General features: G+C 39.9%; 4 protein-coding genes across 6 annotated transcripts; 3 read left to right on the top strand and 1 right to left on the bottom strand.

The window, feature by feature from the left end:
- The first annotated feature begins 16,121 nt into the window (after positions 1 to 16,121).
- KCNH6 (potassium voltage-gated channel subfamily H member 6) lies at positions 16,122 to 127,723 on the top strand. Its single transcript, XM_063300426.1, has 14 exons — positions 16,122 to 16,197; positions 34,887 to 35,117; positions 74,147 to 74,302; positions 95,481 to 95,689; positions 101,185 to 101,610; positions 102,454 to 102,853; positions 109,096 to 109,295; positions 111,905 to 112,157; positions 119,031 to 119,224; positions 119,938 to 120,041; positions 120,941 to 121,197; positions 124,758 to 124,926; positions 126,188 to 126,377; positions 127,297 to 127,723. Exons 1-14 carry the CDS (start codon positions 16,122 to 16,124, stop codon positions 127,579 to 127,581), a joined length of 3,150 nt encoding a protein of 1,049 aa, XP_063156496.1. The 3' UTR covers positions 127,582 to 127,723.
- A 5,671-nt stretch (positions 127,724 to 133,394) lies between these two features.
- DCAF7 (DDB1 and CUL4 associated factor 7) lies at positions 133,395 to 155,402 on the top strand. The gene is made up of 7 exons (XM_063300424.1): positions 133,395 to 133,669; positions 135,986 to 136,144; positions 148,965 to 149,076; positions 150,502 to 150,620; positions 151,021 to 151,230; positions 151,883 to 152,000; positions 153,100 to 155,402. Exons 1-7 carry the CDS (start codon positions 133,532 to 133,534, stop codon positions 153,270 to 153,272), a joined length of 1,029 nt encoding a protein of 342 aa, XP_063156494.1. The 5' UTR covers positions 133,395 to 133,531; the 3' UTR covers positions 153,273 to 155,402.
- A 3,185-nt stretch (positions 155,403 to 158,587) lies between these two features.
- On the top strand, positions 158,588 to 221,841 carry MAP3K3 (mitogen-activated protein kinase kinase kinase 3). Its single transcript, XM_063300418.1, has 17 exons — positions 158,588 to 158,850; positions 185,643 to 185,764; positions 187,809 to 187,898; positions 189,795 to 189,835; positions 191,147 to 191,246; positions 192,306 to 192,419; positions 193,737 to 193,857; positions 199,453 to 199,586; positions 201,377 to 201,450; positions 201,866 to 201,933; positions 202,284 to 202,376; positions 203,053 to 203,244; positions 205,992 to 206,140; positions 208,477 to 208,608; positions 208,974 to 209,103; positions 210,102 to 210,279; positions 217,363 to 221,841. Exons 1-17 carry the CDS (start codon positions 158,847 to 158,849, stop codon positions 217,589 to 217,591), a joined length of 1,971 nt encoding a protein of 656 aa, XP_063156488.1. The 5' UTR covers positions 158,588 to 158,846; the 3' UTR covers positions 217,592 to 221,841.
- Positions 221,842 to 221,991: 150 nt separating this feature from the next.
- Positions 221,992 to 239,027, bottom strand: LIMD2 (LIM domain containing 2). 3 transcript variants are annotated; one of them, XM_063300420.1, is made up of 5 exons: positions 238,724 to 239,027; positions 229,092 to 229,230; positions 227,363 to 227,407; positions 224,775 to 224,914; positions 221,992 to 223,734 (listed from the first exon to the last, which is right to left on the bottom strand). In XM_063300420.1, the coding sequence occupies exons 2-5, from the start codon at positions 229,131 to 229,133 to the stop codon at positions 223,575 to 223,577; spliced, it is 387 nt and encodes a 128-aa protein (XP_063156490.1). In that variant the 5' UTR covers positions 229,134 to 229,230; positions 238,724 to 239,027; the 3' UTR covers positions 221,992 to 223,574. The 3 variants fall into 3 exon arrangements, with proteins under 3 accessions (XP_063156490.1, XP_063156493.1, XP_063156492.1); XM_063300423.1 differs by lacking the exon at positions 238,724 to 239,027 and adding an exon at positions 232,149 to 232,167; XM_063300422.1 differs by lacking the exon at positions 238,724 to 239,027 and adding an exon at positions 229,884 to 230,030.
- Positions 239,028 to 242,913: the final 3,886 nt, after the last annotated feature.

Genomic DNA, 242,913 nt, shown 5'->3' with positions numbered 1-242,913 from the left:
ATAACTATAATGATCACCACTAGAACATTAATAAACAAAATAAAACAAGCTTCACTCAGTAAGTTCCAAAAGCTGGTATAAATGGCTGGGTCTGAACCTATCACTAAAAAGCAATGTTACAGATGAATGTCCAGGGGGAGAGCATTCTGTAATCTGCCAGCCAAAATAAAAGAGCCTCTCTGATTTCTTTCCAAAATCTACAACTCTCAGTAGTGGGGTACAGTGAAGAGCAGGATGAATTAGGAATTTACACATCAGCAACACCTTGGAAGTCGGACAAAATGCCTTACTGACAACGAGGGTAGTTCTTTGAAAATCAGTGTTACGTATGATAGTCCTTATAGTGATCTAAGTGCAGAATTCTGCACTTGATGCATACCGTATCACCCTGCAAAGCGTGCATAACTGTAACCAAGATAAAAAGTTACCTTAGCATAAATTATTGAGGAGGCTATCACTATAAAGAAAAGACTCTAGCCAAAGGCACACTCAAGCTACCTACCTGCTCCTTTGGGGGTGGGGAACACAGCCCATTAAGAGAAGGTTGTTTATCCAATTCCCAGGCCTAGAAACTAACCCAAAGAATCTCTTCCCATTGGGGGATTCAGCCTCAATGACTTTGCCCTTTCTCTGGTCCATTACAATATGCAAACATCTGTACAGTTTAGCTGGCTCGGTAGGAAGATACAGCGCTGCATGTCACCAGCATACTGATAACTGTGGAAGAAAGACATTTGAGTGTGTTCCTGCAGAGAAGAAGCCTAGCTTGAGCAAGGGAGCAAGTATGCTAGGAAGTCAAAGGCAGGAAGGAAACACCTGAGATTAACAGTCACACTGACAAGGAGCAAGCAGACTGAAAGATAAGGACAGAACACTGAGGACATTCTAACTCTCCATCTATACCACACTGCCTCTTGTGGTCAATACAGTATGAGGTGCTGAAGAAGTCAGTGCAGCCAAAGTTGTATTTCCAACAATAATTACAATCCTAAACCTCTGACTGATCTCACCAAGGTGTCAGGCAGACATTTAACAGCATAGGCATAGAATGGAGCAGAGGGTAGCTCAACAGCTATGGCAGTGAACCCTACCACCACCACACCTGCTGTCCACTGGCCTGCTGTCCAATGGCCTTGGAAACTATCCTGCATGTAAGACCAGAACTTCCAAATGCGCTCTTCCCTTGTACCTGTCTCTGTAACTTGGCTGCACGAATGGCTGCAAAGAGAGACACATATTAATGATTGTTGGAAATTGAGCCCAGTGCCCTGGCAGCAAATTGCCAAATATCAGGGGCATTATTACAGTACCTGCCTCCATTAGCCTGAAACCCCATTTACGTGGGGTTTCAGAGCCATAACTCATTCCCAACCTCTCAGTTGACATAACACCACTGTTCCAGGCTTGTGGCCCTTAAGTAGTGCAAAAAATAGGAAAACAAAGGTGTTTTGTTGTATACCCCTAATATATATATGCGATGGAGTTTTTAGAGGTTAATAAAAGAACTCCAAGCAGCTAACAACAATCTTGCAAAGTAGAAGTGTGAACCAAAACTTGCACATTAAGCTTAATTACGTTCAGAAAACAATTCAGTCTTCACACAGTAGTTAGATGAACAGAAAAAAAAAGGTAGCTTACATTTATTCAGTAGATCTGGATACAAGTAGCTTCATAGTAGAAGCACTTATTCATCACTGGTTCTTTGTAGACACTTTCTGTGGAAATAGAAAGTCTGCGTGCAAGCGAGATGAGAGGACGAGAGCTGCATTCTGCAGCACCTCCTGCTTGCAGGTGCGCCCAAGAAGTAACGGAGATCATTAATCCCTAAACCCAAGAAGAAGGAGGAAGTGGAAATCAGGTGACCATGTGACATCCCACAAGCACAATAAAGATGCATTTACTAGAAAGACCCCCTTATGCTTATGAGACAATGCTGAGTTGACCCCTGATAATTCCAACAATATGGACATGCAGGAAGAAGGAAGGAGAATGGGACAGAATGTGCCCTAATGTTCCAGGCCTGTGCCTTAAATCTGCTTCTTTCCATTGTACTGATGAAGTTAAGAAAAGATGCAATGAATGATATTTAAATCGTTGAATATCTGAGCAAGTTGAGGCTGCACTAAATGAAATCATTCCATTTAATATTAATGGTGCTAATATTTAGAAAGTACTGCTGAAGATATCCTTACAAGCTCCTCAGCAAGCTAAGAACTTACCTATCTCCTATTGTTAGAAAATTACCAGCCCAGTAGTTTTGCTCAGAGAGCAGATAATTCCTCTCAACTCTGTGAGTGCGATGAACAACCAGACCTGCAACCCCAGTCCTGAAGCTTTCCTGAAATGAACAAATGCCTTTTTGCATGGAAGGGAAAGGACTGTAAGGGGGAGAAGACAGACAACCTTACAAATGTGACTGCATCCCTTTAGTAAGATCATGAAACCCCAACAGTGGTTCATGAACAACATGTCTAAATATGGTAAGTGCTAAACAGTATCTTCTGCCTCCTTAGCAAAGTTCAAGCTCAAACATTGTTTGAGAACATTTTGCCTTTAGTGTCAGAAACACACACATTAAAAAGGACTAGATTATTGATTAAAATTTCAAGAGCATGTGCTTGATTTCGGTAATCCAATGTGTGGAGAAGAAGGGCTAAATACTATTTTTGAAATGCCAGGTTTGCTTCTGCTATTTCAGTGTTTTCTCCTGCATGTATGGCTGAAAAGTACAACTCTTGCTACTTCTACAGATGAGAACAAGATGCTTCTACAAGCTGCTTTTGATCACCCTTGTAAAAAGTGAACCTGTTCTTAATCCTAACAGCCTGGATTTGATCATCAGGAGGATTACCCAAATGATTTTTCTGGAGTCTGTTGATTAAGAGTACTCTTGGGGGCCGGGCAGCAGGACTGCTACCATATGGCTGTCCTAGCATAAATGGTGGGGGAGGGATATGTCTCCCAGGGCAACATCTGTGATCACCTTGTTTACTTCAAGGCAATAGTAAATGCTATACCACTAGCCAAACAGAACAGAAGTGCTCCTATAGAATGAACTTGAGGCACAGTCCTAACACATCTGAAGTTGGCCAATAATTTCATCAGAGAAAAAGGTGGGACCCATGCACACGTGCATACACAGTCACTCTTTCTGGATTGCCTCCACTCTCATGCAGGTGACTTATCCATACTCACTGATAAAGAGCTGTCATCACCATAGCTCCCTGGATGAAATTCCTGGCATGAGCTTGAGATCTCCCCCTTCCTTTCTCCTTTCTGCTTTTGCCCAAGAGAGTTAAAGGAACCAGAACTGTTGTGTCTTTTTTTTGTATATAATTTTTATTCAGGATTTTTCTTACAATAATAAAAACTAATACAAACTAAACTTAAAGAAAGAAAACAGAATAGAAAGAAAGAATAAAAAGTACAAGGAAAAAGAAAGGAAGTAAAGAGAAGAGAAAAGAGAAAAGAAAGAATATAATAAAGAAAAAGAAAAGAAATATATAAAGAAGTGACTTCCAACCTTCATTTCAACAGCTATAGACACCCCCCTGTAAGGTTACAAACAATTATCTCTTCATCCCATATCCCATCCCTTATCTATAAGCAAATCCATAAAACATCAACTTTTCAGTCCTGGTGTCAGGTTCATAAAGGGTTGCCAGAACTTTGCAAAAAAAAAAAAGTTTATTTTAACCTTGATCAGATAAACCAATTTTATATTCCTTCCTTTTACTTCTAACAGTCTTAATCTTTAGTTCATTCAAATATTATAAATAAATAAACTTTAGTCCTCTCTAGTGTCCTAAGGGCATATGGTTCCTTATCTTTGTTATGACTTACAATAACCTAAAGTAGCCAAAATAAATCTGGTTCCCACAAGAAGCTATTTATTTTTTATAGTTAATTCCAAAATCTTACAGTAAAATTTAAGTCAAGTCAATTTAACTTGACCCTTAATCTGTTTATAACTTTCTAGGATCAAAATCTTATTTAGCTTTTTGCTGTTTATTTCAAATTCTTAAACTTATCATTAATTTTTCTTTTGTTCAGAGTTGAAGCTAAACTCACCTGGCAACTTTTCAAACTTGTTGTTCCGAAGGTCTCTAATAGCTTTAAGATGATTAATAGGCAATTTCCAAAAGGGATTAGAAAGTGAGGCTTGAGAACTTCGTGTCCTTTAAAAGGCTCTGCCACAGCTGTGAGCACGATGGCTAATCCCTTCATCTCCTGGCACTCAAACCTGTGGAAGACTGCTGTCCTGTGGTCTCCTTGTTTGGAGACACATGTGGGCAATCTCCCATCCTCTCCTTGTCCTGAGAGGTTCTGAAGAACTCTTCAGTGTTTGTCGCAGCTGTCGGCTTTCATGAAGACATCTTCAGTTCACCGTGCCTCCCCCTGAAGTCTCAAAACTGTTGTGTCTTGAAGATGGTGCTAGTTGGATTATTAGAAATATACCATAATTATGCCTCAGGGTTCAAATACTGATCAATGAAACAAAACCTCAGTGTGCCACAGTGACCTTTCAAGAGAGCAAGGCCTACTTTTAATCCTGTGGTTGCCAAGTTGAGCATGTTCCCATTTGCAGCTACAGCACAAAATCCTAGATAATGTTAATATAGTTGGTGAAAAAAAAATGAACACCATTCTTCCAACTAAAACATTGGGTACTATGGCAGAACCTTTAAGCTGGTATGGGAGGCTACATAAGAGAACACCAAGAAATTTTGATGATTGAACTAAACATTCTTTGTTATTGGAGCCATAAATTATGCAAGAAACATCCATGAGAAGAGCCTTTTTTCTAAAAACCAGAGAAAACATTATCATCTGTATGGAAGATTTAATGATAAATTCCTCATCATCCCTAGAAATTGAGGGTCAGATTTCTTTTTCAGGAAATTATACCACATTGATAGGATAAATAAATATGAATATTGTAGACATAGAAAGGTGGAAGCTCAGACACTGTGAAGAGAATATGAAATAATCTTTTCCCCCTTACTTCTGCTCTCTCTGTGGGTTTATCTGTGCCTTTATTCTTGCTCACCCAGCTCAGTTGACTGAACTTGAAAAGCTAAGGTTGAATCTAGTTACGACTTGCATAGGAGGCCAGCAGGAAATACCTGGGCTATAAACTAGAATGGAAAAACACCCAGAAGAAGGTAATGGCAAGCCACTTCCATATGGTTGCTAATAAACAGTATGAAACTTATCTTTACCTTTGTATTAACTCAGATTCAAATATAAAGGCATGCAAATGAAGCAGAGTGCTTGTGAAAGTTCCTAAATGGATCTTAAAGAACTCCCATGACACTCTCATGCAGTGTTGTATTTGCATATAAGCTACTGTAATTGAATTGAGAGCATAGAAAGGGGTGTATATATAGATTCTGGTCTTCAACCAGGAACGCAAGGAGCACAATGGGATCAGCAATATTTCTCAGTCAGCTTCCATTTTCTTTGACTGAACTTTGGTTTTGCAGACTTATATGCATATGAATTGAAACCATAGCTAGTGATATATATACAACTGCCAAAGGAAAAGTAATGCCTCCAATGTTGTAAGTCACCAACAGATGGCAGTACTGATGTGCTAGAAGCTCTGAAGTGTTCTTTAGCATCTGTTCTTTTACTTCAACTGATGGGAAGTTGCTGTGAAAAAAGGTTGTGTTGCTATATTTGTGAAATGGAAGCATGCAGTAAGTACTTGTCGGTGTACTGTAAGCTATGCACTGTGATTGAATTTTTGACTGCCAAAGGAGTCATCCTTATGACCCAGAAACAAAGCTTCAGTCCATGGAATTTCATCACAAAGTTTCACCTACAAAAAAATAATAATAATTCAAAACCTAGGCTTTAACTCAGTGTTTTTCAATCTTGGCAACTTTAAGAGTTCACGAATTCTGAGTTGAAGCCCAGACATCTGTGATTGCCACGGTTGAGAAACACTGCTTTAAACTCAAGGTTACATTCTTTGGGGATGCAGATGGTGTTGTTCACATGGATTTCTTGAAACTGGTACCATTATTCACTCAGAGCACCACACTGCAACACTGAAAACTTTGAAATTACAATTAAGCAGAGTTCAGAATCACAAGAAGGAAATTCTGCTGCAGTGTGACAATGTAAGGCCTCACATCTCATGAGCCATTTAAGAGGCAATCGCAAAATTGGATCTCACCACCTTACTCCATCTGTGATATACTGGCACATGCAACTTCCGCCTTATCCCCAAATTGAGGGAATGCCTTTGTGGACTCCAATAAAGAGTGAAAAGGACTGGCTGAAGAGATAAAATGTGGAGTTCTTTCATGATGACAGAACTGTGTAACAAATGGTAGTGATTCTGTGGAGAAGTAAATACAGGTTACAAAAGAACTCATTTCAAGGATTATTTTCCTGTTTCATTTCTTAAAATATCCCTATATAAACTAAAAAGTCATGCGGGTGGAGATATTACCTTTCATTCAATCCTGCTTTATTTGTTGACTGCATATCCTCTATTCCCAGCTAAAATGGAGTCCAATACATCTCTAGAAGGTGTCTGAGGGGAGAAAAATAAAATATGATTTTGGGCTGCAGAATGTATTTGCTGACGTTTAAATCTTGAGTAGTACTGGGCAATTTATTGGGCCTATTTCCTTCTAACTAGCCTCTCATGCACCACAGGTATTTGAATATACTTTGGAGGAGGGTAGAATTCTCATACAATCAGCACAGTAATGGCAGGGACTTACGAACCTAACCCCTGCAGCATGCAGGAATCCAAATTAAAGTATCTGGGATAGAAAGCTGTTCAGATTCTGCCGTTCTCTTTCTCCTTCTCTTTCTCCTTATTTACAGGGGAAAGAAATAAAGAACTTGCTTATATACATTTTTTCCACAGTTTCTGGAAGTAGAGTTGCATATAAGTGTTAGTAATGGTTGAATAAACAAATACACCCCCACAAGAAAATAGTGGATGTATTTGCTACATGCAGAAGAAGTCACCCAGCCAAATGTTTACATACATTCTTAAATCTTAACCACATGGAATAACATAGATTGGTCTTTCCATTATACTGATAACAAGCAGTTTATGATGGTAATCATGGAATTATACTACCTTTCCAATATTAAAGAGGTGGTTTTTTTTGCTGCACCTCATGCTTAATAAGATTCAGGCCTACTCCCCAGCAATAAGAGAGGGGAAGCATTCTTACTTCCCCTCCCTCACTGTGTTCTGTCAGGTGTTGTCCAGCAGCCAGTTCCCTTTTGAGTAAGAGCCAGACCAGGAAGTTACTAGCTGCCCACTGTAACACAACCCTTCACCAGTAAAGACAGGGTTCCCAAGATATCTGAAGGAGGACACAGACAATCAGAAAAGAGGATAAACTGGGGAGAAGGAGGACACATTAATTAACTTTCTTGATATCCAGCACAAAAATTACAGTGAAAAACTGCAAAAACAAAAACAACCCCCCCCCACTTAGGCCTACATGTATATGACATTACTTTTTCCAGCATCAGAAAGACTGGTTTTTCAAGTGCAATATTTTACCAACAAATTTCTGTTTTCAAGAACATATGCTAGTGATAATATAGAATTGACAACAACACACTTTTCAAATTTCACCATTGAAACCTTTGACATGTCATGTGATCTACAGACTACAGAGATCATTGATTTGAAGGGCCTGGACTGAAGCCAATCAGGGAATAAATTAAATAACTTAAATCTAGGCTGTCAAGTCTGTCAATGGATGAGGGAAAGAAAGAAGCAGACGATTTACAAGGTCACTGCATGAAAGTTTCAATGACTACTGTTGTGAAAACCATCCAAAAAAACCCAACAAGAAGACTTAAAAAGCTGGACAATATTTGATTTCAGTGCTGTGCCTGCTGATGGAGGACATGAGGACAAAAAGAAGGACATACCTCCTTTTGCCTGACATCTGGTAATCCTAAGTAAAGTTCCAGCCTGGACTCCACATGAGCACAGTCTTATGTGGTGAGTGGGGCATTCTTTTTGCCCTTGTTACCTTTGAAGAAGTGGATAGAGTAGTCCCTGGATTGTCTTTACCTACCTGTGTGCTGGATCCTTGCCCTCCTGGCTCCTTTGAGCAGTCAGAGGGAAGTAATTCCCTAGATCAGAGTGGCTGTTAATGCTTCCGTACAGGAAGGGACAATGCCACTAGCCTTGAAAGAAAGCGAGGTGTGTCCCATCTTCAATTGGCTCTCCCTGGATCCAGAAGTGTTAGATAACTACCCCCTGGTATCCAACTTTCCCTTTTTTGTGCAGGTTGTTGAGACAGTGGTTTGGAACCAACTACAGAGTACTCTAGTGACTTGGGGGACCTCTTGGACTTGCAGCTGTGGAAGCTGTGACTAGGGGAGCCTTTGCCCAGCTTCATCTAGTACACCAGTTGTGATCTTATCTGGGATGAAAGGAGCTTACTCCAATGAATCATGCCCCCATCACCACCTATTTAGATTAATGCAATATATTTTCAGTGGGGCTAGCTTTAAAAACCATCTGGAATCCTTGGCTGGTACAAAATGCAGAGCCGAAATGCTTGCTGGCAGTGATACCTATATTGTGGCCCTGCATCAGCTGGGTGCAATTTAGAGTGCTGGAGTTAAGCTATAAAACCCTTTATGGCTTCGCTCTAGGTTACCTACAGGGCCATATCTTCTCCCTGGAATTGGCCTGATTAGGCAGCTGATTGTTTCCCATTTCTTGGAGGTCAAGGGTCCAATGCCCAGAGGGATTTTTTGGTGACTACCTTCTGGAAAAAGTGGAATACAGAGCTCCAAATGTTGTTTGGGTTTATATATTTGTTGGGTTTTTGGTCATACTTTGTTGCTGTTGCTTTCAATGTATTGTTTTATCTCATTTGTAAGCTGCTAAGAGTCTGATTAGATTGTGGTGGGGTAGAAATCTAATAAATAAATACATGACAATATGGGTAAGTATCTCATCAACCATGAGACTGAAAGTGAATGCTTTTTATAACATTTTGTTGGTGCTAAATCATTTGATATGCAAATTTAAATGGAATAAATAGAAATTCAAATAGAATAGAAATTCAAATACTGCCTAGACAGTGGGAAGTATTGTTAATATCAATATCAAAGATTTCAACTGATAATATATTACATCTTATTCAAGAAAAAATAATATTCTGGACTTACTGGACTCCATTGCATTTATATAGAAAATGTCTGAGTAAATAGTCATGTTGATACAATGAAATTAATGCTTTATTTAAACATATGTTTGTACAGCATCCTATAATTGTTCCACTTTGGTAAGAAATTTTATGTGTATTTACTCAACTTTGAGACAAGATATAATATTTTCAGACATTTATATTCTTTTGAACCATGTTCCTATAATACGGAGGTTTACGAAGAAAAGTGGATTCTCACTGCCCTAATTATAGCTAAAAGACTTTAGCACTGGAAAGACAAATATATAGAACCAACTATTCAATGATCTGCAGAACTGATATTATTAGCAACTTATGAATGAATCAATTATTGCTATAAATTGATTATGGATTATTATAATGAAATATAGCTACTTTTCATTGAAATGCTTATGTAGATCTTTTGTATGTGCATATGTATCTTTAAATGCTTGTATGTTTTCATTTCTTTTTTTTTTAGTTTTCTTTTCTTTCTACTTTTGTATATTATTTATTTTTCTTTCTCTTTGTTTTTGGTTTCTCAACCGGTAAATGGAATAAATAAATATTGTACATACATTCTCTGAAGTACTAAATAAATATAAAATAATTTATGGTGTTGAATTAATCTCAGTTTGAGAGTTTTCTTATGCTCTCAATTTGAGAGCATAAGAAAACTGTTGCTTTGCTAATATGGATTTTTCCAACTCTTTCTTCTAATGTTCTTGGATATAACTAATATCTATCTTAACAATATTCTTTAATTGTTTTTAGAACAATATTGTAGACTTAAAATAATCCAAAACCAATACCAATATTGACAATTGTTCAAATGTTTTAGATGCTGCTAATCCATCTGGACCACACTGTGAAACCAGCACTAATTAAATATACTGCCCTTTCATAGTTTTGAACAATCCAGATTGCTCTTGCAGTGACTCAAATTATTTAAAAACTTATTTAACAACAAATTGTTCCAAAGAACTAATATCCCTACTTGCCCATGACTTCTGTTTCTCTTTTTCTCTGTAATTTTTGAAACAGAATGATCCCAGAATAGAAATTTGTTATGAGATACTTCATTAAATGCTTTACTGAAATGAAGATGTATTCTGTCTGCAGTATTCCCACAACTTACTAAGGAAATCATGCAATCAAAAATTGAGGTAAGCGTACTCTGGAAAAACTTGTTCTTGGTAAATCCATGCTAACCTGATTGTTTTCAAGATTCTTGCAGATCGATTGCTTTATGATCTGCTCTAGAATCTTTTCAGTTATCACTCTTAAACTGCTTATTCTATCAACCTTTCCCCTCTTTTTGAAGACAGAGAATTTGCTATCCTCCAGACATTTGGCACTTCACTCACGCTCCAGGGTTTTTCAAAACAGTTTTATAAAGGTTCACTCAGACTATAAGCCAGTTTCTTCAGTATCTCTGGATACAATTTGTCTGGTCCTGGAGATTTACACTCAAAGTAAGTAAGTATTTCCTAACACGTTTTCTCTCAGTGTCAGCCTTATATTTCTTAAATTCTTTCCTTTCCTTTTGCTCTTCATAATTACTTCATGGGAAAAAATATCCTCATGTTGGAAAATACTGAACCGAAATAGGTGTGTAATTCCACCTTTTTCACAAGTGTTGTGCTGTCTTCAATGAGCAGTAAAACTGCTAGCAGTTTGCCCTCTTTTTACTTTAGTTTCTTACATTACGTTTTCTGACACTTCTCTACAGTTCCAAGCTATCTTTTGGCCTTTCCCCACTGCTAAAATGTTACCCATCCATTTTTAAGTGGGCAGAAAAGTACACAGGATGACATTTGCTGTCCCTTTTGCCCATCCTTCCCCTGCCTCTATGGTCTCTGTCCCCAGGCACTGCTAATTTTCTGATTTCTCCCCAAGCAGACAGAGTCTCACCAATGTTACGGACTTGTTGGCTGCCCTTGTTAATCTTAGAATAAAGGGAGGAAATGCTGCTTGTACACCAGAACAGTTAAGGACAACTCAAGCTAGTCTCAATCAGGGGCTGGGGATGAGATGAAGGCAATATCATGGGGATGGAGAACAGAAAAAAAGATGATGCCAAGGTATGTTCGTGCCATGATTAGGTGCAAATGGGGAGATGTTCTGTATTTTCCTTGTACGGCGTCCATTTTTCTGCCTACCTTTTGTTTTCTGATCTTCGTTAAGCTTTTTGTGTAGCTGCAGGCACAAAATACTTTCCATATGTTTCTTCTAGGAACTGTTTGCAAATTGGACCTTTAGCCTCTCCTCTTTTAGGAATTTCTATCCATCCTTGAGAATTTTTTCTCATTTGCATTTCCTGCCATATAATCCTCATAATTGTTCTGAATTTATTACATTCTGCTTTTCTGAAACACAATATACGTATTTGAATAAAACTCAGTTTTAGTTTCCCTTAACATCAAGAACTCCAGCATTACATGATCACAGTATTTGTTCAGTTTCACTTCATAAACCATGTCTTCTCCTGTAGATTAATATCAAATTATAGACAGGTGCTCTCTTGTGCCTTCCTTTAATCTCTGAAGAAGAAAGCTGTCAGCAAGACAAGACATGAGTTTCCTGGTAGGACCTTGCTTAGCAGAGTTTGTCTCCCAATAAATGTTGTCCTCCCAAAACTTCTCATTCAGAAAAAGATTTGTAACACTTTTCTGCATGGTATGGACTTCCAGTTCTTAGTCAATAAGATATTTCTATCTTATCACCAAGTAACAGAAGAAAAATAGTTGTTCTACACAGAAAAGCAGTTTAATGTTTAGGACTTGATGAAACACAAGAATCCTATTATTTTCTGAAATGGCAAGACTATTTCTGAGCAAAGATTACTTTCTGGGATCAAATTAAATATTCTCCTGTGTGGGAAAGACAGTCCATTAAAACACAGGGTGACTTTTGAACTTAAAACAAAAATTGATAGAGTGAGCTAATGTGAAGGGTAGGACATTATTATAATTCTACAATACTAGCTAGTTAATCTAGCTTGTACCAAGATTTCTAATTAACTAAGTCATTTATCATCTCATGCAGTACTGATGGTTCACCCTTTCTTCAGTTCTTTCATTATTTAAAGAGAAAGGATTATTAAATTTATTAATTTGGAACAAAGCTGTCACAGTGAGAGCTCAGTTATATGTGAGCCTTTTGTGACTGGCATCTTTTTTCTGATTTAGTTCTCCTAATTTGTACTAGTAAGTAAACATAAATATGAGCTTCACCTCTAGGAAAAGTGCAAAGTGGTGGGTTTAATACTTTCACATCCTGAACTAGCAACTATGGTCTTTTCCCCCTGAATGCTAAGTATAAATTGATAATTATGACACCCTTCACTAATAAATACATCCAATGTACAAATTCTATCCAGACTGACTTTGAACCAAAGACTTCTTGGCTGAAACATCTGATTTAATTGAGGAGGGGATTGGCTCCCCCCCACACTGCTTTTTGTAACATCATGTCTGATTAAGAATATAGGAAAATTTGAAAGTTTGCAAACCATTTTAGCTGATCCCAATAAGGTATCACCTAATCACAGATAGTTACAGTGTAAGTTGCCCCTTCCACCATCAAGAAAGGAAAGAATATTCTGTTAAACATTTTAAGATTTTTTTTTCTTTTTGGCGAAGCCAATCAGAGTTGCACCTTGCACCACAATGCTTTTCAGCCTAATACTTCCTCTGTGTTTTTTGTTTATTTGTTTGTTTTCTGGAATTACTGCTCTTTTATTTATTTGCTCATTTTAGAAATGCAAAGACTTCTTCGGGCAGCCTTCCTTCCTTCCTCTGAAACTTGTGTCTAAGTACCCTTATCTTCTCCAATTTTTGTATTTCTGAACTAAAACTATCAGATGATCCCACACATATGTAAGAAGCTTTGATTTCACCTTGCTTGTTTTAATTGCTGAAGTATTGAGATCCATCTCAGGACAATAATGTACAATATTCAGGATCTCCAGATCTTCACTGGGTGATATTTTATTTAAAAGGGAGAAGGAGGAAGAAATGAAGGGGGGGGGGGGGAGTAAAGGACAACTTGACTCTGGGTTTACAGGATTAGAGTTTAGACTGAATGTGGGAGGAGATGCAAACTTCTAAATTATGTTCTATCTTATGCCATTATGCCCACATTGCATCTAGAACAGCCCTTGAGGCTGCTGTGATAAAAAAAACAAGCAATGAATTGTTGTTCAGTCATACTTTGAAATAGAAAATAGTTTTCAGCTAATCTGCTTGATCCAAAATATAATCCCAGCTTCAGGTGAAATAAATCCTCTTTCTTTGGTGTAGGATAGGATCTAACTATTGAACAGCTAAGTTTGATATTATCAAAATTTCTTAGTGCAACATCTTTATGAAGCTAACTATAAAGCTGAAGAATTTCCTCCCCTCCCCCTTCTTCTGTATTTGTGAAATGCCCTGAAATACTAGTTGGAGGAATCCTTAATTAACTGTAATACAAAGATAGTAGTAGGCCAACTGAGAACCAGTTTGGTGTAGTGGTTAAGGCATCAGGCTAGAAACCAGGAGACTGAGTTCTAGTCCCACCTTGGGCACAAAGCCAGCTGGGTGGCCTTGGGCCAATCACTCTTTCTCAGCCCTAGGAAGGAGGCAATGGCAAACGACTTCTGAAAAACCTTGCCAAGAAAACTGCAGAGACTAGTCCAGGCAGTCATTTGGAGTCAAAACTGACTTGGAGAGGAGAGGAGAGGAGAGGAGAGGAAAGGAGAGGAGAGGAGAGAGGAGAGGAGGCCAATTTAATGCCTGAAAAATCACACAGAACAAAAATAAGCATAGACATAAAAATGGCCATTCTTCTATACTTCGATGAGGCTGGGAGGAAAAGAACTACAGTTAAACTTTCTCCCTATTAAAGGTCACTCTGAAAGAAAACCTCAAGAAATAAGTTTATGCAGTGACCTGGTATAAGGCCATTGCAAGAGGTCAGAGAGATGCCTGTAATCAGAGGGATGGGTTACATGGGAAGATATTAGCAGGCTCTGTCAATCTCAGATCTGATGCAATGGAAATTCAATATTTCAATATCTGACATGTGGGGATCTACAACAGATTTTGAAGTGTACCTCCCTCCAAGCATTTAACAAGACTGCCCAAGGCAACCCACAACCCAGGAAAAATAATCTGATAGCCCACTCAATTCTATGTCTTTTCTTTCTTATATGTGGAAAGAAGATGGTCCACAAGATTGTTAGGTCTCAACATTTTAGAGGCACAAAAGGTGTTACCTCTAAAACTCAAGCCCAGAGTCAAACAGGTAGCCAAGATGATGGAATAAACATAAATGTATATATAGGAATTCACTGTTACATTCCATAGCTCCAGCCAATAACCTGATATTTTGCCTTAGCTGAAGTTTCCAAATCCATTTTTAAGAGCAGATTTACAATGTGCCGAAGTAATTTAGATTAGCCTGAAGATTATGGCCCATAAATGACTGTAGCAATTTGGGCTTGGGATAGAATAAACAACTTGGTGCCCTCCAAGTTTTATACCCATCAGCCCCAGCCAGCACATGAACGATAAGGGATTGTGAAGTTGTAGTCCAAAACTTCTGGAGGACACCAAGCTGTATACCCTGAAGGTATAATTTAAATTACTTTTTCTTTTAATTTGCAATCTAATACACTTTTAATAGCTGAAAAATCTCTGCTACTATTAAGCCCATTACCAATATTCAGTTTTAGAGGAAAGGGTGTCAGTCATGATCAGCAATTATTATAATCAGGATCAGTAGGAAACGTTTTAACTGTGTCCTTTTTAAAAGGCTGTTTTAGGATCCTTATGATCAACTGCATGAAAACCTGGTTCCTGTTACAGTGGTTTTTCCAATTTTTTTTTAAAAAAGTCAAGCAACATATTAGAATAATTCCTAAATCCTATGGCAGCATTATTACAATAGCTTTCTTCCACTTAATTTGTTCATCTAGTCTATGAGGTGGTGAGGTAACTGTGAAGGCATGCAGATTAGCTCTCTGTCTCTGGAGTGACTGGTGGCTGGAATCCTTTGTTTACTCCATCTCTTTTCACGGTCCCAAACAAGTGGCTATATTGCACAATGCCAAGAAGCTGGGTTGTAAGGGTAGTCCGGAGCGAACCAATATCTGCAAAACCTTGTAAATTTGCTCTCTTGCTTCCCCTCTCTTTTCGTTGCCCCCTCCTCCCACTCATGCTTTTCTCCTTCCGCCCCCGGATTCACAGCCAGCGACTCAGGTGGTATTCACTCCAGGACGGGCTCTTCAGCACCGCAGCCTGAGAACAGCTCCTGCTTTCACCCGGTTCCGAACGCATTCTTGCCCTCCGAGCGTTAAAGAGACAGGGGGGGGGGGGGGGCGACACGGAGACCCCTCCCAAAGGCGTGGGCCCCTCCTTCCAAGCCCCAGTCCTTTCTTCAGCTTCTTCCGCGCTGAATTACAGATCAGCGAGGCAGCTGTTCCCTGTGAGTTTTTTCGGTTCCACGTCTATTTAAGATCCCAAGAAGAGAGAAGGGAGGTGGCTGCTGGCTATTGTCAGGTTAACAGCTGTTGCTGCTGACAAGTCTCTGAGAGAGCCACATATGGAATGGGACACTGATGACTAAGCACCCTCATTTAAAGAAAAAGAGAAAGGAAACTCCCTCCCCTCTTCCTCTGGTGTTTCTTCCAACTCTCCCCCTCCTGCCCTTGGTGAAATGGTATTGGTTGCGAACGAAGGAAAACGAGGGGAGGGACACGGGGACGAGGGGGGCGTCTCTGCTCTCCTCACAGCTACCCAGCGGGGGAGTGTAGGAGGCAGGGGCCCGTTAACTAACTGCCCCTTGGTTCCTCAGAGCAGAGCAAAAGCTTCTTCCTCGCTTCCACTCAGACCAGAAGCCAGAACAGCTTACTGAGCAGAGCAGAACTTCTCCTGCCCATTGGAGGTGAACAAAAAACTGAAAATGCCTGTCAGGAGGGGGCATGTGGCCCCTCAGAACACCTATTTGGATACCATCATCAGGAAATTTGAAGGACAAAGTGAGTAGAACATCTCTCTTGACTTTCATTCTCTATGTTTGCTCTACGTGAAGGTCAGAACTAGCAGGGCAGAAGCTCCCTTCCTTGCCTGTCAGCACTGCTGTGAAAGGTGGGGCTGGAAATGACTGGCCCTATTAAGAGTGTTGCTCACTCCAGTTCAGTGACTTCTTGAAACTTCATGAATGTCAGAGTGTCCCGTTCCCTTCAGTATTACCAGAGTCATACTCGTGTTCCAGCAAATTACTAAAAATGGAAAATTTGGGTTCCGTATGTTTGTTCATGTGTATAAATATGGAATTAACCCTTCTGATATTAAGAGAGAGTGAGCAGTCGCTGGATTTATCAGCCTCTGAATTTATCAACAGAGCATAACTTCCATTAAAGCAGCACTTTGTTGTATGGCTTGTTCACTGGGAATTTGTAAAAGGAATGCTATTTACTAAGCAGGAATTACTTGATAATGTTCATAACACCATTTTTCCCTATAAAAAAATACTGCTGTTTGGTTTCTCTGCCTAGGAGCTACTATGGTTAACAGTGCAATCCCATACTTGTTTACCAAGAGGTAAGCATCACTGAAGTTAACTGAAGTTATCCCCAGTAATTACGTACAGGATTGCAGCCCAAATAGTTAAAGCCTTACAACATAAAAACATCAGTTATCTGAGCTTTTTGGTTTCATCGTGTGCCCCCAGGGCCACAGGAAGTCAGTTTGCCCAGTACCATGCATTTTTACTAAATACTAATTTTTGTATGCACACATACACACACACAAATATATTTAATTTTATATTTTTGCCGCGTTCTAGATTATATCCAGTCAGATCTAATAACCATATAATGTTCCTTCATTAAAAGTGACTGGATACAGTCTAGCAAATAGCAAAAGTAGCAAAAGGCTGTAGACATGTTAGCACACTTCACTCTTGCAGTAGAGAAGGTCCCTAGAGAATAAAAAGATCCAAATTTCACAAAAAGCCTATATTGATATAACCAGACCCAAGAGAGGCACCAAACATCCAGCCAACGTCTCAGTAAGCATTGTCAGGGAAATCGCTATCTAATTCTCACCTTCGTAGCTTTAAAATGAGAAAGACATAAAGTTAATTCACAGGGATGTTGCAACGCTAACAAACTGCACATTTATTCTGTCAATTTTATATACATGTGTAAATAGTATTTCTATTCATAGCATCTCCAATTGGAATAGAAATAAGTTTTTTGCACCCATTGTTGGACAAAATAGCTGGCTGTCTGGCAAAAGGCTATGGTTGTTGTTGTTGTCATCGTTTTAGATGAACATATTTAAACCACACAGACACTAATACAGTGTTTCTCAACCTTGTTAAGATGTGTGGACTTCAACTCCCAGAATTCCCCAGCCAGGTAATTCATGCCAATAGGATAAATGGCTTCAGCACAAATTAGATCAATCATGTATTTGGTAGGAGCGCGGAGCCAATTTTAGTTGAACTCAAAAAACTAAGAGAGATGGACCTGATTAATCCCTGGATGGGAAACCACCAGGAAACCCCAGGCAATGTACTGCTGCCAAAGAAAACACACAATTACCAGGAATCAAGTTCAGCTAAAGGGAATCTTTACCTTGTGTATGTGTGTATTTATAATGTATGTTAATTTAAATATTTAATTTTTAAAATTTAAAATTTAAAGTTCATTCTATTTTTCCAGTCAAAAAGCATGAATCAAGAAGCTAGGCGTATTTCAAGCCAGCGTGGCTTGCTCAGATACATTACAGAATTTACCTTACATTTGTTTCCATATAGTTTTTAAACAAGTTGCCCCATTGACTATACAGGAATTTCCCTTTGATACGATCTTAACAGATTAAGAATACCTGCAGATGTAAACAAAAAAGCCTGATTCCTTCTTTGAATTTACATCCTATTTTTCATAAATGAGCTCGAGGGGTATTGTTCTTTATCATGATGACTTGTTGAAAACCCATTATGTAAAGGTATCTGGCTGTTTTTGACTAATATTGGTGTGTGTTTCAACAGTATATCTGCAATTCCACCCATTTGCTTTTGGTGTTGAATTTAGAACCATACCATACATTAAGAAGATTTTGTACTTCATTTGGAAATTTGTATCCATTAAATTGTTTTACCAGCATGCCTTTTTAGTTGAATAGACTCATTTATTTTATGTCACATCTGAAAATTCTTAGATTGCACCATCGAAATACCTTTGCATAGGAGACCCAGGTAAGGATACCCTATGTCAGACCAGGGTAGAAATAAAATTTTGGGAGTTTTAATATCAATTTACATAGTCCGTCAGTCCATGCATCCTGCCCCTTGAGAGGCCCCTGGGCAGCATTGTCCTTGAGGATCCTTTACAAGTTAGCAACTTATTTTACCTGACTTAGTAGAAGCAAGAATCCTTTGTAATCAAACAGTATGTAAGAGAATAGAGAATTAAAAATGCTTCCAGGTAGAACTTAAGCAACACCCCTAGAAAGAAAATTTAACAGGCAGTCTTGCAAGGTAAAATGAGGATTTCTTCCCAGTCCATACCCACTTAACCTTGAGTATCTCCAAAGATTCCAGCTCAGGGTTGGGGTGATTTAGAAGCAAATATAGGCAAGTCTTAAACTGTATAAAGCTTTAAAGAAAAGTGTTAGAGCACCCCTGAGATGTTCCTAATAATCCATCTCAGTTAGTAATCTAGCATGGGTGTTTTGATTAATTGAAGTTTCCTAACAGCTTTCAGGGACAACCCTGCAGATAATGTTCTCAATAATCAAAATCTGGAGGTTGCTATCTTTGTCCTGGAGGGAACCACAGCTGGAGATGGAGCCTCAAATGAAGAAATATGCTTTGTGTCATTTATGCTACTTTGGAATTCAGCAACTCTGGATGATAAGTGGTGAATGGCTCCTTTGAGGACGGATTATTTTCATCCAGCCTGAAGGATGTTGGGTAGTTTCTGCTTAATTTCAAACATTCAGTTTCGGCTAAAGTGCTTGGGAGTCTGATGATAACTAAATTTTGGGAGTTCCTGGATGTAATGGAGTGCTGACTATAAACCTGGATTGTGCAATTTTGGCCAAGGGACTACCACCACCTTTGAACTGCATGTTGCAACAGGGGACAGGGCCACATTGCTGTAAAAAATTTATAGTGATCCCCATTTACATCATACAAGTTGATTTAGCCATTCTTTTTAAAATATAGAAAATTTATGGGAAATGTTATCCAGGGATCTGTAGCCTGATGGGATAGTACTCCTCTTGTATCCATTGGGATGAAACTTTGAATGTGAGGATTCCTAAATCTGACTTTTTTCAAATAATGACTAAGGCTTGGGATGCTTTTGTTCAGCTTCAGTTGATGCGCTAAATGCATCAGTGTTCTAAAGCCTACCTGGATGCATGAGTTCTATTCAGACTGGGTTACTATAGCTGCTTGGGCCTTTGGGTCTTGAAAAGTTCTGTTTCATGTCTCCAGAGAAGCCAAGGAACTTTAGATGGGAAAACCATCTCTGTGGCTAGATGAGGGATTGAAAAATGGCAATGTGTGAGTGAATCTAAGATGGCTTTACATCCACCAAATCAAAAGCATACTGTACCTTGGAAATTAGGAATGCTTTTGTGAATTTAAAGCCTCCTTAGAGGATTAATTGGGGAGGAGGCAGGTAAGGGAATGGAAAAACTGGGATTGGAAAAGCAGAAAGAAATGAAACTTAGCATAGATTTTCCCCATCCCTGATATTATTGCTCTGCCCACTGTTTTAAGCTGAAAGCATGCTGTGGATGCTTGTTTTCCTTGAATAAATACATAATCATCAATGACTTTGTAGTAGCAGAATCTTTATATAACTTGCCATTCCTGCTGCCAACTTAAATATAACATGTCTTTCTTGTGCCAACCTCTCCACGCATATACACCAAGCTATCCACTTTCCTACTCATCCATTCTGCTATAAGCTCTAATTCACTGAAATATTGGAAAGTAATCTAATCCTCTCCTGGTGCCTTTGCCAAGATAATGTGGAGCTAGCCCAGCTGGTTTCTCTACAGCCACATAATGGGCAGAGGGATAACATACTGCAGTTGTTCTGGAGAAAGGCAATGGCTCTCCAAATAGTGTGTTCAGGAATGCACAGCTGCCTCTATGAGGACAGCAAGAATGCCTTCCTGTAGATCCTGAGGGGATCCATTGCTGGATGCCATGCTAGACCAATATAGCTAACACTCCTTGCTACCTTTGCTTCAACACTTGCACCCAATTATCTTTAAAATAAGCTTATTGAATAAGCAACTCTAATGCAGAAAAACACATTTTCATTAAGTCCTACCTATCACACACAAATCCTCTCTGCTGGAGGTTAAGAATCCATTCAGCGATAGGAAGTACAGCTAGAATTTCATGGGAATTCAGATATTTTATTTCTTTTCTTTTCTTTAATTATTAATAAAAACTTTCTCTCCTTTCTTATTGAAGACAGTGCATTCAATGCCTTGAATAAAGCCCATCATACAGTAATGATGGACTATTTTTTGGATGTTGGTTTTTTAAATGGTTTCTTATATACTTTTATTCTTGTTGCTATGAGCCTCCCATAGTTATGGTATATAAGATGGGTGGCCATATAAGTGTATTAAATAAATTAACAAATAAGATATAAAAATACAGCACCAATATTTCTGATCAATGTAAACTTCACAAAGATAGTCAAGAGTTGACAAGAATTGAATCAGAAGCATGTTGGATGTGCCACATAATTGATCAATGTCCAAAATATCAAAATATTTGCACTAGGAGGGCATTTCACCATTGTAAAAAGTAGAATTGAGTTGCACTCAGTGGGCATCTTCATGAAGTTTTCTTGGCAACAACACAGAAATGATTTGTTGCTGTCTTCTTAACGGATGCTTTTTGATTTCCCAGCCTAGCCTACAGCTCTGGTATTCTCTTGTAGTCTCCCATCCAAATCTTAAATCTCATTTAGGACCAATTCTACTTAGCTTCTAAGCCAAACAAGGCCAGCCAGGTATTACCAAATGCTTGTGCTACTACTGAAAAAGCTCTTCTGATCTTCTATTTGCATTTTGCAGTAATTTCTGGAGCAAGGACTGGAATATGAAAGAAGACATTCATTCTTGTGCCAAAGATTTCTCTTCATGCATTGAATGCTGTTTCTCCATCTATCTGATGATGGTCATGAGAAAAGGAAGCTGCTGCTGCAGGGAATATACTTAAAACCAGAAATGCACAAACTGCTGCCACTTCAGTCCTTGAGAATAGTCTCCCAGCTCTTTCCAAAGGTGAAAGGGCAGCTTTCAGTCTGAAAAATATATCACCCTGCTGTAACTGTTGTAATTCTAAGCACGCTTAACAAGAATTACATTCTTTTGGGTGTAATGGACCTTGCTTGTCTGATTAAATACTTGGGGGGAATCAGGCTGTAAGTTAGCAAAATCTTGATAACTGTGCCCAGCCTAAATTAGTTCCTACAGTGCCCAGCCTACAATCTGTTCTGATCATATCTGAAAAAATATTTTTCCCTTGGGAAAATTGCAGGAATCACAATCACAGGCTTTCCAGAATAGACAGATTTGAAAGCATTCTATATTCTGGGAACTTTCTACTTCTTAATTTAGAGAACATCAGAGCTAAGTTATGGAACTCTTTTCAGTGCCAGCGCTCAACTCTGGAATGTGTGAAGTGATCATAAGGAAGAGAATGACTCACAGCAGGGCACAGACTATAGTGCCTTCCTTCAGCACTGTGTTATCACAACCAGAATTCACACATGTGGGGGAAAGGTTTCAAAGCAGAAGCCATAAAATACTAGAAGCCTGATCCAGAGTGCCTCTTGAAAGGAAGGAAGGAAGGAAGGAAGGAAGGAAGGAAGGAAGGAAGGAAGGAGGGGAGGAGGGAAGATTTATGTTTTGTACAGTTTAAAAAATCTAACATATTGATTCAATTTGCTCCCTTCACTACCTTGGTAGTACTGTTTTAAGAAAGGCAATTACTCTTACTCAACCTTGGATAGGAACAGAAGCAAAATATATTGAAACTGGAAAAATTGCTGTGCAGATGAATGCAGTAATTGGAAATTAATTAAGGATTGTGCTAATAGCTACCTGTGCCAAATATCTTTCTATGGCTATAAATAAAAGAGATGCAAATATAAAAGAGGAACTAAGGGTGGAGAGCATCCTTTTCACTCAGTTGACCTCAATAGGATACTTTCAAGCACTTCATTTACATATTATGCCAAGATTTACAGCACATCCTTCCTCCAAGGAGCTCAAGGTGCTTACATGCTTTCTTTCCCCCATAGTTTCATCCTGAATGATAACAACCCTGTTATCAGAGCAATCTTGTCAAGTAGGCTATGATTGAGAAATAATGATGACTGGCCCAAGGTCATCAAGTCTGCACCATGACCAAGGGGAAAAAGGGAGCCTGTCAAATAATTATGAATGGACACTAATTGGGTTAAAACTGAACTATCCATCAGCGGGGGCAAGGCCATTTTCTCCTGATACTAATTGATTTCATAAATTTACACCTACTGTATAGAAGTTTGGGAAAGATAGAAAAAATCCTTGGCTGCTGACCTCTCTTTTTCTCTTGCTCCTTGATCATCCTTTTTAATGCATGAAGATAAATTTGTCCAATACAAGGGAGAAATAGAGGAATTTACTGGATTAGATATTACTTATTGATGAAAATACTATTTCTGCTGAATACATTTTGCAAGTTCCAATGTGGTTTAAAATGAGACAAATTCAGTCATCCCTTAGTAAGATTATTAGGTATTATCCATTACAACCATTGACAACACTTGAAAAATGATGAACCTCTATTTCATTTAAAATCAAGGGAATCACATCAATATTTTACAAAAGTCTTATATCAAGCATGACAGGTACTCCTGAAAGTCTTAAAGAGGAGAAGGATTTGGGAAATCAATTCAATACATCTAATTGGAAGTCTGTATGGCATGGAATTCCACCTAAATCTGTCATCAAGCTCTGCTATACATTCAATTATACATCACATATACACTAATCTCTTTCTGTGCTTGTTACGTGTATGTATCCCTAAGTTTCTCTATCTTCCTCTTGATGCTTTTGTTTTAGTTCTTGTTTATAGAGTGTTCATTTTAAAATTTCATACATTTTTAGTTTTTGTCTTGATTATCTTCTTGTTCAATAAAACAGCTATAAAAAAGAAAGAAATTTTAACCTGTATCTAGCTCTCCAAACTAGCCCAACATACTAATTAAACTGAACATGATGATTTGGCTCATAAAAAAAGGTAGTCTTTAATTCTAAGACTACACTTAATTACAACATATCTGATAATCCTGAAATACTAGATAGAGCATTTTAACAGTCTATGTACAGAATCAGTTACATCATACTGCAGTTATCTGCTATATTAATCATTACTTCTACACATCATTGTGACTGTGCAAAAACAACATTATGGCAAATTTACTAACATATTTATGCAAGTTTTAATAAACAAATATTCAACAGCCCTTACTAACAACCAGCTGATTCAACAATTAGTCTTAAGAGGTAATCTCATTTCTCAATTTTCATTTGATGAAATGAGTATGGGTTGAAAAAATCAAGTCACTGAAATCCAAAATATCAACCAAAGCCAGATCACACATCATTAACAGCAGAGACAGCAGGAAGCTGATCCTTGTCAGGCTTACCTAAGTACCACTGAATGGGACAGAATTTGCCACAAGTTGATTTGCATCTCTGATGGGAGAATAAGGTTTAATTGGTAATAAGAATACTACTTAGTCTCTCTGTTCACAATAATTCTTACCCAATCCAGAAACAGTATTCAAAAAAGTTAAAAGTGTCAGAGGTTGTAGAAAGTAAGGAGGATGACAGAGATATGCAAGCTCTGTTGCCATGGGGACAAGGAGTTTTAAAAAAAAACACATTGTTCAAGTCCAGAACTTCCACATAACATTTGGAAGCAGCTTAGACAGGTACCTCCCTAATTCATTGAACTATAAGAAGGAGGAGGAAGTACAACTCAGACTTGCAAGGTTCTGTTATTATAGCCAGTCTCAGCCTGGGCCTTTACTTCTCACAAGATAAACAGAAAACAGCCTGATCAGGAGGGAGAAGGGTGAGAAAGGTAACTGCAGAAAAGCAGTCTTTGAAGAAGTCTGTCTTAGTCAATCCTAACACAGTGAAAATTGTCTTGCACCTGTTGTGATAACATAATAGCTTTCTTTCATGATAATTTGATAATTATCTTGCTTGGTCAAACCAGGAAGGTCCATTTAATCAATTGCTTTGTCTCCAACAGGAGCCAGCTAAAGGTCCTTGGGAAGTTCATAAGCAGGCCCACCATTCATAATTGATTTGCTCTTCGAATATTATCAAATCCATAACATCATATCTATGAATTTCATACAACCTTTTTGCTTAAAGGAAACCTGCTACAAATCCATTTTATTAAACTGTTTGTCTTCAGCGTGGGCATAAACCCAGATGGCTAAAAGTCATGTCTACCATAGTAGGATTAATAATTACACTGCTTTTTAAAACAATAATGTAATTTGTCACATTCAGAATATCTCATCACATACAAAAGTTCTATTGATCTTCTGCATACTTCCTATGCATCACGTTGCTTCTGGTCTTTGCCATGTACATTTCCCCATTGCAGGACTTTAAAAGGCAAATTCCTCCTTGCTAGCTCTCCTTTAAAATTTTATGACTGCAGTTTGCATGTAACCCCCATTACTGTGCCTTTTTCTGACCCATTTTGTTTTTGCAGATTTTTAATTGGCAAAGGGCAAAGGCGAGTTGCTTGACAAAATCTTTGGAGAGCAGAATGCCCACATTTTATGTGCTTAACGATCTTGCATTCTTCCTCCTCTCCCTCCTCCTCCATCACTTTTTTTTAAGAGAGAAAGACACAGCCAACAAAATATGACCAGATTCAATTTGAAAGAAGAATGACTGCATTCATTTTCAATAGTAATGTGGAGGAAACTGTCTTGGTAAATGTAGCCTTTTTTCCCTTGCTGGGAAGTGGCACCTTAAAAAATAATTTTCAATGCAACTAGAAATCCTGCCCTTTTGGACCCGTTCACAGTATAAACGGAGAGAGAACATGTAGTCAGATACGATAAAATAAAATGAAGTCCCAATTAGTCTACCAAATCTGAGCAGCTTGAAGCTCTGTTCTGCTATTTTAAGAGCCACAGAATAATTTGTTTCTATTCATCCTCTTCACATTGTTCATAATTGTACACGTCTCTATCGTGCTCCCATCAAAGGTCTGCTAAATAGCTTGTTCACAAAACACTCAGTAGATTTCCTTTTCTTTTTTCTTACTTCATGTTTAGCATTAACCATGAGTGTTCGTGATAAAGCCATTCAAATGCTACATTTGAGCAGCCATGTTATTGATGTTCTTGTCCTTTAAGGAGATTCCACGCACACCTTAGTGCCATCCTGATCGGTTCAGTGAGGGAAACAACTAGATATTCTAGAACTAGAAATCCTAACCAGAAAAGCAAAGGTGTCCTGATGGGTATCACAGAAATCTGGCAGCAGATGAGAGCCATGATTGCAATGCCAAAGTTGAAGGATATTACTTGAAGGATATTACTGTTTGGGAAAAAACAGATCCAACGAAAAGGGTAGTAAAGTGACACTAGCCTTTGGAGGCATTCATGTTTTGAATATGGAAGTCCTGTTGGAAACATCTGGGTGAGATTTAAAGGAGTAAGAAGCAAAAGTGATACCATTATGGAATATGACTACAGACTATCTACTCTGGTGGAATATGTGGATAACATATCTAAGAATCCCACTGATTTCTAATCATTATTGCTGACAATTTCATTTTTCAAATGATGGAAGAAGAATCAAGCGGAACAGCTATCCTGGGCCTAACACTGAAAAATAAAGCAGAACCGATGATCAACTCAAGATGTGAAGCATCTTAAGGAAAACAAATCATGTTATGTTGGAATTCAAAATAACCAGGAGAGAAAAATCTGAGAGAAGTCAGTCACATACACTGGACTTCCAGTAGGCAGATTTTAGCAAAATGGGACAAAAGGTGGGTAGCATATTCTGGCTTGAAAATTTAAAAAATAAACAAGTCAAAGAGGGATGAAAGACTCTGAAAAGTCTGATACTAGATGCAAGAGGCACAAATGATCTTCATGAAGAAAGGAAAATAGGGAAAACTATAAGAGAGGCCTATTGATGAACAGCAAGCTTACTGACAAGTTGAGAAGTAAAAAGAAAATATACAGGAAATGGAAGCAGAGGCTGATAACTAAGGACAATTACAAACTAGTAACGCAAGCCTATAGGGGTAGAATTAGGAAGGCTAAAGCCCAGAATATTATGAGTCTGGTAGGAAAGCATAATATAATAAGGGGTTGTCCAAAATAAAGGAAAAGTCAAGGAGGTTGTTGATCTATTGAGACAGGAAGGTGGGGAAGTAATAATGAGGAGCTATGAGAAAGTAGAATTGTTTAACATCTTCTTTGCATCTATCTTCTTTCAGAAGAGGGAACCAGACTTTCCTAATGTGTTCAAGAAAAGTATGCAGCATTTAGAAAAGAATATTACCATTATCAGAACAAGTCATTTCAGAATAAACTTATTTTATAGCAGAATGACTAGTTTGGGAAACCACAAAGCAACACTGTGATTGTAATGTACATTGATCTCAGTAAGGCAGGTTTTCTCAACCAGGGTTCCATGGAACCCTAGGGTTCCGTGAGAGGTCACTAGGGGTTCCCTTATTTAAAAAATTATTTCAATTTGGGCAACTTCACATTAAAGAGCTACATTTTATTCTTTATTTTTAGTTTAAGAACACTGTTAATGCATATATACAGGTCTACACATGAAATGAATACAATAATTTTGTACCTTCTGGCCTATATTTGAGTCTGAATATGCAGGGGTTCCCCAAGGCTTGAAAGATATTTCAAGGGTTCCCCCAGAGTCAAAAAGTTGATAAAGGCTGCAGTAAAGTGTTTGACAGAGCCTCTCACGATATCAAGTTGCTTAGATCCACTTTGAGCAAGGTGGCATAAAAACGCTTCTAAATAAATAAATAAATAACCTTGTGAATAAGATGGCTAAAAGTCGGTTATATACACTGATGTCTACAGGAAACTTTTTTTATGCATGCAACATCATGAAACACACAGAAAAGTGGCAGGGTTCACATTGCAATGTTTGACGTTGCTGAAATCAGTCTGCTCCTCTGCAGACACCACTGACCACATAGTACTGCAGTCTGGTGGATTTGCAACTGGTTGAACAACCACACACAAGGTGCTCATAAATAGTACTGCCCTGCTCTGGAGGGAAGCATCAAATAGGATCCTGCAGTGCCATTAAAAGCAAGGAAAGTCAGATTACGAGGACCTGATTGTAAGAGCTGCTAAACTCTGGAACAGTTTTCCTAGAAATGGTGGACTGCCTCTTGCTGGAAGTTTTCAAATGGGGGCTAGATGGCTATCTGTTGAGAAAGGGTTGGTGGATTCCTATTTTGAATAGGGGATGGGATGACTTAGGTCCTTCCCAAAGCATACAATATATTCTATATTTCTGTGTCTATTCAGCAGTAAGTCCCATTGTGTTCAGTGGTGCTTACTTCCAAGTAATCATGTATAAAATACAGATTAAAATAACACTTTCAGGAGAAGAGGAATTTCAGTCCATGTTTGTGCAATTTCCTCTGTTGTGCCAAAATCCAAGTTTGTGGAGATAACCAATGGATAACATATGGACAATTACTCAAACATATGAAGATAATTAGATCATAAAGTGAAGAAACTGCTCTTTTGAAGGCATGTATTAAAGAGCAAGCTTTCTATTCTGGAAAACCTAACCCTTGTCACTACAAAATATTAAATAATTGAAGTAAAAGTAGCATATAAGAGCAGCCTTTGTTGGATCCAAACTATCTAGCCTAGCATCTTTTATAGGGTATTTTATAGTTTTATAGGGAACCCACCAGATGATTTTAAAAAGAGCATGAAAGCAATTATTCCTTACTCCCACCCCCCAACAACTTGTAACTATTTCCACCTTGAACATGGAGATCCATTTAGCTACCATTACCACCAAATAGAGATATGCCTATCCCTCATGAATGCATCATCTCTGTTAATGCCAACTAAGACAGTAGCCATTGCTATATGTTGCAAATGTAAATTTGGTAAGTTATGTGTTGTGTAAACTGTAAATATTTTCTTTTAATTCCCCTGAATCTACTACCAGTCAGTTTTACTGGGTTTATTGACTGATCCAGTTCTAGTCCTCTAGTAGAGAAACAAAAAGAAACACATTCTTATGCTCTACAATACACCACACAAAGTCCTGCAAGCATGAATTGTTTACCATTCATTCCTTTGGAGTGTTTGAACATTAGTCTGGGGATTATGGGTACTCAAAGGCCATTTCTGTATGAATCCTAAGAAAAGAGGCTTTGTAAGATTACTAAAACCCACCACCATAATTTGTTCAATAGTTACCAGTTCTAGGTCAGCCAACGAAGGGATCCCTTTCTCATTTTTCCATCAATTTACCTGGAATAGACAGGAAGCTAACTGGTCTTTTTAAAGATTTGCATTAAATTGTTTACTTTCCAGTCCTTTGAAAAAGAGAAGTATAATTACGTTTTTTTTAAAGATTAGCAACTTTACATTTGTGTTTTTTAAAAATAACTGTTTTGTATGCCATTGGGGCCTGGTGACTTGTTATGTTATAATTAGGCATTTAGTCCTACAACCTTCTCTCTCAGCAGCTCTGTTTGAGTCAGTTCTTCTACCAGCTTCCCACAAATAATTGATTCAGAAATAGGAATGAATCCAAAATCTTCTACTGTGAAGATAAAGACATTTTTTCAGCTTTTCTACAACCTTTATGTCTTCAGTAATCATTTGAGTTGCTCAGTGACCCTTCTGCTGGTTTTCCTGTTTCTTATATATGTAATAAATTTTAACTATTATCTTAATAATTACCTTAGTGTTTTAACAATGAGGATATGGATTATCCTAAAAATCCTTACATATTTTAACATAAGAAACATTCTGATAGATGATTAAATAAACATCCTTCCATTTTGCTGATGTGAACTATGAATTATTTTATTTCTTTATTTTATATACTTATTTTCTATCCCACCTTTATTATTTTCATATCCAGTACCTGATGGACCTTAGTCTGAGGGAAGTTTGCCTTAAGAACAAATAAAAATGTGCTGAACATACACCAGAGGCAGGACTTACTTTTTTTTTAGCTGTCCATCAGCTTGCCAGAGTGTGGGCAATTCTGCACAGCACCCTAAGCTGCTTGTCTTCCATGATGCTCCCAGCTGTTTCTTAACTCAGCTTCAGAAATTCTAGTGTGGACTGCAGGGGACTGACAGTGGGGCAGGCTCAGTACGGACCGTGGCCACCACGAGGCCCAGTTGGTTGTCCCCCATTGCTTGCCCTTCCCAACCATGTAGGGAAGGCAAGCCTCACTGCGCACTGGTCTACCAGAGCCTCCCTGCTTTTCCTCTGAGGGACTGTCCTCTCCTCACTAGCCCCTGTGCCTTTCCTTTGCTTTCCCAGATGTTTGCACACATGGATGCCTTCCCATCCCCTTCTCACATTATCTCCTTTGACCCTAATGCAGACCTTTTTCTTTCTCCCATTGTGATGCCATCATTGCTTTGATGCCACAATAATTGAAGCAACAGCAACAGGTTCTTCTTTTGTTCTTAAGATCCTCTGTATGTAAATGGAAATTCTGTAGCAAGGAAGAACTGATTGTTCAGCTTCAGAGGAACAAAAAAGCAATATTCCTGCCTGAAGCTTAAATATGGGTATTGCAAAATTAAGGGAAGAGCAGCTTTGTAGGGCTGAGTGCAGGGGACGGGAAGCCAGGGGAGCATGCATCACCCATCCTGGTCAGAGACTGAATGGGTGTCCACTGGGAGATGTAAGGACTGAAGGGAGCATGAGTTTCTAGGGGGGAGGATAGCTCATTGATTTAACAGGCTATTGTTGGATCAATCATATCATTATTAAAAATGCAGAGAACGTAGTAGCCCAGCAGCCCAGGTCAAAATGGCTGCTCAAGATAGCGACCAGTCACTGGGGGGAGGGCCATTCCAGGCAATGCAGCCAATCAGAACTGAGGCTGCTGCTAGTTGGAAAAAAGGCACCGGAGACCATCCACTCTGTAAGGCTTAAGATGGCTCAGGTTAGAAAACAGCTGTTTTAAATCAGTGCTGGAAAGCACAGGTGTGGAGTGCATTGGCAATGGGCTGAGAGTGGGAGGAGGACATCATCCATCCCTGCACTCAGGAAGTAATGATGGCCCATTCTGGCAATGGGCCAAGCAGAAAGTGTGGATGTGTGTGCTTCATTTTCTTTGTCTCCTCTGAACATGATGTTCACATTTCCATTTAGTTTAGGGATGGCTAGATGTTTCAGGACTTCTGGTGCAACTCTCTTCAGTACCCATGATTAGGGATTTAAAAGAAACATGGTCCTGCTGGGAGCAAATCTGCTTCCTGCAGCTATCTTTTATCTTCCTCTAAAAACAACAACAAAGAAGAAATGTGGTGAGGCCAGAAATCTGTTCTTCCTTCCTCAAAACAAGTGGATCAGTCCACTCATCGCTACATGAACTTGGCTCAGGAGTATCCATGGGGGAGGAGTCAAAACAAGCAAGATGGCTTGATGATCCAAGCCCCACCCGTGTCCTGTGTGCATTGAGATCATACACAGGTAGAAAAGTGGCTGGAGTTGGAGTGCAACAGCACCATCTTGCCCATTTTGAGACCTCTGACCGATACCGCTGATCTGATTGACTTCTTTTCATTTGCTTCATTAGCTCCTGCTAATTTTTTTGAAAGTTTCTACTTCTGTAAGACCCAATGATCATAGAGTCCTCTCAAAACGGAAGCCTAATTGTTTGGGCCTGGCAAGGAAGAGAGACTTTAAAGAAATCTGCCTCTTTCTGCAACATAAAGCCATTACAGAGACATCCAAGCACAAACACCAATGCTAAATTCTCATTCTCTAGTCACTGAGACTTGCAAAAACCAATACTTATACATAACTGGCTGTGATGGTAATACTGGTAAGTCAAGAAGCGGTTGGAAGGAATTTCCTAAGGAACTTGATGTGAATGGAGGAATGAGTGATATGTGTGTGCATGTATCTATCTGTGTGTGACAGTCAAATACTAAACTATCAAGCCTATTACAATGCAATAAAGTCCAATGCACTCAGGTAAGAATTGGGGGGGGGAACAGAATTAAAAATTATTAACATCAGAATGGTTTACAAATTAAATTTATGGTCAGAGGACAGAGCATAGAAGTAAGATACCACATGTATTAAATCAGTAAGGAGGATAAGTAAAAAAGCATTAAAAATAAATAAATACAAATCTGCTTAGGGAAAACAAATTAACAAAATTGCTATACAATTAATGGTCTCACAGTAATAGAGATTGCAAGGAATTTGGCTATCCTTCCGGATATATTTATTGAGCTGTCAGCTAAAAGGAAGCAAGTGTTCTCCTCAGCCAATCTTGCATGACCATGAGTCAGAAGAGAGTTATTAATTTGATGGCCTTGTCCTGTAAAAATGGCATTGCAAAAGGACATATAAAACAATTAATATGTCCTCCAGGGGCATGGCAAAGACATTCTTGAATTGGAACATTATGAAATCTTCTCTCTTTATATCAGCCCAGGATAAAGGCTGTCCTGTGAGATGGACAATGGATGTTTGCTAAGCATTTTGCATGAGAAAATGAGCTCCTAAAGAGACCCATGGCATATCAGGTAGGAGTTTGGGACGAGTCCTGCTGAATACCTGTGTTGAGGGCCCTTTGTTTCACATTTAATCTGGGCTGAGGGAGATCAAATAGTTGACAGAAAAACTATAACATTTTAGATCAGGTGGGAGATGATGAGGATATGAAGTTGTCCTATAAGATCAGGGTATGACCAAAGAAGGGTAATTTAATCCAGAATTTCAGATGATAGAATCACATACAAGTTCCAAAGAAATTAGCCCAGATTCCAGTCTTATCAGATGGCTGGAGACACTCTGGGGTACCTGGAGTAAGGCCCTTACCATTTTGGAGTGAACTGCCTCAATGTGATTTGGGTCATGATGCAGCAAATCTGTGTCCTGTGTAACAGATAGCTAATTATTTTGGCTCTAAAGATTTTAATGGCTGCTGGTATATGGTTATTTCCATTTAAAAGCCTGTGGGCCTGAGCAGAAATGGCCCTACACTGTTCATTGCAGGAGGCCAAAGCTGGGAGGCCACCCTAGATATCTATATCCCCAAGTCTGCTTGATACTGAAACCATTAAACAGGAGTGCTGGCAAGGGATGTTTCATCTGGAGAAAGTGACTACACTTTGGTTTTGTTATAGTTGATGACAAGTTCCACCTCTCTGCAAGAGCACAAAAGACTTTGTGTCAAGCCGCCTTAATCAGCATATAAAAGCACCAATACAGATCTGTTGAAATTTCCAGTGAAATTCAGGGCTTGACAACTTTTGTGCAAGTGACTTGATATAAACATTAAAAATGAATTGAATATGCAACTCATCATCATCATCATCTCCTGCTTTTTTAAAATATTTGGTCAACTCAAGGTGTCAAACATACCTAATCCTCCTGCCCCCTATTTTTCCCACAACAACCCTGTGAGTGGATTGGGCTGATAGAGAGTGACTGGCCCAAAGTCACCCAGCTGGCTTTCATGCCTAAGAGAGGCCGAGAACTCACAGTCTTTCAGGATGCAAATTACTGGTGAAAGGTATACAGTCATGTGGATTGCATAGTGTTATTATCATGGAGTTTCATGAACAGCAGCAGGACTCATGGATAAATGGATGTAGTCAAGTGCCACCTTTAGACCTCTGGTGACATAAGGGTACCATATGGATGGCTAGAGTATTTTTCTTTTACATTATGTAAAATAAGACACCGATCAAGGGTTGGTCATCCCTCTCTGAAAAAGGATTACTCTTCCACAGCATGCTATCCTACACCAACCAATCAACCAAGATATCTGGACTGGCATAGAGCTTGCTGATTACACTTAGCAAGCTGATCAAGGAAAAAGTTTGCCAGGTCCTTCCTATCTCCCATTTTGTATACTGGGATTATAAGAAATCTATTCCAGTCTTCTGGTGTCTGGAGGGAAGAATCTATATGAGTGAACAATAACAAAACTGGCACCCATCAATCCACATTCAACAGAAGCAATTCTGCTGAGGTTACCATTTTTAAGTTGTGTGATTAATTTGGCAACCTCAGGTGGGGAAACTGATGGTCAATTTGGTATGGCATCAAGGCTGAAATTCAGTAGAGATGGAGCCTTTGGCTCATTGCTAAATGAATGGATGTCCATGTTTGTAGATGTACAGCTCTGAATTCACCAGCCAATACTGCATGTAAGACTTCAGGACAAAAATGTTACCCATGCCTGTTTCAGTTAAACCTCAGGTTCTTTCTTCTGAAATTCAGTGTGACCATGTTGAACTTCCTGGAGGATTTTCCCATTAAGTATATCCCATTAAATCATCTTCATCTTCATCATCATCATCTGGCTTATAGCCAGAAAACACAACATACATCACATATGCATATAAAATATATACATAAATACACACATTGAAAATCTATAGTTATACTTAAAAAATAAGCATGCAATAATACAGTATGATAACATAAAAAGTAAAAGAAATAATAGTGGCAATCATGAACATTAATACTACTGTTCAGTCATGAGTGAGATGACAGAAAAAACAGAAGCACAAAATGAAGTGACCTAAGAGAATACATCAGAATCCTGGTCAGACAGAAAAAGTGACAAACAATAATACTGTATTTGATTTCAAATCAATTTTGCAATACTTTGCAGCAAGTCTTATATACCATTTAAGACTAAGTGGAGAATGAGACAAATTTGTTTAGGTGCTTGAAACTACACTGAAGAGAACTGAAAAGTAGTTCTACACTGAAACTGCAGTTTTCCTGATTTTGTGATGCAATATCCAACTGAAGACTATATTCAGCAAGTATATGAAAAGGAAACATGTATACAATGTGTACATTAGGTGAAGCACACATGAACATGTTCATAAATTTTCATGTGAATTTACTTTTTTAAAAAAAATCCACCTCTACTTTGCCCTTATTCCTGGGTTAAGACTTTGAGTATTGGGAGAAAATTAACCCATGGATTTAGCCTCCAAAGTGATAGACATAATTCAGGCTTGAGTATTTTTTTCAAAAGGCAGAATATATATTTTAAATTTTAAAAAGTTGGACTCAAGAGCTCCCTAAAAAAAAAAAGGAATATGGCAACATAATTCTCAGAAGGTAATTTTGGGTGATACAATGAGAAGAGTGCAAGAACACATTAGTATGTGCAGCTTTCACTGACAGCTTACAGTCATACCTGTCCAACGACACTGGCCCATTCTAGATACCTGGTATATAGAAAGATACCACTATTTATATACCAGGTACTTGTAAAAAGGCGTCGTTCCATGAAATGGGTTGGTGTAGATTGCTACTTGTTCCTCCAACCATTTTATTTTGATTTGATTCGTGGCTTAACAGTAATCCTTGGCATTTTCTCCCATTTTCCTCCTAAGATCGCAAGTTTCTCATTGCCAATGCCCAGATGGAGAACTGTGCTATCATTTACTGCAATGATGGCTTCTGTGAGATGTTTGGCTACTCTCGGGTAGAAGTTATGCAACGTCCCTGCACCTGCAATTTCCTCACTGGGCCTGACACCACACCCAACTCCATTGCCCAGCTGGGACAAGCATTGCTTGGATCTGAGGAATGTAAGCTGGAGATCCTCTACTACAGGAAAGACAGTAAGCATTCCTAACATTTCTTTATTTCCTAGTCCCAGGAGCTTGCCTTTTTCTTTCTTAGGATCCAAGTTCTTTGACCGTAGCATATGTTCTTCTCTGGACTGGACTGTGACAATAAGCAAGTGATACCACTACATCAGGGTTTCTCAACCTTGGCAGCTTTAAGACGTGTGGACGTCAACTCCCAGAACACAATGGAGAGCAGTACTCGTAGTATTAGTATGGTGCCCACTATTCTCTCTACAGGAGCCCAGTTAGCACCCTGCTTGGCACCAGATGTGTGGGATCTGGCAAGCGTTAGCAACAGATCTCTTTTCAGTCTAATGTCTGTTTATATTACTAGACTGTGGTAATCAACTGCAAAAGAGAAGTCAAAGCAGGGTTATGATTTCCAGAGGCAATGTGCTGACCTGACTTTACAGTGTTGGCCATGGCATGACAGCAGAATTCCAAAAGATTTCCAAGGTCTGGAGGTTTACTTACTCAAGTAAGAGCCCAGGCTGTTCGCCAGTGGCGTAGCTCATGGGTGATGAAACTCTGACCCTCCAAAATTATAGCTCCCAGCAGTCCAGCCTGCATAGTTATCAGTAAGAGAAGTTGGGAGTTCATCATCCTGAAAGATACTTTAATGTAACCAGACATAATCTATTCAAAGCAGCAAAAGGAAATACAAACCTACATCTTATCAGAACATACTTCTGCAGTCGGGATCTCTCTTGCCAAGACAACATCATAAAAGCAAAGGAAAGTCTACAGTCAAAGGTTGCTAATCATAAAAATATAAAGCAGAATTAGATAAAATAAAAAGAAATAAAAGGCTTATCATGAAAAATCCCTAAAACCCTCCAAAGAATTGAGTTCTAATAGTGAAAACTCACTGTAAAAGTGATTTATTACTCTGATTTATTATTAGATAATGTTCCACCTTTATTTTGCATAACTCAAGGCAGCATACATAATGCTCCCGCCTCCTATTTTCCCTACGGAAACAACCCTGGGAGGTCGGTTGGGATGAGAGAAAATGACTGGCCAAAGGCACCCAGGTAGCTTTCATGCCCAAGGGAGGACTCAGACTCCCCATCTCCTACTCCAGCACCTTAACTGCTGCACCAGATTGGCTCTGTTGTAGCTCTGACAGCAAGCAATACTTATGGAAAATGCTGACATATTCAGAAGCAATTGCAAGCAGCAGCTCACTTGTGCCAGAGGACTAAATCTGTCCAGGTGACTTGGCATTAGCTTTATCTCGCTGGGGAGAGGGCTGTTCCAGGCAATGCAGCCAATGAAAGCTGAGGCTGCTGCTCGATTGAAATGAAGTACTGGAGACCGACCACTCTGAAATGTGTTCAGGCAACTTAGAATTAACTGTATGGATCTCTGCAAAATTCCTGAGCTTGCAACCAGGTTGAACTACACCCAAAAGAGTTGCATGGTATTCAGACACAACAAATTAACTTTTCAGAATCCCAGATCCACATTTCCCACCCCTGCACCCACCACTTCAGTTTATCGTGAAGCAACTTAATTACGTTTTCTTCTGAGATTAGATATTTTGCAGAGGGAAAGATAGTATCCCACCCTAATGAAGTTCTGAAAGTCTTTCAAAATGTGGCTGGTCTCCGAGCCTTGGGGTAAGGTGACTGCTAAGCCTCTGTAAGTTGTTTTTGGCTCTCATGTTCTTTTCTGAATGTCTGCGATGTGTTTATTACAATTGTTTATTGCCTCTGCATAAATAAATGAATGAATGAATGAATGAATGAATGAATGAATGAATAAATAATACTGAGGAGAAGAGCCTGGGACAATCCAATCATGGAAATAAAAATCAGAAATTCAGAGGAGGCAGCTGCACCTTTAAAAAAATAAATAATTTGTTTCTGGGAGACAGTGACAGTCAAGGACATTCTGAGACATCTCTCACTCTGTCTTTCTCCCCCTTTTATGGATTTGCATGTGAATATAAATGTGCTTTCTAGGCTTTTAAGAAAGTCTTTCCAACTTGTTTTCCTTTGATATACATTCTGCTACTGACTATGGAAGATAATTAAGATCAGTAATTCAAGAATCTCTCTGTTTCATCCCTTTTCCTGTCCTTCCCTTTCTCTTTTTCTCTGTCATCTCAAAGAAGGCATTCATGTCTATTTTAAAAACCTTTCCTATTAGCAGGGTGAACAGAATTGTCTCTACTTGATCCTCAGCCTGTGATCATCTATCCCAGTAATACAAACCAGTGTTATTGGCAGGGGAAAGATCCTGTGTTATTGACAGCCAAGGTTTAATTAGATGAGACAGCAGATCCTCAGTCTATTCAGTCGGTTTCTCATAGTGTTGGTAGCTCTTGCCAGACCCTGTCTGCAGTTTATTATTTTGTGGCTTTTCTCACCAGGGACAAACAGTTAGGGGTTTCTGTTCAGAAACAGTGGCTAGTTCAATCCAGTGAGAGAGAACGAGCCATGCACTGATTGCCAACTTATTTCAGAAGAGATGAAAGCATTGATGAGGAGGAGGTGTTCAGAAATACCTAAATGGGCTGCCTAAATGCAAAGCTGTATCTCCCTACATACAGTATATGAGCCTGCAGCAGCATTGTGTATCCAAGGCAGTAAATCTTTGCCAAAATAATTCTGTATTTTGAATAAATTGAGTAGATTAAGCATGTAAACATATTCTAATATATTATGGATAGCTGACTAAACTGCTTCTATTTACAGGGCAACAGAGTCTCCATCTTGGCCCTTGGATATCTAATTCAACCCACTTTCTAGCATCTGAGCATTCACTAGTCATTGCCCATATGTTTTTACCAGGACTGAGCAGGCTGCATCCCATGGGCCACATATTACCCATCAGATCTTTCCTTGTAGCCCCTGTGTCCATTAAAATCAAGGCCATGAAAGCATTATGGAATGGTTTTTTTTATTGCCTTGTTTTTGGAAAACATAGGTATTCACCTATCTTGACTTGTTCACTACAGTACACAGTAATATTAATGGATCTATTTAAGAAGTCTTATCTCAATAGAATCCATATTCTGAACATGGAATAAATGAGGCAAATGTTCCCTCTTGAACAGTTTATTCTAATTGCCATACTTAGTTTTCTCCAACATTTACTATCTCCTGAAGTTGGGATGTGACGAAGAAGAATGTTGGTGAAAGTGTTGCCCATCCAAACTTTTATTAGAAACCAGGAGTACACAGATTAGAACAGGGCATGTTAGATTCAAAACTTGAAGGAGAACTTAAGTTGCACAACAAGCATGTATTCCAGATGCTGTCATCTTCCCTTCTGTTTTGCAAGGGATTTCAACCATTATGCAAACAGTAGGTAAGAGCCACCTCCTTTTCCTCTCCACATAGAAGGCTGCCAAAAGAGGGACAAATTACTTAGAAATTGGACTGATAGTTTGCCCAGAACTTTCAAATGCATTCATTTAAAACATTTATGCTCCACCTATCATTTTGGATGGGAGAAAAATATGTAATACAAATATCTTAAGATAATGTAGAGTTCTTGGTCCTCTCTGAGCTTGGTTGTTTGCTTGTAGACATTTCATAACTCACACTGATGATGTTATGTAGTTGGGTAATGAAATGTCTGCAGGCAAACAACCAAGGCACCAAGAACTCTGTTGTAAACCACAACAGAGGTGGGTGGTGACAAGTTTGATGAATAAAATAAATAAATTCCACAGTTCAGCCCTGAGCTACATATATCGACTCCTGCTGGATCTTACACATGTTTCATCATTCTTACCATGACTTTCTGTGGTTAAAACTTGGCTACTGGGGGAAGATGATACCATCGCCTCTGAAGAAAATAGTCTGCTGTTCTTCCCCATAGAACAGTTGGTCCCAATGACCTCTGTGAGGAGGGCGAAAGGTCTGCGTAGAGCAGAGCACAGTAGCAATTAGGGCAGATGAGCTTTCTGCATTGTCTGCAACTGGTCCTCTCGGCCTCCATAATGGTCACTGATATTTGTGGCATTTAATCAGAGTTATAGAGGTCTCCTATTCCATTTGACTGAGAATGTCCAAGCACCAGGTTTTAGGCAGCTTTGGAGGTTTCAGGAAGTATTAAACACAATGGAAAGGCTGAAATGCCAAAGAAACTTAGTCATGTATGAAGAATATCAATTCTGGCGGAAGAATTTTAGCTAGGAAACTAACCTTTGTGAGAATGAGAAAAGAGGGTAGAAAACACAATACCAAATGTGTGCTAGGAACAGGAAATAATGCCAGTGAGAGGAAGTAGAGAGTTGGCATGCCAAACAGGAAGCATTATGTTCTGACCTGGATTCTAATAATGACTTCTGGGCACAATCCACTGACCTTCCTACCCAGCCACTGTATGGGAAAAAGCCAGTGTATCTTCCCAGTGTAGTGAATCCAGTGCAGAGCTGAATCAGAAGTGGCAATACAACCTTGCTGGGGATCACTCAAAAGTTAATTTCCTTACAAGCTATTTGACAGCTGAGCTTGACAATGACAGAGCACAGCAGCTCTGAGGTTAATTACAAAGTAAGTCACTTCAGCCAGAAAGCATGGGCGGGAGAAACTACTGAAAGTAATGGCTGCTTCTGCTCCTAAAGATTACACTAAAACTGTAATCTTGTGAGTTTTAGTTAATAATCTAATGTATTACCCCAAGCCCCAAAACAGCATGCCCCACTTCAATGAGTCAAGCTGAAAAGCTACAATTTTTCCTCATAGGCACTACTACCAACTTATCCTAATTTTTGCTATCCCTTTTCAAGAGTTTGAAAAATGCAAAAGTAGAGACAGGCACATTTCAGTTATATTGTTTCACAGGTGTTACTTCCTATTTCTCCAAATAGGTTTAGAAGCAACAGTGGCCAGCAATCGGGACTATTCTCTGGAAGAGTGGAGGCATAATACATTTCTGCAATATCTGTTAGTCTGTTATCTTGTGCTGGGCATAGAAATTATGCTAGTCCATAAAGTGACATTGTTTTTCCCCAAAACAGTATAATTTGGATTTACCCCTTTCTTGCATTATGGTTCAGACATCTCTATCATTTGCTAACTACACTGCAAGATGAATGTTCAAGTTATTTTGATTTTCAGTTAAAAAAAATCATTTGGAGGGGAAAAGTTTCCCTTAAAAAAAAAAAAACGTCCACCTCTTTCTCCATCATCTTACGCTTCTATGAGTCAGCATCAGATAGAGATGGAAAGAGGCTCCATCAGGAGACGTAAAGAGAGAGCTCATCAGAAGGAGAGGAGACATCAGTGGGAGCTGAACAAAAAGGCCTACCCAACTGAAGAGGACAAATTAACGTTGAGGACAGCAGGGCCAAACTGCAGGATGACTGAAGAACAGAGGTGCTAAGTGAGTGGGAGTAACAGGAAGGAATAGAGCAGAGAGGAGAACTGAAACTCATCTAAGGTTCCTTGGATAGGAAAGGATGCTAGGAATTCTTTCAAAAATCCAGGAGCAGACACATTTTAAACATTGCATTGACACGGGATGTCCACGGCCCTTTGGAAACAGTAGTAACTTTAATAATTGAGCATGTTTACCATGACAGGAGGTAGATGTTGAATAAAAGGATCCTTTGCTATTTCTGTTTTATCCTTTGTCCAGCAGCCTAATTAGTTAAGAGAGGCAGCTCTGGCCTTTTAAAAGATAGCTCAAGGGACAAGTCTCAAGAAGATCTGACTACCTAGTAGCATGAAATGATGTTTGCCTTTTGGCTCTTTTCACATTTCATCCTACAAACCACACTTCAGCCTTCCCCAACCCCAGCTGTGCTCCTTGCAAAGCAAGTAGTTCTTTTTCTCAGAGCCAGAAAAACAAAGTTTAGGTTATTTCAGGCCCTTCAACCCTTGCAGGTCTGAAGACAGGCAGAGCTCCTAGCTATAATAATATTTTAAGACCGGGGACAGGGGGGGTGGCAATTTCAGCAAATGCCCTCTGAGCAAAACAGATCATGCAGATTATGTAAAGGTTGCAGGATAATACTCGTATTTCATTTGGTGCCAACAGTTAATAGTTTGCAACTGCCACCTATGATAAATTACATGCCCTAAAATAATTGCTAAAATACTGGAACAGAAGGGGAGGTGGACCTTATGGGATGCAGTTCAACAGTCAGTAGGTACAGACAAAATTGAAATTCACATCAGCATTTGTCAGAATGGACAATAAGGTGAGGAACAGAAGTTCCAGAATAAATAACCTGGGACATCTGACAGAATGATCTGCCTTTTTTGGTCTTAAGTGTTCTTAATAGAGACAGCATTCCCATTAAATTATCTTTTCAATCAAGGGAATTTCTTCTTTAAGAATCTGATTTGGAAAATCAGAAGAATATTGCTGAAATCCAAAATCCACAATTCAGTGAACTTACATAGTCATTTGTTAAAAGGGGGGGGGGGGAAGAGGAATTGATCCAGCCTTGTAAGTTTTCCTTCTATCATTATTACAACAAATGAGACTATCCTAAGTTATTTATTACTCGTATTTATTTCTAAAATGCATTAGGTTTCTTAAAGCCAAAAGCTCAGAGATTGAGAGCTCTCAGATTGATATTGTGTGTGCATACAATGCACACATAATATCAATCAAATTTAAAACAGTAACAGATCAAATCATCAGTTAGAAACAATCATTTAAAAGAAGCAAAAACTAGGAGCATATCTGCCTTGCATCCATAAACTGATCTATCCTGGATCAAAGGCCAGCTTATGAAAAACCTGTCCAGACTGCATCAATTTGGCAGTATCATGCAAGGGAGCACCAGCACGCGTACATCTTCATGTGGAACAAACAGCCTTAAAGTAAAAAATTCCTTTCTTTCCCTTTCCCGATTTGGCTGTAAAAGGTTTGTTAAAGCTACTGCTGAGCAGTGGTAGTGGTTATAGCACTTACCTGCCATGTGCTGTAACAGTAAATCTACCAGTCCGCCATTTCTTTGTTTTTCCATCCACTTCAGGTAGAAACAGCCAGCTGGGGTGGTTTCTATCTTGTATCTCAAGTAGTTGGAAAAACAACAAAACGCTGCATTGGTAGAGTTATTTTATTTTTTTACAAAAAATCAAATCATGAAAATAAAAATAGTGATATGGGGGGGGGAGCCATTTCTACCAAGTTTCATACCAGTCGCATTCTGTCAGGCAAGTGTTATAAACACTGCGCTACTCAGAATCCTGTTTCTCAACAATAGCTGCAGTAGAGATTAGAGAGCTACAGTGTGGCAGCCACTGATTTAGATGAAGCACAGGTTTCATTTGCAGTGGGCTGAAGGTCAGTAGAAGGTGACATCTGTTCCTGCTCTCCAGAAACAGCCTGTAGGCTATACTCCCAAGAAGTCAACGTGATGGTGTGGATATGCCTCAAAACAGGCTTCCTAAGAAAATCCTCAGCCCACCCCAGACAAATGGCTATTTGAAAACTTCCAGTGATGGAGTACCCAGTGTAAGGTGTTGCACTGCTTAATAGCTTTCATGGTTAGGAAATTCTTCCTTATTTCAAGTTTGGACCCCTCTCTGTGAAGCTTCCCCCCACCAGATCTTGTTCTACATCACATTTCTTGTTCTGCACCACAGAGAAGAAATCCATATCCTCTTCCCTCTGACAGCTCTTCAAGTATTGGAAAACTACTATTATGTCTCTTCTTTAAGCTAAACATACCGATTTTTTTTCACCATACTTCATAGGATTTAGCCTCCAAGCCTCTCCGTACACTCTCCAGTTCTTCAGCACATTTCTTATACAGTATTGTGGTGACCCAACTAGATACAGTGTTTCAAGTCCATCTTATCATGCTGCATAAAGCAGAACAATCATCACCTGTGATCTCAACCTTATATCTCTGTTGATGCAACCTATTGGCTTTTTTGGCAGCTACAACACACTGCAAGTTCATACTCTATCAGGACACCCAGAAAATCACAGTACTACTGCTAGTATTGGCACTAACTACCTTGCAGTTGGTTTTTCTTACTTAATCCAGAACCTTACATTTCTTACCACTGAACAGCATTCTCTTGAATAAGGCCCAATGTTGAAGTCTATCAAGATCCTTTTGAACCTTGAGCCTGTCTTCTGAGATGTTAGCAATTCCTCCTAGCTTTGTGTCATCTGCAAATTTCATGAGCATTCCTTCTATCATCTCATCTAAGTCATTTATAACAATGTTGAAAAGCACTGGGCCCTGAACAGAACCCCGAGGTACTCTACTGCATACCCCCCTCCATGTAGACATATATTAAGGATACAGTTGTTCAACTAACTGCAAATCCGTCTGGTAATACGATCATTCATACTATATTGTTCCATTTTATCAAGAAGGAGGCTATGGTCAACTTTATCAAATGCCTTACTGAAGCCTAGATACACTACATCCACAGCATTCCCTTGGTCTACTAATCTAGTAACTTTATTTTTTAAAAAAGCAATAATATTTGCTGGGACAATCTTTTTTTAACCAACCCATCCTGGCTTCTGGTAATCATCTTGTTCCTTTCTAAATATTTCCAAACCCACAGCTTGATGATTTTTTCTAGAATTTTCCCCAATATTTTTGTCAGCTTATTAGGCTGTAGTTTCCTGGATCCATCCAGCCCCCCCCCTTTTTTTTTCTTTTCAAAGATGGGAACAAGATTAGCTCTTTTCCAATCTTCTGGCAATGTTCTCTGTACTCCAGGAATTCTCAAAGATTACAGTCAGCTGAGATCACATCCCTCAATTCCTTTAGCACCCTGGGTATAATCCATCTGGCCCCAGAGACTTCCATTCATTCAAAGCAACAAGGTTTTCTCTCCTTACTTCTTTGTCTATTTTGATCTTCATCTTTCTTCCACATCCCATGGTAGAGCTTCTGACAGGTTGGACAACTGTTTTGGACAAATGCAAAAACAGGAATTAAGCTGTTCAGCATTGTGCATCATCATCATGTTGCCATCCTCTTAAACCAGCAAACTGACCATTTCTTTGACTTTCCTTTTGTTCCACACATACTCAAAGAATACTTTTTTGTTATGTTTGCTGTTCATTGCAAGCCTCATCTCTTGCTTGTATTAACACACTAGTTAAGAGTATTCCAAAGGATTTCAAAGCATATATGCCATGTTGAGGCTGTTTACCAAGAAAATAAGGAGCATCAGTATCATTGCTCATAATGATTTTCTGTTTTTCATCTGAAGTTGTAAAGGGAGTAGATGTGGCTGCAGCTGGTCATGATCCTTTGGTGAGTTATCTTGGTGATGTATCTATTTGCAAGTAGCTGGATGTTACATTTATAATTTGTATTTAAAAGTTTTGGTACATCTTAGGTATGCATCTGAAATACAAAGTAAACAAACACTTTTTGCACCATGGGAAATTGGTACTGTGAATTGCGAACACATGATTTGTGGAGTTGGCAGTGTTCCATATATGCAATTGCTTACACTGCTGTTTATGAGACCTGCTTGTTATATATTTGGCTATACCCTGCAAGTCACATTAACTTGGTCTGTTTGCCAAGGGGTGTTTATCCCAAATGAAGTTAGTAAACTACAACAGATTGCCTAATTATCAGGAAAAGAAAATAGGCAGAAGGAGAGTGCTAACATCTGGTTCTGTCAGATCCACATGTTATAGTAAGTCCCATAATTCATAACCCACAGGTTTTTGAAAGCATTTGCTTTCTGTGCTACACAAGAAGGAATTGGGGCTATGCAGTAAACTCTCATGCTGGTTTTGTGTTCCTGCGATATTTTTCATAAAGCTGTGAACCTGCTATTTCACCTCCATTTAGAGAAAGCTCTGTGGCACTAATTAAACAAATGGTTCATGACCACCCTCTGCTGTAAATACAGAATTCAATTGTTCTCTTGGGTAAGTTCCAGAAAGTTGATTTGCATGTTCAGAACTACTTCAGGTTTTGAAATATGTGGCGATGAATGTGTAAGTTTGCATAGTTTTGTGAGAACCAGCTGCATTTAGTGTGGCAGAAATAAAGCACAGAGATTTAAATTCTAGCCATCTTACCCCCTGACTGAAAATTGCATTTTGCCATCATCTTTAATTTTTTATGGAGCTTGAGCACCTCAATGATGCCATGAGCTAAACTGTGAAGGGCCACCCAAGACGGGAAGGTCATGACAGAGAGGTCAGACTAAATGCGATCCCTGGGGAAGGTAATGGCAACCCACCCCAGTATTCTTGCCGTGAAAACTAAATGGATCAGTACAACCAGAGATATGTCGGTATACCATCGGAAGATGAGACCCCCAGGTCGGAAGATGGTCAAAATGCTACTGGGGAGGAACAGAGGATGAGTTCAACTAGCCCCAGACGTGATGACGCAGCTAGCTCAAAGCCAAAGGATGGCTAGCGGCCGACGGTGCTGGTGGTGAACGGCGAATCCAATGTTCTAAGGATCAACACACCATTGGAACCTGGAATGTAAGATCCATGAGCCAGGGCAAATTGGATGTGGTTATTGGTGAGATGTCAAGATTATCTTTAATCTGACATTTTGGGCGTCAGTGAACTGAAATGGACTGGAATGGGCCACTTCACATCAAATGACCACCAGATCTACTACTGTGGACAAGAGGACCACAGAAGAAATGGAGTAGCCTTCGTAATTAATAGTAAAATGCTAAAGCAGTGCTTGGATACAATCCAAAAAACAATAGAATGATCTCAATTCGAATTCAGGGCAAGCCATCTAACATCACAGTGATCCAAATATACGCCCCAACCACAGATGCTGAAGAAGCTGAAGTAGAGCAGTTCTATGAGGATCTGCAGCACCTACTGGACAACACGTCTAAAAGAGATGTTATTTTCATCACAGGAGACTGGAATGCTAAGGTGGGCAGTCAAATGACAGCTGGAATTACAGGTAAGCATGACCTGGGAGAACAAAACGAAGCAGGACATAGGCTGATAGAATTTTGCCAAAACAACTCACTCTGCATAACAAACACTCTCTTCCAACAACCTAAGCGACGGCTTTATACATGGACTTCACCAGATGGACAACACCGAAATCAGATTGACTACATCCTTTGCAGCCAAAGGTGGCGGACATCTATACAGTCGGTAAAAACAAGACCTGGAGCTGACTGTAGTTCAGATCACGAACTTCTTATTGCACAATTTAGGATCAGACTAAAGAGATTAGGGAAGACCCACAGATCAGCTAGATATGAGCTCACTAATATTCCTAAGGAATATGCAGTGGAGGTGAAGAATCGATTTAAGGGACTGGACTTAGTAGATAGGGTCCCAGAAGAACTCTGGACAGAAGTTCGCAACATTGTTCAGGAGGCGGCAACAAAATACATCCCAAAGAAAAGAGAAAACCAAGAAGGCAAAAGGGCTGTCTGCTGAGACACTAGAAGTAGCCCAAGAAAGAAGGAAAGCAAAAGGCAACAGTGATAGGGGGAGATATGCCCAATTAAATGCAAAATTCCAGAGGTTAGCCAGAAGAGATAAGGAATTATTTTTAAACAAGCAATGCGCGGAAGTGGAAGAAGACAATAGAATAGGAAGGACAAGAGACCTCTTCCAGAAAATTAGATATATCGGAGGTAAATTCCAGGCCAAAATGGGTATGATCAAAAACAAAGATGGCAAGGACCTAACAGAAGAAGAAGAGATCAAGAAAAGGTGGCAAGAATATACGGAAGACCTGTATAGGAAGGATAACAATATTGGGGATAGCTTTGACGGTGTGGTCAGTGAGCTAGAGCCAGACATTCTGAAGAGTGAGGTTGAATGGGCCTTAAGAAGCATTGCTAATAACAAGGCAGCAGGAGACGACGGCATCCCAGCTGAACTGTTCAAAATCTTGCGAGATGATGCTGTCAAGGTAATGCATGCTATATGCCAGCAAATTTGGAAAACACAAGAATGGCCATCAGATTGGAAAAAATCAACTTATATCCCCATACCAAAAAAGGGAAACACTAAAGAATGTTCAAACTATCAAACAGTGGCACTCATTTCACATGCCAGTAAGGTAATGCTCAAGATCATGCAAGGTAGACTTCAGCAATTCATAGAGCAAGAATTTCCAGATGTACAAGCTGGGTTTAGAAAAGGCAGAGGAACTAGGGACCAAATTGCCAATATCCGCTGGATAATGGAAAAAGCCAGGGAGTTTCAGAAAAACATCTATTTCTGTTTTATTGACTATTCTAAAGCCTTTGACTGTGTGGACCATAACAAAGCATGGCAAGTTCTTACCAGTATGGGGATACCAAGTCATCCTGTATGCTTCCTGAGGAATCTGTATAATGACCAAGTAGCAACAGTAAGAACAGACCACGGAACAACGGACTGGTTTAAGATTGGGAAAGGAGTATGGCAGGGCTGTATACTCTCACCCTACCTATTCAACTTGTACGCAGAACACATCATGCAACATGCTGGGCTTGAGGAATCCAAGGCTGGAGTTAAAATCGCTGGAGGAAACATTAACAATCTCAGATATGCAGATGATACCACTTTGATGGCTGAAAGTGAAGAGGAACTGAGGAGCCTTATGATGAAGGTGAAAGAAGAAAGTGCAAAAGCTGGCTTGCAGCTAAACCTGAAAAAAACCAAGATTATGGCAGCCAGCCTGATTGATAACTGGAAAATAGAGGGAGAAAATGTAGAAGCAGTGAAAGACTTTGTATTTCTAGGTGCGAAGATTACTGCAGATGCTGACTGCAGTCAGGAAATCAGAAGACGCTTCATCCTTGGGAGAAGAGCAATGACAAATCTCGATAAAATAGTCAAGAGCAGAGACATCACACTGACAACAAAGGTCCGCATAGTTAAAGCAATGGTGTTCCCCGTAGTAACATATGGCTGCGAGAGCTGGACCATAAGAAAGGCTGAGAGAAGGAAGATCGATGCTTTTGAACTGTGGTGTTGGAGGAAAATTCTGAGAGTGCCTTGAACTGCCAGAAGATCAAACCAGTCCATCCTCCAGGAAATAAAGCCAGACTGCTCACTTGAGGGAATGATATTCAAGGCAAAACTGCAGTACTTTGGCCACATAATGAGAAGACAGGACACCCTGGAGAAGATGCTGATGCTAGGGAGAGTGGAAGGCAAAAGGAAGAGGGGCCGACCAAGGGCCAGATGGATGGATGATATTCTAGAGGTGACGGACTCATCCCTGGGGCAGCTGGGGGTGTTGACGACCGACAGGAAGCTCTGGCGTGGGCTGGTCCATGAAGTCACGAAGAGTCGGAAGCAACTAAACGAATAAACAACAAACTTTCCGTCTCCATCTGCTGTCCTAAAATCAGAAAAAGAGAGACTCCGTCTACCATTATTGTTTTAATATCCTGGGAAATCAAAATAGCTGAATGACTGATCCATTCTGGTAATCCACTAAGAGCACACCGCACAAAATCATATCGTTGCTTCTATTAAAATGTATGAGCTCATTCATATGACTGGATAGACCAGACAATGCTATATGGCAGTGCAATTTTCCTAGCAAGTAATTGCCCAGTTTGTATTGATGCAGGTAATGGCGTTCCGTGTAGTCATGCTGTCCACATGACCACGGAAGTGTCTACGGACAAACGCTGGCTCTTCGGCTTTGAAATGTAGATGAGCACTGCCCCCTAGAGTCGGACACGACTGGACTTAATGTCAAGGGAAACCTTTACCTTTAATGTCAGTGAAGATGTGATGAAATGAAAACCTCAGCAAGGCAAACTGCCAGCCATTCTTCTAGCAAGATCACACACTAATCATTGAGTAGAGTGCTACTGACATCCTTGTGGTAACCATGCATGGACTGAGCCAACTCAAACACGGGGGTCAGGAAATACCTGCAGACTACACGATACTATCACAAAGCCTTCCATAGTAAAATCCCTTCTAACACAAATAGTAGAGCCCAGGAGCTGTGAACCTAAGCAGGGTTAGGGAGCCTTTCTAGGCTAGGGACACATTTAAAATGGTGAGGACATGTGGTGGATATACTCACAAAATGGGTACCATAGAAGACTTGCCCATTCTCAAAACAGCTGGCATGGGAAGTCATAAAATACTCATTTACCAGGGTGAACTAGTGTCCTACTATACCCTCTTAATATATCTATTAAGACACGCTCTAATATTCTAGGGGGACCTATGCAGATATTGCTACAAAAAGCATTGCTGCAAATACATCTGAGGCTGGAGAGTGATACTTTGCTTTGCATGCTTTTTATTTTAAAACATTTTTTTAAAATCAGATGGGGCAGGGATCCTTGCAGGCACAAAGTAGGGGGTCTAAGAACAGATTGCTGGCCCTCGGATTCCTGAATTCTGAAGTCTGACACTACTTATATCAGTCCTTCTCACACAAAGGTTATTAATAAACAATTACTTTGACTGCAATACTCAAACAGAAGGCAGGACAGGCAGTATAACTAATAAGCTTTCTTTAGAAGAGCCTAGATTAAAAATATGTAGGCATAGCAGGGAAAGGATAAGTTTCCACTGGCAGAGTGAGGTGAAATCTCTGTGGAGAAGAGGGAGACTTTTGCCAGATAAGCAAAGAGAAGAAAAGAACCAGGAAGAAGGAAGAAGAGAAGGTCACCATTTGGGGATCTAACTGTATCTCTAATGTGTGTGTCAGTGCATGCCTTCAAGTCACTGTTGACTCCTGAAGACTGCCTGGACAAGCCCCTGCAGTTTTCTTGGCAAGATTTCAGAAGTGGTTTGCCATTGCCTGCTCCAAGGGCTGAGAGAGAGTGACTGGCCCAGGGTCATCCAGCTGGCTTTGTGCCTAAGGTGGGATTAGAACTCACGGTCTCCTGGTTTCTAGCCTGATGCCTTTAACCACTACACCAGACTGGCTCTCTGTAGCTCTAACTGCAGCACTGAATAGGCACTGGGGACAGCAGACTCTAAGACCTACATAAGGAATGGAGGAATAAAGCCCAAAGTCATATATTTGTGTTTAGCCAGTGGTAGTCATGCCTGCCATAGACAAAATAGGGGGAGCAGGCAGATCTACAAAACTGTAATCCACTTATGGCTGAGTAGTTACATCATCATCATCATCATCATAATCTATCAGACATAATACCAGACACAAAAGGACATCTTATGGGAGATGGGCGGTGGCAAAATTTGACAAATAAATAATTGTTATTGGTGTTTCACTTTTAATCGCTTTGTGGTTTCCTCTGAAATGTATTGCTATTTCTTTTTCAATGTGATATTGTTAATATGCATATCTGGGATTTTCTACTGCCTGGAAATCAATTTTTAGATATAGCACAATGCAGAAATAACAGCAGAACAAAAACAAATGGGGTGTTCACAGTTGAGGTAAAAAAAATAAAGATAATGGCCACACATGTACGATTGAAGCTCCACCACTTTTTTACATGTGTGCAACATTTAATACCCCCCAATGCCCCTGATAACAAAAAAATCACCTATTCCACAGTCATCAGCCAGCAAATGTATTCATATGTGCAAAAGACCTAATTTCACACGATTGTAGATTACTCATTATTGTTGATGAGCTTTTCCCAACCTGAATCTTCGTTGGGAATCATTGGATTATAATTTTCAGTTATTCCTGGCCAGCACAACCAGTAGTTATTTTATTTATTTATTTATTTGTTTATCATATTTTTATCTCCCCCATGTGGGGGAGATGGGTTAAGTTAAGCTTGCTGATAGCAATGAGAGATGTAGGTCAACACATCTGGAAGATGCAAGGCTAGGGTTGGAGAAAGCCATTGAAGAAGTTTATCTTTCCAGGGCCAGAGAACTGCCAAGATGGTAGGAAGACCTTAGCCCATTTTGAAAGGTGAATTTCAAATAAGACATGCACCCTGGTGTGTCTGGCAGCCAGGAGTATGCTTCTCTCTATCATTGGGACCCTCTGGAGGCATTGTAAATAAATCTGCTGTAGATTTAACTAGGTTTGCAAGAACTTGGAAATTAAATCTTATAATAAATAGGCCCAAAACAAAAAAAGTAGGAATGAAAAGGAATGAAGGGAAGAAAAGATTTCAAACAAATCTATTTATTATAATCTATGCCATTGAAGAGAAAGATTAATAGTTCCCTTTTTAATTTGCATATTCTCATGTCCAGGTTTTAGAAACTGCCATATCTCCCTGATTAGTTTAATACTGATGATACAGATAAATACAGTGAAACAATCCTGATCCCACTGAAGCAGGGGGGTGGGTGAAAGATTTACTGTGATGTTATTTTATGTTATTAAAAGCTAAGTGCTTGTCCTTTTTTCAAGGTCAAATGGGAAAAGGGGGGTGGATGGGAATGCAATCCTCCTATGTATCACCATGAAACAGGTGGAAAGCCAGCTGACTGAGTGGACACGCCAATTTTGTTCTGAGGCCACAGTATAAATGGGTTTCATCAAGAAAACTAAGTTAAGTGACTGAATGAATCATGTCCCTGCTTCTATTTCTGACTGACACATATTATATGGTCAAGCCATGGTCAGTCTGAGAAACCAAATAAAATAGTGAGGACCTGTTCTTGTAGTAATGCCAATATACAGCCAACCTATTCTATTTCAACTACTGTACCATCCGCTGCAATAAGTTAATTATAGCACACTAATTATGCCACACTTTCTACAAGCTAAGATGGCATGAGAACATTGAAATTAATAAAGGAAAATTTTTGAAGGGGTAAACTGAACAAAAGTGATTTAGGAGGTAAATGTTAAACAATAAAAAATAACAATCCTAGAATGGCTCAATTATAGATCTTATTTATGATTATAACTGGCCATTCATTTACCGTCCATATGATGAATACAACAATTTTGTTTTTGAATTCATGTTGACAGATGAACATGGGTTGTTCACATTCCAAAAATTGCCCACAAACCATTGCGGATGTAGCAGGTACAAACTGTACAATTTTTGAAGTTCTATAGCTCATAAATTAATGCACATAGAAAAAAGAAGTGTTAGCATGGTTGTCTGACTTATATAATTTGAAAGTATTAATGAAGGCATTATTGCTTCTTCCAGTGTTATGTAGTCCACATAACTATGGACTACAGATCCCAAAGGCAGATCTATTAAAAAAAATCAAAAGGCATTAAAGACCATTATTAAGAAAAATGTATATTGAGGAACACCCACTCATGACACTGCTATGTCTGTATCACTGCTATTATTAATGCTTCTGCACTATCAATTTTCTCTGGAAGTAATATCCTGTCATGATTGTGGGCCAATCACTCTCAATTAAACCTACTTTACAGATTTGATTATAACAAATAACGACCATTTGCTACTTGCTGCTACAAAATCATGCTCCTTTAATATTCAGAAGATATTCATGCTCCTCCATCATCCACCCCTTTAGTCATCTCAAACCTGCTCAGGAAAAGTTGGATGCTCTGCCTTGCAGTTTGTCTAGCTGCCTTCCTGAGTTCCCATCTCCTGGGATATGATACCAGTACATCTGATGCACTGGGAAGGGTTGAGGTAGGGAGGAGCTAGGTCAGAAGCTGCTTAAGAAGAAGCAATGGAAAAACCTAGCTGGCACTGAGGATGAGTTTTGATCTGCTGATCTGTGGGGTCAGGGTGTTTTCTGGAGAAAGAAGTACTAGAGCTGCCTTGGATTTACTTGCCTGAAAGCAGTAGAGATTTCCAATCCAGCTAGGGTCTTTTGGTTTAGTTTGGTGGGTGGTGGTGGTTGTTGTTTTTGCACTAACAGATAACTACATGAATACACAGGGAAACATTAATAGAAAACGGCATATAATTTACCATGGTAAATTTAATTTATCATTACGTTTGTTTGCTTTCTCTTTGGGGACATATTCACAGCACTACTGTTGGTCTACAACTTTATCACTATAAAGCATGTGATCGCCTTCATACCTCTCTCTAGAAGAACAAGTGATATACAAAATAGCATTTAATCATTGCCCAATCCTGAGTTACCACTAAATCTGGAGCTACAAAAATCCCTGACTTCTGTCCTACACAAAGATAAAGACAATACGTTTTGTATTGTACTTTATGTATTTTGTATGTTATTTTGTATTTTGAATTTGCATTTGCATTTGCATTGTATACATTTGTGATCTCCTTTCCTTCTCCACTTGTTCCTTTCAATGAAAAGAAGTTGTTGCTGTGACAGGGAGTTCTCAACCAGCAAGGTATTAGGTCTCTGTTGTATTTAAATAACCTGAGAAAAAAATGTTTCTAGCAGATGAATCTCTATGGCAGGAGTTGGCAAACAAATTGCACCCCAGCACCCTATTTGCAGCCACCCAGCATATTCTGGTCACACTACTAAAATGACTGAATTGCAGCAATGCCATTTTGGTCTCTCTCCTTTAGAGTTTTAGGGCACTTTTAAAAACTGACTCCACATCCTGCTGCCATTCCTAGACTCCTTCCTCCCCAAAGTGAAAAGAATATGCCCTCCAAAACAGCCCTGCCATTCTTGTGAAATCATAATATCTCTAGATGGCCAACCATGATGCTTCAGAAGGTTGGAAGGCTAAATTGTGACCCTGATTCTTCAAACTTTCCTGCTCCCACTCCTGAAAAGGGGAGCCAGGAGGTAGAGTGAAACAAGAGTTCTGGGTGATGAGAAAATGGCTTGCCTGCAAACTCCACAGAACTCCAGCATTTCATATTGAAATATCATCCTTTAGTGAGATAAAATGTTAACAGTAAACTGAGAATGAGATAGGTTTTCAGTTGCTTTATCAAGGAAAAGGAAATGGAGGTATGAGCATATCAGCTTACTATATGGAGGCTGGATCATTGTCGTGGTAAGCTGATAAGAGCTGTGACTTCAAAATTCCATTAAATAAGCCATTGTGGAGGGATGTCTGTTGTGAGACAAGAAAGAAAGAGCGACATCGTATTTTGAATTTTCCATTACTGCACACATCGTTATTTGAAGGAAGACAATAACAGTTGGCCATATATACCTACATTTTATAGTGATAATTTAAAGGCAAGATTTGGGAAATAATGGGATATTAGAGAATTAAAGGGCTTGGGGGGGTCTTTTTTAAAGGACGCAGATCATGAAATGTTATAAATAAGACTACTCATTGGTTAAAAAAAAAAGACAATGTTCAACTGAGATTTGCTGGTGAGTGTCCTGGCAGGAGGGGGCTACAGACTGTGGCCAAAAGCAACCCTCACCAGTTTGCTTTCTGATAAATTGATGTTTTAAGACTGGCTACATTCACAATGGCCGCCATTTTATGAATAAGCAAGTTCCTCTTCATTACATCCAATGGCAGCTATTTATTTGACTGCACACACAGTGCTCTTAAAGTATCAGATGTACCCAGTGGCCCAATTCAGAACAGTCTATAGCTGATCCACAGAGACTGGGAATCACCCATCTGTTTTTTCTGTTGTCCAGCTCATCAGCACTCAGCTAAATGGCAGGGAGCCAACAGCTTTTCCCCTGCTACTGTTAATAATGGAGGAACAATTATCTTCATCAGATTCATTGGCTTTAATCATTTTCCCAACTTGAAAATGTGTATGTGAATATGTATGAGAGAGAAAGCAAGTATATTCTACTCACTTGTTCAGCCCTGGATGATATCGTTTAGAAGACATGATGCTGAGTCCTTGGAATGTGCCACTTAACAACGATTCTCTTTAAAACCAGGAGGTGAATAATAATAACTGTATGGATAGAGATTGTAAAAAGAAAAAATGATCTAGAAATAACAGATAAAGAAGGTTGTTCCACAAGTCAAATATGAGTTGGTGTTGAGGAGAGAGAAATCAGCTATGCCATTCATCCAAGTTTTGGGAATGAAAATCAGGTCAGCATCTTCATCTTCATGCTGACCTGATTTTCATTCCCAAAACTTAGATGAATGGCATAACTGATTTCTCTCTCCTCAACACCAACTCATATTTTTGAATGGTGGCAATACCTGTAGTCTTCCTTTATGACTCCAGAATTCCTATCCTGTGTGGACTTCATTTTGATCCTCAGTAGTGGGTAATAGTTGAGGACATTATTAGGCAATGGGACAATGGTACACTGTATCTGTGTTCCCACAACACACTTCACCTGGTTACTGAATTAACCTAATTTCTAAGGTTGCACAGTACACATTAGATTGTAAACTAATCAAATGGCTACAAAAAGACACAAAAAGCAGCCAAGATTAACACTAACCAGGCTTAGCATGTTGTGCAAATAGATATTGTAGTTTAAATTATTTGATGTGGTTAAATTATTTGATGTGTATCTCCAATCTAGTATTCCATCTGCCTACACAGAGAGCTGTGTTCTTGCATGGTGCTAAGAGCTTCCATTCTAGTTGTGCTAAGGTTTATCTTTCAGGGCAGATAAGGTCTTCATGGCTATATGGCTTCCATGAGACTATCCCAAAATGTATGTGATTGAATGCCTGGCAGATCACACTCTTGACTAGTATTCTCAGCTGGGTACTATTTGGAGGTCTGGAAGTATGAGAATTTTCTTTGACTCCTTCATCAAGGAGAAACCATTTCTTGATGTTTAAGTCTGTAAGTGTTTCTACAAAAGGATATTGGCCAATTAAAATAGCTGAAGAACTATTTGAAGAATCTATGGATTTCTGATTACATTTTAAATGTTTCGAGTTAGCAGTTCTGTTGAAATCCTGGTTGTTTGGTAGAAAAAGTAAATGGTTTAGAAAGTTGAGAATACCACTCCTAAGTGTTGTTTCCCACAGTGAATCCAGATAGTTCCCTGATTTAATAAACAGCTAAGAACAGTGAATCAATGGTAAAGGGACAATTAAAGCAGCATGCTATTAAATTTTATTTGAATACAAGTATGTATGGGTAAGCTAAGAGATTTTATGGACAGTGTCAGCATAAAAGGGAAAATACTACTTTAATATTGGAACAGTGAGACAACTTAATGCAGCCTCCCTCATGAGCTGAGGATGAGATGAGGGCAATGGCACAGTGAAAATGAGAAAAATTGTTGTTGTCAAGGAATGATTGTTCAGTGGTTAAGTGCCAGGGGGAACACAGCCTTTATGCCAACTGAGGTGAAGCTCCGGTCATCCAGGGAAACTGCTTATTTGGTAGTGGTTCTCCCCTCTTTTGGAACTCTTCTGTGTAAGAAGCAAGGCTGACTTGGTGTTTATTATTTTGCCTTTAGATGGAAAAAGTTCTCCCTGCATTTTCTTTCTATCCGTTTGCTTGTTTTAACAGCTGCTTTATTGCTTATTTATTATTATGGTCTCATTTTTTTACTGTTGCATTGATTTTATGGATTGATTTTATTAATTTTATTATCGATACTGATATTTAGTGTAAACCCAAACTGAATTCATTGGTGCTAATGGTGTCCATGGTGGGGAGGGGGCGGGCAAGAAGGATTAGACTGATGTCAGCAGCAATGCAGCGTTGCAACCTAAGACCCACCACTTTTCTATATATGCTGCAAAATCATACTAACACCCAAAATGGTGGAATTTGTGGCATGATATTGCATTGCCTCTTTTGTTATTCTGATGGCAAAGTGTCAAGTTCTTTGGGATGCCACTGAATTTCTGAGTGGACATGGAAAGGATTGCAGTGTTAAGTTAGATTCTGGGAAGGAAGGGAAGAAAGAAATATTCCAAACATTGTGGAGAATTAAAATGTGATCATCAATGAAATTAAAATATTACAATAGAAGTATTTTAGGCTTGAGGAATCAAACGGTTAGGCTGAAATTGTGATTATATGCTTCAGTATTTTAGAAAAGCATGTTACTGGATTATTGTTCATGGATCTGTGCATATTTTACTATTCAAGTTATCAGGTATTACTTGAACTATATTGCTTGGACTGACAAGAAAGGGAAGTGCATATTCGGAAAGGGGGTTAAGACTTGGTTGCACCACCTTGCCTGGGGTGGGAGAGGGGATAGTCAATCATGGGGGTGGTTGGCACCTTGATGGGGCCAATGAGAACACCATTATTCACCATCTTGGACTGTACATTTTATATCTTGCATTTTTATATTTATATTTATGTATTTGTATTTATATTGTATTTATTATAATGATATTTTAATCTTTGATTTTTAAGATTCGTTGTAATACAAGATGGGTGGGGAAGAAATATGATAGATAGATAGATAAATAAATAAATAAATAAATAAATGTCTGAGCAAAATTGTGGCCCTCGGAGGAACAGGGAGGGGGATATTTGGGGTGTCATATCCCTTACATTTGTGGGTTTCTTTGAGCAGTCACCTTTACAGAATTATTACCAAAAAAAAATTGGGGGATTGCAGAATCTAGTGATTCTATACACGTGGGGATGCGCATTGCCACTTTGTAATTGGGATCATTCTGCTTTAATTGTTTTGTGAAGCCACCATTTTAATCCCTAGTCTGCTTGCTTGTGGAATAGCAATGGCTATTTGTGTAATAAGCTTTGCTGTAGAAAAGAGATACATCTACTGACTGGTAACAGTCTGGCAGTCATGATAAAACTGACTTATAACAAATGGGATCAGACATTCTATTTCCCATTCCGTGTGCCCTATTTCATAAAGGAGATTTTTAAAAATATCACTGTATGATCTCTGAAATTTGGAAAAGGCCCGTTGCACACCTACCCCATTTGACTGTCAAGGATCATCTGTCACGTGAAACTCCAGTACAAAAAAATCTGTTTGTCACTTGGCTGACTGACTATCATAACAAATTATCAAAGCTATAAAGCAGGAATAACCTTTTTTCAAAAAATTGAAGTGATGGTGTGAGCTAGCACCTTGGCTCTGTGTGTTTTATATGCTAGACGCTAGAGATGATGGATCGGGTGGGCAGGGACTTGTGACTCTGCAAACATCAAACATCATGTACACACAATTAAAAAGCGGAACATGCGACCTTCTAGTAGGAATCCGTATGTCTGTTTATATTTAAACAGAGCTGTCCAAAGCATTTTGTGTTATATTATTTTTGTTTGTTTGTTTGTTTAGAAGCTATGGTGTGCTAGCATGCTACTACAGTACCTCTTAAAATGAGAGATTTATGGAAGAACAATGCCCCAGTATCTATTACTGGATTTTCTATAATGTTCTGCATACATTTTTCAACACTGGTTTTGACCTGGCTTCTTGGATTCTGTAAAATAGCTTAAATCTTTCCTTATTCTAAAGTGAGATATCTCTGAGTTGTTCTTTGGTCCTTTTTTTCTAGAGGTGCACCAGTAAAAGAATGCCCTTTGTCTGTGCTGTGTTCAGAATTTAATTTGAATTATTTCTGAGTGGGGGCTCAGTTCTGGAATATGTTTTTGTGATAAGTTAAACCATCGTATGTATGAAAAGACAGTGCCATTAAACTACATTCATTAGATTGTGGGAAAGCCAGGGGGTTTTCATTGCCATCCCCTCCCACCTCAGCATCTCATTTTTATTTATTTGGGGATGTCTATTCTTTTAAAGAGTTAATCTTCCTACATCATGGGGATTGAAAAAAGAAAATCTGTGGATTAATAGGGCCTGCACCATTGGAGCTGGTGGTCAGAAAAGCAAACTAGAAGCATTGCGCTTTACAACCACATCACTCAGCAGTAGAAATTGTAGTCCAGATTGCTGTCATAAACCAAGGACTACCAGTATTAGACATTATGATAGAACTCCAGCTAGATCATTTCAGGCTTCTCAGGTAGTGTTTCTCAACCTCAGCAATGGTAAGATGTGGCTTACACTGACTGGGGAATTCTGGGAGTTGAAGTCCACACATCTTACAATTGCTGAGGTTGAGAAACACTGTTCTAAGGACTCATCTTCACATCCCCTTAACCATGGCACAAAGTTGCCCCACTAAGTGTTTACTCCTCTTGCCACTTTACCCAGTACTGGCAGCTGATCCTGAGGCTGCCACCAGGGATAGTCGGAATAACACACCAATTCATTAGCTATAATTTTTCTGATCCTGCAAAGCAGACTGGGATTGGAGGCCTGGCAAGGAACTCCACCCCTGACTTCAATCCTGGTAGATAAGGAATTGGTTCTCCCCATCCTGCCCGACTTCTTTTGCCAGGGCTGAGTAGAATCTGTTCTCCCCTGCTTTACTGGGAAGTCCCAACTGCCCCACAGATCAGGTTCTCACAAATGGCTAAACCCATGATTCTGTCCATCTGTCAAGACTTACTTCCTCCCCAGAGCAAGACCTTGACCCAGGCCCAGACTGACTCCATATTAAGAAGAGTGATTGGTGGATGTTTTTCCTACCAGCAGGAAATCCACCAGCCACTTCCTCCGACTTGTCCCCTATTAAATCTGTAAGTCACCAGCCTTGTCACTGAGACAGAACAGGGCTCATCAGTCTAGTCAGGGAACAGTAATTTGTGCTGGACAACTTTTCTGCAGGCTCAAGGACTGGACACATGCATATTAATGTGGCTGTGAGGAAGAACCTGAGAATTTAACAGGAACTGCCCACACATAGTTATGTTTTCTTTTTTTGCACTCAAGACTAGAAATTTTCTCTTCAAAAAACCACAAATAAATCTCTCTAAAAGTTTTGTAATACTGAACAAATAAATAGATTCTCTATTGTATGCATGTGTCCTTTTATGGCGGGGATGACAAATTATGGTACAGGGCCTCATGTAACCCCAAACTGGGAAGATTTTGCCATGGCTCCCTTACTACGGTTAACATCATCCTCTACTGTTTTGTGTGTTTTTTATAGTTTTTATAGTTTTAATTATTGTTCTATATGCACTTATTGGTTCTTTTAATTGAGTGATCTACACCACCCAGAGTCACTCTCTTGTGAGATGGATCATACAAATATGATCAATCAATCAATCAATCAATCAAACAAACTCTTTAAGCCTCCAGAACACACAGGAAAGCAATACTGAGATCTGTCAGGAAAATTTCCAAACGTTGGCCATCTAAATTCCTTCCATTTTATAATAGGAGACAAAACAAGTAAGACTTAGAAGATTTAAAGCAGGAAAAAATGGAAACCAGCCTCACCAGCTCATATGACATCTGAATATCATTGCCCTGTCTCCAGCATACCCCAGCTACCATAAAGATGAAAATAGTGTAGCCTTGACCATATAACAGTTGTCCGCCTCTGTTTTAGGGCTGTGATATTCAAATTTCTATCTCCAGGAATTTCTTTGAACTGTGACTTAACTGCCAAGGAAAATATATACTTGTGAAACCCAACTCCAATGTGTTGGAAAGGAATCTGTGCAAACTTAGCTCAAGTACAACATTGTCCAGACCTGTTGGCCACAGCATGGATTTCCAAAGGATGCTGAATTTAGAATGCCACCTGGGACCCATGTCTTGTTTCTTGCAAATTTCAAAGCACCTTCTCTGATTGTGTTCAGCCACACTAGTCCAGTTAATTCTCATTTAGAGATTGGATAAGTCACATGAATGCCTCTTCCAGCTCAGTGCAATTCATAAAGAACAAGGCAAGAAGAGGGTGGAAATGATATGCAGTCTTCAAGGAAATATGAGCCTCAGTTGTAATAGATGACAGAAAAGGGGGCTATCAAGCAATACACTCAAGCAGGAGATGAAGGAGAAAGTGATTCAGAACCAAAAGGTGTACAGCACCTCAAGTAAGTGTCCCCTGACAACTATCCATTTCCCATAGCCCCTGAGGTCAGCAATGCCTAACTACATTATACATTGTACAAATGTCTCTATGAAAAAGGATAAAGAGAGATAAATCCAGGAATGAAAAAAGGGTATATTTTCACTCCCCAATACTCTGATCTCGACACTGTCATTCTTGAGATAATAAATAAATCATAAAGAGTTATGTCACCATGAAACAACTGAGATGAAATTCATCAGTAGATTTCATTTCATTTCTTATGCATTAAAACAATATCAACATTTCTTATCTTAACCAACTCATTGTCTTAACCATTTATTTAGGAATATCTGTCAATCAATCAATTTTATTTTGGTCATAGACCAGCATACAACTAGTAACATAACAATTACTCTAAAATAGAAATAAAAATAAAAAGTCATATTGATAGCATAAAATAAGGTAAAGATGAAATTATTAAGATAAAATTACAGAGTACAGGTATTAAAAAGCAAAAGAATCCTATAAAATTACAATTAATTTTACAATGAATAATCTAAATACTATAAATAACTAGGGCAAATAACTATACAAGGACATAAGTAATACTAGAATTTGTAAAATACTAAGAGAATGTAAAGCTATGCTAGCTTATATTATCAAATCAAATCAATTTTTAATCAGTCATAGACCAGCAGATAAAACAGAAGATTCATATCTGATTAGAATACAAGAAAATTCTAAAAAAAATCTAAGAAAATTTTGAAGAGATATTGCGGCATGCTGTACAAATTATACAGCAATATTTAGCTGTGGTCAATGAAGTAAAATCAGATTGATCTGATAGAAACAGCTTGAGATAAAAAGAATCTGAACGACCTGGGTGTTTAGTAAAAAAATTGAGATAATAATTCCTGGTGAGCATCTGCATAGAGAGGACAATATAAAATGACACGTTCCATCGTTTCAATTACTCCTCTGCCACATGGGCACAGTTTTTTATCGAAAGGGATATTTCGATATCTCCCTTCAATAACAGCTGTTGAATCTAGCCAAAGATAAGGCCCTTCTAAATTTTGGAATCCAGCTAAGATATCTGACTGGTTGGAGATGTGCACAATGGCCCAAAAAATGTTTTTAGGGAAACCTACACACTTGATCTTAGCCAAAAGGCTGACTCCTTTGTATGATTATGTATACCTGGGCATCATACCTGAGAGCTATTTAAAAAATGACCCACCCTGGCACTCCAGAGACTCTAAAAGGAACATGGCCATCTCCAAACTGATCTCTTTGATATATACATGCAATCTTCACATCCTAGGAGGCAAAGGCAGCTGCTTTACATATCCCTTTACCTTCCATGCTGGGAAAGCTAGCAGTGTCTTGGATTATATATGTGTCTCAACAGACAAAATGAACTTATTCTCAGACATTCAAGTTCACATGAGGGAGGACAGCGATCACCAACCAATTGCAGTTAAATTCTATGGCAATTCCAATTTACGATCGTCAACAACACACGACAAGAGGTTACTCGCTAACATTGAAGTGAGGCAAGACAGGAGGCTTAAATGGTCTAAGGTGGATACTAAGGCAATTTTCAATTTTATGATATCTGAGAGGGCCCAGTCTTGGGTGAAAATGGTTGTTACACCTACTCAAGATCCAGATAGAATCCTTACTGGGTATGCCAATTTGTGCAGCACATTAAGAAACTTTTAATAAACAAACTGCCAGTTAGGAACTGACAGCCCGTAAGTTCTAACTGGTTCGACCTTGATTGCTCTCGCTCAAGAAAGACCCTAAGAGCAGCCATGTGTTTGGCTCAAAGAAACCCCACACCAAACAACCACGCCAAGATGCTAAAGCTCAGATGCAATTATAAGAAACTAACAGCCACTAAGAAGGCTCAATATACAGCTAAAGTTTGGTCTGAGCTATAAGAGTCAGCGAAAGGGTCTAACCCAGTGATATTTTGGAATACCATATCTGGCATGTTGAAGGAGTGTAAGCTCCTACTTGATATCCCCATTTCAGCTTCAGTCTGGGAGGATTTCTACACTACCCTATTTGCCAGTTCCAAGCAGGACTATCCAGAAAAGATGACCACTGAGCCTCTGACCCTTGATAATCTTCCTCCTTGGCTACCAGTGTCAGTGACAGAAATTAAACACATCGTTCTATCACTGAAATCCAGTAAGGCACCTGGCGAAGACTTCCTACCACCAGAACTTTTCAGGACACACATTGACTGGTGGGCTCCACTGCTGGCAGGACTTTTTACATGCATAGACAACACTGGGCATATTCCAGCCGGGTGGGAACTTTCCATCATAGTTCCCATACACAAAAAAGGAGACAAGGAAGACCCTAAAAATTACAGACCCATAAGCCTTATTGACATAACAGCTAACATGTATGCAAAACAACTCTTGAGAAAAATAGAGGACTGGGCAATCAAGAAAAATATACTAGTGGAAGAACAGGCTGGGTTTAGACATGGGCACTCCACAATAGACAATTGCTTTGTTTTACACCATCCCATCACTAAATATACAACTGATGGAAGGCACCTGTTTACATCTTTTATTGATCTTAGCATGGCATTTGATTCCATAAATAGAGATATCTTATGGAAAAAGCTGGCCAAGTTAAATATGGAACCCAGACTTTTATACTTGATAAAGGCCTTCTATACAAATACCCGCCTGAAAGTCCGTACTGGAGTCAATGGCTCTCTTACACAGAGCATACCCACCCACAAAGGTGTCAGACAAGGATGTATCTTGGCCCCGATGTTGTTTAATCTCTATGTTAATGACATCCCAGGATTCCTCTGTTCTACGGACATTCACATGCCAAAGATCCTCAGCAATATCAATATCCTCTTGTATGCAGATGACATGGTTTTGATGGCACATTCCCAAGTAGGCCTGAGAAGACTGATGGGGAAATTTGGTGCTTACTGTGCCTCAAACTTTTTGAATATTAATAAGTCCAAATCCAAAGTGATGGTTTTTGGGAAAAGACGGGCCAAATACAATTGGCGCTTGGATGGGGAGCCTATAAAGCAAATAGACTCCTTTTCATATCTAGGGGTGGTTTTTACAGACACAGGGCCTTGGGTTAATCATTACAAGCAAAGTTCTGCAAAGGCCACAGCAAGTTCTAAAACACTAATCAAACTACTTAGCTACAACCACCCTTGCTCTCTGCTCTCCATTCTGAAGGTCCACAAGGCAAAAGTTTACCCGTACTAACATATGGAGCCGAATTGTGGGGCCTATCAAAGGCCTCCTTACTTGAACAAAATCAAGCACGCTTTTTAAGAACCATTCTGGGGACTGACAGGAATACACCCACAGCAGCAGTAAGAGCTGAAACAGGCACCCATTCCATTTACAGTCCATCAGTAACCAAAGTTTTCAACTACTCGTGGCAGATTCTCCCAATGGAACCTGATAGACTACCAAAAATGTGCCTTGAAGAACAGATGAGCGCACCTCAACCCACCACGTGGATCAATCAACTTCTCCAAACTATTGCATACTTTGGCTTTTCACCACAATACTTACTTTCAGCCAGAGACCAGGCCAAGGCAATATTCAAACAAAGAGTCTTGGATGTTAATGCCCAAACAGACATTGAGTCTCTTGCACACAATAGGTTATCAAAATGGCTGGCCAAGAATAAACTGTCCTTTCAAATAGAAAAATACCTGACAATGGGTCTGACTCAATACCATAGGATAGCTCTTACTAAAGCAAGATATGAGCAACTAGATTCTATGGTCAAATACAGACGATTCCACCAAGTGCCTTACCTTGAGAGGACATGTGTTTGTGGAGCACCCGAAGTAGAAGATATTGCACATGTCCTATTTAACTGCCAACTATATGCCCCAGGAAGGGCTCAGTACCTTCAGACATTAACTGACAGAACCACATACTGGGACCGTAACAAAAGATTATGTTACTTCCTCCAGGGCACAAATACGTATGTGGTCAATAGAACTGTTAAGTTTATAGTTAGGGCTGTACAACTGAGAACGCAATTTATAGAACGCATTGGGGTGGCATGTAAAGGTGATGAATTCATTTAAACTCACATTGTTTCTGTATTTTGTTACCTGTTTTATTACATCTTGCATTTTTATCTTACAATTTTATCTCCATTTTACCCTATTGTATTTTATCGCACCATAGTATATTTTAGCTAATTTTATTATATTTTAGGTGTTTTATGGCATCATATTTTATATTTATATCTTATAGTGGCTGATGCCCAACTTTCTGATATGGTCATTTGACTAATCAATAAAGTTACTTACTTACTTTAGGGAAACCTGATAAATCTGATTGTAGCTCTAAACCAATGGCCCCTTGTCTGAGATCAGCTAGTGCATGTTCATAGCCCAACAAGATGATGGCTGCCCCTGAAAAGCCATATAATTGCAGTTTGGCGTATATTGCCTGGCACCAAGAAGATTGGAAGCTATCAGTCATAATCAAAGGGGCCAAGCCAACTGGGAAAAAAGAAAGCTTAAGCCGGTAAGAAAAAGTGTAAATCCAAGCAGAAGTTTCTATTTTTAGTAGGCCAGCTTCACTGCGAAGCGCCACATTGGGGATGCAGCGAGGTAGTTGAAAGATAGATCTTAGAAACTTGGGTTGGACTCTTTCAAGAGACAGGAATGACCTGTAGGGGCCCAACTGAACTCCAAAAAGGAGCTGAGCTTGGATCTTAGCTGAGAAAACTTTAATCGCTGCTGGTATATGTTGAGCTCCTTTGGAGAAATAGAAAGATTGTAGTGCTGATGCTGTTTTTTTGTGCATTCAGGCTGACATAGTCAGTGTGGAATTTGCAGTTACCCGTGGAGTGAAAAACAATCCCCAAATATTTAAAGGTCTTGACTTGCTCTATTAAATTATTCTTTAGCCGCCAGACATGTGCCTTAGGGTGCTTGGCCAAAACCCTAACCTTGGTTTTCGAGTAGTTTACTTCCAGCCATTCTTCTTGGCAGTGCTCAGCAAGCATACAGAGTGCCCGCTTCAGGCCAATCTGTGTCCGAGAAAGCAGCACGGCATCAGCTGCATATAAAAGAACAGAGAAGTGTCTATTTCCCAGTTTTGGGGGATGAAGAGATGGACTATTCAGTTTGTCTATGAGAGAGTTAATATTTAGATTAAAAAGGAGGGGAACTAAAATACACCCTTGTCTCAGTCCTCTCTTGACTGGGATTTCCTTGGTCCATACAAATTACATCGCACCTTCATCAGGGAATTTTCATAAAGTTTATATATAAGAACAAGTAATCTACTATTAATCGAGGAAGAGTTCAATTTCTCCCATAGTTTGGCTCTAGCAATGAAATCAAAAGCACATCTAAGATCAATAAACACTGCATAGAGTGTTGAGCGAGCTCCGGAGGAATATTTCTTGACTAGAAGTTGAAGAGTTAAAGCTTGGTCAAAGATTGAGCAGCCTTCTCTAAAGCCTGCCTGCTCATCAGCCCAAATATTCTCAGTTATAACCCAATCCAAGAGCTTATTGTATAGGTGTCTAGCATTTAATTTGCTAACCACACTGAGAAGGCTGATGGGCCAATAACTGGCAGGTAAATCTCTGCCTCCTTTTTTATAGATTGGAATCACCAAAGCTAGACCCCAATCATCAAGGAACTTAGCATAGTTGTCAATATAGGTGAATAGAGAAGCCAAAATGGGTGCACACCAATCTAAATTGCTGCGAATGACCTCCGCTGAAATGAAGTCATATTCTGGAGCTTTGTTCGATTTCAGCTGTTTAATCAGGTTTATAATCTCAGGGCCTGAGAGAGGGGGCCAGGAGGGGAGCAAGTGAGCTTCACAGTCTAATCCCCTCTTCGGGTGAAATGATTCCTCCTGTGTATACAGTGATCTGAAGTGGTTTTCCCAGGCTGAAGCAGGAATAAGAGATGAGATTTGTAAATTAGAGGAAGCAGATTGGAGAGTTACACATTTCCAGAATAAAGCTGAATTCTTAGAACGTGTAGCAGAAATCAACTGATTCCAAGACTCTCTCAGAGCCTGCCTCTTCTTTGTCCGTAGCAGCTGTTTATATTTCCTCTTGAGGAGCAACAGATCCTGGGTGGAATAAGAGAGAAGATCATTTTTATATTCCTTAAAGCAGGAAATCAGTTGTTTCTTAGCTGCATGACATTTGCTATCAATCCAGGATTGGTTGAAAGAGCGCTGATTCCTATTTACACCAGCTGGGCAAGTGGAGAGGATTGGCTGAAGAAGCTGAACTAGTTAAGATGGCAAAATTTGGTTGGAGGACCTGTCAACTAGAATAGCTGTACAAAGTTGGAGTGCCTCATCAGTAGAGAGCATTTAGGTTAATTTATCCTTCACGTGAGCTGTCAATTTCATTCGTATTTGACCCATGGGGGTATCTTCAGATGGAATAGGATATATTTCCAAAAGAAAACACCAAAGGGCTTCAAAAACAGCATGTTGGGACAGTTATCACTCTTGGGGTGGTTGTCAATCTGAAATCAAAGGACCGAGGAACATAGATTTCTTGATATGGCAGTGTAATCAATCAAAGAGAGCCTTGTAACAGCCCAATGTGAAAATTCTGCAGGATAGTCAGTAATGATGGTGCCATTCATAATTTGAAGATCCAATTTGTACAATGTCTGCAACATATATAGGCCCCTAAAATCTCCAACATGATCCTTAGATTCTCTAATTAAGAAGGCAGAGATAGTCTGCAGGTTAGGTGGAGTTGAAGGAATTTGGCAAACAACTGATTATCATTTGGGCCTAGTCTAGCATTAAAGTCCCCTGCTATAACAATATGGGCAGTTGGAAAGCATAGTTGAATATTATTAATGTAAATTTCTGCTTTTGCCCATATTTCTGCAATGCACAGTCGAGTGATGTTGGGCGGTATATAAAAATTAATGAGGAGCAATTTCTCAGCAGAAAAGTTAAGAATGACTGTGCAAAATTCTCAAATGAGTCTATTGACTTGATCTCGGTGTTAAGATCAGTTGAAATATGGATGCTCAAACCAGCACGATGCCTCCCTCATCTGAAGGTGGGAGCTGCTGGGAGGGTTAAGGATTTATATCCCTCAATAAACAGATCATTAATTGACTATGTCTCTTGGAACATGAGAATGTTGAACTGGGAAATACAGCTTATGAAGGCAGGATCTTTATTTCTGACTTCCCATCCATCAATATTCCAAGAAGGCAGGGATAGTGATTCCATTGAGAATTTAAGTCAACTGGATCTTCTAGGGGAGGACCTGGGGGATAAAGAGAGGTCCCCTGTATCAGGTTTCGGCCTTGGGATAGAAGGAGCTTTAGAAGCAACAGTTGTTTTGATAGCTGGACTTCCATATAGTGGCTGACTGGAATCTAAAGGGCCCTCTTCAACATCATTACAAGGGACTAGCAACTCAACCCTCTGGTGATCTGAAAATGCTGATGTATTTCGGCCATCTCCTCCTCATCCAATGAAATCTGCTGATGCAATGTTTTAGGTGTTACAAGCTCAATAAGTGGCTCAGCAGTGGCAAGTAGCAGCCAGATGAGTTTCCTTAAGACTGTCTAGCCTTTGCAAAATATCTTCTTGCTCAGCTTTGGGCAAGACTCCAAAGGCACTCATAAGAGCAGCCTCATCCATATCCAACTTAGCCTTGTTTTGCATATTCTTCTTACTCCTGTGTCCTGGCTTAGCCAAGGACAAACCGGGGTAGGGATACTGTTGTTAGTAACAGGCTTGATGTTTGGCAGTCTGTGTAAATCAAAAGCAGCAGAACTGAGCAAAGGAGTTACCCCTCCATCACGAAAGACTCTAATTGGAACAATCCGAAGGGTAGAAGGAAAGGATTTCATTTTAGCAGCATGTGTGGTATAGTAGATTGCTTAAAGGTCAGTAAAATTTGTTTACTGCCAGGCATGCTTGGAAGCCACTCAGCTGTGCCCAAATCTATTTGCTGGTGGTGGCAACAAAGACGCTGTCCCAGAGAAGTTACGACTGCTCTTCTGGAAATCCAGGGACTGGAATTGAGGCTTGTTGTGGATATATGAAGAGCAACCTGATTTAATTGCAAAGAGCGGGTCAGCTTTGATGGGGTGACTTCTTTGAGTACCTGCATACCTCCATTGGTAATCAGGTTGACATCTCTGTTGGCTTGTGATTTATTATTCTTTTGCCCTAAGGGGTGTTGTTTAGCTAGGTTGTCTGTTTGAGTTTGGCCTTCAATAAAGGCAGAGCATTTTTCTGTGTGCTTTTGTGCAAAGACCTCAAAATTGCTGTTTAGCAGGTCCAGGTTGTTTTTAATGGAGGCTAATTGCTCGAACACTGAAATAACAGTTTGCGCTGTAAGCAAACATTGTTTTGCCATAAATTCAATTGAGCCATCTCGTGCCAGCAGCTTTTCCCAATCCTTGCCCTGTGCAATCTTGTTGATATTTTCTTTAGAGGAAACCAGAGAGCTAGTAAAATGAATGGAAGAGTGATGGGGGAGGGCTGACCTAGAATCAGACCAGTCTATTAAATCATCTTTAAGAGATGCAGAAAGCTCAAATAGTTGCTGTTTTCCCATTTTTTGTTTGCAAATCACATTCGAGAGCCTCAAATTTATTGGAGGTGGGAATTGGGGAGAAAAAGTTCATTGATTTTTGGTTGTTTGGCTGTCTTGGAAGAGTGCTATGAGCCCTGACTGGCTCCATGATGCTTCTTCCTCTTCCTCATTCTCTAAATTAGAAGACTTTTCTCTTGTCTTTCTCCTTCCTTCTTGCTATCTAAGTTCTGTCTTTTCCTCCAAGGAAGTCACTGTTGTGTAGGAGATGCCATCTGATTACTTTAATAAGTCTTGACCAGCTCTAAACCGGAGGCAGGAATGTAAATCAAGAGCTCACCAAAAAAAAGAATAACTGTCCTCTCCCATTAGGCAGCCATCTTGACCCCCTCTGTTTCTGGAGACCACCGTTTAGACATCAGGAATATCCGTATCACTGCTGATTACTGGTAGGTTAATAATCACTGTGAGTTATTCTATCTCTATCGTCACTTTTTTGTGTGTCCTGTTCCCTCCCCAAACCCACAGTATATTTGTTTCTATGGGAGTATGTATAACACTTCTTTCTCAGGTTAGAGCAGGAATGATGCTAGACAATTGAACAGAAGTAAGGTTTTCAACATCATGGGTGAACAATTTTATCAGTTATTTTCTGAAAATAGTGCCTCTGCTGGCAGATGGTTAAATGCCTGTAATACCTAGTATTTTTGTGCCTTTGAGGTGAGGACAACTAAACTTCTATTGTAACCTTTAGCTAAAACAGGAAATAAATGATTTAGAAGGCTTCTGATCTGATACTTTACAATCCCTTAATATCCCATTTATAGAAAATAAATAAATACATAAATAAATTCCTAGATTTTTATTCTGGGAGTTCATTGTCCCATTCTCTGTTCCCTCTCATTTCTCTCTCTCTCTCTTTTTTCCTCTCTCTCTCTCTCACGCACAGCAAAAGCATGTAACTGACGTCATTGTAGGTTTTGAAGTTCTGAGACAGTGACCATCTGCTCCTGATTAGGAGAATCTGAGCTCCTGCAAACTGTGTGGAGCAAAGCAATCTCATCTACTGTTGCACAAGTGATGGATGAGATGAGAAACTCTGCCAAGGAAAGTATGGAATCAGCACTACCTAGTAGCAGATGATATGCTAATCCTTGTTTTTGTGCAATTGCTTCAGATCAACTGAAATAAGAAATATGTGACTTACACAACCAAAGACTAATTATCATTGACAGAAGCCAGGCTGATCTAGGAGGGCACAGTAATAATAAAAGGAACATTCTCTCTTGATCTTCTCTCACTCTCTTTCCATCCCCAGGTGGCAGACAGAAGATCCAAGAAGCAAACAAAATGAAAAGCTGCCCTACTAGTACAAACTCTGTTTTAGATGCTCCTTGAGAATGAGAGCCAAAGTACCCAAAACAAATAGTATTTTCGGTTCCCTCTGCATTATGCTTGCTTTGATCCCATCAATTATTGGCTCCTCTCCTCTCCCCTGCCCTATTTTTATTTTTGTGCCTTCAAGTCAGTGTTGACTCCAGACAACTGCCTGGACAAGTCCCTGCAGTCATAGAACTGACAAAAAGCAACAGAAGGCCAATTTATGTTTTTTTTTCCATCACAGAGGTTGTAGATCTTGAACTGAATAGGAATACTCTTATCTGTAAAAGCAAGTCACAAATGAGAATTGTAATTCAAACATATATGGATGACCTCTGAGGCTTGTTTTCTTGCAGACATTTCATTGCCAGACTAGGCAACATCCTCAGTGGAAAAAGGGACTAGGGTTTGCTATCTGTTTATATACAGTGGCTTGCCCTGCTTATGTTGGTGGGGGTATTGTTCTCTCCTTGGTAATTCCTTGATTAGGCTGTTGTTTGCTGCTTGGCTGATTGATGAGTTAATAGTTCCTTGATTAAGGTATTGTGTACTATTTGATTGCTTGTCTGGTATTAATCCTGGTGTTAATCTTTGCATATCTGGGTGTTGATTGCTGGCAAGGAGGTGTTCTGGTCTTTTGGCTTTTCTACTGCCTGTTTTGAATGGTTTGTAAATGTTGTTTACCTCTATGTGCCTGTTGATGGTTGACTTGTCTGAGTGCCAAGCTTCCAAGAATTCCCTAGCATTTGGGGGTTTGGCTTGGTTTAGGATGCTCAGTTTCCCAGTTGAAAGTATGGTTGAGTCTGTCCATGTGTTGTGAGATTAAGACGTTTTCATCGTGTCTTATGACTGCTAGTTGGTGTTCGTGGATGCCTCTGCTAGTCTTCTGCCTGTCTGTCCTACATAGTGGCTCTTACAGTCCTTACACTGTATGTTGTAGATGACTCCTGTTTTTTCTTCTTGGGCTACTGGGTCTTTTGGTTTGCTTAAGATGTTCTGGAGGGCTTTGGTTGGTTTGTGTGCTCAAACATGAATGATTGATCTCTCCCATATAACAAGTCACAGCCCAAAGTGATTTCTACCATGAACAACAATGATCAAACTGGATTTTTCAAAACCTGATAATGGTCCGATAATATTTGGCTGGTAGTGGATTTGATTTATTTGAATAGACAGAAGCTACCAAGCTGCAATTCTATTGCTATATGTGGAAAAAAACTTTTGATGAAATCTATAGGTAGTATGTGTTTGTTACCTGTCTGTATTTGGGGGAGGGGGGTGAGGGGCTTCAAGTGACTCCTGGTCTAGTCCCTGCAGTTTTCTTGGCAAGGTTTTTCAGAAGTGGTTTGCCATTGCCTGCTCCCTAGGGCTGAGAGAAAGTGACTGGCCCAAGGTTATCAAGCTGGTTTTGTGCCTAAGGTGGGACTAGAATTCATAGCCTCCTAGTTTCTAGCCCAGTGCCTTAACTTCTACACCAAACTGGCTCTCTACCTGTCTGTATACAGCTCCAATATCTAAAATAAAAGTCAGTGGATGTTTTTAATTCACTTTTTCACTCTATAAAGGTACTACACAAGAATATTCATTTTCTCCTTTGATTTTTGATATATGTTTAGAACCTTTAGCCTATGCTATTAGACAAAATCATAATGTCTGTGGTTTTTCTCACAATTAATTAAAATATAAATTAGTAATATATGCTGATGATATTTTATTGTTTATTTCTGAGCTTCATACTTCAATTCTGGTTTCATGCACTAGATTAACACATTTGGGCAAGTTAATAGATACTCTGTTAATTGGCCTAGGTTGGAATTGATGCCAATAAACAAGTATTTCTTCATTAGTACATTAAGTAATTATCATTTCTCTATATGCATTGAATTTAATCATTGTGGTGTTGGAGATGCAATACAAATAATACTTCTTTGAAATATGTATTTTTTTCAGTGTCCTAAAATTACTATATTCCAGGAAGAACTCATTTCATACATTACCATGATTTTGAGAAAGGTTTAATATTTTTGGGGTGTCTATATTGTTTTGATTCTCTACATGGAAATTGACAGTTGGATAATGGAAATGGATCCTCTGCACCTGTCTTAGGCTAAGAGAGTTGATCTTTATCATTGGAAGGATAAATATATGTCCCCAATTACTCAGAAGACTTAAGACCTGATATTATTTGCAACTTGATGATGATGAAAATGAAATATGGTGATCTTTACTGAAATGTTTATATATATACATGCATGCATGCATGAATTACCTACTGTATATATATTATTTTTTTTCTTTTTTCTTGTTCTTTTCTATTTAATTAAATAAATGGAATAACAACAATAATAATAATAATATAGTAATGGCCACTACATAAACTATAGAGGAACTCATCTGATAAGGGGAAAAACAAGTCTATTACAGTTATTTGGGAAAAAGGAAATTTACTGTAGAAGGCAGACATTTGGGGTTTCTATTTGGAAGACAGAGAACCTACCTCTGTGTTACCTCTGTCATGCTTTCATCTACTGACTTTGAACAATTTAGTTCATTTCTGAAGTGGGATGTCATTGCTATATTCCTGTTCTACACATTGATAAAATCTATACATATTTGAGGGATTAAACCTTTGTGAATTCCTATATGAACAATATCTTATGAAAAATTGTGTTTATCAATTCGTATTTTGTGAAAAAGTAAATTCAAAATATATGTTTAAGTATTTATAAACAATTTGATGCCTTTTTACATTGTGGATTACTATTGATGCAAAGGAGATTGAATGGAGTTACGAATTCCACTGCTTTTGCACATTACAAAAATGACACGGACCAGAAAAAGATAGAGCTGTCCATCTGAATGTAGGGTGTTTTGAGGGCAAAGGAGAACTATTTGGAGGAAGCAACACGTCCCAGTGACTAGGTCACTGCTGGGATCCCGAAGCAACCTCATCTCATCTTATAAGGTTGTCCTGTATACAAGTAGCATTCTAGCTTCCTAAGAGATTTGGCCTTGAAAATAATATGTCTGTACTTGTCAGTTCTTTCATCAAGCAGCTGTAAATATCTAGAGAATATTTACTGCTTTATTTGCACTGGCAACCAAGAAGTCGCTTAAACAGCAGGGAAGGGTAGAGAGTAAGTAAGTAAACACGTTTATTCGGTCAATGACCAGCAGCATAAAATTAATAAAAATAACAAATAAAATTGAAATAAGTCAAATGAGTACAATTATATATATAGGCAGCTGTAAATTAAAACAATTATAATATAATCTATAGATCCCTATTACAATAATGACATATTTATTTACCTAAACATTAATAGGTCCAATATATTAATAATATATTGTAATGCTATATTGTAAAGAAGGGTAGAGAATGCTATCTTTATCTTTGAGACTATAGACAGCCTTAACCAGAATAAACTGATTTCAGTCAAGATGATTTAAATACTGAGTTTGCTTCTGATAGTGGTGCAGACTGAAATGTAGATTATGTTAATGTATAGCTTAACATGACTTGTTGTTGTTTTTTTCATGGCAGCATCATGCATTCAGTGTTTGGTGGATGTGGTCCCTGTAAAGAATGAGGAAGGAATTGTCATCATGTTTATTTTGAACTTTGAGGACCTGGCTGCTCTCATTGCCAAAAGTGCCCGACAGAGCCTACACCAGCGTCTCTCCCAGGGATGGCGTACAGGTGAGAGGCCCATAAGAAGCCAGAACCCCTTGCCCTTAAGGCAAACACATGTGGGACTTGGGCACCCGTGGGCAACTGAAACTTATGTCAATGGAAATTTTAGAATTTCTCTGCAATTTGGAAGGCACGTGGTTTATAGTATGGGAAAGAATTCTCTTTTTACATGAGTCCACTGCTTATTAAGAAAGCTGTAACTACCTCAATAATTGTGGAATGATGTTTTGTCAGGAAATGCTGTTCAAAATTCCATAACTACAGGCAATAAGAAAGAAGCACACATCCATATGGAGGCACCTGGTATGATAATCCTTAAGGAAAAAGGAAACAGTCCTTCATAAAGAGAAAGACAATCCTTCATATAGAGAAATACAATGAAAATGAGGCTATTATGTCATGGACCAGGTTCTTAACATGAATATAACAACTTTTTAAATTGGCTATGCCAGTCTTCAACAGATGTTCAGCACTTCGGATCTGAAGTAGAAAAGGTGCTTCAGAGAGGGTATGGGCACATGTACGGACCATCCCTGCCAGCATCTTCTTAAAGAAATGGCATCTTTTCTTGTATTCACATGGTAGCTGCACACTCCCAGGAAACTATATGCTTGAGGTATGGACAAACTGCTCATGACTCCTTTCAACCACCTTCCCTGCTTCAGATCTGAAGTGTTGTACTTCCCCACTTTTTTACCAACCATACCAAGGTATTTCTACTCAGATATCCATTACTAATTTCCTGTATTCAGTACTGGAGATATTGCTAAAACTCATACGACTTACCCTGAAAATGTACCTTAAAGAAACGCACAATATTTTCCTCATGTAAGCATGGAGTATGGTTTTCTCATGTGCTAGGAATATCTGGCAGAATGGGACTTTGCAGTGGATAGAAGATTCCTGAAAGAACAGTTAAAGCTGAAAGTGGCATGTCTTTTTGATTCTGCATACTCTATGGAGCTGGAGTTGGAAATTCAAGAGTATTTGAAGATGGAAAGGGATTGTAGGTCTGTGAGAGAACTGGAATTATATAAAAGAATTTTTCATAGCATCTTAAATGCCAGCTTTTCAAGCATATATGTGTCTCCCACTTCTGTTACAAATGGGCTTAGCTCAACATTAATTCACAAGATATTTATGTACAAGTATTTCAACCTGTGAAGATAAAGTCTCCTTTAAGATACGATTACCAGATGTCTGGCAAAAGGAGGACATGTCCTCCTTTTTGTCCCCATGTCTTCTGTCCAGCAGGCATAGCCTTAAAATCAAATATTGTCTGACTTTTTGAGTGTCTTGGGGGTTTTTATTATTATTATTTTGGACTGTTTTCACAGCAGTAGTCACTGAAACTTTCATGTATTGTGACCTTGTAAATGTTATTCAATTTTTTTTTCTATCCCAACTTTGCTATTTTTATAAATAACTCAAGACGGCGAGCATACCAAATACTCCTTCCTCCTCCTATTTTCCGCACAACAGCAACCCTGTGAGGTGAGTTGGGCTGAGAGAGAGTGACTGGCCCAAGGTCACCCAGCCAGCTTTCGTGCCTAAGGCGGGACTAGAACTCACAGATTCCTGGTTTCTAGCCCGTCGCCTTAACCACTAGACCAAACTGGCTCTCAAATTGTTTGCTTCTTTCTTTTCCTCATCTATTGACAGACTTGACAGCCTAGATTTACATTATTTAATTTATTTCCTGATTCCAGCAATCAGCTTCAATCCAGCCCCTTTAAATCACTATAGTCTGTAGATCACATGACTTGTCAAAAGTTTCTATAATGAAATTTGAAAAGCACGTCATTGACTATTCTATATTGCTAGCATATATTCTTGAAAATAAAGATTTGTTGGAAAAATATTGCAGTTGAAAAAACAGTCTTTTTGATGCTGGAAAAAGTAATCTCATATACAGTACATATTGGCCTAAGTACACTTATTTGCAGTTTTTCAGTTGTCCGGTATTTGCTTTCTGTAACTTACTAGTTGGCTCCCTACCTCTCTGACTACAAGGGTGTCTGCCACAAAACTGAGCTCAGGCCCTGATGACTTCATCAACAGGTCTATGTAATTTCCTCAGAAATAATATGGAAGGAGTATTAGGTATGTTCCCCACCTTGAATTATTTATAAAAATAATAAAGGCAGGATAAAGGAAATCTTTTTTAAAAAGTGGTTTGCCATTACCTTCTTCCAAGATAGTTTTTTGACTAAGCAATGTAATCCAGAAGTTGCAATCTGTTCAGACACTTCAGCTCCTAGGATGTTCAAGAGGACTCAAGGAATGTGTCAGCTTAAAGTAATAGTTTAAAAGGCAATTAGATAAAGAAAGGAAAACATCAATGGCATAGATAAGTATTATGTATGTTATGTGAACATTGATTGTGCTTTGTTAATCTGGGTTTTATTGGAGGTGGAAGCATTTTGCATGTTCAAGTGAACATTCCTGAAACAGGAAATCTGATTTGAACACTGATTAGTGAAGCAGAACAGAAAGTACATTATGGACATCAGCAGACGCTCACAACTAGCTAACTATATCCTACGAGGAGGAGAATCAGAGAACATGTGCTCTGTCAGTGTGTCCAAGGAAAGAAAGACAACTGACCTGAGATTAAACAAAGTGCTTATCTGTACTGCTTTGTTCCCCCATTACCAGAACAGACAGGCAAGCATTTCTAGAAGGCAGAAATGGGCGACATGTCCCTCTATTAATCCCCCACCCACCTTCAAAGTGGTCTCCAGGCACATTTCTCTCCCCCACCACTTCTGAAATGCGCTTTTCCCAGCTATGTCACCTTGGGTTAGGCTGACCATACGTCCCGTTTTGAACGGGCAGTCCCATTTTTCTAACATTTCCCAACCATCCCGTCGTTTTAATATAAATGTCAATTTTGTCCCGTTTTTTAAAAACGTTGGAGCCGTTATTGGGAAAAGCGGGAAGAAATTGAAATTGAAAAGGAGGCTGACTTACCCATTGGCAGTAGTTCTCAATCCAGCGGGAAACCTAGAGTGGGAACTGCAGGAACAGCTGATCGGCGGTGAGCAAGAGGAAGAGTCGCTGCCACCAATCAGTGCAGCGGAAGACAGTCGGAAAAGCATGCCCAGCAGAAAAGCCGATTGGCTCTCAGGCCAAAACGGCAGGAAGAAAATAAAATAAAAGGGTGTGCCAGAGAGGAACAGGTTGTTGGGGACAACCATTCACTAGACTCCTCTGTTCCTGTCCTCCCATCCCAGCTCGCTGCCGCCCTCAGCCCTCCTGCAACCTCTCTGCCCAATGCCACCTCTGCACCAGCCTCTCCGGACCCAACCATTGCCGCACCTCCCCCTCCTGCACCTTCCCAGCTTACTGTCAATAATTTTTTTTATTGTCTTTTTCATGAATACAGAATATTACATAAGTTTAACCCTGTCCCGTTTTGCCATCCCAATACCCCATTTTTGTCTCAAGGAAATATGGTCAGCCTACCTTGGGTGCGCCTGTCTAGTTGGCTAGAACACCTCAATTTGCCACAGGCTAACTTCAGCAGTTCACTAGCTGCTTGGTAGAGGAAGGTTATCCCTTCTACTGTGCCAAAGATTGTCATACAATTTAATGTTTCTATATCTCCATTTACCTGTATGGCTGAAATACAACTGTGGCTAAGATTCTATTGTTTGGCATCAAAAAGACTGCAAGTTCAAAATCTCGCAGAAATTATGGTTGGTTGCACAGTCAGCCAGATGTTTAGACTGGATTTGGCATTTTTGTCCACCTATCGAGTCCTTCCCAAGGTCCTGGGACAGGCAGCTTTACAATTTTTCTGTATTTCCAGCCATCTGAGATAGAACAGATTCACCCTCAGCAACCAGGTAGCCCATAGGTTTGTTTGCTAAGCAAAAATCTTGACCACTATGCTATTTTAGCAGTACTGGTAGGAGAGGTATAGAAACTTTAGAGTACATGCTGGAAAGAAGGGGGGGAAATAAGCTTCTTATTGTACGTCCATGTATGTGCATTTTGAAGATTTACTCTTGTGTTTGTGTATATGTATACACACACACATACACACACACACCCATATGCATGTTTTCTGTTCCACAAACTTCTGGATTGTCTACAGGAGAAGAAATTTCTAGCTATCAATCAATCAATCTTTAATATGGTCACAGACCAGAATTACAAATTTAAAAAAAAAGAAATACACTGAAATATGTTAAAATACATTAAAAATACATTAAATGAAATGAACAAAACATGATAATATATTTACAGATTAATAGAGTCGTCAATGGGCAGTCGAGGTCTGCCTAATTTGCAGACAGTATAGCAAAATTTAGCTACGTTCATGGAGACTAAGTCATTCTGATCAGATAGCAACAACTGAACATAAAAGAGATCAGAATTTCCTGGATATTTTATCAAATGAGGGGTTATTAAATGGGTTCGTGAATCCTTATAAAGAATACAGTATAGCAGGACATGTTCTATAGTTTCAATAGACCCTTGTCTACAGGAGCACAGTCTCAACTCATATGGGACTTTTTTGTAGCGGCCCTCCAAAACTGCTGTGGGAAGCACATTACAGCGTGCCAAAGTAAGTGCCCTCTGAAATTTGGAGACAGTTATATGATTTAGGTATCTTGCTGGCTTATAAGAAAAGGCTTGATCGCCCAAAAAAACACTCTTAGGCAAAGCTGACTGGTCCTGCTGGATTTCCAGGTCTTTGATACGCTGCTTGAATTCGCTAAGAGCACACTCATAGCCCATCATTAGGAGTGCCTCACTAGAAAAGCCGAGATGTTGTCGTTTTTGTGAGATGGTCCTGAACCATACTGATTTATAATTATCCTTAGAAAGGAAAGAACCCAAACCCGTAGGGAAAAACAGTAGTTTCAGCCAATGTGCTATAATACAAGTCCGTGCCCGTTTCAACTTTAGGCAACCCTGCTTCCCTCCTTAATACTACATTTGGGGTACACGGAGGTACCTGAAATATGGCCCTTAAGAATTTGGATTGAACCCTTTCCAATGGTGTGAAAGAAGGATAGGGTCCTAGCTGAGCACCGAAGAGTAATTGTGTGTGGGCCTTAGCTGAGTATAACTTCAATGCTGCTGGAATGTGCTGTGCTCCCTTGGTAGAATGAAAGGATTGGATTGCTGCCAGTGTTTTTTGAGTGTTTTCTATAACATAGCTTTGGTGAGCACTGCATTTAGTGGAGCTATGAAAAACCATGCCCAGATATTTAAAGGATTTAACTTGTTCAATGTTCTGGCCGTTTATCCTCCAGATGTGCAGTTTAGGTCTCTTTGCAAAGACCAAAATTTTAGTCTTGCTATAGTTGATTTCGAAAGCTTCTTTGGAGCAGTAACTGGCCAGGGCGCTCATGGCTCGTCTGAGTCCAATTCGTGTTTGTGATAGGAGTACTATGTCATCTACATACAACAAAGTTACAATATGCCTGTCTGCCAATTTTGGAGGGTGGTATTCTAATTGATTCATTTTGGCCACAAGTGAATTTATATACAGATTAAACAGCAGAGGAGCTAAAATACAACCCTGCCTCACTCCTCTGTGAGTTGGAATCTCACTTGTGTGATGGCCTTGCGTACTGCATCGAACTTTGATTTCTAGCTAATGAATAAGATGGTTTTAGGCAGCGTAGGTTGACCATGGATCAACAACCTACCCTACAGACCCTAGTATAGAAACACACATATCCCCACTCCTTGTATGTTGCCGTTATTGATTTAAATTTTGGTTCCATCCTTACAGAAAGATTCTGTTAGAAGTTGTTTCATTCATCCATTGTAATGATTGCCCTAGCCCAAATACTCAGACTCACAAGAGGCTGCTAAATGAAATCTGATTTATTAGAGAACTAAAGACAAATACAGAGAAAGCTGAGAATGAGCAAAAGCGCGCCAAATACAAACTTAAACCCTTGGTGCAAACGTATCCCGCCTCCCTCGTAACAGCCCCGCCCGGCACAGGTGCTAGCAAACGTCAGAGTTGCTAGCCTGGGAAAGTAACCTTGAGCGCAGTAGATAATACAAATACATTCCAAAGCAAAGCGAAAAGATAAACGTTCCCATCCTCCCCAGAAAGATGAAACACGCATCCAATTAATGACATGCGAAACGTTACGATGCATCAAAGACATTGAAACGGCGAACATGACATACCGCCTCCCTAAAAATACACCTAGGGACCTGGCTTAGTGGGATAAGCAGAGTGGAAACGGGCCACCAGGACAGGGGAAGCCACATCTGGTGCAGCGACCCACTCTGGATGAGGGAAATGTTTCCAACGAACTAAATATTGCAAAGTATTGCGAAGGCGTCTAGAGTCCAAAATTTCTTTAACTTCAAAGTGTTGCTGACCATCAATCATGATGGGGGTGGGAGGTGGAGGTTGGCGATGCCAGCGGTCAGAAGGAATAGTCGGTTTGAGTAAGCTGCAATGAAAAACAGGGTGTAAGCGTTTAAGGTTATGAGGCAAGTCAAGTTTAAAAGTCACAGGGTTAATCTGAGCGATAATCGGGAAAGGACCCACAAATTTAGGCGCAAGTTTCTTTGAAGGTTGTGATGACTTGATAAACTTGGTGGAAAGGTAAACCGAGTCCCCAACTTGGAATGCAGGTTGGGGGGCCCGCTTCCGATCAGCATACAATTTATAATCCGCTTGTGCATCAGCCAATGCCTTTTGAATCATTGGCCAGGAGTCTGCCAGTTGTGTTGTCCAATCATCTGGAGTGGCTGATCCTGCAGGAGGTTGCGGTAGATCAGGGATAGGTACAAAATCTTTACCCTGGGCTACCCGAAATGGGGTTTGGCCAGTGCTTTGATGCACTGCATTGTTGTAAGCCACTTCAGCAAACGGTAGGAGGTCTACCCAATTGTCCTGCTGATAATTCACAAAAGCTCGAAGGTACTGCTCCAGAGTAGAATTTACCGCCTCAGTGGCCCCGTCCATCTGAGGATGCCAAGCCGTGGACAGGGCTTGCTTCGTGCCTAACAGCTTGAGAAACGCCCGCCAAAATTGTGAGGTAAATTGTGTACCTCTGTCCGAAATCAAGCGGGAGGGACATCCGTGTAGCCTGTACACGTGTACAAGAAATAGGCGAGCCAATTGACGTGCCGACGGAATGGACACGCAAGGGATGAAGTGAGCCTGTTTGGAAAAATAGTCTTTGACCACCCAAATGACCGTTTTGCGTTGGCTGGGTGGTAGCTCTACAATAAAGTCCATGGAGATTTCCTCCCAAGGGGAAGAAGGGGCTGCCACCGGCTGCAGAAGGCCCTGGGGCTTGCCCACCTTGCATTTAGACATTGCACAAACAGTGCAGGAGGCAATGTAGTCTTTGACATCTTTACGTAATGTGGGCCACCAGAACTGCCTCCGAACCAGGTGCAAGGTTTTTACAAACCCGAAGTGACCTGCGAGTTTGTCATCGTGTGAACGTAGTAACACATCTTTTCTGAGGCTTTCAGGAACGTAGAGGCGGTTAGATTTCCAAGCGAAGCCTCTGTCAAAAGTAACACTGTCTTTATTCGCAAGCAACCAAGTATCCGTTTTCAGTTCTTTTAGAAACTTTTGTTGCAACTGGGAGGGAATTGACAAAGTGCTTGGCTGAACAGCGCCTGTGGTGAGCGGCTGCTGCGCGCGCGTTTGGCTTCGCGTCACAGCCTGCATGCCCAATTGGGGCGCCGTCCACAGGGTGCTAACCACATCTGGCGCTGCCCCGGAATCCTGAGGTTGCCTTGACAAGGCATCAGCCAAGAAGTTCTTTTTCCCCGGAATAAATTTCAATTGAAAATTGAATCGATTGAAAAATTGAGCCCAACGAACCTGTTTGGGGCTCAGTTTTCGAGGGGTACTAAGAGCCTCCAGGTTTTTATGATCAGTCCATACTTCAAAGGGATGATTTGCCCCCTCTAACAGATGCCGCCAAGCTTCTAATGCGGCTTTTACTGCAAATGCCTCCTTTTCCCAGACATGCCAACGTCTCTCAGTCTCGGAGAATTTGCGGGACAAGTAGGCACAGGGCTTGAGGCATCCTGTCCAAGTCTTGTTGCATCAACAATGCCCCAATAGAATAATCGGAGGCATCTGCCTGTACCACAAAAGGCTTTGAGGGATCAGGATGCTGTAAAATGGGCTCTTTGACGAAAGCTGCTTTTAGCCGCTCAAACGCCGTTTGACAAGCAGGCGTCCACCGCAACAGCGCTCCGGGATTCTTGACTCTCCTAGTATCTCCCACCCCTTTTGTTCGAAGCAGTTCAGTTAGTGGCAATGCAATCTCAGCGAACCCCCTTATGAATAATCTGTAGTAGTTGCTGAACCCCAGGAAACTTTGAAGTTGCCTGCGGGTGCGGGGACTCTCCCAGTCCATGATAGCCTGCACCTTGGCAGGGTCCATTTCTATGCCTTTATCTGAAATTCTATACCCCAAGTAGTCAATTTGGGTCTGATGAAAGGCACATTTCGACAGCTTGGCATACAATTCAGCGGATCTGAGTTTACACAATACTTTCCTTACCAGAGCCACATGCTCTTCCATGGTTTCAGTATAAATCAACACATCATCCAAATACACCAGTACCCCTTTAAACAGATGTTCATGCAGAACTTCATTGATTAATTGCATAAATACCCCAGGGGCCCCAGCCAACCCAAACGGTAACACCTTATACTGGAAAGCTCCTAACGGGCAATTGAATGCAGTTTTCCACTCATCCCCCTCCTTGATTCGTACACGATAGTAGGCTTCTCTTAAATCAAGCTTAGAGAAGATCTTTCCCTTGGCCAGATGTGACAACATGTCCTTTATCAATGGCAAGGGATATTTGTTGGAAATTGAGACGGCATTTAATCCGCGGAAATCCGTACAAAGTCTCAATGTCCCGTCCTTTTTTGGGCGAAAAAGAACCGGCGCCCCCACCGGTGAATTCGCCGGCTCAATGAATCCGCGCGCCAGATTTTTGTCCACAAAGTCCCTCAACAGAGTCAGTTCCTTCTGTGTCATGGAATAAATCTTTGGTTTAGGCAATTGGGTGTTGGGCAGCAGTTCTATGGCACAGTCCGTCTTTCGATGGGGGGGCAACTGGTCAGCTTCCTTTTCACCGAATACATCAGCAAACATCCTGTACTCGGCCGGCAAGCCTTCCAGAGGAGAGGCCGGGTAAGGCGGAGTCGCAGCTGCCGCAACCCCCACCATCTCCTCTGGGGCACCCTTCCCCTCTGCCGCTTGATAGAACCCATCCCTAAACGTGATAGTTCGGTAAACCCAGTTTATTTGGGGGTTTTGCTGCACCAACCAGGGCACCCCCAACACCACCAATGGTCCCCCTACAGGAGCCACGACAAAAGACAACCCTTCCTGGTGGCTGCCCAGTTGCAAGGCTACGCGCCCTGTAAAATGGGTGACCGGTTTGCCCCCTGCCATGGACCCATCCAGTTGTGTAAAAGCGATGGGTCGTTGTAAAGGGAAAGTGGGTAGCTCCAAAGCCGCCACCACGTCGGGGTGCATAAGACACCGGGAACACCCCGAATCAATCATGGCCCATACTTCAACAGTCTTGGATTGGGAGCCCAATTTCAATTTCACCGTGAGAATGCGGTAACTGCCACTCACTGATGGAGGCTCGCGCCCGTCCTCTACCACCTGCCCAGCGGCGCCCTTTAGAGCAGGTGGCTGGCGTTTCCCGCCGGCTGCAGGATTTCGGTCTCCCCTTCAATTTCGTAGAACATCACATCGTCTCCCTCGGTTTCAGCCACCGCAGCTTTCTGTTTCCTCGGCAATGCAGGGGACTTTGCCGGTGGTTTTCCGGGCCGTTCCTCTCCCTTTGCCTTCGGGCATGCTGCCACTCGATGCCCCTCCTTACCACATCTCAAACACAAGCCTTTTGCGTACCGCTTCTCCCGCTCCTCGTCCCAGGGTCGTTGTCCCGGTTTCCCCCCGGTGGTTGATGGGCGGCTGGGTTTCACCTCCCGCCCCAACTTGGCGGTCTTCCGCTGGGCAAAGATCTCCTGGGCATGTTCAGCCCTCCCCGCCAGCAGGATCCATTCATACAGCGTGTAAGGGTCGTCCCTCCCCAGGGACCAGCGCAGCACCTCCGTATTCAAACCATCCTTGAATAGCTCGATAATGGTTGCTTGGGACCAGTCATCCACCTTCCCAGCTAGCGCTTTAAACTCCAAAGCATAATTGGCCACTGATCTGAACCCCTGCTTGAGTTCCTTCAGGGCTCGCTTTGCTCTCTCTTTTGCTAAGGGGTCCTCGAAGTGTTGTTTCAACGCCCAGAGGAACTCATCGAGACTTTCCAGTTCAGGCACTTCCGACTGGCACATCTGGACATACCAGTCTGCCGCCCTCCCCTTCAGTTTGGTGGCAATGGTGATGATCCTTGCCTTTTCCGATTGGAAAAACGCCCCCCATTCTTCCATGTAGGCTTTCGCATTCGTCAGGAAGAACGAGAGTTTGGTCGGGTCCCCATCAAACCTGACAGGGAAGTCTCGCATGCCGCCTCCCGCCGGGCTGCGCCCCACCACCGGTGCTGCCGCGGCTTGTGCTTCCCTGGCTCGGGGCGGCACGGGGCCCCGGGGCGATCGCCCTGACGATGCTGCGATTTCCATCTGGACCGACTGGTCCCCTTCGCGCCTTCGCACCGCCCGTCGCCGTTCCGGGGACAGCCCCTGGGAAGAAGGGGTTGAATGCCGCTGGCTTGATTCTTCCTGGACCTCTCGCAACGAGGTCACATCCAAGCTCAGCTGTTTCAGTATAGCCTCCAACGAATCCATTTTGGACTCCAGCACTCGGATCCGATCCGGAGTGGGTGAGCCCTCCGTTGGCTGCACCTGCACCACGTTGGGGGATAATGGGTATCTCTGCCTCCAGGATGGGCCCCCCGCTGCCGTGGCATCTCCTTGGGTCTCATCCCAGGTGAGCAGCTCACCCGGAGAAGTTACGGTGGTCTCCAGGGCTGTTTTCCGCCCCCCGGCTTCACTCTCCGACTCGGAGCTCGCCTCCTCTCGGATGGCTGACAGCTCCCCACCTTGGGACGGTCGGCCGGACTGCCTCACGGTCGAGTCCGGTTCCCCTTCCTCCATCATCATGATGTCGGGTTCGGTCATCGCGGGCTCTCTCCCTCACAGGGTTAGACACTTGTCTTTCCTGGACAGGGGCCAGCGGAGTTAGGATCTTAGATTCTCAGCTTTATGTAATGATTGCCCTAGCCCAAATACTCAGACTCACAAGAGGCTGCTAAATGAAATCTGATTTATTAGAGAACTAAAGACAAATACAGAGAAAGCTGAGAATGAGCAAAAGCGCGCCAAATACAAACTTAAACCCTTGGTGCAAACGTATCCCGCCTCCCTCGTAACAGCCCTGCCCGGCACAGGTGCTAGCAAACGTCAGAGTTGCTAGCCTGGGAAAGTAACCTTGAGCGCAGTAGATAATACAAATACATTCCAAAGCAAAGCGAAAAGATAAACGTTCCCATCCTCCCCAGAAAGATGAAACACGCATCCAATTAATGACATGCGAAACGTTACGATGCATCAAAGACATTGAAACGGCGAACATGACATCCATAGACTGAAGGTTACTTTGCTTAATTAGGATGCTACAGAAAAACACAGTTACACATACTAGAAATGGTAGTAGCAGCCACCTCTCTGTTGATATCTCAGTGGATAAAAAAGTGAAACAGGGCTGTATGCTGGCCGATTTGTGGACATGAACTCAATTTGTCACTACCTTAATTAAAGCAGAATCCCAACCCCTAAACTTAACAATAGACAGCTGGCTGTGTTACTTTATGCTGATGATGTGGCTATTCTTTCCTTAACCAAGGTTGGGCTTAGTCTACAGGCCTTAGTAGGCCACTATGGGAAGAAAAGCTCACAATAACCTATTTTAAAACCAAAATCAAGTTTTTTTTCAAAGGGACCTAGAAGCTATAAATAATGATTACAGAACAACAACAACAACAACAATACAGACCCATTTTCATCCTTCAAATATCTTAGCATAATATTCCACCCCAGAATCTGGCATGAAAGTTATTTCTGACAAGGCTAACATTGCTAAGGCCATAGTGAGTTTATTTCACACTAAAGGAGGCAAGAACATACCTGATGCCATAAAATTCTAAAGCCAAATCCATCTCTAATTGTTATACATCTCTCAGATTAAATAATAATCTGTCAGATTAAATTAAATAATAATTTAAAGCCCTTAGACACCATCTAGTCCAGAGTCCTAAGAGGGCTATTCCAAGTATTTTGCTGCACTTTTTGAAACTGGGATGTTCCTGCTGCAATCTAGGTTCTATATATCGTAGTTCTATTTCTGACTCAAGATTCACCTCCTGAGCAATTCCCTGGCCACCACGATCCTTCTAAACAATTTTTATTCTTTCTGGAAAACCAAAATTCAGAATGATCTGCCAGTGTAGCTTCTCATGTCAAGGTCTCCTTGATATGGGACTGTCAAGAGCTGGAGCTGCAATTCAGCAATGGGTATTAATATAACTCTCCAGGTAGATCAAGGCAATCTAGCTAACCAGCAATGGCAGGATATAAACAGGTAATCCTTCACACCAGCAAATTACTTATTTCATACTACCCATCCAACGCACTGCAGAGGTTTCTTTGGCCTGCTTTAATGTTTTGTCCTCCATGATAGCGGAAGAAGGCCTTTCCCCTTTTGCAGAGCAAACTTGCCCCTGTGAACTGGAGGAACCCAAACCCACATGTTTAGCTTTAGCTTCAATGTCCTTTCTACAGCAGTTTGCACCCTACCCTCATAACTCTACTTGCTAAGGATGTGTAAGGAGGTGCTATCTATAGTAGTAGCTCAAAAGCCTCAAGGTTCAGGCAGGGAGAGAATTCTGAACCTGAAAGTATAGGCACTCCCAAAATCTGGGAGTCCTCTTGGACTCACGACTCTTGCACGAAGAGCAGATGGCAGTCGTGGCTAGGGGGGCTTTTGCACTGCTTTGTGTTGTGTGCCAGTTGCGCCCATTCCTAGATCAGGGGGCTTTGCTCATAGTCACTCATGCCCTAGTCACCACCCAATTGGACTACTGTAATGCACTCTACATGGGGCTGCCCTTGAAGAGTGTCTGGAAGCGTCAACTGATGGAGAACGCAGTGGTGCGGGCAAGTATGTGTGCTTGCAGAACAGCACATGTCACACTTCTGCTCTGCGAGCTGCATTGGTTGCTGGTTTGTTTCCAGGTCCATTTCAAGGTGCTGGTTTTAACTTTTAAAGCCCTTCACGGTTATCTAAGGGACTGCCTCTCCCCAGTTACATCTCCCTGTCCCATTATTTTTAATAATGACTGTTTTATATTTTGAATAATGATTGTTTTTATACATTTATTTTTTATTTAATTGTTGCACGCCACCCATAGTCACTTTTTGTGAGATGAGCAGCCATATAAATTTGATATAGATAGATAGACAGACAGAGACAAAATAGAGGAGTGAAAAATCTAGGAAAGATGATAGAGAATGGACCTAAGAGCCAAATAACCTTGAATTGATCTTGGACTCTGCTTGAAATAGCCCAGCAATACAAAGCTGCAAAAATTATTCTCCAAATCTTTTTATAAACAAGTTTAATAGTTAGAAGTTATGGGAAAATTAACACACAGTCTGCTTAACTCCCTAAAGTTTTATATAGCTTACTTTTATTCAGACTGTATGTAGCAGAAACTCTTACTTACAACTGCATTCTTTATATAGAACACTTTGGAAAAAAGTTATTATCTCCTTGAATAATGTTTGTATCTTAGTGTTAGTTGCCCTGATGTCATTCATATTTTGTTGTTTGCTTGTGCTAAAAAATTTTTTATTTTATCATTATTGCTTGTTTGCGTAATTTGTGATTTGTTTGTTTATACATTCATTTATTTATATATTTGTATATTGTAATTTACTTATACTTCACTATTAAATTAGTATTTTACCAATTGTTCTCTTGAGTCCGTTCGGTATCCTCCCTATTGATAATAGCTAACCAAGTACCCTAAGGCAGTGTGTTCATACTCTCTACCTCCTGCCGCCAATTTCTCAACACAGAGACATACTGTATATAGGTAGTAATTACAAAGTTATGGTATCTCACTCTTTTGCAGATCATGTGGTTAGAACCAGGCATGCCTTTCCCTATCAGAAAAACAGCAGCTGCTGAGAGCTATGTCTAGAGCAGAACCACAGAGCAGGGACAAATAGATAACCTTTTCCGGTGCGCCATTTTCTCATTAAAAAAAAAACCTCTCACAAAAGCTTCCATTTGCTTCCCAAAGTGCCATTTTCATCCTATAGCATGTGATGAAAATTTTACGATTGAGACACTATGAGAGAAAGATTAATTCACACACACACACACACACACACACACACACACACACTGCTTTCCATTGCATTGTGGTCCTTGTCTGATTATATCTGGAATTTAAAACCTGAAAACCACAGAGCAAGCTATTTCCTAAAAGACCATTCAGCAATATAACTTCAGGATTTGAGGAAATATTTTCCCTATTCAATTGATCTACTAATATGAATGATAATCCTCTGCTTCACTGCTTCTCTCAGCAGATTTCCCAAGAGTAAACAGTTCCCATTGATTACATCAGGACAGATCATTACTGTCAGAACAGGAAAAATCTACTGTAATGAGGACACTGTCATCTTTCCCAGTAGGAAAAGAGGACAGGGCATCTTCATTTTCCATACAGTACTTAGTAGAGGAGAGAATGGCAGTTTCTCTTGTTATTCAAGATAATCTTCTGAAATGCCCTCTTCTGCAGGACTACTGAAGACACAGTGCCTACCCCCTTAGGGTATATGCCACAAGGACATACCATCATCAGTTATGTTCTAATTGTTAAGGGTAAGAGGTGATTACTGCAGGCTAATCCCCAAGCTCTAAGTTATCTCAGCCCAGTTATAAAGCTTGTGTTTACAATGATTGTTATTGCAAGTAGCAGTATTAGGGCTGATATAGTCTAACATAGCCATGAGAGAGCAGTAGCTATCACACACGGTCATTGCCAATAGTGTCACTAGTACTGTACTGCTTTTAATTAGAGGAAGGTGGACAAAACAGGATATGTACTGGAAATCAATAACCGGGTTCTTTCATATTTATATGTATCAATTAATAGAAGATGGTGTCATGGAAAGAGCTGAGCAGGGAATGGACCAGATCACCTCCACGGTCATCTCCAACCCTATCATTCTATGATTTTTCCTCCACAATACAAAATCTGCATGGAACTGCTGATAAACAGCAGCTGTTTTCTCCATAGAATAAACTAGCAGTTTGGGTATGGACATGTTATTTAATTAAGAAAATGATGCATGGGGAAGAGAGGATTTTAAAAGCCCTCCCTCAGCACAATGATCTTGATTTAATCTAGGGACATCAGTGGCTGATATTAATTAAACAAACCAACAGAAAGAAAAGAAAAAAAACACAGGAATCCTGGACACAGTTCTCCAGCTTCCCTCCCAAGAGAGGCTGTCTGAGGAGTTCGCGAAAAGCAAGAACATAGATTATGATGCACAGTGAGATTCTTCAGAGAAGACTTGCTTGACAAAGAGGAATCTCTGCAATGAATGTGCAAATGGAAATTGTACTGCTGGTTAGAAATAGGGGTGGTGATGGATTTATGAGGATTATAGAATTTTTCTGTGATTGTTTATCATACCATTCCAGGACAGAATGATAGCTAAAATCATAATCCTTGCAATCTATGACAAACTGCGGGTGTTATCCATAAAGCTCATGTGGCATCTTGCCCACCTTATCCATGCTGCAAGTAAAAGTTAATTGATTTTAAAAATAATGGTGCATTAGAAGTGAAAGCAATTGAAACTATAATAGAAGCAAAGGAAATATGAAGTCTCATTTTAACTCACCAACAGCTGAGGCTGCTGTTCTGAAGCAGTCTTCACTGAAAATGTCCTAGACGTCATCTTGTATACTAAAGGTTTTAGATTTTACAAGGTGAATCACCACATTTTACAAAGCCATAGCAAATGACAAGCAGTTGCAACATTGCTATAGATAACAGGTTTGATCAGGTAAAATACTCTTCTTATGTCAGGACCAAGACCTTAGATTTTATGACCTAGATTTGGTCTAAGTCTGCAGAAGTTATGATTGGTGTTTATTAAGGACTACATAGACATGGGGAAAATATTTTCTGGTTTTTAGTGCTCAAGGGTATATGTACATCAATAACACAAAATGTATATCTTGAACTATAGACTCCATGACAGTGGGGTAGGAGGATAAAATATTTTGCAGTCTTAATAAAACAGAGGATATGGGCAGCTTTTTAGGGACATTTGGGGAGAAAATAGTTTTCTAGAATGTTTCCTAGGTTTGAAGAAAAAAAAATCATTTATTAATTACAACTTCCTCATCCATAGTGTGGAATAAAAAGTAGATGGTCCCAATAGGAGAACTGTGGGTGGTTCCCATCTGGGAATTAAAACCAGTATTTTGAGAAAGACTTTTGAAATATCTCATTAATGGTGAACAGACTTCTGATGCTTAATCATCCATAATCACAGGGATGACTTACATTTAGAAAGCTTTTAAACAAATGAATAGAGTTCCAGGACCAAGCTGTTGTTCAACATACAAAGAATGAAAATTTCAGTACCGCAGCATATATTTTTTGTATTTCCAGACTAAGATATTGTCTAAGGATGTAGTTAATAATTCAGAAAATAGAAAGTGAGGACAGAGAGTAGAAAGGTACTTTACGATGTGGTCAGTGCCTTATTACTCATATAGTAAGTACAAACAATAGAGGTGCTGAACAAAAGATAGCTATGAACAATAGATCTATTGTGGCAAGTCTACTAATACCAAAATAACATTTTTTATATCAGTTCAAGTTATATAATACCAGAGTCAAAAGAGGCCTTCAGAATTATTACAGCAGTGCTATAAAGGATGTGCATAATGACTAGTGCTAATGCCAAATTAAACATTGCCTCAACTCCTATTACTAGGAAAAATTTGATTTGAAAGGTTTTAAAATCATTTTTATTGCCTGAAAGAGTACATTGTGTAGCCTTCTCCAGTGGGGTGTAATTCAGATGTGCTGTGACTACAACTTTCAAGCAGCAGGATAGGGAAATCTGTATTAACGTATTTATCTATGCATGCATTTGCTGAACAATATGCTATATTTAAAATGAATAGGAAGAACTAGAGTTCTAGATTTTTTTTTTCTCACTGACTTTCACAAATATTCTATTTTCTTTTTTTTAAAGGTTCCTTATGCATAAAATCTAATCACTGTAAGTTTATCATAAATTTAGGGAATGTTCTACTGGAAAGCTGAAGTGAATTAGGTAGGTTCGGGTGGTTCCAAAAAAGACCACAGTATTAAAAATAATAACAACAATATTTGGCTGCCACAAACAAATTCACAGGAACATGCATGAACTTTATTAAAATTTCCCCTGTTTTCCAAGAGAATATGCTGCTATTCAAGGTCTCTGGCTTTCTGATTTTATTCTCATGAGCCAATCCATTCCATAAGATATGTTAGGCTGTTATGGTGAGTAGACCAAGACCTCATACTCAGCTTCACAACCAAGTGATCATCTGAACCTTTGAGCTTTTCTAGTCCTAATCTAGCACTGTAGCAGATACACTATACTGATAAGTGGTTATATAGTTTGGTTAGTTATTCTACTTGTTTAGGAAGGTTGATGCAAGTAATGATTTAACTTCATACAAATAGTGCATCATCATTATCACTATTTAATGCATACAGGCCATGTTTTTATCTGTCTTGTGCTCTCAGGAATAAATAATCAAAGAACAGTCCATATTTCTAGGGGAGAAAGTAGTTGGGCAAATGCTTGGATATCTGCAGTACAGGGACAAATGATGATATCATCATGCAATGTCACTATGTGCATTCTTGCAGTTACATCATATAATTACATAAGTGCATCTTGACATCATAACACATTAGCCATGTGTTATTTTGACATTATGTGGCATTTTATGGACAGAGTTGGGAAAATTCTCCATCAAAGAGAATGGAACAAGAATTAGAATGTAATGCTGAAGTGGGCTGAATCTAAACCAGAGTAGTTGTACTGAAATTCTGTTGCAATTATTGTGAAATGTTCATCACAACTAATTTAAATTCAGTTTGTTTGACTGGAACTAGTATGGCTGCTTTAGACTGGATTAAATCTAAAATAGCATATCAATTAACAGCTATAAACTAAGAAGTTTCTGGTTCAAGATCACTTCTGCTATTATATCATTAGGTAGCTTATGGTAAGCCTGTTCTCTCTCACTCCTTAGCTCTGTATCTGATCTAACTAGAGAACAGTTGGAGAGATCACTAAGTAGGACAAAGTTTTGAATATACCATAAAAATGTGGAGTATTATGAAGCAAATGTAATCTCAACCATTGACAGGAGAGCAAAGTAGTATTGGAGAGGAATTATACTGAACAGATACAATAATGTGGCTATCAACCATTCTCAGCTTTTTCTCTCTCCTTTTTCCTTCCTTCTTAATGAGACACTTTCTCCTGGCTGCCTTAAAGCCTGGAGGGGATTTCTTAGAACTGAGGGAGCTGAAGTTTATGGAGAATTGTGCCCAGTTTGAAACAGAAGGAAAGGAGGGCCTCAGCTGGAGAATGAATCTGTCTCTGTAGCACATCACTCAGCCTGAGCATAACAATTGACTTCCCTGAGATTGCAAGGGTCACTCCCTGCCAGGGGCTTGGACCACTTCCAGCCTGGAGGTAGTGTCCACCAGGTCTCCTTCCTGAAGAAACTGGAGCTTACAGATTCTGGGTTCAGAGAAAATTCAGGGAAAGAAGGGAAATCCAGATTGAGGGAAAGCTCAGGTACAGTAATGCTGCTAGCAACAATGTGCTGTGGGTCTGTTGCTAATTGATCTTACTTATTCTCTGCATACAGGCTGGCAGAAGGTGGTCAAGCAACCCCATGAGATGCCCTTCCCAGATTTGTAAATTGATTTCTAACTGGGAGTCACAGCAAAGCTAGTGATTTTGAAACAAGAAAGTTAACAGATCCACACACAGTTTTAGTTATACCCTTATTTTTCAGCAGACGGGTCTTTTAAAAAAACATAGTCATTAGAATGCTTTTGGCCAGTTCTCACCACTGCCAAAATGGACTGGCTACCTAATCCTTGTCACTGTAGTTAGCACTGTCATTTTCTTCAGCCAGTCTGCTGAAAACCTGGCTTTTTAATTAAGAATGAAGACTCACCCACCAGGGCATTAAGAATATAGCTAGCAGCTTTAAACCGGAAGGAACAGAAAAGAACAAGTTCAGAATAGTGCTATCTTCTTCCTCCCAAATTACGTATTTTAGTGGTTCTGAAGGTTATTTTAAGTACCTTCAAATCCTTTTAGGCATATTGGATACTCAGAACAAACTGTTCATCATCTTGTCTTTGTTTAACCAGGTACGGAAGGCTTTGTAATGTACAGTAGTGACAAAGGGAGTTCTGGGGTAGTTCAAGAAGTGCATCTGGAGTGGGAAGGAAAGAGATGGTGCATTCTGCAAATAGAAAAACAGGAAGGTAATAAATAATGGCTATTTAATAGAGGATGAATGGGACAAAACAAATGACAGTGGAGATCCAAGTGGTGATCTAGCCAGGGTAATGAGGCAAAAAATCTGGAAGGCAGTGCTAAAATATCTAGGAGCTGAGTGCTGATGTGGGAAGAGTAAATAGAATACAGAAGCAGCTGATTATTTGTTATTTGCTTTGAGCTGACTAAAGAGGGCTGAAATGAACAGCAGCCCACAACAAGAACTGCTGAACAGTGCTAAAAACACCCACGTTGTTTGTGCAAAGCCTGGCCAATCACTGAACAGTCTCTTGATCCAGGAGAAAATGCCCTTTATCCTATAATAGCCTAGCAGGCTGATAAAATTAAAGAGGTGCTTCAACAGGTTTAAGAGGAAAGAAAGTTTTAATAGGAATGGTTTGGCAGAAGTTTTCAGATATTATAGAGCATAAATATTTCAAAGCTACAGAGCTGCCAATTTCATTTTCCCATTTCAGCAATCAAGCTAAGTGATTTTTAAGGCCAATTGAGACAAAATTGCAAAGGAATGTTTCTCCATTCCTTTCTGAATGGAAAATGTATGTCAGAATAAGTAAATGAACAAACAAATAAGGATATACAGTATATTTGTGAGTAATGAAGCCTTCAGAGCTTGCTGTGTCTATCCCACTGTTTTTCCAGTTCTCTTGAAAAGAGACAGTTTTTGGAACAAGGGGCATATGAAAATATGTTTTTTAAAATCTTCTCTTAAACCTTTAATATAATAGGGGCCTTTGTTCTGAAACGCACCATTATTGAGAATCCTATCAATATATGAAACACTAACTGTAATGCGGAGATATTAATATCACACTGTTTGTTCAGAGACAGTTAACGAGCGCGTGCGTTTTCTAATAAAACACAGAAGTGTCGCTGGTAGGACATTTTCCCATCACTTTCATGAGTGTCTTTCATTTAGAAGTCATTGGAATTTTGATTGATTGATTGATTGCAATACTGTCCACATGAATACCTTGATTATACTACTATTAGAAAAAAATGTAAATAATTCATTTCCTTTTTGGCTATTTTATAAGATCAGTTTGAGCTGTATATATGTATTGGGTTTAATATCTGAGTGATTTTAGAAGTTGCTGTTATTGTTTGTTTTTATTAATCTTTAAAATGATTGTGTTTGCAATTATTTTGGAAGCTTTGAGAAGTTTGTTCACCCTTCAATATTATATGCAACTCCTTTAAATTAAATACATAACAATGGTCACAAATGGAGATACAAATCAAAGTCTAAAGTATTGCTTGTTTTTCTACAGTACAGTTAATTGGAGGAGCTTTTTATCATATTTCAAAGCATCATAATCCCACATAATAAAGAGAGATTCCTTTATTGCTAAATGCTGTACTTTTAATAAACAAACCAAAGAGAAATCCCACCAACCTACAGTAGTATTTAAAACTTTGATCCTACAGTCTCTTAGTCTTCTGCCCTCTCCACTTTGCTGTAGAAAAATGGGTTGTTCTGCATAATTAGAGTTTAGGTATCTTTGTTTGCTAAAACCTTAACTAGCCACATGTTTATCTATTTTCCCCCAGAAGCCTCCCAAGTCAAACTCAACCAGAATTCCACATCAGATGCAAACCTCGTGAAATATAGGACCATCAGCCAGATTCCACAGTTCACCCTCAACTTTGTGGAATTCAACCTTGAGAAGCATCGCTCAGGCTCCGCCACAGAGATTGAGATAATTGCCCCGCACAAAGTAACAGAACGCACCCAGAATGTAACTGAAAAAGTCACTCAGGTATGTGGCTTCTGAGAGTTAGCATGTAGATGAATCGCTAATAGGATGGAGGAAGGCAAATTCAGCTGAAAGAAAATACACACATAAACAATACAGCAAATACATTTTACATTGCTTGGGATACAGTACAAATGTGCCCCAGTATTTTTTTTCTTTTTTCTTTTGCTATGTATTCATGACATTGTGGTTATCTCACTCCCATCCCACAGCAGAAGTGGTTTAAAGTTGCCTTGAGCATTTTGCCTCTTTGACTTAGCACACTTCATCTTAAGGATGATGGTGTAGTCAGGGGTTGGAATCTGCCCAGTTTCTTTTCATTCATTCATTCATATATATACTGTATATACAGTATATATATATATTATTAAAGATTTTTTTCATAGGTAAAAGACAAATCTAAAAAAAAGAAGAGAGTAGAAAAAAGAAAAAAGAGAAGAAAGCAAAAACTGAAAAAGAGATAACTAAAGAAACTAAATTACTTCCGACCTCCTTTTCAACAGATATTAACAAACCCATCATCTCCCCTCCCTCCTAACTGTTCCAGAGATCCATTCTGCCCCTTATTTAATCCTCATCTTTTTCAGTCATTAAATCCATAAATCATCATTTCACTTTTTTCTTCTTTTAGCAAAAAAATCCTAAAAGATTTCCAGCCTTTCAGAAAGGTACTTACTGTTTTTTCCCTGACCAAACTGGTCAGTTTTGCCATTTTTTCCAGTTCTGACATTTTCACAATCCATTCCTCCATTGTGGGAATTTTTGTACTCTTCCATCGTTGTATGTAATCTTGCTGCGATTACCATATACAAAATCAATTTTCCATGAGTCTTTTCTAATTCATTATCCATAAGTCCCAGTAGAAAGAGTTCTGGTTTCTTTATGAAATTAATCTTTAAAATTCTTTGTATGTATTTGTATCCAAAAATTCTTGGCTTTTCACAGGTCTACCATGCATGATAAAAATGTCCCTTCATGTTTCTCACATTTCCAACATTGACTTGAGGTACTTTTATACATTTTTAATAGTTTCTCTGATGTCATGTACCAATGATACATCATTTTATTAAAAAATTCTTTTAAGTTATAACACAGTGTAAATTTTATCCCATTTATCCACATTTTCTCCCATGTATCTATATATTATAACCAAAATTGGTAGCCTATTTTATCATACAATCCTTAACTTGTTCCTCTTCAGTTTCAAAACTTAACAAAAGTTTATACATTTTTGCAATTACACGTTCATCATTTGTAGATAGTTCATTTTCAAATTATTTTATGTTTTTCAGTTCCAGTTACCCTTTTATCTATATTAATTTTTTCTTTTAATTGTGCACATGAAAACCATTGAAAACTGTGTCCCTCTGCAGTCAGCTATTTTCTTGACTTCATCTTAAGTTTTCCATCTTCCTGTATTAGTAAATCTTGGTATGTTAGCCATTTCTCTCTATTTGCTGTTTCTCTTCTATGAAATGCTTCCTGTGCTGAGACCAATAAAGGTATTTTCAGGCACAACCTGGGTTTGTGTCTATTCCATATTCTTAATATGGCACTTCTTACATAATGATTTTTAAAATCTACATTAAATTTAACTTTAGTGTACCATAAAAACCCATGCCAACCAAACCTCAAGTTATGTTCTTCCAATTCTTACATTCTTCTATTTCTCAGTAACACCCACTGTTTCATCCAAACCAAATAGCAGGCTGCAAAATACAATTTAAAGTCAGGTAAACTCAGTCCTCCTCTATCCTTTGCATCCTGCAGAATTTTACATTTGAACCTTGGAATCTTCCAGTTCCTGTTGGCCACTTTAGACTGCTGTGGGCCGGTTCCCACACAATCCAACAGTCATTGGATTCTGCCCTCCATTGCCATTTTCACATGGGCTGCAGGAGGGACTGAACATCTGGCTTTTGCAGAGGCATCTGCTTGGGTGTTTCCTCAATAATGCTTTCTGAAGCCTTGTGGGGTCTCATGAAAGCCTCTTATATACTCAGGTTTAGCCCTCATTTGAAAAAAGCACTAGACCTGATTTTTAAAGATGATTTAACATTATTTGAAAGAATGTATTTAAAAAACAGGGCTAGGATGCGTTTGAGAGAGTTCTACTCCTATGCTGCACAGAAGGTTGATTAAGCCAGGAAAGAGAGCTGGATTCTTCAAGCTATGGACTTCTGGTTTTGTCACAAATGAGTGCACTTCAGGGATTCACATGGCCATACTTTTTTACTTTATTATTATTTGGAGAGCACCATTTTACCTATTAATTTGGTGGGGCTGATATTTCTTTGCAGCATTAGTTGAGAGCAGGTTATCAGTCACTTGTTATCAGTCACCATTTCCTGCTTGCCCCTGCACATCCTTCCTCTGTACCTGTGACCTGTCAGCCAGATTATTTTTGGACACGGATTTAGTGTTTCTTCAGAAGAGCACTAGATCCATGTTTAGAAATAGTCCAGCTAACTGAGGCAGAATAAAGATTGGCAATGAGAGCAGCACAGTTTAGGCTGGCATGCTTTTCTCCTGGCTCACAGACTAGAAGAAAGCATTTTAACAGAGTCGCCTGGCTGTGCCCCAAATTGGCTGTCATTATCACAATTGTTGGCTGGAAATTTCACAGTTTAATGATGCACTGTATAAAAAGTATTTCCTTCAGCTGGGGTTGAATCTCTCTGCCTTTAGTTTCAGGTAAATCCATTGTAATATGTAATATATATATATATATATATATATATATATATATATATATATATATATATATATACACACACACACACACACACACATACATACATACATACATACACACACACACACAGACATGAATTATTTCTTTCCATTGTAATAACATTTATCAGATGTACTCATTCACAAAAGAAACACTGATTCTGATCCAGCCCTATATTGGGCTTTGGATCTAGTGTGAATGTATGCCTGTGATTAAAACTGAGGAGATAAGGCCATAGTACTGAAAGGTTAGGGTTAGGGTTAATATTCCCTACTAATATTCCCATCTCCCCTCCCCTTATATGCCATACGACTCAGTAGCAGTAAAAATAAAGTGTCTTTTGACTTGTGACTTCACAATTCAATGTCCACGTTAGACATTGTTTCTGTCTTCTGTCTGCTCTTCCAGTCTTGCTCCCCTGCACATACAGCACTGATTTTCTATGCACAGTTTGAAATGAGTCTGAAACTCAAGCTGAAGCCAATGAGTACTAGGAGAAAAAGGCCTGGAGAAAAGGCCTGGAGAAGAAGGCGGGGGCTTCCCTTCTGGGCTGAGAATCCATTCATAATTTTAGAAACTGAAGATTATTGAGTAGAGTGTACATGAAAGATGGGAAGACTCCATTTGCCAAAATCACACTTCATAAATTCATCCATATACATGGACACCACCAGATGGAGCACACAGAAATCAAATTAATTATATAATTTGGCTGCCAGTTATGCTTTGTTATTGTTGCTTGGTTGTGTTTTTAATTGTTGTTAACTGCCCAGAGTCACCATGGTGAGATGAGCAACCACATAAATTGAAATCAATTCGGCGGGAAGGTAACGGCGTTCCGTGTCGTCATGCTGGCCACATGACCCGGAAGTGTCCTATGGACAACACCGGCTCCAAGGTTTAGAAACGGAGATGAGCACCGCCCCCTAGAGTCGGACTCGACTGGACTTTGCGTCAAGGGAAACCTTTACCTTTACCTTATGAGGAGATAGAAGAACTCAGTTATAACAGCAAAGGTGACAGAGAGCTGATCGTGGAACAAAGCACAAAATGCTTATGTGCAAGTTCCATGTTAAGCTAAAGCAGAGCCTGGGAAAGAGGATGGCAATTTGCAAAATAATATTAGTTTGGAATATCTGTACATTCCTTCTTTATCAGGAAAATGGGTAAAACTTCATCAACAAGCAAGTTGATCAAGAGGATCAAAGAATCTTCACCCTAACAAACTTAGAGATAAATGGAGTGATAAACTAAACATAACCAGTTGCCATGATTTCTGTAATCTAACCCCCTTTTTGCCCTTTCAATAAATCTAGTTAATAAGACTCTGTGAGGATCTATCCTCCTTGGTTACAAGCAGCTTCTAGGGGATTGATACATTAGAGTTGTGAGGTGAAAGGTCCCCTGTGCAAGCACCAAGTCATGTCTGACCCTTTGGGGGGACGACGTCTTCGTGACGTTTTCTTGGCAGACTATAGAGCGGGGTGGTTTGCCATTGCCTTCCCCAGTCATCACCTTCCCCAGCAAGCTGGGTACTCCTTTTACCAACCTCGGAAGGATGGAAGGCTGAGTCGACCTGAGCCGGCTACCCGAGACTCCAGCTTCTGCTGGGATCGAACTCGGGTCGTGGGGAGAGTTTCAGCTGCAGTGTGTGATGGAGAGCACAATGCCTTCTCCTACTGCATGCTCATGATAAAGATTGCTGTGTCAGATATTAAGGGAGGATATTTCCTTAGTACCAAGGAAATATCCTCCCTTGATATCTGACACAGCAATCGTTACCGAGCATGCAGTAGGAGAAGGCATTGTGCTCTCCATCACACACTGCACCCTAAGAGCAAAGTTCTTGGATCTTGCCCATTGGCTTGCTCCTGCATTAATAGCAAGGAAAGCTCCAAAAGTTCAATATTCTCTTATCAGCTGCTCTTTTTGATGTGACATTGGGGTTTGAGTTTGATATGGTCTTCTGACTAATCAGAAAAAATCTTATCAACTGCTTATGTGATCAATCAACAAAATGGAGGGAAGGGAAGATGGTTACTAAGTCTGCTTGCAGGAATAACTGGGGGATACTGGCAATCAGTCGCATATGAGGGAGACATGGTTGGGCTGGCAAACAGAAGACAGCTGTGGACATAACTTAAACAATTGCTGACTACTGGAGACGTGCGGTCACTCTTACTAGCTGTAGCACTACACAGCCTCAGACTGGTCTGTTTGGCTTTTCCTGAAAGGTCATAGATAAACCTGATGTTTGCTAAATCCATTTGCTCTTCCTCTTAGCCACCTAGAGAGCCCCTAAAGGTCTGTCCCATATTACTGGCAGTACTGATTTTCTACAGGCCCCATCCAATGTCTTTTCTTCTGCTGTTCATATGGGAGTCTGATTAAGATGTTCTGGAGAATCTGGGTTCCATACCCCTTGCTTCTCTTTTCTCATCTAAAATTATTATTATTTCATTACAGATATTTTAAATCAATTTTCTGCCCCATAGAGCCATTGAAGTAATATACAATTTTAAGGATACAATAATATAATTCATTACAAAAATAAATAAATACCCTTTTGTTATGAATTTCAGGTTCTTTCTTGCTATTACAATTACATGCAAATATATTTTTCTATTATTTTCTATTCTTCTTTACCCCCAAGCAAATGTGTTGTTTTTGGACAAACTATTATAGCTGCTGTATTTCAATATCATATGTATATAGTCCTGGGTATAGCTGTTCTGAAACCGCATGTTGTTTCTCTCTCTGACAGGTTCTATCACTGGGAGCAGATGTTCTCCCTGAATACAAGTTGCAGGCACCACGCATCCACCGATGGACCATCCTGCACTACAGTCCCTTCAAGGCAGTATGGGACTGGCTTATCCTGCTGCTGGTCATCTACACAGCTGTCTTCACCCCCTACTCAGCTGCCTTCTTGCTCAATGAAGAACAAGAGGAGAAGCAGTCAGACTGCAGCTATTCATGTGACCCCCTCTACATAATTGACCTCATTGTGGATATCATGTTTATAATTGACATTATCATTAACTTCCGCACCACTTATGTCAACATGAATGATGAGGTAGTCAGCCATCCAGGAAAAATTGCTATCCACTATTTCAAAGGCTGGTTTCTCATTGACATGGTTGCTGCCATCCCCTTTGATTTACTCATATTCCGCTCTGGATCTGATGAGGTGAGATATACACATTTAGCTCTTACAGGAGGATAAATCTGACAGCATGTGACTTGTGTCCGTTGTCAGGTGAGCATACTGAAATTGGAAGAGGGATTTTTTGAATTGGTGTCATGGATTTTTAGAAGACTGAAGAAAATTTTCAGGAGGATGTGCCAGGAATCATTTTGCTTATAGGGCTTACTATCAAATGTTCTTTTAAGTTCCAACTTGTGCCACAGCTATCTTAAGCATGCATTTTTTCTAAAGGTCTCTCAGCAGGCTGTGCCCTGTTGTGTGTTCTGAGCTTGCCAAACACTAGTTATTGCTATAATGCCAATGATATAGCTGATATGCATCAATACCTAGAGGACCCTGGATAAAATGAGCAAGGCCTGTAGGTATTGTTGGGATTTCTGGGTGTTTTAAATGCTCTCATCTAGAAAGCAATCTGGAGCCTATTTGGGGGCAGAGATAAAGTTAACTTTTTTCTGGAGTTAAAATGTTAGACAATTCTGACCTCAAGGAATGGCTACTGAAGAATAATAACATCTCATAAAATCACACAGATGCCTTGAGTTGCAGAAAAGCGAAATATGCATGGACAGGTAATGTGCTGCATTATAGAGGACATTCAGTTCAGAGTATCTGCCTGGAAGTCATTTCCTCTCTATGCTTTTTTCCTCTCTCTAAAAAAACAGAAGAATGTATCTGCAAGGCTCCCAGTATGACGTTTTCATGCATCTTTTAGACTAATTCAATGTCTGCCCCCCCCCAAAATGAAATAAGATCCAGAAGTCCTGCCACTTAGTTTATTGTTTGTTCTTTGTTTCTGCACACTCTCTTTCTTCTTCCTCTCTCTAGACAACAACTTTGATAGGGCTGCTAAAGACTGCACGACTCTTACGCTTAGTAAGAGTAGCCCGCAAGTTGGACCGCTATTCAGAATATGGGGCTGCTGTACTCTTTCTGCTCATGTGCACATTTGCCCTCATTGCCCATTGGCTAGCCTGCATTTGGTATGCCATTGGCAATGTGGAGCGGCCCTACATGAAGCGTAAGATTGGATGGCTGGACAACCTCGGTGACCAGATTGGCAAACGCTACAATGACAGCGACCTCTCATCTGGCCCCTCCATCAAGGATAAATATGTGACTGCACTCTACTTCACATTCAGTAGCCTTACCAGTGTGGGCTTTGGCAATGTCTCACCCAATACAAACTCTGAGAAGATCTTTTCCATCTGCGTCATGCTGATTGGCTGTAAGTGCTTCTGAACCTTCTCTTTAAATTTGATTGTATCTCCTTCTCAGCAATAGCAATGTTCCCTTTTTCCTTAAACATTCCTTTCAAACATGTCAGAGATTTCCTGGCATGAATCCAAAATCTGCTCGTCCTTTGAGATACTGTGTTAGTGATATCCACTGGAGTTAGTGGGACAGACAGCTGAATCACCATAAATAGCTTCAAGGAATTGCCATATGAGGAACCAGCTACATCTAGGCTGTCATCAATTCTCAACTCTTGCAAAGACTCAGAGTACACTTAGTGATGCAGATTGCAACTAGGTAATGAGAGTGTGTGTGACAAATTGGAGAGGGTGGAAAAGAATCCACATAGTAACATATAGAGATTTTGAGTGCAAAACAAAAGTTTGGCCCTTAGAGATCGTACAGAAATGCACCTTAGAATCCATATCTATTTATCATGATCTCCGTATCATGCATGTGGATTTTCCCACATGCAGATGATCTTTTCAGCACATTCTAAAGCTGAGTTTATGACAAGGCTGCACTGCCTACTGCATACGCTGCTACACTTACCAGAAGTAGCACGAAGTATCTCAGGTCATCTTTTCCCACCACAGCAACAACTTCATGAGGAGCATTCTCCATCTATTTCTTCTCAGGCAGTGCTGAGCTCTTGAATTTTTGTTTTGTTTTTAAAAATAATAGTTGTTGTTGTTTGTTATTATAACATCCTTTTTAGCAAGATGTTTTTGTCAACTTTTACCTAAGATTTCTCTCCTGACTTTTGGCCTGAAGACTTTTCCCTTGGAATTACTGTGGGAGTAAACTCCCTGTCATAGACAGACATTCTGTGTGTTTGGATATATATGTGTGTGTCTGTTTTTCTTTTGGGTCTAGGAGAGAACAACTGTGCAGGCTCCTGCACAGATAGTCAAACTTCTTCCACATAAGCATATCACAACTGCCTGTGGGAACTAGTATTTCAAGCCATTACATCAAGCACTTCTCACGTTCAGCCCCGAAACAAGCCTCACAAAATATTTGTTATGTCCCAGTTCTGAATGCTTCTTTATTACATCATTGAAGGATGGCTCAGTCTACCAGACCACTGATGAATATAACCTCCTCTTCATGTCTAATAGCTTTATCTCCTGCCTAATCTAGGCCAAATACTGTTGAACTGCTGGTGAGTGCTGACTCTGAGCCACTTTTGACATTGGGTAAATATGTAATTGTCAGCCCTCCAAGGTTGATCCAACTTGGAAACCAAAGACATGCAAACTAATACTACCTTTATTATAAGGATACAGTAACAGAATCTTGCCAGTCTGAATGCGCTACTCCCCTCCCCTGCTTTATCTTCATGAGAACTAGGGAAGGTCATGTCTGAGATACTCTCTTAAATTATATTTCTGCCCTGGACTCAGATTTCTTTTATCTGACCATCGTCTTGGTGTGGCTATTCCTCCTGTTCCTCAAGGTTATTCCTTCTGCCCATTACAGTAATGGCCCTGAGCTTCAAGAATTGAATTCTCAGCACTCCATCAGTCATGCTGTTGATTAGAAACACCGTACAAACATTGACCAAAGTGAGATCTTGGTTCACAGAATTCATCTGTTCAGATTTGAATTATTCTACTTGGTTCTGTTCGTGATCTAACCATCTTTTCAACTTTTGAGGACATTGCTAAAACCCTTGGCTTCATAGTTAAAGAGTTAAAGAGCAGCTTCCAACAATTAACAGTCTAATATGCATGTCAGTACACTCACATTCCATATTACCTATGTTGCTGCTTAGTATAAATAATTAAAGAATTTTGAGTTTGGTCCTCATATTAAGAGATGGCTTATTCCCTTAGCTCACAACTCAAACCCTGAATCCAAGATAACAAGTTCTCCTCCTGTTATTTCATTATACCAAAAGAGGATATCCTTTTTCCCATCTGAATCTTAAGTGATTTTTACTGGACAAGACATGCATGGTGACATTAGCATATATCCTTCTATCCTTCCAGGAAAAACAATGCTTTGCATCAGTCTTATGAATGCATATTTTTCATATTTCCATCAAGCAATATCTCTACAAATGCTTGTAATCCATGGTGAACAGGATGACTTACCAGTTTCAGTCATCCCTTCTGGCTTTTCCTGAGCTCTGTGGGTATTATATGTATGGCTGTGGGTATTTATTATACGTCTGCCTATTTGTAGCATCCACAAATATGGACCAGTAGGACCAAATTTCCACTAGCTTCTCAATCTTATCCTTTGTTCAAATAAGGGTAACTTGGGAGAAAACACATAATCCCCTTTCTGGATACTTAACTTCATAGAGGCAAGATATGATTCCCCTGAGAAAAGGCTTTTCTACCAGATGATAGGGCAAAGAGACTATAGGACTGGCTTCCCAGAATATTTTAGGACATATGGCATCAGCCAAAGGTTATGCCCTTTGTGCAACTGCATATAAAGCCACTGCAGTTAGGTGTGTCCAGTCAGTAGTACCTAACATTAACCATTCCTGTTTACAGATCACTATTTTAGATGCAATGAATGTTTCCCTTCTGTGGTAAATCAAAATGCTTAATTTTCTGAGACTCCCTCAAGGATGATCACAACAGATACTTCCACTGTGTGGTGGGGCACACATTCTCCTCTATAATAACCAAGGGGCATCTAGCTGGAAAATTGCAGTTCTTTGGGCCTCACAAGCAGCTGCAGTATCCAACATTTAGCAGCAATAAATCCATCAGGTTGATCTCAGAGTCATGGATTCATTCAATTATCATTCATGCATAAAGAAAAAAAGCTTACAAGAGAGCAAATCCAAAGGCAAAACAAGTCAGATGTTTAGGAAAGGGTCTAGCAGTTACAAGTTTTCAAGGCAGGAATTCTATGAGGCTTTCATAGGATGGTGTTGTTTCAGTTACCTTGAGGTTGCTCCTTAAATACTTGAAATCTCTTTCTGTCCATCTGTCTTTCTCTCTCTCTCACACACACACACACACACAAACTCAGTTGGCCCTGATCAGGACTGGCTTCCTCCAGCAGCTGACTCCTGAGTAGCCCTGCCAGGTCCAGCTGGTTCTCAGTGTACCTCAGTACTTCTACTCGTCTTTATATTCTAGTGCCCTCTTCTCAAATGTGGGTGATCATGAAGGTTCGACGAGGAGGCTTGTGGACTGGGTCAGCGTCTGCTGGGCACGGGGTGAAAACTGTGAGGCTGGTTCCACTTCTTGCAATGCTTCTTCCTCTTCCTTATCTGAGCAGGGCTCTTGAGACTAGGTCATGACAGCACCACATAAAGTATTCATAACGTTCAAGGTGGCCAAAATATTTGAGGACTTTCTTCATCATCAGGGTAAGACGGGTTACTGTGGAGAATTTAACTGTCATGTAATATCTTCATAAAATACCTTCATTTCTCAGTCATATTTGCCTTGTCTGAGAATGGTGCTACTCCACTGTATTTTCCCAGCAGCAGTCTTACCTCAGAAGCACAGCTGCCCTGCAGATCTTTTCAGTTATCTCCAATGTTCTTCCTATGAATATTCTTAGGAAATCCATCCTAGAACACATTTTCACAGGTGAGACGCTTCCAGGGTCGATCATTTCACCTCCAGATGAAGTGTCCAATGTCCTCACATGTTTGGAGGTGGGGTAGTCAGTACAAGATACATTTCTTTGTTTTTTGGACTAGCGCTTCCTTTGTCTCTTTCCACCAGTTCCTCTACCAATGAAAGTCATTTCAGAGTCTACATAAGATGCTGCTAGTTGTATTCTTATTGTGCTATTGTAGAATAAAAGCATGAATGGCACCTCTTTTCTAGCCATATCTGGAGCTGATCCAACTTAGTACTATGGACTGACTTTTCTCCTCTCCTCAAGGAGAACAGCCTGTTTTTTATTATTTTTTTAAACTTCCTTTTGGTAATTTCAGCATTTCATATCAGGGTTGAAAGTATTTTATCATTAATCAGCTTAATGGTTCATGAGTGGCGTACAAAATCAGTATCTCCCAGTTTCTTCGCCAACCTCAAAACCTCTCATTACCCATACTGACGGCACATCCCTTTGAATCCCTGGCTACTTGCCAATTTTCTTTGTTAACATGGAACATGGCCTTCCTTGTTGCAGTTGGTTTTAAAACTGGGCAATCTCTGTTTTTTCATTTAATTCAAAATATCATCCTTCCAGCTTTCTTTTAGAATATAGCTGTTTGGAACAATGGCTACAGTACCTTCATTCAGAGGCCACAAAGCAAAGGCCTTTTATAAAGAGTGCACAGTATCCTTTTATGAGCAAGAATATCTTTGAGTAAAAAAAGATAGATATTGTCTCTTTGTATTGCCTTCAGTAGGAGCTGTTCCAGAAGTTTTTGGAACATTTGATCCTGGTGATCTCTGTACTCTCTTGTGGGTAGAAAGAAAAGACTTTCTGATGTATGAACATTAGATTTGTCATCAGCAGAAATCATACAAATAAAATAGTAATTGTATTTCAACAACATATTTTAACTCAGCTTCATAATGGAAGATTTTGCTGGAATTCTTCCTGCCCTGACACTGCTCCCTAGTGATTTACACCATCTTCCAGACTCATCCAACCATTATTGTGCCGATATAAAAGTTATGAAGAAAGGCTTTATATCACCTCAATAATAGCTGGGTGACACTAGAAGAGGCTATAAGTCATGAGGGGGAAATGATGTTAGGGATGCAATTAACTCCTGCACACATTAATGCAGATCATATCAAATCCATTTGAATCCATTCTCTCTCTCTCTCTCATGCACACATCCACAGAGAAAAGCAGGCATACTAACACACGCTGTAACTACCTACAAATGTCTCTCTCTCTCTCACACACACACACACACACACACAGAGACTTCATTTGTCCCTACTGCAATATAGGGGGTGCTGTTGGACTGCTATAAAATAGGCTGTCTTGTTAGACCTTTATCAGTGTGTTAAAACTCTGTAAAACTGTGTATGTGTGCTGCCTGGCCACCATGTGTGCTGCTGTGTGTACACACAGTATTTAGTTCCCTGAGCATTCCTTTTAGCACCTGTTTTGTCTAAGGAAATGCCAGTCTATTGCTTCTCTAGGGAGTCAGTCATATCCTTACAGGAAAGCCAGATAGTTTGGCCCTCTTGAGAGGCCCTTAAATTGCCTGTGTGTCTGCATTGCCCTGATCTGTTGGAAGTCAGGATGAAGCACGGAGCTTGCACAAGACATTCAGGAAGACAGAAGAGACTGAAGGCAATGTGGTATAGTGGTAATGCTTTGCCTGAGACTTTAAGCAGCATTGCAGTTATGATGAGGGACTCAGACAAAAGGCGAGTTCTGCTCCCTCCAACTAACTAGCAATTTGCCCTGGCTCAGAAATCAAGAAAGGCAGGATACTACACTGGATAAGGAAACGCCTTTGCTCCTGTTTGGTTTTTAGTTTTCATGCTATTATCACCATAAAAGAGTTAGGCTGTTTAGAAACAGTTACAGGTGTTTCTCGCTTGCTGATCATTCGTTCAGTGACCATTCAAACTTGCAACGGCATTGAATGAATGCTACTTATGACCAGTCCTTGGAATTCAAGCTGTCGCAGCTTCCCCGCAATCATATAGTCACCATTGTGACCTTCTTTGCTGGCTTCTGACAAACAAAGTAAATGGGGAAGCTGGCAGGAGGTTGCAAACGGCGACCACATGATGTCCTCACTTAATGACCCATAGCGATTCACTTAATGACAGCAACTGGGAGTGTCTGAACTGCTGTCACTAAGTGGCATGGTCACTGCTTTATGACCGCATTGCTTAGCAACTGCAATTCTGGTCCCAACTGCTGTTGTTAACCGAGGACTACCTGTAGTGAATTTCTCCTTCTTCTAGAATAAGTAAGATAAATTGCCCACTTGTTCTAAAAGGACATCTGTATCCAGCTCTAGTCAAATCAACTGTAGTGAGGGCTTCTACATTATTTTATTCTAAAATAATGGGGTAGAAGAAGGTTTTTTCATATGAAAAAGGTCTCTACCCTTTTTAGGAGTACGGACAAACAATACACACACATACAAACATATTTTATGACATCTCAGCAATAAAACTTTGCCTGGTACCTGGACTGTATGAGCCATTCAGTAGGGTGCTTTGTGAAATGACTGAAGTGCTATGACCTTTCAAAGGCACCATGCAACTAGGCACTGGTCCTTCCACACCACCTACCCAGATACTAATAATAGTCCTCTTGTTTCAGCTCTGATGTATGCTAGCATCTTTGGCAATGTTTCTGCCATCATCCAGCGTTTGTACTCTGGCACAGCTCGCTATCACACCCAGATGCTGAGAGTCAAGGAGTTCATCCGTTTCCACCAGATCCCCAATCCACTACGCCAACGCCTTGAAGAATATTTTCAGCATGCCTGGTCCTACACCAATGGTATCGACATGAATGCGGTGAGTCAGAAAAGATGTGACCTTTAGATCCTTGGAGTACATGCATATTGGCAAAACATAATTTTGGAAACAACCTTGACTTGGGGCTTAAGTGAGTATTTGCATGTTCCTACTGTCATCTATACCAGCCGAAGAATCGTAGCATTTCAGAAAACTATTAAGTATCAGTATACTGTTGGGACCTGAAAGTCTCCAAGCTAGACATAAATGCCTTGTAAACCATTTCACAAGATACAACCATTATTAGTATTATTATGATTTAGAATATGTCTGTCTTAGCAATAAAATCTGGTTGCGTTCAGAGAAAAATCAGATTTAAAAGGAAAAATTTAAGTGGACTAATGTAATGCGCTTTATATGAGGCTGCCCTTGAAGAGTGGCCAGAAGCCTCAACTAGTACAGAATGTAGTGGCGCAGGCAGTTATGTGTGCCTCTAGAGCAGCACACATTACACCTCTGCTCTGCAAGCTGCATTGGCTGCCAGTTTGCTTCTGGGTCCAATTCAAGTTGCTGGTTTTGATCTTTAAAGCCCTTCATGGCATGGGGCCGGGTTATTTGGCCTCTTCCCAATTACATCTGCCCATCCCATCAGGTCGGTCAAAAGTGGTTTGTTGTGGGTTCCATCTGCCAAAGACCCAGGAGTCAGACAGGACCCAGGAGATGGGCCTTTTTTGCTGTGGCACTCGCCCTGTGGAACATCATCCCTCCCCCACCCCAAAGTGAGACTGGCCACATCTCTGCCAACCTTCCAGAAGTCCCTCAAAACCTGGTTGTGTCAACAGGCCTGGGGTTTGCAAGGGAACGGTGATTTGATGAGGTGGCTCCATTGCTCATAACATCTATGCTCTCTCCTAGCCTTTTAATAATAATTTTAATTTTTGTATTTGTTGAATGTTTTTTAAAATTGTTTTTATGGTTTGATTGTATGCTGCTTAGAGCCACGTTTTGTGGGATGGGCTGCCATATAAATATTACACATAAACAAACAAACAAACAAACAAAATCTCTTCATCTGGTTTGGCACCATTACATATTGGTGGATATTGAAGGAAAGTACTTCAACTTACAACCCCAATGAAGCTGGACTGTAGAAAACTGTGACAGCCATGAGGGAGAAGCCTCTATCATATTGGAATGCACATGTTCAACCAAGAGTAGCAGCGAACTAATCCTCCATTTTTCTCTACCCCTCATGAGTACACGTGACCTGGAAATTAACCCCTTTTAGTGTTACTGCAGTGTTATCTGGTCTCTGTCCCCATTCCAACAATGAGGTGACAATCATGAGAGTTATCATTCTAAGGTAGGTCAGTTTCTCCTGAGTGTGAGCAACAGGCTCCAAAACCATATTGATTTAGCTTTTTCTTCTCATAGCTGACTGCTAGACAAAAACTGAATAGGGCAGTCCTTAAATAAACTTTAAACTGTTTTAATTAGATTGTTGGAAAGGAGATATTGATAGCAAAGTTCAAGAAGCATTTGAAGGGAAAAGCCTTGTTATCCCCTCAAAGGAAGAAACAATTACTTTTTCTCACTGGGGTTGGGGGCTATTCTCATTCTCAAGACAGATTCCAGGATGGATAAAAGCTATTAGTTGGAATGAAGCAAGATGAAGAACTGTAATAGCTGAACATTCCATATAGTAGAAGTTTAGCTGCTGGAAGTGATGACTGAAATTTGGAAGACTTACATCTGTAGCAATGCATGTTTTAAAAAAAGAATTAAAAATAATCATTATTAGCTGACAAATTCAGAGTCAAAACACACCTATTTTATTCAGCATTTATCCACTTGCTGCAGTAATTCACAGACGTCATGCTTTATTAAAATATCATCCTTCCTTTACTCAAACCTCTGTTTCATACAACATGATGTGGTTTCCTTGGTTTTGGGTTACTCTGTTATATGAACCTAGCCCACTGTGGCCTATTCCATATGACATGATTAAGAAAGTGCATGAACAAAGTCATTATGCAATAGCATCAGCAGATTTTTGATTGATTTGATTATGTGCCGTCAATTTGTTGTTGACTCTTAGTGACCACATAGATAGATTTTCTCCATGACAATCTGTTCCTAACCTGGTCTTTCAGGTGTTCCAATGGCAGCATTAGCAGAACTGTGCTGATATTTTTTAGCTCTCCGGGGACAGCCAGTAGGAATCATTTGGCCATTGCTGTTTTATTTCCTTCTTTTCAAAAGAAGCTTGGCAATATTGAATAGAGAGATATAAAAATACAGATATCAGATGAGAACACGCAGTTGGACTGTGCTTCTAAAACTAGCTTTCTCTAAATCATTGCCCTTAAGACTGGTTGGTTTACAATCGCCAGTTGTAATCTAACACATCTGGAGGACACCAGATTGAGGAATACAGCTTGAAAGCAAACATCTGTAGAACAATCTGGAAATATTTTTATCAGCTCATGAAATGTCCTGATGCCTCAAGTTCTGTCTTATTTAACTGAGATGTGTATTTTCTAGTTTAATTCTCTCCATCTATATAACCAATACATCTTAAATATATTCCTCTACAGGACATGGTTTTGGGATATGGGAAGATTCACAGAATTTACCTGCTTATCTGTGCCTGCTTTCATTTCACTCAGGTGCTAAAAGGATTCCCCGATTGCCTGCAAGCTGATATCTGCCTCCACCTCAACCGCACCCTTCTCCAAAATTGCAAGGCTTTCCGAGGAGCTAGCAAAGGCTGCCTACGTGCCTTGGCCATGAAGTTCAAGACAACACATGCACCTCCTGGTGATACCCTGGTGCATTATGGAGATGTCCTTACCACTCTTTATTTTATCTCACGTGGCTCCATTGAGATCCTCAGGGAGGACATTGTAGTGGCCATTCTAGGTGAGAGAATTTTCCAGGGTAGGGGATTGTTTTAGAAAGTGGGAAGAGGTGGATTCATTTCAACTCATTGATTCCTTTGTAGCAAGTAGAGGTTGACCACCAGGCCATTGGGGAAATGTCAAATTGCAACCTCTGTCCCTCCATTTTTTCCTTAAGGGAAAGGGCAATGCTGCTGCTTATTCCAATATATTCAAGCTGAGAAAAGCAAATTCTTTATCCTATTTACATCTGGCAAAAGAACAGTACAACTTTTGGTGTGTATAGATTCCCCTTCTTCACCTGTAAGATCAGTTTACCAAGGTATATTTATGGCTTTGTATGAGAATACTTCGGAAAAGGATCGTTACCTTGTCGTGGTGCTGGAGCTTGAGCACCTCAACGATGCCATGAGCTAAACCGTGAAGGGCCACCCAAGATGGGAAGGTCATGACAGAGAGGTCAGACTAAATGCGATTCCTGGGGAAGGTAATGGCAACCCACCCCAGTATTCTTGCCATGAAAACTAAATGGATCAGTACAACCAGAGATATGTCGGTATACCATCGGAACATGAGACTCCCAGGTCCGAAGATGGTCAAAATGCTACTGGGGAGGAACAGAGGATGAGTTCAACTAGCCCAGATGTGATGATGCAGCTAGCTCAAAGCCGAAAGGACAGCTAGTGGCTGATGGTGCTGGTGGTGAACGGCAAATCTGACATTCTAAGGATCAACACACCATTGGAACCTGGAATGTAAGATCTATGAGCCAGGGCAACTTGGATGTGGTTATTGGTGAGATGTCAAGATTAAAGATTAAAGATAGATATTTTGGGTGTCAGTGAACTGAAATGGACTGGAATGGGCCACTTCACATCAAATGACCACCAGATCTACTACTGTGGACAAGAGGACCACAGAAGAAATGGAGTAGCCTTCATAATTAATAGTAAAGTGGCTAAAGCAGTGCTTGGATACAATCTGAAAAACGATAGAATGATCTCAATTCGAATTCAGGGCAAGCCATCTAACATCACAGTGATCCAAATATACGCCCCAACCACAGATGCTGAAGAAGCTGAAGTAGAGCAGTTCTATGAGGATCTGCAGCACCTACTGGACAACAGGCCTAAAAGAGATGTTATTTTCTTCACAGGAGACTGGAATGCTAAGGTGGGCAGTCAAATGACACCTGGAATTACAGGTAAGCATGGCCTGGGAGAACAAAACGAAGCAGGACGTAGGCTGATAGAATTTTGCCAAGACAACTCACTCTGCATAACAAACACTTTCTTCCAACAACCTAAGAGACAGCTTTATACATGGACTTCACCAGATGGACAACACCAAAATCAGTTGACTACATCCTTTGCAGCCAAAGGTGGCGGACATCTATACAGTCGGTAAAAACAAGACCTGGAGCTGACTGTAGTTCAGATCACAAACTTCTTATTGCACAATTTAGGATCAGACTAAAGAGATTAGGGAAGACCCACAGATCAGCTAGATATGAGCTCACTAATATTCCTAAGGAATATGCAGTGGAGGTGAAGAATAGATTTAAGGGACTGGACTTAGTAGATAGGGTCCCGGAAGAACTATGGACAGAAGTTTGCAACATCATTCAGGAGGCGGCAAGAAAATACATCCCAAAGAAAGAGAAAACCAAGAAGGCAAAAGGGCTGTCTGCTGAGACACTAGAAGTAGCCCAAGAAAGAAGGCAAGCAAAAGACAACAGTGATAGGGGGAGATATGCCCAATTAAATGCAAAATTCCAGAGGTTAGCCAGAAGAGATAAGGGATTATTTTTAAACAAGCAATGCGCAAAGTGGAAGAAGACAATAGAATAGGAAGGACAAGAGACCTCTTCCAGAAAATTAGAAACATCGGAGGTAAATTCCAGGCCAAAATGGGTATGATCAAAAACAAAGATGGCAAGAACCTAACAGAAGAAGAAGAGATCAAGAAAAGGTGGCAAGAATATACGGAAGACCTGTATAGGAAGGATAACAATATCGGGGATAGCTTTGACGGGGTGGTCAGTGAGCTAGAGCCAGACATCCTGAAGAGTGAGGTTGAGTGGGCCTTAAGAAGCATTGCTAATAACAAGGCAACAGGAGACGACGGCATCCCAGCTGAACTATTCAAAATCTTGCAAGATGATGCTGTCAAGGTAATGCATGCTATATGCCAGCAAATTTGGAAAACACAAGAATGGCCAACAGATTGGAAAAAATCAACTTATATCCCCATACCAAAAAAGGGAAACACTAAAGAATGTTCAAACTATCGAACAGTGGCACTCATTTCACATGCCAGTAAGGTAATGCTCAAGATCCTGCAAGGTAGACTTCAGCAATTCACGGAGCGAGAATTGCCAGATGTACAAGCTGGGTTAAGAAAAGGCAGAGGAACTAGGGACCAAATTGCCAATATCTGCTGGATAATGGAAAAAGCCAGGGAGTTTCAGAAAAACATCTATTTCTGTTTTATTGACTATTCTAAAGCCTTTGACTGTGTGGACCATAACAAATTGTGGCAGGTTCTTAGTGGTATGGGGATACCAAGTCATCTTGTCTGCCTCCTGAAGAATCTGTATAACGACCAAGCAGCAACAGTAAGAACAGACCACGGAACAACGGACTGGTTTAAGATTGGGAAAGGAGTACGGCAGGGCTGTATCCTCTCACCCTACCTATTCAACTTGTACGCAGAACACATCATGCGACAAGCTGGGCTTGAGGAATCCAAGGCTGGAGTTAAAATCGCTGGAAGAAACATTAACAGTCTCAGATATGCAGATGATACCACTTTGATGGCTGAAAGCGAAGAGGAACTGAGGAGCCTTATGATGAAGGTGAAAGAAGAAAGTGCAAAAGCTGGTTTGCAGCTAAACCTCAAAAAAACCAAGATTATGGCAACCAGCTTGATTGATAACTGGCAAATAGAGGGAGAAAATGTAGAAGCAGTGAAAGACTTTGTATTCCTAGGTGCGAAGATTACTGCAGATGCTGACTGCAGTCAGGAAATCAGAAGACGCTTCATCCTTGGGAGAAGAGCAATGACCAATCTCGATAAAATAGTTAAGAGCAGAGACATCACACTGACAACAAAGGTCCGCATAGTTAAAGCAATGGTGTTCCCCGTAGTAACATATGGCTGCAAGAGCTGGACCATAAGGAAGGCTGAGCGAAAGAGAATAGATGCTTTTGAACTGTGGTGTTGGAGGAAAATCCTGAGCGTGCCTTGGACTGCAAGAAGATCCAACCAGTCCATCCTCCAGGAAATAAAGCCAGACTGCTCACTTGAGGGAATGATATTAAAGGCAAAACTGAAATACTTTGGCTACATCATGAGAAGACAGGACACCCTGGAGAAGATGCTGATGCTAGGGAGAGTGGAGGGCAAAAGGAAGAGGGGCCGACCAAGGGCAAGATGGATGGATGATATTCTAGAGGTGACGGACTCGTCCCTGGGGGATCTGGGGGTGTTGACGACCGACAGGAAGCTCTGGCGTGGGCTGGTCCATGAAGTCACGAAGCAGCTGAACGAATAAACAATGACATGAGAATACTAGGTATCTTAATGCTGTTGTGCTGCTCTTTTTGAAAGATGGAAATAGGGTCAATTCGCCATGGAAGCTTTCATACAGAAATCTTGGAACTACAGAGATGGTGTCAGGAAAGCTAAAGCTCAACATGAGCTGAGGTTAGTGAAGGATGCTAAGAACAACATAAAGGACTTATTTAGATACATTCAAAATAAGAAGAAAGGAAAAGAATCAGTGTATCTTTTAATCATTACATTTAGCAAAAGACTAACCACCAACAAGAAATGGCAGCAATACTCGTTACTATTCTGGTTTAGTCTTTTCCAAAGACAGAGTGTTTCACCAGGCAACTGTAAAGAACACAAGAAAGGGGCAGGATTGAAGCCTGAGACTGACGAAACTTACTTACTTTGAATGAGTTTAAATCTCCAAAGCCAAGTGAATTGAATTCTACGGTACTGAAGGAACTAGCTGATTGTCTGGCTGAATCTTTATGTATTATTATTGAGAAGTCCTGAAGAACTGATAAAGTGCCAGATGATGGAAAGCCTTACCTTCAAAAAGGGAGAGGAGGAGGATGGGGGAACCACAGACTAGTCAGTCTGACATGGTTACCTGGAAGATCCTAATGCAGATAATAGATTGATCTGTAAGAACCTTGAAAACAATGTACAGGTAGTCCTAATTCCTCATTTAGCAACCATTCAGAGTTAGGATGGTGATGAAAAAGTAACTTTATGACCAGTCCTCACATTTACAACCTTCACAGGTCTGTAAAGCAAGGGAAAACTGAAGTAAGTTCATAAGCACAGTCGTGGTTTCACTTAGTGACCACTTTGCTTAACAACCAAGTTGCCGGTCCCAATTGTGGTTGCTAAATGAGGACTACCTGTAGTCATTACCTAGCAGCATTATTCAGTCAAGAGCTAGTTTGGTGTAGTGGTTATAGGTACCAGGCTAAAAACTGGGAGACTGTGAGCTCTAGTCCTGCCTTAGGCATGATGCTAGCACAGTGATCTTGGGCCAGTTACTCTGACCCTCCCGAAAAACAATTTAAAAACACTGCTAACAAAACTTCAGGGAATTGTCCAGGCAGTCACCAGGAGTCAAGTCTGACTTCAACGCACCAAAAAAAAAAAATTAACATGAATTTGTCAATAATGTCTTCTCAGACTGACTTTACTGTATTTCATTATCTGTTTGGTAACTTGCTTAATAAATTCTGAATATGCTGTAGCTATAATACCTTGATTTCAGCAAAAAATTGACAAGATACCCCATGACTTCCAGATTAGCAAGCTAGTTAAGTGTGTGCTGGATGGCAAGTAAAGATATGGCTGACTCATAAACTGTACTCAAAGAATACTCATCAACGGTTTCCATTCTCACAGACTGGAAAGAAGTAATGAGTAGAATGCCACAAAGTTCTGCCTAGTAATAGTTTTATTAATGACTTGGATGAATTGGTGGAGGGAATGTTTATCATATTTGCAAGTGAGATGAAATGGAATGGGATAGTTCATGCCCTAAAACGGTTGTGAGAGTAGATGGAGGGTCACAAGACAATGCCTTCTTTGCACTCTTTTCCAAGCAGGTTTACTAGTTTAATGCAAAAGTGTGCTAAAGCAAAAGCAGCTCGACTGTTTCAGAGCCCTACATGAAGCCTGAATGTTCCTTTTGGTTTTTCAACCTCTACCTTTGCCTTTAAAGGAATAATCATGCATAGAGGACACAAGGTTTCTGTGGAAAAGTCTATCTTTCTTTACAGAGAAATTGCCATGGAGGGAAGGAACAGAAAGGAAATAAGATGGGCTGTGATTGTTATCTCAAGATGGCTGGACAGGGAGAGAGAGTGAAAACAGCAACTTACAGCCAGTGTTTTGCAAGCAGCAACATTTTTTTAAAAAAAAGGTGATTTAAGGCAAGGAGAAACCCTTTTATGCAAAAATAAGCAAGCTCATCCTTCCCATTAATAGAGATTTTTTGGGTAGATAGGTGGCTACATACATTTGTTTAATAAATAAATAAGATTTTAAATGCTTTGGGGATCAGTTTTTTAGTTATTTAGTATATAAAATGAAATGGTTTCACAAATAAACAATGATAGAACCTTACAACTTTATAAAATGAAACCATTTCATTTTATAAAGTTATAAGTTCTATTACTGTTTATTTGTTTGAGATTTAATTATTAAAAGTGGAATATTTATTTCTTGCCAAACCCTAATAAAATCATTTGTTTATTCAGGGTAGATCACACAAATTCATTTCATCATTTTGGCGGGATCATTTTATCACAAAATCCTTGCCCTAGAAGACAGAAATAAAATTCAAAGTGATTTTGATAGGTTAAAGGAATGGTCTAAACATGGTAGAATCAAGTTTAACAGACTCAAATGTCAAGTTCTTCAGTTAGGAAACAAAAATCAAATGCACGGATATAGGATACTTCACTTGGTAAAAGTACTTGTAAAAAGATATTGGAATAGTCGTTAATTGCAAACTGGATATTGGTCAACAACATAATGTGGTTGAAAAAAATGGCAGGCAAATGCAGTCTTAGAATTAGTAAACATCCGTAGAAGTAAAGCTTCTAAATCATAGGAAGGGATAGATCCTCTTTATTCTTCTTTCATCAAACACCACCTCAAATACTCCATCCAGATCTAGGCCTGGCCCGTTAAGAAGATTCAAAGGAATTGGAACAATTTCAGAGAAGGATAAGAACAAGGCTGATCAAAGAACTAGAAATCAAGTCCTATGAACAGAGGCTGAAGGAATTCAGTTTTGAAAAAGAAGATTGGAGGAGAACATGATAGTATTTTTCAAATTCCAGGATGCAGAACTATGGATTTAAACTACAGAAGGGCAGATTCTACATTGATATTGGAGGGGAAACATCCCAGCAGTTTGACAGTGGAACCAATCACCCACCAAGGTGCTGGGTTAAACAGCCATGTGTCAGAGATAGTTCAGTTTGGATGCCTGCACTGGGCAGGGGAGTTGGAGACAATGATCTAAATGGCCCCTTCCATCTCTCTAATAAGTAGGCTGTGGGATACCTGGAGAAATGAATGTAACAGGTACTTTATATGCCTTATACTTATTTTTAAAACTACTACTGAATAGGTCTAATCTGAGTGGATTATGTTCCTAATCTGAACTGTAAGAGGTGCAAGTGAAAGGCAGTCGTCATTTGTATTTGTACAATTCCCTGCAATACTTCCGCTGTAGTGTGTCAGTAGGGATCAGAGATCAGCCAAAGGAGTGATCGAACAATTGTTCTAGTTCAAGAGAGCAGCAGGACAATCGTTGTACTTTAACAGGAGCGCTTGTGTTGTTTAGGGAAGAATGACATCTTTGGAGAGCCTATCAGTTTGTATGCCAGGCCTGGAAAATCCAACGCAGATGTGCGAGCCTTGACTTATTGTGACTTGCATAAGATCCACCGAGAAGACCTCCTGAAAGTCTTGGATATGTACCCAACCTTTTCAGATAACTTTTGGAGCAACCTGGAGATAACATTCAACTTGAGAGATGTGAGTATCGAATATGGGAAGATGGGAAGAATTAGAGAGAAGCATTTTTTTAAAGGTTAACCAAGGCCATACACACATAAACTCCTTGTATCTAAATTGATCTGGAGAAGCAGATTTGTATTAAAAGAATTAACTACAGTTCATCTTTTTTGGCATGAAAGTAGGTCACGTTAATCAAAGTGGCTGAGTCTAACTAGCAGACTTTTGGATACATAAGTCACTTCTTTTATGATATTCTACAGTGTTACTTATTTGAATCTGAGCAATTTTATGTATTTATAAGTAGATAAAGAGCTGTTGAATGTTTTTATTTGGCACCACCTACTTTCTGAAATATTCAGTGCTCAGATCTGTCCTCAAGTTGCATTCTGTTATGAGTTGCATTCCTGTCAAATCCAGATGTGTGGTAGAAGAAGGCATTTTGCATATGCTCAAAAACTGTGCTTTTTAATGACACCAATGCACCAATGACAAGAGGTTCTAGGATGAAGTCCTGGTAAGATTGATTTAATGAAGACTGTTATAGAAACATGTAATGTTAGGATTCCTTTCTTGCTATATTCTTTTTTAAACATGAATATTTAAATATTTTAACCTATCTGTGTACTACCCAGTAGGATTAGGGTGATTATAAGGAGTTTGGATTGCTCTGGCTGCTCAAAACTACTTTTTCCACTATGTTTAATACCATTTTTGTCATGTTTTTCCTTCAGGCAGATAGTATTCCTCATTCTTTACTCAGTGAAGATTACACATGCAATTATCGCCAAACACGTCGTCATAAACATTCCCCCTGCCAAGCTAACAAAATTGGTGAGTTAGCCTCTTGGGAGTTTTACTGGGTTCTGGCATTAAGATTGGAGGAAGGAAGTAGGAAATCCACTACTGCCACCTTGTGATTATTCCCAAAGTAGTCTTCTCCAATCTGGGCCCTCCAAATGTGCTGAATTACAATTCCTATCACCTCCCAGCCAGTGCAATCTTGCTGCCTGGGACAAAGGGACTGTAGTACAATAACATTTGGAGAATCAGGCTTTGTAAGTGCTGCTTCTAATGTATATGAAGACAAATATGTGACATCAGCCTCTCTCCCAGATTTATCAGGGGTAATTGGAATGCAAAAATTGTTTGCTATTGTGCTTCTTAGTTGTGCTCTGGATCTATGATTAAAGAAGAAAAGCATTACGGTAAGCTTTGGCTTTGAATTCAGTCTTCTGCAAATTATACTCTTCAGGTGTCCACCTGTAAAACATGATCTATCTCACTGTATTCTTCTGAGGATATTTGAAATAAGGAGTCTAAGACCACAAGAAACAATAAGGCATTCTTCTATTCAGTTGTTGATAAATGCCTCAAGCTTGGGCAATATTTTTTCCCATTATTAATCCCTATGCAGAAATATATGACCTCTGCTTATACTTTGCTTTAAGATTCTAGTTAGACTTACATTATTCCAGGTGTTATAAAACTAACCTGCAAAAAGTAAATTGTATTTTGGCTGCCCTGTATACCGAATGTGAAAGAACAGGTCAATGTATTTTATATTTCTCATCACCATGCAGGATACTAAAATGTTCAGATGTCTTAATGGCCTAATTGTGACCATTGTATTTACAGAAGTCTGAGAGATTCTATTAGTCGTTAATCATGTCTCACAGTCAGCTTCTACACATGAACCTTATCTGCATTCTTTATACCTGCTACAGACCTAGACAGCATGGATGCAGGCATCTCAGACTTGGAGCAATGTCATGGATACTCTGAGTGTATACCACTGCAGCATCCTGACATGCATAGCACTACAACGTCTTGTTCCCAAATGGGTGAAGAGGGAGCCAAGATGCCCAATCCCACCAAGGGTGATCCTTTCACAGATACTGAAAACAGCGACTTCGTCCCGACTGTAGTAAACCTGGTCACTGATGGCACCAAGGTTAACAAACTGGTGACTGAGGAAAATCTAGCCTACGCAGGTATGGGTAGCTAGTGCTCATATTGGGTGTAGACATGAGATGATTTGTTGACTTGAGTTTTATGGTTAACTAGTAAGGCTGGCTCAAGAATCTAACTTTTCAGCTGTACATTAATTGTGGGAATGAATATCTCTATTACAGTCTTTGAACAGCCTTTACAATAAAATAAAATAATTTAATCCAACAATTCATTGTCAGGAAAAAGGAAAACAATAGAACAGTTAAACAATATATCTAATTAAAGGTTTTGTGCAATTGTATAACTTGATAAAAATATTTGGCCACTGGGTCTGTGAGTGTAGAGTCAGCATCCCTTAAAAAGAAATAGACATAAAATCTATCAGTATGACCCTCAAATTTAGAAATGATTGGGGAGATCAAAGAACGTCTTGGGGCATCATAAAAAGGACACCGTATGAGGACATGGGCAAGAGTTTCTACCTCCCTGGATCCACAAGGACAAAGCCTCTGTGAGTAAGGAGTCCCGTGAAATCTTCCTGCCAGCAGTGCTGAAGAGAGGGCATCAAAGCAGGCTCTGGAAAAGGCCCATCTATATTTGGTTAAGGAGAGATTGTATAGATACCCCACAGTAGAGGGTTTGTGGCTATCTAGAATTTGATGATAGAATTCAGGAGCACGGGTAATATCATTTTGGAGATCAATGTCCCTAATTCTTTCTTTTATACTATGGATTTGGCCTTCTCCAGGGTTAATTGGCCTAAATATTTTTAGAGGCCAAGACTGCAAAGTTCTTTTGTACTCAATGAGATTGGTAGCTGTCTGACAACAGCACAGGCATCAGCCTGTAGGGTCGAACATGATTTTGAGTCCTGAAGTTAGAATCCTGATCCAGGCCTGAGCTGTAATACTTGGCACATTAGCTTCAAGCCTCAAAACTGCATTGGGGGTGCATTTTGGGATACCGAACAAAGACCTAAGGAAATTCAATTGGGTGGCTTCATAAACCCTTAGGTTTGTGTATGGGCCAAGTTGAACATTAATTGTGGGAATAGAGAAGAATCCTTATATGACATGACACAATTGCTTGTATCATGAGTATTAAGTACCATGTAATTTTGGAAGCAAGTAGTTTGATTCCAGGAGAAGAGTTAGTGTGATTAAAAATTCACTTATGCACTAAAAATCATAGAAATTGCAAGGTCCACAATGGGAGTGAGGCAATGTGCATCTAGAAAGTCATTCCCTTTAGTAGCCTCAAGTTCAGTATTCCATTAGCCCACAGAGTAGAGTACTATCAATAGGTGGATGACTTGCAGCTCTATAGCCCCTTTCACTTATCCTATTTATTTGTTTGATGGGGATGTTGTTGTTGTTGTTTTCTGGGGCTTCTGTACTGTTCACTTCCTGAAGACTCTGAGCAACTTACACAGACCACCACATACAGTAGGGTTAAAAAAATAATGACTATCAAAACTTACCAGGATCAGGTGGTTTCAAAGCTTTTCCGGCTGCAGAACCAGTTTGCTTTTAAAAAATAAACAAATCCCAACACCCCTGATCAAGAGCGGTGGGGCTTCTGAATGTCAGCTGAGAAGTGCTGTACCTTAGTGACTAAAGGGGAAAAAAAACTCTGGAAGGGACTAAACACATTTTTCTTTAGTTCCTCTTTTAAGGTAGGCCAGGTCAGGAAGCAGACTTCATAAGGACTACAAGCCAGGTACTTAAGTGTTTTAGGATACAATAACAATCTTGAAAGCCTACCAAAGTTTTGCTCTACCCCTCTTACACTAAACAGAATCAAGGTGGAGTGATTTTGAATATCTCTTATGCTTTCCCCTTTCCCAGGACTGATTCGTCTTTTATTTTCTCTTAACAGCTACTGCAGAACTTAATCAAGATTATCAACCTCCTTCCTTTACACCTGTGGAAAGCTTTTCTTTTTTGTTCCTCCCTTGTGAAAAATAAAAGAAACCCCTATCCCATATGGGACTATGTTTTTTAAAAAACACTCTCTACTCAAGGAACTAAGGCTTAGTCCCTTGCAGAAAGGATGCCTGCCCCACTCGGCAGCCCTTGCAGACAGGGCAAAAAGCTATGATACTTTATTTTATATTCCAGAAGTGGGCTGGCATAGAGATCTCTCTCTCCTTACATATACATATTTTTACATATAAATCTTTTGTATGTATAGTATATAATTTTTAAATCAATAGGACAATGCAAACCAAGGAGAAGAAATCCTAGAAACAATGACAAAAGGGAATATCCTGATGAAATTTAGGGGTCAAGAGCTTGAGCTATTAACAGCAGTCAGGGATAGGACTAGATACAACAATTTACAGTACTTAATGAGAAAGAGACAATTAACAAAAGTTTTGAGGACTGTAAATCAAGTAAAGGTCAGTCTTAGCTGAGTTCCATCTGATTTGCTAATCTTTTCAGGGGTGGGGGAAAGATCCCATAATGCTTTTGATACGTTTAGAAAAAAGGTAGGAACAAGGAGGAGGAAAATATGAAGATAGACTTGTGCTTTTCTAAAACCCAAGATGGTCATGAGTAAAACAAGAGGAAATTAAAAAATACTTTTTCTTACAGCTACAGTAGCATAAAAGTAACAAAATATAACAGAGAAAAGATGTAGGAATGTAAAATTTCCGTAACACGTTTCCAGAATGGTTTCCTAGAAAGGCTTACTTGTTGCCCATGTAGTTAACTTTTTGGCTCCACATTTAAAACAAACAAACAAATCTACACACACACACACACAAACACACACCCCTCTTATCTGGGCTCAGAAGCAAAGCAGGGGCAGGTCTCAGTACATGGATAGAGTCCACTAGAAAATACTGGAACTGTAGGCTAAACAGTATTTTTTGTGGTTGGGCCAGCATGTCTAGATTTATATGCATGTACATGCACACAAATACATCTTTAGTTTATCTGTTCTTCTGTGTAGGCTACAGATGTTCTAATTCATTACTTCTGAAATATGGTCAGGTGGTACCTTGAACAGATAGAATATATGTGTAAAATCCTTCTCTAATAGGAGGAAGAAATTTTGAGATAATGCATAATGGTAGAATAGGGAAAATCCAAGTTTTTAGCATGCTTTTGGTACATAGGTTTGGTACTGTCTTCTTAACAGCACTCCCTGATATTTACATTTTACATCCATGGACTGCTAACATTCATCTGGCTACAGTGCAAAAGCAGACATGCTAAAGAGTGATACCCACTCTGTGAAACTAACAGAACTTAGTAACTTCTAACAGAAAACAGGGAAACCCTCACAGGTTTTGCCAAAAGGAAAACAAGTTTGAACAGGCCTTCTATTGATCTCCTTTTTTAATCTGCCATTCTAAGTATTGTAATTCATAAATCATTGTTAATTTTAGTGTTTTATGCTGTATTTATCATGTTGGTGTTTTTAACTGGTTTTACCATGTTTCTTTCTTTCTTTCTTTTTTAGAAAATAAATGTTTTATTAAACAGTGTTTTTTTTAATGAAAAATCATATAGAAATACCATAAATACATGTAGAATCAAAATCATATCCTTTTGAATATAGATAACGAACTTGATTTTCTTTTAACTCCCAGCAACATCACTGGATGTTTCCAACCTGTTCACATTCTGGGAGAAAAAAAAAAAGGAGCCTTTCCAGCACATCTCCTTGGTACATAGCCCATTGGACATGCCTCTAAACTCTGAGGATGGACCACGGCAGATTGAATCAAAGCTGGACTGCCTGCAGGCACAGCTTAGCAGGTAAATTCAATTGCTCAGAGGTTTGGAAATAAGAAGGTTCTGTTCTTTGGAATTCCACAAAAGATCCCAAATTCCAGAAAGTAAAATTTAACTATAAAGCAGATATTATAGTCCTCCTGTTAAAATAGATTGTGTATATTTAAAGTATATGTAAGACCCCTGCTGCGTTGTTTCTATGGTTTATGGACACTGCCAAAAGAGATGCTAAAGAATTGCTTATCGTAAAGAAATGCAGTACCATTAATTGTAAGGAAATGCTATAAAACTATCCTTGTCAGTTCAGTTAAAAAAATCATTTCAAGGGTATGGCAAAAATATATAGCATAAAGTATATTGTCCGATAGGTATATAGATGTATAAATCCTTTAAAATTATAAAACTAGCATTATTTACAACCAGTTATTAGAAATTATTTTAAATAATTTCTAACGTTATTTAACATTTAAAGCAAAACAACAATAACCCTCTTCATAGATTCTGTACATTAAAGGTGCCTCATAGGTGCTGTGCCCTTGGCTTCATCCCCATGGCTGCAGATGTTCCACCAATGTAAAAATGGGGAAAGCCTACAAAAGTAGCTGTCTGTGTACACACATCTGCATGCTTGCTTTCCTAATTCAATTATTCTCCTGTGTGTTATGAACAGGATTATGCCTGTAGAATATTGTTTCCTGTTGCCTCCTCCTTGGTACATCCCTCACCCCAGTCACAGCCATTCCTGAGAGTGACTCTAATATTGATGGAGAGATTAAGTCAAATTTTGAAGTGCTTTTGTTTTCATTTAATGGAAATAGTCTACTTTCATGAATACTCGTGACATTTGCATTAATGGATTTTAGTGAATTATTCCTGCATGAAGAATAAATGACCAGCTTTAGTGCATGAATAGCTTTTGGAAGCTTAAAATAGACATCATTTTTTAAAGAAAGAGCCTCGGTGTTGCACACTGTAGGAGGGAGCCATGTTGGCCTATGATAGCAAAAATGAGCAGGAGTGTGGTAGCACCTTTTCCAACTAACCTATTTTATTAAAAGGCATAAGCTCTCAAAAAAGAGAAAAGAAACAAAAGCTTATATATTTTAATAAAATGGGTTAGTTGGAAAAGGTGCTACCAGACTCCTGATTTTTAGCGTTGTACAATTTCACTTTGTTTGCTGTTTGAAAGAGTTCTATGCAAACTCTAGCTGTTCTTAAATCAATCTTCTGTACTGCCTCAGAGATCAAAATGCCTCAGAGGAAAATACTATGTTCTCTCATGTAGACTAGAATCCAGGATGTCTTCCGACATTAATCTCATTCTGCAGCTGCTCCAGCGCCAGCTGTCTCAAGTGCCACCCGCATACAGTTCCATCTCGCCTTCCTCCCGTAACTTGTCTCTGTACAGCATGAACCTACGGAACACAGAACCTGATCCATCCCTGGGGGAAGAGGAACTGACTCCCCTAAAGGAGGTAAGATGCAGGCGCTAAATTGCCACCGAATCATTCACCTTCAGTGAAGCCACTAAGAGCTTTATTGCTACAAAGTCATGTCAGACTTGGGAGGGAAGGAATAAGCTAATAGTCTGCTTTGAGTCATGGTCAATTAACAAAAAGAAAAAAAAGGGCGTGGGGGAAGAAAGCTTCATTCTGTAGACAGAAAAATTATTCTGCATCACGGTATATTGTACTTCATTTTCCCTTTATTTTATAATTTGTTTGTTCAGTGTAGGAAATAATACTCAGCATGTACATAGTACAGCTGATTTTCAAGGAGATGTGCCTAATATTGCAGCCTCTTTTTTAGCAAAATAGAAATGGAAGTTTGTCCTGTAATTTTGAAAATATGTTTAATTCTAAACTAGCTAAGAACCAAACCAGGGTTTTTACAGTTTGGCTATAATAGTAGCCACAGAAGTTCAAGATTTTAGAATTGTTTGATTTTTAAAATAGTCTCATGAACTCTCTCTGCCACAAGATCTATCATTTTTCAGTTGGATTTTTCTTTACACTTCTAGAAGGCTATATTATATGCATGTGTTTTTGGTTATCTGCAAATAAATAATATGAAGTCAGCTCTTCAAATATTCACTTCAAATTCATCATATGCATGGCGGGGGGGGGTTGAATTTTTTTTAATCGAAACTGGACAATTTTGCCACCAAATTTCAGCTCACAATCTGGAGTTGCTCTGGTGACAAGACCCACATGTAGCCCATGGGCCAGGTGTTGCTCATCTTTCTTTAATGTTTATCACCATAATGTTTCTCTAAGTATATTTCTATAGTTCTGACAGATTCTTAAAAGTTGGAGTTTTCATGTTACTACTGCGATTCTGAGTTACCACAAATACATTACTGGAAGTATGATTTTATTTTTCTTTCTTCACCAGACTTCAAGTTATTGTGAAATTGGAAAAAAAACATTAAAATCTAGGAATTTGTTGTCAAGTGGTTTACCCCTGTCATTGGCTTTACATGATACTATGGCAATCAGTGCTCAGCAAGAGGTTTATCCACCGATCCTGTCAAAACAAGAGCCTCACTGGAGGACACCTAATAACCAGAAACTTTTCCAAGGATCTCGTTTCCATTCTCTCCCCGAACACCTTGAGGCATCTTCTGAGCATTTGGACATTCAGAGACATCTCTCCGACCCATTCCTCCCTGCAGTTTAGGGATCCAATTGCGCCCAAAGCCAAGCAGAGAGAAGTGGAACTGAGAAATTATTTAGTGGATTTTACTGCTTATATTTGGAGGACATTTCCAGTGTAATGTAACTATCTTCTGCTCTCTGAGAAAAGGGCAGTTTGCAAGAGGGTTGACGTTACTGATTTCAGAAACGGAACAACAGAGAAGTTGGACATCCCCCCCCCCCGCCCCAGTTCCAAGAACAATTACATACAGACACTGATGGACTTCCTCCTCCTTACTCCCATCTTGCATATATTAACTGCAAACCCTATGCTGGAAGTTTTATCTACCAGTATTTGTGATACCTAATAATCATGAAAACAGGAACATTTCTGTACAATAATAAAGAAGTAATGGAAAATGTGGCCTGAAGGAGAGATTGCTAAGAACTTCACAAAATATCATTAGATTATAGGGTACCAAGAATGGATATTTCTTTTGTTAATAGTTACAATTAGTATCTTAGGATTTTATTAATTATGACCCTAGGGAGGTTGGTATCATTTTTCTGCATATAATGACTTGTTCCAAAATAAAGTGAGCACTATAACTAACATTTTTCTTGTAGGGATGTAAATCTCAGGAGAAAGGCTACTCAATGAAAGGATAAAATATGCAGAGCAGTCCCATGTGGGATTGTGAACTGGATTTCTGACTGAGCCTATTTTTTGTCACAGCCCTTCTTAGTCTCTGTTCTTAATTCTACAACTCTCTCCCCCTCAGTAAATTAAGCTGTGCACCCTGGTCTATAGTCCCAGTTCAATATGTATTTGTTAAAAAAAGAGAGTCTTACCAAATCTAGTTAAACTTACTATCAAATAAAGCATAGGACCAGTGTCAGATGAAGTAAATTTGTAGTACAGTAGTGTCAGATCTTGTAATAAACACTGCTGACCCTAGTTTCATAGAGAAATATTTTCCCACATTCTATCTAGTACTCTATAAAGTAGAAGTGACATTTTTTCCCAAGGTTCAGAAAAGAGCCAGGAGCAGTTGGTGAATTCTAAAAATATCTTTCCCAGGTTTTTGCAACAGTCCAGATTTACCCAGCTTTGCATTATGTTCTAGGAAATGCCAAGACTGCAGTTACTCATTTGCAACAGAACAATTCCTTTGAATTAGAACCATCCAAGACATTGCTTAAGCCACTATGCAAAATATAGTTATGAGCAACACATTTTGTACAAATTTGCCTGATATAAGCACAATTTTAGAAAATCTTGTAAGAGGAAAAGCAAATCAGAGAACACTTTTTTGTATAGGTGTATTTCCTTTCCTTATGATGGTTTGTGACTTTATGTGACTGCACTACATAAAGAATTACTATAACCAAATCCTCAAACCCTCCTCCTCCTCCCCCCCCACCTCCACTAAATGCTGCAATGGCTCTAGGCCATGTACCCAGAATAACGTATTATATCCCCATCTTGAGTAGCAGGGGGGAAAAAATGTAAGCATCTCCCCCCCAACCTCCAAGGTGTTAGTTACTTTGCTAATAAAGATTATTTTGACACCTACTGTGGCCTGATGACTACCTCTCTTTAAGTTGGAACATGATGTATACTTACTGAAAAGAGTGGATTGAAGCAGGACATCCTATTTGAAGCCTCTAAATTTTTCTCCTTATATCCTGTACTTAATTACTGAACAGTTTGCTACCATGATCATCCAAGATGACAATTGTTCCCAACTATTTTCTCCATACAAAAAAGAAGCATTAGACAGCTAAACCAAATTCCTGGTTACATTGGATGCTGTGATTGTTCTTAGAGTGTTATAAGTGACAAATGCTTATGGAAGACAATAGTGAAATGCAGAAAGTAATTCTTACAATGATTTCGCATGATTATGTGACTTGCTCACCTCTGCTAAAGGTGAAGGAAAGAAGAAAGCTAGAGAAGAAAGAAAGGTGTTCTTTCTGACACTGTAACTTGTGGAAGATTTTTTTGTTGTTGGTAATTAAATAAATGTTAAATATTGCTATGCAAATGCATTCCACACAAGGAATGGAGACATAAACTGTCCAATATATTGGCCTACAGTATAAGTGGAGATTAAGAATTATGTAAGGAGTGGAAGGAAAGTTGATGTTGACATTAGCAGACAAAAGACACACAGAGTAGCCCATTTTAACAGTAGAATTTCAAATGGCAGAGTGAGAGATGAACAGTTAAACAATCCTATAGCCTACTTTTTACGTTCTATGGGAATATAAATCTTCTGAAAAAAAATCACAACAGAGAATTTAAGTCATTCAATTTCTTGAATTTATTTAGCATTATTTTATTATATAATTTACATACTGCCAGTATCTCAATTGTTTACATCCATTAAAACAAAATAACCATAAAGCAAAATTTCACAGAATGTAGCATTAAATAATAAATGAAATCAACGTCATACCTCCCAGCAGTGACATGTCAGCAGACTATTAAACCCTAAAGTACTTCCAAATTAGAATTGTTTTAATGGGCTTCCTAAATGACAGCAGAGTAGGAGCCAACGAGACTTCTAGGGGGAGAGAACAGGGTGTCAGCTCCACTAGATGGACCAGACCAGGATATCAACTCCACCGAAAGTCTGAAACTACCTAATGAGTAGTTAGGAGACAATAACTATATTGAGTTGAGATAATAACTATATTAACTATAATAACTATAATAACAGAATCTTGCAAGTCTGATTGTGCTGTACCTCTTCCTCCTCTTTATGGTTCAGTGAATTAGGGAGACATCTGCCTGAACTACTTCCAAATGTTATCTCACTGTTCTGGACTTTAAAAATGTTCATCCCCTTTTGTCTAGGCAATGGCTCCTGCATATCTCTTTCAAGGTCATCTTCCTTACTATCTATACTAGAGCAGCTCCTGAGAAGGCCTGCCCCAAGGTGCTCCCAAAAACTTTAAGGAAGAAGGGACTTGAAGCATCCCCTCTTGGGCTGAGTACCCAGTAGAGGTGGATTCCATGCAGGACAGATGGTCTTGAAAGTACCTGGGAGCCTAGAAACCAAGCCATGTAAGGATTTATAGATTAAGACCACCAACACTTTGAATTGAACCCAGAAACCTACTAGCAGCTAGTGCAGCAACTACAGCATGGATGTTACACTTCTGAATCACTTTAGGCCCTGTGGCAGCCCTTCAAGGTAGGCCAAGGCAAGAAACAGATACAGTACCACAGGGATTCCAGGAATGCTATTTTATTGTTGTAGGGTACAATAACAAAATCTTGAAAGCCTGGCCAAGTTTCTCTCCATCCCATCTCAAACTAAACAAAATCAAAGTGGGGTTATTTTGAGTTTCTTTCTTATGCTTCATTCCATCTCTGACTGCGTAATCTCTCATCTAAATCCAAGTCCTTCCTTAACGGCTCTTTCATACCTTCCGCAAGGTCAACTCTAAATTCCATTATACCCTGACAGGAACCAGGCTGCCATATTCCGGACCAGCTACAGTTTCCAAATCATCTTCAAAGGCAGCCCCACACAGAGTAAATGATAGTTGTCTAAACATTTGGTAATATTTATTTATTTAATCAATTTACATAGCCACCCTACTTGGCACCCAACTCAGGACATGAGTCCCCGTGATGTGGGCTTCCCATTCCAAAAAGGGCCACAACTGGGCATCTGTTGAGCTGTTGGCACTTACCTGCACAGAAAATAAAATTTCTAATAATTTTTGAAGAGGAGACGAGAGGGTTACAGAAATCTCAGCAACTTTTTCCCCTTTAGAATTTAATTCATCTCCCATATTCCTATTGCAGAAATTTTACTGGTCTCTTACTCATGGCTCCTACGTGAACACATGAGGTGGCTATTCTCTAAACTGGGGTTTCTCAGTCAGGGTTCCATGGAACCCTAGGGTTCCACGAGAGGTCACTGGGGTTCTCTGAGACATCACAATTTATTTAAAAAATTATTTCGAATTTGGGCAACTTCATGTTAAAGAGGTAAGTTTCATTCTTTATTTTTTATTTAAGAACACTGTTAATGCATATGTACAGGCCTACCCATGAAACAAGTATAATAATTTTGTATCTTCTGGCCTATATTTGAGCCTGAATGTGCAGGGGTTCCCCAAGGCCTGAAAAATATTTCAAGGGTTCCTGCAGGGTCAAATGGTTGAGAAAGGCTTCTCTAAACTGATAACAGAGGAAAGTCCAGCTGGTTAGAATATGACTCTGTCTCCAGTTCTAAACATACCATTGCAGCTCCAGCCAGTGGTGGGCAAAGGTTCCAGCCACCCTGTCTATTATTTAATGGAATTCTTGTTCTGTGCTTTCTAGTTTGGAGCAAGGCTACTGAGATCTCTATCAGAAGAAACCCAGGCTCTCAACTCCCACCTCATCCCTCTTTCCTATTCCCATAAGGACATAGAGGAAATAGGGGAGGGGAAAATTTTGAAAGCAAGGAATTTACCACACATTTCTACTGCTATAACCAATTGTGGGTACCTGCTTATTAAAGTGGTGTGGCTCAAGGTATTCCTTCTCCTTGCTCTCATAAATTTTGGCAATAGATCAATTCAGATTTCCATCCTTCCATAAAGAAATAACAAAACAAAATACATCACAGGTTGTACCAAAGATCAGCTAGCTATATTACCCCATTAGAGAATGGGAATTGCGAATTTTTTGCTCTTTAGCAGATTACTGAGAATGGTATAAATGAGAAAAGAAGAAAATGATAAAATCAATAGGCTGGCGTTGGAGGTTGGTTTCTGAATGTGGTAAAAGTATGTGACATAAGTAGAGCATACGAGAGAATAAATGGAAAGTGAGATGGCTCAAACCTGAGTAGGGAGTAAGACAAGGATAGTGTGATATGCTCCTTAATGTATAAAGGTACAGAAACATTCTGTAGTGTTAGAGGTGTTCTGATAGGGGTACCTTCTTATGCATTTTCTGAGCTTTATCTAACAGTGCTTATCCCCAAAAGGGAACAACCGTGATGGGTTTGTATGTGTGAACTGCTCCTTCCTTTTCTTTAGAAATCCAGTCCAACTACAAGGCCAAGTGATGGCAACATAGCACCATTAAAACAGTTAGTTAGGAGCCAGTGAAGACCATAGTCCACACAGGGCCTTGCAGCTCATCTTGGCCAAGAAATTAGCCAGTGATGGCTACCAGGCCTCGGATCAGTACCTGGACCAACATGAACATAATAGGGCCCACCAGGAATAATAGTGATTACTACATCGTGCCTTCTTCAAATATATATTATAGTCAAGACATTTGTTTGGATATGTTTACCGCATCATCATCATTCATCCTTTACAACAACAGAGATGAACGATACATATGCAGATTAAAACAAAAGAAGGATAACAGCATTAAGCACAAGAAATTACACTTGAATTAAAAGCACCACGTAACTACTATCATCGCTGCTCTTTTTCTTTCTAAAGAATACGCTACTATCCAGTTATCACCCCATGGGCACCTTCCGGACTCTCGGTGAAACTTCCTAGGTCGCCTTGAACGACCCGGAAGAAACCAAAATGACGCTCAGAGGAACCAGGAATTCATATTCCAAGCTCTTCAAATGTGGCTCTGTATTTCTATCTCTATGTCCCAAGCGTTTTCTTTTTAACGAGAGCGACTAACTAAGTCATACTTCATACGCTCAAATGTAATGGGAGAGGCGGGCTTTATCCAAGAACGACAACTTTCCCCGCTAATGGATACTTTCATGATGGCCAATATGTAAATCCCCTTCGGAGGTTGAGCGAAGTGGACGTACCGGAAAACCAATGAGAAACCTAGGAGTTGCGGAATGGCGTGGCCGAGGGCCAATGAGGAATCAGAGTTTGAATAGAGTGAATGGAGGAGTGGGGTTTGCCATCGTCGTTGTGTGAGGTGAAGAAAGACTGTCGGGAGCGATATCTCGGGAGGAGGTCGTGAGAGGCTGACGGAGTAAGCCGTCCCGCCCGCCATGTCGTTGCACGGGAAGCGCAAGGAGATCTACAAGTACGAGGCGCCATGGACCGTCTACGCCATGAACTGGAGTGTCAGGCCCGACAAGCGTTTTCGGCTTGCCCTGGGCAGCTTCGTAGAAGAGTACAATAATAAGGTGGGCCACCTGGCAGGTCAGTGGGCGGGAAGGGGTCACTGGAGAGGCCGGCTCGGTGTCGTGCCGGTGTCCGCTGTATCGCCGACCGAGTTCCGCACTGCAGCTTTGGGCTTCGTTTAGCGCATCCCAGTCGGTCCTCTCCGCCGGCGGCGGCGGCCCAGTTAAGCGCAGCGAGCGTCAAAAAGGGAGGGCGGGGATCGGAGCGCGCGAGGGGCCGATCTGCTTCGGAAGTTGGGTCAGGTTTGGCCCTTGGAGCGGCTCTGCTTCTTCTAGAGAGCGGTCAGACTGCTGCGTGACAGGCAGGGGCCATTGCGATATTCGTTTTTTTGTTGGCGTGATGGAAAGAGAAGAAAAACTGCACCTGCGCACTTTCTGCTCCTCTAGGAAGTGGGGGGGAATAAAGTCACTTTCTGTCTGAATAGCTTTAGAAGTTGTGTTATTAAATTTACTCTTGGGAAACCCATGGTAGCTACACGATGTAAAGTTTGTGTCATGCTCCCCGATCAGTCATTACAGTTGCTTGTGACATGCCTACCGTATGTTCCTTCAGTGTTATAATTAAATTGATAACGTAAGAAGAGCCCTGCTGAATTCATTCAAATGGATTAATTTGGGAGCTCACATGCCTGAACCGGAGGGCTATAACCCCTTCCCTTACTGTTTTCTGCAAGGAGCATTTGTTTATAATTTAAATTTACAACGTTACTCAAAACGTGGTCCCTGTTTCAGGAAACAGTAAACAGTCATCAGTATTGCAGTAGAAGCCAATGTTAGTGTGATCCTCCATGGAGTCTCCTTTTCGACGCCAAACAAATTGGCTGCCATTACCACAACTGTGGCAGTGAATGCTTGAACCTGTATAACAAAAAAGTACTTTTTTCTGTTGGCCCTCCCTCAATCTCTCTGAATTTAATTTCAATAGATAATCACACACTGAAAGGAGGAAAACTTCTGCATTTATTATTAAACAACTGGATTTTATTATCCAATTATTTAAGCCAGACATTATACTGTTGTGTCTCCCCTTGCCCTCCTTTGTTCCAAGGTAGAGCCCCAATTACTGTAATCCTTCCTCATACAGGAGCTACTCCAGCCTTCCTAATATTTTTAATAGCCCTTTTTTGCACCTTTCTAATTCTGTAATATCCTTTTTAAAGTGTGGTGTCCAAAACAGTAGCCAAGGTGTGGTCTTACCCACAGAGTTCTCCTAATGACTCAAAGATGGAATTTAATATTTTTATAGCAGTTGCAAACTGGGTTGATATCTTCATTGAGCCATCTGCCCTGACTCCAAGATACCCTTTCTAATCAGTGACTACTGGTTCCTTATGTATACATGAAGTTTGGAATTTTTGTGCCAACATGCACCCTACATTTATTTACAGTGAACTGTATTTACTATTCTGAAGCCAATTCATCCAGTTTGGAAGGTTGCTTTTGTTGCCCATCACAATCACTTTTTGATTTTACTACCCTGAACAGTTTGGTGTGTAACAGTTTGATGTGTTCAGCAAACATGGTCACTTCACTGATCAGCCCTAATTCCAGATAGGTTTTATACAAGTTAAAAGCACCAGTCCTGACACAAATCCCTGAGAGACCTCACTTCACTCATCTTACCAGTATGATAATTGTTCATTTATTCCTATTCTGTTTCTTGATTTTTTTTTTAAAGTTGCCCATCCATAAGAGCATCTGTTATCTCACGGCAGCTGAGTTTGCTCAGGAGCCTTTGGTGAAGAACTTTGTCAAAGGCTTTTTGAAAGTCCAAGTGTAGAATATCTGTTGGGTCACCCTTCTCCACATCCTTTTTGACACCATCAAAAAAGGTGGAAGGTTAGCAAGGCAAGACTTTTCTTTGGTTCCTTTTCAGCAAGCCTGGTTCTTCAATCCTTCTATGTGTTACTTTCTCTATTACTTCAGTTCTTTTCCCCTGGAAGAAATTAAACTAACAGGCCTATAACTTCCTTTCTTGTCCCTCAATCTCTGTAGAAACATTGGGGTCACATTAATTATTTTCCAGTCCTTAATAATAGATGGCAGCGTTTAAAAGAATTGTATTCTTTTTTTGTGAAAAGATGGCAATTTCATATTTAAGTGCTTCAAGAGTTCTTGGGTGGTTACCATCTGGACTTTGGGATTTATTTAGCTTTACTTGATCAGTTTGGCTTTTAACCATCTTTCCTTACCTCTTTTTGTCTCAGGTTGTCTAGTCTTTGTCCTGAAAGCCTGTTAGACCTATTAGACCTTGGGACTTCAGAACATGTAGGTGAAAAATGAACTGGGATATGATGAAACATATTTTTTTTCTCATAGGTTCAGCTTGTTGGGTTGGATGAAGAAAGCTCTGAATTCATTTGCAGAAATACTTTTGATCACCCCTATCCCACCACCAAGCTTATGTGGATCCCAGACACCAAAGGGGTTTATCCAGACCTTTTGGCAACCAGTGGTGACTACCTGCGTGTGTGGAGAGTAAGTAGACCGTTTAGAAAATTGTTCTTCTATGCTTTGATTTGAAAAACCAACAGCAGTAGACCAGCTATTATGAATTACAAGAAGCATTACACTCAGCCTACCAAAGTATAAAAGGTATGGCTTTTGATGCATGTAACTTGCCCTTTTTCATAGGTTTCTCAGAAATTTCCCACAATGCATTGCAATATTGGTGAGACCACAGCAGTATCTCAAATATAGCACTGTATTTGATAACGATTCAGGAGAGTTTCATAAACAATTATTTAATCTGTAAGCTCCTCAGTTATCAGTGAAAAGAATTAATTCTTCACCAGTTCATAAGAAATATGTTACAAAGAACCTGAGAAACTGTCTGCCCTAATGTAATGGGAGATAAATTGGTTCTTAGCTGGAAGTAGTTCAGTGTAGAAATGTTTGGAACCCTGGGACTTCAAGACTCCTGTTATAGTATTGAATGCCAGAACTCTGTAACATAGCCATCCTCATCCACAATTGTGGATGAGAGGGCAGACTTGGCTTGCATTACCAAAATTTGGGTGGGGTGGGGAAAGGGGGAGTTCATTGGTAAGAGCTCATGTTCAAGCCTACAAAGTAGCAATTCAAGCATTAAAAAAGAAATATATTACCACACTTACTGCATCTGCTGAATGCTACCTAGCAGCTCTTTTTAAATTGTTCCCTTTTAAGGAAAGATGGTCATCAAGAACATCTGAAGGGCCAAAGTGGCACTCAGATTTTAATAGATTTGGATTCTAGTTGGATAGTGCTAATGGAGGTGATTGCAACTTTGTCCTGTGAATTGCTCTGGGATCAGTTTGAATCTGTGAGTCCTGAGGAAATGAATAGGGCTCTCTCTCTGTAGTGTCAGCTCTGTCACTTCTCAGTTGGATCCCTACCCCTCACATTTGATTGAGGCGTCTCGTGAAGTGGCAGAAGAATGAGCTTCAAGCATTAATCAATGCTTCTTTGAGTGAGGGGATGTTCCGTTACCTCTGTAAAAGGATATAGTGTGACCCCTGCTCAAGAAGCCTTTGCTCAACCCAGTTATTATGGATAATTTAGACTTTGTGGAGTGCCTCAGGGCTTTCTACTCTCTCCACTTCTTTTTGACATCTATGAAACCAATTGCGGGGGTCATCTGTCGGCACGGGTTATGGTATCATAGGTATGCTGATGATACACAGCTGTATGTCTTGGCTTTGGGCTAAACAGGTGATGCAGTAGAAGTGCTGATCCAGTCTGTGGAGGCTGTCAGGCTCTGGATGGGGAGGAAAAGACTCAGATTAAACCCCTCCAAGACAGAGTGGCTTTGATTTTGTGGACCAAACAATTCCAGAGAAATAGCCGTCTTTGACTCTGAATGTTGTACTCCCCTGTTCAGAGATGGTTTGCATTTGGGGGTCCAGCTTCTACTCAGTCAGGTAGCAGCTATGGACAGGAGGTCTTTTGTACAGTTATATTTTGGGCACTAATTGCATCCATTCCTGGATCAAGGCCCTCCTCACAGTCACTCATACCTTAGTCACCTCATGCTTGGATTACCATAATGCTGTGTGCAGGGCTACTCTTGGAAAGCATCTGGAAGCTACATCTGGTGGAAGCCTGGGCAGTGCCTGATATATCCCGATATACTTGGGTGACTCCACTTCTTCAGGAGCTGCATTGGTTGCCAGCTGACTTCCAGAAGAGATTCAAGGGTCTTTAAGGTCCTATGTGGCTTCAGATAGAGTTATCTAAGGGATGGCCTTTTTCCATATTCATCTGTCCATGCAATCAGATCGAATAAGGTCAACCTCCTCCAAGTCCTGTCTGTGTGAGATTGTCAAGACCTTGGAAACAAGCATTTTTATTGCTACCCCATACTTTGAAATTCTCTCCCCGCACACCTTCCCTCCTGGATTTCAGAAGAGCATTTAAGACCTGGTTGTTCCATCTAACACAGAAGGAGGGCATGTTGTGGGTGAGAGTTGGAATCTGGCAAGCCCATGACTTTATATATTGTTGGTTTATTATTTTGGTATTGCCTGATTTGTTTATAATATAGGTGCTTATTTTTGTTTATTTTTTTAGGGGGGGTTGCTTTTTATTTTATGCTGATTTTGGTTGTTAACCACCCAAAGTATTTGAGAATGGGTGACATAAAGTGAATAAACAAAAAAATACTTTTAACCCTATCCCTTCCTACTTAGAAGAATTACTATCAGTTGCATCAGCTGCCAAGAATTTGACAGGAATAAGAGTAATATGTTGAAGTTCAGTTTTTTGATGCAAATAAAACCAATTAATACATTATTGTAATTGAAGTAAATTGTATTTAATTGTCAGAAATTGAACTTTCCTAGCTAGGGTTCGGTTTCATTGCTGTTTTGCATATATATGAAAATAAAATGAAAACAACGTTCTTCAAGACAACAGTCTAGCAGTGTATTCTTTATTATAGTCTTATAATATCATTTGAATGTGATTGAATGGGTGATTGAACTTAGGCAGTTGTGGTTTATTCAGTAAACTAAATAAACCATAGCTTAGTGCAATACCTGAATTTCATCACTGTCTGATTCAGATTTCCTAACATTTAAATTCTGTTTTATTCATACCATTTTGCCCTAGTCCAAAAATAGATTGGAAAAAATAAAAATAAAGTCCCCATTCTTGTAAATAAGATAATCAGAGGCAACTATAGTAGCTACTAGATGCCTTTCCTGGGCAGGTACAGCACTGAACTTTCCAATACAGGTAGTGCTCATTTAGCAACCACAATTGGGACTGGCAGCTTAGTTGTTAAGTGAAGCAGTTGCTAAGTGAACCACGACTGTGCTTATGATCTTACTTCAGCTTTCCTTTGCTTTACAGACCTGCGAAGGTCATAAATGGGAGAATTAGTCATAAAGTTACTTTTTCATCACTGTTATAACTGTGAACGGTTGCTAAACAAGGCAGTTGCTAAACAAGGACTACCTCTAGTCCCATACCAAACAGATTTTTGTTGCTACTCCGTAAGCTGCCTCTCCCATTTCCAGTATATTTTTTCACAAGTTTGGAGGGTTTACACATTGAAGTAAATTTTGATTTGCTTAACCATGTTTTCATTAAATTGACTGTATTCATCCAACATGCCATAGCATAAAGCAGTGTTTTTGGATGGTTTACAAATAAACATTTGAATCCACTATTAATTTGTTTTACACTGGAGAAATTGATTCCTTTGAGACTGCTGTTACTGTTATCATTTGATAACGTATGATACACGCACACACCTACATACATATAATTCTTCATTTTCCCTTTGGTTCCCTTTTCTAGGCATCAAATATATACAACTCATCATTGTATTTATCTTAATTTAATACAGGTAGTTTTCAACAACCACAATTGAGACTGGAATTTTGGTTGTTAAGTGAAGTGGTCATTAAGTGAATCCAACCCGATTTTATGACCTTTTGCAGTGGTCATTAAGCGAGTCACTGTGGTCATTAAGCAAAACATGTGGTCATTAAGCGAATCATGCAGTTCCCCATTGATTTTGCTTGCCAGAATGGTCAAAAATGGTGATCCCGTGACCATGGGATGCTGCAATGGTCATAAATGTGAACTGGTTGCCAAGCGCCCAAATTGTGATCACATGACCGCAGGGACACTGGGACTGTCATAAGTGTGAGCACTGGTAGTAATTTGCGTTTTTCAGCACCACTGTAAATCTGAACCATTACTAAACAAATGGTCATTAAATGAGGACTACCTGTACTTACTTGCTTTATTGTGCTGTATTACATGCTATATTATTGGCTATCCTTAAATGTTGTTAATGTGAGGTATTTATTTTATTTATTTTATTAGATTTATATGGCCACCCATGTTGACATAACAACTCGGAGTGGCTAACAACAGGTTTTAAAAACTATACAAAATAACAGCCAAAACCAACTAATATATAACATCTATAATGACCACTGAGATGAAAACAGATCTAATAAACTAAGAACACCACATGGGCTCCAGCTAACCTTCTGACCCCCAGGCCTGGGAACACATCCAGGTCTTTAAGGCTTTTTGGAAAGCCAGCAAGGTCGGGACCAATCTAATCCCAAGGGGTATGGTGTTCCAAAGAGGAGGTGCTACAACAGAAAAGGCCTGCTTTCTGGATCCCGCAAGATAACATTCTTTAATTGATGGAACCCACTGCATGCCTCTCCTGCTGGACCTCATGGCACAGGTAGAAAAATCAGGGAGAGATGGTCCTACAAATAACCCAATCCTATGCTATGAAGGGCTTTATAAATGACAAGCTTCTGGAATTGCACCCAGAAGCATACATCTTGCAGAACAGAGATGTAACATAACTGTCCACAATGCCACATTCTGGACCAGCTGCAGCTTCCAGATGATATTCAAGGGCAGCCCCATATAGAGTGCATTGCAGTAATCCACTTGGGAGATGATTAAAGCATGAGCAACTTTGAGCAGTGCCTCCTGGTTCAATAAAGGATGTAATTGGCACGCAAGACAAGGTTGTGTAAAGGTCCTCTTAGCCAGGGCTGCCATCTGTTCCTCAAATAGGACCCACCAGTCCCAAGAGAACCCCCAAATTGTGCACCAGTTCAGTTTGGGGTAGTGTAAGCCCATCCAGAACTAAAGATGGAAAATCAGTGGAGCCAAGAGCCACTTCAGTTTTGCTAGGGTTGAGCTGAAGCCTGTTCTCTCCCATCCAGGCCTCTACAGCCTCCAGACACTGAGACTAGTCCCCCACAGCATCACTTGCTTGGTCTGGAGCAGAGATGTAGAGTTGGGTATCATCAGTTTACTGGTGATACTTCAATCCCTGCTGTCAGATGACCTCTCCCAGAGGCTTCATGTAAATAGGAGTGGAGAGAGTTGAAACCTGAGGTGCCTCACACAAAAGGGGCCTACAGTAAGAACTCTCTCCTGCACCAACACTGATTGGAATCAGCTTTGGAGGAAGGAGGAGAAAAATACCATGACCAATGGTATTGAAAGTTGCTGAGATCAAGGAGAGCCAGAATGGACACACTAACCTTTCCTGCTGTTGCCAAAGGTCATCCACAAGCACAATCAGTGCTGTTGCAATCCTATATCTAGGTCTGAAACCTGACTAAAAGGGGTCCAAATAATCTGCTTCCTCCAGGATCATCTGAAGCTACAGTGGGACCACCTTCTCAACACGCTTCCCCAAAAGTGAAGTCTGAACACAGGAGGAAGGTGTCCAGTTTGGTCGGTTCCAATGAAGGCTTCCTGAGGAGGGGGTGAACCATCATCGCTTTCAACATTGGCAGGATTTCCCCCTCCCTCAGTGATGAATTCACCACCACCAGGACCCAATTGCACATGATTTCCCAGAAAGACTTAGCTAAGCAGGAGGGACATGGGTCTAATATACATGTGGCCAAGCTTACAGTTCCAGAAACCCTGTGCACTTCGTCAGGACTAACAGGACCAAACTCATCCCAGATAGCAGAGCCAGACTGAGTCTCAGTTACCTCCATGGGATCTGCCTCAAGGGGAGAATCCAGCTTGGAGCGAATCCAAAAGCTTTATCTGTAGATGTCTAGCATATTCCTTACAGCAGCTCTGGAAGAGAATCTCCAGTTCTCCAGGAGGGACTGAGTCATTCTAGACAGGACAGCTATCCACAGACTATTTCACTGCCTTTACCTCCACGACATGGGCCTTAATAGTGGCTGTAGTTCATGCTTGATTGGGTTCGCCCCTCGTTATCCTTTAGCACTGCACCAGGTGTCTCTTTTCCTCTAGTTGCTCTAGGTGTCTCTTCTCACCTCCTCTAAACAAAAGGGAGCCCTAGGATACACAGGAGGAGAGAAGCCACATGAGCATGGTCTGATCCCAGTCCACAGCTGTCTTCTCATTCTAGGCAGTGACTGAGGCATCAGTTAGACCATGTACCAGACCTTCAGGAACAACCTCCAAGCTCCCTCTGGAACTGAATAGAGTCCATCAGTGTCTGGGTTGGACCATTCAAATAGACCCAGCCTCCCTGCAGCAGCAGCAGCAGCAGCAGCAACAGAGCATTCCAAGGCAATCAGAAAGTGATCTGACCATTGACAGGGGAGTGATGGTAATCTCCTCCAACTCCAGGGGGAGCAATTTGCTAGCTACTGTCTTGACAAGAAAATCATATCTTATGTATGACCACCACTATGTGTTCAGTCCTTGATAACCTGGGTCAGATCCAAGACTGTCTTAGTGGCTATGAAGGTCAGGCCAGCTCAGTCTCCACCCCCACAGAAAGCAGTTTGAAGTTCCCCAAGACCGTAAGCCTGGGGAAATTCATGACCAGTCAGGCCATGGAGTCAAGGAGCTCAGGCAGACAGGTTGCTACATAGCAGGGATCTGTTACAGTAGCAGTAATTCCAATTGATCCCTAGAGCCCAGCTTAACGGGATCTCATATCCATTATGTATGAGGCTGAATCTCTGAACACCACAGAGTATCTCACATGGCATTTGCTACTCTGCCAGCTCTGCTCTAGGCTGATGCCACATTCAAAGCCCAGGCAGGCGTATTTCTGAGAGGGGAACACTCTTCACCATGCCCCAGGTCTTGAGAACACACACCAGTTCAGCCATCTTATCTATGATAAGGTTACAGATGAAGGACTTTTTCTATCCTAATCTTTTTACAGACTGACCAGGTATTCAGCAGTAGCGGCCAAAAGCTGTGACTTTTGAAGGTCAAATTATCAAGAAATGAGGTTGAGTGCAGGAGGCTGGAACATGGCACCAGGACTGAGTTCCCTGAGTGTGGCCTGCCCCCTGCCTCCTGCCATACTACTTCCTCCTCATCACCACAGCAAAGTTCTTGTTTGCCCTTAACTCCCCCAAAATCTCCCCCTCCTCAACTCACTATTGGCCCATCTCCAAGTCAGAGTCCCCTCACATCTCAACTGGTCTATCAAACTCACCAGGGGAGCTGCCTGGGTCACTGGGATGCTTGTATACCAGTAATCAGCACCTCCAACAATCCCTCCACCCAGGCCCACATCCAGCCATACAAGAGCACCCCAATTTCCACTCACATGAGGGGTGCCCAATCTCTCTCCTTAGCCAATTCAATGATATCAGCTTGCTGCTCCCTGTCCCCCCAGTTCTCACCCAGGGAAAGGACCAAGAAGTACCCCCATTGGAAGAAAAAATTACTCTCCACTGTCCAGTCCCAACTCCTTGTTGAAAAGTTCTAGCTGCACAAACCTGTCCACCAGGGGAAGATAAAAATCCACAGAGGAAATCTGACAGTTCCATACCGCAATGGCTGAGACACCAGGTGGTGTTACAAGACGACTACCAAACCAGAGCAGGGGTTGAATGTAGCCCCAGGGCCCAGGCCAGCCCAGTAACAATAACAGCCCTCTCTAGCTCCCATTGCTGCCAGTCCACCATGTTGTTGTTGTTGTTGTTGTTGTTATACACAACTATGTGAAATCACAGCTGCCAGTTCTTTAGCTGGTGTTGGCCTTCATTCTCATCAAGTTCTTCCCAAGAACCTAGGATGGTGTAATGTATAGGCATAGTATATGTGCAGATCCAAGCAGCATGGCCTTTTGTAATTGACAGATGGAAATTCTGTCAATGCGCAGATTTTCTAAGTGCCATCCAAGGTTTTTTGGAATGGCACCCAGTGTGCCGATAACCACTGGGATCACCACTGCTGGTTTATTGCATAATCTTTCAGCTTTGATTTTCAGATCTTGATACTTGTGATCTTCTCCAATTCTTTGTCTTCTGTTCTGTTATCCCCTAATATTGCCACATCAATTATCCACACTTTCTTCTTTTCAGTCACAGTGAAATCTGGTGTGTTACGCGCCAAGACTTTATCAGTTTGTATTCAGAAATCCCACAATATTTTAACCTGCTCATTTTCGACTACTTTTTCGACTGTATGTTCCCACCAATTTTTCATTACTGGCAAATGATAATTTTTACAGATGTTCCAGTGAATCATTTTGGCAACCGTGTTATGTCATTGTTTATAGTCAGTTTGTGTGATCTTCTTGCATGAGCTGAGTAATGATCTACTGTTTCTTCTGCTGCTTTGCATAATCTGCATTTTGAATCTTTTGATGATTTTTCAATTCTGGCCTTGATTGCATTAGTTTGAATAGCTTGCTCTTGAGCAGCCAATATCAAGCCTTCAGATTCTTTTTTAAATGTTCCAGTTCTAAGCTATTGCCAGGTTTTATCCATGTTCCCCTCAGTCTTTTGTAGAAATTGACATGTAATGTTTTTCTTTGCCAGCATTCTGTTCCTGTTTTTATTACATTATTTCAATATTCATGTTTTGTTTCCTGTACATTCAGTAAGTTCCAGTTTTTAACTTGTATCAGTGCTTGTTCTTGACTGTCTTTTACATAAGCAGCCAATGCATGCTTTTCTTCTTCAACAGTTGGTTTGACTTGAAGTAAACCTCTGCCTCCATTTCTGCGGGGCAGGTATAATCTATCAATATCACTACAGGGATGTAATGCAGGAGTTTTCTTGTTTTTCAGTCCAAACTGTCCAGTTCAGCTTGTGTCCAGTTAATAATGCCAGCAGTGTATCATATCACAGGTATGGCCCAGGTATTGATGACTTTGATGGTGTTTCCACCGTTCAATTTTATCTTTAACGGTTTTTCTCACTCTTTGGATGTATTCTTTACTAATCACATTTTTAACTTGCCCATGCTTGATGTTATGCCACTGTAAAAAGCCCAGATACTTGTAGGCTTCATCCTGATGGCTCCTGATGATTTGGCCATTCGGCATTTCAATTCCATTACTGTTCATGATTTTACCCCGATTTATTGCTACTGTAGCACATTTCTCTAGGTCAAATTCCATTGATATATCTGTGCTAAAAATTCTTACAGTATTTGCCAATGACTGGATTTTGATTTCTGATTTTCCATAAAGCATCAGATCATCCATATAAAGCAAATGTGAGATTTTATTAGCATTTTTTGCTATTTGATAGCCAAATTTTGTTCTCTTCAAGGTCACTGAAAGTGGGATCATAGCAATGACAAATAATAAGGGTGATAATGAGTCACCCTGGAAGATGCCTCTGCTAATGTTGACAAGCCCATATTTTTCATTTCCAATTCTCTATTCCATTGCTTTATTATTCTTCCTATAAACATTCTAATGTTTTTACTGACACTTGTTGTTTCCAAACATTTGATGATCCAACTATGTGGTAATGAATCAATTGCCTTTTTATAATCAATCTAGATCATATGTAAATTGGTTTTTCAGCTTTTGCAATTCTTCAAAACCATTGTTTCAATGAGAAGTTGATTTTTGTACTACTGCTTTTCCTTTTATTTTCTTTCTGTTCTACTGGAAGGATGTTATTTTTTTCCAAGTAATCTTGGATGTTGTCCGCTATTATGCCTGTGGGTAATTTAAACATTATAGGCAAGCGTGTTATTGGTCTATTAGTTTCCTGGTGTTGTCCCTTTCACTGAGTCTTTTTGAATCAGATAAGTTTTGCCAGTTATTAACCAGTCACTGATGTCTCCTTTACGCAATACTTCATTAAGCTGTTTAGCTATAGTTGGATGTAAGCTAGTCAGAAATTTGAGCCAAAAGCCATGCAATTGATCGTTTCTAGATGTCCAGTTTTTAAACCTTTTCACTTGATTTTTAACCATTTCTGCTGTTTTTATTAGTTCTTCCATTTGATTTTTACTAAATTCATCTTCAAATTCTTTTATCCATCCACCATTTTTATTAAAATCTTTTTAAGTTTTCCATAGATCTTTCCAAAACTGGATTGTTTCATTTTTGTTTGATTTTCCATTTTCAAAATTTCCATTGCCATTTATACTTTGGTAGAATCACCTCTGGTCTGATTGAAATAGCTAATTTTGCTTAAATTGGATGATTCATGCCTCATAGCATTCAATTTTCCCAGGTACTGCTGTTATTTGCTGTTTTATGATTTCCAAAGCTTCTTCAATTTTTCTGGTGTTAAGCCAATACTTTTTAAATAGGCTTGTCTTGACCCTTACATTCTTCAATTTTTGTTGTTTCATGTTCTTTAAATTACTCATATCTGATCTTAAGTTCTTTAGCTTGGCCTTCAGTCTGATCTTCCACTTTGGGATTGAATATGATTTTGCTTTTGGTTTTCTAATTTCAGTACCCAGTTCTTCTGGAACCACCACTGTTGTACTGTAGGCAAGCTGGTTGGTCTGTTCGATAGATGTTATTTTAATCCTTGCAAGTGCTTTATTCACAACCTTCTTCTTTTTTGGGCACTACTTTCAGTACTGGCAGTCTTTGTCTTTCTACTGGTAATTGTGCACACACCATAACTTTCTCTTTTAATTCTTCTTGTCAGAGGGTCAGTTCATAGCTTGTTTCAGTGCTGACCTGTACTGGTTCTGTTGTTACTACTTTTGCTAAGTTATCATTTATGTAGTTCATATCAGCTATTTCCTTTATATTTCCAATTTTTTTTATCTGAGTTTCTTCTACTATTCTTCTATTGTTTTGGGGTCTTCCATTTTCAAAATTTTTCTGAATTGCTTCTGGTTCTGCATCCCTGAATATTTTATTTCTGGTAATGAATCTCCTTTGATCTGCTAATCGTTGTTCATTGATATTTGAGTCTGGATAAATTCCTTTCCACAGTTCAAACATTCACTTTAAGTAGCCCCATTTGTTGTTTCCAATTTATAATAGCAAGCCATAATGGCATGGTTTTCAAACACAGTACGCTTTTGTTTTGTCTGTGGTGGTTGTTCTTCTAGTAATCCTACAGGGCTAAGTCCTGGTTGCCCAGCCATAGCTCCTGAGTCCTGTTGCCCACTTGTTGACAGATGCCCAGGAACTCTAACACCTGACATGGTCCTTGTTGATCTGGGCAATAACCGATTCCATATAAGATTCTTTTTCTGTTTTCTGACCATAGTTAATGGATACATTTAGTCTGGCTCTTCTGCTGAGACTAGACTGGCTTGGGTGACCCTTCTGGTAGAATACACTACCAGCAGCATAGCCCTCAACCTCATCAGAGCATCACAAGCCCCTCCTCCACAACAAGGGGTATTATTATTATTATTATTATTATTATTATTATTATTATGCCTTTGAGTCATTGCTGACTTCTGATGACTGCCTGGACTAGTCCCTAAAGTTTTCTTGGCAAGGTTTTTTGGAAGTGGTTTGCCAGTGCCTGCTTCCTAGGGCTGAGAGAGAGTGACTGGCCCGAGGTCACCCAGCTGGCTTTGTGTCTAAGGCAGAACTAGAACTCATGGACTCCCGGTTTCTAGCATAATGCCTTAACCACTACAGCAAACTGACTCTCATATGATTATAGTAGGTGCATATTTGAAGCCTACAATAGAAAAATTGAAGATCCATAAGAAGGTGGCAGGGTAGGCTCCAAATAGCATCGATTGAGTAATTCATTATGTGGCAGAATTTCATAATATTGGTATGATGCAAATCTTACATTTCTTCCCAAATAATGAATAAAGATTTCCTCTGAGGAAGGCAAGGGTGACTCACAGTTGGAATTATCATATAGGCAACTACTTAGGGGTCTTAAATTTTTTGTCAGGTATTAATTTGGGTTTTTTAATGTCAGTTGCTTCATATTATTTGCTGTAGTTTTTTACCAACTCTAATTTAGTATATTTTGAGTACCTTTTGTATCTAGATTTGTATTCTAGTAAAATTATAGAAATGTGGAGAAAGCAGATTAAGATTTTAGATGACTTTGACAAGAGTATTTTAGGCTTAGTATTTTAACAATAAAAAAATCCTTAGACCATTTCATGTAAATTAGGTTTCAAACTAATTTAGGTGTTTGAAAATGAGTATTTTAAATTTGAAAATGATAACATAATTTTTTGTGTGAAACCACTGTGCATTTAGTTGTGCTACTGGAAATGTTCTTTATATTCTTCTGGTTGATAGACCATGACGATCTGTTTAAAAAATATGGTAGACCCTGGAAGTCTGATATTTGTCCATATCTCATGAATGGACAGCAAAAATAACAATATAACCCCATATCTATGCATTTGAGATTAGATTCCTTGTATCTATGGTCTATAAAACCACAAAAATGTGCACTAAGATATTGAAGTTTAAGTCTCTTGTGAGATTTTATGAGAGGACTGCTTACAGAGGTCACTTTATAAATCAGTGGTAATTCCCCCTAAAAAAACACTGAAAACATTGAATTTATCATAATCACAATGAATAATAAGTTGAATATAGTTTGGAACAAAATTTAAAAAAGAAATCGGTTTTGGATTAAATTAAAGCCAAGAAGATCTGACATTGTTGTCAAAATGAAGAAAGCAGCATTGCAGTATCCTGATGCAAGTGCCACCCCTTTTGTATGTGCAAGGCACAACGCTGTTCTTGTCATTTGCCCCCATTCATCACTTCCTGCAGACACCTCTAGTTAAGTCTAAAATTACATGAGTTGAAGTAATTTATTTGTGTAATTGGGTTTTCTTCTGTGCCCCCTCAAAATCTAATAGAGCAGATTTTAAGGGTTCATGGTAGATGTGCAATTCTGCTGCTGGAAGGAACTCCCTCTAACTTAACTAAAAACCTCCCTTGAATTCTATATTTTAATATAATTAAGAATCCAATAATCGTAATGGGAAAAATATTGTTTCTGGTTTTGCTCTCTGGATGCAGTGAAATGTTATGGAGACGCATGAGGCTTCGGAGGAATGGCCTTTTCCTTAAGTTTTCTATACACTGAGGGTTCATACTCTTTTAAATAAATAAACTGACTCAATGTGATGACAAGCATATATTGATATTTTTGTTCAGGTGGGTGAAACAGAGACCAGGCTAGAATGTCTGCTGAACAACAATAAGAATTCTGATTTTTGTGCTCCACTGACCTCCTTTGATTGGAATGAAGTGGATCCTTATCTATTAGGTAAGGGCCAAATGCTAATGTAGCAGAATGATGATGGTAACATGATTAACACAACTAAGAGTTTTATTATAAATTTAGCTAAGAAAATTATTGGTGGATATCTGTTTCATAAACTAGCCAATGGTAGGTTTCATATTATCTTCTAGATAAGAAGTAGACAATCTTTTGGTGGCCAGTGGCCTTAACATATTGGGAGGAGTGGAGAGCTGCAGATGGATGGAGTTACATCATGCATTTAAGTGAGAGGGAGTTTTGGAGGAGTTTCTTTGTTCTGACTAGGCTTATACTGTAATTTTCATCTGTTCTCAAAATTCCAAGAAACTATCCCATTAATTTTCTGGAATCATGGCCAGAGGAGACTCTAAAAGGCATAGAATATGATTCAATTTATCAAAATAATTAAACCAGACTTGGAAGAGCTTCCTCTGTTCATTGAGTATGACTTTTTTGCTCAATAGTAAAAACTTCATGAAGTACAAAGATTGTTCTTGACTAAGTAATGACAGACACTGGAGAGGTCCTACTACGTACTTGTCTTAGTTATGACAAATTGGTTGAATTGACATGGAGCTGTCCTGGATATTGTGCAGATATTTGTGTCATTTACTGTTAGGCTTTGTTGTTGAATTATATTGTCCAACAAAGGGACTTGAAAATACTGAACAAATCTATTCTGACCATTTTTTTTCTTTTGGCAATTCTTTGTTGGTACAATAATCAGCTAGTCAGTCAAAAATCGTTAAGTACCATCTTTTTAAATGTCAAATATGCAGCAGAAGAATGATTTGTGATTTTGGTGTGTTTTTATAATTGCATTATGGCTTCATTTAATCGCTGAGGAAGTAGGAGCTTCTTGGTCTTGTACTTTTTTCTCCTGTTTTAATGTTTATTTGAAGTCTCACTAAGACTTTAATAAAAATTAAAATTTATACTAGCAAATTGTATCTATGATTAAAATGTATATACTTATTTTCATTCTGTTATAAATTATAGTTGATTAAAACTTACTTTTATTGATGCACATTAGTTCTCCTGTAATAGATACTTGTTATGGAAGTAACAATACTGTTCTTTATTACATTAGTCAAATCAAATATATTTTGATCATATGGGCAGTCATAATCCCATGGCATTAAATAGAATATTGATTAACCACAATGTAGAAAAATACATTTTAATTTTTAAATTTTAAAGATGGTAGTTTGATGTTTTGACTGCCATAGGGGGTCTGAGGGTTGCAGCTCTGTTTTTTAAAAAAGAATTAATAGACACATTGAGGTTGCTTTCTATAAATCAAGAATGGGGTGGAGCTTTACTTTTTTGAGATCTAGGATTAAAAATGTTATGTAATAATCTATATATGTATTGCTTTTAAGGAAAAACCATCTTAATATATGTATTTTCTTCCCTCTCAAACTGTGCCAGGTACTTCTAGCATTGACACAACTTGTACTATCTGGGGTTTGGAAACTGGCCAGGTCTTGGGAAGAGTGAATTTAGTGTCTGGCCACGTCAAGACTCAGTTGATTGCCCATGACAAAGAGGTGATGGTGTACTTTTTTTTCCTGTTTCTGCAATTATGTGCAATTACTAAATGTTTTTAAAAATCCAATCTATAAATTGGAAATAGTGATCTAGGAGCCAAGGTGGGTTGTGTTGCTATTAGTAACACATTTATTTTCCTTTTAGTAATTCATTGATAATGGGGAATCAATACAACAAAGTAAAATATTTTGCAAAAGAAACATTCTGCTTAGAAGGAGAGAGTGTTATGCCTAAAGCCCTATTTTGTGGTAAGCATTGTCCTTTTTTAGGCTAAAGCAAATAATTTGTTGGACATATCTTCTGTACTCCTGCCTTTGCATGAAAAATTACAGTGGGGACAGAAATCCTTAGTACAGGAAGCATCATTTTATCACTTTTTTGCCATTGATATCTGAACAGGTATATGATATTGCATTCAGCCGTGCAGGAGGTGGGAGAGACATGTTTGCTTCTGTTGGTGCTGATGGCTCAGTGAGGATGTTTGACTTAAGACACTTGGAGCACAGCACTATTATCTATGAGGATCCTCAGCACCATCCTTTGCTCCGCCTTTGCTGGAATAAACAGGATCCTAATTACCTTGCAACAATGGCAATGGATGGTATGGAGGTGAGACACTGTTCTGTGAGAATGCCCAGTACGCTTTGTTTCTGAGTAATATAGTGACCTTGATAAACTGTGCTTTCCAACTATGTGCTGAAAACAGTGGGACTACAGTTTCTGCTACACGGATTACTTAAAATTACCTTAGTTACACACAGTTCCATGAAGTAAAATAATCAGGCAGATGTGCATGTTAATTAGAGCATTACTAGTATGAAATAAGAAATGGATGGTTAGTAATCCTTATGGTGGCTTGGTGAGATGAGCTAGCCAGTCTTTGGTTGCTGTAGTATCTCTACAAGCAGAATCCATTTTTAGAAATAATAAACTACTCTTCTGTTAATTTCTCAATTTTAAGGCATATATTGTACTGATAGATAGCCTAATACGTGAATTGTACTAATGAGCAGTCATAGCATTTTATATTGTGATTTGTCATCTAGGTTTCTTTGCAAAAAGTGTCTATAGTCAGGAGATACTGTCATATTTTTATATTCATTATTAGAACAAATAATTTTTCAATTACTTGGAATAAATATGCTGACTTGATAGCTGGATTGCAGTGTGAATGCTCTGAGCACTAGCTAATGAAAGTATAAAAATAAAGTCTAAGATAATTTCTTTATAATTAACATTTATAATTATTTTCCCCTCTGAGGTGGTGATTCTAGATGTCAGAGTTCCTTGTACACCAGTTGCCAGGCTGAATAATCACCGAGCGTGTGTGAATGGTATTGCTTGGGCACCACATTCTTCTTGCCATATCTGCACAGCAGGTAAAACTGAATCCTTTGTATTCCTCCCCTCTTTTATTTGGGCATTCAAGAGGTGATAGGGATTTACTGTCATTCCCAATATGTGAACATAGGATTGTAGTCTGAGTTCTCTATATATTATCTGAAGGCTAACAACTAATAAGCCAAGTAAATCAAAGGCATGAGATAAGAAAAAAAGGAAAGGAAATATAGCTAAATATAGTTTCACCAATACCATTCACTATACCTCCCTATTCTAGCAAAAATCCTTGCTTCTTCCACATATATACCCCTGTCATACGTTGTCTTTTCTTAAATCTCTCAACTCTCTGTTTCTGAAAATTATTAACTCCATTCAGCCACGGCTTTCTTGGTCTTCACCTCTGTTTTGACCTATTCACTCTTCCTTCAGATGCTGTTTTTGTAATATGGCCCTTGTTCGTTCTCTCTGTATGACTAAATCACCTTAACATACTTCTTTTGTACCCACTTTTGTAGTCAACCCACATTCATTCAGCACTCATTAATTCTTCATCCTCTCTCTTCACTGCCCATGATGGCTTTGGCAATCAGAGCTTTCATATACTATATTATTGTGTTGGTGTAGATTAGCTTACCAGCCTTACTTACACCTGTGCAACATGCAACATTCCCTGCTAACAGTAAGGAAAATAGTGATCAGTTTTGACATATTTTGGCCAGAATGCCAGGGGTGCAACCAAAGCCCAATTTTATTCCAAGCATGCTCATGCTATTCTGTGCAAGCTAGCGTCTCTAATCCAGGGACTACCATGTAAACCAACATACTGTGTAAACCAACAATAAGATACATGCAATCTACCGATACGCACCTACGATGTCTATTTTTTACTGCTCTAAAATAAAAATAAAATGTTACAATGTAATTTAATTAACATGATTTTACTTGGGAAATATACTTAAATTTCTACCCACCAACAAAAAATACTTTCAGGATTAGCCAGATACTGTTAGTATAGACATATCTGGTAGTAATGTCACCAGTGACTACTCACAGCTTTCCCCCTCTATTTTGGGGTACATGGATGAATACATTTTCTGCAAAGAAAACTTAACCAAGTCTGTATTTCACCTTTGACAGCGGATGACCATCAAGCTCTCATTTGGGATATCCAGCAAATGCCTCGTGCCATTGAGGACCCAATCTTGGCTTACACAGCAGAAGGAGAAATTAACAATGTACAGTGGGCATCAACTCAGCCGGACTGGATAGCTATCTGTTACAACAACTGTCTGGAAATCCTGAGAGTGTAAAAATAACTAGGTTATGGGAAATAATGAAGCAGGATGGTAGTCTTTCAGTCTTCTAAAGTTAAGAACAAAGCTGCATTGAAACAGTGTCACTAGCTCTTAATATCTTCTTCTAGGAAGACTTGCAACTGGAGTTAATGAGTATATATGATGAACTTCTACCCATGTTTTCTCTCTCCTCCCCTCCCCACTCCATGCCAATGACTTAAAAATGCAGGGATATCCTTAGTGTTTCAGATCTTCTCAGATTTTATTAACATGTTCAATTAAAGTTATGTATATATTATGGCCATCTGTGTTGAGCATTTTTATTACAATGGCACTGACTACCAATTAACACTCTACCTGAAATAATTTGTTATAGATGCCTAAAAGCTATTCAAAGTTATAGAGCTATAAAACTAACTTCTATTAAATATTTTATTCTTTTCCTCTCTCTCCCTGCTCCCAGGCAATTTGTTTGATACCAGTTATGAGTTTGTAAGGGCTTTCTGTGAAACTAAGTTCTGTTGTTGTTTAAATTGTTCTTTGCCTATAAGCAAGGACTTGTCCTTTGCAGGAGCTGTTGGAGAATATATTTTGCTCTTGCAAAAGTATCTTGAATTGAAGCTTTAATTTGGAATGGTACATTAGATAATCATCTACATGTTGCTGTCCCTTCTCTACAACTAAAGAGTCTTCAGAAGTAATAGCAGTGTATAAAACTGGGTATTTGGGTACATACCTAGTATCTGATAACAAAAGTACATCTAGTTTTAAATTGTGTCGGTGTGTTGCCCTCCCTCACAACATTACATTTTTTACTAAAATGTAGGAAACACTTCAACTGGTGGTTTTTACTGTTCTAATAGACAAACATTTTCCTGACAAGTTTTGCTTTAAACTTTCAATAGCAGTTTTTATATCATTTATCTCAGCAGTGATACAATTATGCAAAAAAAAAAAAAACCAAACAAAAAACTTTCCTTAAGGCAGCATAGGATATACACATAGTATAAATGCTGAGAATTAAATTTGTTGTCAATATATGGGATGGTACTTTTTCTGAAAACATGAACATGATCAGATACATGCAATTTACAGTACTTCAAAATGTGCAAGCATCTCTACTATAGGTATATTAATATGCTGCCTCTCATTCCCATATCAAGCTACTTCAATAGTGTCACCTGTATGTGTATTATAGTTCTTCTCCGATATATTAAAATGAGTGTATTTGTGATTGATTCCTCCTCCAGAAGAATGGCTTATTTAGATTTCAGAGAAGAGTCCATAGTTTCCTATCAGAAAGCACTTTTCCACAATAACTTGAGGGAGGTGTGATCAGCAGAGCTTTTCAGATGTAACCACCAGTCATGTATATAGTGAGATCAACTGTGGCAAGCCTATTGATTATTTGTCTCATAGTATGTGAGTATAGTACAGTTGAAGGAAAATATAATTGATATATACATACCTGTACTGGTCTAAGACACACAGACCATGGGCATAAGATGTATCTAGTAAAGGAGCCAAAACATGCAGATCTAACATGCAAACAGTGTTGGATTGTCAAGTGATGAATATGGATTTGTGGTATCTGTTTCAAAAGGAACAATGTTCTTAGTGTACAGGATATTAATAATATGGGCTTTTTTTTACTAACCAATTCTGAACTGTAAGATGTTATCTTATGTTGTGTACTCCCAGTGTGATGATTTCTTAAAGGTGTGAAATTTGTAGCATGACTGTATAAAGTTCCAAACTCCTTGTTCTTTCAATAAGCAATAGCACTGATTTATGTTCCTTTCCCCCTACTCCCAAGTGTTGCATATATTTTCTAAGCCAATATCGTTGGGCAAAGTTGTTATTAATCTTATCTTTATGTGGCAGACAATGGTTAACATTGCAATATTTTGATTTTTATGGAAAAATATTTGAAATGGACTTTATCTTGATTTGGGACACCCAATTTCTGAATTGTATTGACATGTAAAAATTTTAAACAGTTTTTTAAAGGGTTTGAAGTAGAATGCTGGAATTTTTAAATTGTTAATCTTGCTTCCTCTGCATATTTTGGTTTGTTCCATTCCTACTTCCTTGTGTGAATTCTGCCTTTCTTACGTTTTAATAAAATGGAACATTTCTAAATTATTCATGATAGTATAAAATGGAAAAAAAAGATATTAAAATATACATAGTCATTTAATTTGTTGAAAAGTCAGTTCTGAGGGGAAAAGGCAGTATAGAATACAGTATACATTAGAATACAGCTGTTTAGAAATAGGCCAAAATGCTCAAATTTACATTGAATATAGCTGTATAAATAAAAGTTGAAGTTTGAGTAAAGCTTTTCTTTTATGTTAAAAATGGAACTCTTCTGACAACCTAGTCCCATGTTAAGATTCAGACTGAATTTGGTAACGCAGGCCCTCACTGCAGTGGAGACCAACCCAGTTTCAGTTGGTATGAATGCATTAAGAGATGTAGTAATCCACTTGAAATAAGACTCTTAAACGTTTAGATTGGATGGTGGGTTATTTCATATCAACCAGAAAATCCAGCTGTAAAAGTATGTCACTGTGGCTTTTCAAGCCAATTTTTATTACCACTATGATGGGACTGGGCTAAAAGTGAATTTTACCTAAACTAACAAAAAGATCAGGGAACCTCTGTGGGTTGGGGATTAACAGAAAGTTGTTTAACCTGACAAAGTTCTGTGACCTTAATTGCTTAGGCTGTTGCAGAGCTTTCTCTGGCTCTGGGATTTTCAAACATCTGCAAGCTGCAGAACCTGTCAGGTAAAAAAAAAAACACACAACTCCTGGAACCCCTGTTCTACAATGTAGTGGCTGTGGCGGGGTTTGTTTTTTTGTTTTTGTTTTTGGCTGCCCTATGGATGCCCCTGACTGCGTTGAGTGAAGGGATTTTTCCCCTTAACCTCACAGAATCCCATCAAGTTCTGTGGAACTACAGTTTGAAAAACCCTGTGGTAGCTCACTTGGTTGCTTTACTCTTGGTGGTACTACAGAGGCAGTATAATAACTGAGCTATGACCTATATGATTTTTTTTTTATCCATTCAGTTGTGTCTGATTCTTGAAGCCTGCCTGCACAAGTCCTTGCAGTTTTCTTGGCAAAGTTTTTTAGAAGTGGTTTGCCATTGCCGCCTCCTTAGGGCTGAGAGACTGGCCCAAGGTCACCCAGCTGGCTTTGTGCCTAAAGCAGGACTAGAACTCAGTTTCCCGTTGCGCTATGTATGTATGTATGTATAGAGCAAGTACTAGAGCATATAAAACCAGACATATCGCTGATGGGCAAAATCACAAAACTCTGCCTTATTTATTTTGGCCACGTCATGCAATCAAACTCACTGGAAAAGGCAGTTATGCTCAGAATGGTCAGCAGTAAAAGGAAACCAGGCCGTCAAAAAATGTGGCCAGACACCACCAAAGCTGACATCAGCCAGAGCATAAAACAAAAGAAGTACAAGATTTGAAAATGTGGAGAGAGCTGGTCCATAGAATCGCCGAGAATCAGACATGCTTGAACAGAAAGCGTCATATACAGTATACCTATATATCTCCTGGGCTATTTGGCAGTTTCTGAGAGTAACTCAACTAGAAGCAGTTGGGAGTGTTGCAGGATTGTTCTGGCCCTCAAACACGTCTGTTTTGTCCAGAAGGTAGCCTTGAACACTTCCAGTTGAGATTTATTTCAGGGAAGCAACCTCAGAACCGCATGGATTGAGAAGTTTGGCCTGGTTGAAGGGGAACCAGAACATTCCAGAGCTCTCCAGAATGTTATGTTCCTGGGCCAAATTTTGCACATCCATATAATTAATGAAGGGTTAGGGTTATACCTACCTTCTAATGGACCCTTAGTTCATTAAAGGAGTTGCAAAGTTCCTATCACCATTGTATTGCATCACAGCCTATAATTAGAACAAGCCTTTTGTATGCTATTGTTTACTGGTGGATGATGCCCTTCCTCCTGCCTTTGATGATTTTCTATTTTATTGATTTTTCTGTAGGTTTTGGATTTCTTTATCCATCTTACAACCATTTGGACAGCTCAGAAAAGGGTTTCCAATGTAACTGATGTCTTAGTGATCGCTCCACACTTCTGACTTACTTCTGCAACATGAATACAAGTGCAGATTGGGAAGGGAGGATTTCCATAATACCTGTATATCCAAGGGAGGAAAGGTGGGATGGAAATCTAAAAAACAAAACAAATCGTGCCAAGGTGGGTTAAGTGCTGCTATTTTAGCGAGATTTAGTATAGAAAATTCTACATTGCCTTTCCTGGTAGGAGTGGTAAACTGTAGATACTAGGCAGAAAGTTGACCGGGTAGCCTTACTTAAAGTGCTCTTCTGCCAGGCAGTGTCTCTCTCTCACAAAGCTTTAGTGCAATTGTCTAGTCCTGCATCTAACCAATCTTGGCTAATCTGGAATGTTTATGCAGGTTGAGCGCTGGCTACTGCTTTATTTTTCAGTTTTGCAGCTTGGATTTTTTATTCGTTTTGTTTTAACAGATATTTCGAAGTACAGCCAAGACAAAAGAGAAAAGGAAGAAAAAAATAGGAAAAAATTATGAGCTATATAAATCTGAGTAAAACTTTAGTAATATTAGATTGATACTAATTAATCTAATACTAATATTAGATTTAATCATTAAAAGTGATCTTGTATCAATCTAGCACTTGAGAATTATTATTAAAATCAAATCAATATCCAGCAATTAGCAAGGCAGCCACTATGATGATAATCATCGATCAGAATAATTAATACTCTGTCCTTATCAGAAATCAGGCAAGATCTTAAATTTTAACCCTTAGGTTAAGAGAGACTCAGACTTTGGATGTGGCACAAAACCATCTGCTAAATTACAGTCCATAAAAGATATCCAGGTCAGACTTGGATAGAAGATCTTAAGGGAGCCTGGAGGCTGTAAACTAGACTTGGGGAGTCGGGCAAAATCCCGGAAGGCATTAACAAGCCTTTCAGTATTGTTGCCAGCATAACTACATGATAACCACCGGGATCAGAATTCTATCCATGGAGAGTTTGCATTTAAGCACTGATCTTATAATGGCAAAATCCTCCTCTGAGAACAGTTGCCACAGGCCTGGACAACCATCCGCAGAAGTCTACCAACCTCCACGATCGAGCAAAGGATCCCTCCCACCGCCCGCTCCTCGCACAGTAATTGGCAGCTGAGATTTTAGTAGCACCGCCTGTTTTTGAGAGTGCGCACGCGTAATTTTTCGCTGCGAGGGGATCTTTAGTTTCCACCGAAGGGACTGCGCGTGCGTGAGCGCAAAAGGTTTGTGTAGAGTTTCCGCGCATTTGTGTCGCTGAAGGAAGAAGTAGGCTACATCGACGGAAGGCGAGTGGAGGAGGAGCCACTTGTTTCAGGCCTTAGGAAGGAGGTGGCTGAAGCGGGCACCTGGGCCAAAGCTTTGGTATGAGGCGGCGACGGCGGCGGAGGTGGCTGCTGTGAGGGCGGAAGGAAGAGGAGCGGAGCGAGAGGAGAAGGGGGGACGGCTGAGTGACGGGTGCGCATCTCCCAACCCGCCGCCCCCCCATCGCCAAAATGGGTAAGCGAGAGAGGGAAGCTCAGCTCCGGCCTTGGCGGAGAGTCGGAGCGCCTGGTCAACCCCGGGAGGAGCTGCGGGTCGACGTGAAAAGAAGGAAGCGCTGCGGTGGTGACGGCTTGGCCCGGTTGCGGGGTGTGCGGGCGCGCGTTTTTCTCTGCGGGAGAAAGTTAACACAATAGGAGTGTTAACATTCGTGCATAGGAGTGGTGACGGGGGCGGTATGCTGCTGGGGAGCGATCTGAATCTATAGACCTTCCTTGGGTTAGCACTGCCTGAAGCAGTCGTAAACCGCGGGAGGTTCACAGTTCGCTGCTGCATACTAATGATTTCTCTGTCAACCTCCAGTTTTTACTAGCAGTCCAGTGTTTGAGTCGTGCATGGATGGAAGATTTGGGGGGGGGGGGGTTGCTGAATATTTTGCTTAAGTTTCAGTTTATTCAGTCAAGGCTGTCTTGTAGGCTTAAATATTCGTCTTAGAAAATCTTTGGAAAACTGCAGTGGGCAGATGCCAGATTTGAAGTTTGTGTTAGCATCCCAAAACCCATTAACAAGAAACAGGTGCAAAAATATGTAATGAGAATTAAATAGTGCACGCTGCTTTTTAACCTAGGGAGTTGTTCTCAGTATCAGAATGGAATCAAGTTCATAATCCTTTCACCCAAAAATACATGCCAAGTCTCTCTTTTCTGAAGTCTGCTTTTGATGGAGGAAGTATTCCCCCCCCTTTTATTATTATTAAAAAGTTGAGTATATTGAAGTAACCCAGATATCTACTGGTATATTGTAGACTGTCTTCTGATTATATAGTATGGTGATGTTTGAATTTGAACACTGTCACTTCAGTGTTGGATCCATGCCCCTCCTGGCAGGCTAAGGTTGCCTGAGAGATAACATGTGTTTGGGTTTGTGCAGTGACAAATACATCCTTGAGAAATGGGGTGGTAGTCCACACCCTCCTCAAGAAGCCATCCTTAGATCTGACCATTTTAGGCAACTTTCACCCTGTCTCCAACCCCTCTTCTTTACGGTAGGTTGATGAGAAGATGGTTGCCTTGCAGCTTCAGAGGGCCCTAGATGAAGCGGATTATCTGGATTCCTTTCATTCAGCTTTCAGGCTGGGGTATGAGACTGAAATGGCATTGGTCACACTTGTGGATGACCTCTGGAGGGAACAGGATGGGGGTAGTGAATCCATCCTTGCTCTCCTTGATCTCTCAGTGGCTTTCAATAGCAATTGACCATGGTATCCTTTTGGATTGGCTCCAGAAGTTAGGGGCACAGTGTTGAACTCCTTCTCCTTCCTCCAGGGTCAGTTTCAGTCAGAGTTACTTGCCAGGGAGAGGTCTGCCCCACAGTCCACCTTATGTGGGGTGCCTCAGGGCTCAACTCTCTCCCCACTCCTGTTTTACATCTACATGAAGCTGCTGGGTGAGGTCACATGATGGCATGGATTAATAGTCAGCTGTATATCCCCCCCTGGCCAGGCAAGGTTTTGTCTCAGTGCCTGAGGCTGTGCGGGTCTGGATGGGGATGAACAGGCTTCAGTTCATTCCTAGCAAGACACAAGCTCAACTCAACCCTGGCAACGTGGAGTGGCTTTGGGTGTTTGGGCCTCCTGGATCTAGTTATTTAGTTCTGGATGGGATTGTGCTATCTTAGACAGAACCAGTACACCATTTGGGGGCCCTGGACTCATAGCTCCTGTTTGCTTCTGGGTGCAATTCAAGGTGTATAAAACCCTACAATGGTATTTGAGGGACCACCTTACTCCCACTGTTTCTACCTGTCCGATTAGGTCAGGCAGGAGGGGCATGCGCTGCATAAAAATAATAAAGACGAGATAGAGATAGATAGATAGATAGATAGATAGATAGATAGATAGTCACCTAGCAGGATCCAGGAAGTGTGCCTTTTCCATAGCCACTCCTGCCTTTGGAACATTATACTGCCTGATGGCCCTGACTCTGCTGAGCTTTTGAAAAACTGTCAAGACCTGGCTGTTTTCACAGGCATAGAACCCTAGAGAGTAATCGAGTCCACGCTATTGGTGAACGGTGCGTTTGGGAGCCACTTGGTGTTAGTCAGCAGTGAACAATGTTTATTTTTTAAGTGTACATTATTCTTATATTGTATTTTAATTCCTGTTAGCTGGGCAGAGGCCCATTGGTGAGATGGGCAGCCATATAAATATAAACAAACATTTAAGAGGTTAACTATGTGGTCACATGTAGAAACTGCTGGTTAAAGACAGTGACTCTCAGTTCAGTTCAACAAGTGTTTGACCTTCAGATGCTAAACTTTCTTCCTAATCTTACAGGAAAGAAATATATAAATCTTAAAGTCCATGTAATTTGCATAATTCTTGCCAGGGAGAGTGATACTTTAATTGCTATATTAAATTCAAAATTAATATAGCAGCAATGTCTTCCAAATACTCTAGTCCCCTTCTAGTGAAGGACTTTAAAGGTCAATACCAGCATTTTGAATTGTGCACAGATAAACATCAGAAGTTAGTGGGAATGCTGAGACATACTCCTGCCTTTCAGTGCTCATTAACAATTTGCAATTGCATTGTGACTTTAACTGAAGTGTCTGGAGAATCTTCAAAGGCAGCACCAATGCAGATTTTACAGTGTATGCTCTGGAGGTTACACAGCATGGGTAGTTATGCCCAGTTTCTGTCTATAAAGGACTACAATTGGTATACCAGCCACACACATTGTAAGGTGTTGCAAGCCACAAAACTCTCTTGGATCTTCAGTGGCAGAACTGGGATATAGATTTGTCCTACTTTCTCCATATATTGGCTAATTTTATATTACTTCCTACACTAGCTATCTTTTCTAAATTAAAAAAGGGTATGTGTGATTCAGCTTATACAGAACTGACTTCAGGCCCAGAATGATTTTGGCTGTCCTTTCTACACCTTCTCTAAATCCTCCTCCTCCTGCATAGTGATCTCTGATAGCCAGAACTATATACATATTTCAAAACTAATCACAGCATTTATGTGTACACAAATGATGTAATGTTGACTATTTACAATCAGTTTGTCTTTTTAGTATCTAGCTTCTTAGACCTAGCTGCTGTGAATCCGTTTATTTCATAGTCAGTGCCAATAAACATTCGATTTGTGAAGATGTAGTGAATTTTGTTCCAGTTTGCATCACTTAATTATTAATCCACTTTAGAGAAATAATTTTGGAATTCTTCACAGTTTGTTAGTATCATGACTTGTGGTTGCTAGCCATTTCAGTAGCAGGAACTGATAGTGTCCCTGCTGTTTTTGTTTTCCAAATGATTTTATTAAGAATTATAAATGAAAAGAATAAAAGCCATACAGACTACAAAAAATACAGACTGAAAAAGAAAAAAGCATGAAAAACAAAGAAAAAAAATAGAAAAAGAAGAAATAAGTAACTTCCCGCTTCATCCCAGCAGCCAAAAACAATCTTAATAGCTTATCACTATCTCTAAATACAACATTATTTCTCTTCACCCCATATCTCATCTATTGAAAAAAAACATCTAAATGCTTTGTCAGTTGTTCTTTGCCAGCAAAAGTCCAGTAAGGGCAACCAGCTGGAATATATAGGAATGTGGTCATTTGCCAGGCATTGGGATCAGGATGTTAGCAGAGGAGCTCTGGCATACGTGTATGTGTCTAGTGGTTTTGTGTTTTTATTGAGCCTCATTGCAGTTTTAGTTGGTATCCCTCCCTACAAGTAAACCCAGTTGACACTTGGAAACTATCTAACCAATGTTGCTCTCACTATTACAAATAAAAAGTAGCCGGATCTTCCCTTCTGCTCCAGCAGTAACTTTCTGTTTTGAGATCTGTCTGATTTCCCTCTTTAATCATAAGTTTGTGTGATAGTTTGGGCTGAGAGAAAGTGTCTGGCCCAAAGTCTGGCCCAGTGAGCTTCCATGGCCAAGGATGGACTTCAACCTTTGTCCTCCTGCTCTTATTCCAACATGTGAACCACTACCAGTGGCACTCATTTTAGGAGCATCAATGCTCACTCTTTTTTTCTCTTTACAATCTTGAGGGAAAAAAGAGTGTAGAGTGTAGAATGATTTGGCTGTGCTAATAGCAGTATCTGACCACCTACAAGTCCTATTGACTATTTCTGCTTTTTTTTTAACTGCCCATTTTTTTTCCCATCAGATTTTGTTTTCACAGCAACAGGTCAGCATAAAAGAGGTTTATAGGATTTGTTCCCTGTTTGCTATCTGTTTTTTTTTCTTTTTTCTTTATTAATGTAATACAAAAAGCAAAGAAAAAGAATACACAAAATGATAAAAGGAAAAAAGGAAAAAAGAAAGCTGAAAATAGAAACATACAGGGCATATATTCACACACACAAAATTGTACAATAAATTTTTCAGTAAATGGAATCCATAATTTGTTACCATCATCTATAGCTAATCTGCATAAATCAAAACTATTTCTTTTTGATTCAGCAGCCAAACTGCTTGTTGATTTACTTGTCTCCAACTCTCAAATAATCCTTCCTATCATATTCTACAGCAGAGTCCAGTTCTGGATGGTGATGAAGCAATAGCTTCCTGCTGAGCTCTCTATTATATTTTATTTGGTTTATCTGTTTTTACAAATAGCCTACCTACACATCTTAGTTTTTATCTTGTTTTATTTAATAAACACATTCCCTGTGAGATATATTCTGAGTCTAAACACCAAGTCCCTAAAACATCATAAAGCCTTTGGATATGATACATCGACACCAAAGCAGTGGTGGAGAACAAGAAAGGCAACAGGACAAATCCAAGCTCACAGCCTCTACCTAAACCAAAAAAAAGCAGCCAAAAATTGATGGCCACATGATGGACAAGAAAACTCTGAGTAAAAATAATAACAAAATAAATCCTTTCCATTCCATCCTTACCTCTAACAGTTATGATATATTGAACTGGGATTTGGAAACAGAAATTGAAAAACTACACTTGATCTTAATCAAAAGGCTGAGAAGCAATAAAAACAACTATCAGAGCTCTCCTCTACTTTACATGAGGAATCAAACCATCTGATTGAATCAAAAAAGGCAATATATGCCTTTATTAGCTTCCCCCACTGTTAATACATCTCTGATGGGAGAAGAGCAAGTCAAGCCATCACCAAGAGAATTCACAACAGGCTTTGCTGCTAGACAATGTGTAAGGATTGCCTACCCTAATAGACTCAGACTCACAAGCAGGAACTTAATGATATCTGATTTATTAAAGAATAGTATGCAAATACAGAGAAAGCTGAGAATGAGCAAAAGCGCGCCAAATACAAACTAAAAACCCTCGGCTCAAACGTAATCCCTCCCCTCGCCCTGCCGTTGCAAACTCCCCCCCCCCCCCCCAGGTGCTGGTAACCGTTTCTGCTGATGTCCTGGGAAAGGAACCTTGAACACACAAGATAACCCAAACACATTCCAATCCAGCTGCTAACATATAACAATCCCATGAGACAGAATCCTCCTCCCCTCTCAAACGAAACACGTATCAGCCAAATGACATGCGAAACGTTACGATGCAGCGACAACATTGGAACGATGAACATGACATACCGCCCCCCCCCCCAAAAAACGAAACACTAAGGAGCAGGTTTCAGAGGATAAGCTAGATGAAAGCGTCTAACTAAAACAGGAGAGTGAACATCACAGGCAGACACCGACTCAGGGTGGGGAAAGTGTTTCCACCGAATGAGGTACTGCAGGGTGCCACGAAGTCGGCGAGAATCAAGGACCTCCTTCACCTCAAAATGTTGCTGTCCGTCAATCATGATCGGAGCAGGAGGTGGGGGTTGCGGATGCCAATGATCGGAGTGGTTGACAGGCTTGAGCAAACTGCAATGAAAAACAGGATGTAAACGTTTCAGATTGTGCGGCAAATCCAGTTTAAACGTGACGGGGTTCACAACTCCCACAATGGGAAAAGGACCAACAAACTTAGGAGCCAACTTCTTCAAGGGCTGAGGGGACTTAATGAACTTGGTGGAAAGGTAGACCTTATCACCAACTTTAAAAGCAGGTTGAAGGGCTCATCGCTTATCAGCGTGCAGTTTATAGGCAGATTGGGCATCAGCCAACGCCTGCTGAATCACTGGCCACAAATCTGCCAGTTGAGCAGCCCAATCAGAAGCAGAGCAGGGCTGCGCGGGGGGTTGAGGCAACTCAGGAATGGGAACAAAATCCCGTCCAAAAACAATATGGAAAGGGGTGTGCCCTGTGCTCTGATGGACGGCGTTGTTATAAGCCACCTCAGCAAAAGGTAGCAGATCAACCCAATTATCCTGCTGATAGTTGACAAATGCCCTCAAAAATTGTTCCAGGGTGGAATTAAGAACCTCCGTAGATCCGTCAGTCTCTGGATGCGACGCAGTGGACAACGCCTGCTTGGTGCCCACCAGCTTCAAAAATGCCTTCCAAAATTGGGAATTGAACTGTGTCCCATGGTCCGTGACCAAGCGGGAGGGGCTACCGTGAATCCGGTAGATGTGGATTAGAAAAAGGCGGGCCAATTGCTGAGCAGACGGAATAGAAGCACATGGAATGAAATGGGCTTGCTTGGAAAAGTAGTCCTTTACCACCCAAATCACAGTCTTTCTCTGACTAGGAGGCAAATCCACAATGAAGTCCATAGAAACCTCCTCCCAAGGTCGGGAGGGGCTGGCCACCAGCCTCAGCAGCCCATGCGGCTTACCCCCCTTCCGTTTTGACATGGCACAGACAGGACAAGAAGCAACATAACTTTTTACATCACGTCTCAATGTGGGCTACCAAAATTGGCAGCGTACCAGATGCAAGGTTTTGACAAACCCAAAATGACCAGCCACTTTATCATCATGAGACCTAATCAAAATTTCCCTTCGCAAACTGTCAGGGACATAGAGGCGGTTTTGTTTCCAAGCTAAGTCTCTGTCAAATGTAACATGGTCTCTATTTGCTTGCAACCAAGTATCAGATTTCACCTCTAGCCGAAACTGTTGTTGCAATTGCGAGGGAATTGGCGTCCTTCCCCCAGCCGGTGAAACTGAAGCTGGGGGCAGCTGCGCATGAGTTTGACTGCATGTGACAGCTTGCAAACCCAATTGGGGTTCTGTCCACAGTGTACCCACAACGTCAGGTGCCTGGACCGAATCCTGGGGCAGGCGGGAAAGCGTATCAGCCAGGAAGTTTTTCATGCCCGGAATGAATTTCAACTTAAAGTCAAAGCGACTGAAAAATTGAGCCCAGCGGATCTGCTCAGGACTGAGCTTACGGGGCGTGCTGAGCGCTTCCAAATTTTTATGGTCAGTCCAAACCTCAAAAGGACATTTAGCCCCCTCTAATAGGTGGCGCCATGCCTCCAAAGCAGCCTTGACTGCAAAAGCTTATTTCTCCCAAACATGCCACTGCCTTTCTGTCTTGGAAAATTTCCGGGACAGATACGCACACAGCTTCAGGCAGTTGTCAGCATCCGCTTGCAGCAAGAGCGCTCCAATTGAGAAATCGGAAGCATCCACTTGAACCACAAAGGGTTTAGTGGGATCAGGGTGTTGAAGAATGGGTTCAGCAGTGAACAGGCTTTTGAGTTTGTCAAAAGCCAACTGGCAGTCAGGAGTCCAACTGAGCAATGCCCCCGGGTTCTTTACCTTGCGTGTGTCCCCCAACCCCTTCGTACGTAACAAGTCAGTGAGAGGCAATGCAATTTCGGCGAACCCCTGGATGAATTGGTGGTAATAGTTGGAAAACCCAAGAAAACTTTGGAGCTGCCTGCGGGTGCGCGGGTGCTCCCACCCCAAAATAGCTTGAATCTTCGCAGGATCCATCTCAATGCCCTTGTCAGAGATCCTGTACCCCAGGTAGTCAAGCTGAGTCTGATGAAATTCACACTTAGAAAGCTTAGCATAGAGCTCAGCCTTTCTCAGTTTGCTAAGCACCTGTTTCACCAAGCGCTCATGTTCCTCTTCCGTTTCAGTATAAATCAAAACATCATCCAAATAGACCAGTACACCCTTGAACAAATGTTCATGTAACACTTCACTGATCAATTGCATGAACACCCCTGGTGCCCCCACCAACCCAAAAGGCAAAACTTTATACTGAAAAGGACCCAGTGGACAATTGAAAGCAGTCTTCCATTCATCCCCCTCCCGTATGCGGATGCGGAAATAGGCTTCCCGCAAATCCAGCTTAGAGAAGATTTTCCCCTTAGCCAGATGTGCTAACATGTCTTTTATTAACGGCAGAGGATATTTGTTTAATATCGAGACCGCATTTAATCCGCGGTGATCTGTACAAAGTCTCAATGTCCCATCCTTCTTCGCTCGAAACAAGACGGGGGCGCCTACTGGTGAATTTGCTGGTTCAATAAAACCCCTGGCCAAGTTTTTGTCCACAAACTCCCTCAACGCCGCCAGTTCCTTTTGAGTCATGGCATACATTTTTGGTTTGGGCAGTTGAGCGTCGGGGACCAACTCTATTGCACAGTCAGTTTTTCGATGGGGTGGGAGTTGGTCCGCTTCTTTCTCACCAAACACATCCGCAAAGCCTTGGTATTGCTCTGGCAAGCCCTCCAGTGGTGTGACAGTGAAATGCGCGGTTGCTGCCACCGCCCTCCCCACTGCAGCCTCCGGAGCGTCATCTTCCCCAGGGGCTTGATAGAAACCATCCCCAAAAGTCAAAGTCCTGTGTACCCAATTTATATAGGGGTTTTGTTGGACCAACCAAGGAATCCCCAGAATGACTAAGGGATGCCCCACAGGCACCACCACAAACGGCAGCCCCTCACGGTGGCTGCCCATTTGCAATGCCACCATGCCCGTGTAATGGGTGACCGGTTTCCCCCTCGCCGTAGAACCATCCAGCTGGGTGAAAATCATGGGACGTTGCAGTGGAAAGCTGGGTAACTCCAAAGCAGCCACCACGTCAGGGTGCATCAAGCAACGCGAATACCCCGAATTGATCAATGCCCAAACCTCAACGGTTCTTGTGCGGGAGCCTGACTTCACTTTCATGTTCAGTGTGGGATAGTTGGCACTCACCGAAACATGTTCGCGCCCATCCTCCACCACCTGCCCACAGGCGCTCCTTAGAGCAGGTGGCTGGCGTTTCCCGCCGGCTGGTGTAGATCGGGCTTCCCCTCGCCCCTGAAGTAAGGAACCTCCCCCACTTCAGTTTCAGCCATGGCTGCCTTCATTTTCCTGGGTAGGGAGGGAGATTTCCCCATCAGCTTCCCTGAACGATCATTGGTCTTGCCCTTCGGGCACGCTGCCGCTTGGTGACCTTCCTTTCCACATCGGAGGCACTGCCCTTTCGCATAGCGGCGCTCCCTCTCCTCCTCCCAGGCACGTTGACCGGACTTTCCAGTAGGTGCAGCAGTGCGGGAACCCTTGCTGAGCCCGGAATATCTCATCACCTTCCTGTGAGCGAAGGTTTCATGGGCATGCTCAGCCTTCCCTGCCAACTGTATCCATTCATACAGGGTATCTGGGTCGTCCCTACCGAGCGACCACCTCAGGACCTCCGTGTTCAGACCGTCATTAAAAAGTTCTATTAAGGTAGATTGGGACCAATCCTCAACCTTCCCAGCCAGAGCCTTAAATTCCAGAGCATAGTCTGCTACTGATCATGGCCCCTGGCTAAGCTCCCTCAGCGCCCGTTTTGCCCTTTCTTTAGCTAACGAGTCTTCAAAGTGTAGCTTCAATGCCCACAGGAATTCTTCGAACTCCTCCAGCTCAGGGGCATCCGATTGACATAACTGCATATACCAATTGGCAGCCCGCCCCTTGAGCTTAGTGGCAATGGCATTAATCTTGGCTCTTTCTGAATGAAAATACGGTTCCCATTCATCCATATAACTCCTTGCATTGATAAGGAAGAACGATAGCTTAGTTGGATCTCCATCAAATTTAACTGTAAAGTCCTTAACCCCCACTCCGGGCGGTCCCTTCACCACCGCTGGGCGGTCGGACTTTCTTTTAGCTCCCAGGGATCTCCGCTCTCGAGGAGGGGACCTTGAAATTCTCACCCTCGGCGCCCTTGCCTCCTCTCTGTGCCGGGTCCTACTCCTTTCCTCCGAAGAAGGTGGGGGCGAAGAAGGAGACGAATGCCGATTACTAGACTCCTCTCTCCTCCTCTCCCGGGGACCCCAGTCCATTGACATTTTCTGAAACATAAATTCTAGTGACTCCAATTTGGCCTCCACCAGTCTTATACGGTCAGGGGTTTGGGAATCCTCCTTTCCCTCCTGCCTCACCACAGTTGGGGAACTCGGGTACCGCTGTTTCCAAGACGTTTTGGACGTCCCTGGTAGGGGTCCCTGTGTTTCATCCCAGGTGACCAGTTCACCTGGTGACTTGCTGGTCGGTTCATGGGCTCTTTTACCTCCAACCTCCTCTTCTCCCAGGCTGGAGCTCGACACCTCCCAAATTTCTGAGAGCTCCCAAGTAGGGACCCTCTGTGTTCTTATCACCGTGGAGTCTGGTTCCCCCTCGCTCGATTCCTCGCTTTCCGTGGTTTGGGGATTTGGTTTGCTCATCGCTAGCACTTCTCCCTCACAAAATAAATCAGGAAAGGGGCTAACGGAAAATTTTTTGAGATTCTCAGCTTTATGTAAGGATTGCCTACCCTAATAGACTCAGACTCACAAGCAGGAACTTAATGATATCTGATTTATTAAAGAATAGTATGCAAATACAGAGAAAGCTGAGAATGAGCAAAAGCATGCCAAATACAAACTAAAAACCCTCGGCTCAAACATAATCCCTCCCCTCGCCCTGCCGTTGCAAACTCCCCTCCCCCCAGGTGCTGGTAACCGTTTCTGCTGATGTCCTGGGAAAGGAACCTTGAACACACAAGATAACCCAAACACATTCCAATCCAGCTGCTAACATATAACAATCCCACGAGATGGAATCCTCCTCCCCTCCCAGACGAAACACGCATCAGCCAAATGACATGCGAAACGTTACGATGTAACGGTAACATTGGAACGGTGAACATGACACAATGTCTATTAACTGCACAAACTGTAATTTCAATTTTTGAATATTTAATCTCTATACATTCAAAGGTGGATTCATTAAAAATAGCTTTTGAAATTTTCATGCAAAGTTATGCAGATAAGCTAGCAGCTTTTTACAGTAACACAAAACATTGGCACTAACTCCAATCTGTTTATGGACAGCCAAATGAAACAAAATGGCCCAGGAGAACAAATTAAGATTAGAAATGATAACTGAATACAGGTAGAGCTTACTGCCTCACTTTACACCAGAGAGTACTGTAAACCCAAACAAGTATAACCATATACTTCGAACAAATGAGATTGCTTTAAGGGTTGCACTCAATAGAACTAACATTGAACACTGGTCTGCCCCAAGAGCCTTCATTCTATCACTTAGCTCTCTTCTTCAATGCCAATGTCATATATCAGTCTAAGTGCTGATGAATGGCTTCCTAATATGACAGGACACAAACCAATTTTACTGTTTTTTAATCATTCCACCATCCTCTGCATGATACTTAAAATGAAATATTTTCTTGCTGCTTTTCAATATACCCACTGCACATTTTCCAAGATGGAAAAAGGACTGCATTCTTTGGTTTAACAAGTGTGCCAAATGATAAAAACCAGAGCAACCCAGCGCCTTTGGCATCCCTGACAAGACACTGCTCAAATAATCCTACTGAGATGATACAAGAAAAAATTGGCACTTATGAAGTTCTAAAAACAGGAAAATTAACTCTTTTGAAGCCTTACCAGATTGCATACTAGACGAAATATTGAGAAGATTGAATTGAAACAAATGCTGCTGTTAACCTGAGCATTAGCCAACCCTTTAATTGACCTGATATCTTTGGGCCTCACATCCAACGGCAGCTCTGCAGAAAATCATTACAAACTCTCTGAATCCTGCACTCAAACATCATCAAAGAAGGAAAACAACTTGCACTCCAGCAAGTCCACGTATCTTTCTACTCTGAAACAGCACAAATTGATTTCATCTTCTTTAGTGTCAGATAATGACAGTCTATTTGAGGGCTTAGATCAGAAACGAGGATAAAAGGAAGTTGCTCTGTCAAGTTTATATATGAACCAAGGTCTCCAGCTTACAAGTCCAGCCAGGTTCAGCAATAGCAAATTAATTGATACTAGTCCAAAGTTGCTGCCTGCTAATGATTCTCATTCTGATGAGAACACCAATATAACATCATCAGTATGTCTTCTTGCACTTAGGCAAGAACATAACTTTTTGAATGCCACTAATTGACTTGTTCCTAAGGCTCTGGCTTACATAAAAGCCGTATCTTGGAATATTGCTGGGTGGCACAATAAATTGGTGGATATCTGTTTTGAACACTACTAGTCAGAATTTGACATTTTATTACAGAAGACATGGTGCCTGGATATTTCTTCCCTGCCAAGATTCTGCTGATATACCATTCCTGCCACTAAATTGGGTTTATATGGAAGAGCAAGTGGTAGATTATCAATTTTGAACTCAGTTGAAATGAAAGGAACTATACAGCAATGGGATTGGATAGACAGTGATTACATCCAGGTAGTCCAGATATATAGCAAATAATATGGGTTAATTCTTTGCATTAACGTCTATTTTCCAACAGGACAAACACAAATCTGTGACTCAAGGTCTGATCCTTGCAAACCCAGGACTGAACAGATATTACCAAATACAGATAATCTGCTGGCTGGTGACTTTAATGCCAGAATTGGCAAAGATATCAGCAGCTATATTAGGAAGACACAATTTAGTCCAGAGAATGAATGGCCTCTGCCCTGGTCCTCAATGAACAAAGTACTAAACAAACAAGGGGGTTCCCTATTGAAGTTGGCCCTTAAGTATAGGCTGTATAAGCTCCATGGCTCTTTGATCATTGTAATGGGCATTACACCTTTCTAAGCTCATTCAGAGTCAGTGTCATCGATTACATTCTGATTTCCCCTGCATTCCTTTCCCAGGTTAGCTCCTTTGATGTCCACAACAGAACACAGAGTGATCACCTAACCCTGGTTCTGACTCTTTTGGTTTATAATGCTCTCTCTCCTATGAGATGTCATCATCTTGATAGCATCACCGAGGTTAAATGCCATCTCAGATGGAGCACTAACCTCAGTGGGAAAATTGCTGCTTTTTAAAATACCCCACAGACATTGAATCAAAGGAATCTTGTCTTGTAATCTAATTCCAATGTGTATTATATTTTTAGTTCAATCAATAATGTGCTAAGCTCCCAGCTAAGCACTACCTGTCATCCCAGAAGAATAATGCAAGGACGGAATGGTACAACCAAGACTGTAGTAACAAAAGACAAGTTCTGAGAAAGCTGCAGAGGGAAGAAGGGACAGATTCTTTGATTCAATTATTGATCCAGTCCTGATCCCAATACAGGGAATTATTAAAGACTAAGAAGTCGTCATATAATAGGGATCAGTGGAGGGAACTTGGCCTCAGCTTAGTTTTAAAAAAATGAGAAGAAATTTTGGGAATTGGTGGCTAATGGTATTTCCACACACAGCACCATGTATGTATCTCAGCACAAAATTGGACCTAGTATTTTTTTTTCTACTACAGCTGCCTACATACTGAGCCAACAACAGTCTCTATTGAATTAAGCATACTACCAGAGTGGCCAGCTGTCATAAAATCTGAGTGTAAGCAGCTGATTTCAACCCTGCCCCTTGATTCCTCCAGAGTTATATAAGATCAATGATTCTTGGTGGATCCCCACCCTGACTAGACTTTCCTCAGAAATAGATAAAACGTGTAGTACTTCCCCATTGGAAGCAAAGTATAATATACCCAATCTTCAAAAAGGGCAACTAGCAGAAACCTGCCAATTATCCAATTAATCTAGATATCGCTTCTAAACTCTATGCCAGACATCATCTGAATAAATTAGAAGACTGAGAGGTGTCATGAGCACTGATGGTGAGCCGGAGGGGGCCCCTATCCAGGGGGTAAAATGCATAGTAGTGAGGAGTTGAGCAGTCATTCAAAGAGACACAGAACAGACCCGCCTTGACTTTTGGGGTTTATCTGTATGGGTTTTCTCACGCTTCTTCAGTTTGTTAGGATTTTCTGTCTAACGTAGCAGTAATAAAACACTAGAGACTTATTCCTCATCTCAGTGTGGTTCCTGACTGATAGGACAGAGGAAGAAACAAAACTCTTCCCATTGAGAACAGGATTTTGAAAAGGACGTAGCACAGTAGATCAGTGTGCCACTTTGAAGGTCCTTATTCAGAAATATACCAACAGACACACAAAACAACTCTATATTGCCTTTATTGATCTTACTTTGATTCAATTGACAGATCTTGACTATGGAAGAAATTAGCTAGGACAGACATTGATAGGCGCCTTCTCAAATTAATAATTGAACTACACACTGACATTACATCCAGAGTAAGAATGGGCCCACGAGGGTCCTTGTCAGACCCTATTTTATTGGAGAGGGGAGTCAAACAGGTTTATTTACTTGCTCCTTTTTTTTTAACTTTTCATGATATTGTAGTGGCCATGAGTCACCAAGTTTTTTCTCCCCCTCACCTAATGGATGGAAAATTTCAAAGTTAGTGTATGCCAATAACATGGTACTTATTTCCTGTACCAAGATTGGCTTTAGAAGATTATTGGCCAGACTAGCTGATTATTGTGAAAGGGAAAAACTGAGGATAAATGATAATAAAACAAAGGTAGTGGGTTTTGGCAGAAGTAATACCAAACACAAATGGACAATTAATGCCCAACAAATAGAGTAATGCTCCTCTTTTAAATACCTAGGCATCACCTTCATTAAGCCCCTTATATGGAAAATACATTTAAATACTGCCTTAGTAACTGTCCAAAATACAATGGGCACTATTATGAAAATTTTCTATTCTACAGGAGGGCAGCTGGTAACTCCGCACTTAAAATATTCCAGGGCAAGGTGACAGCCCAGATGCTGTACGGGGCTGAGATCTGGGGGTAGGATGAGACGGTTATTGCCCAATTGGAAGTAGTCCAAAACTACTTCATAAGGAAGATCTTTAGCCTCCCCCAGGGCACCCCCACAGGATAGAGGTAGGATCGCTGTTAGAATACATCTTGCATTATTAGGGCACTATAAGGAATTAGAAAGCCTTCAAGAATCCCATCTTGCCAAATTCTGTTTTCTCCATTACATAGTTGGTAATCAATGGACCACGCTTTTGTCACCCATCCAATAAATGCATTCCCTACCACCGTTGGGAGAATTTAGCTCTTGGAACAGAGGAAATATTAGAGATGGGCTTTTTGAAAGGGGTGCTAATAAAGATGCTACTGCAGTACAATCTTCCAAATGTTCTTCTTGGTACCATCACTATAAACATATAGAAGCTTCTCCCAGTACCTGGTTATATTAATATTCTCTGTGGTGCCTCACTGAGAAGGGCTTTTACATCCCTTCGCCTGCAGATCATGTCCTCAGAATGTCTTGAAGGGAGATTTTGCAACGTCCCTGTCAACATCTCTATCCTTGTGGTGTTGGTCAAGAGGAAGACATTATTCATTGTGTCTTCCACTGCCCCATTTACAGTGAGATCAGGGTCAAATTATTGATGGTAGGTGAACTCAAGGGCTCGGACCTCAGACAATTGAACTTGCAGGTATGTTTCCAACTGTTAGCAACCAGGTTGCTACTTTTGCTCTGCTGTCATTTAAACTTAAAAAGAAATACTTAAGTTCATAAAGCTCTGGCTTTTTGTTGTTTTAACTTTCTTACATCTAATATTCTTTTCATTATTTCATTTTACAATCTTACTATTCTATAAGTTATTGTATTTTATGGTATGTTATATGTTTTGGCCTGTGGTTACAAGAATAAACTTACTAAGCCAGTTCTCTATAATGTTTCCAGTTTCAAATTCCTGATTGTTCTACTATGTTATTGTCTTCAAGTTATTGTTCTACTATGTAAAGAGGAGAAGCCTATGTAATATCTATAATCTGGGGCTGAGCCTTACTGAATAAAATGGGAGCAATCTAAGTAAATACTGTATGTATCAGATTGTTCATGAACAATTCAGTCTTTTATAGTTCTAATGATAAAAATGTGTTAAATTACAGTAATTTCCCAGATGCATTTAAATAAATCTCGATTTTATTTATAAGAATAAATGAATTTGTTTCTTGTACTATTGTCTTCACACTTTCTCTTCATCCAGTTCTACAAGTAGCATTTGTTAAATTTGGGTAGCACTCTTATAAAACAAATACTAGTTTGTAAATGTTAACCAGAATAAACATTTGATACTGTACAATAACTTTCTCATAAGCACTAATTCCCTTTTCCTCAATAATTTAAAGTGGAGTGTGGCTTTTAAAACATGAAAAGCATTTCCTGGACAACAACATTCCAGCAGAAAGCAGAACTATTTCCCTAGATCTACTGAACACTTTACAAAAAAGCTGCCTCTCTGCATTGTTCAGTGGTTGGCAAGCCTTCATTTGTAGTTATTTCTTCATTAACATTCCAAAGTCATAAAGATTTACTCTAGAAGGTGAATTAGATCATGATATTTCATGAGTCTTGTGCAATATATCTTCTGATTGATCTGCATAAGGAAATATTTTTTCAAAGGTATATTTTATTGTGCAGGTGTTAATTTCAGTTTTATATGAATCAGAAGATGGCCAGAGCAGCTTTTCTACTATCATCAACATCAGCACTTTCTAAAACAGCATGAAATAGCATTTATATTCATAACTGTTTTAATACAATGCCAGCTAGAAAGTATTTTTCTACCATTATCACCATATCCACTTAAAAAGTATTTCATATTACCCTGTTTCTCACAATACATTTCTAAAAGGTTCCACTTCACATATCTCAAGGGCCACAATCAAAAGATATGTAATAACTAAACTTTCCATTTAAATTGACTGAATATTAATTAGTTACAACTCTTTTACATTTTTCAGTTGGTTATATATGCCACTTTCTCTGGATTTAGAGAAAATATTTGATCTTATCTTTCACTTTTTACACTTGATATATGTACTTTTGCATATATCTAATATCCCAGCCATCCTCTCATTCATTCATTCATTCATTCATTCATTCATTCATTCATTCATTCATTCATTCAATGTATATGGCTGCCCATCTCAAATTCATGATTCTGGGCAGTTAACAACAAAGCTCTTGGGTTTTTTAGACTTCTTGGTGATGTTTGATACCATCTATCATGATATCTTTCCAGACCATCTACAAGGGTTAGATGTCAAGGACACTATTTAATTATGGTTCCACTCCTACCTAAGCAGGCAGTTCCAGTCAGTGATCCTGGGAGAGATGTGCTTGTGTCCATGGGAGTTCCGGTGTAGGGTCCTGCAGGGCTTTCCCCCATGTTGTTTAACATCTACATGAAACCACAGGGAGCAGTCGTCTATCTGTTTGGGATGAGGTGTTGCTGATAGGCTGATGACATTCAAAAAAATATCACCACTCTGGACCAAGCGAGTGATGCCATGGAAGTCTCTCTATTTTGCCTTTATTTATTTAAATGAACAGAACAAAGAAGAAAAAATAATAGTGAGAAAAAACAATAAAAAACAAAAAATATATGTGTAAATGTTCTTATAATTATGTATATAAAATTGTATACATTTCAATAAAGGAGGACCATATTTCTTTGTAATTGTCAACATATAATCTATGTCTATCAGTAACTTGTTCAAAAATCACAAATAACATAACGTCTTCTACCCATTAACTGGGGTCTTAAATTTATTGTTCCAATGTTAAACTAGTCTCTTAGTAATAAGAAGGGCATGGTGATGTCCAGTTGTCAACTTCCATGTTATAAGCATATAGTTAAAAAGAATATGGACATCCAAAAATATTAAATTGTCTCAAAATCAAATATATTTACCTCTTTTAGAACATAACTTTAAGACATTAAGAATACATTCTATTATGTATAGTTCTTTTTATTTTATTTCTAACAGCACAATGATTTGTTCATTCTTTTTCTAGAAAAATGTATTGGGGATCAATAAGTCCAAAATATAGGAAATGGAAGTCTTGAGCTGGTGTTTGGAGGTTGTGAGGATCTGGATGGGTAACTCAGATTTAATCCCACCACGACAGAATTGCTAGGGGTCAGTAGATACCTGGGCGTTCCAATAGCACCAGCCTCAATAGTTACTTTAGATGAGGTCATGCTCCCTCTCCCTCACAAGAGAGGTGATTTGGGACTTGTGACTTCTGTTTAAACAGTAGGTGGAAGTTGTGGTTAGGGGAACCTTTGCCCTGGTTTTGTTGATGCACCAGATGAAGCTTACCTGGCCAGGATGCCCTCAGTTCTTGAACTCATGCTTTGATCACCACTCAGTTGGAAATGACCTGGACGCTGCTTTTGCAAAATGCTGCATTGGTTGCTGGTGAGCTTTTGGGCTCAATTCATAGAGCTAGTCATTACCTTTAAAGCCCTAATTGGTGTAGCACGAAGATACTTCAGGCAGTGTCTTGCAAGAATTGAGTCTGCCGGTCATTAAAAGATCCTGATGAAAGTTTCTCCTCTCATGAGGTTCATGAGATATGGGTGAGATGGCAGGACTTCTCTTTAATAGCACCACCTTATGAAGTGTTCTGTAAACAAATTAAAGCTATTTTATTTCGATGTGCTTTTGGTCTCAGCTGACTGACTGTAGGCACCTATTATGGATTTTATCCTTTTTTTTCCTTTTTTTTAAATACTGATTTGAATATAGCTATTTTTAAATTTTCCTTTCAGTTTGATGCGGTATATTATCCAGACTCTTTTGGGATTGGGGCAGGTTGTAAGTACTATAAATTAAAATAAATAAATTTGACATTCTTATAAGCAAAAAATGACTTGCTTTCTCTGTTCCTGAATTTGTGTGGGTGGAAGCAGGCATTGTTAACTAACTTAAGGCTTAATTTGTCATTCAAATGAAGGGTGTGTGGAGCTTCCACCCTCTAGTTCTGTGGCTACCTAACATAGCCAGAGGTTGTGGTCTGTTTATTTAGATCTACAGTATGTGCTATGATTATGTATCATCAATTTACATAAAACCTAAATGAAACAGCAGTGGGTGTTTCATTGTTGCTGCTTGTGGGTGGAAAGTTTCCACACTAAGTAGCTTTTTTTGCATGATTTTTTTTTATCTTACAATCTCTCTCAACTTCCTAGATACACAAGTGCCCCTTTCTAAGGCCCATGTAGATTGTTTGAATATACACTAACTGGCTATGTTGATAAACAAAAGCGGACAACAAGTTCTGAAGTATAAGTGATTGAGGTAGCAATACTGTACCATGGCAAGGTTATTCATTTTATGTGCAATTTAAATGTATTTCTTTAAAAATCAGCTTATGTATTATTTTGTTATGTAACGTATACTTTGTGTGGAAACGAATGTCAAAGAAAGTAGCAGTACAAATAAACATACATAGCCAAGTATCCTTGCAATAATTTTTATTATTTATTTGAAAACCCACAAAATAGCATTTCAAATACATTTTAAATATAATTTTATTAAACCTTGAAAACATTGCAATTAATATTTCTTTTCAAACCATTGGCATAAGAGTGTTGGGCCCAGAGGAGGGGGTTCTGCTTTCGGAAATGTGCCCACCTGGCTTTCAGGTTCTCCACCAGCTGAGAGCCCAGGGAAGGGGAGGAGGAGTGGCTGTTTTCATCCATGAATCGTTACAGGCTTTCAGGGGCTCTGTTCCACAGACAACCAGCTGTGAAGTTAGGCTTAAGGGAACAGTTGGGAGTGCCACTGGTGTACCGCCCTCCCTGCTGCTTAGCAGCATCCCTGCCTGAGCTGCCGGATTCTGTTGCTGAGTTGGCAATAGAGCGCCCAAGGCTGTTGATGCCTGGGAATTTCAATTTGCCATGCTGTGATGTTGAATTTGGGGTGGCTCAGGAGTTCATGGCTTCCATGGCAACCGTGGAGCTATCACAAGTCATCAACATAGAGGCCATACATTATATTGGTTTTTGCCTCAGGGCAGTTAGATGTGGAGGACATTAACATCAGTCCGTTGCCATGGACAGATCACTCCCTGGTTGTCTTTTGATTCACTTCGGTCACACCTCCCTGCAGGGAGACAGGCCCATTCGATTGGCCCACCCCTGGCCATTGATGGACCCAGTGGTGTTCCAGAGAGAGCTTGGGGTTTTCCTTTAGGATCTGGTTGGTCGTTTGGTCAAGGTCCTAGTTGCTGCCTGGAATGGGAGGATGGCTGGGGCCTTGGATCATATCACTCCTGTGAGGTGTCTCCCTGCATGGTGATCCCAGAGTGCACCTCGGTTTACTGAGGGGCTCTGGGAAATAAAGTGTGAGAAGAAATGCCTGGAACACTGTTGGAGGAAGACTCCAAGTGAGTCTGTCCTGACTCCCAGGAAACACTCTGAGACAGGGAACTGTTCTCTAATGTTTATTGCTAATACATAACAGTAATCCTAACAAACTGAACAAGCGTGGGAAAAACCCAGCCATATAAACCCCGCAGGTTAAGGCGGTCCCAATCTGTGCCTCTTGGAATGGCTCACCAATTCCTCAGTGCTACGCATGCGCTTAACAGTCTGGAAAGGAGCCCCCTGCTCGCCATCCTTACTCATGACAGAGTCTGACTGAACACAGGTAAAAGCCCATAGAGGTAGTCCTCAGTTAACAATGGTAGTTGGGACTGGAATTTCTGTTGCTAAGTGTGATGGTATGTGGGAATGACCTTGGGAGACCGGGTGAAGAGATGCTGCCTAAGGAATGGTCAGATAAGAGGGAGCATAGCCCACATGTCATGAGTACTGATGGCGAGCAGGAGGGGGCCTCTATCCAGGCGGGAAAACGCATGCGTAGTACTGAGGAATTAAGCAGCCATTCAGAGAGACACAGATCAGACCTGCCTTAACTTTTGGGGTTTATCTGTCTGGGTTTTTCCTACGCTTCTTCAGTGTGTTAGGATTTTCTGTCTTATGTAGCAGTAATAAACACTAGAGACCTATTCCTTGTCTCAGCGTGATTCCTGACTGTTAGGGCACCACAGCTGCATAGTAGGAGGAGCAAGAGGCTCAGGAGGGACCCTCCCTAAGTTATCAGGCTGTAAAGGTGACAGCAGGAGAATTGTACTTTCAGACTTGCAAGATACTGTTAATGTAACCTTACGATAAAGTAGAATTAGCTCATCTGGTATGTTTTCTGTCTGGTCTACCGGGGAAGGCTGACACTAAGTAACACAGTCACAAAGCATGTTGTCATGTGAACATGCCACTTAGCAACGGAAATTCTGGCACTTCTGGTTGCTGTCATTAAGCAAATCACTGCAGGTTGTTAAGTGAGGATGTCATGTAGTTGCCATTTGTGACCTCCTGCCAACTTCCCTCTTGACTTTGCTTGGAGGAAGCTGGCAAAGAAGGTTACAAATGGCGATCACATGACACTGCAACATCATAATTGCAAGCCAGGCGCCCAGATCATGATCGTGTGACTGCAGGAAGACTGCAACCAACGTAAGTATGAGGACTGGTTGTAACTATCACTCGTTCAGCATCATTGTAAGTTCGAACTGAATGAGTGGTTGTTAAGCGATGACCACCTGTATTAGGGATTACCTTGTGGTGATAAGAGTGGCAAAACATCAATATGAATATGAGAAAATGGTTGGTCTGCAGCTGAAGAGAACCCTGGAGGAAATTCAGTCAGGATTTAGTACTGAGACAGTCCTGGTTGCATTTGTTGATGACTTGTGGCAGAGCTGGGATGGTAGTGGTGCATCCATCCTTGTGCTCCTTGATCTCTGAGCAGCTTTCAATGCTGTCAGCTAGAGTATTCTCCTGAGCCAGCTCTGTGGTGTGGGGATTGGGGGCCCTGTTTTACAGTGGTTCTCTTCCTTTCTCTGTGGCTGGTTCCAGTCAGTGTTGGTTGGGTGGGACAGATCACTCTATAGGCCCTTCCTGTGTGCGGTGCCATAGGATTCTACTCTCTCCCCTCCTTTTCAACATCTACTTGAAACCCCTGGGTGAGGCAATCCACCAGTTTGACATTTGGTGTCATCAGTATGCTGATGATACCCAATTATATTTTTTGACCTGGGGCCAGCCAAGTGAGGTTGTCAAGGGTCTGTCCCAGTGCCTGGAGGCTATGCATGTTTGGATAGGAAGGAACTGTCTCTGATGCAGTCCTATCAAGACCAAGTGGCTGTGGGTATTTGGGCCACCCAGATCTGGAGATATTCCATCTTTGTCCTTGGATGGGGTAACACTTCCCCCTTCAGGGTTGGTACACAATCTGGGGGGTTTCCTGGACTCACAGCTCTTGCTTGAAGAGCAGGTGTCAGCTGTGGCCAGGAAGGCCTTTGCACAACTCCATCTGGTGTGCCAGTTGCACCCTTTCCTAGATCAGGAGGCCCTTCAGACAGTCATGCCATGGTCACCTCACGGCTTGACTGCTGCAACACACTCTATATGGGGCTGCCCTTGAAGACCACCTGGAAGCTTCAACTGGGCCAGAATGTGGTGGCTCAAGCAATAATGGGCACTGGTTGCTGGTTTGCTTCTGGGTGCAATTCAGGGTGCTTGTTGTTGCCTATAAAGCTCTGCATGGCATAGGGCTTGGTTACTTGAGTGACTGCCTGTCTCCCATAATACCTGTCTGGCCAATTTGATCCTGCAGGATTGGCATGCTCCAGGTTCCTTCAATTAGCGGTGTCATCTATCGGGACCCCAGAAGCGTGCCTACTGTGTAGCAGCACCTGCCCTCTGGAACAAGGTTTCCCCCAAGATCTGGATGGCCCCCACTCAGCTGTTGTTTAGAAGACCTGTGATGACCTGGCTCTTCACCCAGGCCTTTGGCAAGGGATAAAACTTTAATATGTTGTTATTTTGTAAAGTGGTATTTAAACTAAATAGCAATATAATTATATTACCATTGTGTAAAAGACTATATACTTAAAGAAACCTAATCTATTATATAAAATAGCTATTTAGTGAAAGAAGAAAAAACCCTATACAAAAAGTACCTAGGGAAGAAAAAAAGGGGAAAAAACAAAAAAACTCTAGAAAATGAAAAAAACATCAAAAACAAAATCTAAACTACAGATAACTTAGAGACGAAAAACCTATACTTAAATTATATCTAATTCTAAATATTTTTTTTTAAAAAATAAAAACAATATTTCAGGCTATTAAAATTACATTGTTTTCTTCAGTTGCAACCAAATGACTTAATTTTTAAGCAGTGAATTAAACCTAGGCCAGGTTGACTCTCTGTTCCTTCTTGATTCTCCTTCAGTACAAAGCTAATTCAAATGCTGAGAGTTATTTATTTATTTTTATTGCTTTTTAAAATAATGACAGAAAAAGGAAGAAAAAATACACAGATACATATGTTATAAAAAAATACCAATATTTTTATTTTTTTAAGTACCTGTTAGTATTTTTTTAATAACAAATATATCTTTGTGTATTTTTTTCCCAAAGGCTAAGAGTTGACCAATTTTGTTAAGCCTACTTTTAGTATTCTTCCATGAGTACATAGTAACGTTTTTCCTCAACACTCCAAGTGGTGAAGTCCTTCATAGATTGTTGTTGTTGTTGTTGTTGTTTATTTGTTTAGTCGCTTCCGACTCTTCGTGACTTCATGGACCAGCCCACGCCAGAGCTTCCTGTTGGTCGTCAACACCCCCAGCTCCCCCAGGGACATGTCCGTCACCTCTAAAATATCATCCATCCATCTTGCCCTTGGTCGGCCCCTCTTCCTTTTGCCCTCCACTCTCCCTAGCATCAACATCTTCTCCAGGCTGTCCTGTCTTCTCATTATGTGGCCAAAGTATTTCAGTTTGGCCTTTAATATCGTTCCCTCAAGTGAGCAGTCTGGCTTAATTTCCTGGAGGATGGACTGGTTTGATCTTCTTGCAGTCCAAGGCACTCTCAGAATTTTCCTCCAACACCACAGTTCAAAAGCATCTATCTTCCTTCTCTCAGCCTTCCTTATGGTCCAGCTCTCGCAGCCATATGTTACTACGGGGAACACCATTGCTTTAACTATGTGGGCCTTTGTTGTCAGTGTGATGTCTCTACTCTTAACTATTTTATCGAGGTTTGTCATTGCTCTTCTCCCAAGGATTAAGCGTCTTCTGATTTCCTGACTGCAGTCAGCATCTGCAGTAATCTTTGCACCTAGGAATACAAAGTTTTTCACTGCTTCTACATTTTCTCCCACTATTTGCCAGTTATCAATCAAGCTGGTTGCCATAATCTTGGTTTTTTTGAGGTTTAACTACAAGCCAGCTTTTGCACTTTCTTCTTTCACCTTCATCGTAAGGCTCCTCAGTTCCTCTTCGCTTTCAGCCATCAAAGTGGTATCATCTGCATATCTGAGATTGTTAATGTTTCTTCCAGCGATTTTAACTCCAGCCTTGGGGACAACGCCGGCTCCAAGGCTTAGAAACGGAGATGAGCACCGCCCCCTAGAGTCGGACACGACTGGACTTTACGTCAAGGGAAACCTTTACCTTTACCTTTACCTTTGGATTCCTCAAGCCCAGCATGTTTCATGATGTGTTCTGCGTACAAGTTGAATAGGTAGGGTGAGAGTATACAGCCCTGCCGTACTCCTTTCCCAATAAACCAGTCCGTTGTTCCGTGGTCTGTTCTTACGGTCGCTACCTGGTCATTATACAGATTCTTCAGGAGGCAGACAAGATGACTTGATATCCCCATACCACTAAGAACTTGCCACAATTTGTTATGGTCCACACAGTCAAAGGCTTTAGAATAGTCAATAAAAGAGAAAGAGATGTTTTTCTGAAACTCCCTGGCTTTTTCCATTATCCAGCGGATATTGGCAATTTGGTCTCTAGTTCCTCTGCCTTTTCTAAACCCAGCTTGTCCATCTGGCAATTCTCGCTCCACGAACTGCTGAAGTCTACCTTGCAGGATCTTGAGCATTACCTTACTGGCATGTGAAATGAGTGCCACTGTTCGATAGTTTGAACATTCTTTAGTGTTTCCCTTTTTTGGTATGGGGATATAAGTTGATTTTTTCCAATCTGATGGCCATTCTTGTGTTTTCCAAATTTGCTGGCATATAGCATGCATTACCTTGACAGCATCATCTTGCAAGATTTTGAACAGTTCAGCTGGGATGTCGTCATCTCCTGCTGCCTTGTTATTAGCAATGCTTCTTAAGGCCCATTCAACCTCACTCTTCAGGATGTCTGGCTCTAGCTCACTGACCACACCATCAAAGCTATCCCCGATATTGTTATCCTTCCTATACAGGTCTTCTGTATATTTTTGCCACCTTTTCTTGATCTCTTCTTCTTCTGTTAGGTCCTTGCCATCTTTGTTTTTGATCATAGCCATTTTGGCCTGGAATTTACCTCCAATGTTTCTAATTTTCTGGAAGAGGTCTCTTGTCCTTCCTATTCTATTGTCTTCTTCCACTTCCGCGCATTGCTTGTTTAAAAATAATTCCTTATCTCTTCTGGCTAACCTCTGGAATTTTGCATTTAATTGGGCATATCTCCCCCTATCACTGTTGCCTTTTGCTTGCCTTCTTTCTTGGGCTACTTCTAGTGTCTCAGCAGACAGCCATTTTGCCTTCTTGGTTTTCTCTTTCTTTGGGATGTATTTTGTTGCCGCCTCCTGAACAATGCTGCCAACTTCTGTCCATAGTTCTTCCGGGACCCTATCTACTAAGTCCAGTCCCTTAAATCGATTCTTCACCTCCACTGCATATTCCTTAGGAATATTAGTGAGCTCATATCTAGCTGATCTGTGGGTCTTCCCTAATCTCTTTAGTCTGATTCTAAATTGTGCAAGAAGAAGTTCGTGATCGGAACTACAGTCAGCTCCAGGTCTTGTTTTTACTGACTGTACAGATGTCCGCCACCTTTGGCTGCAAAGGATGTAGTCAATCTGATTTCGGTGTCCATCTGGTGAAGTCCATGTATAAAGCCGTCTCTTAGGTTGTTGGAAGAGAGTGTTTGTTATGCAGAGTGAGTTGTTTTGGCAAAATTCTATCAGCCTATGTCCTGCTTCGTTTTGTTCTCCCAGGCCATACTTACCTGTAATTCCAGGTGTCATTTGACTGCCCACCTTAGCATTCCAGTCTCCTGTGATGAAAATAACATCTCTTTTAGGCGTGTCGTCCAGTAGGTGCTGCAGATCCTCATAGAACTGATCTACTTCAGCTTCTTCAGCATTTGTGGTTGGGGCGTATATTTGGATCACTGTGATGTTAGATGGCTTGCCCTGAATTCGAATTGAGATCATTCTGTCGTTTTTTGGATTGTATCCAAGCACTGCTTTAGCCACTTTACTATTAATTATGAAGGCTACTCCATTTCTTCTGTGGTCCTCTTGTCCACAGTAGTAGATCTGGTGGTCATTTGATGTGAAGTGGCCCATTCCAGTCCATTTCAGTTCACTGACACCCAAAATGTAAGATTACAAATTTTTGGATGCAGTATTATTAGAAAGAATTTGTGCTGGACTTTTGCTTCCATACCAGAACTAGATAAGTCTGGGGAGAGATTGGGTCACTGTAGCTCATTGGACATGCAAATATTAGAAATGTCCTATGAGAGGGTTTTTGTTAATGTAATATATTTATTATCATTTATTTTGCTTGGCAACTATTTTGGGAGGATTGTTATACTTAAAGTCAGAGTATAAATAATTGTAATAAATAAGACATAAAGGGGAGGAGAACAAGCTTTCCCTTCTAAAAATTGGCCACTCATTGGAAATGCTTGCTTTTTTTGTTTCAGATGAACAGGAGGCTTTGAATTCTATCATGAAGGACTTGGTTGCCCTCCAAATGAGCCGGCGTCCCAGATTGTCTGGTTTTGATAGCATGAAGAACAAAGATTCTCCACATTCCAATAGACAGGTAATACTCTCCTGATAATTTTTATCCTACATACTGTATGTTTGGCTAGTAGAAATATTGCTCAGGAGATACCTCCATTCATATTACTTTTCTGCAGCTACACTCAGAGTTCTTAGCAATCTCAGCAACATATTTTACTCTCCCCTGGATGCCTTGGAGAACCCAAAAATTCAATCACTATTTCCTTCCAAAATGGAGGAAATGGAGGGTGTTATTAAAGGTAATTCAAGAGAGACAGATAATACTACTCTCACGTACTATGGTCAAGTAATAGCTATGCCGTTTCTGTTCAGGGTTATAACAGCAATTATGTTGTCCTGATCTCTCCTTTCCAAAATTCTCCTACGTTCTATAAATCTCAAGAAAGTGAGAACAGTAGACAAGTTCATAGTAGACTTATTCAAAAACCCCTGTAATTCTGGAGCAAGGATGAGCAACCATTTGATAGCCAGAAGCCACAGTTAATACTTAAGAAGTAGGATTGAAGGCTTCAGTGGACAAGTGACTGGCATCAAGGGGTGAGGTCTTATCACATGGTGCTGCTGGATTGTTTGTGGCATTTGCACCCTTGATCACAACATTGAGTTCATTAGACATTGACAATACAGTTTTTTGTTGTTTCAGCCTTACATTTTTAGTTAGGTAGAAGGGGTTTTGCTCTCAGCCTTTATATTTATCAATGGCTATTTCTCAAGGTATTGGGAGCCTCTCTGGTGTAATGGTTAAAGTGCTGGACTAGGAATGGTTCTAGTTCTGCCTTAGCCATCTGTGTGACTTTGGCTCAATCACACTCTCTCTCAGCATAAAGAAGGAGGCAATGGCAATCTGCTTCCAAAACCAAGCTTACTGGTTTTCATCCTGACTGTCCTCCTTTCTCTTTGCCTCTTACTTCATTTACTTTCAGACCTATACGCTGCAGGTGTCTTCTGTAGTGCAAGATTTGGAAGTTCTTACTGATAAGAAACTTTATTTAAAGCCTGTCATTGACAAAATTACAACATGTTAATTTCATCTTTTGACTATACAGAGAATCTATTCATTTGTTACTGTTCAAATGGCTAAGCAGTTAGTACATGCATTAATGGCACCTCACCCGGATTACTGTGTTTCAGTAATTTGTTGGTTTCTGTCCTCTGATTCAGATCTAGAATAGCAGAGTCTGCATTGTTATCAACCTTTCCTGATTCATCCCTACATCTTCTTTTCATTGACTTGGTTTCTGTCAGCATTACCAGTTTAAATTGCTCATGCTGACTTTCTGGGCTGTGCATATAAGAACACCAGTTATTTGGATAACTTGATTATAATTGATATTCCTGTGCAGTCGGCTCATTCATGCAATCAAGTTGCTTAGTTTACCCTCGCATCAGAATGGCCATCTCTGTTTCAGAGCTTTCTCCCATCTAGTTTTTACTCTTTGGAATTGACTGTCCCTTAAACTACAGTTGGAGTCAGATCTCTAAAAGGCTCTTTAAAGACTTCTTTTTTAGGACCTTTATTTAGCTAAATCTAAAACAAGTTCTGTTTTTATTGTGCCCTCAATCCCCAGTGCCCTGCTGAAAGATGAAATGTGGCTCCTGCCTTGAGAAAAGTTATACACCCTACTGTAACTATTCATGAATTAGCTCTTCTTGGACTGCAGAGCCCTTTGCCTCAAGATCTAGTCAAAGAGGCAAGGAGTTAGGAGAAAATGCCAACCACTTCTTGTACATGGATTGTTTTTTGTTTGGAGACAACTCAGCTTGTCTATTCTGGAACTGAGCTTCTGCTCAAGTTTTCTGTCATGATGGGATAGTATTCCAGATATTGAGTGCTCCATTCTGCCCACTTTATACCTACATAGAAATGCACATACCCCCCATCCCACTCTCTCCATGCTCAAATACTTCCTACCAATACCTTCTTATGTTGCTTCACAAACACATCCCTTCCATTCTACACCCCCCCCCCACTCACCCTCACACTTCGGATCCACATATACAACTTTGAATTTTTCTCTTCTAAATAGATAATTGAGATTTTTTTCCCTCTCTCTGTCTTTAAGAAAAAACACAATGCCAGCAACCCAGCTCTCCTAAGCCACCTTATGATAACAAAACAAAGCACTCATGCAGTAGACGAAAAAAAGGCACAGGTAAACAAATTTGTTTTTTCTTCTAGTGCTGACAGTTAAATATTTATTCAAAGTCATCTAAAAAGCCAATGCAATAGTATACTGTTCACTAGTGTAGCAGTTATAGTAATGCAAGTAGCTTTAATTTGAAAGAACTAAAATGAAAAGTAGCATTTTTCTGGATTTCTCCAAATAGAAAAGTATACCTCAGGTTCAGACCTTGTGTTTTATCCAGGAGCAAATATATGCGATACTTCAAAAGAAAATTCAATGCTCAGTCCTGATAGAACTAATTATTAAAGGAAGAATGCAGGTTTTATTCATTCATTCAGGTTATGTGGCTGCCCATCTCACTGTAGTGACTCTGGGCAGCTAATATAATTAAAAATATAATATTATAATATAACATCAAAGATTAATGACAGCTGAGGTACCAAACCAATTTACTACATCAGCAACAGGTTCCAACTAACAATCTGACTCTGATGCCTGGGAGCACATCCAGGTCTTCAGGACTTTCTGGAAAGCCAGAAGGGTCAGGGCCAACCTAATCTCGGGGGGAACAGTGTTCCAAAGGGCAGGTGCCATGACACACAAAAGGCCCTCTTCATGGGTCCCACAAGATGACATTCTTTAATTGACAGGACTTGCAGCATGCCTCTCCTCCTGGATCTACAGGATGGGTAGAAACAATTGAGAAGAGGTGGTCCCACAGATAAGCTGGCCCCATGCCATGAAGGGCTTTATAGGTGACAGCCAGCTCCTTGGATTGTTCTTAGAATTGGAAGCCGGTGCAGCTCATGGAGCAAAAGTGTAACATGAGTGCACCAAAGTGTACTCATAACTGCCAGCACTGCCACATTCTGAACCAGTTACAGCTTCTGGATCTCTTCAAGAGCAGCCCCATGTAAGAGCACATTGCAGTAAACTACTTGGGTTTTACAAGGAATGTAAAGCTAAGGAAGCATTTGTTGGAGACAGTTGTTGATAGTAGTGGTGTCTTTTGCTCATCTGGCCAAAAAGTGTCAATTACTATTCAGAAACCTGGATTGGTGATAGTTAATCTAATCATAAAATCAAAGAGCAGGTGGCAGCTGTGGCCCGGAGGGCCTTTGCAGCAGTTCATCTTGAGTGCCAGTTGTGCCCTCTCTTTGATCAGAGGCCAGTTACTCATGCCCTGGTCATCTCACAACTGGATTATTGCAGTGTGCTCTACATGGGGCTGCTCTTCCATCCAGAAGCTACAGCTGGTTCAAATGCAGCAGCGCAAGCAGTAACAGCTGCTTTGTGGTATGCCCATGTGTCACTGCTGCTACACAACCTGCATTGGTTGCCAGTTGACTTCTGGGTGCAATTCAAACTGCTGGTTATTACCTATTAAGTCCTGCATGACTTAGGGCCTGGATATCTAAGGGTCTGTCTCCAGTTGTCTCTGCCTACCTGGTACTTGTCATCTTGATGCCCAAGAAAGTATGTCTTCTCTGTCTTGGCCCCTTCCCTCTGAAACAGACCACCACTACCACCACCATCCCTAGTTACAGACAGTACCCTCCTGGGGTTCTGGAAAGCTCTTAAAACCTGGCTTTGGTCCTAGGCCTGGGGTTAATGTATTTTGGGGAGGCCTGTTTTGGTTTCTTGTTGCTGTTATGATTGCTTTAGTCTGGACTGTCTGTGTGATTTATATTTTTTATTGGTTTTATTGGTTTTTGGTTCTGGAGTTGGGCAGCTATAACAAATTTAAATAATAAAATAAATAAAAATAATATCTTTTGACAGGGAAGAGAGAGATGAGGTCCACAATCTGTTGCCTTTAAATAAACATGTATTATTGGAAATCCTCTTTGATAATGTTATTATAAAGTGAGCAAAAATTATCAATGCATTCAACAGATAATATGAATAATTTTTCTTTGGCAGAGTGACATCAGGATAAAGTTTGAACATAATGGGGAAAGGCGGTAAGTCTTTGGCTTTTTGTTTTTTACATACCTTACTGCATTTCAGATATACTTCAGTTACCTTGTTTAAACTGAATCTGATCTTTAATGAAATTCTTGTTTTTACTTTCACAATTAAAGAATTAAAAATTACGTAAATAACAGAATTCAAGGTGGAGACCTCTAAATTTCTGAACCAACTCTGTAAAGAAGCCAAGGAGAATGTGAGATTTGTTTTTTGTTTTTTGTTAAACTTCAAAAAATTACAATTAATATTTCTTTAAAAACCCTTAGTACCTGGTAGTATTATATATACCCTAAATAGAAATATGGCTATATTGCTATTATATTAAAAACTATGATTTTTTAAAAGAAACATAACCTGTTATACAAAAAAAGTTATATGGCAAAGAAGGAAAAAAAGTAAACCGACTATAGTAAAGTACATAAAGAAGATCTAGGAAATAGGGGGGAAAGGGGAAAAACCTAAAAGCAACTAAGAAAATTCCCTTCCTAAATTTATATCTATATAAGTTCCAGCCGTTGCAGCGTCCCCGCGGTCACGTGATTGCAGTCCAGGCACTCGGCGACCAGTTCGCACTTATGGCATCACAGTGTCCTGTGGTCACGTGATTGCCATTTGTGACCTTCACTGCTTGCTTCCAACAAGCAAAGTCAGTGGGGAAGCCAGTGGGGAAGCCAGCTGGAGGTCACAAATGGCGACCATGAGATGCACTTAACGATGTCACGGGATTTGCTTAATGGTGGCAACCAGAACTGCTGTCACTAAATGTCATGGTCACCTGACGTCACACTTTATGACCGCATCACGACAGAAATTCTGGTCCCAATTGCCATTGTTAATCAGGGACTACCTGTAAAAATACAGACTCGTGTGGCTCAGTATTGCAACCAAAACTCTCCCCACGACCCAAGTTCGATCTCAGCAGGAGATTCTCTCTCAGGTAGCCGGCTCAGGTCGACTCAGCCTTCCATCCTTCCGAGGTTGGTAAAATGAGTACCCAGCTTGTTGGGGGAAAGGTAATTATGACTGGAGAAGGCAATGGCAAACCACCCTGCTCTATAGTCTGCCAAGAAAACGTCGCAAAAGCGGCATCCCCGCAAAGGGTCAGACATGACTCAGTGCTTGCACCTGTAAAAATAAGCTAGAGAGAATTTATGAATATCAGCAAAGTTTGGTTACGTTAACGATTTAGGAGAAAGGAAGAAAAAGGAGAAAAAAAGTTTGATATAAAGTCCAAACTGTTTTGTTGCATGAACTATGTAGAGCCCATTTTGTTGCCATAATCAATACTTTGGTGTCCCATCCAGAATTATCCCCTTTACCCGGCCTGTCCGCTATGAAGATGTTCAGCAGAAAGTGAAAACAGCTTTTGGGCAGCTGCTGGATCTCTACTACATGAATAATGAGGTAATAACTTGCACCAAATATTGTATTTCTTACTCCTTTCTAAAAGGGTTAAGCTTAGTCCCAACAAAAAAATCAAGTGAAAACAATAGCCTGTGCAAACCACTCAGAAGTAAATGGTTTTGTTTCAGAAGCAATCACAATAAAAGTATCTTCTGTACATATAAGTACTTGCTAAGACAATGTGAGAATGTGGCACCAAAAACCACCCCTCCAAATAGTATGCACAATTCTAGAAAATGGTTTGTACAGCTCCAGCTTTCTGCAAGAAATATATTGACTTTGACACAGTCTGAAATAACTGCAGTTCCTGGTTTTCAAACAGATAACTGATTATATTTAAGGTATCTATCAAAAACAAGGTACTGTCATTTAAGGGAATGTTACCAAAAAGAATAATTTGCAAATAAATGGAACAATTGAGAGGATCAATACATTAATTATCCCTTTTCAGGAATTAGAGCAGATTGGGACCGCACGGTCTACATTATGAATCAGTTTGCAGCTGTCTTTCTGAACTGGATGTCCTCCAAATGTGTTGGGAATTCATCTGCCAGATTCTCTTTTAGCATGCGCAGCCCAGCCAATGCAGTGGTGTCAAGTTGGGGCAGTCTGCTTCACTTGTTGAAAAAATTATAATTGGATAATACACAGAAACCAGCTTGAAAATGTGAAATTGCTAAACTGATGTTAAGTAGTAAAATGAACTTCATCTCTCTTCCACAGCTTTTTTAAAATAAATTCAGAGGAATAGAAGGTTTCCTGGAGATCAGTTGGAGAAATGCATGTAGAAGTAGCTTATGTTAAAAAGATTAATAGGATTGTTCCCTTCATGCAAAATAAATACAGTGTGAAATATATCTGAAGGAATAGTATAGCCCATTTGTAGCTTATATATGATTTTCTTACATAAATTCTGGTTAATCCAAATACATATACAGCATAAAGCAGATTAAGAGTCAGTTTTGTCTTGCTCTCTCACTATTGATTCCTTTGTGGCTATGCAGGATTTAAAATGGAACACACCTTTATTAATTGAGTTTCTCTGTTCATTCTTTGCAGTTATCTATTCCCTTGAAAACTCAAGATGACCTTGATAAGGCAGTAGATCTTTTAGACCGAAGCTCAAATGTGAAAAGCCTTAGAATATTACTGCTGTCTCAGGACAAAAACCATGTGAGTTAAAAGCAATGTACTACTTCAGTCTCACATTTGTTATAACCTACTAGTAGTCATTAACTAATACCCACTATAAGGTTCTTGCCTGCTCTGCTCAAAGCAGAAACAAATATTATCCCAAGAGTATGTTCCTGTGCTTCCGTCCTATTTCTACTCACTGATTGTTTGTCTTGAAGCTGTTTGTAAAGATATTTCAGGTTGCGATAAAAGAAACCCCAAGATATTGGCACTGTATGAAATCCCAGCTGGAAGGCAAGGAAAATACTTTGCACCTCAAGTATTGCTTTGATTGATTGATAGATTGATTGATTTTTAGTCCTCTTTCCCTGTTCTCCCATCATTTTCAGGGTGCATTGTGATGTTTAGTTCATACAGGTACATATATTTAAAGCCTTTTTAAATCTCGAATCTTTTAATAATTTAACTATTACTTTTGTAGGATGGAATGCATTGATGATTTCATTCTATTTTTTAAGTGTGCTGATAACATTGATTAAGTTTGGGATTTATGGGAGTTGTAATCTAAAATATCTGGAGGGTACCAGATTAATTCCCCCTGTCATTGTGGAAGTAACTTGGTGATATAAATGCTAAAATATTTTCAGATTTAGCATTTGATTACCTATCTTTCACTATTTAAAAAGGTAATTTTTCCTTGCTATTGCAAAATTCAAATTTTAAAGTTGTAAGGGCTTCAAGCAATTTGCCAATTGCCCCTACTAGTGCTTTCCAAATTCAGATAATGTTTGGAGCCTGAGCTTTGTATAAACTCTGTAGTACTGAGAATTCTGTTTCAGAGTGCCTTTGAAGCTCACTTTGAGTTGATCTAGGGGCCACTCTATTAGTAGAAAAATATATGAACTTGGAAACAGCAAAAATACCATGGGATCTTTGCTAAGACTATATCCCTCTTTAATTTTAATTAACATTACAGTGATAAATCCTTTGTAGATGCCAGGTTCTGCACTCAGAATGCACATGGCCCTTTGTAAAAACGTTGAGCCATTGTCCCATCAGGTCTTTGACAAACTGTTGTAGGCTGTAACTCAATTCAAGACTTCCATAGTACAGCTAGAGTTCCTATCCAGTATTTGTCTAGCCCAAGATAAATATTTTGAATTTACCACCATATTGTATAATTTAACCCCCTTGCACAGGTAGGAATAACCGTTCTGACTTTACTTTTAGTCATAGATTGATAATGCTGTCCTGCTTTTTTTCCATTATTGCCATTGTTTTAAAACTAAAACTTTAGAACCTTCAAACCTCAAGTTGCTTAAATCTTACTGGTCTCACTTTATTTGTTTTCAACAGATCAGTTTCTCATCCCATTCAGGGATGCCAAAGCAAGTCAGAATCAAAACTTCCCAATCCACGGGAGATGTAAATACTGCCTACCAGCCACTTGAAACCCGTAGCAGACACCTGTCCATCAGTGAGTAGTATTAGTCCACCACTGAATTAGAGACCAGAAACAATGCTAAGCTCTGCCAACATTTTTTATTTGTGGCTTACAATCTCTAAATTGTCCCTTGCTCTGAAATTCCTTTTCAAATGCTATATATATAAATTACTTGAGATTAAAGAATGGGGAGACCTGTTGTCTCCATGTCCTGTTAATGGCTGCCTAAATGTATCTAGCTTCTGAACAATTCTATGCATATAATCCTTTTCTTACACTCTTATCCAGTTATCCTGCTTCCTCCCTGATGCTATAAATTCTGCATTTCTTTTTCATTCTGTCTATAAATGCATTCTTTCTTCTTTCTTCACTGTGTAAAGAAAGCTACAGAACACCTGTACCATTAATAGTTATGTGGGCTAAAAAATTATGGACCTTGCAGCTGTTTCCATCTGTATCCATTTTGAATCATATCAGTGAAAATTCAAAGTATAAGAGAATTATTTTTGTCGTCTTCTGTTTCCTTCCCAGTTGTTCTATTCATAACTTCCTGTCCTCTAATGCTAGCTGTGTGGATTTTATTTAACTTCCTATCATATCATATCATATCTCTCATCCATATAAATATTCCAGTCGGTGTTGATTGGGAGCAAGAGGTCCCACTCTTGGCCCCTGCTGTGTGGGGTGCCGCAGGGTTGGATACTCTCTCCGTTCTCTGCATGAAGCTGCTGGGTGAGATCATCCATCGCCATGGGGTGAGGTATCATCAGTATGCTGATGATACCCAGCTGTATATCTCCAGCCCTGGTGAGCTAAATGATGCTATTGATGTCCTCTATCAGTGTCTGGAGGCTGTGGGGGTCTGGATGGGGAACAATAGGCTTCAGCTGAATCCTGGCAAGACTGAGTGGCTTTGGGTTTGGGGACCTTCTGTATCTGGGAATGTAACATCTTTGGTGCTGGATGGGGTTGCACTGCCCCAAACAGTCTCAGTGCACAATTTGGGCATTCTTCTGGACTCACTACTCCTGCTCAAAGAGCATGGCAGTTGTGGCCAGAAGGGCCTTTGCACAGTTTCATGTTGTGCGCCAGTTGTGCCCATTCCCAGATCGGGAGGCTCTACTCTCAGTCACTCATGCCCTGGTCACTTCCCAGATGGACTACTGTAACATGCTCTACATGGGGCTGCCCTTGAAAAGTATCTGGAAGCTTCAGTTGGTGCAAAATGTAGCAGTGCAGGCAGTTACGTGTGCTCCAAGAATTGCACATGTTACACCTCTGCTTCACGAGCTGCATTGGCTACCAATTTGCTTCTGGGTCCAATTCAAGGTGCTGGTTATGACCTTTAAAGCCCTACATAGTATAGGACCAGGTTATTTGAGGGACCGCCTCTCCCCAGGTACCTGTCCCATCAGGTCCAGCAGGAGAGGCATGTTACAGGTCCTATCAGCCAGGAAGTTTAATCAGGTGGAGGAAAGGTCCCACCCTTTTCTGTTGAGGCCCCTGCCCTGTGGAACATCATTCCCCCTGAGGTGAGGCTGGCCCCAACCCTGCTGGCCTTCTGGAAGGCCCTCAAGACATGGTTTTGGCAATGTGCTTGGGGATCCCTCGATAGAGTAGAGCCTGTTAGGTGGCTGTGCTATAGTTAATTGGATGCAATCTTTATATGATTTGCCACCATTCTTTTTTCTTGTTTTTTACCTTGTTTTTATTTTCATTTAAATTGTGGTTTTTAATGTTTTTATGTATTTTGTTTTATTATGTACACCACCCAGAGTCACTATGTGAGACAGGCAGCTATACAAATTGGATGGATGGATGGATTCTTATGGAGCCAGCAACACTATTGCATATACAATAAATACTGACCTTTGTAATTTCAGCCCTAGTTCTTGTTAAGCTAACAAGAATGACACTTGACACATCCATTTAAAGTTCTTAGACATGCAGAAGTCCTCATTATTAGTAGTTGCAAGTGATAAATAACTGGGATAAGTAAGTAGTGTTGTAGGTTGCTACAGAGGTCTGGGGAGAAAATTTATCCTCTTGTCTGCTTTTAGAAAATACCATTGATTGATACCATTGTACAAATGGGGAGAGGAATCACATTCTAGAAAGCCTAGTTGATTCTGTGCCCTTTCCCTTTTCCCTGGGAAATTTTTCTGGCAATGAAGTTTGTTTAAAGTCTGTAGATGCAGTACTTCTAAAAAGAACCTGTTTGGGGCAGTTGTTAATGTGTTGCACTGGCACAGGGAGACGCAGATTCAGGTCCCTTCTTAGCCATGGGAACTCACTGGGTGTCTTTCACTCTCATTCTCAGTTCAGTTCAAACTACTTCACAGAATTGTTGTGAGGAAAAATAGGAGGAAGGGGTGCTGTATATGTTACCTGGTGCGCTTTTCAAAAGGCAGGATATAAATCTAATAAATAAATAAATTTTGTAAGTATAGATCATCGTCAGAATTCTGAAAGTCTTGTACAAACCGTGCTAATTAGCTTCATAGCAAATTAGGTGAAATGCTTACCTAAAAGGATTTTCCTTTTTTAATCCTTAACATTTTACAAAGGGCTTTCTTTTTATTATTTATTGACTCTCTGACAAAGTAAATGTATATTTAGCCTATTGATCTCTTTAGCCTATTGATCTCTTTGATAATCATTAGAGGGTGTTAGTAAGTTTATTGTTGTATCCACATGCCACAACACACAAATAGTCCTTGCTTAACAATTGCCCTATTTAGCGATCATTCGAAGTTACGACGGTGCTGAAAATGTTACTTTGCGACCAGTCCTCACACGACCGTCAGTGTCCCCATGGTCACGAAATCGAGATTCAGGCACTTTGCAACTGGTGGGCGTTTATGACCATTGCAGCATCCCGCAGTCATGTGATCACCATTTGCGCTCTTCACAGCTAGCTAAAATTGAAAGTTGTGGTTGCGTGATGTCTCGCTTAATGACCGGGTCGCTTAGCAATAGAGTTACTGGTCCCAGTTGTGGTCATTAAGCAAGGATTACCTGTATCATACAGTAAAATAATAATAAAATAACTGTAGGCTAGTAAGATTATAAAATGAAGTAAAAGAATATTAGATGTAAGAAGGTTAAAACAAGATACAGTAAAGCCAGAGCTTTAAGAATTTAAATATTTCTTTCTCAGTTTAAATGACAGAGCAGAAGTAGCAACCTGACTGCTAACAATTGGAAACATGTCTGCAAGAAGATAGTTCAGTCTGAGGTCCAAGTCCTTGAGTTCACCTACCATCAGTAATTTGGCCCTAATCACATTGTAAATGGGGCAGTGAAGGACATAATGATAGGATGGTGCTGCTACTACACACACGCACACACACACAGTCTTGGCCAAAAGGCTAAGTATATTTTAAATTCCCATTGTCGATTAACAGAATTATTTTAGTACTATATAGATAATCCTGCCAACCTAGCAATTCGAAAACATGCAAATGTGAGTAGATTAATAGGTACCGCTTTGGCGGGCAGGTAACAGTGTTCCATTTAGTCATGCCAGCCACATGACCACGGAAGTGTCTACGGACAAACGCCGGCTCTTCGGCTTTGAAACGGAGATGAGCACCGCCCCCTAGAGTCGGACACGACTGGACTTAATGACAAGGGAAACTTTTACCTTTATATATAGATGATACCTTTAATTAGGAATCCTCTTGTACTGTAGGTTCATTTTAAATTGTAAAATAGAAATAATTGTAAAGAATAATTCTGTACTGAGTTTTTTGTAGTCTGACAATATAAAACACTATTTCAGGATTCTACTTCAGCCAGGGGCAAATTAGCTCCAGGAAGATATGTCAAATTGCACATCTCAAATGTGATAATCCTGCATACCAACAGTGAGTGAGGCTACCCCACCTTTGGCATGCAATCTCCCTTTCCCCAGTGTAGTTGTCCAGTTGTTCATACTTCATCTTGAATGGGAAGTAAAAAAAAAAAAAAAAGGAAGCAACAGGAAGGAAGGCAAGTTCTGGTCAATACTGCTTGACAGAACTTGGAAAATAACAGAGATTCCTTGTGTCTGGTATAAAGCCTGAAACTTACATTCATGATAAAATCATGACAGAGAAAGAAAGAGATTCAGAAAGAGAAATGTGTACTGAAGTAAAAAAAAAAAAAAAAGCAATATTCAAGATATCTGTAGGTACAGGGTGAGTTTCTAATATCAGATGCTACAGTATGTATTTGTGAGGATTGCCTTAAGGAAAAAAGTACCTCTGTGCGTGCATACTGTTACAAGTTTTCCAGAAAATGTTTGAATTGCATCAGTGAGGGAGAGCTAATTTTTCATGTATATTAGACTTGCAGTTAATAGGTAAAAGTGTAAAGTATGCCATGTTTTCATATACTCAAAAACAGAGAAGTAGCAGAGATGAAATACATAAATCAGTAGGGTACTGATTGCTGTGGAAGAACATTAAACAGTCAAAACACGTGGCTTATTTATTTTATTTTTATATTACCCCATAAGTTGACTTTGTTGGATGCCACACTTAGAATGTTAAAATACAGTGCTACAGTAAAGATGTGATTAAATTATCTATCAGTCCTTCAAAACAAACAAACAAACAAAATGTTAAAGAAGTTTTTAACTATTTAAATCCTTAATAGATGATATTATATCATGAGGAAACTATAATACATATTGAGACTGTTATGCCTCTTTTTGCTTCCATCTTGGCTATAATTATTCAGTTCAAGAATCTGTTCTATACAGTGCTGTGCTCGGCAAATGCATCCTTCTCTCCAGAAAGTCTGTTGCAGGTTTTCTCTCCTTCCCATTCACTCCCATTTAGAGCAACAGAATTTCCCCCCAAATAAAGTCAAATATCAGATAGATCAGGATCCTTAGTGATACAAGGGAGGCCACCTGTAGCTCTCTTTTAGCCAAGAGAGATTTAAAATGCTGTTGCTACAGATGTTTTTTTCCTTCCTCTGAATTTCTAGCTGGAGGATGTTTTCTCCTCACCCCCAAAAAATCATATGGTACTTGTAACAAAACATTGCTATGTCTTGTTATTCCTCACATTTTGGTCATTGAGCCTTTGAATATTTAGCAAACATTCATTCTCTATTTTATGCAGCATGCTTTTTGTTTGATAAAGAAATCTAGTTAATTTACTGTGCTTAGTAACATAACATGAAAAGATTATAGAAAGAGGATATTAGTAATTATAGAAAGAGTTCATTAGGAATTTAAATAAATACTTCATGTCATTCTTAACAATGGTAGGCAGAGGGTGGTTTCAGACTTTGATTCTTCTTTTATTTTTTATTTGCATATTTCCTCTTCTTCCGTTTACAAAGTTGTGTCACTCTGCATTGTCAAAATGCTTGCTGGTCACCATCAGGTGGATCAAACATACAGTATATTTCAAATGTCTTTCTCTTATTGTAAGATCCATTGTGGACTTTGTTCAGGCCACATTCCTAATGTTGGTCCAAATGCCATTGGCCTTGTATCTTTTGTTACTAGCAATGGTGCTTGTGTTTTGTTTGAAATGCTTTCTTTTCAGATGTCCTTTTGTTTGAAATCACTTTCTTTTCAGATGTCCTTTATCTTGTGCAGCCATTTAATAAGCTTTATTAAACCTTCAGGCTCTCAGAATACAGGCCGAAGTTCACCCCCACCAGGGTATGTCCCAGAGAGACAACAGCGAATCGCTCGCCAGGGGTCCTATACCAGCATAAACAGTGAAGGAGAATTTATACCAGAGACCAATGAACAAAGTGTAAGTTAAAGTACAAGTAACTTATCAATATAAAAATATTTATACAATACAGTATACCCGTATCAATATTAAAAAGTGAGATAAAAAATATTTTTTAAAGAATATAGCCAACAGTGTCCATTAATTCCCTCAGCTGAGCTTTTTGTATGCTACGTAGCAAGTTGCCTTACATCCAAACAGATCAAGACAAACCAGTAATCTATCTGGCTCCATATTGTATAACCACTTATACCAACTGGCAGCAGCTCTCTGTCAACTGAGTTTCCCTTATTTTGCATCAAGGATGTACCTCTTTCTTTACACCAATGGCTAGGTTTGGCATTTGGTAGTGTGTTGGGAGTCACATTCACTCCAGAAAGTGGATGGAGTTTGGACTAAAACTAAATGGGATTTGGTTTCATTTAAATTACTTAAATGCAGTTAAGGTGAGTACTTCCTGCATATTTACTATTTTCCCATTCTGCTAACATTAAAAGTTATTAATTCAGTGTCAACTTTGGGAAGTGTCTGGAGGCCACAATCAAGTGCTTAGGAAGTCACATGAGGCCCTGGGCTTCGAAGTGAGCACTGCCTTATATGGGGATGCCAGACATCAAGCATGGGACCTTCTGCATGTCATATAATTGTCTTATTAGTGAGCTACAGGTCATGCCCAAGGTGTTTAATGCTTTCCTGCATAATTGTATATTTGCAAATACCCTTGGGTCTGTGTGTGCATGCATATATGTGTGTGTAAAAGCTGTGTTTTAGAACATTAACTTTATTGAACATTATGCTTTAACCTTAGCTTCAGGAATTGATTCTCTGCTTCTTCATAGAAGTGTTGACATGCTGGGGACCATTTATATATTGCAAGCAGGGTGTGTTGGCTACATCACTGCTAGGAAATCCATATGTCATTAGCTTCAAAAAAGGAAGGTCCTGCCAAGCTCCAGGTTTCTTCCATTTTCCCCATAAGCCAGCTGATCAGTATTATTAGTTAGAGGTAAGAGTCAAAACTGTTTTCACAATTATCTGTAATTGGAAAATTTCACTCTATAATTGACAGCAAAATTCAAGACTCCCTTCATCCCTCTGGATGACATGCCCAAAATTGCTGGATTCCCATATTACGAATTCAGTTATCTGCTTTTTTGCTTTTATATTTCTCCCAGTGATCCTGGTCAGTATGATTGGAAGGGGTGGGCTCCCTCCCTTCCATCCTGCAACCTTCGACTGCATTGCTATCAGGAAGAACGAAGGCTCTAGGTTTCTGAAGTCCACTGTCCTTCAGAACCTAATAATCTGAAGTAGCATTGCTAGGAGAGAACTCTTCCCTCCCAGTGCTAGGAGAGAGATTACTTCAAGGTTGTTGAGAGACAAGGTAAACCACAAGTCCTCTTTCTTCTTCCCACCAACTTAGTACTTCTGTGCAAGGAAGAATGAACCTAGTCCTCCTTGTCTCTCTCTTAGCAACATTGACTGGAAGAATGTGTGTCTGTAGGAGAAATGGATGGGAAAGTGGGCATGCATAAGTGTGCCTTCCACCCCCCAAGCAACTGGTGAAAAAACATTTGGCTCTGGTACCAAAATGATTGCTACATACAGGCTATGTTTTCCTTAACTGTGATATTTCCACTAATACAATGGATGGAATGCTATCAATTGAGCACATGCCTAACTGGTCCCACCTAGTTAATCTTTGTCAGTTCTAATTAAATCAACTTAAAGTCTGTTTTCTCAATTTTTTTATTGTGTCATTTCAACAGTAGACTAAATTTAACTTAACTTTCTGTAATCTTCTGTTCTAGATGTTGGATCCCTTAACCAGTGCTGAAAACTCCATATCTGGCAGTTGTCAGTCCTTGAGCCAGTCAGGAGAAAGGTATTGACAGCAAGCAGTTTAGAGGGTATTTCTATTAAAAGTCAGAGTTGTACAAAGATTTTCCTCTTTGAAAGGAACTCTGCAGTATGTTTCAACTTTTCTCCATTATCTTTAAGATACTAAGCTATTAATTTTTAAGCTATTTTGCCTATATAGCTAGACTGAAAATACAGAGGGGGAAATAAGATAGAACATGAGGAACAGACATGTCATAGGCAGACTTTTTAATTCTTGTGTTTTTTCCTACGCAATAGTACAATAGTTTTACACTGTTTTTTTAATCTTGTAAAAAATGTAAAATGTAACAAGAGTATCACACACGCACACACAGACACACACAGAGACATGGTAAAAGTGCTTTGGAAGTCGTGTAAGATGTAATATCGTATTCTTCTACCCCACTTTTTCCAAACAGCCTTTCTTTCCGAAAATCTTGCATGTCCAGAGCCCAGAGCTTTCCAGATAATAGGCAAGATTTCTCAGGTGAGTTGGGTATCTGCTCTGATAGTTATTGGCAACTAGAAGGAACTAGAGAACCTTCATATTTTAGTTGTATATTTACTGCATTTATATTTTGCTAAAGAAAATTGTTTAAATGTGCAGTCGGTATGTTTCCATCAGTTATTCATTTGTCACTATCACAGTTTGCATAGACAGATGTATTAACCCTGAATTCCCCCATGCCAAGCCTCCCACCTCACTTCCCACCTCCCACAGTGAGGCTAGTGATTTCTTTGTTTCTCTTCAGACCTCCTGTGGCAAAATGTATCTGCCTGAAAGGGGCTGTGTGTATGCATATCTGATAATGTAACTTTTCTGCCTCTTTATCCTAGATCGTGAGAATCAAATCTTTGACAAAGCTGAGAAAGGTGGGACATACCCTCGGCGTTACCATGTCTCTATGCAGTACAAAGATTACAATGATGGTGGGTGTGCACCCCCTTTTTAATCTTGATAGGATTACCACTTCACAACACTCTCTATAAAAGCTGTCTGCTTCACTTGTTGCCAACCCCTTCTCTCCCCTTCATCCTTCTTTAAATAGCTTGAAAGGACTAGGAGGAGGCGGCAGGGAACAATTGTACTAATAAAATGACTTTATCTCCTTGTTCTACTGCAGTGAATTTACTCAGGAAATATAAAGGGGAGAGAGTTAGGAAAGCAGGACTATGTTAATTCAAGCTCCTGACTGTTCTGGGTTTATAAGAGGATGATACCTTAAGAGCAAATATTGCTACCTCTAAAACAGTGCTTATGTTCAGAATTTATTGAGCGTTTAAATTGATTCATGGATAATTCTGTGAAGAAACACATTTTTAACAGCAAAAATATTTTGTTTCTTCCCTTCCTCTTCCCCTACACCTGCCAATACGTATGACACACTGTTAATTCAAGATTGGTCTGTACACTCTTAAGTTAGAATTGTTTGGAGTGTGCTCAAATTTACTCTTCCTTTGCCTAGCAAACAATTACATTTGATTTCATATATGCTGAATATTTCATTGAACTTACAAAATGTTAGTCCCATCCCTGTTTTGTTGTGTCAAGCCTGTTGATTGGGGCATTTCACATTCGTTTCATTGGTACTTGTTAACTATTCAGGCCGGAGGACATTTCCCCGCATTCGGCGCCAACAGGGCAACCTCTTCACACTAGTACCTTCGAGCCGCTCCTTAAGCACCAATGGGGAGAACCTTGGCCTGACAGTGCAGTATCTTGACACCTGTGGACGTATGTGGAGTGCTGATAGTGAGAATATCCTCACTGTGCAGGAGAGAAACATCCCAACCAAATGTAAGTTGATACTCCCAGATACAGAAATATTTATTATTGCTTTCAAAACTGACCATAGAAAATACTTGACATTAGTATACCAGTAGGATTACTGCAGGATGCTCTGTTGGTTGCATTAATAGATGGACTTTTTAATAGATGGAATAAAATTCATAGCTCTAGAAATACAAGGGCTGGGAAAATATGGAGTGTTGCTTTTTTGTTTGTTTGCTTGTTTGAACTAACTTTTACAGTGGAAATTTAGCATGATTATGGAAAAGCAACATTTGTATGAGGTGTTTTCTCTTTTGGAATAACGGGTGGAAAGCTTTTTATGGAAAGGCTCTATTCATTAAAATCTTGTTTCTGTTTTAATTGCTGTGTGTTCCATAGACTAAGAATGGGGAGTCTATTTCAGACGGAAGAGCGTATTCCAGTATGGGAAGGGGTTTTGAGTGGGAAGCATTATAGAAGTTAGGATCAAAAATGCAAGAACATTTGCTAAATAGACTAGAACATTTGCCAAAATCCACTTATGTTGTGCTTAGAATAAAATGTTATGCATCTCTACTCAAAATAAGACCCTCTGAGTAATTTACTCTCAGGTAAGTATGCAAAGGATTGCATAAAAATAATCCAGGCAACCAAACCAGAAAAAATAGTAAATGCAAATCCCTAGGCCACCCAGTACACCAATGCAGAAACTATCAGATAAATTAAAATTCAGTACAATTCTTTGAATTCCATGCAACAGGGATACAAAACAAAACAAAAAAGTTGCTGAATGTGATAATTCACTGATAACTTGGTAATAATGAACCATATTCCAAGAAACTAGACATGGATTCTAATCTTGCCATCAGCTTTGGATCCCAGCAATAGTAGGAACATTAATCACTGTTGGTATCAAGAAATTGAGAAGTGGAAGAGGTAGCAAAGACTTCATTGAAGGCCTTGTAGTAGGTAATGAAGGCCACAAGTGTTTATTTCTCTTTTTGGGGGTTCACTGCATAAATGATTAGAATTACGTATCTTATCCTTCTTTCTCAACTGTGAAAACCCTATGAGAAAACACAGGTCATAATCAGGCAGGACCTGCTTCCTTCTTCAGCTTTCCCCTTTCCTGTTGTTCTTCAGTCTTCATTGATTTCAGAATTGTTATTTGTTCTAGAAAGCTTCAAAGGGCTTCAGAATGCTTGCTACTTTACAGAGCAATTGAGAAGATTAGAGAAAACAGAATCATAACAGTAAAAAGATGGAATACACTTTAGAAATGCAGTGAGAAGAACAAGATTAAGCCAGGATATTCTAGGATACAATTTCCATTCAGGCAGCATTGGGATCAAATTGGAAAAAGGCAAGACTGGTATAAATTGAAGGAGAAAAAAGAGTTGAGAGATCTGTGGGTTGGATTAACATTTTAAAGAACATGATTTAGCCCTTGAGCTAAATATTTCAACACTAGAAGATTCTCTCATATCCATGTCAGGAGGAATGTACAGATTTTTTTGTTTGAAGTGTGGCTTGCCATAATGTGGTGACCTTTGATCTTATTTAGTGATACTCGAACAGCCTCCTATATCTAGCCTGCCTTTGCTTATACAGGGTGAAGTTGCAGGCCTACAAGCACATAAGGGTCATTGAACAATATGTGATTGAGCAGATGTGTAGATGTACTCTGCAAAACATTTGAGAATTGCAATCTTAAATAAATTTATCTGGAAGTAAATTTCATCAGTAATATTAGATAGGACATGTCGATGAAGATTCTCAGTCATCCAGGTGGAATTGTCTGTAGGTTGAGTCATGGCAACTGGATTTCTTTCTTTTTGGTTGAAACATTTCGCTGCTTGTTCAAGCAGCTTCTTCTTCAATCTGGGCCCAGACTGAAGAAGCTGCTTGGACAAGCAGCGAAATGTTTCAACCAAAAAAAGAAATCCAGTTGCCATGACTCAACCTACAGACCTTAGATAGGACAATTTTGTCGTTATAAACAATTATTTATAACTTATAAAATAATTTAACCTCCTCAACCTGACACCTTCCTGATGTGGTGGATTATAATTCTCATTTTTGCAGTCACCTGGCTGGGGACAGTGAGGGTTGTTGTTCAATGTATCTGGAATTCAGTTGTGGTTGTAGTTCAGTGTACCAGGTTTCAGTAAGATTAAAGAAATTGTACAGTTAATTATCTGAGCATTATAAAATAGATTTGAATATGATAAAGAAATGTTGCATATATTTCAGTATTTCTCAAACTTTCAATTATTTCCAGGGGTAAACTTTGGAAATTTTACATCTATGGATAAGTTTGTCTCTGGATTTTTGCTAATAATAAAGAACAGAATTTGCCTTTATAAGCAATTGCCTCAATAAGTTATAAGCAATTTGCCTCAATAAGCAATTGAGAACGCCAGCTTAGCCTACTTCTTTAGGGCTTCCGGTAGTCATTAACAAGAATGCTGAGATAGATACTCTTTGATATGGCATAGCTATTCTTTGGGGGATGTTGGAATAGAAGTATTGTGAAATGCTGATGTGACTGTCCTGGGAATTAGCAAGAATCATTTAAATGCGGCACTATTTTAAGTTACGTATTTACACATCACACTTTTCAGCCCTGAGACATTAGACTGTTGTAACTTAAATATGGGAAGCATCTCTGTCTTTCTCACTGTTTTAGTAGTTAAATAAGCTGATATAAATCAGTACTGTTTCTGCCAGTCTCTGGATGGAATTATAAATGGAAAATGACTTGTGTTTGACAGCTCCGAGTGCTCCAGTCAACTGGCGACGAGGGAAGCTCCTAGGACAAGGTGCCTTTGGTCGGGTATACTTGTGCTATGATGTAGATACAGGCAGAGAACTTGCAGCTAAACAGGTCCAGTTTGACCCAGACAGTCCTGAAACAAGCAAGGTACTTCAGTAGCTAAACATTGATACTAAAATGCCTCTGTATCCCTCTGGTTCCCACTTCCCACTTTCTGATCTCTAATAGCAAACTCTGCAACCAGATCTTTCATACTCACTCATGGCGCAGTCGAGCCATTTATTTAGCATTTTTTGGGTCGTATTTCTTGTTGGGATTGCTGGCTCTTTAGATTTCTCTCCTGTCTTCCTCACCTAGCGATGGCATTTGGTTCTGTTTCCTCCTCTTCCTTTCCTTATTCTAACTGATGAATTGAGAGCAGGATAAAAACAGTGCTACGGTGGTGCTTAAAAGTTTGTGAATTCTTTTTGGATCTTCAATATTTCTGCATAAGTATGAGCTAAAACGTGATCTGTTCTCCACACAAGTCCTAAAGCTAGATAAAGAGAACGCAATTAAACAAATGAGTCAAAATCATTATACAGTACTTCTTCATTTATTTATTGAGGAAAATGATCCAAAGCTACATATTTGTGTGTGGGTTTCAAAATTCAGAAGGATTCAACAAACCTTTAAGTACCACTGTATGTTGAGTTGTATCTAGCTGTTAGAGATGGTTTTGAGTAAAAGAGGAAAGCAGCATGTGAGGCTCCCCCGTGGTTAGAGACAGAGATGACATTGATAGGGACAAGATCCCAATTTGCTTAGGAAAGAAATGTAACCACAGAGTTTAAACACATTTGTTGTAGGCTTGTAATCCATCCTTTGATACTGACTTCCAGTTTCCACAAAAAGAATTACATAATGTCTTTATCTCTTGCGGGTCTGTTTTCTTTGCTTGGTTTTATTCAAAGCAACTTGCTGTGGGGCTGAACAGCGTAGCTGTAGAGAGGGCGACAGCTGTGAGATAAGCATAGAAAAGAGCGTATCTCCTACAAGACAGATTTGGAGAAAAAAACAGAGTGGGGTGCCAGAGTTGTTTTGTTTTGAAGATGTTCTTCACTCACGTATTTGTAGTTAGGGAGTTGAACTGGGACAACGTAACAACTTAGGATTTCATCAGGTTGCCATTTTCAGACATAAACAAACCACAGGTTATACAAATTTAATTTGGTCATTGGTTTGTTGTACAAGGAAACCACAGGTAGTGAGCCATTTTGGGGTTGGACACAAGCAAACCTGATTAAACAAAGCAAACTGTGCCTTAGTATGAGGTCTCAGCTCATACTGCTCAGCTGAAGACATTTGTGAATGAGTTGCTTGATGGAAAATACTCTCTATTCGCTTCTGTGTCACTCTTTCTATTCTTTCAAACATCTAACCGGTATGAATTTGATGTTGAAATCTAGGATTATAGTTTATTGTATCCAGAGAAACCAGATTATATGCCATCTTTAAGATAAAGTGTGTGGTTGAAAATCCTAGTTTATTTGGGCACAGTGCATTCTAGACTCATATATAGGGGAGGCAGCAAAATAGGAGAGAACAGCTTGCCTGCATCTGATAACATTCTGATTTATTAAGACATAATCAGTGTCTTAAAGTAATGCACCAGCACAACCATTATGTCATAAATAGAGTTTTCTGAAGTTTAGGCTTTTTTAGAATGTATCCTAAGCAATTCATAATTCCTTTAAATGCCTTGTGATGATACTACTGTTACACGTAGTATAAGCTGTCATTAGAACATGATGTTCCCTCATTTTTTAAATAAAAAGTTATCCCCAGATAAATAATTGGGTCAAAGATTTTTTTTTTCAGTAGAAGGCTTGATAGAATCTGAAGACAGCAAACACCATTGCAACAGAAGTATTCCAACCTCTGTCTCTGTCACGTATATACATGTCTACTCATCAATGCCCACTTCTTCTAAAATACCAGCTACAACACATTTGCATAAGCTAACAGTGAAGAAATAGTATTTTGTGTAATAACAAGCTTAATTGATTGACTGAACAATTCATATAGTTTAGCAATTTAATAGCATTAATGGGGTTGCATCACTAACAGAAATGAATCAGCAAGGAAATAAATGACTAAAGTTATGCCATACACAAATTAGAATGCAAAGTTGAATGTTTTGGCAACTACCTAAAAATTACCACTTTTGCAGTTATGTTATAGACTGTCCTCATTGTGGATCAGTGTTTATAAATAGTGCTTTACTTTCCATGTCAGACATGTCAGCATATTGTCCTTTTAAGAAATAGCAATATTATTTAATTTCAGATGCATAGGAGGTAGAGAGAGAAAAAGAAGTCTGATAACCCATAATTTATTAGCCTCAGATTGCCTAAATTTTACTTCCCATAGAAAGTGCATTTATGCAGAGAACATTGTCCTATGCCTTTCCCAAGGTAATCTGGCAATTTTTATGCCTGCAGGAAGTGAGTGCATTGGAATGTGAGATTCAGCTACTGAAGAACCTTCAGCACGAGCGGATTGTTCAGTATTATGGGTGCTTGAGGGACCGAGCAGAAAAGACTCTGAGCATTTTCATGGAGTACATGCCAGGGGTAAGAGTTATATGGATTCTTTAGAAAGTGATTTTAATCCACCTCAGATTTCAATAGGCAGAGTTATTTACTTTTTAATTCCCTTCAATTTCTTCAGAAAGCCAGTTTTGTGTAGTGGTTAAAGGCACCTGGCTAGAAACCTGGAACATTAAGTTCTAGTCCTGCCTTATGCACAAAGCCAGCTGGATGACTTTGGGCCAGTCACTCTCTCTCGGCCCCAAGAAAAAGGCAATGGCAAACCACTTCCGAAAATCTTGTCAAGAGCACTGCATGGACTTATCCAGGCAGTCACCAGGAGTCAAGACTGACTTGAAGGTACGCATATATAGATATAAATGTATATCTTTCCTGCTTTTCCTGTGAAGGGTTCAGTCAAAGATCAACTGAAAGCCTATGGTGCACTGACAGAAAATGTGACTCGAAAATACACTCGGCAGATTCTTGAAGGAGTCTGTTACCTTCACAGCAACATGATTGTACACAGAGATATAAAAGGTAAGAAATCCACACAAACCCACATGGATTCTTATTTTCTACATGCCCTATTAGGCTCATTTATGCCCCAAATGACAGGAAATAAATATTGGCTATGTTTTTTCAGGATAGTGTTAGTATCATTATCCTAATACTTCTTTTCTTGAAAATATTGTTAATTATCTTGCTATTGAATTCGTGTGCATATAATCCCCCTAAAAATCTAGTTGCTGGTATACTAGAAAAGTCATGAACTGGTAGTACAAAATAACTTGGTTTTACTTATGGAGAAAAATAATAACTATGTGTTCCGCAGTATAATAGTCACATTGAGAGAGTGGCAAATTGAAGACATCTTGACTAGATCAAGGAATAGTGCAAGAGTGGTGAAAAGATCTGGAAGTAGAACATGTTACATTATGGATGCAGTAAGGGAACTAGCTTATCCTTTCCTCTCGTTCTTTTATTAGTCAAAATCCCCCACCCTCCACCCACTTGCTGTCATTTGTTTCCAGTTTGCAGAGAATAGTATCTATAGGGCAAGTAATAATATAACAGATTGTTTTCCTGGGAAAACTACAGGATGTGTTTGCATTATTTTTCATGCTATAGTCTCAAACTTGATTGGGAACATAAGAAAAAATAGCCAGACTTAAAGCATGACAAGAACTCCCTTGGTACATGCCTCATCTGACATTTTAATTTTTTTTTAAGGGTGGGGTCCATAGTTACTGTTGGAAAATAAAAATGGTTGATGGTTACAGCCTGGAAAAAAGGACAAAATCAAGCTGGAGATTGGCAAGGAGCATGGTGGGGAGAGGGGTCTAAATAATAAATTCATCTTTAGAATTTAATATTGCAAGGTGGATGCAGTGACAAGAGAATCTGTATGGAACTCAAGTCATTTTAAACTAGGTGCTAGCTTTAGAGGTTATAAATCTGTATTTTTAAGTTGTATGCTTGAGCACAGCTTCTGTTTCTTTTCTTTTTCTCCCATCTCTACTCGCACTTGATCTCAGGAGCCAATATTCTCCGAGATTCTGCTGGCAATGTAAAGCTTGGAGACTTTGGGGCTAGCAAGCGACTGCAGACAATCTGCATGTCTGGGACTGGCATCCGCTCTGTCACTGGCACCCCTTATTGGATGAGTCCAGAAGTGATCAGTGGAGAGGGCTATGGAAGAAAAGCTGACATCTGGTGAGAAGTAGCTCTGTATAGCTTGCTTAATATAAAGAATTACTTTCTAGAAAAGGAAGTTTTCTGCCACAATATTCTGAGCCAACTGACATTGTATTAATCATTTTCTGTAAACTATAATCAACAGGCTAATTTATTTTTCCCGTCTCCCCCTTTCCCCCCTTTTTTTCCCACTGATGCTCAGTGCTCTATGTTCCTGGTCTGTTGCTTTGGTTTTCTGCAAAATTTTTCTTGCTTTTGTAAGAGCTCAGAAGTCATCCAAACATGCTGACACACACACACACACACACACACACACAAACACCAATTTTGCAGTGGCTCCATTCTGTCAACACCCAATCCACCTATTACTGGAAGAGGAGGAGATGCCGATGAGAGTTGCCATAACCTTATGTATAATTGCCAAACTTGAACTTGACTTTTTTGTCACTAAAGCATATTGTCTAATCCAGCCTTTCTCAACCTTTTGACCCTGGAGGAACCCTGGCAATATTTTTCAGGCCTCGGGGAACCCCTGCACGTTCAGGCTCAAATATAGGCCAGACATTACAAAATTATTATATTCATTTCATATGTAGGCCTGTATATATGCATTAACAGTGTTCTTAAACTAAAAATAACGACTGAAACTTACCTCTTTAATGTGAAGTTGCCCGAATGTGAAATAATTTTTCAAATAAATCGTGATCTCCCAGGGAACCCCTAGTGACCTCTCGCAAAACCCTAGGGTTCCACGAAACCCTGATTGAGAAACCCTGGTCTAATCTAAAAATGTTATTTCTCTTTGTCATTAGTTTCTGCTTATCAAAGCTGCTTTTGGATGGTTATTTTTGAAACTAAAATTTTCTAAATACCTATCAGATATACAGGAAAAGTATCAGAACAAAACAGCAGCAGCAACAATTCTTCCTTAGGCTTCTCTCCCAGATCTTTACAAAATCTCTGAACAAATGTGTTGTTAAGTTGCAAGGGTGGACATATCAAATGTTTGCTGCTTCTTTGCTCAATTTCCAAGCACAAAAGATCCCACGTTAAATAAGTGGAACAGGGCATCTTTTAATAAATCAGCTTTAGGAGCGGCAGGGAGCAGGGTGGTGATGCGATAATGGCATGGGATGGGTAAGCCATAATATTTTTGCCTATTTCAGGGAACCGGATTGGTGGTGATAAGTAAAATTGGTTTATTGCATGTAACATACTTAAGAAGTGAAGCAAAGTAAGCATCTTATGTTAGTTTTAAAACACTCAGAAATGTGGCAATGTCATCGAGGGCTTCCAAAAAGAAGCAGGGCCACATGCAACTCACAGGTTGCCCACCCTGATCTAAATAGTCCTTCATTCAAAAATCCTGCAAGCTTTCCAGCACAGACTGTTTGCCATTTCTCTGTTGGTTTTCAGTAGATTGGGAAAGCTGCTTTAAAATACTTTTATACAATCTGCTAAATTGCAGATGTGTTGAACTACAGTTTCTATAATCACTGACCAACATAGCACTCAAGCTTAAAAAAAATTCTCTATTTAAATTTGTCATAATCATAAGCATTTGCAACTGCAGGATAATAAAGAAGTTCTAATTAACTTTTTATGAACTATTTTTTTTATGATCGTGGTATTTAAACCAGTGTTTCTAAACTGTTCTTTTTCAGTCAGGGATTAGAATGCAGTGGATCCATATATTTTTACAGAAGAGATGAAGACATTCATTCTTGCAAGTTGGTTTGACTTTAATGAAAGACTATATTAGGACATGTCTTTCTTGGATAGTAGTTTTTCTCATGGTTTGGAGAAGTTCTTTTAAAAAAGAATAAGTAAAAAAACCAGCATTATAACTTAATGTGCATTCATGTATGTATTTGTACTATTGAGCAGTATTTGTTTATAGCACCTTTATAAAGTTATTTTTCAGGATAAGGTAATTTAAAAGATAAGTCACTTTTCTTGCTCTATGTTAGAATGCTTTTCCTTTCATAAAATTTCACCTTGAAGAAGGCTTGCATAATTGGCCTGTGTTCATACTTTATAGAAACAAGGCGCCATAGGAATGCACAGTTTCTAGGAAATGGGCTCCCATAGGCTATGTATGTGTCCAAATTTAAGGTACTAGCTTAAGGAAGATCCTGTTAAGTCAATCATCCAGGGATAGTCCATACGCCTTGCTGTTTTCTCTTCATGGTCTCTACGTATCGCGTGTACAGGCTTGCCAAAAAATGTTCCTTGGTATGTTATCCCAAAGTCTTTGGTAAGGACAGTCGCAGTTCAGGGTCATTGTGAGCAGTGCCTCTGATCCTTCTGATACTGTTCATATCTGCTTCTGTAACAAATACAGTCCTTGTGCCTCCTTTGGTTTTACTGACTGTGGTCTTAACTTTACATCAGGGTCTTTTTCCTCCTCCGCTATTCCTCACCTCCAGCATTTCATTTAGCTACAATTATGGATCCTCAGGTTGACCAAAGATGCATATGTATATCTTCATTTATGATTAAAGATCAAACACAAATTTGTAAAACACGGTTAAACTCTCTGAGCGTCTGTCCTATCTAAGGCATCATGTTAAATAGTCTGTTATCATGTTTTGAAAGCAGCCACACAGAGGTTAGCTACCCTGAGAATTATGTGATACTTCACATCTGAAAGGAGCAGAATAGTATAACGTTCTTCTGATCTACCTGGGTAATCTAGTAGTACAGGGCTAATATATTTTAAATGCAAGTCCTTATAGGAAAGGCAATATAATAAAATGAGGTTTATTGTTTCAATTTCTCCCAATTCTCATGGGCAGGCTCTCTTGTCCAGGGGAATTTTAGAATATTTACCTTTTAAAGATGCAACTGGAAGAACACTGTATCTAGCTGTAACGAATTCTCCTTATGGCTCTGGAAAGGTGAGGGTGGATAGTTTGTTGGTTGTAGGTGGAATTTCTAAACAAAGCTTGTTGTTCTGTGATATCCTGTTCATTTTAGTGTTCCATATCTTTGACTCTTTGCAGGAGAAACTGATTAACCAAGTCATACCCTAGAGAGGTAAGCAACTCTGCCAAAAGCCCATATGATAGCAGCTTCTTACTATTTTTGTAGTTTTCCACTTTGAGAAATGTTTATCTGCCAAAACTAACAGGACTAAACCTGAAGGAAGAAAATGGAACTTGAGGGACTTGAACTTGGAAAAGTTTCTGTTTCCAAGACTTCATTCTCTTCTAGGCATTCCATTCTGTAGTCTGGCTGCACAGGATCTAGGAGCAGAAAGAATGCCCCTTAGTTGCCCTGTCTCGATTTCCTTTCTTTTCATATAAACCCCCATAAAGAAATAGGGCTAGTTATTTTGCCTGAGTTTTAAAATTGCTGGGATTAGTGTTCCTCCGTTAGAGAAGATCTTTCAATAGCCATTGAGGATCCAAGTGTTCTTTGCTTAACACATTTGATCAGGGCCTTCCAGATCTTCATATGGTGAAAAATTACTCCCAGTATTTGAAGTTCTGGACCTACTTGATTTTATTTCTTTCAATGACCCATCCCTATGGTTTAATCGTACCGTACTTTTTGGTTTTTTAAAGTTAACACCCAGTACAATCTCCCTTCAATATTGGACTGTAGCTTTTGTGGCTCTCTTAAGGCCATTTGGAATATATGAAATAATTACTTTGTCATCAGAATATAGCAAGATGGGAGTGTTAAGGCCTGCAAGTTGGGGACAGTGAAATCTGGCTTATCTAAGGCTTCAGCCATAGAGTTAATGCAGAAGTTTAATAGTTAGGTGCCAGTGTTCATCCCTGCTTAATTGCTTTCTGGATAGGTATTCATTTTGAAAGTACTCTTTATGGGTTACATCTCACTCTTAAGAAAGTATTAGCATGGAGTTTCGGAATGAGCAAAAATATCTATCAATTGATGAATTCTTAGGTTTGTCCCATAAAATTGCTCTTGAAATAGAGTCAAAAGCAAATTTAAAGGCTACATAGATGGAAGATTTGGTTTGCAAGTATATTTTTCTATTAAAACTAAAATATGGTCAGATATTGAACATTCAGATCTGAAGCCTGCTTATTCCTTCCCAAGTATGCTTTCAGAATCCAATCTTGTACCTTTTGATTTAGGTGTTTAGTGTGTAGCTTACTGACTACAGTCAGTAAGCCGACAAAGTGGTAGTTGGCTGGATTATTTTTGTTACCTTTTTTAATAATAAATTGTAACAATTACTACTGTAACCCAGTCTTTGAAGATACTGGCAGTGCAATCTATAGACATAGACACTGACATAGGATCCAATCTGGATTCCTTTTAATTAGCTCAGTGGGCACAGGTGCTTTTCCTATTTTCAGAGAATCAGTCAATTTGGTAACTTCTGATATGGTTACTGCTGTCCAAATGAGGAGAAGGAATCATTGTCCAATTCCTTAGTAGATGCCTCAGGGTTGGAGAGTGTATACAAAGGTCAAAAGTGCTCCTCACACCTGCACACTGGAACAGTGCTGATGCAAACAAATTACCCAAAAAACAGTTCAGCACTTCCCAACATAATGCAGATTGTGCTGCCAAGTCCCTGGCTGGAAGTAAAGTATTGAGGTCTTATTCTTGGTTAGGATCCTCTGAGATCTTAGTGGAAGCTCAGGCCCTTACTGAAGACTTTCCCTTTGCAATTCAATTTTTATTTAGTAGTAAGGTATACGACATGTTAAATCCTTCCACAATTCAGAACAAAGATAGTGCTTTATATCCATTTTTAATCTTCAAGATTTGAACTTACAGTTTGCATCACCATTCCAAAATGTTGAATGATTTCATTTCTATTCAAAATTATTTTGCAGCACTCTGACTAAAGGATGCCAATTTTAGCTGTAAGAAAGAACATCTGCTCCTTTCTTCAGTTCCAAATAGATCTGTACCCCAAGAGAATTAATCAATGGTATAGCAGTGGTAATTGCGCATCTCAGAACACTTGGTGTTAAGCTACTCTTTTACACAGATGATTGGCTTCAGGTTGAATCAGCTATTACAAACAATATTTTCACATGTCTACACTTCTTTTCCTACCCTTGGTTTCTCTGTAAATTGGGGCAAGTCCAACTTCTGTTCCATGTAATGGCTCCTTTTATAGGAGTGATCTTGAATTCATTATCTTGCCAGACATTCCCACCCAAGGACTGAATGAAAACCATTGTAGCCATGCCCCTTGTATGCTGCTGCTAATTCTGAACAAATTGAGTGAAATGTCTTCTGAATCTTATGGCCTTGTCTACTACCCTGATTGCTTTCACATATCTTTATATGTGACTCCTCCAATATTGATTTGTCAGGGTCTTTGTCATCACTCGAATCTAATCAGATGTCCCTTCTTGTTGTCTGCCTCCTATGATGGATGTACCCAAATAGTTTAAATGGCAGCCTGCCATTCATCATGTTACAGCCTTCCTAGATTCTAACCACCATTTCCAAGATGATATAGGGAGCACACTGAAGAGCCTAACAATGTCTGGTCATTGGACTTGGCAAAAAAGCTAACTGCATTTAAATATATTGGAACTATCTACAGTGATGAAAGTCCTTCATAAATTTCGGAAGTTTTTTGAGGCATGTCATACAAGTAATATTTGAACATTCAAAAAATACAAACAAACAAGGAAGAAATATTCAGGGATTCTGCTCTGTCTTAACACTGTGCATTCACCACGTTTTTCTACTGGAAGATGGATTCATTTGTGCAGAAACTGTGAACCACATTTGGATGATTCCTTCTCAACTACTATTTAGGGTATTCAACTCTGACACATCTCAGGTAGATATATATACAGATGCTCACAACTGTCAATGTTGAACATTGAAGTTGGTCGATAAGGGATCACAATTCACTGAAGGGTGCATTTTAGTATAAAATAATGCAGACTCTTTATTATGCATTTCTCCAACTTCCTTTGCTACCAGGCTTCTTGTTAAGCTTTATTATGACATGACTTTGTACTTACCCATAACACTGTAATGTCCAAGGCAGCCATCCTTCCTGAACCTACTATTGTTGATCTGTCACCAGTTTCAGAGTTTCCTGCAATATGAGGAACTTCCTCTCTTGATGTCTGGGCTTTTGCTTAATGGCCTTTGCTATTCAGCATCTCAACTTCTATGTTTAATGGCCTGATTCATTTATTTGTTATTAAGTCCTTAAGAAAGCCTTAAAATGTATATTCTTATAGGGCCAAGTTGACAGCTTTCTAGTAATTTGCAGATTCAGCCAGAGTTGAATGGCTGATTTTTCCTTGCTTGATATGGTTTTAGAGGTTCTTTGGCATTAGTTTTTTGTCGTCCTTTATTTCAGCCTCCCACCACTGGATTAATTTTTTTCCCCATCTCTTGCTCTGCAGATTCTGGACTTCCTTCTAATACTGACTCAACTAGGCTCCAATCCTTTGAACTTTTAGCTACCACCTCACTTCAAGACAGTCAGTTCCTTCTATATTTATGCATCAATGCCATCTAGGTATTCAAGCCAAGGCAGCTGCTAACTTTGGCTATACTGTCTCATTTGTTTTCTCAAAATAGCAAGTGCCCCATCTCCTCATAATTTCCACACATGTGATGCAGTGAAAAATAAGATGGCAGGTTACTTACCTGTAGCTCTTCCAGTTGTCATGGTGCAGTTATACTCTTCCTCATTCCCTGCTACAGGTGCCGTTGTCTTATTAGGGGTAAAGTGATAGTATGGGAACCAAGCAGGGTGATATGATTAGGCTGTCTAGATGGAGGGCTTTCCATCAAAAAGCTTAGCTGGAACATGTTCCAGAACTTTGCTTTGCATAAATGCATCTGAACACACAAAATGCTCAAAAGTATTTATAGTTACAGATAAGTAACCTGCTGATTTATGGAGATATCAAAATTACTCTGGAACTATGGGGAGCAAATTTTGACTACCTTCTGTGTGCCATTTCATGAACACTAGTATATCTCTCTTTTTAAAACTAAATTTCCTTTAATCTCTCTTCTACATGCTGCAGTAATGGGTCAAATGCTGTTATGAGAAAATAAATAGTGAGTTACCAAGGGACTTTTCACTCTGTGACTTTGAGCTCTCTGCCCTGTGTTTTCTCCTCCCAGGAGCCTTGCCTGTACTGTTGTGGAAATGTTGACAGAGAAACCACCCTGGGCAGAATATGAAGCTATGGCAGCCATTTTCAAGATTGCCACACAGCCCACTAATCCCCAGCTTCCTTCTCATATATCAGAACCTTGCCGGGACTTCTTAAGGCAGATCTTTGTGGAAGCCAGGAAGAGACCTTCAGCTGAAGAGCTGCTCCAGTATCATTTTGCCCAGCTCCCCTACTGAATTACCATCTCTGAAACAGCTTTCCATTGATACTGTTCTCTGAAGCATCATGGCCTGTATCAGAGAATCCACTCCAAAATGTTGGCACACAGGTATTCGGTTTGCCTAGAGAAGCGGTGGGTGAGGGCAATGCAGAATTCAGCCACTTTCATTTTGGTATCTTCATTCTGGAATTGTTGCTTTCTCTGTAATTACCCATGTCCTGACATGGTATTACAGCATGCTGTTGGCATGTGGCTGGGAACAATCTAAAACACCTCATTTGAATATAGGTCTATCTCTGAAACTGATGAAAATGCAAAGAGAGGAAATGGACTCTGAGAACTGCTAAAAGCTATAAAAATGTGTGTTGGGCTCATGCGATCACTGTTTTACAGCTTTCCAAGACTGTATCAAGCCAATTGCTACCAGAGAACATGCACTCAATTATTATATATATAATAATTATTATTATATATTTTTCTTAAGTATTCAGCATCTGAAAGTGTTCAGAAAATATTGATTTAGAAAAATATGTGAATACTATTTTACAATAAGCCAAGGAGCTGGAGGTAGGGTGTTCTTTCTCCTTCTCTTTAGCCCTCTCCTATATCCATGTTCTTGGATGCTGAGAGAGTGGGGTTCCCATGGAACAAAAGCACAATGGAATCTTGACAATAAAGGCTCCCTGAATGAAATGAGGAAATCAAGCTCCATTTTGGCAGGGTTGTCTAAAGGTGCAATGCAGGACTATATGTTCTGTGTCTATGCAGTAATCACAGGCTAACACAGAATTTTTATCTAGCAAAAAAATCAGTATTGTGGGGCTCTGTACCTTTAACTTCTATTTTTTAAAGCAACTTCTAGTCTTTATGGCTTCAAAGAAACTAGGAATTCATATGGGAGATGCTCAAGAATTTTTAGAAATTAGAGGGGGTTGAACAGGGCACAGTGCTCCTTCTATGGATAGCAAAAGCCAATAAATAATCAAAATGAGAAATGTATATGGAATTTTACATTATTTGCATAATTTATTCAGATTGTAGAATGTGCCATTTTATGGATTGTGTTGCACAGGATATCATGCAATAGACAGTTGTGAGAAGTATTGTGAGAAATGCATGGTATAAGTGTGCTGCCTTTAGATGGCCGTTAGTTGCAGCTGATAAAAAGTTCCCTTCAGTAGAGTTGCACACAGCTAAGCTAGTATGTCACACTTGTAATCAACATATGAAACTATCCCAATTTGTATCACTGTGAGACATTCAGTCTTGTATACCTCCATTAGGTAGCTTCTTCTATCTAAATCTCCCTTTTGCAGAACAGCCATTTAAAAATTTTGCCCAAACTTCCAACCAAAGATTATTTCAGTGCTGCCAAGACCAGTCTTCAAGGGGAGGCAAAGTATTGCTGCTGAGCCTAGATAGGATTGTCCATACGGAACAGAGGTATCTTTTTCAGGCACTTGTAATGGAGAAATTGGGGCAAGGAGAGGTGGTATCGCTCATCTGCAGTTACTCATCCTGGGTTTTCCATCTGCTCTTCTAACCTTGAACAGTTTCTAAGGTTCTAATTGAGACCATGTTTTCCTACAGTTCTGCAGTCCTGCCAGTTGTTAATCTCACATTCTGAACTGTTTTCTAAGAAACTTTGGATTTTTTAAGAGGCACTTCTATCAAATTTAATTGGGGACAATCTGAGAGCTAACCTCTTGATCTCTCAAATCTTTGATTGCCAAGGGCATACTTTTATAAAATGTTGGATTAGAACCAGATACGCTCACACAGGACCTCTATGGGATATACCTGTTACTCATAATGTAGCAAATTCATGTACACTCCAGGAGTATTGGGACAGGTGAAGGATGTGACCAACATGCTGCACTGCAAACTGCATTCTGCCAGTTGTGACACTTCAGTTGTTTGCTATTAACCTCGCAAAGATATATTAATCTACCCTTGCTCTAGCCAAGAACTTGTCAAGTGTTTGCTTCTGTGCAGAACTGAGATGCACTCCCATCTGTCATTTTATACAGAATTGCAAATGGTTGCTTGTATTGCAAGATGGCAGTACCCCAGCCTGACATGTTGGTGAAAGCAGGGTGGGGGAGTAATGCTTTCAATTAATCAGCAGTACCACTTTTAAAGAAGAATACAATCGATACGTGGATAAAAGAACAGTTCTTTCCTCCTGTCTCCAGCCTTGTAGCTGTGGCAAAGTACAGAGCAAGTATCTTGATCTGCTTAAGTTTTCCATCATATTTCTTTAAGGATGTATACAGCTTTATGACAAATAAAAGCCAAAGTGTCAGTGCAGATCTGAAAATACTACAGTGATTTCCATTTTTACCTCACTTGCCAACATGTCTGTAGGTCTTGGTTTGCTGCCCTAAAAACAGCATATTCTTTCTCAAGACCACAATGTTGAGTTACGGTGTTCCCTTTGATTTTAGCAAATAACCAGCAGCAGAGTTGCTCCCTCACCTGTCTTTGAGAATGTGTTACGTTGCCTTGGCTCCTCACTGGGTGGATATGATTCAGCTTAAGAAATAAGCCAAAGCATTATTCATATGGTCAGCAGTGCACTTTTACAAATGTATTTATATCACTCTTATTAAGCATTTTACTTCATGTAAAGAAATTGTGATGTCTCATACTTTTTTATTTATATCATATTTGTTCATGTTTATATGTATGTATGTATAGCAACTGTTATGGAATGGGGAGGGGAGAAATTGACACCTTTGTGAATTTTAAAAAGGGGAAAGAAGCAGCTGGTTTTGCAAAGATTTTGATTATGGTTTATAACAAGATGTGTCAAGTCAAAATGCCTTTTTGTTTCCTTGCTAGTCTTTTTGGGAGAAAGACGTGAAATAGAATAACAATTTAGAAATGGCAATTTAGAATGATGGAATGCCAGAAATGAGAAGGTGTATTAAGAGACCATCAGTTCCATCCTGTTACCGTTGATATTCAGTATCAACGTACAATCTTGATTGATTTTCTTGCCAATTCTTTACAAAACAAAGCAATCTGCACAGTCCCAGTGTAACCTCATTTTAAGATAAATTTCACGTATTGATCTCACAACTTCTATATGCCTGCATTTCTGTGGCACTTCAACCTGTATTTTTAAACAAACAAGAAATGGCCTTATTTACTATGCCGTAGTATATATAAATTGTGTAAACAGCATACAGGTAATCTGAGAAAGAAGGCCATGATGTGGGAAACAGTCTTTGCAGTATCTGGACTGCAGACATTGTTATATTGCTACTTGGCGCAATAAATTTGTCCCTGAAATTACATCTAGATAATTGTCATTGGAGTCCTACAACATCAAATCAAAAGCCCCCTTGAGTTTGGGGGTGGTTACTTTCAGATAAATGCATAAAGGATTATAGCCTTAAAAATGCCACCTTTCTGTTGTAATTTATCTCCCATGCCAGCTACTTCCACTCTCATTATTTTTGCCTTATAAAACCCCTTAATCTAGGCAGTTTCTCTCACAAACACTTTATGGCCTCCTGAGGAATTCATCTTCCAGATCTGCTTTTGGTAAAAGTTTCTGATCCTCATCAGTGCATGTGAGAGAGTGAGAGAATAGAGGATATTTTGCAAATTCTCTCACAGAACTATAACTATTAAGCAAAGGAAACAAAGTTGTGTTTAGGCTTGATATGACGATTCTGTATACTCCAGGTTCACCTCCCAGCCTTCTGTTTTTGTATAGAAACTACCATCACCAGACAACGTGTATCTCATCTTCTTCCCAGAATTGCCTCATCTATGTGGGCTAATTTAACATATGATTTGGAAGTTTGAGAGAGTACAAAAAATACAGATTGTCTTTTTGTGACATATTTCTGCAAGAGTTCAGAACTAATCTGAGATCCTCTTCACATCAAATCTTTGAATTTATATTTTTGAATTTGATAGTACATCTGACTTCAAGTTTGCCAAAGAAATTATTGAGGCTGGGTAATTAAGCCTGCAGCCTGCTGTATATTTACACTGCTATTGCTAGAGAGATGTTTTAATTAATTGAAACTCAAAAAGAGAGCTTTGTAGAATTTAACAAATCAATTGTTTGAGCCACATTTGTTACTGGATACATTCTGTGATTTACCATCTGGACCTGGAGTGTACAGAAGATCTTGAAGTACTTGTCTGTTTCTAATTTTTATGAATTTCTATACTGACCGAGGCTTGCAGTGCAAAGCCAGGCCAATGTATAACTTTTATTTACAATAAAATATAATTTTCAGCTAATCATGTATGCCATTATTTCTTGTATTGTCAGAACCTGCTTGAATATCCAGAAGAAGCTACAATAGGTCCATTTTGCAAGAACTTATTACGAATTCTCAACATGCTTTTCCTTTTTGGTATAGTGAAAATTGTCTCAGTTGTATATATATATTTTTGCCTCAAGTGATTCTTCAGAGTAACAAGTTATTTCATCAGATGTTCTCTTTAAAACCTGCAACCAGGCAAATGAACCATACCTATGTGGCTTTGAATTGTGGGATTCATTTAAATGTGGGAAAGGCATATTCAGCATTTTCATCCTCTCTCCCAGCCTGATATACTAAGCACTTTTTTCTGTATACTCTGGAATGTAGGCACCAAACACTATCTTTTATTAAGGAAGACATGTTTTAAAGCTGCTGGACATGCCATCTGGTGAGTCGGATCTAGTGTGTTGTGTTGTGTTGTGTTGTGTTGTGTTGTGAACCACAGCTTTTCTTACAGCAGGTAATATTAAACTGCTGGTTTTTTAATGCATAAAATTATGGCTGGATTGTTTTCCCATGCAGAATTCTTACCATTGTTTCTTGTTGAGCAAGAAATCTTTTGGATACTGAAGCAGAAGTTGTACATTTCATCTCTGTACTCAAAACTTCCATAAAACATCAAAGAAGAAAGGCTCAGAAAACTTATATTACAAAAATAAGACAGCGCAGCTCTGGACACAAACACCACAAGTGTGCTTCAGCTTATCACATACCACTGAAAAAGGCAGATATAAAAGATAGACACTGAATTCTTCCCCAGAGTTTAAGGCTGAATGGATAGAACAGAGCTGATGAGAACTAGGGTGCAAGGTCTGCGATCCCCTTTCAGAGCCAAGTTCACCATGATTTTGGACTAATATACATGCTTCTGTGTTACACCAATCCTACCCCCACCCCTCTTAGTGTGCAGGGGTGTCTTTTATATGCTTGCTTGAAAAATCAAGAATTGTATTTTCTATTTCAATGTTGTTTAGAATTTCTGAAGCTGAATACATGCATCTTCACTCCTAGACATGTGTATGGCCTCTGCAGGAAAAGCACATGGCCTCCCCACAGGAAAGGAGATACAGGCTATATTCAGGATTCTAAGTTAATTCATTGTCAGAATTCAATGTGTTGCTGCCTATTAGCATAATTTGTTTATCCAGATGGCCAGATATTTGGAATAGATAGTACTCCATCTCTTTCAAAGTTTGATGTAAAGAAAGAAAAGGTAAGAATTGCCTAAAGCCTGTTGGAAAAGTTCCTTTGACTTGAGGTTCAAGAGTAAGGTAAGCAACATCCCGGTTAATCTGTTAGGATGCTAAAGGGGAGACGGGTTTTATTTAACATGGTATATGAATAATGTGTAGTCATCATAGACTTCTCCTGGCCAAGGAGATGTACGGATGTGAAACACCACATTTACAGCTTGTCTAGTCAAACTGTTTAGCTACGATCCTGATTGCAAGTGCATTACTAGTATGACCCTGTCCTCTTTATAGCATTAGTGTTCCTGCTTTTGCATGAGTAGAGCAAAATTTCAAGCTTTCAACATGGTCTGTGTAGTTTTTTGGGTACCTAGTTCTTTCCACAGTCCATTAAGACCATAGTCTGTCCCTGCTTAGTCTTCCCTGCTCCTAGCCATCTTGCAACTACCACTGCTCTCCATCAGCTCAGTTCATCCCCATATCAAGGGTCTCAAAGTGGGGAACTATAGGCTGTGGGTCATGCTGTATCAGTACCATTCTCCACCTCTTTCTGCAGCCAGAGTTGCTTGTGCTGCTTGCGCCCAAAACCTTCATCATAGTTGCCTTTGCTCTTGAACAGCTGCTGGTAATGTGGCTTGCAGTAGAATTCCCCATGGAGAGCTGCATAACTACCCAAGCTGAATGGAAATAAGAGGAACAGGTCAGGGCTTACTGGGAAAGGGCTGAAAATTGCACAATCCTAACAGTGGAAGAAAGCTAGTACAGTGACAGTCACAGTACAAAAAAGGAAGTTATGAGTTTGCTGCTGGGCCCTTCCTGTGAATCTGCAACATAGCACCTTTCAGATTCAGCCATCATCACATACATGTGTAATGTGAGCATGATACCTACCCCTGCAGAGGAAGCGTAATTATTATACCGCACCAGCAAGGCTGCTGTGAAATCATTTGAATATTCAAATGCTATAAACACCTATATTTTCTTTCCATGTCAGAATGCAAAAAGAAGCCTAAATTAGTCCTGTTTTTGACAATTCCTGTGCTATGACTAAGCTTAGTAGAGTCAAGTCTTATTTGATGCAAACTCAACATCCATGTGATTTTCTTGGCAACAATACAGAAGTAGTTTGCCATTACTTTTTTCTGAGATAATTTTCAGTTTCATCTATTCAGGTACAAAGCATGTCCAACTCTGCTTAACTTTTTCTAGATCAGCCAAGATCAGCTAGGTGGTACTGCTCTCTGCGAATAGATACTAAGCTTTTTTTTCCTCATAGCAAAATCTCCTATTTCTTTAATTTCTTTTAACAACTTCAGCAGACTGAGAAAAGATTAATACCCCCTTGTCCTGTGCTTTAAATTTTAACAACTGTCTAAAGCTGAAAAAAATGGGATCTTAAATAACCTTGATATGGTTGCCCTTAAAGAAAAAGGAAAATACTCCTCTGACTCAAGCCAACATATTTGGCACACTCTGGGTAGCATTCAGTGCATGGTACAGAAGCTGAAAAATATGAGATGTCATATCAAACAGTTTTGTCAGAGCTGAACCTATTCTCAGTTCCTTATTGGGCTGTTGAATGGGGTGGGATGGAATTACAATTAATGTCAGAGTCAACAACCAGGAGTTTCCAAAGAGATTCACCCCCAACCCCATATTCCCTTTACCTTGCTTGCTCCCCAAAGCAAAAGAGGAAAGCTTTTCACTTTTCCCTTACCTTAGTTTGGTGTGGCAATGCTTACAGCAAAAGCAGGAGTTATGGAAGACAAATTTATCAGCGACCAGGCGCTCCATAGGATAGACAGTTTTCTGGCAGGCACTGCACGTCTCCTTCACCTGGGCCTTCAGGCTGAATGACTGAAGATGATGTGGGTAAAATTAAGTTCCAGAAAAGGAGGTGGCAAGGGAAAAGGACAATGTACAACTACCAGTGATTTAATTGTAAAGATACAATTTCAAAGCTGTTTGACTAGGGCATGCTTTGATTCATATGCCAGGCTTCCTAACTTCAGATATGTTTGGCTAGTAGTAAATAAATGCAATCTTGAGAGGCAGCTTGGTTTTTTAAGTGCTTTAATAGCTGACGTAAGCTACTGTTAGCAGTAGCTTATGAAGAACGTTCCAAGTCTAAGAAGTGAAGGGCACTGGAATTCAGAGTGCAAAATAATAGGAGTATTAGGTATGTTTGCTGCCTTGAGTTATTTATAAAAATAATAAAGGGGGGATAAAAATTAAATAAATAAATAATAAATAGCAAAACAAAGCGCTGTTGAAAACCATTGTAAAGGACTCAGCACTAAACCGCCTCCTCTACCATAGTGTCTTCTAGCTATCCTGAACTATCCTGAACTATAATTTCATATTGCTTCAGCCAACATGACTACTAGAGGTTGGAGATAATGGTTATCATAGGCCAGCATTTGAAGAAGCCCCCAGGTGGAAGAATGCTGCAATAACCTATAATTGAATATACATTAAGAGGCAAAAGACAGGAAAAAAATAACATGAAGAATGGGTAACATGGTTATAGCATTTTAGCTGGCTCTTTCTACCTTACCTAACAATTGCTCCAATTTTTCAGATGGATGTGAACTCAAATTCCATTTTACTAGGCTCTAATTTTTTTGTTTTTCTGCTTTTTTTTTTTTAACCCTAGTGCATATTGTGCCAATGAAAACTTCACTCCTGATCAAATTAACAGCTTGTAGGAAGTGGGAAGTGATTTTCACTAGGACTGGGACTAAATCTCATTCTGTAGCACAATCCTTAATCCTAATCTTCCCACATTGTTTCTATTTAAAATTTTAAAACCACAGATGGAAATTCATGTACTTAGTTCAACTGGCCTTTAGTGAAGATATTTTTAAAAACATCTAAAAAGAGAGTTACCTCTCTCCATCAACTTGCCTTCCAAAATTGAGGTTTAAAAGTATCAAAGGTATCAAATTATAATACTCTGCATAAAATGTAGTTTATGCCTGAAGATAAATTATTCTGTTGCTATTGCCATACACATGTGTTCTATAAATATGTTGCACACAGATAAAAGAATGTGATCTGAAGAGACAGAGGCACTACGTTTGAAAAGAGGCTGGCCTCACAGCTTTGACTGGTACATCAGTTCTCAGCTTTTTAGGATCAGGATGGCCTTGCAGCAGTGACTCACCCACTTACCATTTCACAGTTTGACTACTGCAATGTGTTTTACCTCGTGCTGTCCTTGAAGAAGGACGGTTAGAGTTGGAAACTGCAGTTAGTGGCAACCCCCTCACTCATATTTTGACTTGGCCAAAACTGTTGTTGTTATTTCAGTAATACCCATGCTTATTTAAATAATATTTCAGTTTATTATTAAAGAAAAGCTAACAAGAACAATTTCATTAGTACAATTAATGTCCAAGGGTCTAATGGAATGACTTGGCTTCCAAGTAAAATTTCTTGAGTCCAAGGTGGGCAGTTCGGCTGAGGCCTTAGTTGTATCCCAGAATATGTAGAGGGCAGTAGCGTTTGACAAGGCTGTACCTGAGCAGCTTCTCCTGCTCACTGATCCAGGGGATTTCCTTGGTTTACTCAGGAGCTTTGGGCCATTATGTAACAGAGGAGATGCCTGCAGTAATGTAAATCTGCCTGAACAGTGATAAGAGTTTGGGTTTGAGCCTATACCATGGTGGCAAGAACAAGATATCTCTGCTCTTATCACATCCTAGAGTGGCTCTATTCAGAGAGAATCAGAACTTTTTGCCGAAGGAGGGCCAGAAAAGCATTTATTGAGCCACTCTGAAGAGTTCACTGGGCACCTGGAGGAGAAAATTGTTCAGTTAGATGCTGGTTGAGCAGATCCTGTAGAGGTGACAAAGTAACCTCTTGCAAAGTAATCTGGGATAAGTTTGAACCTGCTGGTCCTGAGGAAGTGGAGAGTCTTTGCAATATCAGTTCCACCATCTGCAGTCTGGATCTCTGCCCTTCTTGGATGGTAAAAGGTGCCTGGGAAGTAACAGGTGGCTGAGTAAGGGTGGTGGTGAATGCACCTGTGAAAGAAGGGTTGGTACTGTCTGCCTTATTATCCAGACAAGCTCAACCTGACAAGTCTCCAACCTCCCCTTTTGGGTTAAGTTTGCTGAGAAAGAGACTGACTACTTTTGTAGCTGAGAGATAAATAAGCCACCTAGCTCTGACCATTCCTATGATCAAAGATAGGAATGATTCAAATAATTTGAACTCCCAGCCTTAAACAGGTTACTTATTTTACAGCCGCAACTTCTTGAAGTAATCATGCCAAAAAGAAGAGAAAGGAGTGATAACTACCTTGGATCTCTGCACAATGGATGTCCCCGTGTTGCTCTTTGCTTCCTGAAAGAAAAAAGGGAGAAGGGAAATGAAAATTAATGCTCATTCTTGCATGGCAAATCATATGTATAGATTTGAAAACAAACTGCAGTTGTTCAACTGACTTCTATTATAACTGCTTATGACAAATTAGCAAGCTAGTAGTTTTCTTGGACTTTTTAGTTGTTTGATTATTATTAACAATAAATCAAGAGCAATAATAATGCAAATAAAAAAGACTCAGAAACTTCGGAGAGACATGATATTGCTTTATAGAATATGTAAAAAAAGAAATAGGAAAAAATGACTACTAAATCCACAAGTGACACCGTGGAAGAACATATTCAGGTAAATCTGTATGATCACATCTTCAAATGAATTGTTTGGAAATACCTGAGCAACATATATGGAATAAAATAGATACAATCCCTTGTAACATAATCTGTAATTGTTTGCCTGTAAATATATGTAAAGACATAAAACTACTATTGATTGATTGATTAGATTGATTAGAATAAAGGATGATGTAGCATGTGCCCTAGGAAACACTGAGAAGCTGATAGAGATCAAAATACAGGTAACAAGTCTTGAGTTTTGCTAAGGCTGTTCTGTTTTAGAACTTTGTTCTAAGCTCCCTACTTTGACCACACGTGACCTCTCAGCAGATAATCCAAGAGTTGAGACATGTACAGTGTGTGAATCCTGTTCAACTAACATTCAAATTCATAGGATTTGTTGAGGGTTGAAATTACTTCTTATTTCCAGCTCATTCACAGATATTTCTATGACTGAATTTAAAGATTCATTGAATGAGAGCCAATGAGAGATACAAAGGGATACATACACATACATATATCATAAGGTAAAGACAAGAGGAACTAAAAACACAAAGGGCCCAATGGTTCTGAAATGCAATGTCAAGAAAAATTAAAGCTTAAAAGTTTACAAAATATTTCATATTTTGTATTAGAGGGAATATTCATCATTAGACCACAATCTACCTAGCATGTTAAATTACAAGAGCAAGAAAGAAAATCATGTCTCTATTTAGTCCCAAATGGATAGAAATTAATTGAATTTGAAGTTTGAACTTCAGATTTGAGCCAGCCGGTTCCTGTCCTACTACAGGTTTTTATTACACTGATAATGCTGGGATTATACTGATAACACAAATTACTGCTGTTGTAACAAGAAATTATTATTTTCTATACATTTATGCTTTAATTGAATAGCACTTCCCGTTCATGACCATTTGGCTTCACTATTAATTTTTTCTTTATACCCATATTCCTACCAATGACAAAAGTATTTTTTAAAATAGACTCTATTCCATTAAAACTTATGCCATAATGATCGTGTTGTTATTTAAAGTACTACAAGAAGTTTGTTATTTGCATAACTACAGTGATATGGTCACCCATGAAGAAGTAACAAAATTTTTGCTTGGTTCACACATTTATTTATTTATTTGTCAAATTTGTCACCGCCCATCTCCTCCCACTTGGTTCACACATACTGCTAAATCAAAAGCACATCGATTGCATTATAACTTATTGCTACATGTGATCCCAGCCATTGGTTTAATAACCATGTATGAAAAACATGGTTAAAGCAAACCATGACTTGGTGCAATGTATGAACAATTTTACTTCCCAATTTACTCCCCATGAAGTAGCAGCAGTTTAAAGATACTGATTTCTGTACATACATTAGAAGAGGCTGTACTGGATGGTCCCTTAGCTTGGAACATAGTGCTATATTCTCACCCACACAGGTTTGTATCTTCACTTATCTGGACTGGCTAATTCTTCAGTGTGGATGTGATTTATGGTGGTCCCTCCTGATAACTGAAGAGAGAAGGGGAAAGGTGAGTCTTCTGTACTAAAATATTTCTTCTCATTCTGACATGTAAATCCCAGATGACTGGGTCACTCTGATAGTCATATAAAAACTGCACAAATACGGCTAGCATACACATCCATTACTTTATTGTTCTTTATTTCCTTTTCAGGCTAATTGCAGTTCAAGCGATTAAAAAAAGATTTTGAATGCAATCTCATACATTAATGAACTTCTTAGCAGAAATGTCTTAAAATTGCATCATTTTAGTATATTTGCAAACATGCACATGAACATATTAACATCAATATGTAACGAATCTAATTTTAATAAAGTCATTAATAAACATATTTTACAAAAACAATTTTAAAACAGTAGCTATCAATATAGCTTGGTAGATGAGAGAGAGAGAGAGAGAGAGAGGAGGAGTAGGGAGACTCACATTGTATTTCTCCCTTAGGCATGGGGTGACTTTGGGCTACCCTAAACTGAGAAGTCAATAAATACCTACCTATCAACCTGCCCTGGACCAGCATGGAAGAATATGGTCCCTAACCATCAGTGAAGAGGTCTTCATATCAGGAATGTATTTGCTCTTCAGTGACATATCCTAAATTCTAATTTTGACACCTACTGCCATGCACATAGAGTAAAAACTTACTGCCATGCAGTTAGAATAAAAACTTGCTCCTTGCAATTTGTCTAGCCAGTTCCTTTAATTCTGCCCAGAAAAACAAAACTGTTCAATTCTCCTACCTAGTTTCAGTTTGTTTGCATCTTCACTGTCATTTCAATCTCTCCTGTTCATGTATTCTTATACTTGCTAGAACACTCTGGCCTCTCTGTTCTGCAGAGCATGCACGCTACTTAAGAAATGGCCCTGATTCATTTCCGTTCCCCTCTGTGGTTGGCTTGTTATTTCCTGCTCTCTTCACTTATGGCTATGCCTTGGGTATCACATCAGTACCCATAAGAAGGTTAAAGTATTCAGGTTAGATACTAGAACAGTACAAGCAAAGGGCAGAGTCCTCTCCAATTTGACAAGCCAAAATTCACACCAAGACAGCCACTGCAAGTTATTTGACCATTAACACTGCCATCAAAGCTATTTTGAATACTGGCAGTGGGTGAGGAATTAGGCTTTCTAAAATAGAGCAAAGTAATAATTTTGTGATAAACAGTCACTTAGAGGTCAGTGTACTGTGAGGTTGAAATGCTCTGATACTACTTAGTTCTTGTTTTGATTCTTTATGTCAAATTTGTGTCCACTAATTCTTTTGTGCAAAGCTTATCCCAGTATAATATAGAACAAAGTTTGTCTTAGATAGAACCCAGAAAGGCATTGCTGACAGATGACATATATCACATTGGACGAAAAGCATGTAAAGGCACCTCGAATTGTGTGTGTACTTTTGGGGTGCATGATGGTGCTGTTGGTGTAGATGTGGGGGCCAAACAAGGACACAGTAGTATCAGAGCATTTCAATCTCCCAGGACACTCTATAGCAGGCCTCGACATGATTGTTTTGGAAAAACTGGACTTTATCTCCAGCACTGAACAAGAGGTTGCTGAACTCAAATGCACCAAAAGGTTCCAGGCAATCTCAGAAGGTCTCAACAAACACAGCCAGTTTTTAACACACTATAAGTGTTGATAAGGGATTTGTAATCTGTCTCTTGCATAACCAACTTGTCTTTCCCTCCCCCCATCTCACCCCAGTTTAAATCCTACATCAATTTAGCCACTTCATTCATCTGATGAAGTGAGTGGCAGCTCACAAAAGCTTATGCCTTTTAATAAAATATATTACTTTTAAGAAGTGCTGCCAGACTCCTGACATCAGGAAGCTGTATGGCAACACATTATTAAAAACAAACGAACCAACCACACATTCAGACATGGTAAAGAGGCAAGGAAAACAGAGATAATAGTGGAGACAGAAGCACAGAACACTCATTCTGAACCCTGCTCTCTATTGCTTTATTACATTAAAATATACATGTATGCTGACAAACAACCAGTATTATGTATTTTGTAAACCAAGGGCTTTTTCACTAAATCTAACTAAATACTACTTTCACTGAAACTAACTAAAGATGGAAAGATACAGAATTATTGGTCAAAATCTAGGCCTGGCTAAAGTCATAGCACATAGATATTAACGGATGAATATAATTTGGTTTTACACATATGGGAAAAGGGAATTCAATAAAAATCAAATACATTATGAATTATGGTATTTCTGTTTGTCCTAATCTGTTGTAAAACCAACTCTCTGTAAATACAGGTGGTGTAATTTTACGAGAATGCAGATAAAATTTATATCTATCACATACATCAATCTTCTTATACCTGCGGTTAAATGCACAGTTCTCCCTCGCATGCCCCCCCACACCTCCATAGGTTACTGTTTTTGCCTCATTACTCAGACATTTCTGTCAATACCCCTATCCTGCCACCATTACTTCCCTCTCAGTGGAGTAATGAGAGCCACCCCATAGGATTCCGGGCCAATTTCTCATTGCTCTGTGAAATGGATGATTGGGAAGCTCAAGGATAAAGTGGTGGGCAAGGTGATGCTAGTGATAGCACAGAAAGCACCCTTGTTCCCCACTTCCTTCCCAGGGCACCACCCGCCAAGGTGAAATGAGCTGGGTTGGGTTGCCACAGAGGTGAGGGAGCATTTTTCTTCACCTGGAGTTGTAACAGGTGATGACAGCAGCTGTGCCTGAGCATCTCTGGAGGGGCTGGATTGTATATACCCATTTCAGGTAATAAGAGTTTCTCAACCAATGATGGAACTTGAGGTTAATGTAGAGGAGTGCAGAGATGGCCTTAAAGATTGTATTGAACAGCCCTTATGGAAAAGTCAATTTAACTCTGAAAGGGAGAAGTGAGTGAGAAAGAAACTAAAGATTGCCCCACCTTGAATTCTCTTTGGGGAATCTCTGTCAGGCTTTCAAGATGCTGCTGTTATAGCCTGCAACAATAAAATAGAGTTCCAGTGGTAGTTGTGGAGTCTGTTTCCTGACCTGGCCTGCTAACAGTTAAGCTGAAGCTCTCTCTTTGTTCTTTGGGTTCCATTTGGATACTGCTGGCCTCTACGTATTTGTAAGCAGGCCTGAATTGCCCAGGGTAAGATATCTAGGCTCTGGTAAGGGCACAGTGGGTGTTCTTTGAATTCTCCCTACAGATAAAGTAGTATTGGTTAGCTCCTGGGTACCATCCAAGGCATTGGTTGTGAATTTTAAAGTCCTACATGGCTTGGGACCAAGGTGTCTAATAGACCACCTGCTCCCATGTAGATTTTTTCTGGCCTGTAAGAACAGCTCCCTTGGGTTCTCTATTACCCCGTTCACTGAAACATCCTTGTATCTACATGGAAACAAGTCTTTTAAGTGGCTACTCTCATTTTATAGAATTCCTTAGTGTCTGAAACTTGTCCAACTCTATTTTCTGAATGATAACTATGCAGGAGGGTCCATAGTGACGGTCACTGATGTCAACATGATGGGCACAACCAGGCAATGTCCTACTCCTCTTTAACATGCATTGCACAGTTCACATTGACTTAAAGAGAGCCAGGGCTTGGATCACCTGGTTGCACCCGCCATTTAAATGTCATTGACTGCTGCTGTGGACTTCCTATGGCTGTGGTAATTACATACCTAATTATTATGACCAAGAAGACATTTGTGTTATATACAGTAGTTCAAGTTCTTTTTTTATGTACACAGCCTACATTCACATTTTTAAAAATCTTTATTGTAATTAGGTAAACACTTTTAGTTTAATTGCTCTTTTCCAGGTTATAGATTTTTTTCTGCTAATAATTCATAACCACTAAAATTTACAGTAACTGGCAATAATTTCATGTATAATAGTAGTTGGACAAATGGTCTTCTTTCCATGATCTGTTCCTGAATGCCAGTTATTCCCAAGACAGGTTCCACCCAGAACTTGGGCAAAGAAAAGTGAATAGAGGAAATTAGTAGCAACTTGTGTGTGCGTGCATGTGCAGGGTGATACTTCATTTACATTTGATACACTTGAATTCCAAACTGGACCCTCCAATTTGTACAGTTGGGGTAAGTCTGAATGAGGCTTGGATTAAAAGAAGTGTCTGTTCACTGTCATATGTAGTTTGGGTCCCAAATACGGAGACACTGGATTTTGATAACAGTGGTTAAAGATTTTCCTCTTTATAAGAAAATCATTCATTTTCTGTTCAACTCTTTGAAGTCCAAGCTTTTGTTCTAAAATTAAAGTACCGAGATCAAAATCCAGATTTTATTATTAAAAGCAATATACAGGTAGTCCTTGTTTAGCGACTGCCTCATACAGCAACCGTTTGCAGTTACAACAGTGATGAAAAAGTAACTTAGTAACCAATCCTCGCATTTACAGTCTTCGCAGGTCTGTAAAGCAAAGGAAAGCTGAAGTAAGTTTATATGCACAGTCATGGTTTCACTTAGCGATTGCTTCACTTAAGAACCAAGTTGTCCCAACTATGGTCGCTACATGAGGACTACCTGTATGTGAGTATGTGCTACCATCAGCCTCTTCCATCTTCTCTTTTCCTTCATAAGTTCAGCAAGGGGAGACAGCACGACCTCATTACCACAGTCCTTCTGGAACTTAAGACACAATTTCACAAGTGCCTGCTATACCTACTGGAGAGATACTGGATAACCCAAGGAATTCCTGTTCCTCACTACCAGAGAATTTCTTTATGCTACCTGTAGTACTGCAAAGATTTCTCTTTACCTCTATCACATACTTCTATGAAGCAGTAACTGAAAAGATTTAAATCCAAATTGTGTTTCTAAGACAAGAGCTATACTACCTGAATTCCCTAATCTAGCACTCTCTACATGTACAGGTTTACAACTCCCCCAGTTTCTAGGCAAAATCTCGGGAAAACTCCTGTGGAAAGCTCAGCACAGTCTCTGAACAAATTTTGACTTCAAATCAATCAGTCATGATTGATTCACCCAACAGTACTGTATATACTTGTAGATAAGCCAAAAATACTTGGTTCCAAAATACACCCCCAAAATTGGGTTCAGCTTATCTGCGGGCCAGAGTTCAAGTGTTTTAAAGCCCATCACTGCCTTAAAATTGTGTGATTTTATAAATGATGATGTAACAGTTTGCAGTTTCCCGCCTGTCACTATGGTTAAAAATTCAAGATTTGGCTTATCCACAGGGGACACATTTTTCATGGTATTTTGGTTGAAGTTTTGAGGGCCAGCTTATCCACAGATGAGTTTATCTGCAATTACACACAGTAACTACTTTATATCAATTACCTGAATATTCTTCGGGAAAGTTAGTAGACTGGGCTGGTAACACAGGACCCATGGATGCCACTGCAGACTCACTGCAGCATAGATTGCAATGCCAAGCAAACTATTTCCCCCTGTGCACATTCATGAGTGGTATCTCCAGCCACTTGAGTTGGGGGAGACCTTCCCGGTCAAAAATTGGCTAGAGTGAAAGCCAGCCTTTCACGAAGGATCCTATGACCCCTGGGACCTTGACAGGAGAGACGTTTTAATCCCTTTTCTAGTCCGGCAGTGGAACATTCTTCACTCAAAGGAAGGCTAAAGAGCAAGTGACAGCTTAGCTGTTCTATGATAGCTAGCTCAAAAGCTATTATGCTGACTCTCTAGTCTAGCCATGAAATACAGCGGCTTGCCTAAAAAGATAAAAATTTGTGCCACTAAAGGATTACAACTGCAAATAAATGGTACAAGATCAATAGTTCAGAAGCAATTAAAGGCTGGACTATTTGCTATACCAAGGGAACAGAAGAAATATCTCACTACCAAAGGGGATAAAGGTGCTGCTACACATTCTTCTAACAGAAGAAACAGTTACTGGAGAGAAATATCATGCAGAGAGATTCAGAAAGTGAAGGCTCTGCTGTTTCCTCTATTTTTTCACCTTCATAAGAACTGTTTTGCATACTGTATGCTTAATCTCTAGACAAGCAGCCTGTTCTTAACAAAAGCCAGCCAAATGCATCTGTAATAGGCATACCTCACCTAGGCAAAGTTCACAAACTAACGAACCTGATGCTTGTTTGCACTAAGCATCCAGGCCATTTGGTTATTATATAATCAAAATAATGATCTCTTCCCTGCTAAGAGAGCAATAGCTACTGATAAACCAAAGCTCCTTCGTTGGCTTCACCAGCGATCTTACCCACAGCAACTGCCCCATATCATGATGATGTTCAACTGACAATTGTCATAAATGTTGTGATTATGTACTTGCATTCCAATATCTGATGTCATGGCACTTGCATCATTTGTTCCCCTTCCCCTTCCATGGATGTCCATGATCTGCAAGGCCCCCAAATGCAGCCGGCAAACAGTGCAACATTTCAGAATTCCATTAGAATTAAACCACACCAATGCTGAATTCCAGAATCCCCTTCACAGTCTCAGAAAGGAGAGCCTTTTATTCTGCAATTTTCTGAGCTATTATGTCATAGAGAAAAAAGATAGCACTGCTAAGCATCAACACGGTCCTTTAACTACAACTGTGCTATCACATGATTTCTCCCAATTTCCTCCAATATTTTTGGAGAACCGTTTACTGTAAGATAGATGAACATACACCAGAGCATGTATATTGAATCCTTCCTTGATGATTAGAACAGCTCTCAAAACAGAAGTGACTTCCAAGATTTTTTTTACAGCTGAATCTTTCTAGAATTCTGTAACATCTTCTCTCTGTAAGTTATTTTTCTATAGAACCACTTTTATAGTTAGAATATTTCTCTGCTTATTTAGCAAAAATTGAAGTTATTGCTTACTGCCTCCGACTAGGCAGGATAATTTTTTATGCTAAGTATTGAAAACTGATAACAGATATCTTTCATCTGCTTTCCTCTACTTTCAGTTCTTTCTTGTCCTTCGTGTCAGATTTATTTATCTATCTATCTGTCTGTCTGTCTGTCTGTCTGTCTGTCTGTCTGTCTGTCTGTCTGTCTATCAATCACCACCCATCTCCCCCACAAGGAGGGACTCTGGGCGGTTTACAATAAAAATTAATTTAAAAATTTATCCTATTATGGAGTCCTTGGTCCTCTCTGAGTTCGGTTATTTGCTTGCAGATGTTTCACTTCCTGACTAGGTAACTTTGTCAGTGCTAGGGAGTGTGGGGCTTGCTCCCACACTCACTAGGGAGCAAGGGAACTCATTAGGGAGCTCACTAGGGAGCTCTCTAGGGAACACACTAGGGAGTAAACCCCACACTCCCTGGCACTGATGATGTTACCTAGTTGGGTAATGAAATGTCTGCAAGCAAGCAACCAAGCTCAGAGAGCGCCAAGGACTCCACAGTTCAGCCCTTAGCTACATACAGTATATTCTCTTCTACTGTAATCCTATTACACATTTTTGCTGTAGCACTTTCTAATCAATCGCTTTCTCAAAAATAGAATGCAGGTGTCTACATAGTTTTTGCCAATACTTACTTTTTGAGTTTGGAAAAGATAACACTGTTCACATACCCTGGGGTGGGATCTGCACTACAATGCTACCATCTCAGCCTACATGTGACAAAATGATGGAAGGTGCAGTCCAAAATATTGAAGTGATCAAGCTTAAAGAAGCATATATTGATGCATTTTATTTATAATTTTGATTTCTATGGCTGCCCTCATACACAAACCTAAGATGGAATTTATCAGCTCTTTTTCCTCTGGTCCAGAAAGCTAACTTCAGCAAGATGGGGGCTACAAAGCAGCCACAAGCATTCATATCCATCCATCCATCCATCCTCCACATATACAAACATAAATTTACCCATATCTCTCCATATTTAGTCAGGTAAGGAGCTTTTAAAATTCATCCAGCTCTTCAAAAGAGGAAGAAGTTGACTACACTGTGATCGCAGAGGGTATGTTTAATAGATAAATATGCAAAAACTTGTACACCCAAATTTTGTGGAATAATATAGATTCCTATAACACCTATCTTGTACTAGCATCTATTTTTTTTCTTTTTCTTTCGAATTGGTATGAGATCCATGCACAGATGGCTGATTCACACAAAATGATGTGGAGATTAATTTCCAGATTAGGAAAAAAAACGTGAGAAACTTAATGCATGTGTGATCTTATGGCATACCCACTGTGATCCATGTTTAAGCGTTGCTTTGTAACCATTTTCACATCGTTTTACCAGTTCTCCTCCCCCTCCACTTGCATTCCCAATACAAGTATCAATTACTGTCAGTAAAATATATATATACACACAGTAGACTTAGAAAGCTATGGGAGAAGTATAGATCTGAACCTTTCTATTTACTCCAAACTTTACATATGTCTGGAAACTATTCTGCATGAAAATATCCAACCATATGAAACCTCAAATATAGCATGAAATCAAACAGTGGAGACTGAACTTTAGTATCTCCTGTAAACTAAGATAAATTGAGACCTAGTCTTACACCAAGACTAGAATAAGGGACTCCATTCCTAAACAACCTCCTAGGAGTAATGGGGAGTAATAAGGAGCAGGGAGGACGAATTTTAAGTGGAATAAAAAAAAGGCCTATGTCTTGACTTAGTTCTTAGATTCCATTATTTGATTTGCCTTGTGTACCTGTGCCTTGAAAAATGCAGAGATAGGGCAAACCTACAAATACTCACTGAATCGTAAGTCGAGCAAGTGGGAGAGTTGGTTCAACACACCAGGCTACAATGTGGCTGGCCAGTTTATGCTTCAATGTATTGTACAACCACAGCCATAGTTCACCTTGCTCCTTACAGACAAATCCCCCACCCTAGGCGTGAATTGGGAAGCAGGGATTCCAGTTCAGAGCCAAAGACCGGCTTTCAAGACGAGACTGAACAGCCAGCACCTCTCTTTCCGAATCACCCACCGCTACAGCAAAAGACCCACGGAGTTTTTTCTTCAAGTAAAGCGAAAGCAGAAACATCATGAGATCAAGCTGCAGAAGGACCAACTCCATCCCAAAGGAGCTCAAGAAGCTACTCTTCATGTCGTTGCAGCCCCCACCCACGCCGTCGCTCCTCGTTATCAACCCTGCCATTCCTCGGACTTAGACGGCTCGCTTCCTGGGACAAGGACCAGAGGTCTCGGGGTGAACGCCGGGTTTCTGCACAGCGCCCAGCCCTTTGCAGGCATTCAAGAAGCGCAGGGCGCAGCAGCCGGCGTGCCGCCATCTCTTCGCTTTGAAAGCACAAATGCAACAGTTATTCTTAGCCTAGCACCTCTCCCATCCTTCTCCTTTTCCACCGCGCACCAGTAGGCACACCCCTCTGCGCCAGAGCACCCAAGCAGGCACGCGAAGCCAAAGTTACCGGTCCGTCCTCTTTTCCCGAAGCCTGTAGCCTACCTGGCAAGCCTCTTGCCCCACCAGCCCCAAGAAAGGCCTCTTTTGCATCTTGTCCGCTCCGCATCCGCCGCGCCCCCCCTCCCAGAGCATCTTGCCGCTGCAATCGGACACTCGCCGCTTACCAAAGGGCGCCGCTCCGCGCCGAGACCCCACCTGTCCCAACGAGGCCGGCCTCTCGGCGCACCTCTCCTCGCTGCTGCTTTCAAGGAAGCGGGAGACGCCGGCGCTTCGCCCCCCTCAGCACACAAAGCGCGGCGCTGCCCGCTTCCTCCTCCGTCTCCTTTGTGTGCGAGTGCGCGCGCAGCAACCTCTCAGCCCCTCGAGCTTCCCATCCTACTTCGCTCTTTCTCTCCCCACCTCTGTCGCTCCCCCTCCGGCTCCGCTGAATCCCCGTTGCTTGTTGCCTCCCTCTTCCTCCATCGAGGCAAGGGCGCGGAGATGCAAAAGGAACGGGATCGGTGGGTATGTGAGAGACAGACAGACAGACACACAGAGAGAGACACAGAGACCGCCGGGACAATCAGCCGCCTGGGTGCCCTGTTGAGGTCGTGAAGGCCAAATGTCGCTCTGAGAAACGGGGCTGGCGGTCAAAAGTTCCTGAAGCCCAGCCCTGAATCTGGCCAATCAGATGCCCTCCCGTGGAGAAGCTCCCCAGCGAGGATTTCGGAATGGGTGCGGGGGCTGTCTGGGGATCTGAAATCGCTTGCCTCGGTCCCTCTGAACATGACGTTTCAGAGGATTTATCTGTCGGCTACGACATCCGGTGGCCACTCATTTTATGGGTCCCATTAAGACACGGCTTCTTCGGGAGTCCCGAAGCTGCTCCTAATCCTGAAGTAGGCTGGGTGAATTCTCACGACTGAAAAGACGGGGGGAAATCGTGGGGAATCAGAGAACTGAAAAAGCCCACCCACAGCTTCTGGACATGATCGTTAGGGCTTTTAATCACTGTTCTGTGACTTTTTCCGTTGATTTATTTTGTTAGGTTTATATTCACACCATTTTTTTCAGGTGCTCAAGTGAGCATAGGTAGTTATCAGACCCCCCTCCAAATTTTCACCATAGCCACAACCCTGGGAGGAAGGTAAGGCTTGGGGAAAGTGACTGGCCCCACCCAGTCAGCGAGGGTGGGCTTAAAACTGGATCTCTCTGGTCCTAGTCCAGCCCCTTTACCCCTACATTACATTGGCTCTCAATGTTTTTGAAACCCAGTGTTACTAAGGTCCATGAAGGTATGAGAATGAAGTCCTGTGTAATTTCTCCAATATTACACCATTAGCACTACATCATCTGTATAAGAATTCAAGATGTATTCCTCGCTCAAGAAGCTTACAATGTAAAATTCTACCTAGGAAAAGTAAGTGTAGAGGAAAGCAGGAGTAAATAAGTAAATGTTATGCAGTTGTTTCAGTTGCATAAATCTGAGTTTATTTACAGGTCAAATTAAAATAAATTAAAATTAAAACCACCACCACCACCCAAGCTAGCATACCCCAGATCTGTTGGATTTTACTGTAATTACCACCACCTCAAACCAGCATGGAGTAAGATCTTGGCAGTTCAACAGATCTGCGAGTACAAAAGGATGCCGTAGGGCATATGACCACCAAAACAAGGGACAAGGCACCACTGGTTGCAACACCACTAAGTTGTTTTGCTATGTTGATTGAATGTGATATTCCACAAATAGGCAACTGCATCAATGTACACCTTGACTAAACACAGCAGCCCTTGCATCTATCAGGTCCTTTCTATTTGGCTATTTGATTTAGTTTGTCCTTTAGTGTGCTAGCGATTTATGTGTCTTAATTTATCTTAACTGATTTGGGCTATAATCCTGCCATATCTGGGAAGTTGTCTCACCAAGGAGCCATAACATATGCAAGATCTTCCCCTTCAAAGACTCAGAAACAGAATTGCAAATGTCTCTTCCCGAACCTCACAATCTCTGAGAACATTTGCTCTCCAGTAGCAGAGCCCTCCACACACACGGGCACAGGTGTTTGACTCACTTTCTGGGTGGATTTCACTGGCTCAATGCTAGGCTTTGCCCATCCCTGTCCTGTATTTCCTGTAAATAAATTGTCTGTCTGCTATAAAACTTGCATTGCTCTAGTCAAATTCCAGCTTTCAGGAATGCTCACACAGAATGCTTCAATCTCCAATCTCCCCTTTTTGCTTTAGGTTATACTTAATTGATTCATCACTGAAAGCAAAGATTGAACTGTAAATGACACAGGTATTTTTAAACAATTTTGATTCCCTTAAAAGAGAAAAACTATGTTTTCCATCCAAAGTGAATAAAAGTCTTGGTTTATTAAACTGTACTGTATGTTATTTTGTATGTTGGCTGGCATTCACAACAGCAACATACAAAATATACTTTTGTATATTTTGTACTTATAAACTGTCCAGATTCGTACTGCATTTAAATTCAGTTAACAAACCAATTATCAGTGAGTGAAATCCTAATATGGACATAAGGGCAGTGCATCCTAATTATGCTGAGGAAGGAAGTAGCTGTACCACTGCTATGCTGGTATCTTAGCAATCATAACTACTGGGAAAAGCACACATCCAGGAAAAGGTACAGAAATGATAAGATGCCTTCCTCCCATGGAACTTATAGGTCAGTATTTCTCAACCTTGGCTTTGTGTTGGAGATGTGTGGGCTTCAACTCCCAGAATTCCCCAGCCAGCATGGGAATTCTGGGAGATGAAGCCCACACATCTTAAAGTTGCCAAGGTTGAGAAACACTGTTATAGGTCCTTGCCACCAGCAAATAAATTGGCACTCCCTGAACAAGAATAGCTGCTGGTAGAATCTGGGCACATCTGCTCAATAGAGGGAGCCTTCACCCTGTATGCCCAAAAGGAGGAGTGGAAGAAGGTCCAGCAGAAGAGTAGCTTGTGGACAATAAGGGGAGATCCAGATGGAAGATAAACTCAGCAGCTGGAGTATGTAGACACGGAATCTGGATGCCTAGTAGGTGTGAGGGAGTGAGAGAGAGAGAAAATGAGTTTAGGCAAGACGAGTGCTCACAAATAGCAAAGGAGTGGGAGGGAGACAGTTACAGCTGCTACATTTGGCAAGAGCTCTGTTCTGTTATTTTACCTGGGTGCAGGGCTCAGTCTGACATCTCAAGTTCTGAGGCTACCACAGTGCCTGAAAGAAAGATAACCCTGAATTTACAACCATCTCGCCACCTGTAAAGTAAAAGTAGAGACCAAAAAATTTATAAACAGAAAAAAAAAATCCTGTGCAGTGCCCAACTCTACAACACGGTTTGCTAACTCCAGCTGAAACAAATCACTGAGATTTCTTTATCCAGTACATGTGTTAACACTTGTACATCATACATGTATGTTTATATTATATTATATTATATTATATTATATTATATTATATTATATTATATTATATTTTATATTATATTATAATATACAGTATATATTTGCAAAAGCTATATTCCAGAAAAGGGCAGAACCAGAGGGGGGAAAATGAATAACTGATTAAAATAAAGTACCTGTAGAAAAAAAGTAGCCCTTTATAAAATTAATAGATCTCCTATCTGTCAACCATTCTCTCTCAAACGTGCAAACTCCTCTTACATACAGAAACAAACGTGTATAAATTCCCTTTCTTCTTCTAGCAGAAAAAGGAAAAAAAGAAGGAAAACAAAACAGAATTGAGATGGTGTAAGGTGAAGGGACAATTGCACTGGGAAGGGAAAAGGGGGACACAACTGGATGCAGGTAAGAAGAGGTTCCTGATCAGGGGAGAAGTCCTGCTTAGATGTTACAAAATGTGTTAAAATTCACTAGGCAAAGTACCCCACCCACCCAAGAGCTAATCTTCAGGGTAATCTTCAGAGCATCCATCCTTTTCAGCAGATTAGACTATAATTATTTGCAGCTCTTGCAAATTCCTTTGTATTTAATATTCCTTTATTTCAATATTGTTTGTATTTGTGCTGTTATGTCTGGAGTCTCAGGGCGAGATACCTTGGACTTCCAGGAACAGAGAAATATCACTGATAGATTGTCATGATCGCCGTTGCGATGTTTGCAACATCACAACGGCTCGCATGACAAAGTGCGGAGGCTTGTCAATGACTGGAGAGGGGCGGGCGATAAACCGGACAAAGAAGGTAATGGGTTTGGGAGATCTACAAGCTCTCATCGCCCGGTAATTGACCATTGACACCATTATCAAGGAAATGATCAGGGCGAGGTTCAGAAGGGCGCGTCCGGGTGCTTTCGAGGAATACCGAAGTCTAATCGCCCAGTAATGGACCATTACTCCGCAGAA

This window comes from Candoia aspera, chromosome 4, assembly GCF_035149785.1.
Source record: "Candoia aspera isolate rCanAsp1 chromosome 4, rCanAsp1.hap2, whole genome shotgun sequence".
Taxonomy (NCBI): domain Eukaryota; kingdom Metazoa; phylum Chordata; class Lepidosauria; order Squamata; family Boidae; genus Candoia; species Candoia aspera.
The sequence above is the reverse complement of the archived record's forward strand: the minus strand, read 5'-3'. Positions and strand labels throughout refer to the sequence as shown.

What these genes read in the sequence shown, in the direction of transcription:
- KCNH6 (XM_063300426.1), top strand. Translation starts at nt 16,122, where the DNA reads ATGCCTGTCAGGAGGGGGCATGTGGCCCCTCAGAACACCTATTTGGAT. An exon ending in CATTGTAGTGGCCATTCTAG is followed by an intron (nt 112,158 to 119,030) that starts GTGAGAGAATTT and finishes TGTGTTGTTTAG; the next exon opens with GGAAGAATGACATCTTTGGA. An exon ending in CTGCAGGCACAGCTTAGCAG is followed by an intron (nt 124,927 to 126,187) that starts GTAAATTCAATT and finishes TCTCTCATGTAG; the next exon opens with ACTAGAATCCAGGATGTCTT.
- LIMD2 (XM_063300420.1), bottom strand. Translation starts at nt 229,133, where the DNA reads ATGTTCCAAGCTAAGGGACCATCCAGTACAGCCTCTTCTAAT. An exon ending in CCAGTACAGCCTCTTCTAAT is followed by an intron (nt 227,408 to 229,091) that starts GTATGTACAGAA and finishes TTTTTCTTTCAG; the next exon opens with GAAGCAAAGAGCAACACGGG. An exon ending in CATTGCCACACCAAACTAAG is followed by an intron (nt 223,735 to 224,774) that starts GTAAGGGAAAAG and finishes ATTTCCATTCAG; the next exon opens with CTTGGGTAGTTATGCAGCTC.
- MAP3K3 (XM_063300418.1), top strand. An exon ending in TCTACTACATGAATAATGAG is followed by an intron (nt 191,247 to 192,305) that starts GTAATAACTTGC and finishes CATTCTTTGCAG; the next exon opens with TTATCTATTCCCTTGAAAAC. An exon ending in GAGAAACATCCCAACCAAAT is followed by an intron (nt 203,245 to 205,991) that starts GTAAGTTGATAC and finishes TGTGTTTGACAG; the next exon opens with CTCCGAGTGCTCCAGTCAAC.
- DCAF7 (XM_063300424.1), top strand. Translation starts at nt 133,532, where the DNA reads ATGTCGTTGCACGGGAAGCGCAAGGAGATCTACAAGTACGAGGCGCCA. An exon ending in ACTACCTGCGTGTGTGGAGA is followed by an intron (nt 136,145 to 148,964) that starts GTAAGTAGACCG and finishes ATTTTTGTTCAG; the next exon opens with GTGGGTGAAACAGAGACCAG. An exon ending in TTGCCATATCTGCACAGCAG is followed by an intron (nt 152,001 to 153,099) that starts GTAAAACTGAAT and finishes CACCTTTGACAG; the next exon opens with CGGATGACCATCAAGCTCTC.